The 288358-nt window shown below is 32.4% G+C and overlaps 3 protein-coding genes and 3 long non-coding RNA genes across 8 annotated transcripts; 3 read left to right on the forward strand and 3 right to left on the reverse strand.

Annotated features, from left to right (window-relative positions):
• Window positions 1-16069: 16069 nt before the first annotated feature.
• Window positions 16070-18815, reverse strand: LOC127721769 (uncharacterized). 2 transcript variants are annotated; one of them, XR_007991445.1, is made up of 3 exons: window positions 18741-18815; window positions 16879-17142; window positions 16070-16356 (listed from the first exon to the last, which is right to left on the reverse strand). It is a non-coding gene; the product is annotated as an uncharacterized LOC127721769 (long non-coding RNA). The 2 variants fall into 2 exon arrangements; XR_007991444.1 differs by lacking the exon at window positions 18741-18815 and adding an exon at window positions 18517-18598.
• Window positions 18816-21173: 2358 nt separating this feature from the next.
• On the forward strand, window positions 21174-172881 carry LOC127721766 (uncharacterized). Of its 2 annotated transcripts, none has more exons than XR_007991441.1 (6): window positions 21174-21266; window positions 157299-157541; window positions 160892-163495; window positions 164470-164709; window positions 166176-170756; window positions 171891-172881. It is a non-coding gene; the product is annotated as an uncharacterized LOC127721766 (long non-coding RNA). The 2 variants fall into 2 exon arrangements; XR_007991440.1 differs by lacking the exon at window positions 21174-21266 and adding an exon at window positions 148310-148503.
• Window positions 138692-142864, forward strand: LOC127721767 (uncharacterized). Its single transcript, XR_007991442.1, has 3 exons — window positions 138692-138822; window positions 140669-140935; window positions 141932-142864. It is a non-coding gene; the product is annotated as an uncharacterized LOC127721767 (long non-coding RNA).
• A 4503-nt stretch (window positions 172882-177384) lies between the features above and the next one.
• Window positions 177385-201091, reverse strand: LOC127721770 (uncharacterized). Its single transcript, XM_052228561.1, has 14 exons — window positions 200978-201091; window positions 198191-198400; window positions 193964-194203; window positions 191977-192134; window positions 190198-190320; window positions 188624-188735; window positions 187155-187312; window positions 186780-186878; window positions 186187-186261; window positions 184717-184840; window positions 183681-183790; window positions 182640-182816; window positions 178774-178867; window positions 177385-177500 (listed from the first exon to the last, which is right to left on the reverse strand). Exons 2-14 carry the CDS (start codon window positions 198384-198386, stop codon window positions 177418-177420), a joined length of 1749 nt encoding a protein of 582 aa, XP_052084521.1. The 5' UTR covers window positions 198387-198400; window positions 200978-201091; the 3' UTR covers window positions 177385-177417.
• A 10468-nt stretch (window positions 201092-211559) lies between these two features.
• LOC127721771 (zinc finger E-box-binding homeobox 2-like) lies at window positions 211560-223037 on the forward strand. Its single transcript, XM_052228562.1, has 4 exons — window positions 211560-211665; window positions 213616-215930; window positions 217677-217839; window positions 220623-223037. The coding sequence occupies exons 1-4, from the start codon at window positions 211572-211574 to the stop codon at window positions 221075-221077; spliced, it is 3027 nt and encodes a 1008-aa protein (XP_052084522.1). The 5' UTR covers window positions 211560-211571; the 3' UTR covers window positions 221078-223037.
• A 26223-nt stretch (window positions 223038-249260) lies between these two features.
• LOC127721772 (uncharacterized) lies at window positions 249261-286171 on the reverse strand. The gene is made up of 6 exons (XM_052228563.1): window positions 286063-286171; window positions 258877-258979; window positions 256892-257191; window positions 254824-255147; window positions 251877-251963; window positions 249261-249765 (listed from the first exon to the last, which is right to left on the reverse strand). The coding sequence occupies exons 2-6, from the start codon at window positions 258926-258928 to the stop codon at window positions 249536-249538; spliced, it is 993 nt and encodes a 330-aa protein (XP_052084523.1). The 5' UTR covers window positions 258929-258979; window positions 286063-286171; the 3' UTR covers window positions 249261-249535.
• Between the last annotated feature and the right edge of the window lie 2187 nt (window positions 286172-288358).

Below are 288358 nucleotides of genomic sequence, written 5' to 3' on the forward strand. Positions count from 1 at the left end.
AATCTATGTTTGCTCAGCATTCATCATGAAAACGATCACATTACAAATCATTTTAGGAAAGCACTGTGTAAGCAGACATTTCAGGAGGCAACAAGTCTGTAGGCTGACTGTATATTATCTGAACAAGTTCATTTCTTGTCAACTTCATAATTATTTCAAACATTTTAATAGATGTCATCCAAATTTGGTCTATTTCTTAATATTCTTGCTTTTTCAAAGTCATGATCATTTATTTTTCAACCGCGCCCAGAAATATGCGGTTACTTTTAATTTCAGAAAAGGATTTAGGGAAAGGCGATCTGGGTCCCCCTTTTAAAACCTACATTTAATGTTAATGCAGACATATTACTTGTTCCAAACCAAACCTTGTCAAGTTTGGGCCCTTGGGTACCCCTTCTTTCTATAATTCATCCTACATCTACGTTTGAATTTGTTGCTTATTTGTTATTTGGTCTACGAATATCTGTCTATATATGGACAATGAAACCACATCTTCATGGTCCCACAAAAATGTTGAAAATGTGTACATTTCATTTCTTTTTCTAGCTCCTCTCATATGATAGCAGTACCTTTTTGATCACTATTCTGTGTTGTATCTAAATACTAATTGTAACACTTTATAGTGACTGAACTGGTAAAACAAATACTTCTCAAGAAACATAAAAAGCAGACTACTTGGAACAGCACCAGACTATGTATGAATAAAACTCAGATCGGAATAGCATGGATGATATATTTATACATTTTGTACATCATTGTGAATAAGCAAGGAAAGCTATTAATAATAGTGCATTTTTAAAAATTTTATTGGGTTTTTTATTCATATTCTGTTCGAATTTTCACACAATATGTCAAAAAGGCAAAACTAACTTTACTGAAACTTTCAAACAATATGAGAAGTGTTTCATTTACCAAAACACTCTTGCGATTCTGCCAAAAAAAATCATGCATGATTTTGTGAATGAAAGGGGAAAGAAGATCCTGACACAGCGCACACGAGCATGTCAATTGCGAACTGACCCAATAATTTATATATCACGACCAGTCAACCAATACTGACACTATCAGAGAGTACACATCAAAGGAACAATGCACAAATTACCGATAAATTGTTAAATATGATATCATAGAATTAAATATGTTTTATTACAAAAAAAATGTGTTCTCAATCTTGTCGATAGATATTACAGAATGTCATATCAGTACCAAAGACAACTCTCCATCCAAGTCACAATTTGTAAAAGTAAACCATTATAGGTTGAAGTAGGGTCTTCAACATGAAGCCTTGGTTCACACCAAACAGCAAGCTATATAGTCCATATCAGTTGTCAATAAACATAAACAAACAAAACAACTACCGCTTACTAATAATCCTGACTATATGTATTACATGAACGTTTTGCAATCAGAAATGAAAATATTAATATTCCAACTAACAAAAGCATATGCTTACACATGCAACCAAATATAAAGCACTAAATGATAATACCAATATGAAGCTCTCATCTACATTCATAGAACTTACAAAAAAAATGTCAAGATTACAAAATAATAAAAAATATAAGAAGCCAGCTGACAACATGTTCTAGAAAATTATTTGCAATTAATATTTCATTCCAAATCCATTACCACAAAACATCTTCTTACAGTTATACTACATCTGGAAATTAGTAATAACAACACTTAACCTGTATCTTCAAAACTAATTGCTTCTTCTAAGACAAAAGCCAGATGAGATATTCATCACTTGAAGTGCTCCAGCTAGAAATAGAAAGGGGCAGGGCACTTTTTTATGATAGGAAAAGGCACTTCTCATTTCTTATGTCTACGTTTCTGTGTGTATCACGAGTTCACCTTTTTTTTCTGTATATGTTGTTAATAAAGATGCATAAGTTGTTGTTTTGATTATTTATTCTATAAAACTTGCATTAGAAAAGTCATTCATACTACATGTTCATAAAACATGGCAATACACATTCATACATCAGATCACTATTAACCAAAAGAAGCATAATAAACTTACTATTCTCCCCCCTTATAAAAAGGCGTCAGGGAGTAGCACAATTGAAGGCACCCAGGGTGCGGCGCCCTTCTATTTTGGGCTTTAGAAAGAGACCACTGTCTTCTATACATATAAGATGTAATATTCTCATATTTGAACGGCCAACTATAGTAGTCAAAGGCGGATTTAGAGAGTTTTTCAGGGGACCCCCCCCCCCCCCCTTTTGTAAGAAAACTTTTGTTGATCATATATATGTAGTGAATGACTGAAGCATGACTGGAGCGTGCCCCCTCTTATGAAAATTTCTAGATCTGCCACTGGTAGTCCATTTTGTCAAGCAGTAATCCTCAAAAGTAAATAATACGTTTTTCTTATCAACTTGATTGTAACCTTGCTAACTATTACATAACTGTCAAAACACAGTATGCATGTTAAAACTACTTGCATTGTCAAAAAGAGTAAACAATCATATAAACATAAAACAAAGAAAAAAGTGTCTGTACCGTTACTCTGGCTATTACAAACCATATATATATATTATCATATGTGACTATCAAGCCTCCTTTAATGATAACCCTGATTCACCAATACTACAACTTAAATCAAAAACCAGGGGAAAAAGACACTATATACTCTAATGCTTGGAATGCAAGATTCCAATAAAAAAACCTATACCCACAAACCACCGATCTCAATATAAGCAGCTAAAATACGGCAAGCTTTTTAGAAAAGCTATTACTTGTATTTATTTTCACTAGGTAAACCGGCGGTGTGACGATTCGTTTTGAGCTGAAAAATTGACCAGGGCAGTCGATGTGAAAAAAATGTCCGTTTCACAAAATTGAAATAATCGCTTGAATTTAATTAAATGGCTTATGTCATCTCGCTTTTTTATAAATTTATTTTGCTTTAATACTTTAGATGAAATATGCTCTAGATCGGTCTATAATTCCGTTTATTTTAAATGAAATTTGCGATTTTTCGATGTGTCATTTACGGCCAATGTTCTTTTTTCGCGAAGCGACATCTGTTGACAGCTTTTCCTCAAATTATCTCCACTTGATTCTCTTGTCGCATATCCGGGGTTTTAACGGACAAATCAGATGATTGCGTTCCGGCTGTTTGGTATCGTTCGTTTTTTATCCTAGATTCCATAGTTAACTAGTTGACAAAAGTTGATCAAAGATTTTCTTTTTTTCAGTATACATAATTACATGTTCATAAGGTAGATTCTGTCAAAGACAAAGTATGGACACAAAAGCGTCACCTACTAAAATCATTTGTGATATGACTACAGTATTGGTTGCAGGGGCGTATGTAAGGTGGGTTGAGCCAACCTCTCTTCTGACTGAAATTTGTCGTGGTTATTTTAATTGCCGTCTCCCCTTTTTTTGATGTGGGTCCCTCCGCCCCCGTATTGAACGTGTTGAAACTGCGTCAGTGAGTTTTCGAATACAAAATCAATTGTATCATGTTAAGGTCAAATCTACAATTTGATTTTAAATAGATGTATATTGAAAAAAATACTCCTCAAATATACAGTGAATAAAATATATGACCGAAATAACAAATATAAACATTCCAAACATGCCATTTTGTTCGTTTTACCTTCTATACTAGAGAATCTTATAATTTCTATTAGTTAATGTCAATTGAATATCTACCTTATAGATAATACTAGCACTGTATTCATCCTGAAATTAATACAGATAAATGACCGAGAAAATATCGGAATACTTACTAATAAAGGATAAGACACTATGAAATAGATATAATGACTTCACTTATTTTTTGTGCAAAAGAGTTGCAAAATTCAAAGACAGTAATGCTAGAATCAGGCATCATTGTATTATTTATTAAATGTTACTTGAAAAGAAATTGCGTATGTACACCATTTATAGGTTTATGTACTAGCTAAAACAAATATTTTTTGAAATATCTGTTCAAGTCGACAATTAGAAATATACTTTACCTGTTGACCTTTACCCAAATATAAACGTATTATTTTCGTTCCAGGGCACACGTCACATGTTTCTAAATTTAAAACAATTCATTACAATAATATTGTTTCCCATTAAATAGCATTATTCTATTATACTATTTAGATGGCAGGAAACACGAAAAAAGTTTCCGCCTTGATTGTTACTCGTGAGGGCAACAAGAACGTTTAATAAAGTAACCAGTTTGAAATAGAAAACACGAGAAAGATGATAAAAGGGATATTGTTGTCGTTTATCAGTAAGTTTTTAATACTGATCTAATAAAATTTGTATTTTTCACTCACAGATATTTTGTTGGAATATAGTAATTGAAAACATATTGTATAGAACAAATTTGGACTAGAACTCCTTAAAGAATGATGTAGTGTTTTCAAACTTTGCTTTTAAATCTTTACTAATAACACTCTATATAAGTTCTATTTCTTGAAATACCTTTACGGTCATAATACTATACAAATGGTTTTATTCCACTGAAAGATAAATCTGACAGCTTAATCGATACTTGATTAGTTAAACAAAGGTTGCACCTCTTTCAAGAAAAGCTTATCCTGAATTGTTTTTTTTTGGCAGCTCTGCTTAAATAAACATGTATATATTCCCATCTTTCTCAACTTTTGGTATAGAGCACATCTAATGGGGATTGCTGAATATAACCACTGAATCTAAAAAATCTCGACAGTTCCGCTTTTTTCATCTGTTTTTTAAGAATTGAAATATCACACAGTTAGTTAAAAACAACGGTAACATATTCAGATGGATATGAAGGTATTATACATTTAGTGAATCCTTGTCTTAGAGAGAGACGCAGATTTGTTCAGCAAAGAAAATTTATTTTCCATGAGGGCATAGCCAGAGGGAAATATGAAATTTCGATTGTGAACAAATTTTCATATCTCCCGAAGCCAAAGTAAATGAAAGTTTATTACCGCTACTTATTCCTTTTTTTTCTTTACATAAGATATTCATTTTCATACATATTTTTCATCCCGCTGCTCCTATGACCACAAATGGCGTAACAGTTCATCAAACAGATTTGTTAGATTACTAACAAATGGAATTCGCCTGTTTGTATTTTATTGTTATTTATTCAGTCTTACAAAAGTCTCTTTTTTTCTGAAGCAGAAGTATATGCAGGATCATGCAACTATAACCGCAGGGAAGTGTTCATTCCAAATCCGTTTGAGTTCTACACAAATTCAACCACGCATTATGAGTACTGTCTTGCTGGCTGTTGCGGCGCCAATACACGCGGTGGTATGAAACTCTGATGTGACTCTACTGGAGCTTCAATTGGAATTCTGATTGCTGTGATGCTCTTTGTTGGAGCTGGTATCGTGTATAGACAACAACGGCGTAGATTTTTACTTGTTAATGGTATGATTTTGGTTCTTATACATCCTTTGCTTTCAAATATTCGGCTCTGAGCGTTCCAAATTGGGATTAATCCAGAAAATCGCTTCGGACGCATAACATTTGTAAAGTGTTGTTTTCATTTTTTCAATTGTACACTATTGTGTTTTTTTTTAAGAATTGTTCTTCTCCATATATAGAAAGTGAATTTGAATTGTAAGCGTTACCAAATTAACTTTATATATTACATATAATATTATGACACACCTCATAATATCTAACAGCTTCATTGTAAGGTATCGTGTGTTGTTAATGTTTTCAATTGTGTTCGAAAATATTGAAGATTTTTTATCAATTTATGTTGTTTAAATTTGCAAGCTATTTTCTAGTATTGATATGTTGTATCTTTATGAAGGTTAAAAATGGAAAAAAAACACCAAACACAAACACAAATATAAATTGACAAACAATAAACAAAGGGTTATATATTTCATGTTAATTCATACAATTTGGTTTTGTAGCAGGTATGTCGACTGGACTAAACAGATTGTGAAACCAGTTCCTCCGTCGAATCTGAAAACAGATGGTTATAATCAGTATCAAAGTCATACAAATTACTATCACCACAAAACACAAACAGGAACTAGAAATGGATGCCCACCACATTATACTGCGAATGCGTCAGCAAAGTAGACCTAACAGTGCTTAGTTTTCAACCGATATTATAATTTTATAACTACGGATTTCTCCAGAGTTGTTTCGTTGTTTTTTTTTTCTCTTTGAAGCATTTAAAATTTATGTTTTTATTTTTAACATATTTCGCCATAGTTATTTGATTGAGATGAATTGTAGTTCATTAATGTTGATGATTATACAAGCAATCGATATTTTTGCACCTATCACAAGTCAGGAACCTCCAGCATTTGCTAGTCCTGTGTGTATTTTAATTTTGATTCATTTGTATGTTTCGGAGTTTAATGTGGCGTCCATTTCGCTGAACTAGTATACATGCATTTTTGAGACACTCAAACTCATAACTCGAAAACATACTGATAATACCATAATGGATAAAATCGAAAAACAACAGTACACAATACACACGATAGAAAACTATAGACTGAGCAACATGAACCCCCACATAAAAAAACCAGGAATAAATGTATTCTCATCATCACTATCTGACGTCTGATATATTCCTATTAAGTTCAAATACTAATATATGTTTTTTTTAAAAATTTAATTCAAGTATAAATATTGCCATGTTAACCCCGTGCAACATAGTGTTTCCTGCACTAGTACTGTTCATGATGTTTCTTAATTCTATTTTCTGTAAAGTACAGCTATTGAGATTAAAAAGAAAGGTGAACTATTTTTGATATAAGGTAAATTTAGACCGTCCAGTAACAATAGAGCTTTGACAAGATATTAAAACCATTGAGTAACTGGTAGCTGTGTTCATGTCATCTGCTTTTTTAACATGTGAGAAATACTGAACGTAATCATGCAGACCTTATAAACAATGTTTTGTTTATTAAACTCCCGGGGAAGTAAACATTTTCTTACATCTATTTTTAAAATGAAAAAATAAATTCAGAGGCGGACCCTTTTTATGGATAAACATTTGTTTAACATTTGTTCGGATTTTATACTGCCGCCTACAACCCAATGATTACCAAACCATTGTATGTGTCCGAACCTTCCGGGTCCATCCTTATTGGAAGTTCTGGGTTCGTCTACATTATTACAGTTTTATAAATAACATCTTAATTTTTACGGAGATGTTGTTTACCGAGCCCGGAAATTTAGATACAATCCGGGTAAACTTATCGATCCTTTAGATAAACGTATTCTAAAAGGTTAATAATTCAGCACTGTAATAAGGTCTTTGAATATTGTTTTATTGTTATTAAGATTGATTTTGTTATCAGTAACTTAAAATCAACCTAAGTACTATTTTATATACGTATGCACATTCATGGCTCTACAAAATGTCGATACCTGTATCTTGGATTTGCACAAGGTCATGTTTTTCTCTTACTGTTAATGATGTCTTTACACTAAATCCATTGAATATTGGATGTGTACTGATAGATATTTTATTATTGGATGCATGATTTTTTATGATTTTTTATTGGCTTTGAACAAGCTGTCAGTAACTGCGACTACTCTCTGATCTGTACTTAGTGTCCTTTTTGTTGTGAGGATGTATGAGTACCCTGCCACTCCGGTTTGTGTTTTTGTTAGAAGTATTTCTGCTTTGTATCGATCTGATGAGTGAAGACCTTTTCAATTGATTTTTATAGTTTGTACTTATGTTGTACTGTTACACCACTGTCCCATGTTAGGGGAGTGTTGACACCTTCAAGCTTGATTAACCCCGCCACATTCTGTATGTGCCTGACCCAAGTTAGGAGCCTGTAATTCAGAGGTTGTTGTTTGTTGCTGTATATCATATTATGGAGCTGACTATGCTGTATGGGTTTTGCTCATTGTTGAAAGCCATACGGTGACCTATAGTTGTTAAATTCTATGTCATTTGGTCTCTTGTAAAGAGTTGTCTCATTGGCAATAGTACAACATCTTCTTATTTTTATAAATAGCAATATAAAAGGTCCTGGATTCACCACTAATATTACAGTTTTAAGAATACGAATAACCAATATTTGTAGCAATGAAAATAAACAAAAAAGCAATTTAGAAAGTTTCCAGTTAAAAATATCATGTCCGAGTGACACGATTAAAGTGAATTACAAACTTTGTTTTACTTGTGACATCAAACAATTCCTGATAGTGACACTTATGTGTGATAACTCTGATTTAATTCTTGAAATGGTTGACAGAAGTGCCAGTCGGAGTATCAAAATAGTATGATTTTTTTTTTATTATTTGTTTTTGCATTCTTCAAAAGCAGGAATTTATTACAATTTAAGCTCTTTCTTAAAATCACGCGGTTTGAAATATACTTTCACAATAAATCTGTATATCACATTTACAAATGATTTAGTTAAAGTTTTGTCGAATTTATATTTATGCTGTTGAAGTATATTAAAGATAATAAGAAGTTATTACTGGACATTTTGTAATATCCTGGGTCATCGAACAGTATAGGTAATGCAAAATACATTATGCACCAACTAATAACATTTTGTTTTTGTTTTGTTGATTTTTGCTTTCAATTTGTATTGATTTATTGGTGAGGGGTATATTGGAAATTGTCAGTCTTTTGAATGTTAGAATGAATACAAATGTAGCAGGAAGAATAACTCTTATGTATTTAGCCATCTAGTTGATTCAACTTGATATCACTGAGTGATGAATGTTTCTTTTATACAAAAATGTAAGGAGATTTGGTTTGACTTCCAATGAGACAGCTATCCATTAGAATCTAAATAAGGTGGATGTAAGCAACTATCGGTGACCGTACGGCTTACAACAATGAGGAAAACCATAGCGCATAGTTATCTATAAAACCCTACAAGGTATGCTTAAAATGTGTTGTGTCTTTTTTAATTGCTTTTATGCATGTATCACAAAGAATGACAGGAGATGCGAGGTACATGCAAATTATGCCAATAAGACAACAAACCAGTCAACACAAATGCAATCTTATTAATTTGCACCTGAGTTGATTCAATAAAGGATAAATTTAATGTTGCATCTGTTTAATACATGCATATTTGCATTATTATATAAAATAAATGATCAAAATTCTTTGGTAGTCTTTAATTACTTATTCCGTTTAACAAATTTATTGGTAGCAATTTCTTAACATAGATGTACCATGGCCATCCCACTAAAGCTATACTTTGCATTGTTTGATCTGAAACCATGGATCTTCCTTGCTGAAAATTAACAGCCGTATTGTTATCTAGTTTTATACATGCTATATTAACAATATTTCCTAATCATTTTGGTTGATTCATAAAAAAAGAAAGAATTGAGGTACATTAAAAGGTTTTTGTCTTACCTAATATACAACCATACCTCATTGTGTGATAAATCAACTTTCGAATTACTAAAGATCGTTCGTTACCTTAAACTAAATATAATAGTGGGAACATGTGGATCTAATTGTCTCAGTCGTTCAGAAGAGTAGTTTTCCTAAGTCATTGTTTTTTATATCTTGAATGTTAAATGCAACTTCAGTAAAATAACATTCATATATCAAATCATTGTCAAATACAGTTTAATGAATCAAAGAAGAATATGAACATATAATTGTATAATATTTATATCACAAACAATCAAAATGAAATAGCGGCTATTGTACATGTTGTAAGAGTCATTATGTTGCCACTGAAATTGCAAGAATAGTAAACTAATCTTTCAAAAAAGGTCAGTTGAATTTATAAATGAGTTAGATGTTATAAACAAATTTGAACTCAGGTGGATAGTTGTATCATTGCCAACCAAACCACATCTCCTTTTTTTATATGGATACTGCATTTATGACCTGTCGGAATTCATTTTGTATGACGTCAAACACATGTTTAAAGTGACATATTTTGCCTAACATGTTCTTTTCACCCCTTTATTTATGTCTAATTATTTATAAGCCATTGCCTTTACCAAAAGGATATTTTACCAGCATACTTAGTGTACAAATCTTTGTTTAAGATAGTATGTAGAAAAATATCTAATTGGATAAGGCATTGACTCATATATGAATGTAAATGACACGATATCACAAATGAGTCTGTTTCCAGTTTTTGCCTGTTTCTATTATTGCCAGAGGTTTAAAGCCACAACAAAAAAATAATAGTTTCAATCTCAAGTATTTTATTCAATTGTTTAATTTTCGTTGCATACATAACCATCACGCAATAACCGATGTATGATCTATTGAATAGAATTATGAGTATTGATAAATAGCGAGATATATTCATTCCTCTGTTGATAACTGGCATTGGGGGTGTTATAAAATAACTTATCTCCAAGTATGGCAGAGACTATAACGACTGCAGTGTATCCTAGAAGTACTGTTATTTAAAACAAAATGTTTTAATAAATTTGATGAAACATGTATCTGAAGACCACGTAATCACTGAATAATTTGGTGAAAAAGTAAAAACATATCTTATGTAAATCTCCTATGTACAAAGCAAAACTTCATACTATATGAATTATCAATACATATTTAAATAAGTAAAAGTGCAAGACGAGAATCTGTGATGTTACATTTGATTTTTCCTACTTTGCTGGAAATCGTATTTTATGCATCCATGTTATGTGCGTGTTATCGAAAATAAACATTTCAAACAAAAGTTCGCCTAACACTTAAAAAAGAGTTGAGCGATGGATCAATGGTTCTAAGTTATGCACAGAAACTCGAGATCAAAGGACAAGGTACGATAAGATCCGTTTTTGGCCCACCTATTTTCTCATTTTTCAAATTTTGTTTTGGAAAGCTTCTTATCACGTTAAAATATTCCCTTAGGTTTGAAGTTTGTTTGGATGAACTTCAAAACCATTAATTTCAGAAAATGGGTGAGGTGAGGGGGGTAAACGGGCATCAAAAACGCCAAAAGAAGGAAAAATTACGATTTTTGGCCATTGTTTCTTAAAATCTAATAGCGTGCGCCTACGTGACCCGGAAAAAATATGGCGATTTATACAGCAAAAACAGTTCTCATGACATTGGAATAAAAAAATTCCTGGGTCACGTTGGCGCAGGCACTTAAAAACTAAAAATTCGTTGTACGGAACACCTGCAAAGTGAATAATAATAACAATATTTGAATAATAACAGAAAGTTTACCCCCCTCACCTCATCAAGTTTCTAAAATTAGCGATTTTGAAGTTCAACCAAACAAACTTCAAACCTCAGGGGGTATTTTAACATGTTAAGTAGCTTTCCAAAACAAAATTTGAAAAATGAGAAAATAGGGGGGCCAAAAACGTGCCTTATCGTACCTTGTCCTTTGTTAACCTATTGTAATAATTTTTAGGGCTTTTACCCCTTACGTACAAATTAAATGTTTAATGCGATAGTCTGCATATATACACTTATTTCGTTTTTAAAAGAACATATTTATCACAAAACCGTAAGATCAATGTACTAGTCTGATAATAAACATACCAAAAACGGCAATAACACAACCTTTCATATTTTTATTTATTAAACGGGTACATACAGTCTGATTGAATGTAAAGTTCCTTGTTGAATTAAACACGGAAGGTAACCGTTCACACTTCCTTATATGACATTCCAATAAATCCCTGTATATGTCTATTTGTCTATATAGAACAATGGATGGTATAAAAGGAATAAATAGATATATATATGAAGTTATAACTTTTGCAAACTCCGCAACTGCAAAGTTAAAGAAACACGTTTATCTGTCGTAGAAACCCAATAACATCCACGTATTGGCCGAACTTTGCATCGAATTAATAAAACGCACAGGTAAACAAAAACGCTGAATTTATTACTGTTATAATTTAACTAATGATCAATTGAACAATATTTATGTAACATTGAACAATAATTAAGAAATCATAATTGGAGAAGTATCCGTTTCAGAAGTATTCTATAAAGCTACCCAAAAGAAAAACAATAGACAAACAATCAAAATCAAATCAGGACAAGAATTTCATCCAAGCTTAAGCTTGTATCGCTCACCTCACATTGATAACTGTCAAACACATGAAAAACACGCATTAAAAATCATTATTTCAGAGACTACAACCCAAAAACAGGTTGTCTGAAATTTTCAATTGGTTTGGGTGTAGGCTTTGTCATGCTGATCATTTTTTGCAATTTTCATTTCACTTATAACCTTAATCCAATACTATCTCGATAACAGCAAAAACAATAAAGTTCGACATTTTTGGGACAATAGCTCCAACACAGGTTGCAAATGTTTTCTTATATTTTAAGTGTAGATGGACTTTGTCAAGCTGTTCATAATTTTAAGAAATGCATTTTTGACCTAGCTCCTTCATTTTTCAAAAGGAAATAAACAAATGTATATGTACGGTCTTTTCGATGTGTTTGCATTAATTGTTAATATTGGAATCAAGAATGCAACTACATAGTTGTTTTATAGAAGGAAGTGACGATGCCCCTAAACGCACGAATGATATTAACTAAAACCAAAGTTTGTTTACGTAAATGCAACGAACTCGAAAGTGGTCTATTGGAGGAGCATCCGTTTCAGAAGTACATTTATGTATTTTATACAGCTACTAAAGAAAAATAAAAGATGAAAATCAAAATCAAATCAGAACAATAAGTTCACCTGAGCTTGTATCGCTCACCTCACATTGAAAACTGTCAAAACATGCAATAAAAATCAACATTTCAGAGACAAGAACCCTAAAACTCACTTATAACCTATTTCCAATAATATCTCAATAATAGCAAAAAAACAATAAAGTTCGACATGTTTGGAACGATGGCTCCAACACAGGCGGCCAATGTTTTCTTATATTTTAAGTGTAGATGAATAGTGTCATGCTGATCATTTTTGCCTTAAGCATTTTTGACATAGCTCTTTCATTTTTCAAAAGGACATAAACAAATGTATATATATATATATATGTACGGTATTCTCAATGTGTTTGCATTAACTTTTCATATTGGAATAAATATAAAAATAAGAAGATGTCGTATGATTGCCAATGTGACAACTCTCCACAAGAGACCAAATGACACCGAAATCAACAACTATAGGTCACCGTACGGTCTTCAACAAGGAGCAAAGCCCATACCGTATAGTCAGCTATAAAAGGCCCCATAATGATAAATGTAAAACAATTTAAACGAGAAAACTAACGGCCTAATGTATGTACAAAATCATGAACGAAAAACAAACATTTTACACAGCAACAAACGACAACCACTGAATTACAGGCTCATATCTTGGGACAGGCACATACAGAATGTGGCGGGGTTCAACTCGTTTGAAGGCGTCAGCCTGTCCCCAACCTGGGACAGTAGTGTAACAGTACAACATAATAACAAACTATAAAAATCAGTTGAAAAAGGCTGAACTCATCAGATGGATACAAATAGAAATATATATGACAAAAACTCAGAGTGGACGTGGCAGGGTACTTATACATCCCCACAACAAAAAGACACTAAGGAAAGATCTGAGAGTACTCGCAGTTACTGACAGCTAGTTCAAAGACAATAACAACTAAAATCATGCATCTAAGAATAAAATATCAATCAGTACACATCAAAAATCCAATGGATTTAATGTAAAAACGTCATAAACAGTCAGAGAAAAACATGACCTTGTTCAATGCCAAGATACAGGTATCGACATTTTGTAGAGCCATGTGCATATGTATATACAAATAATATTTTGTTTGATTTTAATTTTCAGATAACAAAATCAATATTAATACCAATAAAAACAATATTCAAAGATCTAATTACAGTATTGAATTGGTAACCTTTTAGAATAAGTTAATTTAAAGGATCGATAAGTTTACCCGGATCGTTTCTAAATTTCCGGGCTCGGAAAGCAACATCCCCGTATAAAAAAGGATGTGCTATCCCGTTTGAAATAAGTTTTCTACAGGTACAACCAAACTTCAAAACCAAATCTTTATATCTTTGGAAGAATTTGATAAAGTTTTTAAGTAATTTATGGTAACGAAATCCCTGACTTAATAATTTACCAGTAATACATAGATTACGTTCATTGAAATCAAAAACGTAACAACAGACACGGGCATAACGAACGAGTTGTTATATATAAGCACCGTAAGATGGTGCCAAAGGAACATCACCGTCCAAAAAAGGAAAATTAACATAAGGAACGAAAAATCGTCCCTTTTGTCGTACATTTTAGTGTAGAGTTTCCCGTGTAAAACTGAAATATCTAAATCTAGGAAAGGACAGTTATTACCGTTTATATTTGATTTATTTAAAGTAAGTTCGGCAGTATATTTAGAAAATTCTTGATTATTTAACGAAACAATATCATCAAGATAACGGTAAGTGTTGTTGAGTTTATCAATCAAATGCAGTTTAGACGGGTCTTTACTGAATTTGGTCAAAAACTGTGATTCATAACAAGTCTGCTATTAAAGACGCGCAATTGGTGTCCATAGGAATAATAAAGAATAATAAAGAATGCTTGAATTTGCCTACATAGTTGTTTTATGAAAACTCTTCTTTTATTCATTATTACTATTACCAAGAACGTGTTCTCGTGGATTAATAACTATTACCGATATTGTAGTGTATGCGCCAAACAATGAAGTGTTCCATTTCTAAGTTTTTGAAAATGCGAAAATGTTTTGACACTATATTTTCCCCTACAAGTAAAACAGTATGATTGTTGATAGTTTCTTTTTTACTTCATTTTGGTGCACTTTTTGGCAGATATTTTGAACAAGTTTGATACCGGTATGCAGGATACACACATTGCAATTTTGTCATATTAGTAATGAATATTTCAACTAGGGCATATCTTAAAATAATTTTCCGTGTTTAGTGTCTCTAATCATTTTTGAAGTCTAAATAAATTGGATATACATATCTAGAAAACATGAAAGGAAAAGATGTTTGACCCAAAGACCCGAGTAGATTTATATAAAAGACAACACAAATATATTTAAAATGGTGATCTGATGCTTTAACAAAATTCCACTACACAGTAAAGGTTCGTCAAGCAATGAAATATGTGCCTGAAATATTTTGTTGAAGTCTTGTTTCATTGTTACAAATCTTGAATATTCCGTAAAGGATCAACTGACGAACCAATGCGTTGTTAGAGAAGTTTAAAAGATGCATGGTAACATTATTTGCATTTTAATCTGATATCGATAATTGCGAATCTTCGTATGAAAATTAAAGTAATATCATCAACTGAAGAGAACAACTAACTATCCTTAGGTCGATTACAGGTGATTATAAAAAATCCAATCTCGTAAGTAACACATATATATCCTTAATTGATAGCAATGTCGAAAAACTAAAAGAATAGCAGTTTCAAGCCGAAATAAAGGCATTGATAAATTGTTCCGTACATACTTTTGTACAACTAGTCATTAAGAAGGACCTCTTCTTATTATATATGGTTCACACAACAGAATGATCTCAACCCCGAAGCTACGCTGTCTAGATTATGAGGCAGAACTCAAATATCACTTCATAAGTTTGTATGGTCGACATCAATGATGGGATTATTATAGGTGTTATATTTTTCAACTTATTTATTGTATTGCGGATCATATTAAGCAAACAATATCACCAAAATCCGGCCAAACAAAACTTTGATGAGATAATGCAGACACATTACGGCTATTTACAGTATCATATGTCAAAGTGAATGTATTGTTGCCGTATCTCTAATGTTAATCATATTATCCGTATCCCTTCATACTATCTAATAGTATACACCTTGTTGACATCTATTCAATCTCTGGGAGAATAAAACATCAATATTAAAAATGAATAGAAATATTGATTCACTTATAGGATTTTTGCATCGGAATTAACACATTTATTCTAAAACCAGTTGTTGGCATGACACGGGTTATGTTCTTCTTATATATTTGAGAGCGTACACAAAGAGGTATATTCTCGAAACTGGTGAAATCATATATCAAACGTTTTTATTCAACAGAACTGACGGATGAATGAACTAACTGCTGAACTTTATTTGGCAAGCTGGAGTAGATTAACAAACCAAAGCAAATACAAATTTGCGGTATGCATGGTGGAATGCATTCTAAGAAAAAGTAAGAACTAGAGTAAAAACATAACCAACTCAATTGCGAAAAAAAACCATCAAAACAATATACAATCTTAAAAAACCGTATATTAAGTAAATAGAATACAAAACTATCATATCTCTTGCAAACTAAGCAGTATTTTGTCTATAATGCAGGCGTTATTCATTACTGAGGTAAGGACATCCATTTCCGGTTCCTGTTTGTTGGTAATTGGTATGTGTTGACTTTAATAATGAGTATGACTATCTGTTGACGGCTCCGACATAGAACCTGGTGTCACCGATCTGTTTTGTTCAGTCGATCCAGCTACAATATGAATATGGCTGTGTATCAAATAAGATTAATTGATAGTCTTTGAATTTGATTTTGTTTGTTTGTGAATTTTGTTTTTATTTCGTCAGCTTGAGGAAATGATTTTTTGTAACATAGGGATATGATATAAATCCCCTTACGAATAAACAAGCCATTATAACAATAACGTCAGTGGAGCTAATGACTGTCATATTTTACAAAATTATCCCATTATCATTGTAAAAAATAAAAGGTTCAACATAAAGACAGTTACACATAATGATGTGCGTCATTGTGTTAAAATATACTAAAAACGGTCAAAGCACGATAGTATTTACATATACTGTTAAATCAAAGTATGGTCAATTAGACTTGACGAAAAAAAATCATTACAAGTTCGAAAATTTTCTATAAAACACATTAAAGGAAAAAGATTTGAGTGTTTACAAATGTGTCGGACGAACGGAGAAAACAAAATTATGTCACCCCAGCAAAATGCGGAAAATAACAATTACAATATCACAAGAATATTCATACCGTTAGCCAGTAACAGTCGTCGTCTTCGCCTATACACGAAACCAGCTGTGACAATAAATGCAACGAACACTACCACAGCAACCAGAATCCCAATTGTAGCTCCTGTCGAGTCACAGCAGTGTTTAATCCTACCAGGTTTATAGGCGCCACAACAGCCAGCAAGACAGTACTCATAATTATAGGAATTGCTGTAGTAAAATTCAAAGGGATTTGGAGTCAGGACCTCCTTATGTTCGTAGTAGCAGGATCCTGCATACACTCCAGCTTCAGAAGAAGAAGAAAAATATGTAACGTTAACTTCACTTAATAAATCAAAACGAATAGACCACTTTCGAGTTCGTTGCATGTTGAGTGAGCGGTTGAAAAAAATATGATGCTATATTGCACGAGTTATTCGGCAAATTAAATTCTTATAATTGATAATCAGCACTGCTGTCATTAGAGAATTGTGATTAAGTACCTACGGAACAAACATTATTCCTAGATTAGCCTGCGCAATGACGATCAAGTAGACGCTTGATGGACTTTAATAGTACAGGGATACAGGCGGTCCTCTCTATCTAAATGACGTCATAAAGGCGCGAATAATTGACGAACTTGTCCGGTGAAGGACATAACTCGAAAGTGGTCTATTACCAACAGACGAAATCTGTTTGGTAGTAATCTATTTAATCTGTTTGTCAGTTTTCATTTCATAATTCATATTATTATATGAAACTAAAGCTAATTGTGAACAAGTTTTGGCTATTCTGCTTTAATATATTCCTGGTTTTCTTGATTATAAAATGTTGAATTTTTTTCGAAAAAATAAGGGTTTTCTTCCTTCAGCCATATTTGATACCGCTTTTCGAAATTTTCGGTGTTTTGCTCCCTTCAACTTCGTATTTGATATGGCCTTTCAACTGCATGGTTCCAGCAGCACTGATGAGTCTTACATGTCTCATGTAAATGAAACGCGCTTCTGGCATACAAACTTATAAGCCTTGTATTTGTGATGAGGGTTTTTCCAAACGTTTTCTCTATAACGTACTTAATGAAGATTATTGTTCAACCAAATATTGTGCGTACAAAAATCGACTTTAACCATTTTTATAGATTGTTTGAATCATTTTTATTAATTCTAATGTGTTAAAAACGTAATGTCGTCGGTTACATTATGTTTTATCGTACTTCACCTCGCAATTAGTTGTGTGTTGATCTTTAAAAAAGAAAAACCCTATTTGGTGGGTTTTTGAATTCCGTAACTGGGTCTGATTTTATTTAGTAGAAGAGTACAAAAAAAATCATAATTTCCTGTGTAAAGTTACTTACATGTTTTTTTAAAAATAAAATAGAAATAATTTATTTGATCCAACGCTAAATAAAAGTTCTTAAATACAGGCCTTGATCAACGATTCCAAGTTGCACGAGGCGCAAAACCTCTACATTATATCATTTGATTTTTGCTGATGTTGATAAGAAAAGTAACATTTCATATGGGGCTGTTTACAATTAAATACAACGCGTGACGTTACATTCGTTCAAATGTATATAAGAAAATGTCTGAATACATGCATCCGCACATTAATCTGAAAACAATTCGTTGATAGTTTGAATGTAAAACTAAATGAACTTATCTGATATAAGTAATTCACTTACCAAAGAATGACGATATCAAAACAATGTTTTCCATGTTTCAATAAACACCGTTTATCTTACTTAGATATTTAGTAGAAATGAATTTTTAGCAACATTGAAGAGGGAAGTTTAACTTAATTACTTCCTAATATGACACTTAAATTAGTATACGGAATCAGCTGTTATCATATGTTTGATTAAGAACGATTAATTTCAAAAGTAATTGACGTATTTTCTAAACTCACGTGCTACCTTAAACCTCCACGCTTTTGAAAATCCTATTTACAATAAAATGTTTGGCTTATCCTCAACTTATTCAGTCTATAACGACTACATTACTATAACAATTAGTCAGTCGTACGTAATATTTTAAAAATTAGAACATTACGTAACATCTTCTAGTAATAGTTTTCTTTAAACAACCCTGTATAAACATGAAAGCAAAAAAGCCGGAAGTTTTGCCTGCAAAGCGATTATTCAGCCAATATTTTAGCGGGCATATACTTTTCGGTGCTTTTCTAAAAGTAATGTATGTACATATTAAGATTTAATCATTTAAAAAGTTGTTTCATCTTTCAACTTTATTCATATTATATATGACGTTTGATAACGTGACTAGAGGTGAGAGTTGTGATCCGTATTTAGCTTATCTTTGTTGAATTACTCTTCTGGCACTTATTATGCAAAAGGGATAGTTTAAACCATAATGAATTATTACACGTAGAAAAACCTAACGTAATGAGTGTTACGACGGATGCATCAAGGGAAGAAGTATCTGCTTTCCATTCCGGAGCGTCTGAGATATAATGTTATATTCGAAGACTTAAAGAAATCAAACGGACCATAATAAAATTCGTTTGAAAAACTTTTTTTTCAGTCAAGATAACCGCTTTTATAATAAACCATATGAACAAAAGGAGAAGTGGGATATACGCCAATGTGTCAGTAAGCAAACGAAACATATAGCTTAAATATATCTAGATATAAAAATAAGAAGATGTCTCTATCAGAGACCAAACGACATAGAGGTTAACAACTATATGTTATCGTACGGCCTTCAACAATGAGCAAAAGGTTGAACACAACAATGAGCATATGTCGTCACAATATGTGAAGCTGTAAATCTCCCAGAGTCGCAACATGTTGTGTATAAATTAAACGAAAAAGACCTTCGACATCAATTTCTCGAAATAAAAAAAAAAGGTTTAGATATGACAACCGTTTCGATCTTGGAAATAAACGGAAAAAAACCCAAACTCTTAACAAAGAAAAAAGAAACAAAAGAAACAAAAGAACAACAATAAATTCTTTGATACAACCGTTACTCAGGATCAATGAAATAAATGAAAGTTACTATTCATTCAATTCTGTCTTTAACCGTTATGTTTTCAGAGGATAACATTATATGACATATATTTGGAGTACCATATAGTCAGCGTTTAACAAATAAATACATAAATACCAGAATTAAAATTCTGTACGCCAGATGCACGTTTAGTCTACAAAAGACTCATCAATGAAACTAGAATAAAAAACGTTTAAAAGGCTAAAGAAAGTGCGAAGTTGAAGAGCTTTGAACACCCAAAATTCCGAAAGGTTTTGCAAAAAACAACCAAGGTTATCTATTCCTTGGGTGGAAAATCCTAAGTATTTTGAAGAAGGTAAAGTTGTATAAACAGTTAAAACAGATTAATCAAACAACTCACGTGTATTCTCTTCTTTACTTCTTCGAGTTTCGTCTATGTTTATTTCAAACTCAACTAGTTATAGACATGACCAAAACATTGAACTTCCTAAATTTCAAATATTATTTTAATTTCAAATCAACGGTTGTAACTGTTATGGGACCATTTGCTTACCCTTCTTGAAAAATTGAATTTGTTAAAGTATTTGGTTTCGTTTGGTTCGTGTTGCACCTTATCAATTCTGGCTTTCATTTTCTTATTCTCATTGTTTGGGGGCTAAGTTGTCTAGTAAGTTCTTTAATGTTATCACTAGCAAGTCAAATCAGAGGTTGTGAGTTCGAGGGACCGACCTGTGGCGAGAAGGTTTACTACTTATTACCGCAGAAAATCATGTCAGTAATTTGTATTTTGTTACATACCTTTCGTAAATTATCCGTTTTTATAAAGAAACTAAGATTCCAACCCTTAAGACAAAATATACCTGTTTTTGCCTTTTTGTCAATAAATCTGAAGTATATTTATTAAGTATTTATACATCCTTGGATTAAATATGTTTTAGCGTTCCCAATTAAGTAAAATTCATAATCTGTCTGTTCGTAATTCTCTTTTTGCTATAATGGTAAAGTGTTGTTTGTTTCGCCTATCATTTTTTTTTCAATTGGTAACTCTGGTCTCCCCTTTTTGATTTTACCTTTTTGTAATGATGAAGATTTTCAAAAACCAGCACCACGAGTACAAGGACAGTGATAATGTCGAAATTCAAAGTCACTTTTACGGAAATAAATTAGTGTATATTTGTTTACAAAATAGGTAAATAAATAAACAAAAATATATTTTAAAACAATCACGACAAATGGAGGTTGATTTTATAACCTTGAAAACACGGAAGGTATAATAGTTAATAATATGATGTGTATCCATTATTTGCTAATCAATAATCACCAATAAATCATATGATTAGTTATATAAGGAAGTAAAACCTTCCGCCTTTAATGTAACCAGGAACTTAACAAAAAATTAAATTAGACGTACCCCTTTGAACAAATAGAAATATGAAGATAATTGTATTGCTATGGTCGATCTTCGGTAAGTTTATTATACGTATTGTATACTAACCTTTACGTAATAATTACAAATTTGTTGTTTTCAAACATATTATACAGAATATGTCTATACATGTATACACGAAAACATTGTCTAATATCTATAATGTGTGTGTGAATTTAATGCCAATAACAGTACTCAGTTGTCCAACAATTGTAAAATATAAATAAGTAGAATTATGACAAACTTGTGGCGATTTCAGTGTTTTGAATTGTCGACGTATGTCAGTTAAAAATACACCATGTGCCATTGTACAGTGTTAAACTATAACAAGTGATGCGTATTATCCTGAATATTTATAATAAACGGACTTATAACAAGCTTTGTGCTCTTTATGACATGTGTTGTTGCAGGAGGGTTACAAGGAAACACGACTGATATTGACACTTCACAAGCCGAGAACGGGTCATCAACACTAATGTCTTAGCGGGAACGATATGTCTTTGGAGTCTTATCTAAAATTTACCGATTTAGTCTTTCATCTTCCTTGAAAGTTTGACCGATTCTTAGATACGTATTTATATCGCGGATGAATGCATAGCAAAAAACGCTTACCTGGTTGACGCAACAGTCAGTTAGCCGGTCACGCTTATTTTTGAGTTAAACAAATCCTTTTAAATAAAAAAAATACAGATGTAAGTAAAATGTTTATTGAATAGATGGTGGATGATGTTTTGCAAGTGGTTTGTTTTATTCAAAATGGATAAACGAGTTTTGAACAGTAAACTTCTTTCTCGTCGAATGATTTAGAATATAATGAAAAAATTGATAAATTTCGTTTTCATTTTTAGCGCGTCCTGTAACTTGAAACCCTGAATCTCTTAATTGTAATTTGAACATAAGCTTTATACCACTTAATTGTTAGAAATATTGAAAATAATACTTTATACATCATTTGCATCCTTAGCGCTTTTCTGTAATAATCTTCATTAGGAACGTTAAAAGCCAAGTATTTGAAAGCCAGCCTCCATTTCTATTTAAGAAAACATCTTGCTAGCATCTTTATCATGTAAAGATCATTTAAGATTGCTGGGTACTTTTTGTGGATTGCTTGCGAGTGTGTTAACCACAAATTTCAGTAATCAACAAAATACAAGTTTCCGATAGACTTGTATCAAGAATTTGACGAAACCATGAAAATACCACGTTTCCTCCATCCACGAAATTTTGAAGCCACGCAACTAAATTTATTTAAGTCAGAAATTGAAGTGTATAACTTTTTTTGAAATATCATTTTCCTCCATACATGATATTTTACAGACATGCAAAAAAAAAAAAATTCAAGTCAGAAATTGAAGTGTCATCCTTTTTTTGAAATAACATTTAGTCGTATCAAACATGTCTTGCATGTTTATTTTCACTTCTTCGGCTTTAATTACCATGCAGGGTGTGAAAAATGATGAAACTTGTTCAAAACCGATATACCAAATACGAGCGTGAGAAAAATGAAACTTGTCCGAAACCTGTAAACCAATGTTGAGTCATATATACTAAAACAGTAACCGACCATTCTCTCATTTATAAACACATGTCGATAATTTTTTATTGATCAAAAGGTATGCAATTATCCTGATTATTACCTTACTTTTTGTTGGTATTAATATTTCATACTGTTGGATTTGAGTTTATCTAACCATGACTCATTTTGTTTTACTGAAGCCGGAATGAATGCAGGATCATGCTACTATAAACACATAACACCACCCTTTTTTATCGATTACACGGTACACGAGTTCTGCCTTGCTGGTTGTTGTGGTTCAACTGAAATAGATGGCAGAAAACATTGCTGTAAGGATGCAGGAGCCATTATAGGAATATTTTTTGGTGCTGCAGCATTTCTTATATCTATTGTTATAATTTGTGCCCTATGTAAAAGCAGACATCGAAGTGATTCGTTCGTAATCAGTAAGTGTACATATATAAACTTTTTGAAAGTTCCATAATTGCCGGTTCTATCCGTATGTTAACTTTTGGGCATGGTTATTTCAAAGCACCTGTCCTGAGTCCAGATTCTAGTGGGATCTATGTGTATCTTTATTTATTTTGCTATGTAGTTTTTATTTAAAATAGTATTCTAGCCTTCTAGCCTTTTAGTGCTGTTTTTCTTGTCAATTAAGTAAGTTATCTTGTAACAAAATGCAGACCAATACAGTCCTAAGAAATTTGTTTATAATACAATGAAAAAGATATATTTTCATATCATGTCGATTTATGGACACCCACTAAACAGTCTTGTTTATAAAGATAAACATATTTTTAAAAAACTAAATATGTTGTTTTAAACTAATTTCAAACCTAATTATCCAAGTTAAAGCGGCCTGTTTACATACCTACGATGTATATATCCAAATTCAATATTCAGGTTATAGAAAACATAGACACTATGACTTATATTCAGTTGCAATTTGAAAGGAAAACGCATGTAACATTAGATAAAGGTCAAATCACTTATATTTTCCTGTTGACAAGCTTTTATTACATTACTTTAAAAAATATAGCTTGAAGATTGAAAAGGTTTGCAACCAAATTTTCCAAGTTTAACACATCCCTACATGCCATAATCACTTCGATTCAGTTTCACGACCACGACAAGTCCTCAGAAACTATGGGAACTCAGTCATATAATGTAGGGGAATGAACAAGCCCTTTAACAAATTCTTCCAATACAAACATTTGAATATTATCAATGAATTTGGTATTTTAAAGGCTGAGTCTAATTCTAAGGTTTGGATTGATTGAAATAACACAACTTAGTGTAAGGATGCATTAAGTGAAATTACCTACACACTATATCTCAACGACTTTCCTTAATTTATAATATTCCAGTCATCCTGTCAGACCGCATCAAATTGGAAACACAAATATAGTCAATTATTATATAATAAAGATATGATATGCTATTCTTGCCAATGAGATAACTATCCAGCATAGTCAAAATGAAGTGGATTTCAATAACTATAAGTTATAGATTCTAGGTACTGACGTTGTTTATCATCTTAATTACGTGTTATAGTGTTCTTTTATTTGTCTTTGTGAATTATTACTTTTACTGTTTAGTCTATTTTTGGTAATATCCCTTTGAGGTGGCTCGGTACTTATACATCCCGTCATTGTATTGTTGTGCTATAGTAAATTTTTGTTTTCTTGTCTTTCGTTTTTGCTTATGTGCTTTGTCTATATGCCTTTTTGTTTTTCTTTGTTGACATATTTGTTTGTTTTATAGTGATTAAGATAATCAACAATGTTGACTGCTGTACCCCTATTTTTTTACCCATTATGTCTGTTTGTTTTGTTCACACATTGTTGTCAATTTAAAATAATTTTATGCGACTGTCATACAGGTGAGAGGTTTAGCTAGCTATAAAAACCAGGTTTCATCCACCATTTTCTACATAAGAAAATGCCTGTACCAATTCAGGAATATGACAGTTGTTGTCCATTCGTTTGGTGTGTTTTAGCTTTTGATTTTGCCATTTGATTAGGGACTTTCCGTTTTGAATTTTCCTCCGAGTTCGGTATTTTTGTTATTTTATTTTTCACTGCACGGTCAACAACAGTGAGCAAAACCCACACCGAACAGTCATCTATAAATGGTCCCGACATAAAAAATGAGAAAGCATTCAAACGAAAAACACAATAGCCTATTTTATGACAAAACAATTAGTGAAACAGAAATATGGCAAACAGCCTTCAACGATATTCATTTGGCTTAAGGCTCCTGACTAGACTGGAAAATATAACATATGTCCGAGTTAAACATGTTTGTGGAGGCTCAATCGTCTCATAATCTGGGAAAGCGATGTAACATCTCATCATAAGAACAAAATGTAAAAATCGTTGGGAAATGGCTCAACTCATCATATCAGCACGGACCACGAAACAAGTAACATAAAAGCAAACGACACAAAATACCGATCTTAAGAGTTCTCGTAGTTTTATCTATTACCTACATTTTCTGCTTCGATAATATTTGTTGAATTTTCAAGTCATAGTCTCAAAAACTTAGTGCCATATGTCTCGATGAAAGAATGCAGGTCTGGAACTGATATAAATTTCTGGCAAAATTTGATCGCTTTCGATTAAAATGCTTATTTCTCATAGATTGGTTACATTGTCTATATGTTTAGTTTAAATTGTACCTGCATACCAACCTGCAATCAATGAATGAGGTTAGTGGATAGAAATAATGGCTATATTTCTAAGCCTCCCATGCATTAATACATCATCTCTCAGTTCTTGTTGATTACTAATTCAGGGTAGCAGGTCGTTTAGCAACCTGGTATATTTGTTTTTTTGGTTTTATTTGAAAAGAAATGAAGATGCAAATCATTCCGTTTCCTCTGTTTGGTGCCGTCTAATTTTAACACGCTGTATATTGTTCTGTCTGTTTCTGTTTTGTCAAAAATTTACATGTCTTGTTTCTACTTCTGATATCAATTTTAATTTGTATATTGTATTTTTACACAATTGTAAATCTTGACTTTTAGGGTAAAATGGGACAGTAAAATGTCAGTTGTTATTGTAATTCAAATATGATTTTTTTTAAATTCCGAACTTGTTCCTAGCCACTGCGAAAACAAGTAGCTATATTTCAAATGACAATAATGCATAGTTCTAAGCAGCTAAATATTCCCCAAAAAAATGTTACTGGTATTCGAGTCATGTTTTTGTAATATGTCAAATTGAAAGTAAAACAAACTTCTAAATACAGTGAATCTTATTTAAAGGCGGATCAAATGAACGAGGCAGACTTATATCACCAGGTACACCAGCCACACAGTATCCATCAGCAGCTGGCCATAGTCATCAAAGTCAAGGACGGTATAATTACCAGCAAACAAACACAACAACCGGGTATATATATCCGCCACAAACAGGAACCGCCACAACAAATCACTCCTAATGCACCTGCTTACCAGAACTAATGGTCAACAGGACTGACAACGGTGACAATAATTGTGGACTGGATCATCATGATAACGACAATATTAACAAATATCTCAATCTGTGCATTGCAATGTGAACTATTTGAACTTTTCCTACAATCATTTTAAATGTTAGAGTCATTACATTGCAGAGGATTCATTGTTAAAAAAAGCATCTTTTTCACCTTAGTTAAAGAAATTTACACACCTACTAAAGTAAAGTTCACTTGACTTGTTTATCCTTTTCAATGACTAATCAAAGATCAATAATCAATTAGGATAGATGTCATTGCAAGTGTTTATTTATTCAAAGATTTATGTTTGTAAAAAGACTTGGTGCATTCTTTTGTAGGCTGTTAGAACCAACATGTTATTTAGAGTACAAAATATATATTGCAAACTGGACGTCCTCATTTCTACACTAATTATCTTGATTTTGAATACACAATAACATTTAATATATATATATATATATATATATATATATATTTATAATTGTGCATTATCGAATATTGGTCAAGTGCTCTATTGACTTGTGAAGCATTATTACAGAAATGTTGGAATCATTATAATATACCGTCTTTCATATTTTCAATTTCTTCAACTTAAGTACACCGTTGGAATAATATCCGATACAAAGATGCAGTTCTTGTGCTGAGTAATGGAAAGTTAAAATATGTGTTGGGTATAACTTTATCAAACAGAGTTGAAGAACTTTTTTTTGTATCGAAGATGTACAGACTACCCAATATCTCCACAGGGTCTTCCAGTGTATACTTCCTAAACTACACAGACACACATTGATGTATTTTTGTTATATAATAAACTGAAAAGTAAAAGAAAAACAAATTTGTTTTTACATTTACTTTGCATCATTTTTCTTAGTTCTAAATCACATATAAAAAGTAAGAGTTAACGTTTTTCAATACTATAAACTAATGATTTAAGTTACCTTAAAATCTTTCACAATAGAGGAAGAAAACACAAATCCAAACTTCTACCCTTTGGATCTTATATTCAAAAAGACAATGACTGTCTACCATCTTAAAACTGGATACCTAAAGTGTTTTCTTTGAGTGTGCTATACAATGAAATGTGTTTATAGACATTTTAAAGCTTTATTGGTAGTAATTAATTTTTTTTTTCAATTCTATATTTTCTTGGATTACATGAACAGTTTTATTTTACAAGAAATTAGATAGGCGCTCAATATATGTGTCAATAATGTGTAGCCTTACTTGAGATGAAGATTTCAATGTCCACTTTTTTCTCCGAAGTTTATAGTTGAGAATGTACAATAGAAACAGATAACCCCCCGGTGGATCGATATCCTTGCCGTGATCGGGAGGTGGGGGGGTGGGGGGAGGGGGGGGGGCTTGCGTGTCTAAGTGACCCTGAGAGCTATGCCAGCTGGAGCTTCGTCTCCTGGTAGGGTTACTCATGCTGGACAGGTCGAAGGGTAGAGACCAGACTTAAGTGATCCGAACATCGTACGAGTTGCCCGATGTTTAAAATAAAAATAGACACTCCAACCTGTAAGCCGTGGGTTGCTACCCGAGATCCTGGTTGACGAGAGACGGTTGCTAGACTCCTGTCGAATGGAAGCGGTTTCAGTCTCAATATTCTGCTTTGGCTCCGATATCATCTAAACGGGAGGTCAGATGGACCACGTCTGACCAATCTGCTGGTCACGCCAAGCCCTTCAGTTTTTCCTTAAATTTAGCTTTCCTGTAACCATGATGTTTTCAATGTTGAATAAGAGCTTTTTAAAAAACAAGGATGACTGAAGAAGGCGGTTGCTCATGGGTCAATCAAGTGGTACGCTTTCTATTGCGTTTGATGGATACGCTCTGCTTGAGTATACTGTTCTTGGAACATCTGGTACTTTCCGCAGTGGATCTTGGGTGCCAATTTTGGGGACGAGCTACATTTTTTTTCAGCATTGGCACTTGACCCCGGCTCGCCACGGTAATACAGTATCACCCTTGTAGGCACTCCGAGGAAGGTGGATGACAAGAATAGTGAATATTTTTCCTTTTATTATGGCACACCAAAACCAAAACTCCAAATCACTCTATTAAAAAAAAGAAAATGTGATGACTCTGAGCTCTGTCAGGAAGATGATAGTTGGCCCCGATTTATTGTGATAACAGGTACTGTCGACAAACCTGTATCCATAATTTCCCCTTTTGTAATACAGAAATGTATTCAAGGCATTGCTGGAATGGTCAAAAATGTTTCTAAAATGAGATCAGAGAATTTATTAGTTGAATGTACAAACAAAAGTCAATCAAGAAATTTGCTGAAATTGAAAACTAATACTGGTTTTGCTGTTTCGGCATCAGCACACACTAGTTTAAACAGTAGCAAGGGAATCATTCGAGACAGAAGTCAATATCTTTCTGATCTATCTGTTGAAGAAATTTGCAAAGAACTTTCAAACCAAGGTGTAACTGATGTGGTCAGATTCCAAATTAAAACGAATGATCAAATGATTAAATTAAATACTTATCTTTTTACTTTCAAAACTCCAACTCCTCCTTCCTCTTTGAAATTGGGATGCTTTGGCATCAAGGTAGACATGTACATCCCAAATCCAATTAAGTGTTTCAAACGCCAAAAGTTTGGTCATGGGACCAAACAATGTCATGGTAAGCAGAAATACTTCAAGTGTTCTGGGGAAGGACACGAGGGAACAACCTGTCACCCTGATACTTTCAAATGCTCAAATTGTGATGGATCCCATTCGTCATCATCTATGGAATGCCCAGTTTACTTAAAAGAGAAAAAAATAATTAAAATTAAAACAGAACGAAACATCAGTTACACAGAAGCTAAACAGATAGCTTTTGTTTCGAATGATTTCAAAGCTACGAACAAGCCTTCGTATGCCAGCAAAGTTGGCCGTTCATTCAGTCACGAGTCGACACAGACTCAAATGAACTGGCCAATTGATGCTGAAACATATACGATGTTGCCAGTTCATACTGAACCATCTGACAGAATTATTACAGCAAGAAAACTAAATTCTACCAAAACCAGTACTCAGTCCACTCAATCTTCCTTACAGAGCTCAATGTCATCACCTAAACAAAATGAAAGTAAGAAATCAAGTAAAAAAGATGCAAATAAATCAGAGTATTGGGGCAATGGATCTATCTGGGATCTTCCCGACGATATAGATAATTCATCTATCGTAAATAGCCTTCCTACGTCTGCCTCTAATTCAAAGTCTACGAGTTTATCTTTTACGTCTCGTAAACATTCTTCTAAATCCCTTCTCTTCTCCGTTCTCCAGAACAGCAGATCGTCCCCAAAACGCCAGAAAATTCCTCCCCTCAGAAGTCTTCTGATAGGAGGTCACGGGGTAGGGGTGGAGGCAGAGTAACACCAACTTCAACTAGTCAAGGAGATCGATGACTCTCCTCACAAAATAGATTTGCCACTCTTACTGACGAATCAGAAATGAATTGCGAAAGTGTTGTACCACCCGAAAGATCACAATCTCAGGGTGATCAAAATAAGAACGCTGGCAAACTCGATAGCATTCGCCCTTCCATTCATAAATTAAGAAAAGTATCATTCAATGGAATTGCCGAGGTCTTAAAATAAATCTTCTCGAGTTAACAGTTCTAGTTCAGTCTTTTTTATCTATTGCATTTTGCTTTCAAGAAACTCAACTAAAAGAAAGTGACAATGTATCTTTAAAAGGATACAACATCTATAGCATAGTTGAGAAACAGATAACCCCCCGGTGGATCGATATCCTTGCCGTGGGTGGGGGGGGGGGCTTGCGTGTCTAAGTGACCCTGAGAGCTATGCCAGCTGGAGCTTCGTCTCCTGGTAGGGTTACTCATGCTGGACAGGTCGAAGGGTAGAGACCAGACTTAAGTGATCCGAACATCGTACGAGTTGCCCGATGTTTAAAATAAAAATAGGCACTCCAACCTGTAAGCCGTGGGTTGCTACCCGAGATCCTGGTTGACGAGAGACGGTTGCTAGACTCCTGTCGAATGGAAGCGGTTTCAGTCTCAATATTCTGCTTTGGCTCCGATATCATCTAAACGGGAGGTCAGATGGACCACGTCTGATCAATCTGCTGGTCACGCCAAGCCCTTCAGTTTTTCCTTAAATTTAGCTTTCCTGTAACCATGATGTTTTCAATGTTGAATAAGAGCTTTTTAAAAAACAAGGATGACTGAAGAAGGCGGTTGCTCATGGGTCAATCAAGTGGTACGCTTTCTATTGCGCTTGATGGATACGCTCTGCTTGAGTATACTGTTCTTGGAACATCTGGTTCTTTCCGCAGTGGATCTTGGGTGCCAATTTTTGGGACGAGCTACATTTTTTTTGTAGCTCGGTTTCAGCATTGGCACTTGACCCCGGCTCGCCACGGTAATACAGTATCGCCCTTGTAGGCACTCCGAGGAGGGCGGATGACAAGAATAGTGAATATTTTTCCTTTTATTATGGCACACCAAAACCAAAACTCGAAATCACTCTATTAAAAAAAAAGAAAATGTGATGACTCTGAGCTCTGTCAGGAAGATGATAGTTGGCCCCGATTTATTGTGATAACAGGTACTGTCGACAAACCTATATCCAAAATTTCCCCTTTTGTAATACAGAAATGTATCCAAGGCATTGCTGGAATGGTCAAAAATGTTTCTAAAATGAGATTAGGGAATTTATTAGTTGAATGTACAAACAAAAGTCAATCTCCAGAACAGCAGATCGTCCTCAAAACGCGAGAAAATTCCTCCCCTCAGAAGTCTTCTGATAGGAGGTCACGGGGTAGGGGTGGAGGCAGAGTAACACCAACTTCAACTAGTCAAGGAGATCGAAGACTCTCCTCACAAAATAGATTTGCCACTCTTACTGACGAATCAGAAATGAATTGCGAAAGTGTTGTACCACCCGAAAGATCACAATCTCAGGGTGATCAAAATAAGAACGCTGGCAAACTCGATAGCATTCGCCCTTCCATTCATAAATTAAGAAAAGTATCATTCAATGGAATTGCCGAGGTCTTAAAATAAATCTTCTCGAGTTAACAGTTCTAGTTCAGTCTTTTTTATCTATTGCATTTTGCTTTCAAGAAACTCAACTAAAAGAAAGTGACAATGTATTTTTAAAAGGATACAACATCTATAGCATAGTTGAGAAACAGATAACCCCCCGGTGGATCGATATCCTTGCCGTGGGTGGGGGGGGGGGGGGGTGGCTTGCGTGTCTAAGTGACCCTGAGAGCTATGCCAGCTGGAGCTTCGTCTCCTGGTAGGGTTACTCATGCTGGACAGGTCGAAGGGTAGAGACCAGACTTAAGTGATCCGAACATCGTACGAGTTGCCCGATGTTTAAAATAAAAATAGGCACTCCAACCTGTAAGCCGTGGGTTGCTACCCGAGATCCTGGTTGACGAGAGACGGTTGCTAGACTCCTGTCGAATGGAAGCGGTTTCAGTCTCAATATTCTGCTTTGGCTCTGATATCATCTAAACGGGAGGTCAGATGGACCACGTCTGATCAATCTGCTGGTCACGCCAAGCCCTTCAGTTTTTCCTTAAATTTAGCTTTCCTGTAACCATGATGTTTTCAATGTTGAATAAGAGCTTTTTAAAAAACAAGGATGACTGAAGAAGGCGGTTGCTCATGGGTCAATCAAGTGGTACGCTTTCTATTGCGCTTGATGGATACGCTCTGCTTGAGTATACTGTTCTTGGAACATCTGGTTCTTTCCGCAGTGGATCTTGGGTGCCAATTTTTGGGACGAGCTACATTTTTTTTGTAGCTCGGTTTCAGCATTGGCACTTGACCCCGGCTCGCCACGGTAATACAGTATCGCCCTTGTAGGCACTCCGAGGAGGGCGGATGACAAGAATAGTGAATATTTTTCCTTTTATTATGGCACACCAAAACCAAAACTCGAAATCACTCTATTAAAAAAAAGAAAATGTGATGACTCTGAGCTCTGTCAGGAAGATGATAGTTGGCCCCGATTTATTGTGATAACAGGTACTGTCGACAAACCTATATCCAAAATTTCCCCTTTTGTAATACAGAAATGTATCCAAGGCATTGCTGGAATGGTCAAAAATGTTTCTAAAATGAGATTAGGGAATTTATTAGTTGAATGTACAAACAAAAGTCAATCTCCAGAACAGCAGATCGTCCTCAAAACGCGAGAAAATTCCTCCCCTCAGAAGTCTTCTGATAGGAGGTCACGGGGTAGGGGTGGAGGCAGAGTAACACCAACTTCAACTAGTCAAGGAGATCGAAGACTCTCCTCACAAAATAGATTTGCCACTCTTACTGACGAATCAGAAATGAATTGCGAAAGTGTTGTACCACCCGAAAGATCACAATCTCAGGGTGATCAAAATAAGAAAGCTGGCAAACTCGATAGCATTCGCCCTTCCATTCAAAAATTATGACAAGTATCATTCAATGGAATTGCCGAGGTCTTAAAATAAATCTTCTCGAGTTAACAGTTCTAGTTCAGTCTTTTTTACCTATTGCATTTTGCTTTCAAGAAACTCAACTAAAAGAAAGTGACAATGTATCTTTAAAAGGATACAACATCTATAGCACATTTTCTAAGGAAGACGAACGTGCTGCAGGCGGATCAACCATTTGTGTGAAGGACAACGTCATTCATAGCACAGTCCAACTTACCACAGATCTGCAGGCAGTTGCAATTCGTTTATCATTAAATAAAACAATTACATTATGCTCTATATATATATTCCACCTAATTCAAATATAGATAAAGCTAAACTCAAAAACCTCACTGACCAATTGCCTTCACCTTTTATACTTATGGGAGACTTTAATGCCCACAATTCCTTGTGGGAAAGCAAGTATCATAATGCCAAAGGTAAGATCATTGAAGACTTTGTCTCTCAAGAAGGATTATGCATTTTTAATGATGGATCTAATACTTATCTCCATCCTGGAAACGGGTCTTATTCTGCTATTGACATCATTATTTGCGATCCGTCTCTTCTTCTGGATTATTCATGGCGTGTCCATGATAATCTATGTGGAAGTGATCACTTCACAATAATACTTGAACATCTTTCTACTTCTGCTCAACAGAGAGTTCCACGTTGGAAACTGGACAAGGCGGACTGGCCCTTGTTTGAGAATCTCTGTAAAGAGGAGCTTCAGTCAAAGATGTTTGATTGATTGATTGTTGTTTGCTTTACGCCGCATTAGCACAGAAAGGCTATATCGCGGCGAGAGCTAATTCGAATATTATAACAATTTAAGGTATATTTTTAAAATCAGACAAAAGGTCTTTCAATAAACTAAAATTCTAGACTAAAGCAAATTGATTATTTACAAATAAAAATCAACACTAAGATAACGTGATAAAAATTAAAATCGTTTTAGATATAACGACATTTTTTATATTCTATAATATATTCCAATTTCTTTTAAGAATGAAACAATATTTGTAAATGGAACATTATTAAATAAATCATACATATTATTGACATTGAAATGCTTCTTCCGAATAGCAGCAAAGTCAATACAATTAATCAAAACATGTTTAATAGTATACTTGCAGTTGCAAGGTACACGATGTGGTTCATCTTCATTTGTTTAAAGATACTCGTGTGTCACTCTAGTATGACCAATTCGGCATCTAGAAATAACACACTGATCTTTTCTGCACATTAAATTATTGAAAGGTTTACCTAAATTAGGTTTAATTTCATGTAATTTATTACCATCTCTCTTATTCCATTCATTTTTCAAAATATTAAAAACATATTCTCTAATATTAGATTTAAAATCGGTATATGGTATATCACAGTTAGATAAAATGACACCCAGGGCATACTTTGCCTCAAGGTCTACAGCTGTGTTTCCATGGATTCCAACATGACTCGGCACCCATAGAAATATTATTTCTTTAAGAAGAATTTTTAAATTCCTCATTACATATAAAATTTTGAGAATTGTTGGGTTTTTAATTTTAGTATTTTGTATAGCTTGTAAGCATGAAAGTGAATCAGAACATATAATAAATTTGGATTTATCTGAAGAAGCAATAAATTTCAAAGCCAAAATTATTGTTTCTGCTTCAGCAGTAAATATGGATGCAGCAGATGGCAAACGGAGAGTTGCAGCTCTGTCCTTGAAGACAGCAGCAGATGCAACACTGTCACCATCTTTTGATCCATCAGTATAGACAGTTGAAAAATCTGAATAATTGGCTTTAATTTCAGCATAGTGTTGCTGCATTAAAAGAGGATTTGTTTCATTTTTATTGTGTTTACGGAGATCAAATATCATTTTTGGTTTGGGAAGTTCCCATGGAGGACATGTGCAAGTTTCAACTTGAGCAACAGATTTTAAATCAAAAGTAGCTAAATGTGGTTTTAAACGTTTACCTAACGGAGGAATTTTGTTTTCATGTTTGGAAAAATATCTTCATTAATGGGATTAAAAACACAGCTGTAAGCAGGATTATCTGAATAGGCTTTTAGTTTGACAGCATATTGAAGTCCAAGCTTCAAACGTCTGTCAAAAAGTGAATGCTCGTCAGCCTCTATAACAGACTCTCAACTGGTGAGGTTTTAAAGGCGCCAAGACAGAGACGCAAACCCTGGTGATGCACAGCATCGCGAATCTGTATGTATGACTTCCGTGCAGAGCCATACACTATATAGAGCCATAATCTAGTTTGGATCTAACTAGAGATCTATATAAATTAAGTAAAATGTTTCGATCAGCACCCCAGTCGCTGCTGCCGACAACTTTTAAAATATCTAATGCTTTTAAACATCTTGATTTTGATATGGGGGAGAAAGGTTAATTTTTTATCATGACCTAACCCTAGAAACTTGGTTTCATCAACCATTTTCATTGGGTTTCCATATAAAGTGAGTTCTGGATCAAGATGCAATTTCCTTTTGTTACAGAAATGCATCCCAACCGTTTTAGATGAGGAAAATTTAAAACCATTTTCTGAGGCCCATTTTTCGATTTTTCCGCGACACAGTTGCAATTGGCGTTCTATGTTATTCATATTTATGCCTCTACAACATATTAAAAAATCATCAACGTACAATAAGCCTTCAATATTAATTTTTAAAACTTCACCAAGGCTGTTAAATTTAAGACTTAATAATGTCACAGATAAAATACTGCCCTGAGGGACACCCATCTCTTGATCATACAGATCAGACATGGTTGAATTAACTCTAACATTAAAATGTCTGTTAGACAGAAAATTCGAAATAAAAGTTGGCATATTGCCTTTAAACCCCATATCAAAATGATCTTTTAAAATACCATACTTCCATGTAGTGTCATAGGCCTTTTCAAGATAAAAAAAGACCGACACCACATGTTCATTTTTCGCAAAACCATTACGGACAAATTATTCGAATCGAACAAGAGGATCAAGAGTAATGCGACCCTGTCGGAATCCACACTGGTTATTGGCTAATAGCCCATTTGATTCCAGGAACCATACAAGGCGATCATTGACCATCCGTTCTAGTGTTTTACAGACACAACTGGTAAGAGCAATTGGTCGATAATTAATGGGATCCGTGTGATCTTTACTTGGTTTCGGAATAGGCACGACGGTTGCAAGCTTCCAAATTGATGGTAAATCACCAGATTCCCAGATGTTATTCATGAGCTGCAAAAGAGCTTCCAGCGAGGAATCTGGCAAGTGTTTTAAGAGTTGATAGTGATTATAATTTTCACCATTTTTCGATTTAAAGTTCAACTTCATTTTTTCTTTTTGTTTTTTTAATTTTTATAAAATCTTCCCTGTAGTTGTTAGAAGAAGAAGATTTCGCAAAAGTTTCACCAAGCTTGTTGGCAATATCTTTTTCAGACATTAATAAATTATTGCCATCTTTCAAATGTTTTACCGTGGCTTTAGAATTTTTACCTTTTATCTTTTGTATCATGTTCCACCTTTTGTCATTGTGGCTAAGGCAAGGCGGACTTGCAGGCAAGCACGACAGACGTCTTGGAAAAAATTTGTCTCGGGATAACATCTCGCACTCCGATGACAAATGTATGGAACATGATACAAAAGATAAAAGGTAAAAATTATAAAGCCACAACATTTCAACATTCAACATTCGTTTTCAACATTCAATTTTCAACATTCAGCATTCGTTTTTAACATACAACATTCGTTTTCAACATTCAACATTCGTTTTTCAACATTCGACATTCGTTTTCAACATTCGATTTTCAACATTCAACACTCGTTTTCAACATTCAACATTCGTTTTGAACATTGAACATTCGATTTCAACATTCGATTTTCAACATTCAACATTCGTTTTCAACATTCAACATTCTTTTTTTTGTAAAACTTTTTTTTACCAGAACACCGATTTTCAACATTCGTTTTCAACATTCGATTTTTAACATTCGTTTTCAACATTCGATTTTCAACATTCAACATTCGTTTTCAATATTCAACATTCGATTTCAACATTCAACATTCGTTTTTCAACATTCGACATTCGTTTTCGACATTCGATTTTCAACATTCAACACTCGTTTTCAATATTCAACATTCGTTTTGAACATTGAACATTCGTTTTCAACGTTCGATTTTTAACATTCAACATTCGTTTTCAACATATCATTCGTTTTCAACATTCAACATTCTTTTTTTTGTAAAACTTTTTTTTACTAGAACACCGCTTTTCGTTGATGAGCTCATTAGATAATCTACCTGCTTCCTCAATGGTCAAGTTTTGTGTCATATTGATAAAAAGATACCGATATTTAATTTCAAAATTATGTTTTTAGTAGGGCACATACACATAATCAATATGAATGGTCCTTCACAACATACAATATTTTTTACATAACATGCTTATCGCGGATAAATTATTGACTTGCAAGTTAATATTTCGACCTCATTGAATCCGTATTCATGTCACCTTCAATTTAACCCTTAGCTTGAGATGGGTTACGAATGAATGAAGCGTGTTCAGATATTTTAAGTAATAGTTATCTCATGAGGACGCGGTGTGTCAGTGTAAGATCATCCCGATGGCCGGAGATAACTATTTTACATCCCAGCTGTTCTAGATAAGACTAAAAACCCATTTAAGCTTCATAAAATCTAGTTTAGAACGCCACACAATCATTATAATATATTTTATATATTACTAAATAGTATATACCCTTTATGAGCCCCGAACACAATGTTTTAATATGTTAAATTGACAAAGCGTTTGTATCCAGTCGTCCTGGTATAGGGGTATGACTCGTGGGTCTATATGCTCAAGGTCTTGAGTTCGATTCCCCGCATAGACACTGGATTTTTTCTACACAAATTATGATAGTACACAAATTTTGATAGCAAGTCTTTTCCGTATAAATATTTCAAAGTTTTATTGTGAATTTGACATTCCCGCCAAAATGTTACAGTACAGAGGAAAGCATGCAGAACAAAGAAACTCAAGCTAGGGTGATCTGGCATGGGTGATCCGGCTAAGTAGAACAAAGGAGCTTGGGTGTAAAAGAAAAGAATGTCAACATTGAAAGTGAAACAAGTATAAACCATTTGATTGACTGATTCGATCTTCAAAAACTAATACTTATACCTCGACTTATACAGGTAAAACCGATGATTACCATATATTTTTAACCTATAATTTGTAATCAAACAGACCTAGAAAAATTCAATTGCACGAGATCGTTATCTATTTATATCTATATTTTTGTTTATATCGGGTTATATTCGGTGATTTGCTTTTGCGCCAAGAGGCATTTTATTTGCGCCAAAAAAATCTTTCATTTGCTTTTGCAGCAATAGGCATTTCATTTGCGCTAAAACAATCTTTCATTTGCGCCAAAAACCATATTTCATTTGCGCCAAAAAGAAAACATTTAAGTTGCGCCAATGATATTCGTCAAAAGTAAAATGTTTTGTCAAAAGAGACTGTTAATAATAACGTTAAAACACAGTTTTTGATTGATTAATTAAACTGTTCATCCGAAACCAGTCATCATAACCATAATGAAAGCTCTATATACTGATACGTTATTAAAAAGAGACTTTTTATATTAATAATGTTTAAAACACAATTCTGTTATAAATTAACGTTAACATAAATCACAATAGAAGACAATATATAGTTACACTGGAGTAAACCAAAAGTTTGTTCTGACAAAAGACTTTTAAGAAACATGAAGAATATGGAACATTTTAAGTGAGAAAACTAACGGCCTGTTGGTCTCAGATTTAACAATTTCCATATTGACACCTCAAACATGGGAACACTATCAAATGTGAAATAAATTCAATAATTTCAATCATGAAAAGGAAATCGGAATAGATAGAAAAAGATATAGTTCCTTATAATATTTTATACGTTATTTCTATTAAAAAAGCCAGTGATGTGCATTCATTAATTAATGTATTGTTTTGTCACTTGTAGAATATTTTTCTATATTCGAATTCTTCGATAATAACATTGCATTGGCTTCAATGAAATAACATGATTTCACATTTAAATATAAACGTAAACCGATAATTGCTTTCATCTGTAATAATAAAACAAATGGTGTTGTCAAGACATTGTCTATTCACTACATTCGAATGCGAGTAAAACATGGACAATATAATACTTTCTCAGTTATTTAGGGTTGTATCTGGGGAGGGTTTCCTATTGTAGAGAATCGAGTTGCCAGTTACGAAAGTAGAGTTGCGAGATACAAAAGTCAAGTTGTGAGTTGAAAAAGTTGAGTTGCAAGTTATAAAAGTCGAGTTGCGAGTTACGGTTACGAAGTCGAGTTTTAAGTTTACAAAGGCGAGTTCACACTTTTGAGTTACAAAAGTCGGTGCACAAGTTATAAAGCCGAGTTGCGCGTAACAACAGTCAAGTAGCGAGTAGCAAAATACCCAGAAAGACTTATCAATCCTATAACATAGGGAAGACAACTAGCATCGTAGTTGATAAATAGATTGATTGATTGGTGTTTAACGCCACTTTCAACACTAATGTGCTATATCGTGGCGGTCAGTTTTTTTGGTGGAGGAAGCCGGAGTACCTGGAGAAAACCACCTACTTTCTGTAGGAAAACTAACAATCCTAGTCAATTAAGATTGGAGTCTAGTGCACATGCCCCCTGCGGGATTCGAACTCATTATTGATAGACTAGTGATACAGTAGTTCGTCTACCTTCTATTGAAAAAAATTGTCTTCAAATAGGTACAATAAATATTGAGACAGTACCTGATGTCAAAAACAGACAGTTACACGTAGTCAATTAAAACCATATCAACAGAAATTCAACAAAAGTTTAGATAATATATTAATTCTATTACATATCAACTTACTAGAATAATTTAGAATTAATACAATATTTCTGCATGGCTATCTGTTACTTTAATAACAGAATTGTCTGATATAAAATATTTTTCTAATGATAATTGTCCTTTTCTCAGATTTAACCCTCTTGTTCCCGAGTTCATTTTTTTGCTCTGTCGCGCCAAAAGCATCTGGCCTTTTCATACTTGTGACGTTGCAAAACGTGTGCCTTTCTGTAGAAACAGCGCTTTCCCGCAGTCCATTATTTTTCCCGCGCCAATTTAGCTATGCTAGAAGTGCATTTGCAAAATTTAGATCCAGGGCTGTATGAAAATAAAAATGTAGACGAAAGAGTGTGTTTTATATGGGTAATGATAAACGAATGTTGACTGTTAAAAAACGAATGTTGAATGTTGAAAATGGAATGTTGAAAACGAATGTTGAATATTAAAAACGAATGTTGAATGTTGCAAAAACGTATGTTGAATGTTGAAATCGAATGTTGAATGTTGAAAACGAATGTTGAATGTGTAAAAACGAATGTTGAATGTTGAAAACGAATGTTGAATGATTAAAACGAATGCTGAATGTTGAAAAACGAATGTTAAATGTTGAAAACGAATGTTGAATGTTCAAAAAGAATGTTGAATGTTAAAAACGAATGTTGAATATTGAAAACGAATGTTGGATGTTGAAAATCGAATTTTGAAAACGAATGTTGAATGTTGAAAACGAATGTTGAAGGTTGAAAATCGAATGTTGAAAACGAATGTTGAATGTTGAAAACGAATGTTGAATGATTAATACGAATGTTGAATGTTGAAAAACGAATGTTGAATGTTGAAAACGAATGTTGAATGTTGAAAACGAATGTTGAATGTTGAATGTTAAAAAGCGAATGTTGAAAGCGAATATTGAATGTTGAAAATCGAATTTTGAAAACGAATGTTGAATGTTGATTTCGAATGTTGAATATTGAAAACGAATGTTAAAATTGAGAATGGAAATGGGGAATATGTCAAAGAGACATCAACCCGACCAAGGAGCAGACAACAGCCGAAGGCCACCAATGGGTCTTCAACGCAGCAAGAAAATCCCGCACCCGGAGGTGGTCCTCAGCTGGCCCCTAAATAAAATCGTGTACTAGTTCAGTGAAAATGGACGTCACACTAAACTCCAAAACATATACATGAACTTAAATTAAAAAAACATACAAGACTAACAAAGGCCAGAGGCTTCTGACTTGGGACAATGTTTTGTGAGATCTCAACCCTCCTCCTATACATCTAGCTAATGTAGAATAAAGAAACACATAGCAATACGCACAGTAAAACTCAGTTTAAAAGAAGTTCGAGTCCGATGTCAGAATAGGTAACAAAAGAAACTAAGCAAAATGACAATGATACATACATTAACAAAGGACTACTAGCAGTTACTGACATGCCAGCTCCAGACCTCAATTAAACTGAATGAAAGATTATGTCTTCATCATATGAAAATCAAGTACAATCCCTCCCGTTAGGGGTTTAGTATCATACAATCATAAAATTAATGAGAAGAACATAACCCGTATCATGCCAACAACTGGTTTAAGAATAACAGTGTTTATTTCCGATGCAAAGACCCTATGAGTGAATCAATATTAATACCAAATTATGCAATCCTTAATGACCTGACAACAGTATCGTTGAATGTTGAAAATCGAATGTTGAAAACAAATGTTGAATGTTGAAAACGAATGTTGAATGTTGAAAACGAATGTCGAATGTTGAAAAACGAATGTTGAATATTGAAATCGAATGTTGAATATTGAAAACGAATGTTGAATGTTGAAAATCGATATTGAAAACGGGGGGGAAAAAATGAAAAAAAGGTTTACAAAAACAAAATTTTAGACGTTGAATGTTGAAAACGAATGTTGAATGTTGAAAATCGAATGTTGAAAACGAATGTTGAATGTTGAAATTGAATGTTGAATGTTGAAAATCGAATGTTGAATATTGAAAACGAATGTTGATTGTTTAAAATCGAATGTTGAAAACGAATGTTTAATGTTGGTAATGAATGTTGAATATTGAAATCGAATGTTGAATATTAAAAACGAATGTTGAATGTTGAAAAGTCGAATGTTGAAAACGAATTGTGAATGTTGAAATTGAATGTTGAATGTTGAAAATCGAATGTTGGAAACGAATGTTGAATGTTGAAAACGAATGTTGGAAATAAGAAAAAAATAATTTGAATGTTGAATGTTGAAAACGAATGTTGAATGTTGAAAATGAATGCTGAAAAAAAAAATTAAAAAAAAAAAAAATTGAATGTTGAATGTTGAATATTGAACCAACTTGACATCCGTTTAAATGTTTGCCATTTAATTATTTGAATTTCTTCTATATATGAGCAGACTTTTCAATTTTATGGGGTGAAATTTCGATGGTCCGCCGTTTTGGAATTTATTATTCAAAGCACCGACAGTATTATTATTTACTTAGAAAACTAGAATGTGTAATAATATTCATAAATAGAAACCGTCGTGTAATAGTAGTGATTAGAAATAGTTATGAATTCGTCTAAATATGTTATTTTGAATGCAATTAAATTTGTTCGAACACCTTAACATCTAATTGGACAGCGAACACCATTATAGTTGTAAGGAGATTTTTTTTTATCTATACGCAACGGCTAATTTAGATTCACTACGATATCTTTCAGCTTTTGAAATAACCTCGTGACTGTTTAAATGCAGCTTTGAAATACAATATATCTAGGATAGCGGTCAGCGTGAAACTTTAAATTGCAAAACAAAACTTTCGTTAAAAAACGCATGCATTCGACACCTTAGTTTATATAAATACAAAATATGAGGATAAACATACCAATGAGACAAAAAACCCAATAAAACAATGAAATACAAATTATTATTTAGTCAAGATCATTGATAGTTCATTGCTTGCAATCAAGCTCTTACTCGTCAAGATGATAACATGAACTCAATATATATTTTACTTCCAATAAAATTATCATATATTCCTGATCAAACCGTTCAAATGCAGAATTTTATTATGGTTGTCGTCTTGAAAAATAAAATAAAAAGTGAGACAAACACTGTTTAATTGATTTGATCAAACTTTCAATTTTACCATTTGCAATTACATTATTCATGTTTTCCACGTTCATGAGATGCATTCGGAATACGGCTACAACTATTATTTAAATTTATAGGCGCAGCTAGAATTTAACTACAAGGAAATATTGTCGCAAAATTTTGGTTTCAACCAACCAACATTGTCAATTTAATTCACCTCTTCAACTGTTTCGGTTCTTATACATGTTACACATACTTGGCTTTCAATATTTTTGCTTTAAACGTTCCTGATGAACACATGCAATTTATAAAGTGTCGTTTTCATTTTTCAATAATGTAAGTCAATATATGAGGCCCAAAGGGTGACTGGCGAATAGAAATATGGTCACTACAGGTCCTCTTCCGAACGACAGTAAAACTCTGCCAAAGGGGTGATTCCGTTTAGCTGTGCGAGATATACAAGTACACAGCCACGTGCGGTCATAATGGGGAGGTTAAATCCGATGCCTCGTGTAGAAAGATTGCCACGCTCTCTGCACGTTTAGAACCCTTGTAATAACTCTAAGGGGTCAATTAGGTGGCCGCCTACAAGGCAAAATTTCTGTCCCGATTCAATACTAGTAAACCATCAATTACAAGTGGAAGTCCAAATTTCCAAGACCTTCATCCCGGAAGGCCTATATTACAGGACCTACCTATTTATTTATTGTTAATTTGTTATCGTCCTGAAAATGTATGAAATATTTGCTACTGGACGTTTAGAAACCAACAATTAATCAATAAATATATGAGGCAAACTGAAATATAATAACAAAACGTATGTTGGTAGTAAACATGATCACCCAATACACTAGCATGGCATCGATTTCGCAGGTGTCTCCTAGTAATATACATGTACCGTTGTTAAATCTTGGATGAACTTATTTAGAATAGTTCCTGACTAGACTATTGCAGAGTCGGCTCAGACGTGTTACTGCTTGTTAATTGATATTCTTATTTACTATAGATGCTTGTTCTATGTCAGACGACATCTATATCCAACAATTTTGTAGGAAGGTTGCTGTCTCCTCAAAACGTTTTTATTGTCCGTACATATGTAGCATTGTTATTTACTGACATTATTTTGAATAAAGCTACATATATACTATCTTGTCATCAAATGTTGTTTGGTAAATATTACATCAAAAATAAAGTAAATAAAATAAAACACACTTTCTTTACGATAATTTACAGGAAACCATTTTCCCAGTGTAAACATGAATACTGATCGACACGTTCTTCTCAGTATTTTGTACGTCATGTGACACTTTCGTATTCCTGTAATCTGAATTAATCTTTATACATATTTTTGTCTGCATTTTCATCATCTTATCCGATGGTGCAATCTGAAGATAGAAACATGAAAAAATATGTAAATATGAAAGGAGAAAAATCAGAACAAACGGAAAGTACAAAATGTTTAATATAAACACAAGGAGATGTGATTTGATTGCCAATGTGACAGCTATCCACCTGAGTGTGCATGACATTGATGTCAGCAACTATAAGTAACCTTCAGCCACGAATAAATTCAAAACCGTACAGCCAGCTATAAAAGGCCTCGACATGCAAAAATGGAGAACAATCATAACAAGAAAGCAAGCCTGGTTAATGATATCACGAACGAAAAACAAATATGGAAGACCGTAACCAACGACAATTACTTGATTTCAGGCACATACTTGGATCATGTGCATTAATATTAATTTTTATACATACAATTAAAACTATGATATAACTTAAGCTGTCCACCGTGCTATCGCCTTTCGTGTAATCATATGGGGTGGCAAATGTCGAGCCACCATAACAACTACCAATCAGATACCAACGATAGAGAAATGTTAAATAAATTATTGGTTTTCTTAAACGTTGTTTTGTATTCAAAGGAGAAGTAATGAATTCGATACGGAGGTTTTATTCAATAATATAAATGATTTTTTTAATAATAAGCATCATTTTATTCAATAATAAACCATAGGGTTTTAGGGTCTTTTAATAATTCAGACAATTGAAAAAAAGTAAAATTCTTAAAGGAGAGGCGAAAGATACCAAAGGGACATTCAACAAACTCATTAGTAGAAAATACACTGACAACGCCATGGCTAACAAAGAAAAAGACCAACAGACAAACAACAGTTCACAAAACACAACATAGAAAACTTTGATCTTATTACTACGATATTAACCCACTTGCATTATTCGCATTAATAAAAACCTCGGAATAATATCTTAATTTATAATAACTAAAATTGTTTCTTGTTTTTTTTTCTCCAAAACATTCACAAGCTGTTTGCGACATAACACCAAAGAGCAACTGATCAATAAATCATGGGATAGTTGACGCATATATTTTTTTTGCAGCTTTTCCTAAAAAAGCAATAATTGTTCTCGCATTTATGTCAATTCTTCAAAAATCGCAACAATAAATGTACGCCATAATTTCTGAATTTAAAGTACAATTTTACAACCTTAATACAAACGCATTGTTATTAAAAAAGAAAATTCTAATTGATTTTCATCTTTTCTGCAAAAATAAACCCCGGCCGGGTCAAACCAAAGACTTTAAATTTGGTATTTGCTTCTCCGCTAAGCACGCGGCTTGACGGAATAAGAGCAAAGACTGGTCGGCTCGGAGTCAGAATAATGTGTCAGGGTAAGGTAACTTGTCTTCCTGCGGACTGTTACCTTGTAAACTAGCACGTTAAAATCCGACTCAGCGTGTCGGTCTAGTACAAAGCAGGGTTAATATTCATATAACATTAATATATTTTCATTCTGAATATGCATATTAATTTGCCGCATGACGTTAAGCAGCCATCCATCATCATCATCATCATCTGCAAAAATATTTAGAATAAAGTTCATACCCATTAACGACATTTATATGTATGCAGTTTTGTATGACAACATATTTGGATTATGTTCTCATATTGCATTCTGATTATTCATTGCCATTTTGAAGAAAGTTCGAACTTCTCAAAAATTCATCTTTTGATTTAAATCTTTAAAAATAATATGAAAAAAAAGGATGGTATACAATTTTAACATAAAAGATCGATAGTGATTTGATTGATTAATTGATTGGTGTTTTGCCATTTGCAGCACTACTGTGCTATTTCGTGGCGTCAGGTTTTATTGGTGAAGGAAGCCAGAGTGCCCGGAGAGAACCACTGACCTTTGATAGGAAAACTGTCAATCCTAGTCAATTAAGATTGGAGTGAAGGGCACCTGCCACGTGCGGGATTCCAACTAAAAACCTCAGTGTTGCCAGGCTAGTGATACAGTAGTTCAACTACTTAGACCACTCGGTCACCGAGGCCTTTAATAATGATATGACAAATCTTTAAAAAAAAATATCAATTACATGTTGCAGCTTTACTTACTCGACAACGTCGAAACTCATCAATGCTTTCAATATTTTCACAAATTCAGTGTTTCATCAGAAAACACCTAACATCAACACATTGCTGTTGTATTTTAATCCGCATCAGCTTCAAAATGTATGGTTATATTTCTGTTCAAAAGACATTTATGATGACGTCTTTTATCATGTTGGTAACGTTAGCAATTGCATTCGTAGTCATCTTTATCCCACGTATTCAGGAAAGGAATACCGAATTCATCATGGCGTATGCAAAATGTTAAAATTAAGAGCTACTTATTGCGTTGTTGTCTTGTAAAGATGTATTGTGTTCAACAATTAAAAGTTAAAAAGTACTTTTTAATTACAGTCTGATGATTTGCAATGTGTTGCAGAACTATTTCTATTTTCGTATTGTATTGATCGAACGTACTTTATGCCCTTCCTGGCAAGAAAAATATTAGTAAACAACCTGCAGATTTGCAATGTGTTGGCATAAATATTTCTTATTTTTATATTGTTTTGATCAAATGTACTTTATGCTCTTCCTGGATAGTAAAACATATGAATAAATATGGATTCCTGAAAAGCCAATGAAATGTCTATAACTATCGTTTCCTTCTTCCGTATTCGCATATAATTATTATTTTGCTGTAACAATGTTGAAATAACTAGAGTAATCTTCGTAGTATATATATATATATAAGCAATAACCGTCTACATATATAGCTTGGAAGATTGTTTAACTTTGCATCATCTGACACAGGAACCGTTTACATGTAAGTACAGACATTAATGGAACCATATGCTAATTTATTCATTTAACCACCACCAGCATTTGCGAATTCATTAATTTATACACAAGTATGCCTTTGATTGTTGTTTTTTTATTTAATGTATTTGATTATCTGCCTTCTCAGTGTTGAAGGTTTCACAATTGTATCTCAATCTTGAAATATGCGAATATAAAATGTATAACTGCATTCCGAAATTTGTTATAATAAGGTACACATTATTTGCATTTTATTTTATATTCCCGGTTTTCGGTGGGGTTCGTGTTGCTCAGTCTTTAGTCTTTTATTTTGTGTTCTGTGTACTGTTGTTTGTCTTTTTGTCTGTCTCCTTTTTTGGCATGGCGTTGTCATTTTATTTTCGACTTATGAGTTTGAATGTCCCTTTGGTACATTTTGCCTCAATTCTATGTAACTGTCATACAAGTGAGAAGCTAGGTAGCTATAAAACTAGGTTAAATCCACCATTTTCGTCACAAGGAAATACATGATCCAAGTCAGAAATATGACAGTTGTTTTTCCATTCGTTTGATGTGTTTGAGCTATTGATTTTGCCATTTTATAAAGGACATTCCGTTTTGAATTTCCCTTGGAGTTCGGTATATTTGCTATTTTACTTTTTGCATTGTTGTTTTTTTGTTGTTGTGATAATTAAATCATTGTTTCAAAAATCAAAATTATATTTAATGGGATTAAGTTACAGTTCTTTCGAATCTAACAGGAACATTCAGAGATCCCTTAGTTGAATGTAGATCTATAACACACAATTTTGATTTGATTAAGAAAATACTCTCATGGGTTAAGTGTAAAATACAAATACACTGATATTAAAAAAAAAACAATAATGGAATATCCTATCGGGCAACATGTACAGTGTGGTTGTAATTAAAATACGAATGACTTTACAAATTACAATTTATTGGAATTCCCCACAAAGGTGACCGGGGAAAAGTACTTCTAGGCAATGTTTTTCCATAAATGATAAAACAGAATTTTTAATCAATTAGAAAAAATTTTTTGTTGCACATGTACAAATGTATCATCTGATCTTAATTGTTTTGTAACCATTCCAGAACTCAAAATCATTAATAAAATTGTATGGGTTGTGTCAATGTCAAGAAAGGGTCAAAAGAAAATCAAAAAAATAAAAACATTTGAATTAGGATCATGATTCATATATCAACTGAACCAACTGGTTCTTACAAAGACAGGTACTTAAATACAAAAGAAGAATAATTAAAGGCATTCCTATCTCAAACTGTTTTATTGGAGAATCTATTCACTTATATATCTGTCGTTAGTTTTAAAGTTAAGTATCAATTTAGCACCAAACAAAACTTGTTAACTCTTAATGTAAATGTATTACAAAATTAAAAGAGAAAAACAGAAAACATCTTAACAAGTCAAATCACATGTGAAGATAAATACAGATAATGTGAGCCAGCTAAATATTAGGATCTTCATCTAAAACAACATATTTCACGGAATCGAAGGTTTTGTTTTCATCGTTCTTGAAATAGGACATATTCGATTACAGAGATGAAAACTTTACGGTAATAATCGTTTTCCCCATCTCAAACTAAGTGTGGCAAGTTTATTACAGAAGTTAGATTATTTAAAAATATATTGTTTTACAGGAATTGAAGGAATACGGAGAAAAAGTTCAAACAGTGATAATCATTCTGACCATCAGCACTTAACATAAAAGTTATGCTTCCTGGTGTACTGACCATCAACAAACAAATTGTATGTGCGTTACCACATCTATTGTGTGTCATGGACAACCGAGTTTCACACAAATACCTAGTAATATTCCAACATCTACCAAGAGATTGTGAGTAATGCTGCATACACATATTTTATATTAGATATTGTCCATACTCGTGTACTTCAAGTAAAACCCTTAGCTTTGAAAATGTTATACACTTCAATTAATAGACAGTTTAGTCTAAAATTGGAGGCAAGCAGGTTATAAAGATTTCCCTGATAGAGTAAGCACATGCATTAATTGAAACAAGAGAAAAAGCAGAGTGGGAAACGTAAATGTTTCCTGATTTAGTCCTTAAAATTAATTACTGATGATAAAAGACAACATGTTTTGCTCTGAAGACTGTAACAAAACCCCAGTTGAATTTTGAAATTGAGTGAAATAAGTCTTTATACCCAAAAAACTTCAACAATATATAATTCATTAAATTAATATTCAATGGAAACAACTAATTGTTATGTGTATGCATATGTTTTGACCTTGTGTATTAGGTTTTTTATTTCTTTCATTTTATTTACATAATACAATTTATTTTTGTATTATTAAATCAATCGATACCTGTTTACGTATTTTCATCAATAAGACGACATGGTTACTATTAGCTTTTGTCACAATTTAATCGGGCCTTTTCTTTAGGCCATCTTGTAATGATAAAGATATTTGACTTATCCAACTTTTACACAAAAAAATCCTTATTATAAATAAAGAGAGCACTAACGCGAAAGGTTACAAGAACCTTTCTAAACACTGGGCATTTGCTTGTGTACCCTCGGAGGAAGGCAATTTCTACGTCAGGAACTCCTGTCATGTAATAGTCCTTGTGACTTAAAATATGATACTTTTTCATAATAGTAAGATGTATTGTTGTCTGTTGTTCAAGTGTGTCCATATCCGGTAACAACACGTTTGTTTCTGGTATAGCATTATGAAATACCGAATGGTACACATTTATGTAACGTTAAAACAGTATGGATTTACTAACTAATGCGTGTGTGTATTAAATATGTTTAAGTGAATAGAAACCATACACATTGAAACAAAAGTATAAAACCATTCATAGTACGAACGGTAATAAAAATGAACGATAAGTCTAATAACAGTTTAGTTTTTTTGGAAATTGTGGCTATGCTAGATGGTACATGTTGCTACATTCAAATTGAAAATCACATAATAAATGATCAAATAACAGCAGGTAGATATTATGAAATCTTTGTTATTGGACACAATGTCTGTGTCTAAACCCACAAGCGACATTGTTTGCAGTATACATTTAAAAGATAACAGAATAATCATCTACTCTGTAATTTTACTGGGTCTATTTCTGTTTTGTGGATTCAGATGGTGGGTGTTTCTTTCGTAGCTGGAGATAGAAATCCTGTCGACGCACCCGGTATCGTTCCTTTCGAACTTCATGTGATTTCTTCTGTATATATTTGTTGTTTGATTTATCTTTTTCATTAATTTATGAGAAAATAGACCATGGGTTAAATATTGTTGCCTAAATTCGAGAATTTGAGATTAAAGCACATCTTTTTTTTAACGAGAGGTTGAATGGACTCGTTTCCATTGAACCTTATCATCTTCATATTATTGTATTTTTAACTAAAAATGTTCATATGAAGAATTGTTCATATATAAACAAAATTTAAATCTATACCAGAACAATTAATTAGAAAATTATCTAAAGAAGCTGGGGTTATATTAAACTCTACAATATGCTAAACATATGTAATGTTCATTAATTTTTTAAGAGGAAAACATGTGTAGAAATCAAAGGTCAGAGGTCAAATAATTATACTTAAAAACTTGCAAAAGTTACAAGACAATTGATAACATAAGTAATGTTCTTTAATTTTTTAAGAGGAAAGCATGTGTAGAAATCAAAGGTCGGAGGTCAAATAATTATACTTAAAAACTTGCAAAAGTTACAAGACAATTGATAAGGAGAAACTATCTTATGAAAGACAATGGGAAATGTCGATGTGTACAGTAATAATATAATCCAAAGGGTGACTGGGGAATAGAAATATGGTCACTAAAGGTCTTCATCCAACCGGCAATAAAAACGTTGGGCTTCCATTTAGCTGTGCGGAATGTGCAAGTCCGCAGCCACGTCCGGTCAGAAAGGGAACGTTTAATCCGATTCCTCGTGTAGAGAGAATGCAACGCTATCTGCACGTTAAGAACCATTGAGATAACTCTTTTTGGGTCCGTAGGGGGCCTATTGCAAGGCAAAATGTCTGTCCTTATCCAATTTAACCTCATATATTATAATGGCAATCTAAATTTCCCCGATCTTCATCCCGAATAGCCTCTGTTACAGGACCTATCTATTGTATTTATTGTTAATTTGTTCTGCACATCCATGAACTATTTGCCACTGGAATTAGGCAATGAACAATCAATCATTAATAAAATAAAAGATGAAAACAGATACATCTCATCAGAAACTGCACTAACACCTTTAAAGAATAATCAAGCTGGATAAGAGAATTTAATTAGTTAAACAAACCTTTACTAAGGCACTGGTTAAATATGTTAAAACAAGAAAGCTCCAACAAAACTACTAAGTACTTTAAAATAAAAAAAGTAAAACACACTACTAAAACATGAAATCTCACCAGATATGAACAACAATGAAGTATACTTTGACTTGCAAATTAAAGTCAATATACACACGATAAACCGATAGAAGTTTTGAATTGGGGAAAGAATTTTCCATAAATAAAAATGCTACAAAAAGTAAGTCCTTATTTCACTTTATTTGTTTTAGCTATCTTAAAAACAATGAATTTAATTAATGTAAGGAATTACTTCATCTATGAAAAATAGTACCAAGTAGTTAGTACTTCCGTTGTAAACAACATGGTTATTATAAACATTTGTTCTTGACTTCTTTTCCTGTTCATATGTTGTTCATTATTGGCATCTAATAGATCCACTATTAGCATTTCTAAATTTTGATATGCATATACTAAGTCTTGAGAGTTTAGTAACATGCTTTAAAATTGAAGATGAAGTTTATTTTGATATAAACTATTTACTAACCATAATGTTTTCTCTTTACGTCAATAAAGCATATTTTATGTCTGACCAGAAAGAGAATGGCATGGATATCATTTTAATCATCAATAAAGACATCTGGGACAGTATTAACATACTCAAAATCTGAAACAAACAAAACAAGATAATTATACTAAATAAGCATTGGTATATTTCGAATCTCATTAGTCTAATTAAGTGATATTTGTACCATACAGTATTACATACACTGTTGTTCACTGTGTTAGCTGTGACTGAACGGTTAGGCATTACTTTTCATTTGTTCTTTCAATTGTGCGTGTATTTACTGAAACATGCAATTTTCTTTTTTATTCGTTCACAGTGTATGATGAGTCAAGTAAATCACACACCATGATGTACCGTTATTTGATACATGTATTGAAGACCAAGTATATTTTCTAATCGTGATATTAACAGAGAAATAAAAAAAATATTCCATAAAGTGTGAAACAAAAATTCTTACTCACAAATTTATACGTTCAAAATTAGCCATCGTCGAAAAACTTCAAGAGTCATACTACCAAAAATCAACAATTTCACGGATTAGTGAAACTTTAAAACAAATATATACAAAATAGGAAAATAAGCGTACCGTATTCCGCTAAACATTTGATTATGTTAAACTGTCTTAATTTATGAATATATCTTACTTTATGGAACTACCGTATTGCCTATTTTCCTTAGATATTCAATTACTAATATGTAAGGAAAATAAATTGAAGCTGTAGATTAGGTAAATTGTTTACAGTAAAGGTGCAAATTGATTATTTTGAGCTAAAAGAAAGAAACACATCTCATTACAGTGAACGATTTATTTATAAATAACATTTCCTTAAATGTTAGGTGTATTACAAATTCTGTGGTTCAGTTCAATATTAACTGTTTTCATTACTTGTATATAATTATATCATGTATATATAAGTACGTCTGAACCAGTGACGACTTTACAACAGATTTTATCCATCGGATCACCAGCAGTGATGGTGATACAAGGCTAAAAATATATTCTGTATATAAAAATTCGTCTAAACAACAGCCCAACAATGTTAATTCTGTAAATTTGCGGAAGCAGATTTTTTTGTTCTTCCCTGGCCGGGATTCGAACTCATGCATATAATATTCATAATTACTCTAAATATCAGCACAACAATGTTAATTCTGCAAATTTGCGGAAGCAAATTTTTGTTCTTCCCTCGCCGGGATTCGAACTCATGTTATTGGGATATCGAGACAACACCGCCTGCACTGTGTCCATCAATTACTCTAAACATCAGCACAACAATGTTAAATCTGCAAATTTGCGGAAGCAAATTTTTGTTCTTCCCTCGCCAGGATTCGAACTCATACTATTGAGATATCGAGACAACACCACCTACACTGTGTCCAGCACTCTAGACCACTCGGCCATCTAGACTGAACTAGAAATTCGCCTTTCGGTGGCCTAGTGTTACCTTTCCTTGTCAGTAGAATCTAGAGTTGTAACACAGTACATAATATATTAGGCATGAAGATGGAATTGATTGCAGATTAGCTAAATTATCTGTCCTAAAGGATCGTAAGATGCAGTCACAGAGATAATTGTGTTGTCTCGATATCCCAATAGCATGAGCCCCCAAGGGTGACTGGGGAATAGAAGTATGGTCACCATTGGTCTTCCTCAAACCGGCAGTAAAACCCTCGCCAAAGTGAAGCGTCCGTTATGCTGTGCGGGATGTACAAATTTGCAGCCACGTCCGGTCAGAATGCGGACGTTAAATCCGATGCCTCGTGTAAAGATTGATTGATTGATTGTTGTTTGCTTTACGCTGCATTAGCACAAAAAGGCTATATCGCGGCGACCTCGTGTAAAGAGAGTGCCACGCTCTTTGCACGTTAAGAACCCTTGCAACAACTCTTTGAGGGGTCTGTAGGTGACCTGTTGCATGGCTTAATTTCTGTCCCTATCCAATATACACTCATTTCCCATGGTAGTCTAAATTTCTCCGACCTTAATCCCGGTCGCATTTATTACAGAACCTACCTATTGTATTTATTGTCAATTTGTTCTCGTCCTCATATGCATGCAATATTTGCCACTGGACTTTAAGCAACCAACAATCAATCAATCAACCAATAGCATGAGTTCGAATCCCTGCGAGGAAAGAACAAAAATTTGCTTCCGCAAATTTGCAGATTTAACATTGTTGTGCTGATATTAAGAGTAATTATGAATATAATTTGTGTTTACAGTCGTGTGTCACCTTCACTGGTGATCCAATTGATGGATCTGTTGTAGAGTTGTCACTTGTTTAGACGTACTTATAAAGATATATATATATATATATACAAGTCTAAATTGAAAACAACGTTCAAACCTATGATTGCGTTGGATAAAAACCGCATTTTTTATACGTGTGCAAGCAAAATAAATTTCTTCGTAGAGGGGTCTAAATACAGCACAAACAACATTTTCCAAAAGACCAAAAAAGTGAAAAAGTATATTTTAACAAAACGTATTTGACTAGCTGGTCGAACAACGGATGTTCTTAAACCCTGCTGACTGCCATTGGCGATTGCCAAATAAACGGATCACCAGATGTAACAAAATGGATCTTAACTATTAATTCAATACCAAACAAAAAACAATAAACTTACGGAAAAGATGGTATACCGCAAACAAAAGGTGCAAAAATTAGTACACCATATCCGGATTTCGACAATTAATGTCTCTTCAGTCATGTTAGGAATCGAAACGGTATTTGGAAGGCCATATAATTTACCTCAATTTAGGATAAATTCTTAAATTTTGAAGAGTCAAAATAGGATGAACGGATCATATAAACCTGAAGGCAAATATAATAGAAGCCCAAACGAAAAAATATAAACAAGTCTAAATTGTAAACAACGTTCAAATCTATGATTGCGTTGGATAAAAACCGCAATTTTTATACGTGTGCATGCAAAATAAATTTCTTGGTAGAGGGGTCTAAATACAGCACATACAACATTTTCCAAAAAACAACAATATATATATATAAAATGACTGAATTATAGTCAACGATAAATCTTACGGGGCGATGGATCATATAAATATGATACAGTACACTACAAAATATTATATATAACCAGTCTAAAAGGGTACAACATCACCACAAAATGACAATAAACGAACAAATGTAACTATAAATATTTCGGATAACAGATATCCTTCATCAGTATGAGCACGATGTAAAATGAATCAGATCAATCTGTTCTGATTATTAAACTATAGCAATCTTGAATTCTAAAGAATAAAAAAAGTGAAACAGTTTCATCATATGTAGAGACGCTAATAAATGTTTTTAAATTTCCAAAAAACGACTCAAAGCCATGCCTAAAATGAAAATAGTAATTAAAGTATGTATATATATATATATATATATAAACTAGATGGTACAATTGTTTTTGGGTTGATGTCACTAATGTTTTTTCTGTATAAAACACATTTAAGATGTACAAACCTGTGCTTATATTAGCTAAACATCTGTTAGATCTATCGATGACGCCCGTCACACATTTTCCTTTGTAACCATGATAACGTTTTTGTTGACACGAGTACGATCTTCTACATTTTACGCAAACGTAATTGACAATGCAAACTGTAGAATCAAATTAATTTACATTTGATTTTATTTTTATTTATTCTACATTTTTTTTTAAGATTTCATATAATATAGATCTATTGATTTTGAATATTTTTCAGAGTTTTAGAAGCAAACTTCATTTCCAGTATAGAACCCAAATCGTTTGCATACTTGTATCGTTAGGATAGTTTCTAAATATTCCATTAGGACGTGCAACATGTAAAAATATTTATACGAATAAGAAAATTCAAATTAGGCAGTTTTGATTTGGGTTCAAAATACTATATGTCATTATATGTGTCCTGACGACGCTTAAAATTCGACAAATATCAACAAGGCTCCACGTTGCATGATGATTTTTTTCAAGCTCCAAATATTTGAACTTTAGAAAATGAAAATGAGTATTCTCTTGCGTTCTCATGCGTTATCTATTTATAATATCAACGTCTTTTTTTCCCGTTCTTTTGTCATTTATTGTATTCATGTATAGAGAACATGGAGTTCGATCTTGTTTTGTATTTATTAGTTATTACAACAGGAAGCCTATAATGTACTCAAGGGTGCTCAAATTACACAAAAGCGGTACTGACCAATTAGCGATACACTTAGATTCAATAATTGATATTGGTTGTTATAGATACCTTGATGTGAATAAGATAACCTCAATACACTCAAACCCCCAAGGGTGACTGGGGAATAGAAGTATGGTCACCATTGGTCTTCCTCCGACCGGCAGTAAAACCCGTGCTAAAGTGGGGCGTCCGTTTGGCTGTGCGGGATGTACAAATTTGCAGCCACGTCCGGTCAGAATGGGGACGTTAAATCCGATGCCTCGTGTAAAGAGAGTGCCACGCTCTTCGCACGTTAAGAACCCTTGCAACAACTCTTTGAGGGGTCCGTAGGTGACCTGTTGCAAGGCTAAATTTCTGTCCCTATCCAATATACCCTCATTTCCCGTGGCAGTCTAAATTTCTCCGACCTTAATCCCTTAATCTATTACAGAACCTACCTATTGTATTTTTTGTGAACTTGTTCTCGTCCTGAATATGCATGAAATATTTGCCACTGGACGTTAAGCAACCAACAATCAATCTATAAACTCAACTGAATTATCTGGATTAACATCACTTTCGGAACTGTAAGTACAGACAGTACTTTTGATTTAGTCAAATGCAAGATATATTTCATAACAGAATTAATTCATTTATGATAGTATCGTCACCTCGTATTTCTGAAAAAGAAGAAAAACTACCTTTAGTTTTTTTTTAGTCGACTTGTTAAATCATAAAGTTTTGCATCAAATAAAGAAACATTAAGGACCTTTTATTTCAATTTTGAAAACAATCCTTAATACATTCATAACAAGACTCAGAAATTGAAAACACTTACTATGTGTCTTTTCCAGAAATATTTTGTTTTATGAAACAATCTAGGTAGTTTTCTTTCAGATTATCCTGGCTAGTGAAATAAACAAAAAGTAAAATAACAAAAATACCGAACGCCGAGGAAAATTCAAAACGGAATGTCCCTTATCAAATGACAAACGTCCGCTTTGTTATGTGCCTTTGTTTCTAAGTGAAACAATAGAGTAAAAACTTGTAAAATTTAATATAAAATCACACTTCGATTTTGATTCATGAGGTAAAAAAAAAATTAAATCAATTTTAAAAATATTTTTTTCGTTTAAATTAATCATTTTATTGCCTCCATGGACGTTGGTATCAACCTCTTTAATATCAGATATAATACAGAACTCATATCGTAGTTTATTTCAACTTTTTTATTTTTTGGTTTGCTGTTATTAAAATTTATTTCAGTTTTTAACAGTCTGAATTCCAATATGTGCATATTAACTGAAAATCTGTCAGTTATGTTAATGACCCACAACAATAATTATTGTAATTCAATTAACAATCTTACAATATAGTTAAATTGCTTTTCAATACTTTGCAGACGTTTACAAAACAACCACATTTCCAGTATAGAATCCGGGGCGTTCAAAAGTCTTGTTTCATTGAATTTTTTGTAAGTATTTTATTACAACGTACAAACACTGTTGAAAGATTAACTTTATATACGAATAAAACAATATAGGTCTGTCGGTTTTTATTTGATTTCTAAACACTAGATGTAATTATATTTGTTTTAATGTCGTTTAAAAATCGCCAAAAATCAATACAGGCGCCCAATGACATGATAATTTTTCAATCTCCAACATTTTATTTCAACTTAATATTTGAAATTTATTCAAACTATAGAACAATAATTACAAGAGATAGTTTAGAAATGCGGAAAATGATTAAGAATGAAACAAGCGTGGTTTTAGAAACAATGGAGGAAATTTACATGACTTTTTTGTATCTAAGATTATTTCCACACTACAGAAATAAAGAAAACTTACCTTTCATTTTTTGTGTCTATGTGATTTAAGCTGTTAACATGATTATTACATACAGAAAATACCACTTCTTTGAGTGTAAAAGAATATTTAGCAACGCAGTTTGTTCAAATTTAAGACGGTAGGCTTACCGAGCGGTTGAAATAATGATGTCAAATTTACCCGTCAAATAAAGTGTGATGGAATTTTGTAAAATTTATTTAACTATTAAATTCATTGAGGTTGTATGTGTTTCTGTAATGATTTATAGACAAACTGAGTTATTTGTTCATAACAAGTTTATTTTTTTTATCAAAAATGTTTATATGATATTGGACGATGTACTCGTGGGGACTAAAAATACTGATGAAAATTACCTTCAGTTTTTTCAGTCGACTTGTTAAATCATAAAGTTTTGCATCAAATAAAGTAACAATAAGGACCTTTTTATTTTCATCCTTAATACATTCATAAAAAAAATCTATTGCTCAGAAGTTGAACACTTAACAATATCTTTACCAGAAGCATTTTGATTTGAGAAACAATTTAGGTAGTTTCTTTCAGATTATGTCCTGCCTACAGAAATAACGAAACGTTAGTTTTCTTATTTTTTGGTCTTTTTGATAAAAGCATAACAATAGGTTTCTTATATTTTGTCTTTGTGATTTAAGAATAACATATTAAGTAAAACTATGGATTAAAGGATTTGTAAAATGTAATATAAAATTAAACTTCGATTTTGATGCACTAAGGTGAAGTTTTTTTAAAATTAATTTTCTGAATATGTTTTTAGCTTAACTTAAACATTTTAATTCCTCAATGGAAATTGGTATAAACCTCTTTAATATCAGATATAATACAGATCTTTTTTATTTTATTTTGATCTTAGATCATAATTAATGGTTGAATTTTGTTTTTGGGTTGACCTTTATTTCCGTTAAAACAGCTTGGATTCCAATATATATATATAAACTTATACTATGTCAGTTATATTGATGATGCCTTTTACATTATAACCTTTGATTCCCTGGGAACTCTGTTGTAAACGTCCGATTGTTTGTACTGTAGAATACAATCGGCAATATCTGAAGGTTTAATGTAACTGACTATCTTATCTAAGAAGGAAACTGATTGCCTGTAAATTTTATGACGAATCGATACACCTGGTTAAAAAAACAAAAAACAAACCAGCAATTGAAATTCATATAACACTTACACAATATAGATCATTTGATGTTCGATACTTTCCAGAAGTTTACAAGACAACAACATTTCCAGAATAGAATCCGGAGCGATTGCAAATTTTACATCATTGACATTTTTGTAAGTATTTCATTACAACGTGCAAATAAAATTGAGAATGGAAATGGGGAATGTGTCAAAGAGACAACAACCCGACCACAGAACAGACAACAGCAGAAGGCCACCAACAGGTCTTCAATGCAGCGAGAAATTCCCGCACCCGGAGGCGTCCTTCAGCTGGCCCCTAAACAAATATATATACTAGTTCAGTGATAATGAACGCCATACTAAACTCCAAATTGTACACAAGAAACTAAAATTAAAAATAATACAAGACTAACAAAGGCTAGAGGCTCCTGACTTGGGACAGGCGCAAAAATGCGGCGGGGTTAAACATGTTTATGAGATCTCAACCCTCCCCCTATACCTCTAGCCAATGTAGAAAAGTAAACGCATAACAATACGCACATTAAAATTCAGTTCAAGAGAAGTCCAAGTCTGATGTCAGAAGATGTAACCAAAGAAAATAAACAAAATGACAATAATACATAAATAACAACAGACTACTAGCAGTTAACTGACATGCCAGCTCCAGACTTCAATTAAACTGATTGAAAGATTATGTCTTCATCATATGAATATCAGGCACAATCCTTCCCGTTAGGGGTTTAGTATCATACCATCATAACATATATGAGAAGAACATAACCCAACATAACATAAACACTGTTTAATGTTGAATTTATTATACACATAAGAAAATTCAGATTTTTCGGTTTTGGTTTGGCTTCTAAATACCAAATGTAATTATATTTGTCTGAATGTCGTTCAAACTCGCTCAAAGTCAATACAGGTTCCTAATTGCATGTATGTTTGTTTTTTTTTTCAATCTCAAACAATTTAGTTCTAGTCGATAATTGAACTTAATTCAAACATTCATTTAATACTTTGCAGAAAATTACAAGGGAACCACATTTCCAGTATAGAATCCGGAGTGTTCGCAAATTTAACTTTTTCTTCAAGTTTGTAAGTATTTCATTACAACGTGCCAACACTGCTTGAAGTTTAAATTTATTATACGAATGAAACAAATCAGGTTTGCCGGGGTATTTGTGGCTTGTAAATACTACATGTAAACATATTTGTCTTAATGTCGTTTAAACTCGCCAAATATCAATACAGGCTCCAAATTGCATGATAATCTTTTTCAATCTCTAAAAATGTAGTTCAGTTGAATATTCAAACTGGAGAACAATAACTACAAGAGAAGCTAAAGAATAGTGGACAATGATTGAGAATAAAATATCACTTTATAATGTGCGTGCGTGATCTTGAATTAACTATCTATTATATAAATTTCTCGTTTTCTGTACTGTTTTTTTTTGTATTCATGTGTGGAGAGCAGGACATCATCCGATCTTGTTTTGTATTTTTTAATAACAATGTATTATACCAGAAAGCCTATTATTACAAAAAAAGCTTATTATGTTTTGTCTTTAATTCCATGTGTTATCATGGTTATGTCCGTTTTCTTGTTTGGTAGATAAATTGCAAAAATTCAATTTCGACATCGAAGTTGTGCCTGTCGTCAACAACGTGCCATTCTGGTATTTGGTATGATGACATGGTTACATATATGTACAAAACTTAAAAAAAAAAGAAAACTTACCTTCACTGACAAGTTGTCGTAAACAAATTTTTATCTGTAACTTCTATTTAAACTGAGTTATTTGTTCATTAAATATGAATTACATCAGGGAAATATAAAACAAAAAGATATTGGACGATGTACTCACGAGAAAAAAAACAAAAACGTCTTGTTATTATATTTGAACATGTTGAAATAGCTCTCGACGCAATATAGCCTTTTTGTGCTGATGCAGCGTAAAGCAATCACCATTCAATTAATCAATCAGGGGAATACGATGACTTCCATAGACGCAAATGTATTATCTGGATTAACATCACTTATGGATCTGTAAGTACAGACAGTACCTGTATTTTAGCCAACTTCAAGATATAAATAATAACAGAGTGAATTCTTTGTTAATAATATCGTCTTTTCGTCTTTCATGCGACATATCTCGTCATAGTTATGTACCATCAGATAAAGAAACCTTTTTGCATTTTTTTCCATTTTGAATAAAATCCTTTATACATTCTTAACAATACATTATATTGTAATGAAATTGAAAGCACTTTGAATATGTCCATTCCAGAAACATTTTGATTTCAGAAACAGTTAAGGAAGTTAACATTTGTACTTTAAGAATTTTTCTGGACTACAGAAATAAACAAAAGTTAGCTTTCTTAGTTTTTTTCTATGTTAACATGAGTATTACATAAAGACTCTACCATTGCTTAATAGTTTCATAGGATATTTCGCAACGCGAGACAGTTAAATGTTTAAATTTAAAACGGAAGGCTTGCCGAGCGTTTTATATATGTAAAACGTACCCGTCAAATATATTGTAGTAGAATCTGTACCTTTTATTTCACAAATCAAATTAATTGTGTTGAAATTTTTTTCTCTAATGATTTAAAGACAAAACGTTATCTTTCTTTCCCAATGATCTGCAAAAATATGTGTTATTTTGATGTCATCAGGTATTGTCGCCTTGTGTCGTGTCGTCACTATCACAAGTTTATTTTTACCAATGAGATCAAACGAACCACATTATTCATAAAAAAAATTATTTACCAGTCAGCGAAGGCATAAATCAGATCGAAATTAGAGAAAATAGAATAAAGAATGTGTCCAATGTAATATAATGTTACATTTTGATTTTGATGCATTGGGGTGAAATTTGTTCTAACTTATTTTATTAATTTATGTTAATGCCTAAATGAAAATTGGTCCAAACCTCTTTTATGTAAGATATTATGCGGATATTTTTTATATTATTTTAACTTAGATCGTAATTAATGGTAGAACTTTGTGTATGAGTTGACATTTATTTCAGTTTTAAACAGTTTATCCTATGTTAGTTATATTGATGGCGCCTGTTACATTATAACCGTGGATACTCTGAGAACTCTGATTTAAACCTCTGAATGTTTGCATTGTAAAATACAATCGGCGATATCTGAAGGGTTAATGTAACTGACTATCTTAACTTAGAAAGAAACCCATTTACTGTACGTTTTATGATAAATCAATACACTTGGTTCCACAAATATCCCCCCCCCCCCCCCCCGATATTGAAATTCATTTAATACTTTACTATATATATAAATTTATTTCAAATACTTTCAGAAATTTAACAGGCAACAACAAACCCGGGGCGTTTAAAGGTACTGATTCATTGGAATCTACGTAAGTATTAAATAACAATGTGAAAACACTTTTCATAAGCATAAGAAAATTCAGGTTTGTCGGGTTTTGATTGGCTATTATATACTATATGTAATTACATTTGCCTTGATGAATCTTAAAACTCGCCAAATATCAATACATGCTCCAAATTGCACGGAAATGTTCCCCTATCTCCAAATATTGAGTTCAAGTTGATATTTCTGATTATGCTTTATTAGTTGATGAACTTATTGGGACTTGTTTTGCAAAGAAACGGACCTAACCAATTTAAATTTAAAAGGATATGTTTTCAGTTTCTTGAATAAACTTAAGGCGTAGATGTGTTATATTCGTTGCCTCGTATTTGTATCGGTATATGTATGATTATGTAGTCAACTGCTTAGCCAGATCTCAATTAATTTCAAAATGAGTTGCAAAATTATAAAGCGAGAGACCATTCTTAGAGATAAATTTAGGGAAATATGAAGGGACGATTTACGATTTCTTAATACAAGTTATATTTTGAAAAATGTGCATTATACATTTACATATCAAGTTGTGTGCGGGAAATCCCAGGCAGTTTCGAACATTTTCAAATCAACAATGGATAATTTAAGTTGATAATAAGTATCACGAACTACGGGGTTTATTTATAATCTGATAACAGTACCCAGAATATTCAGTTGGTTCTGTAAAATTTGAATGGACGAAGCATCCAAACGCTATATTTTATTTCTGTAAACAATTCAACTTTACGTTCTCTGAAAGACAACGTTCATACAATGCTTTCAAAAAAAGAAAAAAAAAACGAAAGGCTTGATTCAGCTCGCAATTTCATGGTTGTGACATACACATGTAACTATAATGATTGAATGCTTCCTCTTGTAATTTTACAGGGTTGTGAAAGCGTTGAGGTGCACATATATGTGTGGGTTTCTCTTTCTAAAAGTGTATTCTACATATATTCTCAATAACTACATATTCTCGAATAAAATTGTCTTGCATGTAAATTTTGTCATGCGTGTCTTAGAAACTACATTCATGTATCAGAGCACCCTCAAATTTGTTAATTAATTCGTGCATGCGATACAATGTGAAGCATTTCTACATACATTGCTTATTAACTTCCTGTTATATAAATACTTGTAACGAGAGTTTCATGAGTGAAAAATAGCTCAACTATGTACACGTTAACAAGGTTTCATTTTGATCATCAAGCAATGCACGATTGGTACTTTCAAATTATAAAAGAGCTTTCTGGTTTTTTGGTAGTGTTTCCTATTTGAAGGAAGTCATATCAGTTTTTAAATGATTGGTCGTCACATTTATGTACCACTATTAATATTTGACAACAGAAATCTGCCTAATTTTGTTTATCTTGTTACCGAAATAAACGTTTTTATCCTTGGTGATAATAATTTATATAAAGAGTAAACAAATATACCAAAAAGGGTGATTAAGGTCAGTATTCGTATAAAGACAGACAACATGGTCTCAATTGGAGACCAGAAACAGGAGGTGAATTAGGGTGTTCCGGTAGGGTCAACTGTTCCTGCTGAAAGTGTATACCGCTGTTTTTACAGATGTCATGTAAACATCCGGTGTTCAAATAATGTTTTAATCAATAAAAACCAGGATTTCATTCTGTAATTTAACACACCATACCCCCAACGTATAATTGAAGAGGGTATAATATTTAGAATAATTTATGAACAAAATTTGTTCGTACACTATTTCCAAAAACCTATAAATTAAAGAAAAACATTTTTTTCTGAATCTCACTGGCTAGATATTTTTCATTGATTTTTGTAATGATATGTTCAAAAATTGATTATTGAAATAAAGTTATTTTGAAATTGCTTCCATCTTTTTGACCACTGGTTGAAAAATGACCCCTTCAGCAATTTTCTTTCAAACAAAACTAACTTAATTGATTTTACTTTAACTGTTTCAATTCTACCAACTTTGTTTTATTTCAGAGACTTGAAAGATAATATATTGACAACAGTATCAGCCAATCTGTTTGATTCAACGACAAGTTTAAGAGAATTGTGCGTATGATTTACATAAACATTTATTTAAACACATGATACATGCTTAGATAAAACTAGAAATAAAATTACGATAAATATGAAGGCATTGGTTGTAATCGCTCCATATAGGGTTCTTATTATCTCTTTTGACAATCAGTGTTTGCGTCAATATCTTTCCTTTCAAAACGTACGAGATTGTTATGTTTCGGTTGCTTAAGTTATATTGGACTTACGCATTCATTCTATTGAATCCTATATTGTGATGTTGAATACTAATTTGTCACGTAGTTTAATTAAGTGTTTTATTTGTTTTGATTCGAGCGCAACTGATGAGTCCAATGTAGACAAATGCTGCATCTGACGTACTTTATTTTAAGCCTTATGTTTTGATGAGTTTTTACCACTTGAACGATGCCACTGCTAGTGGACGTTTCCTTACCGAGGGTATCTATCACCAGCTCAACTAGTGGCACTTAAGTGTTGACATGAAATTGCTTGATACGTTAACAATCTTAAGATTAACAGTTTGAATCATTAAGGTTTTTCTACTACCAGGCATATATAGCCTTTATCGTTTTTGGCTCAACTTTTCGGAAACATTTGTTTTAATCCCCTTCAACTTGGTATTAGATATAGCCCTTTACACGTTTTGATTCTGGCGACGCAATTGAGTCAATTAGACAAAACGCGAGTCTGGTGTTCCATATTAAATCCACGAAAGTTTAACTCTGTTGGATTTTTGTTTCACTAGCAATCATATTACATCTTATTTTGACCAGTTCTTATTAAAAAAAATATGCTGGCATTACTGGTCGCAACTAACACAAAGTAATATACTTTATTGAATAGAAACGCAGAAATAAAAACATATAATAACACTTTGTTCAGAAATTATTCATTTAAGGGTATTACTAGGAAACTCGCTGATTTGTTGGACCATGATAGTTTGATTGGATGGACCCAAAATCAAACCATATTATACCGTTTTACTGGAACGTGCCATGATTTTAACACAACTACTGACATCATCAGCTTTAATTCAACAAATTGTCCAAGTAGATAGTTCATGTTTTCTATAAATAGTGGCATGGTTATTAAGTTCCAAGGTTGGTATTATGTTTGATTCAAACTGTCGATGCGTTTTTCTTCTGGGACAGTGAAGACAGTTTTTAAAAATATTTTACAGTTTTGACACGCCAAAATAAATACTTCCATTATTTTGATATAATTTATCACACTATCTTATAATAAACTCGTTAATTGTAGTCGTGAAATAGCTGAGACCGCAGAAATAATAGTTTAAAACATTTATTAGAAGCAGAGATAAAACGAAATATGACGGTTTGATGTGTAGCCTCGGTAGCTTATACATAGAAGGGACATTCAAATGTTCAAACACACGTTGAACTAAGATGTTGAAATTTTATTTTTTGTGACGCTCTATGGCCCTTATGGCCTTGAATATAACCGAAATTATAATTTTAAGAACTATAGTGAAGTATAAACCTTCGACCGATACACCATTGTACCCATCTGACGAATTACACCCTTTTCAACTGATTTTTATAGTTTGTTCTTATGTTGTACTGTTACACCAATTTCCAAGGTTAGTGGGAGGGTTAGCGCCTTCAAACTAGTTTAACCCCGCCACATTCTGTATGTGCCTGTCCCAAGTTTGGAGCCTGTAATTCAGTGGTTGTCGTTTGTTGCTGCATATCAGATTTGTTTTTCGTCCATTATTTTATACATAAATCAGGCCGTTAATTTTGTCGTTTGAATTGTTATACATTTGTCATTTCGGAGCCTTTTATAGTTGACTATGCGGTATGGGTTTTACTTATTGTCGAAGGCCGTATGGTGACCTGTAGTTGTTAATTTTTGTGTCATTTTGTCTCTTGTGGAGATTTGTCTTATTGGCAATCATACTACATCTTCTTATAATTATATTTATCCCTTTTCCTAGAAATTGACGTATGTCGAACCTTTTCAGTAATTTCTACATTATTTTCAATTCAAAATAAGCATATTATATTTGATGTTGTTTTCTCTTGAATATGATGACTGTTTAACATCTATCATCCATAAGCCCGCGTTGTAGAAGGATTTTGTAGATTCACTGGACGGAACGGAAAATCAAGCAGTTGTAATTCAAAACAAGGCAATCCAATCCTGGATAAGAATAATCGGATAAACGAAAAATAAATACGCATTTCAGCTATTTGTTTCAACCAAACATTTGTTACTTATTGATGTCGTTGAGTTGCTTGTTTACGCATACACATGTTTTTTATATTCATAAATACATACCAGGATGAAATGATGGTTTTTTTTTAATTTTGATTATAATGATAGCCTGCTTAGTAATGGTGAACAATAATTTTGTCACATGGTCTCAAGTAAAGTGTGGTCAAATTATTAGAGCTCTCAATGGCGTTTGTTTTTTTTTTATAAAATAGTGAAAATTTAATCAAATTGAACTATTTCCAAAGAATTGTTACATAAAGTAAGAATAAATAAAAAGATGAGGTATGAGTGCCATTGAGACAATAAGAGCATACTTATAAAAAGAAGATATTCCAAATGTTTTTATAAAAATCCGCATGTGTTTATTTTTTGAAACAAAAAAAGTTAGAAATGTCTGTCCAAAGGAAAGAAATGTTCTACAATCCAAAATGTTGACTAATTTTCTAAAGTTTTTACCCCATTTATCTGTTAACGTAACATATTAACATATTTGAATTGACCCGGTGGAAAAAAGCTAGTTTGCAAATGGTCGTCAACAATTCACCAAAACTGTATTGTATGCCCTTAAATATAAGATATTATAAACATACTGCCTTTGGATGAAGGTGTTAGGGTAGATTAACACACGCTGGAAGAAATTATCACCCAAGGCGAAGTCGCGGGAAATAATTTTTTCATCGAGTGGGTTAATTATCCTAACATCTTCATCGAAGAGCAGTATGTTTTTCATTATACTGAATGCCTTATGATTCAAGATTGATTGATTGATGATTGATTGTTGGTTGCTTAACGTCCAGTGGCAAATATTTCATGCATATTCAGGACGAGAGCAAATTAACAATAAATACAATAGGTAGGTCCGGTAATAGAGGTCAACTAGGTCGCAGGTCGGGAAAACTTACACTGCCACGGGAAAATAAGGGTATATCGGATAGCTACTCTTTACTCACTCATATCTCATTGTTAACGTCTTGAAAACTTTCTTTCATAAAATGAACAAGGTAGATGAACATATCTTTTTTAAGTAACAGACAAAGTATACCTCACAAAAAACTGATTCAAACTAGAGGTCATAACTGTGAAACTGATATGATGCTTGATTTTTTTTTTGACAACGAACTTGTTACTTTTGGTGGACATAGTTTTCAACAGACACTTGGCATTCCTACATTTTATGTAGTACTCTTCTACCTTGGTTAATATAAGCAAGACTTCATAGTTCACCCAGTTATTATCATCCATACATTTTGTCAAAAGCTAAACGTATGAAGTTAAAAGACATAGTGGATCTTAAACTTAATATCCCCAAATATGTAAAAAATAGATATAGGAAGATGTGGTATGAGTGCCAATGAGACAACTCTCCATCCAAATTACAGTTTATAAAAGTAAACCATTATAGGTCAAAAAGCATTTTAGAGGAGGTCATACATATAATTCTGTCAATTATTTTTGTTTTGATCAGGACCTGTCTGTAACTGAATACTGAGAATTAAACCTTTAACCAGCAGTTTCATTGAGATATATTGATTTAATGCGTACTAGAAATATTATTTCATGATAAAATTCCACAAATCTGGATTTTTTTGCTAGAGTACGTGTGACCTATCAAGAGTATGATCACCTACACCTATTTTGCGATTCATATTTTCAATTAATCGTCCACTCCCTATTGGCATTGATGTCTTTTAACCAAGGTGAGGCTTTGACTGCGAAGATTCAAATCATTTGCCTCACCAGAAATAAAAATAAAAATATCACCATACTTAACAAAACTTCAATCAAATATTCCGTACATAGATATAAGAAGATGTGGTATGAGTGCCAATGAGACAACTCCATCCAAGTCACAATTTGTAAAAGTAAACCATTATAGATCAAAGTACGGCCTTCAACACGAAGCCTTGGCTCACACCGAACCACAAGATGTCCGTTTTTCATACGTATTTGTATAAGTTAAACGCCAAACATTTTCGAAAACAGTTTAAGAGCAATGACGTTAAATTACGCGTACGTTTTTCGGGTTTCTCCTAGAATCCATGCATCATTATAATTAAAGACAAGATATAAAAATATTAACTGATTCAGTAAAGTGTAATCATATTTTTACTTGAAGATGCGTCCTCATCAATTCCATTTGATAAAATTCTACGGAAAGATGACAAAGTATTAGCAAAAAGATGCATCAGTGATCTGAATTTCTACCTTTGACAAAAGTATCTTAAAATAAATTATAGAAGTATGCTAAAAAAAGTAGAAGAAGCAAGTCGTGTACACCTTTTAATTTCCGGCGTGTTTGAAACTCTTGTTTTAATCTTATAACTTATAAATAAAACATGAGAATATGATCTCGCTTCAGATTCCATTATTTTTATTCTTTCAAACTTATTTTTGATTTAGTAGCTTTCAGAAGTCATCGTTTGAGAGATAAATATATGGGTCAAGTGAAATGACGCAGTAATGCTCGGTGCATTTGATTACCGGTTACTGAATTAATTATTCCCGTGAAAGGTTGTTGTCAATGAAATCACCCCAAATTTAATAACAAAATATGTAAAGAATTAAAATAGCAGTTTGTGCTAATTTTTAAATAGCACCTATTCCAACAATGTATGTGTATTCAACGAGCCAAACATTCATGCAGTCTATGCTCCCCTCTGTCATCCTTTAATGCAATAAGCCGAGATACGGTCAGATAAGTTGGTAATGTCGAGTAATGTCATTTTATTGGAAATCTCTAATATGACATATCTAACTTGTAGCTTAGGGAATTGTCAAGGTAAATTATTTAGAGATCGGACAATTTACATACTAACAATTAACTTGAAATGAATAAAAAACGTTCAATTTCTAATTAAGACAGTTAACCTAAAAATATGAAAAAATATGGAAAAAATGTTAAAAAAGGCAGATGAAAATTTCCATTCTGTCATTTGGTAAGGAAAAAACTAAGAAAGTAACACCGAACTTTTTCAGAAATTTTGTCAACTAATATATCATTTGTATTTTATTCACTCGATAATGATCGACCCGTTTGTGTTTTATTAATATGTTTACGCTACATTGTAGTAAAATACGCAACTGTTACTTAATTAAGCACTCATTGTTGACGGCTTTGGTGATTTTCTGAATGATTTATTCTGGGAACTAATTAATACCAACGGGTATGGCTATGAGAAACGAATTTACATGCGACGACAAATGTTTTGGAAAACAGTTCATCATGGCTTTCAACACTAAACTGAGACAGCCATGCTCTGTGTAATTCAGGAGTGAGTGTCCCAAACTTTTCTGAGCATTTGAACCGCAAACAGTCTTTAAAATCTAAACTGACTTTGAGGTGTTATTAGTTTTTGTCTGTACATTTTTTATGTTTTGATTCTTATGATGTTATATTTATTACTTCGTTAAAGATTCTTACCTCAGTTCTTAGTAAATCAATAAGTAACAACATTTTACAAAATCAATATTGCAAATGACAGTTTATGTCTATGAATCGGCGACCACATTTGAAAATAATACGTAGTTTTGATAGTAAAACACCACCATGCTTAACAATTAGGTTGACGGTACATACACACCAGATGCGAATTTCGACAATAAATGTCATTTTAGTGATGCTCGAGGCCAACTAATTTTGTATTCTAAATCTTTTTTTGGGGAAATCTTTAGAAATTGATTAAACGATTTTTTTTTGGATTTTAACGCCTCGCTATATCGTGTCACAAGAAGTCGTAGTGAACCACTGACCTTCGGCAAGAAAACTGGAAATCCATGTCAATTCATAATGGAGTCAAACACATCTGAAATATGCGGGGTTCGAACTCACAACCTAAGTGTTGATGGGTTATTGATTTAGAAGTTAACTACTTAGATAACTCGACCATCAATTGACCTATAGTCAGAGAAGATATTTTATGTCAAAGCTAAAAAAAATATAATGTGCATAATAGTTAACGTAAATAATTAATACTAAGTATTATTTATGAAAGTTGACGGACAATGGGGCTCCTGGTTGACTACGTCATGCTCTGTCTCGTGTGGGGATGGTATTGTACATAGAAATAGAAACTGTGATAGCCCAAAGCCTTCTGACGATGGAAAAGAATGTGTTGGACCTAGTATGGAATCAATGACTTGTAAATTAGGAGATATCGAGGTACTTTTATTTAAGAAGTGAAGATCATTCGCGTTTAAATGAGACCAATGTGTGAAGTATTGTCTTTAGTAATATTCTTAAATAGAAAAAATATATATATACAACGAATAAGTATTAATATAAGAACAGAATAGGGTTCAAAATATTGAGGAAATAGGTTCGAAGCAATCGCTATCACTGTTTTGTTAATACAATGTAACAATGATATTTCTTCATAAGGCACCATGCTTCGCTCGCGTGTGTTCATGTTAAGTGAACTTTTGGTTAAAATCTCAATTTGGCATAAATTTAGTATGTTTGCCTAAAAAAAAACAAGTTTTAATTTGATGTGACAAAAATTTCATGGTTAACTTCCTTATCCACACATTTTTACATAAACAGGTATAAACTAACGGACGGCCACACAGACTAGAAAGCATAATACCCTCTACTGCTATACGTTAGGAATTAAAGAATTTCCAAAATCATGTTTTGTATCATGTTGTAAAATTTACGAACTGGGTTTCAAATGGCAGAAATGGATCTCTCAATAGGATTTCCCATGCAAATGAGACATATCTACAAACTGAGTTTTATAATATTATCCCTTATGGTCAGCAAAGTTCAGAAATTATTTCGAGCAGGTAATAACTATGCTAGAAATTGTACAAGAAATTGTATTGCCTGGTTTTGAAATATAACTTATAATTTGCTACAGACTATAAAATATGTAACTCTATAATGAATACCATTGCATTTATATAACTAGAGTAACAGCATTAAATACAAATACAAGACGGTGTAAGCAACGACTTAATGTGAATTGCGTTTTGAAAATGTTCTTTTTGTAATATATTTTGACTATACGGTTTTTTATATGGTATTTGTTTTTTTTCTTTTATATAACATATATTGTTACTTTGATTCAATTTATTGTATTTACAGAATCATGCAAATAATCTGACAAAAATCAGGTGATTACTGTTAAATGAAACTTTCATGATCTTATTTTATGCCATATATTCACGTTTACTTTATTTGGAACTTTTTCTTAACTGCAACTTTTATGATCTATATTTCTCTCTTTGTGTCTGTATCCACACGAATTATATGGTTTATCTTTTGCAATTTTTACATTTATGTAATATTATTTTGTTAACAGAGTGCTCTTAAATGATACAAAAAAAATACCTGCTAGTTTGAAATTATATATATTAATTACATTTTTTTCCATGGAATGGAAGAAAGCAAAAGAAGTAAAGCATGTAAAGTGGAGAAGAAATCGCAGAAGACAATTAAATTAAAGACAAGATATAGGTTGAACATGGATCGGTGGGACACTGCAAGAACAAACTAGTTGTTTTTATTTCTAAAAAGATTGACGGGAATTATGTTTATTTTGTCGCTTCTTATCCAAGATTGTGTAAACATTTCTTATGCGTTATTTAACACTTCTTCAACTATTCCTTTTTCACTTTTCGTGTAAAGAAGAACATTGTTATTTAGTTTTGGTGGCAAAGTTTGTATAAACTGTATATTTATTATACACAAATAATTCAATACATTTTACATGTATTTATGGACAATAGTAAAATCAGGATACATGTATATAGTAATGTATTTTGGGATAATTACTATCATACTATATCATTATCCATTGTGGGATTATAGATTCGTTATATTGACATTTATGTTGCTGTGATTATGTATTTTGTATTTAATTTCTGTTTTATTTAAAGTAGGTTTCAATTTATTATCTTCAGGTTTTTATTCTACTGCACAATAATTAACAATATTAATAGAACCAGGTATCCTATAATATTCTCGCAAATACAGATTATTCCATATTGGCTTGAGTTATAGGGGGAGGGTTTATATCTCACAAAACATGTTTGCGCCACTTTCAAATCATGAACATCTAGCCTTTGTTGGTCTTGTGTATTTGTTTTAATTTAGTTTCATTTGTTCAAATTGGCGTCACTTTTGCAGACCTAGTATACATTATTGTTCAGGGGCCAGCTGAAGCTCGCCTCGGGGAACTAGATTTACTCGCTGAATTGAAGATCCATTGGTGGCCTTGTGCTGTTTTCTGTTCTTCGGTCGGGTTGTTGTCTCTTTCACACAATCCCCGTTTCCAGACACTATTCTATTGTATCTTAAATTGACTTTCTATTAATAGTTGCAGCATTTGGAAAGATTTGTTTGATTGAAAATACGAATAGTTATTTCATTTATCTTTTTACATCCTTTCATTGTGCAATGGTTAAACCGCTTAACCTTTTGGGTGTTACGTATATCCTTTTTCTATTGAAATAAGACTAAAATGTGGTATGAATTCAAATAAAATAACTCTCCACAAGAGACCAAATGACGTAGAAAGTAAGCAACTATAGGCTACCATACCGTCTTCAACAATGAGCAAATCCATACTACACAGAAAGCTATATAGTGCTCTAAAATGACAAATGTAAAATAATTTAAACGAGACCACAAACGGCCTGATTTATGTACAAAACAATAAACGAAACACCGATATGGTAAACAGCAACAAACGACAACCACTGATTTGCAAGCTCCGGAATTAGAACAGGCACTTAAAGAATATGGCGGGGTTTATAATGTTTGCGGGCACCAAACCAAATGCCATTTTATTCATATAACTCCTAACGATTGTAAAGCACTAATACATACTTATTATTTGCTTACAATTAATATAATTGATTGATTGTTGGTTACTTACCATCCAGTGACAATTATTTCATGTGTGTTCAGGACGAGAAAAAATTAACAATGAATACAATAGATAGGTCCTGTAATAGATGCCGTCTGGGATGGTAATACCCTCTATTTACAATGGCAGTCTAAATTTTTCCGACCTTCATCCCAGACGGCCTGGTTTACCCGACCTACCTATTGTATTGACTGTTAATTTGTTCTTGTCCTGTAATGTTTGCCATTGGACGTTAGGCAATCAATCAATCAATCCCGCTTGTATTCTGTATATAATCTCCTAAGAATATAAGTAGTACCAAGGATTGTTTATAAAATCAAGAATGTTATCTGTATATTCATGATTTATATTTCTATTGAAATTTCATAATATTTTGAAAATAAATTTTAAAGGCTCAGTTGGTCAACTGAATAAAAAATATAAGCCTCGAATTAATGTCCAGCCTCAAATCTGTGTCCTTTCCTTCAGATCTTTGTCCTATTTGTTTTTGATGAAAAGACAGTCCAAAATTAACCTTATCATCCATATAAAAATGAGGAGATGTGATATGATCGCAATGAGACAACTATTAATTCTGCTTTTATTTTATATTTTGTAAATCAAAGAAATGGTAATGAAAGCAGTAATAATATAAAAAGCTTGATTTTTTTCTCATTAGACACAATATACAGACACATTAGTTCTAAACAGTTTTTGGGTTCGAACAATAAGCAACGAAGCAATAAAGGCCAAATGGAAAAATAAATTTGAGAACGCTTAGATCGTTTTTTTGTGTCATAGGTTTTTGTGTCTTTTAGTTTGTTGAAGGTTGTCCTTTGAAACTATCTGATGACCCATGCCCTTTCCAAATGATTTTTACATATTTTGTTTAAGTTGTGCTGTTCCTCAAAAGCCCAGAGTAAGGTGCGGGTTGAGCGCTTTAACCCAATTGCATTATACATGTGCATATCCAAATTCAGGTTGCATTACTGAATGTCTACCTTATAAAACGGACACAGATTTGAATAAACAAAGATTTGAGTTTTATGACCTTATAGGATACAAATTTGAAGCTAGACAAAGGGCCACGGATTTTAGTTTCATGACGTCAGGGGACAGAGATTTGAGGAAAGGCTACAAATGAGAGGTTAGACATAGACTAGAATCATATATATATATATACTAAATCTAAAATCAATATATATATATATATATATATATACATAATTACTCTTAATATCAGCACAACAATGTTAAATCTGCAAATTTGCGGGATTCGAACTCATGCTATTGGGATATCGAGACAACACCGCCTGCACTGTGTCCAGCGCTCTAGACCACTCGGTCACCTAGACTGAACTAAAAAATTCAGCTTTCGGTAGCCTGGTGTTACTTTTCTTCGTCAGTAGAATCTAGAATTGTAACACAGTACATGATATAATAGGCATGAAGATGGTATTGATGGCAGATTAGCTAAATTATCTGTCGTAAATGATCGTAAGATGCAGTCACAGAAATAATCATATTATAAGTACGTCTAAACAAGTGACAACTCTACGACTGATTCATCCATATATATATATATATATGCATGAGTGGCACTAATTAGTTTTAATCAAATGATAATGAAAATGGTAATAAAGCAATGAAGGAGAACATGTATAAGGAAACGATTAGTATGGTCAACGTCTCGTTATTTATACAGCCTAACACACATACATGTGAAGCGAAACAGTAACTAACTTTTAAAAATATGTCGATGTTTATACGCTTGTTTGATAACCCTTTGGATAGTTGAATAGTAATAATTTAAAGGAATGCTTTGCCTTTTTCAAAGATACCTCTTACAAATAGTTTCCCGATATTAAATCAAATGCATTTTGTATATTTTCTATAACTTTGTATTATCCATCTGCACGGTTGTTGACAAATTCTTTGAATGGGGATCTGTGTTATTTATCACAGTACCAACATTTCTGCTTTATATTACTGTTAGAGGCTATGGCGCTGCATTTGTTAGTTCAACAGGTTCAATGAGTATCATAGCATTTAGAAATGAGGATTAAAAGCACAAAAATCAGAGTTAAATCGTTGATAATAAAACTTTTCTCCGGAAGGACTTTATTATTTATGTACAAATTTCGATAGATAAAGCAATTATTGTTAAATAAATATTTATTCAAATAACTAAATTATTATTTGCAGATATCTAATTATTTGGTCATTAAAGGGACAAGTCGCAATTTTTAAGTTATAACCTAAATACATTCATATTACATTAAATAAAATTGAGAATGGAAATGGGGAATGTGTCAAAGAGACAACAACCCGACCACAGAACAGACAACAGCAGAAGGCCACCAACAGGTCTTCAATGCAGCGAGAAATTCCCGCACCCGGAGGCGTCCTTCAGCTGGCCCCTAAACAAATATGTATACTAGTTCAGTGATAATGAACGCCATACTAAACTCCAAATTGTACACAAGAAACTAAAATTAAAAATAATACAAGACTAACAAAGGCTAGAGGCTCCTGACTTGGGACAGGCGCAAAAATGCGGCGGGGTTAAACATGTTTATGAGATCTCAACCCTCCCCCTATACCTCTAGCCAATGTAGAAAAGTAAACGCATAACAATACGCACATTAAAATTCAGTTCAAGAGAAGTCCGAGTCTGATGTCAGAAGATGTAACCAAAGAAAATAAACAAAATGACAATAATACATAAATAACAACAGACTACTAGCAGTTAACTGACATGCCAGCTCCAGACTTCAATTAAACTGATTGAAAGATTATGTCTTCTTCAATACATATTTACCATGTTTCATGGATAAACATGTATGTGCAAAAATAGAAAACAAAATCGGTAATTTTTATATTTTTTTTATTGAGTACTTTCTGTAATATATCACGTTTACTACTGTTATTAAATGCCGGGTTTGGGAGAACAATTATCCAAAGGTTTGTTCTTTAATCATATTACAACGTAATAATAAGCGCGCCGATAACCGAGTTTCAAAGCTAAATAACATCCAATAATAAGAAAATATAACGAACAGACATGCAACTTTTTATATGAATGAGTTACAATGTTCTATGTTTACCGTAAATATTTCGTTTTTTGATATGTTGACATCGCAAAAAGTGAATCTTTTAATTTGTTTTTTGAATATTTTCTAGTTTTTTACTGATATGTTATGGAAGATTAAGGGTATAAACGCGTATCATATGACTCATCCAAAAGAAAAAGAAGTAGAATTTTACAAAATTGGTTAATTTTAAGCGCTTTTGATTTAACTCATACGGCAAACAAATGTATTCGAAAACCTTGGATGTGATATTTGGCCAAAAGGTGTTCAATCAATACCATATAAAAGAGAGGCAAAAGATACCACGGGGACATTCAAACTCATAAGTCGAAAATAAACTGACAAGGTCATGGCAAAAAAAGAAAAAAGACAAAAAGACAAAAAAAAAAAACAGTATACAAAACACACCTTAGATAATAATGACTGAGCAACACGGACCCCACAAAAAACTTGGTTCATCTCAGGTGCTCCGGAAGGGAAAGCAGATCCTGCTCCACATGTTTGTCATGTAAACTGGCATGGAATTTTTTATACCTTTGCCTAAATGTAAATATTCACATGTATATAAATCCCCGTGCACATGATTGAAATGCACACTTGCAAGTAAATCTTAATGAAATCACACAAAACTGTTTCAACACCGAAGTAAATTTTAAATAATATACAGGTGCTGTTTTAGTAAAACGGTGCTGTAACTATTATTTCATCAGGCTACTTTAGCTAATGATCTTCCATTGTGTTTATCCAATAGATCAAAATGTTTTCGATTTCTAAAATCGTTTATGCTTCAAAACTGTATTCAAATATTCATTGTTTAAGCATACACATTTCAATGTATTAGAATCATATTTGAAATGAGGAGTTTGCTTTTGTAATAAAACTAGAGGCTCCAAAGAGCCTGTGTCGCTCAGCTGATTCAACTTTGGTTTTGGAAATCATGTAAAAATAGATAAAAATCATAACAGATAGCTTAAAAATGATTGAGGCCAAATTTGTTTTAATATTTGCCCTGTAATTTAATCAAAAGCAGAAGACTTTTGTAAAGTTTACAGAAATTACCAATAAATTCATTGAAATTGTAGAAAATGACTTTATAAGGACAATGACAAATCAGCTACAAAGTAACAACACTTGGTCATCACCTCAAAAGAAACATTTACACCATGTTTGGTTTCAATCCATTAAGCGGTTTTCTAGAAGAAGACATGTTTGGTTTCATTCCATTCAGTGGTTCTTCAAAAGAAGACTTTTGAATGTATTTCACATATGGTCCTTTGTTAAACTACGTTCCATAGCGGGCAGCTATCTTGGATGATTGATTGGCTACAAAGTTACAACACTTGGTCAGCACCTTATAAGTTTTATTTCATTCCATTTAGTGATTCTCTAAAAGAAGACATATCATTGATATGGTCATAATTATAAGTTAACTGTTTACAAAACTTTGAATTTTTGAAATGCTAAGGTTTTTCTACCTCAGGAATAGATTACCTTAGCTGTATTTGGCAAAACTTTTAGGAATGTTTGGTCCTCAATGCTCTTCGACATAGTACTTTATTTCGAGCGTCACTGATGAGTCTTTTGTAGACGAAATGCGTGTTTGGCGAAAATACAAAATTTCAATCTTGGTATCTATGATGACTTTTTTTTGTTTGTATTTCCCATAGGGTCCTATGTTAAACTAAGTCCCTCTCTGGCGGCCATATTGGATGATGGATCGGCTTCAAAGTAACAACACTTGGTCAGCAACTCATAAGGAACATTCATGCGATGTTTGGTTTCATTCCATTTAGTGGTTCTCTAAAAGAAGACATTTGTATGTATTGTCCATAGGGTCCTATGTTAAACGAAGTCCCCCGCTTGCGGCCATCTTGGATGATGGATCAGCTACAAAGTAACAACACTTGGTCAGCACCTCATAAGGAACATTCATGCCATGTTTGGTTTCATTCCATTCAGTGGTTCTCTAGAAGAAGTTCAAAATGTAAAAAGTTAACAACGACGACGACGGACGCCAAGTGATGAGAAAAGCTCACTTGGCTCTTTGGGCCAGGTGAGCTAAAAAGGAAATTTTCATATTTCGAAGGGTAAGATTTACTTTTTCTTAAATTTTAAGTCTCGACTTTATGTAGAAATATAACTGGAAAGGGAAGTGTAGTTATATATGTTCTAAATTCGGCTGAAACATTTTAATCATATAATAGTCAATGCAAGAACTCGTTTGTGATTTGTATTAGAATGACAGACCGGAGGAATCGGATTTTCAACATGTTGTGCATCGTGCAAGGTAGCTGTCTTTTGCAAGACTTGACATTGACATTCTTCAGTTGGACACATTATTCGCACTCTAAAATTTAATGTAGGAAAGCTGCTTAGCGGACAAGCAGTAAATTACCGAACACAATTCTCAGTGGTTTTTTTATGGAGTGTCACTGATGAGTCTTATATAGACGAGGTGCTTGTCTGGCATACAGCATTTTAAGCATGGTATCTATGATGAATTTATTTAGTACTTAGTAAATAAACACCAAATTAAGTTGATGCACTAAATGTTTCTTTAAAATACATTTAAGACTCACAGACAGATACCATCAACATAAAAATATAAACAGGTCAGAGTCTTAGCTTGTTTCGCTACAAACAAACACACATAGGTATAAAAACAAGATTGACGAAAAGGTTACCTATTCAAAATCATAAAAAAGTCCCCCAAAACTACAACTTGCAAATAAAACATTTGACATAAAAGCTCATACTTAATATGTTATTATAATGCATAAATAATACAAAAGTTCATCAACTTAAATCATATCTACAACGAATAGCAAAGGTAGGGAGAAAAATCTTCCTCATTAAAAAACCATATGTACATTTCTAAAGATAAAAATAAGGGAGGTATTCGGGTGGGAGTTTAAATTTTTCACAAATTTATTAGAATAAGAAATCAAAAGCTGACTATAAAAATAATCGCACACATGGCACATAAATGTGAGCTCGTGCTGACTCCGTAAGATCATTGACCAATTAGAAAGATAAAATCCACTCACGCATGGGTCATTAATTAGATTTCTCTTTGCGTGAACAAGTATTATCTAATTTCAACACTAATCGAATAATTACTTCTTAAAATTTTGATCACTGAAAACTACAGAGACGTCACCAAAAATGTACAGTTTAAATTTCGCACTCTTTATATCAGTCTTAGATATACAACTACCGATTTAATCTTTCCTGCTGTCTTAAATTATTTTATTTGGATTTCAATTGATAAATAAATTATGTTTTTAGCTAAGAGACAGATACCATAAACATACTAATATATACAACAGGCCAGAGCTTTTTTCGCTATATGATATAAAAACAAAATTGACGAAAAAAGAGGTCATCTATTCAAAATCATGAAATGCAAAAGAATAATATTTGTAAATAAAACATTTGACATAAAAGTTCATAACTAATATGCAATTATAATACATAATTAATACGAAATTACAATAATTAAAACCATATCAATTGAATAAATGAGAGAAAATAGCAAAGGTGGGATGAACTATCTGCCACGAATACACTCTTAAAGATTAAGAGTGGGTCCCCCACTCGAGGGCTAGTTTCTCTTCACATGAAAACGTTATCTAACCTCAACAAGTAGTCTGACCAAGAAAACAGAATGTACTATTTCAATGACGTTCTCACGATTGTAAAGCACGACCATTCATAGTTTAAGAGGGCTCCTGAGTGAGAGAAGTGTTTAAATTTTCAAAAGACAATTTTCTCTCAAATAAAAATTTAAAAAAAACCTTTTAAAAATTACATCTATGAGCAAAATTTCATTTCTGAAATTAATAAATCTACGTTTTTCTTCAGTAACTTTCAAAAAAATCGAGTCATTTTTTGCAGTTGGAACCAATGTTTGTTTTAAGTAAAGTTAGAATCCTACATTGACTCTGCAATCTAACAATTTATAACCCTCAAAAAAAAGGAGATATCTTCAAGTAGGAATTTTTGGGGATCATTTCCTACTAATTCACGGCAAAACTCATCTTTTCAGCATACGAAATTTAGTTCAGACAGTATAATAAGGAAACAGAAAGCCGATGTGCTATGTTTGACATACATTACGGAAAACCAATTACGTGATACGTAAGCCATTGATTATCCTCAATCTTATAGTAAATTGATTGAAAGGTGTGTTTACCTTTGAACAATACAGATCGCATAACTCAATTCAGATTAGAGTTGAGAGCACCTGCCACGTGCGTGATTCGAGCTCACAACCTCAGTGTTGATAGGCTAGTGATACAGTATTTTGACTAATTAGACCACTCGGCAACCGATGCACCTTCTGACAATGTATCAACACAAAAAGATATTTTAGAAATCTTAAAAATATTTATCTTATGAATAAAGAAGCATTTAACAATATTTTCTTTCGAAGTGGAGACCTATTTGGACCTGTAACAACACATTAAACAAACTAAAAGGAAACAAATCAGATACATTTTCCCTTTCTCAATTTATTCATGTATCTTCAGAACAAAAACTTTTGAAAATCTGACTACTCATATAAGCACATGTTATATATTGTGTGGCTGATAACATTTATATGGGATATGCATTTCCCAACTCATTCGGTATTCTAGAGCTTGCAGCTGCTACTCAGACTTTATAAAACGTCACCAGTGTCTGAGAAGAAAGTTGATGAACCAGGGTTATGTCAAGAAGTCTCGTCCTTTTTCTAAAAATGTTTATCGGAAGATACCAATACCTTGTTGATAAATATTCCGTATCAACTTCACAAATACTACATGATAGTCTTGGAAGTATAGTTGCTAAGTACTGACGTTGTTTATCATCTTAATAACGTGGTATTGTGTTCTTTTTATTTGTCTGTATATTTTAAGCCTTCATTGTTTAGTCCACTTTTGGGAATATCCTCTTTATTTATACATCCTGCCATTGCTTTATTGAGCTATGATCATTTTTTGTTATCTTGTCTTTCATTTTTGCTTATGTGCTTGGTCTATAGAGTGTCTACATGCCATTTTGTTTTTCTTTGTTGACATAGTTGTTGTGTTTATGGTGATTAAGATTAAATGCAATGTTGACTGTTGTACCCCAATTTTTGACAATTTTACCTGTTACGTCTGTTAGTTTTACTCACACATTGTTGTCAATAAAATCGAATTATATGCGACTGTTACACAAGTGAGAGGTTTTGCTAGCTACAAAAATAGGTTTAATCCACATAAGGAAATGCCCATACCAAGTCAGGAATATGACAGTTGTTTTTCATTCATTTGATGGGTTTGAGCTTTTGATTTTGTCATTTGATAAGGATTTTCCGTTATGAATTTTCCTTGTAGTTTGGTATTTTCTTATTAACATTTTTAGAACAATAAATTAAATATGAATAGTAACGAATCTGGCAATACAAATCCATGTTCAACGGGAAAAAAGATTGGAGATTATTAACCCCGTTAAATGCCAGTCATCGCCGAGGAAAATCTTAAATGACATATCTAGATATTTTTTTTCAATCGGGGATTTCTTTATTTAAAATCGATATCAATTATGAAATGGAGGACTCCGGTCTTCGAGTATTCAGATACGGATTGACGACCAACTGTATAACATGCTGGTTTTTGGACTTTGTGGTAATAAGATATCACGTGATTATTTGCAACCAAGATGCCGTCAAAATGGCGAACAGACTGGTATCGGTAGTAAGATTAAAAATTAATTTGCTCATTTATTCAACAGAATTAGACGTTAATATTATTGAATTGATATTTTTGTGATACAAAAGGAACATAATAAAAAAAATTTTTCTTTTTTTTTTTTTTGCGAATTTTCCCTAAAAAAACAATATTTGTTTATTAAAGTTTGAAAATAATGTTGTAATAACAATCAATTAGATACACACGTGTTTGTTTAAATAACTTGTATCTCACATACAAATGGTTTCGTTCTGTGACAGTCTTGATTTTCTAATATCTTGAACTCCAAATGGATTCGCACGCGACCGCACATCTCATTGGTTTTTAACTTTATACGATCGTTAGGAATCTCGTAAGTATTCGTGAATGATTCACCAGTTACCCATTCGTTGTTGTATAATCCTATCCAGTGACCACTGTTCTTACATCCTAAAATAATAAAAATGATATATCTGTAGAAACTCTTCGTTTATAAAACAATCCATGATGAACCATTACTCTTATGCCACTTCCGTTGACCACAAAGTATTATTCAAAACCAAATTACAGTGGTAAGCCTGACTCTATTTTCTCTGTTTTGCAAGAATTTTCTTTTTTTTGTTCGCTCGATATATTTCGTTGTATTATATATATCAATCATTAGATTCGTTTTTCTCTGTAATGAAGAGTTCAGAAAGATTCTAAATGTACAGGATAATACTGTAATTTGAAACAAAAGAAATGATTTTAACTTCCCAATTGTGAACTTTCCACTTCTGTGTAGCAACTATCCAGCAGCAACCGAAAATAGAGTATAAATCTCAAAGTTGATACGATATTCTATGGCTTGCATTTTCTATCATGATTTCGTTGATATGGGGTTGCTGCTCACAAGGAAGCTATTAAACTAGGAGTGTCTAGTGGTAAAGTTGAAATCATCTCTTTGTAAATTTTACGGACGACATCACGAGTTGGTTGACTGTTAAGGAATATCTGTTTCACAGATGACGATGGATACGTTCCCGTATTCTCTTCCAGGGATATGACAAAAGCACCTGATCACTAGGAGATATGTATGACATAAATAAAGAAACAATTCAAAATGCCACGATTCACAACTTACCTTCATTAAATAAGTGTGGACCAAAAGCTGTCAACTTATGCAAAACAATAACGCATAACAGCGGTCTCTAATAAAAATAAACGTTTCTATGACAAAAACAACTGATTTACGAAAATAAATCACTAACGTTGTTCAAATTAATAATGAATGTATTTCCATATTAGCTGGCAACACGATTAATGAAAATACAAAATGTAAACATAAAATGCAAAACAGGTGCTCGCCATCAACCGGATAACTCCAAATCAAATGTTATACATATAATAACCTGAATTTTAATCAACTTCTATTTTTAGACTTTGATCGTTTCAGTCATAATTGTTCAAAACTTGTATATTGCGTGGGCGACGTACCGCTTCCCTTCTATTGTAAATGCTAGGCCTGTTAAAATAACCTCAGTATTTGTGTATTGCATTAAAATTGCTGTGTCCTTAAATTTTTATTTTTATTTGTAATTGTCGTTACATTTTAATCACTATGAACGAACTGTCATATATATATACTTGCATGCAAACAAACGTTGTTTTGATAATTTTAAAGATAGAAAAATAAAGAATAAAAAAAAAAACATACTGTCTCCACAATAATTGACAACAAAACGCCATTTCTGTAGAGAAGAAATGGAAATCAAATCGGCACCATCTTCCTTGCATTTTTCCCGTGAAGCGTTCCAGTTCTTATAATCAGAGACCAACTTTATACATGTATTCGTCTGCCTGTCATAATCATATCCGACGGTGCAATCTGAAGATAGAAATATGAAAAAATGGCTTATACAAAGCGATTTGAGACACACGGATCGAACAGTTTTCCTTAATAATTAATTCGATACGCTCTTGCATGGTTCCACTATACGACGATCCAGATCTGGCTTCTTCATTTCTGTATTCTTTATTTTTTTGTGCCATTTTTCTTTATCTTTAAAAAAATAACGGGTTTTTTTTTCTGTAAAATTATCATGAACATTATTTTACTATTAGATTTATTTGTAATTACCTGATTTTCTCTGTAAATCGTTCATTTCTGTAGACAGTATTGTACAACCTAATCATTTATTTCTTTGGTTATTCTTTTTACTTTAGCAACTCATTCTTTTCCGTTTATTTTTTTTACTTGTTTTTTTTTCTCTCTATTTATTGATTTTTTGGTCAATATTCTCTATTCTGACTTCATTTCATGTCAATACACAAAAACTGCCCCTAACAACACATTTGTTATGAACACAAATGGCTAAAAATAACACAATATAAGTTTAACATGTTTGTCAGTCAGTATCAAAAATCTGTCGATCGATACTATATGTCTATGTCGCAACTCACTATTTACATGTTTTATAGATAGAAACATTGTAATCGATCAAATAAAACATTACATATAAAATAATATAAAACAATAGCAGACACTTTGTAAACCTTTTAAAATCATAAAATTATAAAACAAACGTTGACTCTGAATCGGAATTTTCCATTTAAGTTACGTTTGCATGTTTTATAGATAGATAGATTTTAATCGATCAAATAAAATATTACATATAAAATAATATAAAACAATGTAAACAATAGCAGATATTTTGTAAACATTTTAAAATCATAAAATTATAAAACAAACGTTGACTCTGATTCGAAATTTTCCATTTAAGTTACGTTCTTAAAGATATCAAAAAATAGTTATGATAAATCATTGGCAGGTTTTGATATTAAGTAAATAACGATGACATTGTCTAGACCACTCAAGCTTCCAACAAAATAAAGATTTGTTAATAAAATCGTTACATTCTTTTTCTGGCAGAAAATCACATCAGATTGACCAGATTAAAAAAACATGTTGCGCTTTAAATCATTTGGCATCAAGCTTCAATATCTTCTCATTGGGTTGCAAGGGCCTTGGTGGCCTAGTTCTACGTAGTCTAGCAACCTCATTACTAGCCTGTCAACACTAAGGTTGTGAGTTCGAATCTCGCACGTGGCAGGTGCGCTCGACTCCAATTTTAATTGAGTAGGATTGACAGTTTTGTTACCGAAGGTCAGTGGTTCTCTCTGGGCACTCCGGATTCCTCCACCAATAAAAACTTACCGCCACAAAATAGCCAATATTGATGAAAGTGACGTAAAGCTCCAATCAATCAATCAATCAATCAAGCATACTGTTTCACCAGCCCAGTAATCAGCGCTTATGTGTTAACATGAACTAGAATTAATATGATAATATTAATTAACTGTTTACGAAACGAAATACTAATAATGCTTTACCCAAGGAATTTATTATCTTAGCTGTATTTGCCAAAACCTTTTTTCAATCATAAATGCTCTTTAACTTTCTACTTTATTTGGTCTTGCAAGACTGCAAGACTTGTGTTCCCTTCTAAACTTTTGAGATATTAACTCCGGGTTCAAATGCGGAAATACAATTGTGCTATCATCTGGATGCAATTATAATTTACGATCGGAAGTAATGATAATAGACATATCATTTACATAATACAAGAATAAATGTAGTCCCAAAATACCCCATTTAGGAACTCCACAAGAAAGTAGATTGTATGAAAATTTGATTCAACATCGTTTACATTAACGTTTTGCTTTTTCTCTGCAGAAAAATGCTTGTGGCAGTCGTTGATCTTTTCATACCATAATAATCGTCTGGTCTGTAATTTAACCAATTGAGTCTTTTTTACCGATAGCGATATTTTGACATTCGCATAACGGAAGGTGCATGTATAGCAGGATACGCTTACCTCTCGACACACCCGTTCACGAGATTTCCTCAGTATTAGTTTGTTACATTAATGTGTATCTATTTGATCGATTTATAAAATTATGACCTCTGTAAACATGTTTTGAACTGTAAGTAAACAATTAATTAAAGTCGCTAAATCTTGTCAAGAATGGTAATGGTAGAAAATTAAATGACACCTGTTAATCAGATAATGACTTTGCATTCTTTTTTAAAACACATAAATAAATCGACTAAATATTTTTTTTGTATTATTTATGAGGGTCTGGATTGGGAGGGGGTTCCTTATAATCTGTATTCTTGATTTTTTTGGCCATTTTTTTCTGTTCATTATTAATTTGGCACATTATTTTGTATTCTTTAAAAAAAAACACCCAATTGTTCTCCATTCTTTATTTATTTTCTTTTTTTTTGTGCTTAATTTGCAAAATTCTTTTTTTTTTGTCCCATTTTTCTGAAATATAAGCCCATTTTTCTCTTTTCTGTAAACCCTATCCAGACCCTAATTTATATTCTCACCATGATGGTCCTGGAAATACAGCGTTGATCGTCCTCTATCGACGGTTAGGGTAGGAATATCAGACGTGTTATTATCTGATTGTAGCATACATCTCTGTGTGCTAGACTCCCATAAAAATCTAGAACATTTATTAATTGCATCTTGTAGACATCGTACAGCACAATCAGAGAGTAGAGACGGTGTTATCACATTGTAAATTGATTGTTCTAGATAATTTCCTATTGCCGCTGGTACATACGTATATTCAACATTTCTTAAAGCGCATCTATGTAAAATGATTGCATTCACCAAGACTATAATCTTATGCATTATAGTGTTAGAGACTGATAATCAAAGCCTTCTCGCTTCTTAAATTGACATGTTAATTGCGTGTTAAAACATCATTGATTTTTATCTACAGTTTTTTTTTTGCGCATCGCATTTGCAAAATTTTAATCAAAAGACAGCAGAATAATGAGGTGATTTAGTTTAACAAGACTTTTCATTGGTATATTTTTGTTTAATGGTAAAAGTTTTCAATCTATATTAACGACACTCTAGGGACAATGCCATATATTTTAAATTCATTAAAATATCACTTAGTAACTAATGAAAAAATGAAATCATATTGACTGTTCCATTGTACTATAAAAAGCTATTTCATAAGCGAAAACTGTATTTTTATCATCCATTATCAGTGAATAAATAAGGCATAGTAACCTATCTGATATATTCAATAGATAAGAGAAATTTATTATAATTGTGCACTTGGTTAGAGTTCACATCCATTATCTATATCAAAGTATATATTGACCTGTTTTGTCTGTTTATCTTTTTATCGATTTATGTTTGTTGGATTATTCTTTATTCTGGTGCTACTTATGACGTGTTTTTTTTAATGAAAAGGTTGCACAACTTTTTTCATTTGCATTGCATGATGCCTAAACACTTGATATAACTTATCAACGTGTTTTATTGGAGTAACATGAGTGATGTCACATGAAGGGCAGGATCTGCTAACAATTCCGGAACACCTGAGATCACCCAAGGTTTTTGATAGGGAACGTGTTGTTCTTAAGTTTGCCTTTTAGTGTTGTTTTTTTATTTTTCTTTGCCCTGGCGTTGTTATTTTCACTACTGATTATGAATGTCGAAGGTCACCTTTGTATCTTTCGCCCTTTAATATATATATATCCCGTACAGTCAAGCTCTCAGAGTAAAGCGGATTTGCTCCTCTGAGGAGGCTGTCCCTAAAAGGTTACAGGAATTTCGCGGTTTTTTGACCAAACGAGGTTATAAGAAATTGGACATAGATAAGGGATTTGCGCGTGCTAATAACAACAGCCGCAATGACCTATTACAGTACACACAGAAGAGGCGCAACAAAATAGTTCCGTTTGTTTTAACATACAATCCCGCCTTCACTAACCTTTCACGTTTGATCCGTGCCAATTGGCAAACTATTGCCAATCACTCTAAATTATCCAAGATCTTTCCCAATCCTCCTGTTTTAGCTTTTCGGAGACCAGCAAGTCTGAAAGACTTATTTGTGAGAGCTGACGTCTCCTCTAATAAAAGCTGTTCAACTGCAGGATGGTGCAAGTCGTGTGGTAACAGACGATGTTTGACTTGCCAACAAATACTGAATACTCAAACATTTACTTGCCACTCCACTGGGTCTGTGTACACTATATTTTGTAATGTAACTTGCAAAACACAGAATGTTGTATACCTTCTTCAGTGTCGATGTGGCATGCAGTATATTGGCGAGACAGAACAGCCTTTCAACAAACGCATGAATGGTCATCGAAGTGACTACACCTGCAAGGCCGACCTCCCCGTAAGTCGTCATTTGAGATCACCTGGGCACGCCCAAGCTGATCTCAAAAACCTTACAATCACAATCATAGACCACAACGAGGGTTGGTCAAGGGCCGAAAGACTTGCTCGGGAAAGGTTTTGGATAAGAAAGCTAAGGACAGTTTCCCCAGAGGGCATAAATGAAAAAACATAGAATGAGTCACTCATTTTCCTGACATCATTTGTTTCCAGTTACTCCGGCTTCCTTACTTGACTCTTACAGTTTTAAGGATTCTTTTGGAATTTTACTAGTTTAAATACCAGGGTTCTTTTCATTTGGTAGGGATATACAAGTACGCATCCACGTCCAACTTTTAACCTTAGCCCAAATTTACTTTTATTTTTTCTTTTCATTATAAAACTGCTATTTATTTGGAATGATAAATACGCAGCCTCTGTTTGTCATATTTTACCAGCTTATATCGGTCAGTGCTGTTCTTTTGGGAATGTATTTACACGCAGTTGTTGTAACATCTTAACTGACGTCATTTTGGAATTTTAAAGTTGTGCCAGTTCATATCTATAATTACTATTTTCATTTTAGGCATGTCTTTGAGTCGTTTTTTGGAAATTTTAAAAATTTATTAGCGTCTCTACATATGATGTTCGGGTGAAACTGTTTCACTTTTTTTATTGTATAGAATTCAAGATTGCTTTAGTTTAATAATCAGAATAGATTTATCTGATTCATTTTACATCGTGCTCATATTGATGAAGGATATCTGTTATCCGAAATATTTATAGTTACATTTGTTCGTTTATTGTCATTTTTTGGTGATGTTGTACCCATTTAGACTGGTTATATATATATATACAAGTCTAAATTGAAAACAACGTTCAAACCTATGATTGCGTTGGATAAAAACCGCAATTTTTATACGTGTGCATGCAAAACAAATTTCTTTGTAGAAGGGTCTAAATACAGCACAAACAACATTTTCCAAAAGACCAAAAAAGTGAAAAAGTATATTTTAACAAAACGCATTTGACTAGCAGGTCGAACAACTGATGTTCTTAAACCCTGCTGACTGCCATGGCGATTGCCAAATAAACGGATCACAGATGTAACACAATGGATCTTAATTATATTAATTTAATACCAAACAGAAAACAATAAACTTGCGGAAAAGATGGTATATCGCAAACATGAGGTGCAAAAATTTGTACACCATATCCGGATTTCGACAATTAATGTCTCTTCAGTGATGTTAGGAATCGAAACGGTATTTGGAAGGCCATATAATTTACCTCAATTTGGGATTGACTCTTGTATTTTGAAGAGTCGAAATAGGATGAACGGATCATATAAACCCGAAGGCAAATATAATACAAGCCCAAACGAAAAAATATAAACAAGTCTAAATTGAAAACAACGTTCAAACCTATAATTGCGTTGGATAAAAACCGCAATTTTTATACGTGTGCATGCAAAACAAATTTCTTTGTAGAGGGGTCTAAATACAGCACAAACAACATTTTCCAAAAGACCAAAATATTGAAAAAGTATATTTTAACAAAACGCATTTGACTAGCAGGTCGAACAACGGATGTTCTTAAACCCTGCTGACTGCCATGGCGATTGCCAAATAAACGGATCACAGATGTAACACAATGGATCTTAATTATATTAATTTAATACCAAACAGAAAACAATAAACTTGCGGAAAAGATGGTATATCGCAAACATGAGGTGCAAAAATTTGTACACCATATCCGGATTTCGACAATTAATGTCTCTTCAGTGATGTTAGGAATCGAAACGGTATTTGGAAGGCCAAATAATTTACCTCAAAATGTTTCACTTTTTTTATTGTATAAAATTCAAGATTGCTTTAGTTTAATAATCAGAATAGATTTATCTGATTCATTTTACATCGTGCTCATATTGATGAAGAATATCTGTTATCCGAAATATTTATAGTTACATTTGTTCGTTTATTGTCATTTTTTGGTGATGTTGTACCCATTTAGACTGATAATATATATATATATATATATATATATATATATATATATATATATATATACAAGTCTAAATTGAAAACAACGTTCAAACCTATGATTGCGTTGGATAAAAACCGCAATTTTTATACGTGTGCATGCAAAACAAATTTCTTTGTAGAAGGGTCTAAATACAGCACAAACAACATTTTCCAAAAGACCAAAAAAGTGAAAAAGTATATTTTAACAAAACGCATTTGACTAGCAGGTCGAACAACTGATGTTCTTAAACCCTGCTGACTGCCATGGCGATTGCCAAATAAACGGATCACAGATGTAACACAATGGATCTTAATTATATTAATTTAATACCAAACAGAAAACAATAAACTTGCGGAAAAGATGGTATATCGCAAACATGAGGTGCAAAAATTTTTACACCATATCCGGATTTCGACAATTAATGTCTCTTCAGTGATGTTAGGAATCGAAACGGTATTTGGAAGGCCATATAATTTACCTCAATTTGGGATTGACTCTTGAATTTTGAAGAGTCGAAATAGGATGAACGGATCATATAAACCCGAAGGCAAATATAATACAAGCCCAAACGAAAAAATATAAACAAGTCTAAATTGAAAACAACGTTCAAACCTATGATTGCGTTGGATAAAAACCGCAATTTTTATACGTGTGCATGCAAAACAAATTTCTTTGTAGAGGGGTCTAAATACAGCACAAACAACATTTTCCAAAAGACCAAAAAAGTGAAAAAGTATATTTTAACAAAACGCATTTGACTAGCAGGTCGAACAACGGATGTTCTTAAACCCTGCTGACTGCCATGGCGATTGCCAAATAAACGGATCACAGATGTAACACAATGGATCTTAATTATATTAATTTAATACCAAACAGAAAACAATAAACTTGCGGAAAAGATGGTATATCGCAAACATGAGGTGCAAAAATTTGTACACCATATCCGGATTTCGACAATTAATGTCTCTTCAGTGATGTTAGGAATCGAAACGGTATTTGGAAGGCCATATAATTTACCTCAATTTGGGATTGACTCTTGAATTTTGAAGAGTCGAAATAGGATGAACGGATCATATAAACCCGAAGGCAAATATAATACAAGCCCAAACGAAAAAATATAAACAAGTCTAAATTGAAAACAACGTTCAAACCTATGATTGCGTTGGATAAAAACCGCAATTTTTATACGTGTGCATGCAAAACAAATTTCTTTGTAGAGGGGTCTAAATACAGCACAAACAACATTTTCCAAAAGACCAAAAAATTGAAAAAGTATATTTTAACAAAACGCATTTGACTAGCAGGTCGAACAACGGATGTTCTTAAACCCTGCTGACTGCCATGGCGATTGCCAAATAAACGGATCACAGATGTAACACAATGGATCTTAATTATATTAATTTAATACCAAACAGAAAACAATAAACTTGCGGAAAAGATGGTATATCGCAAACATGAGGTGCAAAAATTTGTACACCATATCCGGATTTCGACAATTAATGTCTCTTCAGTGATGTTAGGAATCGAAACGGTATTTGGAAGGCCATATAATTTACCTCAATATGGGATTGATTCTAGAATTTTGAAGAGTCGAAATAGGATGAACGGATCATATAAACCCGAAGGCAAATATAATACAAGCCCAAACGAAAAAATATAAACAAGTCTAAATTGAAAACAACGTTCAAACCTATGATTGCGTTGGATAAAAACCGCAATTTTTATACGTGTGCATGCAAAACAAATTTCTTTGTAGAGGGGTCTAAATACAGCACAAACAACATTTTCCAAAAGACCAAAAAAGTGAAAAAGTATATTTTAACAAAACGCATTTGACTAGCAGGTCGAACAACGGATGTTCTTAAACCCTGCTGACTGCCATGGCGATTGCCAAATAAACGGATCACAGATGTAACACAATGGATCTTAATTATATTAATTTAATACCAAACAGAAAACAATAAACTTGCGGAAAAGATGGTATATCACAAACATGAGGTGCAAAAATTTGTACACCATATCCGGATTTCGACAATTAATGTCTCTTCAGTGATGTTAGGAATCGAAACGGTATTTGGAAGGCCATATAATTTACCTCAATATGGGATTGATTCTTGAATTTTGAAGAGTCGAAATAGGATGAACGGATCATATAAACCCGAAGGCAAATATAATACAAGCCCAAACGAAAAAATATAAACAAATCTAAATTGAAAACAACGTTCAAACCTATGATTGCGTTGGATAAAAACCGCAATTTTTATACGTGTGCATGCAAAACAAATTTCTTTGTAGAGGGGTCTAAATACAGCACAAACAACATTTTCCAAAAGACCAAAAAAGTGAAAAAGTATATTTTAACAAAACGCATTTGACTAGCAGGTCGAACAACGGATGTTCTTAAACCCTGCTGACTGCCATGGCGATTGCCAAATAAACGGATCACAGATGTAACACAATGGATCTTAATTATATTAATTTAATACCAAACAGAAAACAATAAACTTGCGGAAAAGATGGTATATCACAAACATGAGGTGCAAAAATTTGTACACCATATCCGGATTTCGACAATTAATGTCTCTTCAGTGATGTTAGGAATCGAAACGGTATTTGGAAGGCCATATAATTTACCTCAATTTGGGATTGACTCTTGAATTTTGAAGAGTCGAAATAGGATGAACGGATCATATAAACCCGAAGGCAAATATAATACAAGCCCAAACGAAAAAATATAAACAAGTCTAAATTGAAAACAACGTTCAAACCTATGATTGCGTTGGATAAAAACCGCAGTTTTTATACGTGTGCATGCAAAACAAATTTCTGTGTAGAGGGGTCTAAATACAGCACAAACAACATTTTCCAAAAGACCAAAAAAGTGAAAAAGTATATTTTAACAAAACGCATTTGACTAGCAGGTCGAACAACGGATGTTCTTAAACCCTGCTGACTGCCATGGCGATTGCCAAATAAACGGATCACAGATGTAACACAATGGATCTTAATTATATTAATTTAATACCAAACAGAAAACAATAAACTTGCGGAAAAGAGGGTATATCACAAACATGAGGTGCAAAAATTTGTACACCATATCCGGATTTCGACAATTAATGTCTCTTCAGTGATGTTAGGAATCGAAACGGTATTTGGAAGGCCATATAATTTACCTCAATTTGGGATTGACTCTTGAATTTTGAAGAGTCGAAATAGGATGAACGGATCATATATATATATATATATATATATATATATATATAGATCATATATATATATATATATATATATATATATATATATATATATATATAAACAAATCTAAATTGAAAACAACGTTCAAACCTATGATTGCGTTGGATAAAAACCGCAATTTTTATACGTGTGCATGCAAAACAAATTTCTTGGTAGAGGGGTCTAAATAAAGCACAAACAACATTTACCAAAAGACCAAAAAAGTGAAAAAGTATATTTTAACAAAACGCATTTGACTAGCAGGTCGAACAACTGATGTTCTGAAACCCTGCTGACTGCCATTGGCGATTGCCAAATAAACGGATCACCAGATGTAACAAAATGGATCTTATTATTGATTTATTACCAAACAGAAAATATATATATATATATATATATATAGATTGCCTAACAATGTAATTTTAACACACTATTTAGTATGTAAATATAAGAATGTTTAAAATATTTACAAAATGATGAAAATAAACGCAATATTTCGCTAGACTAACTAGCTTTATCAAGCGTGCATCTATCCAGGTGAAATCGGATGTAGATGATAAGAAACTTTTGCAGCTCAATGTATATGTTGCACTTGAATTTAGCTGCCTTGAAAATAATACATAATTTGGATGAAGTTCAAGATTTTTACAAAATTGGTAGTTGAAGTTAGCAACGTCCATTGGCCAATATTACAGGATAAAAAGGACGATGCTGTGTACTAAATTATTCTTGTGTAATTGAATTAATCTCTGTACTGATTAATCCACACTCCCATAGATTTGTATGTCATATGCTGCTATTTATAGGCACTTATATATATATATATATATACAATTGGTGATATCGTGACACCAAATCGCCTGCACTGTATCCGACGCTCTAGACCACACGACCACCTAGGCTTCACAAATAATAAAGCTTTCGGTGGCTGGGTGTTACCTGTCCTCGTCAGTTTTAATCTAGCGTCGTAATACAGTACATGATATATAAGGCATGAAGATGGAATAGTTACAGATCAGCTGAAATATCTATTGTAAAGGATCCTACAAATTAATGCAAGATACAGTCACAGAAATAATTATATTTATAAGTACGTCTGAACCAGTGACAACTCACAACAGATTTATCCATCGGATCACCAGCAGTGATGGTGATACATGGCTTTGTACATTCTGTATTTACAATTCGTCTAAACATCAGCCCAACAATGTTAGATCTGTAAATTTACTTTCGAAAATTTTTTGTTCTTCCCTCGCCGGGATTCAAACTCATGCTACTGAGATATCGTGACACCAAATCGCCTTCACTGTATCCAACGCGCTAGACCACACGACCACCTAGGCTTCACAAACAATAAAGCTTTTGTTGGCCGGGTGTTACAGTAGCATGAGTTCGAATCCCGGCGAGGGAAGAACAAAAAATTTGCTGGTGATTTGATCGATAAATCTGTTGTAGAGTTGTCACTGGTTCAGACTTACTGATATATATATATATATCAACGCAATCATAGGTTTGAACGTTGTTTTCAATTTAGACTTGTTTATATTTTTTCGTTTGGGCTTGCATTATATTTTCCCTCGGGTTTATATGATCTATATGATACATATATATATATACACAAGTCTAAATTGAAAACAACGTTCAAACCTATGATGGCGTTGAATAAAAACCGCATTTTTTTTATACGTGTGCATGCAAAACAAATGTCTTGGTAAAGGGGTCTAAATACAGCACAAACAACATTTTCCAAAAGACCAAAAAAGTGACAAAGTATATTTTAACAAAACGCATTTGACTAGCAGGTCGAACAACGGATGTTCTTAAACCCTGCTGACTGCCATTGGCGATTGCCAAATAAAATAATCACCAGATGTAACAAAATGGTTCTTAAATATTAATTTAATATCAAACAGAAAACAATAAACTTGCGAAAAAGATGGTATACCGCAAACAAAAGGTGCAAAAGATTATTACATCATATCCGGATTTCGACAATTAATGTCTCTTCAGTGATGTTAGGAATCGAAACGGTATTTGGAAGGCCATATAATTTACCTAAATTTAGGATAAACTCTTGAATTTTGAAGAGTCGAAATAGGATGAACAGATCATATAAACCCGAAGGAAATATAATACAAGCATAAACGAAAAAATATCAACAAGCCTAAATTGAAAACAACGTTCAAACCTATGATTGCGTTGGATAAAAAACGCAATTTTTATACGTGTGCATGCAAAACAAATTTCTTGGTAAAGGGGTCTAAATACAGCACAAACAACATTTTCCTAAAGACCAAAAAAGTGAAAAAGTATATTTTAACAAAACGCATTTAACTATCAGGTCGAACAACGGATATTTTTAAACCCTGCTGACTGCCATTGGCGATTGCCAAAAAAAATGATCACCAGATGTTACAAAATGGATCTTAAATATTAATTTAATATCAAACAGAAAACAATAAACTTGCGGAAAGGATGGTATACCGCAAACAAAAGGTGCAAAAATTAGTATACCATATCCGGATTTCGACAATTAATGTCTCTTCAGTGATATAGACATACAACAAAGTAAATCAAAATCACACACAGTATTAGGTTCAATGAACACACATGATAAGCACCTCCTACATATAAAATTGAGAAATGAAATGGAGAATATGTCGAAGAGACAACAACCCGACCAAAGAGTATATACTGCATATATTAGCTCTTCATACAGTTTTGATGTGACAAATATTGGAAGAGTTCCAAAGCGAAAAAAAACCTCCAAAATTAATGAGACAGCTCTTTACCATGTTTACCTATGCTCAAATCTCGCAAATCGACTGTTGGATGTGTACTGATCGATATTTTAGTCTTAGATACATGAATTTTTTATTAGTTGTTATTGGCTTTGAACTAGCTATCAGTTACTACGAGTACCCTTAGATCTGTACTTAGTGTCTTTTGTGTTGTTAAAGATGAGATTGATGGATATATACCCTGCCACGTCCGGTTTGTGTTTTTGTTTGATGTTTTTCTGCTTTGTATCGATGGGATGAGTTATGCCTTTTTCAATTTATTTTTATAGTTTGTTCTTATGTTGTGCTGTCACACCACTGTCCCATGTTGGGGAGAGGGTTGGGCGCTCACAAACATGTTTAATCCCGCCACATTCTTTATGTGCCTGTCCCAAGTCAGGAGCCTGAAGTTCAGTGGTTGGCTTGGTTCATGTCTGTCATATTTTTTTTCGTAAATTGTTGTGTTATAAATAAGGCCGTTAGTTTTCTCAAATGAATCCTTTCATATTTTTCATGCCAGGGCCTTTTATAGCCGACTATACAGTATGGTTTTTCTCATTGTCGAAGGCCGTACAGTTGCCTATAATTGCTTACATCCACTTTATTTGAACTTTGGTGGATAGTTGTCGCATTGGCAATCATACCACATCTCATTATTTTTATATAAGAAGAGACAAATCACGCCTTTGTAATTTTATCGAATTGAGTAACTTAGGGTTGAATACTTTTAAATCAACGCAAATATTTCTAATCTCTATTGGGCCTATCGAAATTTTCAAACATATGAAAATCAAAATGTAAGTGGTAAATCGTAACCGAAACTCTCTGCTTGAAAAATTATCGTTGAAGGAGCTTGGTGTTTGTAAACATATGCATGCAATGTAAGAAATATCTTTACTTATTCGCTATTGCATATACCTAATGGAAAAGTTTCGGTGCAAACTTATAGAATTAGACATCCTTTGAAACAATGTTTTGGATTTTATTTTAGTGTCCCCGCCGTAACGCAGTATGAAGAACATAGAAATAACGGGTGTCCGTCCGTCCGTTTTAGTAAGTGCATTTACTTGTAAAATTACTCAATAGATTTGTAGGAAACATATTTCAAAGCTTTACATCAGCAATTCATGAATGTGTTTAAAAATCGATGATTTTGTTTTTATAATTTCGAAGAAAAAGTATATTGTAAGCATTCCCAAACGTACAATTATCGCAGGATTTTTATAAATTTTAAAAGTTAATATCAGCCATGTCTTGGACGAGTCGGAAAATTAATGCTGATCAATTATTTTTTAGATTTGGTAAGCCCCTTGGAATTTGGCAAAAATAAATGTTATTGCAAATTGCATAAAACGATGTGAAGTCGTCATTTTTTGAGAAATTTATATCATAAGTTTTTTTAACAATGTTTAAAACGAAATTGAAAATCGGCGCTGATAGAAAATGTGTACATTATTTTTCGCCATTTAAATGTGCTTTCTATGAACATAGCATTGTATACTTTGTCAAGTCGTCATTTCTTATTCAACTGTCATGGAGTTCATATCAAATATATATATCAGCACGGATCTGGAGGTGTTTGATAATCAGAGCAAATCACCTAAATTTACAGGTTGTTGTGAATTCGAATTGCATTGTAAACTACCTCACGCCTTAATTTCTTGCAGCATATTTCTTTAACAGTTTTTAAAGAACAAACCAAAAATATATTGGAAATTTTTGTAATTGAAACCAGTTAAAATATGTTCATCGACGGAGACATTGGCTGTTCGTATTATTTATTATTTCCTTTCATTGATTATTTAATTCTTTACATGTTTTGCTTGGTTGGTTTTTTCTTAGTGTTTTATATAGTCTTTTTTCTTGATTCTTATATGGATATAAAAAGGCTTAACTGGTAAAAAAAGTACATTCTTAAAAGTATGTTTATGTTCTGTTATTTCAGCGTGTTTATAATTAATTTTGAAAGAATTATGTGCATATAATAGTACGTTTAATCTTAAGCAGTGGGGATTTTTACGTTTTTTTCATTTTTTTATTATCAAAATTGCTAGTTATATTTTCTCTGTAGAAAAACAAATTAGATCGAGATGCAATTTCGTGATTAATTTAATACCAAACAGAAAACAATAAACATATATATATATATATATATATATATTGTTTATATTAAATTTTGTGTATTAGTAGATTGATTATGTTTTATTCATGTAGTTAATATTGTATGCAGAGAGCCTTGTTGAAAATAAGTTAAATCCAAATGAATTACTCTCTTTAAATAAATATATTATTATTATTATCAAAGTTATACAAGGCTTTAAATTTCATGGTTTCATTGCAATACTGCAAAAACTGTATAAGTAGTATCATTTTAGGATTTTAATATTTAGGTTGAACCCAAGCTTTTCATAACAAAATCACTAGTCGAATATAAACTGACAACGCCATGGCAAAAAAAAAACCAAAAGACAGACAACAGTAAACAAAAAACACAACAGAGAGAACTAAGGACTGCGCAACTCAAACCCCACCAAAAAATCGGGGGTTATCAAACGCAATGTATTTTATAAAGATGTTAAGAAGTGGGTAAAGCTTTGTTTATATCTATTTTGTCCGCAAAATACGTGAATTTCGTCTGTTAACATTTGCAGTTTACTAAGTAAACGTAGAAGGCATTACATAACCAATGTCGAGACAGTATTCTTGTTAATTTTGTTGTGTCTGTTATGTTTCAATTTGTATGGAAATCGGTCTATGAAGCATTTTTAAATTGTTTGTTTTATTTTAAAAATAAAATGTCAGAGGAGGCGGAGTAAAAGTATAATAACACTATTTGTAAATGTTAATGCACTGTTTTAAGCTCCTTTAATTTCTTCGTTTTCCATACAACAAAGTACCACAACATTAAACAGTGACTTTTTATAACTTCATGTTACTTCATGTTTCAATCAAATAAAAAAACCATTTAATATGAATAAAAACAATTGAAAATCTCTTTGGAAGGATAATTGTAAAAGATGATTTCATTTTCAAATTTGCAATTTCACGGTTTTGGGGAACAGAAATATGCATGGTCACTCTTCGTATTCTTCCGACCGGCAGTAAAACCTAAAAGTAGGCCGTCCGTTTTGCTCTGCAGGATGTACAAGTAAGCAGCCACGTCCGGTCAGAATGGGGACGATAAATCCGATGCCTAGTGTAAAGAGAATGCCACGCTCTTTGTACGTAGAAAACCCTTGCAAGAACTTTTCAGGGGTTCGTAGGTAGCCTGTTGCAAGGCAAAATTTCTTTCCCAAACCAACATACCCTCCTTTTCGAGCGGCAGTCCAAATTTCCCCGACCTTCATCTTGGACGGTCTATATTACAGGACCTATCTATTGCATTTATTGTTAAATTGTTTGTCTTGAACATGCATACACGTTTTTTGATTGAGTTAAGCCTTCCAATTGATATTTTATAGTGTGCTTTTCTATGTTGTGATGTTATACTATTGTTTCAGAAAAGGAGAAGGTTTGGTACCATTAAAACGTTTAATCCCGCTGCAAATGTTTGCACCTGTCAGGAATCTGATTACAGTAGTTGTCGTCTGTTTATGTAGTTCATACGTGTTTCTAGTTTCTCGTTTTCATATAGATTAGACCGTTGGTTTTTCCGTTTGGATGGTTTTACACTAGTAATTTTTGGGGCCCTTTATAGCTTGCTGTTCGGTGTGAGCCAATGCTCCGTGTTGAAGGCCGTACCTTGACCTATAATGGTTTACTTTTATAAATTGTAACTTGGATGGAGAGTTGTCTCATTGGCACTCATACCACATCTTCCTATATCTATGAAATACTTGCCACTGGAGTATAACAACCAACAACCAATCAATTAATCACGGTATTGGCGTTCTTGGTTGTGTAAAGAAAAAAAAAGAATGGTTACTGTACTGTGAATAAAAGAAGACTTAAACTATTATACTTCAATCAGACAGCAACCCTGCGACAAAAAAGACAAAAGACATGTTGATGTGTCTCATTAATATGCAAATTTCTAAACACTCTCGAGTCTTGAAAAGATGTGAGTTATTTTATCAGATACAAAAAATGAAATATTAAAAAGTCTATCGTACAAGACAAATAAACATTAACATCATCAATGCTTTGATTTTAAAAGTTTTAACTATATTTTATTCTAATCGGAGAAACCACTATTAATTTAGTACGTAATGAATTAAACAAACACACTTTAATCTTGACTTTTATCTGTTTTTAACGACTGAAAGTTTGCCACATTTGGAGAAATATTGGAGAGTTGGTTGTTGACGATACACGCATTGCAGTCTTCGTATTCTTTGGCTTTGCAGGGCGAGTAAAGATAACGATGTGTGCTTTAGGCGAACTTGTTGTATGCTGTGTTGTAGCTAAAAGTAAAAATAAATGAAATTATTTAATTCTTCGATAACTTTTTACAGTAAAACAAGCATATTTCTTCAATCTTAGAATACAGGTTGCAACAAGGATGTGTCAATTGTTCTGTCAAATATATTTTTTTATATTTATTTCAATTCGTTATTTATTATACATAGAGCAGAAATACAGATAGATAGATATGAAACGAATTAAAGTAATAAAACAGACATATATTTATAAGGGCACTAGCTGTCAAATTCATGTTCATCGATTTGACTTAAATTCTCATATTATATTTATAACATACTTAAACGTATATCTAAATCACAAAAAGTTTAAAATAAACAATTAACAATGCATGGACTCGATAATATGTATCAACATTTCATGTGGTTTTTTTTGTCTAAACGTCATCTAATTTACAATCGGGATGACCTCCGACGGTCATATAACCCGATATAAATATAATTTTAACTAGATTTGTAATTGCTAGCAATAACAGATGGCATCCTTCCCCCATTGCCACGGTAACGGCAGTCATTTTGAAAATTCCAAAGTCAAAGAGTGCATCTACACATGCTGATTAACATTTTAGTAAAGTTTCAATAAGTTTTGAGCATTTTGAATTTTTTGACATTTTTGCAGTTTCCATGGTAACTGCGGCCATTTTGAAAATTCCTTTGTCAAACTGCAAATCAGCACATGGCAGTTACCATTTCTGTGAAGTTTCTTTCCATTTGGGACACTTTGAATTATTTCGCATTTTTGCTGTTTCCATGGAAACGGCGGCCATCTTGAACCATTCCATACCAAGGTGCACAACTTTACATGGGGGTCCTCATTATAGTAAAGTTCCATCAACATTGGTCCATTAAATTCCGAGAAACACGACGGACAAAATGTGTGGAAGAAGAATAATAAAAATAAGAAAAAAAAAACAAAAAAAAACGTAGAATAACAATACGTCACCCCAACTTGAGGGTGCCATAAATATAAATAGATAGCGGCCACGTGCATTTAGATTTTTCTAGGTCTGTTTGATTTCATATTGTAAGTTTAAAAGTATGTTCATCATCGTTTTTACCTGTATAAGAATGATTTGTTGTGGATCGAATCAGTCAACCAAGTGGTTCATCCTTGATACACTTTCAATTTTTACATTATTTCCCCTTAAATAGCTGATTATATGCGTTACCCATCTCCAGCTAAGGGGTAAAATTGAAGGTCACATGCATACGGATTTAATGAGATCGAATTATTATCAGCGATGTTTCTGAGCTTATTTTTGACAAAATTGAACAAAATTGGCTGCTAAAAGTGAATTATTTTTTAATTATATCACTTTCATTGAACAAAACAAAATCATATTTTAATTTTTTTGATATTTCGTAGCTAATGTCCTTTTAAAGAAAGATTAGGTATTATTTTCGTTAAATGATATATTTTAAAGATTTTGTCTTGTGTTGTTTATGAAAAATCTTGTTACGCCGATATTTTGATCAACCTGAGATCTGTATATATATATTGACATCATATGCCGCACAACTTTCGTAAGATTCTATAGAAACGTAAACTGTTTGACATCTGCCGTTTTGCATGTTCAATTCGATAGGAAGTTGAATATGATTATACGAATTGCATTTTGAAAGTTGTGGCAAAATGTATGACAAACAAAAAATACATTTTAAAGTTGTCTTGTAGAAGTTACCTTTACAATTAGATAAGTTGGTCGCGTAGCAAATCGCATGGCAAGCGTCAACGCAGGTTTTGTCATTTAGTTCAACTCTTTGCAGCTGGTTGTGTTTGCATTACAATCGAATCTGTTAAATATTATGTTGTGATCAGTTTTGTTGTTTACTGTTCTTTTTTGTCTAAAAGGTTTAATACTACGGTCTACAATTGGACAGACATTCTGTCAAAGAGCTAAAGCTCGTATAGAGACTACACTTTTAATATTTCCAGCCATGCTATATTCTTGTAAATTTTGTGATAATTTTTCTGTTTACGGTGCCTGTCTATTTATCATAGGCGTCATGTCGATTCACATGATTGGTATTTTATACAAAGCAGGGGACGCGTTTCTTGTCGACCAAACCAGGGGGCGTATTTGATCCAGAAATGGTCCTAGATTCATCTATGAACTTCAAATGTAATATTTCATGCATACAGAAAACAAGAGTGTACTATATGTAAATGACGACGTATATTACTCGTTATTATGAATAAAAAACATACGATTCCCTGAAGAAGATGATTGCTGCGAACTGTTTTTTGAAGCTGGTGTTACTGCGTGCTGTGTACCACGTGTGGACTGTATTGGAGCCTGTGACGTCGGAGTTGAAGCCTGTGTTGATGTTGTTGGAGTCTGTGTGGTTGAAGTTATAGAGTGTGTGGTTTTAGTTGGAGCCTGTGTGATCGTCATTTGACCTAGTGTTGTTGTTGGTTTTGATATGGTAGCCTGTGTGGATGGCACTTTACCTGCGATAAGAGAAGATGATAACCTAGATGTATTGCTAAACATTTTATTCTGTATTTGACTTTTTAGATTAACGCGAAGGTTGTTGCCCACTTGAGTTGTCAGTGTGACAGTAGTATATACCATTCTTTTCAATACTTTGTGACATTATAAAATCTTAACAAAATAGTAAAAAATATTTATTTGTCGTTTAATCTACAGTTATGATCATCTGTAAAAAAACAAATTTATGTATCTATAGTATTTCACAAGTTAAGAGGTTAATCTTCTCTTTCTAGCTTTCTTTCTCGATCCTGATATATTTGAAAAGCATATTCAACCATATGATTCTTTTTAGCAAGTATTAAGGCAATATCACATTAATCATAACAAAGATGAAGCGTACATGTGATTTACTTTGAAAGTGTCATAATAACACGTTGTATGTTATTAAATACATATCAATTTAAGGGATAACAGATGATGAAATAACACATAAATATAATTATTTGATGAACAACCTGTAACTAGTTGCAACACAAACTTTTTCTCTGAAAAACAAGTGGTGTTACTATCTATGTACAATATACTAAAATCATACAGAAATGTATTTTATTTTGGGGAAAGGAGTTTTATTAATCAATCCTATTTGGCAAAGTTGAAAAAAAAATTAATCATACAAAAATAATCTGTATTTAAAAAAAAACAGTCATAATAATAAGACAAACCACATAATTTTCTCCATGTATACAAAAGGTATTACAAATGAAACACATAACAGTGTGTATAACCTACAGTTGGAAAACAGTACGTAATGTATTTGACCATCTTAGTCACAATCTTACTCGGTAATTGAAAGAATGCTGCCACTGTTGCTTAGGCGCTGACTGGTCATCATTTTGTGAGGTGGGGTCATAGCTTTTTGGAAAACATTTTTTGGTTCTATGTTATTTGTTTTTTGCAAGACTTATTTTTTTGAAATTCTAAGTCTTTAATGTATTTACTTTTTCTAACCTTAAGCAGCATTTTCTTGTTCATTTCCCCATCTGTAACAAACATCTTTCCAGAGATTTAGAATCCAACAATTTATTTATCAAAAGAAGAAGAATTGTGAGTGTTTCATGATTATAATGTTGAATATTTTTCAAAGGTGAGAATTTCAGGCTCCTGAATCCAATAGTTACTCACGTTATTATAATCGATCTCAGTAGACAATCGAAATCAATCTTGAGCTTTTCAAGCTATTTTAGATGCAACACTGAAGCTCATTTTTCACTTTGCCTGTTAATCTGATGTGTACTGATTTACATCTTAGTCTGGGTAAACATGAATTATTCATTAGTAGCAACCAGCTTTGAACTAGCCGCGAGTACTCAAGTGTCTTTTTGTAAAGTTTTTTATGCTCCGTGCGGATCAGTTGAGTCCAGCCCATTCAAATTGACTTGTACAGTTTTTTATCATTTTGTGCTGTTTCCTCACTGTCCCTGATAATGAGAGGGTTTAGCGTTTGCAATCCTGCAATAATATAAATGTGCAACTCATTGGCCTGTAATTGATTGGTGGTCATTTTATTGTTATATTTGTTTTTCCTTTTATTGTTTTAACATGAATCAGGCCATTGGGCTTCCCGTTTGAATTATTTAATATTTCAAAATATCTGGAACTTTTATAGCTTCATATACTAGTATGTAATGGGCTTTGCTAGTCATTGACCTATAGTTGTTTACATTCACACCATTGTTATCTTTTGTGGATAGCTTTCTCATTGGCAATCATATGACATCTTCTTTTTTTCAAAGTGAGAATTTTTTTCAACAAATTACGGTTTGACCGTCAAAAGAGAAAACAAAAGACTCCCCACATTTGAAATAATATCACTAATAGAATTTAGTGGATCATAAAAGCTAAACATTTATATCAGGTTGGCATGAGTAGTATTTTAATTGATATATGTGTTGAGTTTCATACGAATTAGTTGAACGCAAGTCAGCATCAAGAAATCAAGAAATGGCATCTTTGACATTGAATTTCAAGCACTCTTTCTATAAAAGAGTATATTTATGAATAAGCGAAATTGTAAGATATTTAAGATCAATTAGAGAGCAGCCCAAATGACAAAAAAAAACAATAGACTTACTTTAAGATCAAACAAAACTTACTAAACGAAATTTTAGGAACTAAATGTTAAGTGATGCATGCTCTGGTAACAGTTCTTGGATATGCTTAGGCTGTTTAAAATTTATTACATTAAGTCAGAAGATATATAAGAAATGAACTGTGTAATGGTTTACTGTATATATTTCTTTGGCCATGATATTTTCATTAAATAGACAACCCATGTTAGTTCTTTGTCATTTTCATTTAGCTGCTTTTCAGACCACCATATACTGGTTCAACAAGGTATACATATTATGCGTGGTTGGTATCAGCACTTCCTATAGGAAGTAAAAAATTTAAACCTATCGATTCATTTAACAGGAATATATTCAGACTGAGACTACTGATTGTATGAATATTCGGACATTAAATGTGTAGATAATTCCTTGTACCTCTCTTTATGACATTTCCCCCAAGGAAACCAGCAGAACTGCCGATTGTTTTCGAGTCTGAAAACAACCTCATCAAAATAAGTTGTGGCATGCTTTTCATTGAGGTAACTATCCACCAGAGTCAAAATGACCCGATGTAAGCAAATGTCCACTGAATTCACATATTTGTCTTTGAATTTGGTAAGATAACATTTTCCCTGTTCATCTTATATTCAACTACCACATTTGACCACATTGGAACAAATACTTCTAAATTCAAGATCTTAAGGTAAACTTATAATCATATAATAAAGCTACCATTAAAATTAAAAAAATAAAGATCTACTTTTCATGTTCATTCAGTGTATATATTCTATAATTTAAAAAAGCGAATACATCAGAAATTAATCATTGATATTGACAGTGCTTGCCAAATAACATTATCAACTGTTGAAGAGAAAACTACAATCACATCATCTTTAACTGTGACTTAATGTTATTCAAATGTTGTAAACGTAGCTAATAAAAAATACCAAAATGAGGAATACCGTCAATGATGAAGCAATGACACAAGAGAAAAAAATTTTTTAACGATTAATATGACAAAATCAACCTAAGTAACCAAACTGATTTAAAGTTATTTTTGAACCACAATTGAACATATTTGCTTAATATATCTAGAAGTATAAATAAGGCAATACATAACAAGCATAAGATAAAATATAATTCAACAAAGCTTACTTAAAACAAATCAAACTAGAAATAACCATTTTTCTTCAGGTTTTTGAAATTTGTTTATGAAACCACATATATCACCCATAAATAAGATTATTATTGATACTGAGGAATATATATACATATAAAATTGCGGTTTTTATCCAATGCAATCATAGGTTTGACCGTTGTTTTCAATTTAGACCTGTATATATATTTTTATCCAACGCAATCATAGGTTTGAACGTTGTTTTCAATTTAGACTTGTATATATATATTGGATAAAAACCGCAATTTTTATACGTGTGCATGCAAAACAAATTTCTTGGTAGAGTGATCTAAATACAGCACAAACAACATTTTCTTAAAGACCAAAAAAGTGAAAAGTATATTTAAACAAAACGCATTTGACTAACAGGTCGAACAACGGATGTTCCTAAACACTGCTGACTGACATTGGCAATTGCCAAATAAACGAATCACAAGATGCAACAAATTAGATCTTTATTATTAATTTAATACCAATAGAAAACAATAAACTTGCGGAAAAGATGGTATACCGCAAACATTAAGGTGCAAAAATTGGTACACCATATCCGGATTTGGACATTTTGTCTTTTCAGTGTTGTTAGGAATCGAAACGGTATTTGGAAGGCCGTATAATTTACCTCAATTTAGGACAGACTCTTGAATTTTGAAGAGTCGAAATAGGATGAACGGATCATATAAACCCGAAGGCAATTACAATACAAGCCCAAACGAAAAATATAAATAAGTCTAAATTGAAAACAACGTTCAAACCTATGATTGCGTTGGTTAAAAACCGCAATTTTTTTTACGTGTGCATGAAAAACAAATTTCTTGGTAGAGTGGTCTAAATACAGCACAAACAACATTTTCTAAAAGACAAAAAAAGTGAAAAAGTATATTTAAAAAAAACGCATTTGACTAACAGGTCGAACAACGGATGTTCTTAAACCCTGCTGACTGTCATTGGCGATTGCCAAATTAACGGATCACAGGATGTAACAAAATGAATCTTTATTATTAATTTAATACCAAACAGAAAACAATAAACTTGCGGAAAAAATGGTATACCGGAAACATTGAGACGCAAAAATGTGTACACCATATCCGGATTTCGACAATTCATGTCTCTTCAGTGATGTTAGGAATCGAAACGGTATTTGGAAGGCCATATAATTTTACCTCAATGTAGGATAGACTCTTGAATTTTGAAGAGTCTAAATAGGATGAACGGATCATATATACCCGAAGGCAAATATAATACAAGCCCAAGTTAAAAAATAAATAAGTCTAAATTGAAAACAACGTTCAAACCTAATATTGCGTTGGATAAAAACCGCAATTTTTATATGCGTGCATGCAAAACATATTTCTTGGTAGACGTGTCTTAATACAGCACAAACAACATTTTCTTAAAGACCAAAAAAGTGAAAAGTATATTTCAACAAAACGCATTTGACTAACAGGTCGAACAACGGGTGTTCCTAAACCCTGCTGACTGCCATTGGCAATTGCCAAATAAACGAATCACAAGATGTAACAAATTAGATCTTTATTATTAATTTAATACCAATAGAAAACAATAAACTTGCGGAAAAGATGGTATACCGCAAACATTAGGTGCAAAAATTGGTACACCATTTCCGGATTTCGACAATTTATGTCTTTTCAGTGATGTTAGGAATCGAAACGGTATTTGGAAGGCCGTAAAATTTACCTCAATTTAGGATAGACTCTTGAATTTTGAAGAGTCGAAATAGGATGAACGGATCATATAAACCCGAAGGCAAATATAATACAAGCCCAAACGAAAAAATATAAATAAGTCTAAATTGAAAACAACGTTCAAACCTATGATTGCGTTGGATAAAAACTGCATTTTTTATACGTGTGCATGAAAAACAAATTTTTTGGTAGAGTGGTCTAAATACAGCACAAACAACATTTTCTAAAAGACCAAAAAAGTGAAAAAGTATATTTAAACAAAACGCATTTGACTAACAGGTCGATAAACGGATGTTCTTAAACCCTGCTGACTGCCATTGGCGATTGCCAAATAAACGGATCACAGGATGTAACAAAATGGATCTTAATTATTAATCTAATACCAAACAGAAAACAATAACTTGCGAAAAAGATGGTATACCGCAAACATTGAGGTGCAAAAATGTGTACACCATATCCGGATTTCGACAATAAATGTCTCTTCAGTGATGTTAGGAATCGAAACGGTATGTGGAAGGCCATATAATTTACCTCAATTTAGGATAGACTCTTGAATTTTGAAGAGTCGAAATAGGATGAACGGATCATATAAACCCAAAGGCAAATATAATACAAGCCCAAACGAAAAAATATAAATAAGTCCCAATGGAAAACAACGTTCAAACCTATGATTGCGTTGGATAAAAACCGCAATTTTTATACGCGTGCATGCAAAACATATTTCTTGGTAGACGGCTCTTAATACAGCACAAACAACATTTTCTTAAAGACCAAAAAAGTGAAAAGTATATTTAAACAAAACGCATTTGACTAACAGGTCGATAAACGGATGTTCTTAAACCCTGCTGACTGCCATTGGCGATTGCCAAATAAACGGATCACAGGATGTAACAAAATGGATCTTAATTATTAATCTAATACCAAACAGAAAACAATAACTTGCGAAAAAGATGGTATACCGCAAACATTGAGGTGCAAAAATTTGTACACCATATCCGGATTTCGACAATTAATGTCTCTTCAGTGATGTTAGGAATCGAAACGGTATTTGGAAGGCCATATAATTTACCTCAATGTAGGATAGACTCTTGAATTTTGAAGAGTCGAAATAGGATGAACGGATCATATAAACCCGAAGGCAAATATAATACAAGCCCAAACGAAAAAATATAAATAAGTCTCAATTGAAAACAACGTTCAAACCTATGATTGCGTTGGATAAAAACCGCAATTTTTATACGCGTGCATGCAAAACATATTTCTTGGTAGACGGGTCTTAATACAGCACAAACAACATTTTCGTAAAGACCAAAAAAGTGAAAAGTATATTTAAACAAAACGCATTTGACTAACAGGTCGATAAACGGATGTTCTTAAACCCTGCTGACTGTCATTGGCGATTGCCAAATTAACGGATCACAGGATGTAACAAAATGAATCTTTATTATTAATTTAATACCAAACAGAAAACAATAAACTTGCAGAAAAAATGGTATACCGGAAACATTGAGCCGCAAAAACGTGTACACCATATCCGGATTTCGACAATTCATGTCTCTTCAGTGATGTTAGGAATCAAAACGGTATTTGGAAGGCCATATAATTTTACCTCAATTTAGGATAGACTCTTGAATTTTGAAGAGTCGAAATAGGATGAACGGATCATATATACCCGAAGGCAAATATAATACAAGCCCAAGTAAAAAAATAAATAAGTCTAAATTGAAAACAACATTCAAACCTATGATTGCGTTGGATAAAAACCGAAATTTTTATACGCCTGCATGCAAATAAAATTGAGAATGGAAATGGGGAATGTGTCAAAGAGACAACAACCCGACCATAGAACAGACAACAGCAGAAGGTCACCAATAGGTCTTCAATGCAGCGAGAAATTCCCGCACCCGGAGGCGTCCTTCAGCTGGCCCCTAAACAAATATATATACTAGTTCAGTGATAATGAACGCCATACTAAACTCCAAATTGTACACAAGAAACTAAAATTAAAAATAATACAAGACTAAAAAAGGCTAGAGGCTCCTGACTTGGGACAGGCGCAAAAATGCGGCAGGGCTAAACATGTTTATGAGATCTCAACCCTCCCCGTATACCTCTAGCCAATGTAGAAAAGTAAACGCATAACAATACGCACATTAAAATTCAGTTCAAGAGAAGTCCGAGTCTGATGTCAGAAGATGTAACCAAAGAAAATAAACAAAATGACAATAATACATAAATAACAACAGACTACTAGCAGTTAACTGACATGCCAGCTCCAGACTTCAATTAAACTGATTGAAAGATTATGTCTTCATCATATGAATATCAGGCACAATCCTTCCCGTTAGGGGTTTAGTATCATAGCATCATAACATATATGAGAAGAACATAACCCGTGTCATGCCAACAACTGGTTTTTAAATAAATGTGTTTAGTGCCGATGCAAAGACCCTATAAGTGAATCAATATTAACGCCAAAATATGCAATCTTTAATGACCTGACAACAGTATCGTAACTATATCCCTTCTTAATCAGTCTATTTAAAGGTTTTGTTAGCTTCAGAGGTGAATACTGACATTTTTAGTGCTTTATAAAGAATATTTCCAAAAAAAATTGGATGTGAAATACCTGAACGTATAAGAAGTCTGCATGTTGAGCTATATTTACGAATGATGTCCTTATACCGATGATAAAATTTAGTAAATGTTTTGACTAGTTTGTGATATCGAAAACTCTGGTGTAATATTTTTTCAGTAATACATAAATTTCTCTCGTTAAAATCTAAAACATTGTTACATACACGAGCGAATCGTACAAGTTGAGATATATAAACACCGTAAGATGGTGACAAGGGAACGTCACAAACATATTTCTTGGTAGACGGGTCTTAATACAGCACAAACAACATTTTCTAAAAGACCAAAAAAGTGAAAAGTAAATTTAAACAAAACGCATTTGACTAACAGGTCGAACAACGGATGTTCCTAAACCCTGCTGACTGCCATTGACAATTGCCAAATAAACGAATCACAAGATGTAACAAAATGGATCTTTATTATTAATTTAATACCAATAGAAAACAATAAACTTGCGGAAAAGATGGTATACCGCAAACATTAAGGTGCAAAAATTGGTACACCATATCCGGATTTCGACAATTAATGTCTTTTCAGTGATGTTTGGAAGGCCGTATAATTTAACTCAGTTTAGGATAGACTCTTGAATTTTGAAGAGTCGAAATAGGATGAACGGATCATATAAACCCAAAGGCAAATATAATACAAGCCCAAACGAAAAAATATAAATAAGTCTAAATTGAAAACAACGTTCAAACCTATGATTGCGTTGGATAAAAACCGCAATTTTTATACGCGTGCATGCAAAACATATTTCTTGGTAGACGGGTCTTAATACAGCAAAAAAACATTTACTTAAAGACCAAAAAAGTGAAAAAGTATATTTAAACAAAACGCATTTGACAAACAGGTCGAACAACGGATGATCTTAAACCCTGCTGACTGCCATTGGCGATTGCCAAATGAACGAATCACAAGATGTAACAAAATGGATCTTTATTATCAATTTAATACCAAACAGAAAACAATAAACTTGCGAAAAAGATGGTATACCGCAAACATTGAGGTGCAAAAATTTGAACACCATATCCGGATTTCGACAATAAATGTCTCTTCAGTGATATTAGGAATCGAAACGGTATTTGGAAGGCCATATAATTTACCTTAATTTAGGATAGACTCTTGAATTTTGAAGAGTCGAAATTGGATGAACGGATCATATAAACCCAAAGGCAAATATAATACAAGCCCAAACGAAAAAATATAAATAAGTCTAAATTGAAAACAACGTTCAAACCTATTATTGCGTTGGATAAAAACCGCAATTTTTATACGTGTGCATGCAAAACATATATATATATATATATCTAATATTGTTGGGCTGATGTTTAGACGAGTTGTGTATACAGAATGTACACAACCATGTATCACCATCACTGCTGGTGATCCGATGGATAAATCTGTTGTAGAGTTGTAACTGGTTCAGACGTACTTATAAATATAATTATTTCTATGACTGTATCTTGCATTAATTTGTAGGATCCTTTACAATAGATATTTCAGCTGATCTGTAACAATCCCATCTTCATGCCTTATATATCATGTACTGTATTACGACGCTAGATTAAAACTGACGAGGAATGGTAACACACGGTCACCGAAAGCTTCATTATTGTGAAGCCTAGGTGGTCGAATGGTCTAGCGCGTCGGATACAGTGCAGGCGATTTGGTGTCACGATATCTCAGTAGCATGAGTTCGAATCCCGGCGAGGGAAGAACAAAAAATTTGCGAAAGCAAATTTACAGATCTAACATTGTTGGGCTGATGTTTAGACGAGTTGTATATATATATATATAAAGTGCCTTGAAAATCAACCTTACGATGGTAGATAAGATCTGATTCTTTACTTTCTCCCCAAGCGGGGCTGAAACCTGTACTTTTTATTTCTCACTTCTACGACAACACCGCCTTGCATTGCACAGACGCCTTATCCCCTCCTCTAACTATAGCTGATAAAAATAAAGTTTTGGGAGGTGTTACCTTCTCGTAGGAATTAAACAAGGACATCTAACACATTATTAAAAAAGGAAACATTAAATGTAAGTATCTATAAATATTTCGGATAACAGATATCCTTCATCAGTATGATTATAATGTAAAATGAATTATATCAATCTATTCTGATTTAACTATAACAATCGTTAAAGATCCAACTTCAAAAGTTTTAACCATAAATAATCGAGCTTTACTTCATTTACAGTTTTCAGCAATTGTTCTCTAAAAATCACACATTTCACTTCAAAATTACATTCATATGAATTCTAATTGCTAGTAGATTGCATAACACAATGATAAGATAGGGTGTCATGTCTTCACCAAACAACATTTTTGTATCAGCCTTAAAATTGATAAGATAGGGTTTCATGTCTTCATCAAACTACATTTTTGTATCAGCCTTAAAATGTAACCATAAATAACAGTTTTTCTTCTTTACCTATTTGTACCACAAACTTTACCCCAAAATAACCTTTTCCTCAAATTATTTTAATGTATATTTTTAGTATGCATTCTAATTTGCACTTTAAAAAATCTTGTGTTGCAATTAGTTGCAGGTTGAGTTATTTTAGAGTTAAATTGAATAAGCTATCTATAAATTTCGTACGTCCGAAAGGCTTTTCTTTATTATTCATCATCCTGAACGTTCAAACCGAAACATTTGAAAGCCAGTTGGAGTATTAGTATATGACCAAAATACCCCTGAATAAAATATCCGAATTTCACTCTTGTCAACCTTGCCCGAGGGAGTTGAAAAATAGGAACCAAAAACATTTTGGAAAGTACAACAAACTATTTAATTCGTGTCTGTAGCGACGTTTTGGATTTCAATGAATTTAATCTATGTATTACTGGTTATTTATTAAGTCAGGGATTTCATTACCACAAATTACCTAAAACCTTTACTAAATTCTTCTATAGATACACATGTTTAGAAGTTTGGCTGTTCCTGTTGAATAAACTTGATTCAAACAGGATAGCATATCCTAAATTTTACGGAGATGTTGTTTACCGAGCCCTTAAAATTGAAATACGATCCGTGTACACGTATTGATCCTTCAAATAAACTTATTCTAAAAGGTTACCAATTCAACACTGAAACTAGATCTTTGAATATTGTTTTTATAGCTATAAATATTGATTTTGTTATCAGTAAATTAAAACCAAACTAGATATTATTGGTATATACATATGCACATTCACGGTTCTACAATCTGTCTGTACTGATTGATATTTCAGTCTTAGAAACATGACTTCTTTTGTTAGTTGTTATTGGCTTTGAACTAACTGTCAGTAACTGCGAGTACTCTCAGATATGTACCGTGTTTTTTTTATTGTGGGGTGTATACATTATCTGCCACTTCCGGTCTGAGTTTTTGTAACTAGTTTTTAAGTTTGTATCGATCTGTTGAGTTAAGCCCTTTTCAACTGATTTTTATAGTTTGTTCATATGTTTTGCTGTTACACCACTGTTCTGCGTTAAGGAGAGGATTGGGCGCCCGCAAACGTTTAACCCCACAACATTCTGTATGTGCCTATCCCAAGTCCGGAGCCTGTAATTCAACGGTAGACGTTTGTTGCTGTATATTATATTTATTTTTTGTTCATTGTTTTGTACATAAATCAGGCCGTTAATTTTTCGATTGAATTGTTTTACATTCTTTATGTCTGGCCTTTTATAGCTTTATTGCGGTATGGGTTTTGCTTATTGTTAAAAGCCGTACACTGACCTATAGTTGATAACTGTTATGTCATTTAGTCTCTGGTGGAGAGTTGTGTCATTGGCAATCATATTACATCTTCCTATTCTTTTATATACAAACAATAACATTTGACTTGTTGTTTACCTTTATTACAGTCACAGGTTGGACATCCAGTGCTTGGATCCACACACATTGTTAATGGACACTTGGACATATCAAGCTTGGGACATTTAGTTCCACCTTGTCCAGTTCCTGTATAAGCTTTAATTTTAAACAGAAACAGTGTTAGCCTTATCTTAACAAAAATAGTAAAAGTAATAGTACTATGCATTATAGAATTAGTAATAAATAAAACAAATGTACCGCGCATTCTCTTTGTCTTCAAAGAACTGCAAAAATGAATGGTTTGATATATACTCATTTTGATATTTACTCTACCGACAATAAAAGGACTTTGTCATTTAGACAATATTATAACATAGTATGTCACATGAAAAAGCAAGAAATGAAAATAAGTATCTACCTATCTACACCCGAGGCGATCATGATATTGTACTGTATATACAGATGTCTTTTGTTATATTTTGTTATATTCATTGTGCTGACTTGTGGGAGTTTTGATTTGTTATGTTGTCTTTTGTTGTCTCAATGCTTCATGTCAAATGTCTCTTTTTACAAATAGCATTATACAAACTATGTTATTTTTATATTCAACTTACGCTTGCTTTGATCGCCTGTCTGATTGCATATAGGACATCCCTGAGAATCAATTGTCTTACCAGTAAAACAGTTAACAGGAGAGGAATTACATAGTCAGATGTCTTTTGTTATAGGATATTAAGCATTGTGGTAACATGTGGATGGTTTGATTTGTTATGTTGTCTGGTTGCTGTCTCACTGATCACGTATGCCCAATATTTCGTATGCCAAATATCGTAAAAACACTGTGCTATTTTCTTCGTTAACTTACGCGAGTTTTGACCATTGCCTGCCTGATTGCATATAGGACATCCCTGAGAATCAATTGTTATACCAGTGAAACAGTTAACAGGAGATGGATTGCATACTGTGGAAAAAACATGTACTATTGGTTAACACACGATAAACATTCTCATTAAACACATTGAAGTTATTTCAAATTATGATTAAAGCAATACTTCAATGGTCTGCAAGTATTTTGTGATGTTGAAATGCCCGTTTGTTACAGGGATAATTTGGTATAACTGTGATGTGGGTGATTGTTTGAATTTGCTTAGCGGTCAGAGTCAATTCTCTCATTTCTTTTTCTTTCATTTTTTTTTGGAGGGGGTTGGGGTACTAGCAATAGTTCTGTGTGCATCTTTTAACTTATAATTTAGTATTTCATACTGAGTATATGTTTGAACTATTTATAAATGACGACGTATATTATGTGTTCTTATGAATAAAAACATACGGTGTCCTGAGGCAGATGACTGCTGCGAACTGGTTTTTGAACCTGGTGTAATTTCCTGCTGTATAGCACATGTGGTCTGTGATCCAGACTGCTGTGATCCAGATGACTGCTGAGATCCAGACTGAGGGGATTGAGTAGGATTAAGATTTGCACTTAAACCACCTGATACAAAACTTCCAAATGTATTCGGTTGTCCACATAAAATACTGTTCTTGCTTAGAATTTCAAAAAAATGTACTTCCGTAAAACGATAGGTTAACGTTTAGAAATTGTTCAGACCTCAGAGCGTGTAGTTCTCACTTGATCAATGTTTACAAACAAAGCAAATCAATTGTGAAAACGTTCAAGTTGAATTGTGATAATTGTATTTGTATCACCATACTGAATATAAAATACAAAAAGGTATAACTAAGTACTATTTTTATCCAAAAGCGAATCTCAGTTTAAATTTTACAAATAACAGGAGGTGATATATGTGCGTGTACGTCAGTGATACAGCAACCAAACAATACAAACAATCAAAATACACATAGAAGTCAATATAATGTTTTTAATAATAAAACACAAACATGTGTACACTATATCAAGCTTTATATTGCCCCGAGTCTAGAAAAGTAGTAAAATAATTTAACAAAAAATATCAAATATATTCAATCAACACACAATTTCGTAAAAAGACAACTTACACATAAGGATAAAACAAAACACATCAAATAACTTGGTTCCTGCTTTTGGAAAGACACATATTTATGTAGAACTCTTTCACTATTTTATCTCGATTAGTGAACTAACGGAAGGACATTTAAAGGATATTTAATACTACCACTTATAACGGTATATAAACCAGTTAATAGTATATGAGCTGTGTCGGATAGTAGTCGACCTTATGCAAGTCCACGTATACATGTACATGTATAAGACTTGGATTGATTTGGAACATTCAAAAACGAAATAAAAGATCAATTTTGGTCTGTTTTTTTGGGTTCTCAATTTTCAAACAGTTACAGACTGTCCGTAAAGATTTTCTTCAACCCGAAGTAGGTTAACAGATGTATTGATATTCATTTCATAAGATTGATTCATGACGATCTACACTCTTATGTCGGGGTTTCTATTTCGTAGTAGATTGCATGCATTAACGTCAAGTACAGTAAAAAAAAACATGACAACCAAAATTATTCAAAAAGACATGACAACCAAAATTATTCAAAACAGCAATATAACGGCTTGTGTAGTGTTCAAAACAATAAACGAACAAGTTGTATAGTTTTCACTGCAACAGATGTTTCATGAACCACACAATTATAGAGAAAAATCAAATAAATGCCACACATATATGGTATTAAATTACCCGGAATCCACATAAAAATTTAAAAAATACCAACGAAATAATAACACAAAAAACACACACATCCACATGAAAACAGAACATAATACAAACAAAAACGAAAACAAAAGTACACGGAGTTTAATGCTTTCGGCAAAGATTTTCTTTTATTTGTAAAATTTCTCGTCGTACGTCAATTTAACATTTTCAAGTAGGTAAAACATATTCGTGATAAACAAACCTGGACACGGCGAAGGACATACAAAACAACCATTTTGCCAGGTTACGCATGTACACATAAAATCTATCTGTGGACATGAACTAGAAGCTGAAATGAAAAGATACGGAACAGTTTAAGCATATAAGGACAATAGTTTGTGATTTGTACTATTTCACTGAATTATTATTTGAACAGTGTCACTCACATTTGGTAACAATTGTAAGACATTGGTTGGTATTGCGATTTTTTCATTCAATAGAAATCATTCAACTATCACTACACATTTTATTTTATTTTCACATTTAGTGTATCCATTAATAACGAAAATTTCAATGCTTATACGAACAAGAGTGTTGAAATTACTTTTGTTTATATTTTACAAGGTTCATATAAGTTTTTACGCATGCTTAAAACAACATCCTTTAAAACTGTTGACCTGAAAATGCATGAAGTATTTGTCACTGGACGGTAAGGAAGCAACAAGCAATGAATCATTGTTAGAAAAAACTTCTAAAAAACCCACGCGTTTTGTTTGAGCGGTAGTCTTTTAAATTATTTCCGCAGTGCAGATTTATTTTCGTTCATCGTCCTTAATAGACGATCCGTGTACCAGGGCGTTAAGCAAACAACAATCAATAGTATATTCCTCCAGAGTGATATTATAATGTAATGTATATTCATACCGATACCCATGGAATTTTACTCATAACATTGAAATTGAAAAAAACTCGCAGCTTTCTTTGCTGTGATATTTTCGAAAAATTCCATCAAGTTAACTTGCTATAAATATCGTTATCGTGTTCTTGTGTTAGTGATTCAAGTGTCCTATATGTGCCTGTCCCAAGTCAGGAGTCTTTAATTAAGTACTTGTCGTTTGACGCTGTTTAACGTATTTGTTTCGTTAATTGTTTATTGTGTTGTTTTATTACTATCCCAGGTTTGGGGGAGAATATAACCCCGTACATGCCTGTCTCAAGTCAGGAGTCTGTTATTAAGTACTTGTCGTTTGTTGCTGTTTAACATTTTGTTTTGTGAATTGTCTACTACATATTTTCATTGTGTTGTGTTCTATTGTACCATTCTACCAGGTTAAGAGATAGTTGGACGCCCTCTAAGATGTTAAATTGCGCCTAATTTTGTGTGTGCCTGTCTTAAGTCAGGAGTCTGTAATTCAATATTTGTCGTTTGGTGCTGTATATAATATTTGTCAATATGAATCACGCCATTACTTTTCACGATTGAATGTTTTATAACTTGCTAAACGGTAAAAATTTTGCTCATTGTTGAAGGGGGCACGATGACTTATTTTTGATATATTCCACTTCGTTTGGTTTCTGATGGAGAGTTGTCTAATTGGCAATCGTACTTCTGCTTCTTATTTTTATGTACATGTAAATGAAAACGCTCGTTTAAAAATTCATTCGCAATTGCGCATGAAAAACTTGTGAAAATTACAAAACATTTACATACCGTTATTACGTGAATTTAATTGAAACAAAAATAATCATTAAAATTTAAAAAGTATATCAGCTCATTTAACATGAAGTCAGTTTTTGCAATTAACATTTCCCTCGAGGACATCCTTTAAAAACAATAACCATATACTCACCGACATCAGTGATAAAACAAAAAACGAAATATCGGAAAACAAACATAGCTAAGTAGGACGCTTGTTGTTTAAATTGTTTGGGAATATGCTCGATCTCAGTCCCCTATACACTAAATGTTATTTCAGTTCAAAGATAGGTGAAAGAGAATACAATATTGATAAGATACAGCGTTACTATAAATATAGATTGTTCCGTGTTGCATTCCCTTTTATATATGATTGATATATATGTCAAAGGTGACAAGATATTCCAAAATGTGTGTCGAGTTCATCTCTTCGAAAAGTTTACAATCGCTTCTCATATGTACATTTTCTACATAAGGAAATGCCTGTACCAAGTCAGGAATATGACATTTGTTTTCCATTCGTTTGATGTGTTTGAACTTTTAATTTTGCCATTTGATAAGGGACTTTCCGTTTTGAATTTTCCTTGGAGTTCGGTATTTTTGTTGTTTTACTTTTTAGATGAATTGTGGAAAAGTTGTGGCACATATGACAATTGATATGTTTGATTTGTTTCAGACAGAGTCCCGTCATGCTTAACGACTAAATGGATTACCTGAACTCATAGGATTTTTTACCAGTGGCGGATCCAGGATTTTTTAAATGGAGTACGTAATTCCTGATAATTATATATAAAAAACATTTGGACAATTTTATACTGAAACTTTATATACATCATGAAAAAGACAGATAGAGACAGATATGTCGTGCATGTTTAGGAAGAGTGACTGCTTAGTATTAACACTGTTGTTTACCAATTAAAATTCAAAATAAGCCAAATTTAACAATAGGCGTATCATGCTTAGGCATTTTCAGTTTTTATATATATACTTTTACTAACAAATCAATTCATACCTCATTTATTTTTTATACTTTTTACATTTCAATTAGATAAACTGAAGTCATGAGAACAAAATGTCAACATGTAAAGTAACAATGTCTAGCACAGCTGTTGACCAATCAACGTTGAGTTCACATAAAAGTTGAAAATGAATCAAACCTGATAATGACTACTGTTGTTGAAGGTGATAATAATATGTTAAGGTAATTTATTTCTACAACAATAAGAATATTTTTTTCTTTTCACTACTTTGACAAAACATTAAATTGAGATGAAGGAAAAACTCAAAGGAAAGCTACATATAATCGTGGTACTGATTTCTTCATTGAAGAAGAAATTAAGCTTCAACCACAATTAGACAGGGGCTGTGTGAAACACAATTTTATAACAACCATTATTAGCTGTGGTCAAACTTTGTGAAGGTGTATATAATGATGGATATATGTTAAAATTTATTTTAACAAGAAGATTTTATACACTGTATCATAATGGGAAGAGTTTGGGTAACATTGTTGTGTAGTTTGCTGATAATCGGAGACATTTTTGGTTTTCCTGGTCTACAATTAAGAAATAGAAAAGCAGATTTGAGGCTGGTCGGAGAATCCAGTAAGTTGGGTTTTTTTTATATATTTTCCCACCGATTATCTGTGTACATTAATGGACAAATGAACCTATGCATATTGTAGTGATTAAGTAAATAATTCATAACGTACCGATTCATATTTTTGTTAACTTCATTTATCAATTTAGGCATACAAAACCTCGGCCGTGTCGCAAATGTAAGTTTATCTACATAGCAATAAAAAATGGAATTTCTTAGAAGATGTTAATGTGACGAGCCATAATGTTTCTCACACAAAAATGTTTTTTTTTTCACATTTCCCCACAAAAAAGGTTACCTTGTAAGATTTACAACATAATTCATTTATTTTTATCTATGGTAACGTGAATATAGTCTTAGTGTTAATTCGTTTTACCTGATTTTGATCGTTTTTTTGAGAGTGTGAATGTCTTGGTTGGCTCGTTTTAAGTTTGTTTCAACGTATGATAAAAACAATAATTTCATTTTATTTCACGTACAAAACAATGAACAGGAAAAACAATTGATAGACAGCGACCAACGACTTCAATAAAATGGGATGCTGTTTTGGGACAGGCACAGAATTTGGTGGCTGTAAATTCCACTTTACAGTATTTTAAATAAAACTTTGCATCACCCATCTAAATATAGTATCGAACAATAATGTTTTTTTTTTATTGCAGTTAATTTTCACGAAGATTGAAATATTTATAAATATTGGTGCGCTAGCATGGTTGTACTGTCTAATTTGATTCTTTGTACAATGTCGTGACACTCAAAAATGGTCAAAATTCATCTGCCACTTATAAGGCCAAAACTGAAACGAGGCCTGACTCAGAAATGTCAAAATGATAAGGCGTGTACGATAGTTTTAAACAAGGTGAACAGAATTAGCCTTTAGTTCAAAATATGTAAATGGTGCAAATTAAACGCTTCAAAAAACTGCCTAGAATAAAAAATGTCGGTTTCATTTTATTAAATTAAGATTGAATTTCATAAACATTTATTTCTACCTCCAGTCGTTATCTAATTTATTTAGGAACCTAACGTTCGGATGATAATCTTATCATGTGCTTATTGTTGACAAAACAAAAACAAAAAAAATAACCAATATATTTATTGAACTCCACAAGAAATCTACGTGTGTGAATTCAAGATACACTTGTTTAATTAGTTAATGTGTAAATGATGTATAATTTTCAGATGAAAGATGTGTCGACGAATCTGGACCAAGATGTAAAGCCTTACAAAAATTTTGTGATTACAATGACATAAAACGAATATGTTGCGCAACTTGTAATGACGCTATGAACAACGAAGGTGAGGCTACTTGATGATATTCCTGATAAAACTATAATATTCCACTTTTTGCAGGTTTAGTGCTAAAACCGCATACTATTAAAAAGTTATTTTATTTGCCAATGCAAACGATGATACGCTTACAGTTACTTTGAGCCAGATCTTCACTGAATAAATATAGGCTTATAGATTTATAAAGATTTTTCTTATGATATTAAGTTTACAACTGCAGGTTCATGTGTTCAATAAATAAGGAGAAAACTAAAGCGCAGCTTGACAGTAGAGAGTTTCAGTTGTACTAAATAGGCTGAAAGTATCAAAGGAATATTCAAACTCATGAGTCGAAAACAAATTTACAACGCCACCAAAAGTGGGGCTGCTCTACGGTAATCTAGAAGAGTAGGCAGATCATCTACTACATGCGACATGTTTAGTTGTATATTGAATTGATTTCGGGAACGTTTCCCATGAACTATTACGTCGTCTTAATAACATAAATTGCATTTAACATTCAAGAAAAAAAAACAATGACTAAGGAAAACTACTCTTCTGAACGATTGAGACAATTAGAACAATATGTCACCATTTGTATATTTATTTAAAGATAACGAACGATTCTTGGTGATTTGAAAGTTGATTTTTCAAAACGATAGGCATGGTTGTATATTAGGTAAGACAAAAACCTTTCAATATACCGCAATTCGTTCCTTTTTTGAGAATCAATCAAAATCATTAGGAAATATGGTTTATATAACATGTATAAACATAGATAACAATACTGGTGTTCCTTTTCAGCAAGGAAGATTCATAGTTTCAGATCAAATAATGCAAAGGCTATTGATCGGGACATGACTAGAGGGTGGCCATAGTAGATCTATGTTAAAACATTGCTGCCAGCAAATTTGTTAAACGGAATAAGGAATCAAAGACTGCCAATGAATATTGATCATTTATTGTATATGCGTGTATTAAACAGATGCAACATTAAATCTATCCTTTGTTGAATCAACTCAGGGGCAAATGAAGATTTCATTTGTGTTGACTGGTTTGTTGTCATATTGTCATAATTTGCATGTACCTCGCATTTCCTGTCATTCGTAATGATAAATGCATAAAAATCAATTAACAAAATTAAAAAAGACACAACACATTTTATAGCCTACCTTGTAGGGGTTTATAGATTACTATGCGCTATGGTTTTTCCTCATTGTTGTAAGCCGTACGGTCACTGATAGTTAGTTCCGTCCACCTTATTTAGACTCTAGTGCATAGTTGTCTCTTTAACAATATGACCACATCTCCTTATTTTTTTGCACAAAAGAACATTCATCAGTGATATTGAATTGAATCAACTACCTAGCTGAATACATTAGAGTTATTAGTTTATGCTATCGTTATTCATCATAACGTTCAAAAGACTGCAAACTTACAATATTACCATCCATCAATAAAATAATACAAAACTAATAGCAAAAACCCACAGAACAACAACAAAAATAAAACGGTAATCGTTGGCGCATGTAGAGTTTTCCATTACCAACAGTTCAGTAACCTAGGAATAACCCATTTGAGTTTGTTCATTCACCGCCTAAAATTTTAAAAAAAACACAAACAAAAGTCATCGTTTTCGATTACCAAATGTCCAGTAAACACTTATTTTCATCATTTAATTACTTCATCAAAAGCAGTGATAAATATTATTTGGTCAAAACTTTAACAAAATGTAATTTACAGATTTATACGGACGCAAGAAGTTTATAACGTGTTGTTTTCGTTTTACAGCACTGTGTCGGTACCGCTGCTCGTTGATTATCAATTCCCGAGATTATCATCAGCGTAGTAGTCAGGTTTTTTGTATTGATATGATTTATAACAAACCTTTCTTAAACTGTCCGTGACAGTTCCTGATGAAGATTAATTTCGGAAGCCTGACATTTTTTAACAAGTTGTTTTCATTTTTATTGTGAACGCGTGAATTTCAAGAGAGTAAAAACTAATGATAACAAATACATACTATTTGATACCTGATTGGTACTACTGCCAACCATTTCAAGAACGAAATCTTCTCAAGAAGTTCTCACAAAAATAGAGTCACTATCAAATTTTTGATGTCGCAGTTAAATATATGTGGTTTAAACCACTCTTATCTTGTCAATAGATAAGAGATTTTTTAACGTAGTGCAGGATCTGCTTATTATACTGGAGCAAATGAGATTACCCCCAGTTATTTTTTTGGCTCAGTCTTTGGTTTCTATGTTGTGTTTTAGGTACTGTTGGTTGTCTTTTCGTCGTTTTTCTTTTTTGCCAGTTCATTATCATTTCGAGTTATCCCGTTGCAGCCGGGCAGCAATTCTCATAATGGCGTCGAAAATGCGACAAAGCTCACGTGCTTTTCCATTCAAAAAATGGCATTTTTTGGAAACGGTATTGACGTCACGAAAAATGCTGCGTAAAGACATTTAACCTGTTTCCCATTCTAAACCAAGTATACCCTTTGATGCGACAGGTTCCAAACTTTCCCTACGTTATTATTAAAAGGCTGAAAATACAATATTCATTGCAAATTTGGTGGTGAAAGATGAAAATACGGGCCGCGGAAATGACATTTGAAAATAAATAAATGTAAATTGAAATGACACACGAAATAGTAACGTCTATTCCTATAGATGAGATGATAACTACTGATATTTTGTTGAAGAAAAGCCCACTGATAGAAAAACTCGACAGGTAAACCGGCCCAGTGACGATTCAACAAGTCGAAAAATAGGACATTAAAAGAGGAATAACTCGATCCCAAAACAACAACAATACGACGGTGATCATAAATGACTGATTGAACAAATGTTTTCCCCTTATTATCGATTTGTAAGCAGTGTTACTGGCACAAAATGGAAAGTTTAATAAAAATGTGAGTTTCAGTTTATAAAAATATCATTGAAAAGCGGTCATTTGTTAAATATCGTGTCTGTCTGTAGTGTATCTGATAACTAATTAGAAGGAGGTTAGTCCCGTCAGGATAAAAACAGTGATCATCATGCCCCTCATCTGTTACAAATTTATGTATTTAATAGAAGTAAATTGTGGTCTCTAGAAGCTGACTGTTTGCATTTAACACGTCCACCAGTTTTAACGGTAGATAAACTCCTGATATTTGTAAGTCTTAGAATGGATTGAAAAATATTTCATGGAATCATGGTTTTTATTTCAGTTACTCCTTACATGAAAAATGTCATCCTTATTTTCTCAAGAAAAGTTCATAGTTGTGATTTTTAATTGAATTAATCAGAGACATGTTAAACCACATATCTCAGGTTAAATAATTGTTTCTAAATATATGTCAATGAAAAAAACATTGTTTTTTTATTTATTTATTTTATCTAAAATTGAAACCACAGAAATATATTTTTTGTCCATACTGTTCTAACAGTATCCAGAGGATATTTTATTCGGATAATTTAACTAGCAAAAAATAATATAAAAAAAATATATTAATGATCTTTATCATCCTTTAAAAAAATCCAGATGAAATAAATTAAATTTACTAGATTATATCTGGTATACAGAATATTCTGCAAAGTGCATTTACATGAAATAAATTTTATGTTAAATTTTTCAAAAATAAATAACCAGTTCCTTTGAACTGAATCATGAGCAGAACTCTTGTTCATTACCCCTTCATTCATAATTCAAAAACCCTTCTTCAATCATTAAAAGGGAAAAAATGCATATGAAAAAATGCAATTTTGTCTTTAATTATTGGTTTTACAGCTGAATTAAAACTATAACCAAATTTAAAAAAGGGAAAACAATACATTTCAATAAAATTCATTTGTTATTTGCAAATTAATCTAAATGAATTTTAAAAGTACTTATAGGAATAAATTTAGCCAATGCCAAAATAATATGAATAGTAAAAATATAAATCTATATATTTTTGCATCCAAACTTTTATCCAAATTATATATCATTTATTTCTGAACCTTTTAACTGAAATTAGTAATTTAAGATCACTAAGTCTTTTATTTTATAGTTTGAAACAAGACATATAATTTACAAATTTTTATTTTACTTTTAATTCCTAAAATGTAAAAAAAACTACTAATCACATGTTTAAAATTGGGAATGGAAATGGGAAGTGTGTCAAAGAGACAACAACCCGACCATAGAGCAGACAATAGCCGATGGCCACCAATGGGTCTTCAATGCAGCGAGAAACTCCTGCACCCGGAGGCGTCCTTCAGCTGGCCCCTAAACAAATATGTATACTAGTTCAGTGATAATGGACGCCATACTATCATTTAATTTCTTAAAGTTTAAAAAAAAGTATTATGAAAACATTATTTTTTTAAACCAAATAAATTCATTAAAAAGGATTTCAAGATTTTGTTTGGAATAAAAAATACATTTTATGATTTAAATAATTGTCAACAAATATGTTGTAAATTTTATGTTGGAGATTTATCCCATTTTTCAATAAAAACATGATTGTTGTGTTAAGCACACAGGCACTTGTCTCAGAAAAAAAATCCTATATACCTTAATATAACATATTAAGGTATATGAAAGGAATTTTTTTTCTGAGACAAGTGCCTGTGGTTAAACAGCAGTATACACAGAGTTCTACTCCTGACTTTAACATTTACAACATAACAACCAGCAAAGCCAGAGAGGGGTATTTGCAAACTATTTATAAACAAAACAACTTTAATATAAACAATGTAAACATACTACATGTAACATTCAACCTGACAGTATTTAATTCTTTACCTCAACCCACGGCACCAAGTATTGAAATTAGGTTAACTATTTAAAAGAGAAATCAGGGCCATTTATAAAAAAAGATAACCTTTTATTAGTTAACCAGTTCCTTGAAAAAAGTTGGTCTTGCTATTGGGGTTCTTTTCTAATAGGATTTTATATGTTATTTAAACTGATTGCATGATTGTGTCTTTTTAAAATTAAGACTTTTCAATCTTTTTCAAAAGAAGTAAACTTTGCAATTTCATTAAATTTTTAAAAGAAAGCATTATAACAAACTATAAAGCTACACAAATTAAAAACAAAATAAGTATCACATCCACCACCTATTCAATCAGCATAATATAACCAACCTCTAAAAGAGGGAAACTTACAAATGCTTGGTAATCTGAAATTTCATAATTATAAGTTTTATAATTGACTATGAAATGTTATGTGACCGGTCTTGTGCAACTATAAAACAAAAGATAATGTTGAAAACTAAAAAGTAAAAAATATAAATAAAGGAAATGAAGCCATAATAACAATCAAATTAAAAAAATGAAATTATTATAGGATTAAACGCCTTTTTAAAGGAATTTATTGGTGTATAAACTCGACCAATTCACTCACAAACAAATAAAAGTCCTTCGGACTTTTATGATATGTTTGTGAGTGACTTGGTCCAATAAGTTCCTTTAAAAAGGCGTTTAATCCATCCTTATAACTCTTTTAATTGAAGATAAGGAATTTATTTTTCCACACTCATAACCTCTTTCACACGTAAATTGTATATTTATTTCATTGAATTGGCCTGGCGCATAAATATATTTATTGGTTAACGCAAAAGTATGTACTCCATGAAATTTGCTATCTGATAAAAAATAGACTACAAAAACTCATAATATCTTTCAAATGAATGTTTTGTGTTTATTATTTAATTTGACGATTAACGCGAAGCGAAAATAAATGTTTTTAACGTCGAGCCGGATTTTGTTATTATCGTCGCAATCTTGTTTACATTGGTTACAAAAAAGAAGTTCCGCCAACGTCGTCTATCGACAAAAATAAACAACGTCAAGAACAACTACCGGAAGTCCTCTCGGCCAATCATATCAACGTATTCCCTTTATATGCAAATCATATAAGAATTATAATATATAATTTAATTTTGGATGTAACGCGTGTTCTGATTGGATGACGTTGTTTTGTTTATAAACTCATAGACATAATTTTGTCATGTGACCTGGACGTCATCAACGTTTTTTCATGGTCTACTCCGGTTTAAAATGAAATTTAGAATTAAATTATAAGAAATGACTGTAATATTTTTTCTGTCTATTCGAAATAACATAAAAAAATGTGGTGCACACTTTAAAATAACCCGCTACGCAGGTTGTTCAGTGTGCACCACATTCTTGATGTTATTTCTTCAGACAGAAAAAATATTACAGTCATTCCTTAAGTAATACTAAAAATTAAAAAAAAACAGAAGTGAATTAATTAGTAAAATAAATTGCTTCGCTGAGCGCAGCTGGATACAACGGCAGATGTCAAACCCTGAAAAGTTGGGGCCAAAATGGACACAATATTCACGCTTGATACATGAGGGTCGTAATGAGGGTATCTTCATGACGAATCACGGGAAAAAATCTTGCCAAATGACGTTAACGGTAATTTTTGGTGCATGACGATTAAATGTACACTTTCTTTAAGACGATAAAAAAATCGACTGATTTTGACGAATCACGTTAATTTTTTTCCAAAAATAACCGTAACGATAACTATCTGAGACCTCTGACGAATCACGGTAAGGATATTTTGACGAATCACGGTAAAATTTTAACCAATTTGACGCTAACGGTAGCCGAAAATGACCGTTTGACGCCTGACGGTAAAGGGCATTACTACCCTCATACATGTCTGAGTATGGATTGTAATTAATTATTTGACACATTATAAGTTTCTGACACAGAATAACTGTAGTCAAATAACTTAAAATCGGTAATATATTATAATTTGAATTTATATTCATTTTTTTGCTTTTGTGCAATACACTATGCTGTTGCGAATTGAACCCCCCTCCCAAAAATTTTTTTTTAGTTTTTTTGCTTTTGTGCAATACACTATGCTGTTGAATATTAACCCCACAAAAAAAATATTTGAAGAAATTTTCTTTTTAATTTCTGAAATGAGAAAAATTGTCCCCCACAACAAATTCTTATTGAACCCCTCCCCCCCCCCCCCACTTTTTTCACCTCACCCTCCCCTCATTCAAAAAAATTCTTCCCTCAAGATATGGTCAGAATCTTAATTCAAATTTCTAATGGAGTTTGCAACCATAATTACCCATTTAAATACATTATAAAAGTCTTAAAATATAAAATGAGTCTTTGACATACATAGTCATGGCTAAAATTAATATTAATTAATAGTAATTATATAAATAATAATTGACAGCTAATCACCTCAAGACAATCATCATTTCTTAATAGTTGATTTACAAGCAGTGTAAGGGAGGTAATCAACCATACACAACATTTTTCTTTAAATGGGATTGGATTACCTCCCTTACACTGCTTTTAAATTGTCTTAATTGTCCTTTAACCAGAAAAATCCTTGTTTTCCCCCTTTTTTTACCCCTAATTCCTAAATGGTTTGAGCCATAACCTCCAAAAGTCAATCCTAACCATCCCTTTGTAGTATGGAAATTTGTGGTATAATTTCAGAGAGATTCATACACTTACACTTAAGTTATTGTCTGGAAACTACAAAAATGCTTATTTGGGCCCCTTTTTGGCCCCTAATTCCTAAACTGTTTCGTTGATTTCTATTTACTTATACTAAAGTTATTATCTGGAAACCATCTGTCTTCGTACAAAGACAATGTGATACCAATATACGACCGCAAAAATTTGTCAGTTCTTGAAAAAAATATAACAACTTGCTACTTGATCACATGGTTGAAAAAAAATACACAGTTGGGATGATTGTGTCTTGTCCAGTAGCAGCTTAGCCTTGACATACTAAATTTCCCAATTTTTAGAACTTGAAAACATGAAAGTGCAATTAGCATGATTAGAAGAATAGAACTAAATATTAAAGTATAAGTTATCTTAAATTGAATCCATGCGAATTGTTTGAAATAAAAAAAAACCAACTCTTGTGTTCAAAATGAATCTAAAACAAATGTAAGAGTTGTCTTCCTTGGTGCACCTTTTTACTTAATTTACAGCTCTTTATTTAAGGCAACCAGAGTTACCTCCCATATAATTAATGAACATTTTAGTGAAATTTAGACACTCTTTTTTGGCAGAATTCACAGAAAATTTCACAATGAAATAAACATTTCAGTGGCCATATTATGAAGCTCTCAACTTCTTATTTATGTTATAAAGAACCTGAAATTCATAACAAAAGGCAGACAATTACAGAATATTGTACATTGTATACATGTATCATACATCTTCAATTTCATATGAACCTGAGTAAATACATAGAAATAGAATTAAAGTGAAATGCGAGAAACAGCATATATAGTATTAATTATAAGAATGGTTAACAAGTGTAGTATCCAGCATTCTGAGAGTATTGCCATATATTTGTTCCCCAAAACAAAATTTGAACTTGATATGTAAATTGTCATGTTAAAACTATAGATACCAAATATCAAATCAGTATAATGGTAGTCAGGCATGGCTAAAAAGAAAAGTGCAGAAAATTGATTAACTGTGTGATTTTTCTAGGACTAAGGATCATATTTAAAACTCTGCAAAATATCATCAAATCAGAACAAAATTCAAACTTGATCTAAAACTTGTAAAGGTAAAACTATATATGCAGGAAACAGGTTACTTATGTGATTTTTCTGAGTCTAAGGGCCATAATTATGTAAAAACTCATCAGACCGGAACAAAATTAGAACTTGATTTGTAACTTGTCATGGTTATACTAAAATATACCAAATATCAAACCAATATCTTCAAGCATGACAAAAAAAGTGTGGAAAACTGATTTCCAGACGGATTGATTGACAGACGGACAGGGTGCAAACCTAAAAGTCCCCTTCAAATTTGTTGGTAGTGGACTATAAACATCAACTTAGAATCTACATAAACATTGTAACATTGAAACATTTACATGGAACATAACATACCAATTATAAATTCTGCATATTAAATTAGCTGAGCTCATCATTTAGAGGAGAGGTAACAGTAAGAATTAATTGTCATGTCAATAAATTGCTTTAGACGAGCCCCAAAATGAGTATGCTGGACACCTATACAAATGGTATACATGTACAAATATGTCCATTTGTCTGTAAGTATGCAAGTCTGTTGGTCAACACTAAATGTAGAAAAGAAGTAACCTTAAAATTGGAGAAAAAGTGAAATTTTATCACCAGTCCTATACAAATATGTGAATATTTCATTTTTCTTGAAATTAGCAAAAAAGAAATAAAAAAGTTTATTGAACGACATAGGATTCTGAGAAATAGGGGTAATAGGCAGTTAGTGCCCTTCCTAGCAATTTCAATTAAACCAGATGCAGATTAAGGATTATGAAAAAAGTTGAAGTGGGACATATAAAAATATGTACTATAATCATCAATTTAGCTTGAAAAGGCGGTGCAACGGGACTGGTCCCTGTAAATCTCCCCTTTCAAAATTCATACATGTCCAGGCCTGCTCAAGCCTAGTCCAAATAATTTTGACGTCTTGAAAGGCTATTATATTTTTTTTCTTTGACGCCTTACATCGCGTCAAAGAAAAAAAATATAATAGCCTTTCAAGACGTCATAATTATTTAGACAAGCTCCCCAACTCTTGCTGTAGGCTCTCTTTCTATGTTGAAGACACATTGATGGCCTAGCTTGGGTTATTTTGTACATTTTGGAATGGTTCGTCGTCTCAAACACATTCCGCATTTACATTATTTATTCTATTTGTATGCTATTATATATATGGACATAAGAATGCAGAGGACGATAACCATAGGCGGATCCAGGGGGGGGGGGGGGGCCTGCCCCCCCCCCCCTTTCGTGGGAAAAATTTTGTTGATTATATAGGGAATCACTGAAGCGTGACTTGAGCGGGCCCTCCCTTAGGTCAGTCAGCGGGTCCCCCTTACAAAAAGTTCTGGATCCGCCACTGATAACAAATTTCAGTATTTAAGGTGCTGGTGTTGGAGGAAGGCTACATTTTTTTTTATAAAAGAATCATGGTCTGAATGTTGCCCCCACCCCAAACTTTTTCTGTTTGACTTAAAATTTATTGATTAGTGTCTTGTAAATTTTCAACGAGTCAGAAATACGTTTTGCAGATGAAAACGTGGAAATTATTGTTTGTAAACAATCTTTTTTAACTGTGAACTCTTAATTCAGACTACGTCATTGGGGCAGAAAAGGGAAAAAAATAAGTAAAAATTAGCTGGAAAGGTTAAATATTGGAGAAAATATCAAGATTACTTAATTTCTAAATGATTTAACCAGTATTAAGTTTCATTTGATTCAAAATATGGACGTATTTCAAAAATAAGGAGAGGATTTTTTCCCCGCTACCTACAATTATGCTTTGGGGTTGACAGGCCGCTTAAGTATTTTAAATCGCCTGGTAACGTCATGTGACCATACTGTTGCTATTCTCCGTGCCTCAATGTATCAAAATATACCAGTCATTACCGTATCACCATGGTGATACGGTCTGATTAGTCAGAGGCTGGACGTCTGGAATGTGGTAAATCTGTTAACGGTATCTCATTGGTTATAAATAACATTAAATGGCTGCATCTCAGCTGCTTCCGGGCTGCTTCTGGGGGGAAGTGAAGGATATCTTGACGTCTGATTGGCTATTATTGAGTTGTATGCATTATATGTCAACGCGTCCGTAAGTGGAGTCGGAAAAAAATCATGATAGTAGGTCATCGGTAGAAACTATAATGAAGTGTTCAATTGCTATCATAATTTAAGCCAAATTTAGTTCACGAAGCCCTGTCAATTTGAGTAAATAATATCATTCTGTGATAATGAAATTTATGTTATCTTGAAATTTTCTTGCAATTTTGGTACAAAGGTGTGTATTTATGGATTATTAATGTTCTTTCAAAAACAAAACAATAATACATCTAGTCTTCACTTTGTAGTGCGTATTGAAACATATTTTGCTATATTTCTTCATAAACTATAATTTTAAATAGTAAATACACAAAACGTGTGCTCTATGATTAAAAATGTTATCTCATATTTTTCATTGCTTGAAGATATTGATTAGAAAATATTCAAATCACGGAATTTTCCGTATGGATACGAAGATGTACTTTCGTTTCCCGCGCATTCACCGCTTCATTGATTTCTGATGTAAACAAAACAGACAATTGCCGATAAACAGCTGATTAGAAGAATAGAAAACAAACAAGGTGAGTAATATGGTTGCGTGTGTGCAAGGAAGCAAACACCAAGCATCACGGTTTAGTTATGGGCAAGGGTTTCAGTGCACTATAGTTTGTTTAATGACCCCTCTAGCTGGACGTCTACGACTATAGGTAAAATTAAAAAAAGCAGCAATGAGCAATTTGAATTAATATGTCTGAAAACCCAAGATATTTGCAACACAGTGAGGTCCCAAATGATGTTCGCATGTGGGGTAGACAGTTTAATGTACTCGTACATGTTCATTTATTCTTTGGAGTCGTTGTACACCCCAGGCGGATCCGAAAGGGGGGGACTGGGGGGCCACCCCTCCCCTTGGTTGATTATATAGGCCCCTCTTTATGAAAAGTTCTGGATCTGCCACTGTACACAGTGGCGCTCAGCAGTCATTGTTAACTGATATATCAACAGCACTGAGAACTGCATTTGATATAGATAAATCCAATTCTAATTTGTTCACATTACAATGTATCAGGTCTTACAATAAGTATATTTCGTCGTGATGATAATTACTATTTGCTTTGATCACATGCTCGAGATATTCAAGGTTTCCTATTTTCAGATGGTGCTGCTATTTTGCTAACATTTTCAAATCTGAATGAGCTGATGCTATATGTATAATCGTCAATATACAATGGTGCTGAGTTTAATCTATCGGCTGTATTTGTATAAGTATTTGTAATATGTGATATTGGCAGATCGAACTGACTATGTAAAGGCTCTAGTTTATGACTTGAATGCGTTAACAATGATGGTGGTTGATAATGAAATCCAGATCCAGGATGTTAATCCAAAACCGAACCGGTATTTTACGTATATATATTAGAATTCATTCTCCTGAACATAGTACCCATACATAATAACCATACACCTAATCGCTTTATGGAATTCTGTCCCAGCTGACCTGAGAATCTGTCCCGCATCAACCATTGACATCATACAACAATCACTTTTCCATTGTGGCGTCAGATATTTTGTATTATGACGTCAAAATTTTACAAGAACCTTTGTGATGGCCAGTAATTGCAGACAAATAGCAATAAGTAGGATTCAAAGCAATCTTTAATAAATCAACTCTAATGAAATATTCTTATATATATAGATGATCACATGACATCATGAACATAGACGTCGCTTAACTAGTGCCGAAAATAAATTTTTCAAATGCATCTATTGAAAATAAACTATTGCATGCCTTTCATAAGTTCTGCTTTGGACATAAATGAATAACAATGCCGAACATAATGGAAGCATACATTAAGGTAAATTTCTTTATTTTTCACATAGCATCTGACAGCATTGAATGATACATTTGTACGATATGAATCAGCAGATTTATCATTGTTTTAGAAGTTCAACGAGAAGTTATATATGTTACTTAGTTGGGTGGATAACATAACATTTATCTTGTCATTATAATATAAAAAAAAGAAGATGTAGTATGATTGCCAATGAGACAACTCTCCAAAAAAGACCAAAATGACACAGAAATAAACAACTATAGGTCACCTTATGGCCTTCAACAATGAGCAAAGCCCATACTGCATAGTCAGCTATAAAAGGCCCCGAAATAACAATGTTAAACAATTCAAACGAGAAACCAACGGCATAATCTATGTTTGCTCAGCATTCATCATGAAAAAACTCATTACAAATTATTTTAGGAAAGAACTGTGTAAGCAGACATTTCAGGAGGCAACAAGTCTGTAGGCTGACTGTATATTATCTGAACAAGTTCATTTCTTGTCAACTTCATAATTATTTCAAACATTTTAATAGATGTCATCCAAATTTGGTCTATTTCTTTTAGCTTAATATTCTTGCTTTTTCAAAGTCATGATCATTTATTTTTCAACTGCGCCCAGAAATATGCGGTTACCTTTAATTTCAGAAAAGGATTTAGGGAAAGGCGATCTGGGTCCTCCTTTTAAAACCTACATTTAATGTTAATGCAGACATATTACTTGTTCCAAACCAAACCTTGTCAAGTTTGGGGCCCTTGGGTACCCCTTCTTTCTATAATTCATCGTTCATCTACTTTTGAATTTGTTGCTTATTTGTTATTTGGTCTACGAATATCTGTCTATATATTGACAATGAAACCACATCTTCATGGTCCCACAAAAATGTTGAAAAAATGTACATTTTATTTTTTTTTCTAGCTCCTCTCATATGATAGCAGTACCTTTTTGATCACTATTCTGTGTTGTGTCTAAATATTAATTGTAACACTTTATAGTGACTGAACTGGTAAAACAAATACTTCTCAAGAAACAGAAAAAGAAGACTACTTGGAACAGCACCAGACTATGTATGAATAAAACTCAGATCGGAATAGCATGGATGATATATTTATACATTTTGTACATCATTGTGAATAAGCAAGGAAAGCTATTAATAATAGTGCATTTTTAAAAATTTTATTGGGTTTTTTATTCATATTCTGTTCGAATTTTCACACAATATGTCAAAAAGTTAAAACTAACTTTACTGAAACTTTCAAACAATATGAGAAGTGTTTCATTTACCAAAACACTCTTGCGATTCTGCCAAAAAAAATCATGCATGATTTTGTGAATGAAAGGGGAAAGAAGATCCTGACACAGCGCACCCGAGCATGTCAATTGCGAACTGACCCAATAATTTATATATCACGACCAGTCAACTGATGCTGACACTATCAGAGAGTACACATCAAAGGAAAAATGCACAAATTACCGATAAATTGTTAAATATGATATCATAGAATTAAATATGTTTTATTACAAAAAAAATGTGTTCTCAATCTTGTCGATAGATATTACAGAATGTCATATCAGTACCAAAGACAACTCTCCATCCAAGTCACAATTTGTAAAAGTAAACCATTATAGGTTTAAGTAGGGTCTTCAACATGAAGCCTTGGTTCACACCAAACAGCAAGCTATATAGTCCATATCAGTTTTCATTAAACATAAACAAACAAAACAACTACCGCTTACTAATAATCCTGACTATATGTATTACATGAACGTGTTGCAATCAGAAATGAAAATATTAATATTCCAACTAACAAAAGCATATGCTTACACATGCAACCAAATATAAAGCACTAAATGATAATACCAATATGAAGCTCTCATCTACATTTATAGAACTTACAAAAAAAATGCCAAGATTACAAACCGCAACAAAATAATAAAAAATATAAGAAGCCAGCTGACAACATGTTCTAGAAAATTATTTGCAATTAATATTTCATTCCAAATCCATAACCACAAAACATCTTCTTACAGTTATACTACATCTGGAAATTAGTAATAACAACACTTAACCTGTACCTTCAAAACTAATTGCTTCTTCTAAGACAAAAGCCGGATGAGATATTCATCACTTGAAGTGCTCCAGCTAGAAATAGAAAGGGGCAGGGCACTTTTTTATGATAGGAAAAGGCACTTCTCATTTCTTATGTCTACGTTTCTGTGTGTATCACGAGTTCACCTTTTTTTTTCTGTATATGTTGTTAATAAAGATGCATACGTTGTTGTTTTGATTATTTATTCTATAAAACTTGCATTAGAAAAGTCATTCATACTACATGTTCATAAAACATGGCAATACACATTCATACATCAGATCACTATTAACCAAAAGAAGCAAAATAAACTTTCTATTCTACCCCCTTAGAAAAAGGCGTCAGGGAGTAGCACAATTGAAGGCACCCAGGGTGCGGCGCCCTTCTATTTTGGGCTTTAGAAAGAGACCACTGTCTTCTATACATATAAGATGTAATATTCTCATATTTGAACGGCCAACTATAGTAGTCAAAGGCGGATTTAGAGAGTTTTTCAGGGGACCCCCCCCCCCCCCCCCCCCCACTTTTGTGGGAAAACTTTTGTTATATATATATATGTAGTGAATCACTGAAGCATGACTGGAGCGTGCCCCCTCTTATGAAAATTTCTAGATCTGCCACTGGTAGTCCATTTTGTCAAGCAGTAATCCTCAAAAGTAAATAATACGTTTTTCTTATCAACTTGATTGTAACCTTGCTAACTATTACATAACTGTCAAAACACAGTATGCATGTTAAAACTACTTGCATTGTCATAAAGAGTAAACAATCATATAAACATAAAACAAAGAAAAAAGTGTCTGTATCGTTACTCTGGCTATTACAAACCATATATATATATTATCATATGTGACTATCAAGCCTCCTTTAATGATAACCCTGATTCACCAATACTACAACTAAAATCAAAAACCAGGGAAAAAAGACACTATATACTCTAATACTTGGAATGCAAGATTCCAATAAAAAAAACCTATACCCACAAACCACCGATCTCAATATAAGCAGCTAAAATACGGCAAGCTTTTTAGAAAAGCTATTACTTGTATTAATTTTCACTAGGTAAACCGGCGGTGTGACGATTCGTTTTGAGCTGAAAAATTGACCAGGGCAGTCGATGTGAAAAAAATGTCCGTTTCACAAAATGGAAATAATCGCTTGAATTTAATTAAATGGCTTATGTCATCTCGCTTTTTTTATAAATTTATTTTGCTTTAATACTTTAGATGAAATATGTTCTAGATCGGTCTATAATTCCGTTTATTTTAAATGAAATTTGCGATTTTTCGATGTGTCATTCACGGCCAATGTTCTTTTTTTTTCGCGGAGCGACATCTGTTGACAGCTTTTCCTCAAATTATCTCCACTTGATTCTCTTGTCGCATATCCGGGGTTTTAACGGACAAATCAGATGATTGCGTTCCGGCTGTTTGGTATCTTTCGTTTTTTATCCTAGATTCCATAGTAAACTAGTTGACAAAAGTTGATCAAAGATTTTCTTTTTTTCAGTATACATAATTACATGATCATAAGGTAGATTCGGTCAAAGACAAAGTATGGACACAAAAGCGTCACCTACTAAAATCATTTGTGATATGACTACAGTATTGGTTGCAGGGGCGTATGTAAGGTGGGTTGAGCCAACCTCTCTTCTGACTGAAATTTGTCGTGGTTATTTTAATTGCCGTCTCCCCTTTTTTTGATGTGGGTCCCTCCGCCCCCGTATTGAACGTGTTGAAACTGCGTCAGTGAGTTTTCGAATACAAAATCAATTGTATCATGTTAAGGTCAATTCTACAATTTGATTTTAAATAGATGTATATTGAAAAAAATACTCCTCAAATATACAGTGAATGAAATGTATGACCGAAATAACAAATGTAAACATTCCAAACATGCCTTTTTGGTCGTTTTACCTTCTTTACTAGAGAATCTTATCATTTCTATTAGTTAATGTCAATTGAGTATCAACCATTATAGATATTGCTAGCACTTTATATACATCCTGAAATTAATACAGATAAATGACAGAGAAAATATCGGAATACTTACTAATAAAGGATGAGACACTATGAGATAGATATAATGACTTCACTTATTTTGTATGCAAAAGAGTTGCAAAATATATTGCTTTTAAAAGAAAATTCAAAGGCAGTGACGCTTGAATCAGGCATCATTATATTATCTATTAAATGTTACTTGAAAAGAAATTGCGTATGTACACCATTTATAGGTTTATGTACTAGCTAGAAAGTTTATTTCTTAAATATCTGTTCAAATCGACAATTAGAAACTTTACCTGTTGACCTTTAACTAAACATAAACGTATTATATTCGTTCCAGGGCACACGTCACATGTTTCTAAATTAAAACCATTCATAACAATAATATCGTTTCCCATTAAATAGCATTATTCTATTATACTATTTAGATGGCAGGAAACACAAAAAAAGTTTCCGCCTTGATTGTTACTCGTGAGGGCAACAAGAACGTTTGATAAAGTTACCAGTTTGAAATAGAGAACACGAGAAAGATGATAAAAGGGATATTGTTGTCGTTCATCAGTAAGTGTTTAATACTGTTCTAATAAAATTTGTTTGTATTTTTCACTCACAGATATTTTGTTCGAATATAGTAATTGAAATAAAATTGAGAATGGAAATGGGGAATATGTCAAAGAGACAACAACCCGATCAAAGAGCAGAAAACAGCCGAAGGCCACCAATGGGTCTTCAATGCAACGAGAAAATTCCGCACCCGGAGGTGGTCCTCAGCTGGTCCCTAAATAAAATTCTGTGCTATTTCAGGGAAAATGGACGTCACACTAAACTCCAAAACATATAAATGAACTAAAATTAAAAAACATACTAGACTAACAAAGGCGGGCAGAGGCTCCTGAATTGGGACAGGCGCAAATATGCGGCGGGTTTAAACATGTTTTGTGAGATCTCAACCCTCCCCCTATACCTCTATCCCATGTAGAATAAAGAAACACATAGCAACATATTATATAGAACTAATTTGGACTAGGACTCCTTAAGGATGTTCGCTGCTCTGTTTCAAAATAACAAGCTTTTTAAAAGACTGGTATAAATTGATAGTATATAAACAAAGGAATTAAAAAGGCAGAAAAAAATTAAGGGTCCGTGTGCTTGTTTTCGAGATATAAGCCATTGAAAATTGGATATAATTCTCTCTAGACATTTTATACATTTAACATTGGCACCCTTTTTCTTTTAAAAATTATGAAAAAATAACAAGGATTTCATATGATTTTCAAATATGGCTTTTTAAACTATGTGTAATAAAATTATGAAAAGAAAAATAGGGGTTAGCGGGCAAAATTTTTAAGGCATTCAAATGGATAAAATCAGAAGATTCCGAAAATCTGACAAAAAATCCAAAACATGACAAGCGAACTCCTTAAAGAATGTTGTAGTGTTTTCAAACTGTTCTTTTAAATCTTTACTTATAACATTCTATATAAGTTCTATTTCTTGAAATACCTTCACTGAAAGATAAAATCTGACAGCTTAATCGATACTTGATTAGTTAAACAAAGGTTGCACCTCTTTCAAAGAAAGCTTATCCTGAACTGTTTTTTTTTTTGCAGCTTTGCTTAAACATGTATGTATTCCCAGCTTTCTCAACTTTTGGTATAGATCACATCTAATATGGATTGCTGAATATCACCCCTCAATCTAAAAATGTCATAATGTTTGGAAAGATCAGTCCTTCAGCATATCAACATATTTTTGCACGTTAATCCTGTGTTGATATATTTTTTTTTTAATTTAAGTCATTTTTATAAATGTTTGCGCTACAGTTAATAAATATATAAATGTTAAATAAAACACAATAAATCCAGATTTTCTTTATAAGCCAAATTATTAGAACCAAATTTTCAGCTTGATATCATTATTTTGTTTTTATGAAACAACGGACAGATATTCGACAGTTCCGCTTTTTTCATCTATTTTTAAGGATTGAAATATCACTAGGTTAGTTAAAAACAACGGTATCATATTCAGATAGACAGAACAAAATTTCATGTATGAAAGTATTATACATTTAGTTTATCCTTGCCATAGAGAGAGAGACTCAGATTTGTTTAGCCAAGAAACTGTATATCACATGAGGGCATCGCAAGAAGGAAATATGAATTTTCAACGGTGAACAATTTTTTATATCTCCCTAAGCCAAAGTAGATGAATGTTTTATTCCTTGTTATTTTCTTTACATAAGATATCCATTTTCATACATATTTTTTATTTCCACTTGCTTTTATAACTATGCTTGGCGTAAACAGTACATCAAACAGATTTGTTAGATTACTTACAAACGGAATTCGCCTGTTTGTATTTTATTGTGATTTATTTCGTCTTACAAAAGTCTCTTTTTTCTCTGAAGCTGGAGTGTATGCAGGATCATGCTACTATGAACACATGAACGTGTTCACTCCAAACCCGTTTGAATTCTACACAAATACAACCATGCATTATGAGTACTGTCTTGCTGGCTGTTGCGGTGCCTATAAACGCGGTGGTATGAAACACTGCTGTGACTCTACTGGAGCTACCATTGGAATTCTGATTGCTGTGATGCTCTTTGTTGGACTGGTAGTCACAGCTGGTATCGTGTATAGACAAAAACGACGTAGATTTTTACTTGTTAATGGTATGATTTTAGTTCTTATACATCCTTTGCTTTCAAATATTCGGCTCTGAGCGTTCCTGATTGGGATTAATCCAGAAAATCGCTTCGGACGCATACAATTTGTAAAGTGTTGTTTTCATTTTTTCAATTGTGCACAGTTGTGTTTATTTTGAAGAATTTGTTCTCCATATATATATAACGTGAATTTGTAGGTGTTACCAAATTGACATTAATCAATTTTGCCATAATATAGCATTATGACACACATCATAATACCTAACAGCTTAATGTCTTTTACTAGAATAATAAGGCATCATTTGTTGTTAATATTTTCAATTTTATTTAAAATCATTGGAGATTTTTGATAAACATTGATAAATTTGGATTAAATTGCATGCAAGTAACGCGTGAATGATTTTCATATAAAGACTTGTTTTATTAGATACGTTATGCATTTTCTGGCGGAGAGTACATTGCTCTATCAACAACATTCAGTGTCTAGATCAAGTAAATTGATGTTTAAAAGGTCTCTAAATGACTGCCGTTTATAGCAGTCTTTCATGAAATTGAGTTCAAGTAGATTTTTGTCTACTTCCACCTCCCCGTGGTGAGCAGAGGACAACAGTTATATACATGTTATGATTGACAATTCATAACATTTGTACAACTAGCGAACGGAAGAGGTCTATAATGATAAATGAAAAATAACATTCACCTGTAATTTACCTGTAATTTACCTGTAAAAAAATCGGCGCAAATGAAAAAAAAATCGGCGCAAATGAAATGCAGATCGGCGCAAATGCAAAACGCCGGTTTAAAAGGGCAGAGTTACAAGACGTTTAGACGGTATTTACCTGTGTTGTTTACATTTGTAAGCTAATTTCTTGAATTGATATATTGTATGTTTATGAAGCTTACAAATGGAAATAAAAATTCAAACACAAACACACATATGTATTGACAAACAATAGATGCCTATATATTTTATTTCAATTAATCAAATTTGTTTTATTGCAGGTGTGTCGACTGAACGAGACAGATTGGTGAAACCAGCTTCTCCGTCGAATCTGAAAACCGATGGTCACAATCACTACCAAAGTCATTCGAATTACAATTACCAGAAAACACAAACAGGAACAGGAAATGAATATCCGCCACAATAAACTGCGAATGCGTCTGCAAAGTATACTTCTCGTTTCTCGTTTTTATATAGATTAGACCGTTGGTTTTTTCGTTTGAATGGTTTTACACTAGTAATTTTTTGGGGCCCTTTATAGCTTGCTGTTTGGTGTGAGCCAATGCTCCATGTTGAATGCCGTACCTTGACCTATAATGGTTTACTTTTATAAATTATAACTTGGATGGAGAGTTGTCTCATTGGCACTCATACCACATCTTCCTATATCTATTAACAGTGCTTAGTTTTCAACTTATATTATTATTTTATAACTACGGCTTTCTCAAGATTTGTTTCGTTATTTTGTTACACATTGAAGCATCTAAAATTTAGGCTTTAGTTTTAAGCTATTATTTTGAACGTATTTCGCCATAGCTATTTGATTTATAAATATGAATTGTTAATTAAAGTTGATGATATTTCCTAATTATTATACCAGCTATCGTATTCAGCGCCCATGCTTTATGCTTAAAACTCTTCGTTTTATTGTGCGTATTGTTTTGTATTTGTTTATTCTACATTGGCTAGAGGTATAGGAAGAGGGTAGAGGAGGGACGACACTCTGAACACGGCACGCAGATTTGTCTAATATTATCGATCGGTCGGGTGGTATTGTGACATTTATTTCAAACTACTCGTGGTGTGGACATCACCGTTAATGATACTTGGACAAGCGAAATAAGGGCTGATCATGCAATATACATATACTTTGTACATACATAATAAACAAATTTGTTAGTTATTTCTTGGCAATAAACATATTTATACCCAAACTGACTGTTTATTACCAAGGGCTAATTTCGACATCGATGATCACTGAATTCTCAATTTATTCAGTCGGTTTAAAGTTTCTAATCGGGACAAAGTTTTGTAAAATACTAAATTTTAATTATTTCATTATTTAGTTATTTGTCAGTAAACAAAACAGAGATAACACTAGAGAGAAGGCAATTAAGCAATCCAATACACAAATAATGCACGATTCAATTATAATAAACTATATTTTTTCATAATGGTTATTCCTAAGACAAAATTTTCATTTTGTTTTCAAAATAATTAAAATACATAAGAGTTTATATGCCTAAAATAACATAATTACTCGCGGATTTGACAAATATTTTGGATATTTTACTTACCGGAAATCATATTTTAGCAACTTGTTACGAAGCAAAGGCTGGAGACTTAATGAGACTTAAGAAGATTTAGAATGTTTGAATAGTGTTCTTTGATTGACATAAATTTGAATGATTTTCACGTGCTGACATTTGTAAAATTTACAAAAATCTGTGCCTCGTGATTTCGCAGAGATCGAATAAAATTTCCCGCCATTACAGTGCATTTCTTTATTGATAGAATTTACTTTAAAGAAAAAAACACGAAGAAAATATTTCATATAAAGTGATCTTCTATCATTGATTAATCTTTTTATTTCAAAACTTTCTATATTTTCTGCGAGTGCAAGAGAGTATATTTGATATAAAAGCATGAACAAATCGATCTTTTCCAGATTCAAAATTGTCGAGGGACGCTAAAATCGTACCACGTGACCTACAAAAATTTGCACACAGCACCTAAGGCTGTCGCCCCCTCCTCTGGGAGGAGGGTTGAGATCTCATTAAATTTGTATAACATCGCCGCATTTTTGCATATATTCCAAGTCAGGAACCTCCAGCTTTTATTAGGCTTGTGTGTTTTTTAAATTTTATTCATTTGTATGTTTCGGAGTTCAGTGTGGCGTCCATTTCGCTGAACTAGTATACATTAGTTGTTTTCTGATCTTTTGTTGGGTTGTTGTCTCTTTGACACATTCGTCTTTCCCATTCTCTATTCTATTAATTATACTGGACTTTATGTTATTTATTCTACCTTTTGTGTTTAATTGAAATTAAATGGTATCCGTGTTGTATAGACTGGATATTATATTTGTGAACATAATCACCGACGATAATTAAAAGGTGCACACTAGTTGACTTAAATAATAAACAAAACTATAGCTAACATAACAACATTATGTTTGAATTTCACCTGAGTATCAGTCTGTGAACACATTGTTTCAGGCTAGGAGAAATGTTGAACGCTCACAAACATATTTAAACCCGACACAATCTTGTCCAAGGTCTTGAACCTGTAATTCAGTGGTTGTCGTAGGTTTATGTCTGTCATAACTGTTTCTTGTAAATTGTACTGTTATAAACTAGGACGTGAGTTTTCTCGTTTGAATTGTATCATATTTTTCATGTCGGGGAATCTTTTTAAGTCCATACGGCGATTTATAATTGCTTATATATAACTCTGGTGGATAGTTGCTTTACTGACACAAAACATTTTCTTTTTTGTACACTTATCTAACAGGACCTACACGTCTGCCAAGGTAAAGGCAATTTAGAATAGATAAAAATCATAAAACTTATAGGGTATAAGCAAACTCTCTGTTATACTTTCAAATACAGTCTTTTTTTTGTATGTTCTGGTTTAATTTCTCTAATAACTCTTCACAAATTTGTACTTTCTTATAATACACTACTAAATTGATTAGAAAGTCTTTGTAGTTACATACAAGTAAGATCGTACATACATTTCTTGTTAACAGGTCCATTTTTTATATTTGATAGCTTGAAAAGCAAAAGGTATAAATGTGTAGTATACCCATGATGGCGACTGAAGTACAGTACTTCAGTCGCCGTATTTGCATGATTAAGCCGGTTCCACTCTTTTTGCTTTAGCCGCTTTTTAACCCGGTCACGTGGTAACGCTTACCGGGCATAGCCCGAACTGGAACGAACGAAGCAGCCCCTATGACGAATACTACAGATTTGTTTTTATCGAAACCGCTTCATACAGTGCGGTAGATATTCTGGATTATACTCTCGTGTGACTTTACTTAGCATTTCAATGTGCTTGATATGACTGTTATATAGTGTGCCTTGTTTTAAAATTTTAAATAAGGTATCTGTGTGTTTAATCAAAGAATAAAAATAAATACAGTCAGTCAATGACATGTTTTAAATATTTTGAAAAAATAAGGTATCTGTGTGTTTAATCAAAGACTAAAAATAAGTTTTGAAAATTGAAAGTTTGAGTTATATCAAATAATCTCATAATATATATTATTGAAAATCAAAATTTCATATGTGATAGCGGAATGAGAATCACATTGTTTCTGTTATAATCATGTAAACCTTGACAAAGGAGGCCATACTATTTTGGAAATAAACTAAACAGTCCTCCATTTGGTTTCTATAGTAAATATATATTTATCAACCCAATCTAGACAGAGAGAAGTATGAGTTTTAATCACATATATAGCCATTCAATTGTCATTTACAGTACCATTTACTCAAATGCAAATGAACGACTTTATGGTTACCATGACCAACACGATGGGTGCCACACGAACCTGCTTTCCCTTTCGGAGTGTCTGGGATCTAATGTATTATTCGAAGACTTATAGAAGTCAAACGGAAGGTTTTGCAAACTAGAGGCTCTAAAGAGCCTGGATCGCTCACCTTGGTCTATGTGCTTATTAAACAAAGGACACAGATGGATTCATGACAAAATTGTGTTTTGGTGATGGTGATGTGTTTGTAGATCTTACTTTACTGAACATTCTTGCTGCTTACAATTATCTCTATCTATAATGAACTTGGCCCAGTAGTTACAGTGGAAAATATTTTGTAAAAATTTACAAAAATTTACAAAATTTATGAAATTTGTAAAAAATTGACTATAAAGGGCAATAACTCCTTAAGGGGTCAATTGACAATTTTGGTCATGGTTACTTAATTGTAGATCTTACTTTGGTGTACATTATTGCTGTTTACAGTTTATCTCTATCTCTAATAATATTCAAGATAATAACCAAAAGCTGCAAAATTTTCTTAAAATTACCAATTCAGGGGCAGCAACCCAACAACGTGTTGCCTGATTGGTCTGAAAATTTCAGGGCAGATAGATCTTGACCTAATGAACAATTTTATCATCGTCAGATTTGCTCTAAATGCTTTGGTTTAAGAGATATGAGCCAAAAACTGCATTTTACCCCATGTACTATTTTTTAGCCATGTCCGCCATCTTGGTTCTCGGGCGGGGTCATCGGACACATTTTTTAAACTAGATATCCTAATGATCATTGTGGACAAGTTTGGTTAAATTTGTCTTATTAGTTTCAGAGGAGGAGATTTTTGTAAAAGATTACAAAAATTTACGAAAAATGGTTAAAAATTGACTATAAAGGGCAATAACTCCTTAAGGGATCAACTGACCATTTTGGTCAAGTTGACTTATTTGTAGATCTTACTTTGCTGAACATTATTGCTGTTTACAGTTTATCTCTATCTATAATAATATTCAAGATAATAACCAAAAACGGCAAAATTTCCTTAAAATTACCAATTCAGGGGCAGCAACCCAACAACGGGTTGTCCGATTCATCTGAAAATTTCAGGGCAGATAGATCTTGACCTGATAAACAATTGTCAGATTTGCTCTAAATGCTTTGGTTTCAGAGATATAAGCCAAAATCTACATTTTACCCCTGTGTTCTATTTTTAGCTATGGCGGCCATTTTGGTTGGTTGGCCGGGTCACCGGACACATTTTTTTAAATTAGGTACCCCAATGATGATTGTGGCCAAGTTTGGTTTAATTTGGCCAAGTAGTTTCAGAGGAGAAGATTTTTGTAAAAGTTAACGACGACGGACGACGACGACGACGGACGACGGACGCCAAGTGATGAGAAAAGCTCACTTGGCCCTTTGGGCCAGGTGAGCTAAAAACAGCCAAGGTAATCTATTCTTTGGGTAGAATATCCTTGGTATTTCAAAAAAGTCAAAGTTTTATAAACCATTAAAACAGATTAATCAAACAATGCACATGTATTCTTCCCATTGCTTCTTCAAGTTTCTTCTGTTTAGTTCAAACTCAACTATTTATAGACATGACTCTAACTTTGAACTTTCTCATTTTGAAATCGTTCTTTTAATTTCAAATAAACGGTGACCATTTGGTTACCCTTCCGGAAAAATTGAATTCATCACAGTCTGTGGTTTTGTTTGGTTCGTGTTGCACCTTATCGATATTGGCTTTAAATGTGTGTGTTTTACCCTTACGATGAAAAAATTCAAGAAAAGTTTTTTAGACGCAACATATTTTTAAGTGTTGGTGTCATTGTCTGAGGGTCATTTTGTCTAATTAGTTCATTTAAAGTGATCACTAGGTTTTCAACTCAGAGGTTGTGAGTTTGAGAACCTCGCCAGTGTCGATGTGTGTTGGACTCCTATTTTGATTAATAAGAATTGTCAGTTTTCTCGCCTAAGAGTAGTGGTACTCTCTTAGAACTCCAGTTCCTACGCAAACAATTTTTGAAATGATAACTTGTGTAGCCAAATTCGAAGAAAGTGGCATTAAACACTGCATAGAAAAAACAAACAAAAGTGTTTGTATAGCAATGGGTCGAGACAGCTGCTGTTGTTCTATTAATTACCGAAAATAATCAGGTCGGTAATTTGTATTTTGGTACTGACAGGATTTATTACATACCTTCGTAAATTCTCCGTCGATAAATAAAGGACAAAGTTGACCTTTTGTCAATAAATCTGAAGTTTTTAGGTCTGTATACATACTTGACTTACATATGTTTTAGCGTTGCCGACGAAGGTAAATTCGTTATCTGTCTTTTTGTCATTTTATTTTTGCTATGATAAATTGTTGTTTGTTCCGTCTGTGTTTTTTTTTAATCGGTAAAAAATTGAAAACAACACGTTTAATAATTTCATGAGTCCGAAGCGCTTTTCTTGATTTACCTTCATCAGGAACACTCAAAGCCAAACATTTGAAATCCGAGGGATGTATAAGTACCGAAACAGTTGAAGAGCTATATGACAAAAATACATAAAACAAAATTTGTAAACGGGTAATTTTAGAAAAGTTTGTTATAAATCATGTCAGTACCGAAGTACTGACTACTGAGCTTATGGCAACTTTTGACTCTGGTCTCCCCTTTTTTGGGTTAATATTAATGAGAAGCAATCTCTTGTATTTCAATAAAAAGTTTCAAAATCCAGCACTACAAGTACAAGGACTGTGATAGTTACAGTCACTTTTAAGGAAAAAATCATTGTATTTTTGTGAACGAAATAGGTAAATAAACATAGTAAAATGTATTTTGAAAGTTCAACGATAAATTAAGGTTGATTTCATAACCTTGAAACACGGAAGGAATAATAGTTTATAATTTAACATGTATCAATTGTTTTACAATTGACAATTATCAATAGAACACACGATTAGTCATATAAGGAAGTGAAACATTCCGCCTTTAATGTGACCAGGAACTAAACAAAAATCTAAATTAGACGTACCCGTTCAAACAAATAGAAATATGAAGATAATTGTATTGCTATTGTCGATCTTTGGTAAGTTTATTTGTATAAAATAATTATTGTATATTAGCCTTAAAAGTATATGCATGGAAGTAATATTGAATATTACTTCCATGTTTAAGTAATGATTATAAATGTGTTGCTTAGCATAGTATACAGAATATGTTCATACATGTATACACAAAAACTATGTCTTATATATCTATAATGTACATGATGTATGTATGAATTTAAAGTCAATAAGTTATCCAAAAAATGTAAAAATGAAAATTAGAATTATAACAAACTTTGCTGATTTCAGTTTTTTTCAATTGTTGGTTTTCAGTCGTCAGTTAACCATACTCTCTATTCTATCGTGCGGTGTTAAACTATCGTAATCTTTTTAGTGAAATCGATGAGTTTGTGTAGCAACTCACAAGAGATTTGTCTGATCTGCAATTTTCTGCCATGGCATTGTCATTTCGTTTTCGACTTATGAGTTTGACTATCCCTTTGGTATTTTCAGCCTCTCTTTAATATACCGATTACGTCTATTAACTAGTACTTCCATGACATTTTTGACCGACTCTAATTACGCATGGTTTATGCATGCGTGTGTCTTTCTATGTTGTGATGTTACACTATGTTTCAGAAAAAGGGTGAAGATTTGGTACCATTAAAACGTTTAAACCCGCTGCATTTGTTTGCACCTGTCCTAAGTCAGGAATCTAATGTTCAGTAGTTGTCGTTTGTTGATGTGGTTCATAAGTGTTTCTCGTTTCTCGTTTTTTATATAGATTAGACCGTTGGTTTTCCCGTTTGAATGGTTTTACACTAGTAATTTTTTGGGGCCCTTTATAGCTTACTGTTCGGTGTGAGCCAAGGCTCCGTGTTGAAGACCGTACTGTGACCTATAATGCTTTACTTTTATAAATTTTGACTTGGATGGAGAGTTGTCTCATTGGCACTCATACCACATCTTCTTATATCTATAGAGCAGGCGATGTGTACCCTGTCAACGCATGTTGCCTGGTTATGATCGTTTTAGAGTGCATGTACTTACCAGATATTGAATGATAAATTTCATTATTCAACAAAATAAACTTCATATCGATTTAATGCAGAATTGGACAAAACCACGATATTTGCACCCACACATGTGAATAAATCCACACTGGAGATTGAATCTTAATATCATTTTGAAATTACTTCTAATTGTGCAAACACTGTATAGATAATAAAGACAGGCCATTAATTATAATCCGGCAACAACCCTTCATACTAGCTACGAACATTGATTAAACAGAATACATTTCGTTCATTGTCTTTTAAATGATAAGAAGGTACTGGTTTCATAAATTATAACCTATCGTTAAAATTGTCAGGAACTGTGAAAAGAACTAGTTTAAAACAGTCTCTAAAAGAGTTCAACTGACATATTTAGAATAGTTTCTTGCATTTCCGCTAGAGGGCAGATTATCGCTGTTCTACCATAGATATTTCAAGATTGGAACGGATTCAACAGATTTACAATAGAATAAATCTTGTCAGTTTTATCCCATGAAATTTTAGGACAGTTTTATCAATTTTATTCATAATTTATTTTTCATTTTTTGTTTATCTATTATTGATGACTTTGTTATTTTATCTTTATATTTTGAAACAAATTAGTCTGGAATATCGTTGTTACATGTTTATTTGGTTTTCTCCATATTTTGTAATTGCTATAGGCTGCACTTTGTATATACAGCTGTTTCACAAACCACGCCTCTTTTGGTGAGATATATAATATTCATAGATATTTTATTTTGTTTATGTACTGGTTCCCAGATATGATCTCTATGTTGCATCTCGTGGAGACATAACTTGGGAATGTTATCAGTATAAATACACATTGATAACGGCGAAATTAAATCCTGAGGACGACCCAAAGTGAAGGGAGGGGTAGTACATAATTTTAGTATAAGTTTAAACTCTCACAAGTTCGGGGCATATACATGTTGAAAATATGCCGCACAGGCCTATGTTTTGACCGTTGAATAGGATATAATTGTTTAAGAAACGTCATAGTAATAGTGGCACAGTTTTAGCCGTAAAAGGAGTTCCTATGGGAAATTGCATTGTCTATATTTACAGGAGTGTAATCGGCTATAATGTTTTCCTTTACTAGCCTATGAAATGATTTTATAACGATATGTAAAATTCGAAAAATATGATTTAACCACATATGAATCACTACATAATGTTGTATAATGTCATTTTTATAATAAACACAGGTATTAAGGCACTCCTCGAGTAAATGATATGTACACTTTATATAATATGTAATTTACCCAAAAAGAGCTTCTGTTAATGTGAAATATTTTTTCCAAAGAGAATATATCATTTTAGAAAATAATCACGGAAACATTAAACATATACTTATGCGGACCTTTTTTTGTATTGCTATGAGTTACAATTTATGACAAAAATCAGTAAAGACCCATCGAAACAACATCTGATACACAAATTTAATAATACTTTTAGATATTTGGATGATATTTTGGCTCTCAATAATGACGACTTCAGTATGTATACTAAAGAAATTTATCCTGTTGAACTTACTTTAAATAAAGCTAATACTAACAATGACCACTGCCCTTTCCTCGATCTTGATATCTATATCATTAACGGAAAGCTTAATACTAAAATATATGATAAAAGAGATGATTTTTCATTTCCTATCGTTAATTATCCATTTTTAGATGGTGACGTTCCCTTGTCACCATCTTACGGTGTTTATATATCTCAACTTGTACGATTCGCTCGTGTATGTAACAATGTTTTAGATTTTAACGAGAGAAATTTATGTATTACTGAAAAATTATTACACCAGGGTTTTCGATATCACAAACTAGTCAAAACATTTACTAAATTTTATCATCGGTATAAGGACATCATTCGTAAATATAGCTCAACATGCAGACTTCTTATACGTTCAGGTATTTCACATCCAATTTTTTATGGAAATATTCTTTATATTTTTAGCACAAAAATGTCAGTATTCACCTCTGAAACTAACAAAACCTTTAAATAGACTTATTAAGAAGGGATATAGTTACGATACTGTTGTCAGGTCATTAAAGATTGCATATTTTGGCGTTAATATTGATTCACTTATAGGGTCTTTGCATCGGCACGAAACACATTTATTTAAAAACCAGTTGTTGGCATGACACGGGTTATGTTCTTCTCATATATGTTATGATGGTATGATACTAAACCCCTAACGGGAAGGATTGTGCCTGATATTCATATGATGAAGACATAATCTTTCAATCAGTTTAATTGAAGTCTGGAGCTGGCATGTCAGTTAACTGCTAGTAGTCTGTTGTTATTTATGTATTATTGTCATTTTGTTTATTTTCTTTGGTTACATCTTCTGACATCAGACTCGGACTTCTCTTGAAATGAATTTTAATGTGCGTATTGTTATGCGTTTACTTTTCTACATTGGCTAGAGATATAGGGGGAGGGTTGAGATCTCATAAACATGTTTAACCCCGCCGCATTTTTGCGCCTGTCCTAAGTCAGGAGCCTCTAGCCTTTGTTAGTCTTGTATTATTTTTAATTTTAGTTTCTTGTGTACAATTTGGAGTTTAGTATGGCGTTCATTATCACTGAACTAGTATATATATTTGTTTAGGGGCCAGCTGAAGGACGCCTCCGGGTGCGGGAATTTCTCGCTGCATTGAAGACCTGTTGGTGGCCTTCTGCTGTTGTCTGTTCTGTGGTCGGGTTGTTGTCTCTTTGACACATTCCCCATTTCCATTCTCAATTTTATTCCTCTTCTGCTTTAGCATAAATGAATAAAAATGAAAGTAGCTTGATAAAGATATGATTATAAACATGACAAAACTTCCAAACCTGTTCGTGCATTTTTCATTGTTATTCAATGCAAAATAATTATCTAAGATACCTGGGACGATCTCATTTTATAAAGAATCTCTTTTGTTTACTTATTGTACCTCAAACTTATTAATCCGGTGTAGGTCTTGAAGTAAAGGTTCAATTTACTAAAAGTTAATCGGGCATGACCAATTAGACACGCCCTCTTAGAATCAGGGGGTCCAAAATAGGATCAGGAAAAAAAAACCAGCCAGGGAAATACCATAATTTACCATGTTAGAGAATCCAAGCGCTTTTGGTTGATTATCTCCGATCAATAATCAGACGGTATTTGAGTGGAAATACAAACCTGTCCCAAACCGGGAAATGTTTATTTATTTTTTTTAATTTGTTCTATCGAATTATTGTTCATTTTACTTTTTATTCATGATATGTTGTTTTTTTTTTTAATTTCCCTTTGGCACTCAATTATATCAATTACCTTATAATAAGGTAAAAATAAATTATTAAATGCACAAAAAGGCGCAAGCCAGGGCCGACCGTGCAAGACCCTCATGGGTAGTCAAGGTAATTAAAAAACCACCCTCATCATCATCTTATAGTGACTGTTATTGATTGTAAATTCATGTCGCTTTGTTTTTGGGCATTCGTCTAACGTAGAGGAAAAAGGAGGGGAAAGGGGGGGGGGGGGGGGGGTTAAGAGCTTAACTTACGATTTTGATCATGGTTCTTTTTATTCTAGTACGGCATACGTTTTACCTCTAGCCAACGCTCTATCTTATTAAAGTGTCGCTCTAAAGTTGTTATCATTTGCTTCTGGTCGATCCACTTTGCAATTTGCCACTGGACATTAAGGGAACAATCAATTAATCAGCTTCATTTAGTGATGTATAATCATCATTCTTCAGTTGATAATTGTCTCAAATTGTTTTCCAATTTTTATATATTTGATTTTTATCTATATTTGATATTAATTGTAAATTTTTATCATTTCTCTCTTCATTTTTCTCTTTGCATTTAATATTTTTTTTAACATTCAATAACATAATTGATAATTTCCACATCAGGGGTTATATTGTATCCTATCCAGTTAAACTAGGAGGAAGGGAGTAGAACAGAAAACAAATCTTCATTGAGTGGCAATATAACTCATATCTTGAAGCGTACAACGACGGCAGTCTCGTCTAGGTGACACAATTTGGTGTGTCGAGTTTTTTTTTTATATCTGGTATAATTGTCATAAAAGCAAAAATGGATAAAAAAATGTTGGCAACAATTTATAGAAGGATTCAACTTATTTTGGCCGTTTTATTTATTCTTCAGATATTGTCTTATAACTGGTCGGTGTTGTTATTTTTTTGAAGTTTTTTTTTTATAACGTATAGATAATGTAAAACTCTCACTACACAAGGCAATGTATATACGACATTTCTATTTCGACCGGACAAAGCTGCATATTTATACATCCGAACAGCCAAACGGACGCACCCCTGTAACAAGGGTGAATATTTCTATACCCAAGTCAATCCTTTGGTTTTGAATAAAAGGAGATAAAGGTATACATTAATGCGACAGCAACCCAACGACACAGACAAATCAAAACATTAAGAGTCAATGTACAGTCTTTTGTAATAGAAAGATGCCTAAACAGAATAATAAGCTCAAAATCGCCCCATGACTAGAAAATACAGAGTTAATTTAATAATTTTTACCGTTAAAGATATCCCAACAGACACAAGTGTTTGGTTGAAAAATATCACCTGCCCTTTTTTAATTTCGATCGGTGGAAAGTAAAGAAGGTGTAACATAAACCAGTAGAAGAAAACTATTTCACTGTTTAGTAACGGTAAAATAAATGATGATGATAATAGATGACGTCCAGCGGCAAATTAAATGCATATTCAGAACGAAAACATGTAAATGTAATATGAATAATAATCCTGCTTTGTACAAGACGACACGCTGAGCCGGACTTTCAACATGGAAGTTCACAAGCTAACAGTTCATAGGAAGAAAAGCCACCCTACCCGGACACATTTCTAACTCCGAGCTGACCAGTCTGTGCTCTTACTCTTAAATGCCACGTGTTTAGCGTTGAAACAACAAATACCAATTTTAACGTCTTTGTTTGACCCGGTGTGGATTCGAACCAACGACCTCCCGCTCTCGAGGCGATCACACTCCCACGAGACCAACGAGGCGAGCGGTAGTATAGAATATCATACCAAAAACTCAAGTACAATAAACAATACAGTTTCACAGAATTATCACAGTTACTAAAGCGAGCTAAAAGTATCTAACCTAAATTAGATGCCTTATATGATATTGGAAACTACACGTAAATACCGATTGCCGACTTTAGAGTAGATTTCATTGATCAACACTCTCTGCAAATTAAAAACTCTTGTACCAATTATTTGAGTGGTTCGGATGTGGACAGCTGTTGCAAGGTTAATTTTTGTCCTTATTCAATATATCCTCATTTTCTAGCGATATTCCAAGTTTCACGTCCAACCTCACTGTCGACCTCCTATTGCAAGACCTACTTATTGTATTTAAAATTTATGTGTTCTCGTCATAAACATGCATGAAATATTTGCCACTGGACGTAAAGCAAACAACAACAATCAATCAACTTCATAAATTATTCCATGTACATAGTACACGAAGACAAGAGCTTGTAAAATGCTATAATGTAAAATTTGCATTTAAATCACTCAATAATAGTGCAAAAATTTTTATGGTTTTTTTGTTTGCCAATTTTTGCAATTTACTACATAAATGAACACTTATAATTTTATTTTAATATTTCTTTACTATGGTTCTTATCTTCTGTTTTATTACGATATATTACATATGGTCTGGTGTTTCTTGTTTCTCATTGGTATATTTGGTCACGTGTTTCCCCAATATATCTTTTGTATTTTTTCACTTTTTTGACATATTGACTCGACGTTCCTTTTTTTTAAATAATATTGACTCCATGTTACTAAGAATAGTAACATCGAGTCAATATAATTTCCAAAAAATAGGAACATCGAGTCATTATCATTTCCAAACTTACACTATTTACATATATAATATATAGATTAAGAACTTTCACTCAGTCAATACGTTATATATGGACCTGTTAGATTATTTTGAATCTCAGACTTCGTCCTCGGTCAATATAATCTGACCAAGTCCATATATAACGTATCGACCTCGTCAAAAGCCAATAATTGATAATTATGATATATAATTATGTCAGGCGAGTATAAAACTAAGCAAGGGAAAAGGTTTTTTCAAGGTGTTTATGCTTCAGTTAGACGTGAAAAGGGAATTATGGACGACAACAAAAAAGTATTTGTTTTCATATAGTACATTGTATTTCAATTTAAGAATGATGATCAACCTTGCGAAAATATCTCATCTATACATGTTTTGATCGAGCCTCTCAAGCCTACATAACTTGATGCTAAAGATGTTATATTTAGGCTATTCAATACGGGTTTGTTTCATTGAAGTTTACAGGAATATTTTTTTGTAAAAAAACCCAAACAAAACAAAAATTTTTAATTAATTCGACTGAACAGACTAGTATGACGTTTAGTTTAGTATGACGTCCATTATCACTGAACTAGTATACATATTTGTTGAGGGGCCAGATGAAGGACGCCTCCGGGTGCGGGAGTTTCTCGCTGCATTGAAGACCCATTGGTGGCCTTCGGCTGTTGTCTGCTCTATGGTCGGGTTGTTGTCTCTTTGACACATTCCCCATTTCCATTCTCAATTTTACACTAGTTATTTTTCATTTGCATGTAACGTAGTGTAGGAAAATTACAGAATCAAAACCAAAATGAACATTTACCTGAGTATTGTAAAGGACCTTATGCATCTAGGTCTGTCCGATTAGAAGTTTTGAAACAAGCTATTCAAATAACTAATTGTTGGAAGTGTTTACTTACTGTTTTCATATGGTCTGGTCTTTACGAATCTATTGCATGGTTACTGACAGATTAAAAACAACAAATATATTTAACAAGAAGTTTTTGTACAGAACATTCATTGGTCAGTTACAAACGAGGTTTGCATAGGTTTTTGACTTACTCATTTATAAAATAAAAATCGTTATTTTAAAAAGTTGGAATTCAAAAATATAAATTAACACCATAATTTTATAAAACTACCATATGGTGTTATTTTTTGCTAAAAAAATTATAATAAATAAATAACTAAATGATGTGCTGCCATTTAATCGGTCCGTTTCCAATGCAAGTTGGTAACTGTTACTTGTATATATCAGTCTGAGTACTGTTTAACTATTATTTAAGTTGAATATATTTAGACTCGTCCAATTCAGGAGAATTAGGCTTCTGCAAGTGTTTTTGGCGTATTTTTCTTATATCTTTGATGGTTTGTAAGTCAGTGAAAGTTCAATGATTAAGTTAATATTGACATTAAAAGACCTCACAAAATGGGCTGTTCAAATCTCAACATTCCTTTTTGTTCGAAGGTCTTATGATGTCAATATTAACTTATCATTGAACTTTTACCATTACTGACATACTTCATCAATATTTTTATTATGTTATCCTTTATCTTAAATATGTCGAATATGGATAACTGTCTCTTATTTTCTCAAAAAGTACTAATCTAAATTACGTTATTAAGAACAATATCTGACAGCTCTACCCTAGACAAAATTTAGATAGATATATCCTAGAACAGTTTTGGACATCTCTACCCTATACTGAATCTGAGAGTTAAAGCGTTTAACATGGTGTAACTGTTTGGGGGTTGAATAGTTTAGAACAGTTTTATGACAAAATATTCTGAGAGTAAAGAAATCATCCTGACTGTATGCAATTATGTCATTTATTTATTTTGATTGTATATTTCCGAAAATTTTCTTATTCTTACTATATAATGATAAATTCGATTGTTTTATTGTAACAATGAGTTATTTTATTATACTGCAGCTGGAGGTAATGCAGGATCGTGCTATTATGAAAACAGATTATCACCATATTTGATATATAACGATTATGAGTTCTGTCTTACTGGTTGTTGTGGTTCAACCGAAATAGATGGTATAAAACATTGCTGTAAGGATGCAGGAGCCATTATAGGAATATTTTTTGGTGCTGCAGCATTTCTTATATTAATTGTTGTAGTTTGTGCCCTATGTAGAAGAAGACATCGGAGTGATTCATTCGTTATCAGTAAGTGTACATAGACTTTTTGAAAGTTCCATTATTGTCGATTCTATTCGTATGTACCTTTTGGGCATGGTGGTTTTTTATATAGTTTCAAAGCACCTGTCCTGAGTCGTTTCTAGTTGGATTATGACGTATCTTTATTTATTTTGCTATATTATTTTTATTTGAATTATTATTTGCCTCTAACCTAAATTTTAATGCTATTGTTTTGTCTGTCCTTCTTGTTAATTAAGTAAATTATCTTGGTACAGAATGCAGACAAATACAGTCATAAGTAATTTGTTTTATAATACAATGAAAAAGATATATTTTCATACCGTGCCGATTTATGGACACTTACTTAACAGTCTTGCTTATAAAGATAAAATTATTTTCAAAAAAAATAAATGTGTTGTTTGAAACTGATTTGAAAATTAATTATATAAGATAACGCGGCCTGTTTACATACCTCATGAACCCACGTCGTATACATACAAATTCAATATTCAGGTTGTAATTAACGTAGACACTATGACTTATACTCAGTTGCAATTTGAAAGGAAAACGTATGTAAAATTAAATAAAGGTCATATTACTTATATTATTTCTGTTTTACCAAAATTAACTCATCCGTAAAATCACTTCGATTCAGTTTCACAACCACGAAAAGTCCCCTGAAACTATGTTAACTCATTCATATAATATAGGGGAATGAACCAGCACTTTAACAAATTATTCCAATAGATACATTTGAATATTAACAATGAACTGGTTTTTTTTAAAGGCTGAGTCTAATTCTTATGTTTAGATTGCAATAACACAACTTAGTGTTATGATGCTTCTAGTGAAACTACATATTTTATATACCTATTTGACTTTTCTTAAGGTGGTACCTAACACTACAGGGAGATAACTCTGTAAAAATCAGCTAAACGTTTTAATTACGTTGTACTGTTAAGGAAATATTAAGCTTCTCAATGATCAAAATTAGTATTTGTCAAACTGCTATATAACCAGTGAATTTTTTCTGATAAAGTGGTTGGTTCAAATTATTTGAAATTTTTATATTTTTGTCAAAGGGTCAAAGTAAACATTTTGTCAAAATTTTATGAAAATTAAACGAGCCAAATTAATATTAGTCAAGGTGTTGGGTACCACCTTAAGTTATAATGTCCCAGTCCTCCTGTCAGAACTCATCAAATTGGGAACAAAATTATAGTCAATCATTATATAATAAAGCGATGGTATGCTATTCTTGCCATTGAGACAACTATCCAACATAGTCAAAATGAAATGGATTTCAATAACTATAAATAAAGGCAACAGTAATATACCGCTGTTCAGTAGACATACTAGTAATTCGATTAAGCAAAAACAAATCCGGGTAACAAACTTAAACCGAGGGAAACACCGAGGGTACAGGACATTTTAAGAAAACATGGTGGGTTGAACATGGTTTTATGGCTAGCCAAACCTCCCGCTTATATGGCAATGTTAAAAATACCGGTAAAATGACAACACTACGTGACAGGAATACAGTACAAACAAACGCAAGAACACTCAGAAATACACAAATAAATAATATGATAGTACATTACAACATGTAAACCGCAGAATAACAACGGACACCTCACATGAATTTACGACAGCACACCAGGACACCACACACGAAATATAAACTGCGCATCACATGAATGAATCAACGTCACATATTGTGACGTATTTTTTGTGACGTTTATATTATCACAGGTAAATATCTAAGAATGAAATAGATTTATTTAATTTATAGACACGTACAAGAATATTAAATTGGGATTAAGTCACTGTACGATCAACAACAGTGAGCAAAAACCCAAACAGAACAGTCCATAGATGGCCCCGACATGAAAAATGAAAAATCATTTAAACGTAAAACACAATAGCCTGATTTATGACAAAACAATTAACGAAAAAGTAATAAGACAGACAGCCATCAACGTTATTCATTAAACGAAAGGCTCCTGACTAGATACTAGTACATATAACATGTGGACGAGTTAAACATGTTTGTGAATTAAGGCTCAATCGTCTCTTAATCACGGAAAGCGTATAACATCTCATCATAAGAACACAATGTAAAAATCATTGGGAAATAGCTCGACTGATCAGATCAGCACGAACCACAAAAATCAAGTAACATAAAAGCTAACACCGAACTTAGAGTTTTCGATGTTTTATCTCATACTTACATTTTATGCTTCGATGGTCTTTGTTAAATGTTCATTCCTGAAACGTAGTGACATATATCTCAATAAAAGGCAAAATTTGGTCGCTCTTGATTTAAATGCTTATTTCTCTCAGATTGGTTACACTGTCTGTATTTTTAGTTTAAATCGTACCTGCCTATCAACCTGCAATCTTTAAATGAGGTTACTGAATAGCAATGATGGTGATTAAACATCATCAAATGCAGTGATGATGACCAACATTTACATTACAAATTTATTTTATAGTTTAAATAATAAAATACGTTTTCAAGACAATTTGGGAATAAGGTGCTATTTGGGGTCATCTATACTTGGTTTTGAAGTTGCCTGCAATGACCCAATGTAGATATAGCTTAAGCAATCGGGGGTTTCAAATGCACAAATAGAGTATTTTTGTGTATATCAGTACTTTATAGACAGGACCATGACTTGAATGTATCTTCAAGATTTAAATCTGCTTTGGTCGTATCATTATGTCGTTTTATTATAGTCTCATATAACACAGATCTTTGTTGTGGTGAATTCAAGACTTGGTATATATTCCAACAATGTGAGAACGGAATGATTAATTTATTTATGAATTATCAAGACACAATGAATACTTTTTCATATGCAAAGTTTACTTGATGATTTGTTGGTTACCTTTTTTTATACTTCTAAGCCTCCCATGCATTAATATTTTATCTCTCAGTTCCTGTTGATAACTAATCCAGGACAGCAGGTCTTTGTGAGCAAACTGGTATATTTTGTTTTTGTTTTATTTAAGACAAAGGATGATGCATTTCATACCGACTCCAGTGTTTGGTGCGGTCCAATTTTAACACGCTGTATAATGTTCTGTCTGTTTCTGTTTTGTCAAAAATTTACATGTCATGTTTCTACTTCTGATATCAACTCTCATGTGTATAAAGTATTTTTATACAATTGTAAATCTAGCCTTTAAGGGTAAGTTCGAACTTGTTCCTAGCTACTGCGAAAAAAAGTAAATGCATTTCAAATGACATAATCAATTAATTTGAAGCAGCTTCATATTCCAAAAACAATTTTACTGGTATTTGAGTCATGATCTTGTAATATGTCAAATTAAAAGTGAAACAAACCACTAAATAAAGTAAATCTTATTTATAGGAGGATCAAATGAACGAGACAGACTTATATCACCAGCTACACCAGCCACACAGTATCCTTCAGCAGCTGGCCATAGTCATTATCAAAGTCAAGGACGGTATAATTACCAGCAAAGAAACACAACAACCGGGTATATATATCCGCCACAAACAGGAACCGGAAACATATATTCACAACAAATCACTCCTAATGCGCCTGCTTACCAGAACTAACGTCAACAGCACTGACAACGGTGACTGAACCATCATGATAACGACACTATTCATCAAAATCTCAATCTGTGCTTTAAACTGTGAATATTTGAACTTTAAATCGATAATTTTTTAAGTAAAGGTTAATACAATTGCAGATAATTCATTGTTTAAAAAACATCTTTTTCACCTTTATTGAAGAGATTTGCTTGACCTACTCAAGTAACGTTTACCGGACTTTTTATCTCTTACATTGACTGATAAATCAATTAGGATAAATGTCATTTCAAGTGTGTCTTTATTCAAAGATTCATGTTTGTAAACACACTTGGTGCATTATATTGTTGGCTGTTAGAACTAACATGTTATGTAAAGTACAAAATATATATTTGAAACCGGACATCCTCATATCTAAACCAATTATCGACTTTAAATACACAATTACAATTAATATATATATAATTATAATTATAATTGTGAATTATCGAATATTTGTCAAGTGCTTTATTGACTAGTGAAGCATTACAGAAATGTTCATTATAATATACCATCTTTCCTATTTTCAATTTCATCAGCTTAAATACACCGTTGGAGTATTATCCGGAACGAAGATGGATGGAACTAGTTACCATAAAATTTGGGCAGTTCTTGTGCTGGATAATGGAAGGTCATAACACGTATTTGGTAGACCTTTATCAAAGAGAGTTGATGGACTATGTTTGTATCGACGATATACAGACTACCCAATATCTCCACCGTGTATATTCTCTAAACTACATAGACACACATTGATGTACTTTGATATATAATAAATTGAAATGTATACCAAAACAAATTACATTTACTATGCATCTCTTTTCTTGGTTCTAAATTGTACCTGAATAGTAAAAGCTTATGTTTTCCAAAGCTATGACCTAATGGACTAAGTTACCCTTACATCATTCACGATAGGGGAGAAAAAACTCCGTCCTTCTCTCCTTTGGTACTTACAAAAAAGGACGATGACAGTGTACAGTCTTAAAACTGGATACCCAAACTTCGCAAAAACATACTAATGAGCGATTTACAGCCAGGTCATTTACATCTGACTGAATAAACATCTTTCTTAAGTCTTTACTTCAATTATTTCTACAGACATATTGTGACGAATTGTATTCTACCAGTGTTGTCAATCAGATGTGGATCCTTAAACATTCAAAGACCTAATGAAAAATATATCACGATTTAGAAATTTTGCAATATTGATGAAGTGTTTTCTGTGGGCATGCTATACTATGAAATGCATTTATAGACATTTCAAAGTTTTATTGGCAGTATTTAATTTTTTTTTCAATTCTATATTTTCTGGAATTACATGTCGAACAGTTTTAGTCTACAAGAAGTCAGATGGGCGCTTAATGAAATATGTTTATTCTTTCTTTAGATGATTTAAGATTTCATTGTCCACTTTTTTCTGCGAATTTTATAGTTGAGAATGTAATATAGAAACAGATAAAAGGCGTCACTGATGCCATCACTTATATTTTTAAAAGAATGGATTTAAATATGGGTTTTTTTTATCGAAGTGAGTACAGATAAAATTATAATAGCAAAAATACCGAACTCAATTGCTTGTTTGTTTTAAAGAAATTGACAAATGAACTTACATATTTTGATATCTTGTGCCTTATTAATTTGAGGGGGCATTGGAAGTTTGATGTTTATTTTACGGGTTAACCGAGCACAAGAGAGGCGAAAGATACCAAAAGGACATTCAAGATCGTAAGTCGAAATCAAACTGAAAAATGTAACCATGCCTGTGCGTATTGATTCTAGTCGCGTTATTTAACATAATTAACAAAGAAGTCTGAGGAAAATTGCAACAACTTTATAGATGATTAAATAAACTACCGTTTACACGTACAATTTAATATGTACTCACATTACCTTTAGAAAAGCACCGAATAATATATGCTCGCTACAATAAATGGCTTAGTAGACACAACTTCCGGCTTTATTGGCATTGTAATGGTAAGACACCTATTAATAGAGGATGTTACGTAGTGTTCTCAATTTTCAATTTATAAGTACGACTCACTAATTGTTATAGTATTAAAGTCGTTTTAGACCGAAAAAAATGAGGAGAAGCCAAATATTTTTTTTGTAAATAGGATTTTCAAAAGCGAGGAGGTTTAAGGTACATGTAGTACATAAATTTAGACAATACGTCAATTACTTTTCAAATTAATCGTTCTGAATACAACATATGGTAACAGATGATTCCGTATACTAATTTAAGTGTCATATTAGGAAGTAATTAAATTAACCTTCCCTCTTCAATGTAGCTAAAATTTCATTTATATTAAATTGATAGGTAAGATAAACGGTGCTAATTAAAACATGGAAAATATTGTGTTGATATCGTCATTCTTTGGTAAGTTAATTACTAGTATCAGATATGTTCATTTAGTTTTACATTCAAACTATAAACGTAATGTTTTCAGTTTAATGTGCGGATACATGTATTAAGAAATTTTCTTACCACTATTTGTTCGAATGTTACGTCACGCGCTGCTTTTCCCGTATAGAATATGAATTTGAAAATGTAGAGGTTTTGCGCCTCATGCAAGTTGAAATCATTGATCGAAGCTTGTATTTAATAATTTTTGTTAGTGTTGGGTCAGAAATATTATTTTTATTTTATTTAGAAAAAAAGGGTAAAGAAACTTTAATAGGAAATTATGTTTTTTTTTTTTCTTCTACTAAACTAATTCAGACCCATTTAGGGAATTAAAAAACCCAACAAATATAGTTTTTCTTTTCAGATCAACAAACAATTTATCTCGAGGTGAAGTAATATGAAATATTATGTAACCGACGACATTACGTTTTTAACACCTTAGAATTAAAAGAAATAATTCAAACATTTTATAAAAATGATTAAAGCCGATTTTAGTACACACGATATTTGGTTTATCAATAACCTTCATAAAGTACGCTATATACCAAACATTTGGAAGAGACACTTATAAAATATACAAGGCTTATAATTATGCATTCCTGATGCGCGTTTTGTCTACATAAGACTCATCAGTAGTGCTGGAATCAGTTGGAAGGTCAAATCAAATACGAAGTTGAAGAGCATTAAAAAACAAACATTTCCGAAAAGTTGTGCCAAATACAGTAAAGCAGTCTATGCCTGGCCTGGTGTAGAAAAAAAGCCAAGTAAATGAATAGCCACATCCTTTTCAAGATATGCTTTGCCAAAGGAGCTTAAACACTTGCCTAGTACAAAAACATGACTTATGAAATGAAATCTGACAGACAGAATTATTAGATTACAACCAGGTAATGCATTTTGATTTATTAAGTAAATTTAACGTATTTTATCCTTTTCTTCCTCTGAAGCTAGAGTGTATGTCGGATCTTGCTACTACGAACATACGAATCCAACTTACTATACCTCTAGTTATGAGTACTGCCTTGCTGGCTGTTGTGGCGCCTATAAACCTGGTGGATTAAAACACTGCTGTAACTCTACAGGAGCTACTATTGGGATTCTGATTGCTGTAGTGGTCTTCGTGGCATTGGTTATCACAGCTTGTATCGCGTATAGACGACGAAGACGACGACTTTTACTCGTTCATGGTAAGACTATTCGTTTGATTGTGTCACTGTCTTTTTTCAACCTGATTAAAATGCAGATCTGCAGATCCTATGCCTACGCTAAGCTTACAAGGGCCTGATTACACTCCGTTTTACCTTCTATTCTTGTAACTATTTCATCAACCGATGAAGTTTAAGCCTTCAAAAGTTTGAAGGCGTGTATTAATCCAACAGAACCGGAGGATCCCGAAAGAGAGAGTAGAACGGAGGGTTTAAAAGATTCTTGTAAGCAAAGCTTGGACACAGGATCTGTATTTAATTCAAATTGTCCTTATGCGCACTTTGTTGGAGGGACATAGTTTTAGTGTTCTCCGTCCGTCAAACACATATTTAAATACTCTTGACTTATTCCTCGAATGCGTTTTATACAAAGTTTTCGAACTTTTAAGGATTGCTCTTCGCCAAGTCTAATTGGCCATACTTTGATTTGACAGTTTTTATGAAGATTGTTGGACTTTTGCTATTTTCAGGATATTATAACATGACACACAGCATAATGTCTTACAGTCTTCATGTTTCTTACAAGCATTGTCAGGCACTACTAGTTGTTAAACATTTATTTTTTTACAATGATAACGGGAGAATTTTGTAAAACATGACTGTTATTAGCACCGTCGGAATTATTTTCATAAATAGATATAAGAAGATGTGGTATGAGTGCCAATGAGCCAACTCTCCATCCAAGTCAAAATTTATAAAAGTAAACCATTATAGGTCAAAGTACGGTCTTCAACACGGAGCCTTGGCTCACACCGAACAGCAATCTATACAGGTCCCCAAAAATTACTAGTGTAAAGCCATTCAAACGGGAAAACCAACGGTCTAATCTATATAAAAAACGAGAAAAGAGAAACACTTATGAACCACATCAACAAACGACAACCACTGAACATCAGATTCCGGACTTAGGACAGGTGCAAACAATTGCAGCGGGTTTAAACGTTTTAATGGTACCAAACCTTCATCCTTTTTCTGAAACAATAGTGTAACATCACAACATAGAAAGACACACTATAAAATATCAACTGAAATGGCTTAACTCAATCAAAGGACATATTAACACCAATGAACATACACAGAACAAATAAATTTGATCTATGATACAATGTAAATACAAAATAAATAATCTAAGGGAAGAATAATAAAAATAACATGTTATACCGCTATGAAATGTTAAACAAAGTAAGAAAAACTATATCCTCGAACAAAAATATCAGCCATTTGCAATTACTTTAAACACAGGTAAATGAAAATAATTTTGTTGTTAGGTATACGTGTACAGTTCAAATAGAGAAAGGAAATATTTATACGCTTGTTTTATTTGTATGTGGATTTACATCCTTTTGTAACTAAAACATATTATTTTCTCAATTAAACTTACGTAATAAAATCGAACTGAAAAACTTTAAACTAATCTTATTTTATAATTAAATATGTTCGTATTGTAGCGGGGTCGACTGAACGAAACAGATTGGTGATACAAGGTTTTATGTCGGAGCCATCAACCGATGGTCATACACACTGTCAAAGTCAAGCAAAGAATATTTACCATTAATACCAAACAGAAACCGGAAATGAGTGTCTACCAAAGAGTACTGTATTAAGCCTGTACAACAGGCATAATAATCTTTTGTTTACAATAAACTCATCTTAGATACCAGGCTTTAAACATAATACTCCAGACGCGCGTTTCGTCTATTTAGACTCATAAGTGACGCAGGAATCATAAAAGTTAAAAGGCCGAATAAAGTACGAAGTTGAAGATCATTGAAGACGCAATATTATAATTTTGCATTCTAAAGACTTATTCAATGTTTTCAAGATTGTATATTGTTTCTTTGTGGCTTTTTTAACCATGTTGAGTTGGTTATGTTTTTACTCTATTTCATTCTTTTACTTAGAATTTATTCCACCATGCATACCATTCATCACAATTTTGTTATTTTGTTATTGTACTAATTTCTTATGTATATTTTATCTACTGAAGCTTCATAGGGTTCTTTTCTATGCACACTGCACCAGAATAATCTTCCCCAGGTACGTCCAAGACGGAGTCCTTCTTAATGGCCTAGTTGTAAGATAGTATGTACGGAACAAATTACCAATGGCTTTATTTCGGAAGAAGGTTTAAAACTGCTGTTCCTATAGTTTTTAACATTGCTATCAACTAAGGAGATGTCTGTGTTACTTACTAAATTGGATTAGTGATGAGCACCCGTAGCCGACCTTATTATAGTAATTAGTTCACTTCGGTTGTTGAAATTGCTTTAATTTTCATACGGAGAATCACAGTTAGCGCAATCGAATTAAAATGTAAATCCTGTTACCACGCTTCTTTTTTACTGCTCATCCAACGCCTTGTTTTATATTATATGAGTCGATCATCTTCGGAATATTGAGGATTTGTTGCAATGAAACAGGACTCAATATATCAAGCAGATATTTCATTGCTGGACGTAATAAGTTTGAGAACAAAAAGAAGCTAAGACAGTTGTTAGATCCTTTAAAGTAGAATGGAATTTTTTCAAAACCTTTACTGTGTAGTGGAGTGTTGTCAAATTCGTAAGAGCAAAACATGGATACTTGATCATCATTTCAAATATATTTGTATTGGCTATTATATAAATCTACTCTGGTCTTTGGGTCAAAAATCGTTTCCTTTTATGTATTTCCAATTTATTTAGACTGTCAAAATGGTAAGGTTCTAAACGCTGAGAATAATTTTAAAATGTGTAATTGTTGAAATATTTGTTATTGATATGACAAAATTGTGACGGATATATCTTGTAACCGGTCGATCAGTAACGAGTAACAAACTTGGTCAAAATACCGATCGAAAAGTAAAACTAAGTAAAGTAAAAAAGAAACTGTTAACAAGCATATGTCTTCTTTTACTTTTAGTGGAAACACTTAGAAACGGATAGCTTCACTGTTTGGTGCATTCTCTGTAATATAGATAATGATTATAAATCCACGAGAACACGTTCTGATTAATAGTAATAATGAATAAAAAAGAATTTCTATATAACAACAATGTAGGCAAATTCAAGCAGTCTAACTCTTGATTTCAATATTTATATAAACAATTGATGCAAACACATCGAGCAAACCGCACATCTATATACAAATAAAACTATCGAATATTCTGAAAATTGTAAAAAACAAGGTAAAGTCTTTTAACGATATAAGTTTTTTGAAAATATATTTTTTTAATCTGAACATATGTAACTTTTACAAATGTTTTACATTATAAGACCTACACTCAAACCATTTAGACAAATCTGACAACCTGTTTTGGGGTTGTACATATAATGTTGATTTTAACTGCGTTTTTGACAGTTTTTAATGAATGGTGAGCGATACAAGCTAATGTGAACCTCTTGTTTTGATAAGATTTTGATTTTCATCTATTATTTGTCTGTGTTAGCTGTATAGAATAGTTCTTTTACGGATACTCCTTCAATTATGGTTTCAACATTTTGAGTTACATATATATTGATTAGTTAATCATCGGTAAGATTATGGCAAAAAATCGAACTAAGATTTTTTTGTTTGATTGAATCGACGCATATGCAAAAGTGGGTGGTAAAAAAATTATGCAAATGCGTAAATGTGGGGTTATTGGGTTTATACGACAGATGACGATGATTCCAACACTTGAAATTGCAGAAGGTGCAATAGTTACATAATATAGATAATTTTTTTATAACCAGACATATAGACGTATACATTGTTCTACATAGACAGATAAACATATACATTATTATTCATAGACATGTTGAAACACTCATTGGAATTAATGTCATATAAGGAAGTGAGAGAGTAATTTCTGTGTTAAATGTAACAAGGAAATATACATTTTGTTACACTTCATGTACACGTGTAATAAATAAAAATATGGAGAAAATTGTGCTCTTGTCGTTGTTTGATAAGTTTAATTTAAGGCTTGTACAATTATCGATTTTATCATAGATATGTTAATTAAAACAAAATATATATATATAAGTAGAAATATCTTTGTTAACGTGTATTAGGTTGATGTCCCGATCCGCCTTTAATAACAACAAACTCCTGTAAATTCTTACCTGCTTAAAAATATTACCATAGGTAAACAAATTTGATTTAAAGGTTTTGCCTATCGTAATTCTTTTCACCATTTATTTCCGCTCTACGTTTACTTTTTTTTTTGTGTAAGACCACACTTTCTTGTTATGTTTGTTTTTGATAGCACGCACATGAGAGTAATACAAAGTTAGATACATCCAATAAAACATCACAGATTCTTGTCTTGCATTTTTACTTATTGTGTATAGTTCGTCTAGTATGTAGTTTGTTGTATAAAAAAGTATTTTTTCAGTACAGGGGAGTCTCAGGAGAGGAGCCATTAAGGACATTATGGTAGGGGTGAATATCTGGTACACTACCCTTTTCATATATTGTGACAAAAAAAGTATCTGTAGCGAACATTATTACGCCATTTCATGGAGAGATAAATCTGTTTGACAATTTTATTTAACTTTTACGACAGTGTTTTAAATCGCATCTGTGAAAAAGATTGACACCTGAGTAGTTTCATACACTTATGATTTAATCAGCATCATTGTCATATATTTCATCTTAAATTCACGACCGCATTACATCTCATGAAGCCCGAAATAGTTACTTATTCCCGTGCCCCTTCACCCCACCTTGAGAAAAGAGTTTTACACGAGACAAAATTTTATTTTTTCTATGCAACCAGATTACTCGATGATTAGGTGACGTTTCTTTTTTAAATAACATGTTCAGTTATTCATTTATTCTAGGATAAACTGCAACTGTTCTAGTCTCTGTAAATCTTGAAGATAGGTTCTTTTATGAGGGTCTGAAAAGGTTTTTTCAGAATAGAGAATGATGGACCAATACTACAGCAAAATGGGCCAGAAAAATAAAGAATAGATAAAAATAGGCAAAAAAATACAGAATAAAGAATAAAAGGGTGATAAAATAAACAGAATAGAAAAAAATTGACATTATTAATAAAGATTTCTCTTTTAAAAAGAAATAAGTAATCAAAAGACGAATCTTCCATTTATTCAAACTCATCAATATTTACAATAGATAATACATCGGCTTTTCTCGTGATCGTTATGTCTACAATAAAAATCAAATTAAAACAATTGAATATCATCCTTGAGATTGAAATGATTATTTATATATTTGAAATGTGTTTTAAAAAATATTTTCTTCATGGCAAAAACATGAAACAGGCTCATTTTGATATCGTGTCATTTACATTTATATATTAGTCAAGGTGCTACCCGAATAGATATTTTGCCTCAAAATATCTTAGCTAATACTTATACGCAAAGCACGCTGGTAAAATAACATTTTGATTAAGTCTTTGTCTCACTAATAAGTGTAACAAAACATGAGAGGTAAAACAAGTCAATTTCATCATGTTTTTGACATCATATAAAATGAAAGCTGACGTTTCATAACTGAATTAGCTATATAAAAATAAGGATAAGGTGGTATGGTTGCCAATTAGACAATCTTCCACCAGAGTTTAAATTTTTTTATAACATCAAACGAATGTAGAAATTCAACTGAACATTTTTGAAAGGCTTGAATAATTTAAATAGTTTTGCAATTCAGTGACCAAATAATGACTATAATAGCCGTTACTTTGATTTTTCTTGTTTGCGATTATATATATGTTCGTAATTTTCTCTGATGCATTCATTTGTATTTGACAATGATTTGATTTTATAAATTTTTTTTACTGAAGCTGTAGTGGATGCAGGATTTTGTTACTACAAAGAAAATATGTACAATCCAGTTTTTCCAAACTACCACCCTGACGACTTTACGGGTCTACGAGTTCTGCCTAAATGGTTGTTGCGGTTCAACTAAAATAGATGGTATAAAACACTGTTGTGACGAAAGAGGAGTCATTATAGGGGTATTTGTTGGTATGGTGGTCTTCTTTGTATTGATTGCAGCATGTTGTGCAATATATAGACGAAGAAGGGATTTATTCATAAATGGTAATTGAACATAGCCACTTTTTGAAGTTGAAATTTTCTTTTAATGTTGGATCAGTTTCATATCCAAATTATCATATACTATGGGATCTACAATCATGTAATACAGGGAAATATATCAGCGCTCAGCAATGTAATTAGCCACCCTGACATATTTTATTCCATAGGGAAATTGATTTAAATCTCAGATCATTCAATTTTCTTAGGTCTGTACAAAATAAACCGACGAAAAGTCAACCAGCAGTCTGCGTAACACAATATAGAAAACTAAATACTGAGGAAAAAGTACCCTACTAAAATCCCGGAGGATTATCAGGTGGTAAGGAACGGTATGCAGATCCTGCTCCACATGTCGCAACAGTCGTATTGCTCATTTAAGTACAAATTCAGTAATAGGTCTCATTCGATGATGACACATTAAAATGCAGAAAAAGTCATATTAATTTTGTTTTATCACTGCTGTGGAGTATAAATGAAAGCAAATAGCAGGCGCCATGTATAATTTGCCTCTAGATCTATTGGTTATTAAGGGGAGCTGTCTCGTTGGTGAATATCTTAAACCTTTTGTAGCTTTCCAGGTATTTGTGAATGTTTGGGTTTCTCACGTGCAGCAACGTAACTAATTGCATTCAGCTTGAGTTCGCCTACGATTTTCTTGGGTTCATGTTGCCCAATGTTTAGTTTTTTGTGTAGCGTTCTATAGACTTGTCTTTTTTATCGTTTGTCCATAGTATTGCATCTCCTTCTTCGACGTATTACTTTGTTTGCTATATTAGTATCTCTTTAGCTCTGAAAAAGTGTTTGTTTAAAAAGTAAAAAATGAATTTTGAAAAAGGAAATCTTTACTTGTTCCTTATCTCAATTGAAAAAGTCGTGGATACATTCAGTATCTTAGAATATCAAATGATAAACTGTCTTTAACCATAAAATTGTACATGAAATAATCCTTTTAAATTTGTTTGAAGCAATTCTTGAAAATTTTTAATAGGTTGTAATTTTTTTTTTATTTTAAACTCGAAAATCACTGAAGAAATATTTGTTGTCGTAATGTGTATCTAGTGTAGTAAAATTATTTCTGTTTAATGCTTTTAAAACATGTAAAAGTGGAACAAACTAAAAAAAAAATCTTTTTTGTAGGACGGTTGAGTGAACGAGGTAGATTGATACCACCACCTACACAGTATCCATCCGCAGCTGGTCACGGCCATTATCAAAGTCAAGCACGGTTTAATAACCAGCAAACAAACACAGGATCCGGATATATATATCCCCGACAAACAGGACCCGGGCACATATATTCACAACAAATCATTCCGAATGCGCCTGCTTATCAGACCTAACATTTAATACCACGAAAAACGTGGCAAAATTTGAAGATGTGTTTTTATACAGGTCTCTATGATTTAGCATGTGTACTACCATAGGCTTTCATTTTTATATCTTTATGATAAATGCATACTTTTGAAAACGATATTATTAACCAAGACGCTCCTCTTGTGCATTTAAATGTATACCGTATAATGTTTTCAGTCAATCATTTTAGAAATAAGTGGAATCGACAGCATTGAAGAGGGTTATTAGTTAAAACACGTTTTACCGTTCATCATGAAAGACATTTTTACATGACGGTTTGTTCCTTACATTTAATGCTTTATAAACATTAATAAATAAGACATATATAATTAAAGAGCTTTCTTTATTGGACGATGATGTATGATCAAATTAGCTAGCACACTTGGGTAGATTATTTCTGGGGGTGCTAGAACAAAACAATATATAACGAACACAAGAAATTGTAGAAACTGTTCGTATTTAAACTCACTGAGTAAACATAGAACAATTTTAATTAAACTAATATACATATATCCTTTTAAATTATATGTACATGATGTATGCAAGTTTAAATATCGAATATACTGTGGATTCATTTATTTTCGTGGGTACCAATTTTCGTGGATAAAGGAAAACATACATGTTCGTGGATATTTGATTTCGTGGTTTTGACGAAGTATGCATACAAGCCTATAGAAAATTTGGTATTCGTTGATCATTTAATTTCGTGGTTCACCTGTTCCCACGAAATCCACGAAAATTGGTATCCAACGAATGATAATGAATCCACAGTATATGGAAGCCCATTTAGGACCTTCCAAAAATATAATTTGAATTCGAAATCACGAATTTAATCCTAAATGTACTTCCGTAAATATGTGTCATAATTTGTAATACAATCTCTAATATTTTCAATCTAAAACACATATTGAGTAATAGTCTGAACATTTAGGTATGTGACGAATTTGTTTCGTACTGATAAATTAAATCTAATTAATTACTTTCACAAATGTATTTTAAAGGTCTTTAAGGAAGTATTTCTGTATTACACAAAAAAAAGTAAAATCACAAAAATACTGAACTCCGAGGAAAATTCAATCGGAAAGTCCCTAATCACATGGCAAAATCAAATGACAAAACACATCAAACGAATGGACAACAACTGTCATATTCCTGACTTGGTACAGGCATTTTCAAATGTAGAAAATGGTGGATTGAACCTGGTTTTATAGCGCTAAACCTCTCACTTGTACGACAGTCTTATCAAATTTCGTTATATTTACAACGATGCGTGAACAAAACAGACATTATAAATAAAATAGTCAAAATATGGGTACAGCAGTCATCACTGTGTTACAATATCAAAACAAACAATTATTTACAAAAAAAACACAAAAGCATCTATCAAATTAAGACCCACATTCATTGCTTCGCGTGTCTGACGTCAGAAAATGTAAACGTCACATAAGAAAAAAGTTTGTCATTCAATGTCTATTCAAAACAATTTTATAATTTCACATGGGGAATGTTGGTATACAGGGTTAAAAAATCAAAAGTTATGTTAGAATTAATTTCAGAAATAGACCGAGATTTATAATTGTCCAGAAGTTCTTCAGAACCCTTAAGAATCCACATATGGTAAATACCACTACGCGAGTAAAATAAATTTGTCGTTTGTCGTTCAAAGTATTTTCAAATTTATAATAGAACAATAACATAATGACATATAATAGAACAATAACATAATGACGGGATCTTTTAAAGTACAGAGTCACGTTATAAGAACCACAGAAACACAAAAAGTCGCATATACAAAACACACCAGTAAAAATTAAAGATAATACAAACACATTGACGGGATGTATAAGTACCTAGCCACGTCAAATGGATATCACAGAAAACAAACCAAACAGTAAAAGTAATATTAATAATAGAACAAAGACAAATGAAAGAACAATATTACACGTTGTTAAGATGATAAACAACGTCAGTATGCAGAATCTATACTTCAAGACCATCATGTATTGTTTGTGAAGTTGATACGGAATATTTATCAACAAGGTCTTGGTACCTTCCGATGAACTTTTTTAGAAAAAGGACGAGACGTTCTTTGACATACCCCTGGTTCATCAACTTTCTGCTCAGACACTGGTGACGTTTTACAAAGTCTGAGTAAGAGCTGCAAGCTCTTGAATATCGAATAAGTTGGGAAATGTATATCCCATATGCAGGTGAAGTTGGTATATTGCTACTAAGGTGGGGGAAATTTATAATTTTAAAATTAAAATCGTCTCGTTTGTCATAGATTCTGGTACTGAGATGACTGTGTATGTCAAATTCGAGATATAAGTCTAAAAATGAGGCGGAGGAAGCCGTGTCTGTTGTTTCTTTAATTTCTAGTTCTGGGGGATATATTAATGGAACCCAATCAGAAAAGTTCGGATTGTTAATGGAAAGAACATCATCAATATATCTAAAAGTGAAATTAAATAATCTGGCTTCTTTGATCTTCTTGTTTTTGACAAGTGTCTGAAGGAACTCCGATTCATATGAAAATAAGAAGAGGTCGGCAAGGAGAGGCGCACAGTTCGTTCCCATAGGAATGCCGACAATTTGTTGAAAAAGTCTACCTCCAAATTCAACAAATATGTTGTCGATAAGAAACTCCAGCATACTGATCACTTGTTCTTCTGTGTAGCATGTTTTACCCTTTTGTTCACTATTAACAAAATATGCCTTATGATATCCCAAAGTAATAAATTTATAGCGTATGCTACCATTTTTATGATGAAAGGCATTGTGGATTATTTCTTTCAAGCGATTTTTCAATTTCACATGGGGAATGGTGGTATACAGGGTTGAAAAATCAAAAGTTTTGATAGAACTAATCTCAGAAAAAGACCGAGATTTAAAATTATCTAGAAGTTCTTTAGAATTTTTAAGAATCCACATATGGTTAATACCGCTACGCGAGTAAACAGTTTCACAGTATTTCTGAAGACCCTCTTTCACTGCGGACAGAATTTTAGTCAATCTAATGGACAATTCTTTAGTGGAACATGCAGATGAGCCGGCAATGTACCGTTGTTTGTAAGGAATTTTGTGGAGCTTAGGTATCCAATACAAAAAAGGTAAGTCCTCCGATTTGGTGTTCAATGTAATGTTCATTGAAGCCATGAAGGACTTATGATTTGCTAAAATCTCATCCTTGTCAAATGATAAGTCTTTGTATGTGGGATTACCTGAGTGCTCATTTATTCCTAATTCTTTTACAAGACATTCGTAGTAATACGATTTACATATAAAGACAATATTATTTGAAGCTTTGTCCGCAGGAACAACAACATACTTATCATGAAGAGATGATAGACATTTCACGGCCTCTTTGTCTCTGAAAACGGACTTAGGTCGATCATTCACACAGTTTTTCAACTTATGAATGCGACGTTTTATCAGAGACCTGATAGTTTTGACCCATTCTGACAAAGTGTCCAGTTCAACTTCTTCTCATTTAGCCCATGCTCTGGCGTAGTCCTCAATGGAATCCATAATTATTTTGAAGTTATGGTTCCAATTGATGTGTTGGGGTTCTCTAAACTTAGGACCATGAGAAATCACCTTTCGGAGATTTTCATGTTGAATTATGTTTAGATCCCCAGTTATAACATGACCAGAGGGGCTGTAATTATAAGGCGAGTGGGAACAGTCACATGTCGGTGGGTTTTTGAGGTATTGATCTAAGTCAAGGTCCTGCAATGCTTGTTTATAGTTAAATACTTTAGGTGCAATGGTTTTGGTGTAACTGTAGGATACAATAGGAACAGACTGATTTTGAAAGTAAATAGGAATTTTAGATATTACCTCCTTGTGATGTAGAACGTTGCAGATGTTGATTGCATCAATCCCTCTATTGGTAAAGTGAACAGGAAGGAATTTCCTCTTTTCCTCGTGTAAAGGTTCCGATCTTACTGGTTTGAAAAGACGGAAAAGAGCTACATCACAAATAATACTGACTAGTCTGTATATTGGAGAAAATGTATCGATGCATCCTTTGTCAAGTGCATAATCTCTCAAACATTTAAGAAAATTAACAGGCAGTGAAAAAAGAATAGTTCTAATGTAATGTAACCCTAGTGGATGATGAAGATGTGAAAGAAGGTCATCAAAGCTCCCAGAGGGCGATCTAGATTTTGATGACTTTTTTACATTAGGCCGATGGTAATGTTTTTGCCCATGACTACGTTGCTGTCGTAAGGTAGTATTAAATAAACTCATTACATTAACATCACTGCAGGCAGGACTGGACAAATTTCCTACTCCTTTGACATTATCATTGCAACCATATGGCATTGCAGTCCCTAATTCCCTTATCCAGAAATTTTCTCTATCTTTGCGGAAAGGAGTACTTAGTACAGGGCTATTTGTGTGGTGATAAATTTTCTCGATGATGCGTACTTTCATAGATAAAGAAGGATCATGGTCCGGTTGATTAAAATGGTTATAAAGAACCCTAAATTGCGGATCTTTATTATCAGACCGGTGTTGATTCATTCTTTTACGCAAAGTTTGACGAGTTTCACCAACATAAAGTAGTCCACACAAAGTACATTCTATTCCGTACACGACATTGTCCGTGGAACAGTCCAGAGGCTCGAAAGATTTAGTATAATATGTTTTAGATGTTAAATTACTAGTAAAATCAGGAGTCGTGATTAACATATCACATGTCTTACACGTGCTCCTTTTTCCTTTTTTATGTTTACAAGAAGAAATGATAGGTGTTGATTCACTTGTAGCAGGTGTCTTTAAACAGTCGAAAATATTGACGCAACATGGCTTTAATTTATGAAAAGTATCTGAATTTTTAAAATAGTATGACCATGATATTGCCCGATAAATTGATGTTTAGAATGTTTAGAATGATATCATAATGTATATTGTACAGTAAAACAAATTCATCAAAGAGTATTACATGCATTTAATTTTGAGATTGTGTTCATTTAAAGAAAAAATATGAGAACAGTCCCCCAAGAACTCCACCAACAATAGGCATGACTACACCAACTGCTGCCATAGTACCTGTTGAATAAAAACACTTGTTTGTGTTTGTTGTTATATAATAACTATAAACTAAAGTAACACATTAAATTTGTTTTTCTATATTTAACATACACTCTAATTTAAAAAAAAATCATTACAGGACCTAACGTCTGACCATGATATTGCCCGATAAATTGATGTTTAGAATGTTTAGAATGATATCATAATGTATATTGTACAGTAAAACAAATTCATCAAAGAGTATTACATGCATTTAATTTTGAGATTGTGTTCATTTAAAGAAAAAATATGAGAACAGTCCCCCAAGAACTCCACCAACAATAGGCATGACTACACCAACTGCTGCCATAGTACCTGTTGAATAAAAAAAATGTATATTGTAAATGATTATAGCAAACTTTGTATGAAAGCACCCATTAAAAAGCTCCATTGCACTACATTCATTGAAAAGTTACCTTTCACGTGTTATTATAGTAACTGCCTAAAACATTAAGCATGTACTTCAGATGAAAAAAAACAACATTTGTACTTTAGAATCATGTTAACATATATGTTTTGCAGTTATGGATTGCTCATTCTTGGTATTAGTTCAATAGATTATCGACTCATTGAAACTCCCAAGGGTATAGATATATGGTCATCCCTTTGTAATCTTCCGACCAGTATTAAACTCTTGTCAAAGTTGGACTTTCGTTTGGCTTTGCTGGATGTATAAATTCGCAGCCAATTCCGGTCAGAATGGGGAAGTACGTTGAATCCAATTTGGTATGACTGCTAATGAGACAACTCTACACCTGAATTCAAATGACGTTAATGTAAAAAATTATAGGTCACAGCCCTGAATATTGCCAAACCCCATAACGTAGTTAGCTATAAAAGGCCCAGACATAAAAAAAATGTCGAAAAATTCAAACGACAAACTAAATGGCCTAATACATCATGTTAATTACTATTAAATTTACTTTACGAAAAACAAATATGACAGACCAGAACCAACGACAACCACTGAATAAAATATTTTTACATCGGACTTCATCCTTTTCGACCACCAATTGCATGATCTACATTTTTAGTTTTTTATCGTACTGAAAATGAATTATTTTCTGCTGAACGTAATCAAATTACAATCAATCAATCAATCGTCTCATTGACAATAATACCAAATATCCTGATCTTTACATTTATACATACGCATTCTGGGAAATATTTACATACGCGTACACTAAGACGTTTTGATTGGTTAAAATCGTCCTTAACAATCGATATGTAACTAATGACATGTCTTTATTTTCATGTCGGGATACTTAATCATATTCACATCACTTCGAGGCCATCACTAATCATTTCAGGGTATCGTTTGAGCTATTAGTATTTTATTTAATCTTGGTTTGTTTGGCAATCACCTCGAGGCCATCACTAGCCAAATAGGGAATCGTTTGAGCTATTAGTATTTTACTAAAACTTTGTTTGTCTGGCAATCACCTCGGGGCCATCACTAACCATTTCGGGTATCGTTTGAGCTATTTGTATTTTATTTAAACTTGGTTTGTTTGGCAATCACCTCGAGGCCATCACTAACCAATTAGGGAATCGTTTGAGCTTTTAGTTGTTTATTCTTCATACTAACCTGGTCCATTCCCGGTATCACTGGAGCTTGTAGTATTTTGTAGTAAGTATGTTATTTCTACAAATCCTGTCTTTTTTGGTATCATACCAACCAACTGTAGAAAATTTACAATAAGAGTGCGATACAAATGATATTAGAAATACGATTTTAAGGACAAGTTGAAACAATCATGATAAATATATTATTTCAATTAACCATTAGGTGTATCTAACAACTACTTTATATACGAACATTGAAAACGCTCGTGCCGTTTGATATTCTTAAACACAAATTAATACTCAAAAATAGATAATAAAAGAATTAGGTTAAGTCATTTCTTTGCTTAAAGTAGTCTGTTTAACAATTATTTGTATCCCTACATTTAAAAAATCTCTAAGACAATTGTGGCACTAAGATATTTATCAATAATGTATTCCTTAAGGTATTCAAATAACTAATTCTAGTTCATAAATAGTAGTTTTTTTTCACCATATACAATTAATGCACCTGACATAACAGCAAGGTTCTAATTTCCACAGTTTTAGTGAATCTGTAATGACGCAAACAAAGCAATATGTGTTCCAGTGGTAAATGTTTTCGTGGAATTATGAAAACAAGTGAACCATGAAATGAAGGGCCTAACGAAATACAAATTTTTAATTGCGCTACCCGTAAATGTGTTTATATTAAAACAGTATCATTTTGAATATGGCGACCGACCGCTTACCGCCACTAATGAGTCGCTTCTGGCCTAAACAAAATTAAGCCTGGAACCTTTGACGAGTATTTTTATCTTACAGTACTACCTGTAACATTCTCTGATGCATGGTGACCATAAAAACTATGTCCAACATGATGGCCCTATATGTTCATCACTATACTCCCTGTTGTTTAATTAATACACATGTCATTACTTAAAAACTAGTCAAGGGTAAAGGGAAATCATGATTACATTTAAGTGATGAATTTTTTTTATATGTTGGTTTTGCTGTTATATCTTACAAATAGTTCTCTCTATTTGAGTTATTTCCTAATTACTTAAAAACTAGTTATTTCTTTAATTACTTAAAAACTAGTCAAGGGTAAAGGGAAATCATGATTGCATTTAAGTGATATAATAAAATAGCTTACAGGTAAAGTGTCTCATGGAAAATTTGACAAACATATATTGTATACATCATGTACATGTACATTTACAACATTTACAATGTTTATTCTTGCTATTCCTACATTTTGAATTTTAATTGTTAATGTACATGTATATGTTATGTCTCAGGGAAACAATATGTGTTTGTCAAATTTCTTTCAGTGATAATGACAAGAAAATTAAAAAAATAAAATGAAATAATAAAACAAGCTGAGAATATAGCTGAATATTATTTTCAGAAATTTGTTTTTATATGTAGTTTACACTGCCATGGCTGTTGGTTTTGCTGTTATACCTTTTAAATGATTCTCTCAATTTAAGTTATTTCTTAACATGTATTTTTGGCAAATGAAGAATAAATGAATCTCATCATTTAATATATTGCACACTTGCACAGTCTTTTCATTGAAATGGTGTTTCTCAATTTTTTTTTCTAAAATCAAAACTGTTAAGATTTAAAGATACTGATCCATTCAACATTGATTAACAAATGTTTAAGATTATCTTAGGACTTTATTTGAATAAAATTTAGGCAATTCATTCTTTCTCTATTGACATTTCAAAATATTCATTAAAGCAAAATTTAATAATATCTTTAATTATTGTCAAATAAACATAATTAGTTTGTGACAAATACAAAAAAAAGAAACAAACATAATAATGCAAAGAAATAACAATTCTATAAGAAATGAACACATGGAATATAATAGCGACCTTTTCCTATTTCTAAATTATGGTCACTAGTTCTTAACCTAGTGAAGCATTTTCTTATAGAAAAGGCATTAGACGCTAAATAAAACTCTCTATCCAAGTTAAGTTAAAAAAAAATTATAAAGTAACAGTTACTATTTCATCATAACTTTTTAATTCTATTTTCAAAAATATTTGTATGTGTTTAAATTCATTTTTAATCAAGGGCTTTAAAGAGTTTACTTCATTCAAGTCCCTACAATTATTAACTTTATCTTAAAGGTCTGTTATTTTGTTGTTTTGTATTATTTCTTGGCATATGTATATCATGTATATGAAGAATATGTACATGTACCATGCAGGTCCAGCAGTTTTGACAATATAAATTCTTCTTTAGGTAAAAAATTAATTTTTTCAGATCTCAGAGGTTAAAGATTTTTGTATTTTATAACTTGCAAAAGTTGACATTTAGTTTTAGAATCAGAAAACCACTGATAACAAAGGAGGATAACTAAATACACAAAACAAAAAATGTTTTAATTTAAGAGTCTATAGAAAATGTCAATAGATGTGTACTTTATTTTTCATGGAGAAAATATTGGCTGCTATCTGACAGTAATAAGCCAAACTGAAGATAATAATAAACAAGACAATTTTTTTAAAATAATTTCTTTTCATTCAGAAATCAGGAAACTCTTCCTTAGCATTTTTAATGAAGTTTAATCAAATTTTGATGATTTACTAGTATATTTTGAATATAGGACAAAACGTTACTGGACAAACAGTATGGTACTAACTTATATGCACCAGATGGGCATTTGGAAAATTAAAGTCTCTTCAATGATGCTACAGGCACAACTCTAGTTTTGAGATTTGAAAAAAAAATTGAAAAACAAAAATAGTTTTTTCCAAAATCATTTGTAGTTTTCTTGAATAATAATACATTTCCACCTTTCAAATCAAAATATTTTGTAAAAGAATTGATAATAGTGATCATTTCATTATATAGAAAGCAGGCTTGTTAAATTAATGGCTTCATGGTGCCTATTATCATATCATTTGCATGATAAGAGGTTAATAATAATTATTAATTTATATCAATTTAATAATGCAAATGAACAATTGACTACAATGTACATGATGTACCATTACTTTTTTTTATATATATATATTATTTCAAGGATTATCTGTTTTGTTTTCAAATGCTAGTCAATAACTTATCTTTGACTTTTTATCTTATCTACTTTGTGGCTATCTGTCTATTTACGTGTATTTATTTCTTAACACCATGAAGCCAGTCAACTAAACATTTAAAATAAACCATATTGGCAGATAGTTTTAATGCTTATTATTTAATCATTATTATATTTTTAGAAGAAGTTTTGTATACAAGTTGTAAAAATTTAAAAAGTAATAAAAAACACCTTACTTCCTATTTCATAAGCATTATGAAAAGATTCAAATAAATTTTCTACAATATAAATAATTGACACTGCTTGAGAAAGGGAATTAATTTGCATCCCATAGAAATACAGGATAATAACATTATTATCACATTTATATACAAAAATAAAAAAATGCTACATTGTTACCTTTACATGTAGATGATTTCTAAAATTTGGAAATGAATAAATAAAAAAAATCTATTTCAATCTTTAAACAAAATTAATTCACATGTAAATAATTGAAAAGGGACAAGAACAATTTACCTGTACATGTAAACTTTTGATGGAGGATGTCATTTACACCATTTTTAATCAAAAGATCAAATCAGTGCATCTCTCCAGGTAACCTAATTAGACTGACCACTAGCCCATGGTTAATGACCCCCAAAAATGGTCACCATTTGAAGTTGAACATAGAAGATGGTGACCATTATTCAGAGAATGTCACAGGATGTACAGTATTTCCCCTTGATATTTTCTTCCATTTGTTAAACTTGAAATCAGACATTTTTTAGTAATTAACTGTAGTAACACTCCAACACCATTGCCCGTTATGAAAGTACTCGAAAACGTGAAAATAACATATACTTGACCAACAAGCTTACATTTTTGAAAGCTGGGTCTTGTAATGACACGAAAAACTTATTGTTGTTGACCATTGTGACTAATGCATTTGCAGCTGTAAGTAGAGGTGTTTCCTGGACAATATTGGTAACATCTCCTTTAATTGGAGCAACATCCAATAGCTCGAACACAACCAGGATGTCTTGATCAATATACACCTGCAAAAGAAGGGCTTTGTTATAGCAGTTGTCCGTTGAACATTGTAAGTGTAAATCAATCCTTAGCTTTTTACAAATGACTTGCTTTTTATTTTGATATCCTGGTGCCTATAATAGCTTACAATGTTGGGTTGGTTTCACTCATTGGTAAAGTCCGTACAGTTATCAGTAGTTGTTAAGATTAGCTAAGTTGTCTCATTAACAATCTTTCAAAAGTGCATGTAACAAGTCCGGAATATGACAGTTGTTTTCAAGTCGTTCCGTTGGTTGATAAAGCCGAGAGTTTTGTTTTGTCAGGTTTTATGGACTCTCCTCATTTTTGAATTAGATTGTGATTCGGTTTTTGTTAATACTTTTTTATCCCATCTTTGAATTTCTATATTAGAAGATGATCGCCTCAAATACTGGGAAATAAACACATTTCAAAATGAAAGCACTATTAACTGCTCTTATTTGGGATAGTGTGTTGTTTTCTGGTCAAAAAGGACCCAAATGATTGACAAAACCAGTGTACATAAAATCTTCGTCATTTTTATTTGTCAGTTTTATTAACTTTCCCTTTTTGAATTTGCTTTGGAGTTCGTATTTTTGTTATACTTTTTCAAAATTGTGTCATAATTAATGATAATGTTTTCGTTTATTTTTAAATCAAAACACACACAATGACACACAATCAAACATAACTCCAATATTCATATTTAAAATAACTTAAAACTGCTTGTACGACAGATGTAAATAAACTATTTCATTATATCTACTTGACAAAAACATCGAAAGATTTTAAAGTATATATTACCTTTAAGATTGCTACTCGTAAAGCTGATATTTGTAATTGTTGTGTCAGCGAAATGAGTATAATTTTACCTTTAAGTTTGCCACTCGTAGAGCTGATATTTGTAACTGTTGTGTCAGCGAGATAAGTACATAATACTTGAAAAGTTTCATATTTTGTGTGACAGCACCTGCATAACTACCTGTACCAAAGAAATTTCAAATATAAGCCACTAATTGTTGTCACGAATAAACTCATTATTTGTACAAGGATTAAAATTTTTATACGGCAGACGTGTGTTTCGTCTACAAACGACTCATCAGTGACGCTCGAATAAAACAAGCTAAAAAGGCCAAATAAATTACAAAGATGAAGAACATTGAAGACCTAAAATGTCGGTAGGTTTTGCTAAATACAGCTAAGGTAATATATTCCGGAAGCGGTATTCATGCATTATATGTCGTCACTCATCATTGTTATCTTTCTGTGTTATGTTGGCGTTTTTATATTTTCATTAAGTATTCAAATACTTTTAAGTACACCCTTAGCTGTCAATTTTTATTTTATTTTCAGCCATCGTGTTCAAGTTCAATCTTGAATGACTCTTCGGACGCTATAAATTTATAATGTGTTATTTTTTTTCTAGATCTGGGTCGATATCATCAGCTCAGTAGTTGTTACTTCGGTACTGACATGATCTATTACATACTTCTGCAATTAAATTCTCCGTTGATTTTTGAGAAATTATTTAAAAGCGCTTATGTAAAAGGTTCTTATATCCTCAGGCAAAATTGACCCAAGTTGGATTTAGTTATTCTTTTCGAGCCTTTTTGTTCATTTAGCTGTTCAGGAAGTTCAACATCGTGTTTATAAGTTTTGGGACATGAGCGTTCGGAGTAAAGGTAGTTCCAGTAACGAACTCAGACACAACAAATTTACAAAGTTTTATTTTCATTTTAGTGTGTGTTGATGCTTTTATATATTTTTTTTTTTGGCATTAAAGACCATTAAACTATTATGCAGCGTGCAGCATTTCAAAATTAAACAATAACTAGGGGTAACATATGCATAGATTATGTAAAAAGATCAGTTTAAATATCGGAAATCGAATCATTTTATGTATATTACCTGCGAAATTCAGCTGGAATTTTCGTCTATTATTGTTTACATAACACGCACTAATGTCAAAGTTCAATATATCTGGTTTGTTCTTTGCAAAATTATACAAATTATACTCATAATGTATGCCAGCCTGGAAAAGAACAGATACTTATTTTACAAACTATATTTTGTTAAAATTGTATACTAAGAGGGTGCAACGTATTTAAATCAACTTATAATACATATGAAATAAAGGATATTAAACTATTTGACTTTAAGAGCCATCATCTAATACGAAATGGCAATTATTACATTAAAAGTGTAGCAATTAGTCCCTAAACATTCTAAATGCTCATGATCTGACTAGTTACAGAGGTTGATTCAAGTTTTAAATTAAAATAATTTTTATTTATTATTTTCAGCTTTTAACGATTTGTTTTTATCTTTTTTGTTTTTCGCTGATCTTCAAACGATCTCAATTTGATCATATATTTCAAATCCCTGAAGGTCGTTGTGTTTGCAGTGTTTGCAATGAAATCAGTATTATTTGAATATATCTTACTTAAGGATAGGACTAATGTTCAACATCGAATAAACTTTATCATTTCAATGATACATGTATGTATAAGGTTATCTGTCTAAATATTTACATAAGATTAATGATACCAGGTTTGATTTCAATTTGGATTGATTATTTGACTATAACTGTACATGCTGAACCTTTGATAAACAAAACACTTCTGTAATTTGTATAATTTGTATTTGATGTTAAACAATTGATCTCAAATCAAGAAATAAAGTGTGTTTGTGATAATTAAATATTTTAGTTTTTGCAAAGTTAAGCATTATTTTTATTTTGAAGAAAACACTTCTTGGCTTTATATGAAAAATAATAAACTATGAAAATAAAAGCGAATGTGCAATAGCATATAATGTTTTATAATTTGATTATTTTATACATCATTATTAAGAAATATGTGTATTGCCATATATGCAGTGAGACAATATTCCATTCTGTTAATTTTATTTTTTTTAATTTTCTGACTTAATTTTAAAACGCTTAGAATAAAATACCTATATATCTACACAAATACACTTTTATGACTTGACTAGATGATTAGAAACTGTCAGTGTTATTGCTGTTGATTGTTATGTCAACATGGCTTTTTTAGATTTGTAACTTCTAATTGATTTATAAGATTGGAACATCGGTAAACTACTGTTGCTCTAATTTATTTCATTTTATTTTATACATAATTAACTTACGAGGCCCCTCATGGGGGTGTCCAAGTAATCACATAATCACAAATTGTTTGCCAATATAATTACATAATCATTAATTATTTTTTTAACAAGATAATCAAATAATCAAAACTACAGTCCTAGATTATCAAATAATAAAATAATCATGAAATATTTGGACTGGTAATCAAATAATCACTATAAAAACGGCCAAGTAATCACATAATCAAAAACCCCATGAGGAGGCTCACTTACATCACCGTTATCAATAGTAAGTCGTACAGGTGTACCACTTTGTTCTGTTCCTGTGTTTACTTGTACCCAATCAGACTAAAAAATAGAACATAAAATATACTTTACTTTATAATTTGGATACTAATTAAAACAGGGTTTTTAAGGAAGTTAATCAACACAGTATCCCGAAAAAAAATAATTTTAAGTCATTCATTATCAATGATTAAATCAATAAAACCCGAATACATATTGAAAAGATAAAAAAATACATAACTTAAAAGTAGCCAACACAACTACAACAGAAGCCATTGAAAAATGTTCGATTCATGTTCGGCATCCTACTTTCTGTTGTAGTTTTTTTTGTATTTGAAATAAGTCATTGACAACAGACAGTTTAAAAACAATGCATTGTTATGTGTAGCACACAGTACATAACCCCCAATATGTGCATATGTCTCATGGTAGAGACAGTCTGTGACCATGATATTTGTTGATTTTGTTTGTCTTCGGATGATTATATATCGTTTTATTCGTTGCTAACAGTAATGTTTGTACGAGACAACTCATGAAATTGAATGAAATTTCCCGGTGTCGTTATTTATCGTGATACTTACTGTTGCAAAATACCACATCCATGTTGTGTTAACACCTGATGCTGGCCAGTTTGGACGGATTCCTACCCAGCTGTCACAGTCAATGTTCCGGATCTTTTTCTGATATAAAGAAATGCACAATTATATTTACGAATATAATAAACATGTGTTGATTGATCTATTATATGCTGAAATTCTATAGCACTGTAAACAGTTGCAGTAAGCTGATAAAATTACAGTTTAGATATGTACAAATGAGAGTGTCTTTTTACAAACTTTAATACTTCAATACCGAAAATGTTATCTTCTTATTTCACGTTTATGTGCCTTTTACTTCTAAAAAATACTTTTTATACTAGCCTCATATCTTTAAAACGAGTTGTGTTATTAACTCACCACTCCTTCGTATGTATAATTAATGACGTCAAAATAGAAGAATTGAGCGGGATTTCTCATTGACACGTGGCTTAAGTCAACCCTTCTGTCATCGAACGTAGTCTCTATTTTTTGGGCTGTGCAGTTGCCATGCATGGTATCGGTAACATATGCAACTCCTGTAATTATAAGCGTTTAAATCTATACGATACATGTATGATATCAATTATAATAAGTATAGGAAATGATAACCGAGGGCGGCCTTCAATACATAAGAACAGCTTCTACTAGTTTGTTATGTTAATGCGTTTCATCATTATTTTTATTAAAAAATTTTAATTTCAATTTTTCTGTTTCGTTTTGTTTAATTTTATTTGTTACTTTTTAATAAATACGTCCATGACCTCTACAATCTAGGGTTTGTGTGTTCCTGGTTAATTGAAATCCAGAAAATCGTTTCGAACGAACCAAATCAATAAATAATTCCAACTTTCTATATAATTTATATATATTGTAGATATAGAAAGCAAGCTACTTTGATGCAGTTTCATATATTCGTAGACTGAGATAAATGGATTGAACAGTTTAAGTCACTGAAGAGGTACAATATAAAACCGATAATAGACCAGGTTAAAAACAACAATCAAAACAGCCAATACCAATAGGTTTAGAGACAACAGATGTAAAATTATGACATATGGTGATCTAAAGTTGAATAATTTATCGTCGTAAATTTGGTTTCTAGATATGTTACTTGAAGGATTAAAACAGATTTTTTGTACCATAAATCATGACATTATTTGATTTTTCAATTACAAACTTGATTACCTTCACATTTTTTTGTGCATTATTTGCAAATCTTGTTATTAGAAGGTGATGATGGATCGATTATGTTTTACGTCCAGATGCCAATATCATATGCATATCAGGATGAAGCCATAGAAAATGATGAAATGAATATAAACTCTGCCTTTTACTAAACGGACAATCTGAGGTGGATTTAAAACACGTGACTGTACAAGGTAACAGTCTGTACGAATGCATCTCACCCTACCCGGACACATGGGAATGGACCCCCTTTTTCTAAATATTCCTTTTTTATAAATATAACATTTCAAACTATGTTCACGTATTTAATGTGTTCTATCTCTTTTCAATATGATAACTGTAGCTTATAAATTTATAACTCTATTATTAAAAATTTAAAAAAGGGGTTTCATTCCTCAAGTGTCCGAGCCTACAAGACTCAATTCTTACTCTTAAATGATGCAAGATAAGTGGAGAAAGGGCAAATGCTAATTTTCAAGTCTTTGGTTTGACATGACCGGAAATCAAAACCACGACCTTCTGCTCTTGAGAGCGGGCACGCTACCACGTGATCACCGAGACTGTTTATATTTCAACTAAATTGAACTTTTGTATATAACACAAACAGTTTTAAATCCAAATCAAAAGTTGTATTGCTTTAAGAAAAGTGAAAAGTTTCAAACCTGTATTGAAGTCGTGAACCTCCATGAGCGTGTTAGTTCCAAATCTGTTATTTTCTATTTTGAGTGGTCTGTAGTTGTACAACACTGCCAGGCTGCTGTAGTCATAAAATTCCTTTAAAAGAGAATTGATGAAGTATTGAATCATTCAGAATCGAATAGAAATGTAAAATATACACAATTTTTTTAAATTGTTTATTGACCTCTAAAAATGTGCTAGTGATTGTTTTATTGGTTGCCGTCCCATTCACGTATACACACCACCTTTTATTGAAAAGTATACATATGCACACCATTCATGTATACACACCACCTTTTATTGAAAAGTATACATATGCACACCATTCACATATACACACCACCTTTTATTGAAAAGTATACATATGCACACCATTCACGTATACACACCACCTTTTATTGAAAAGTATACATATGCACACCATTCACGTATACACACCACCTTTTATTGAAAAGTATACATATACACACAGTTCATGTATACACACCACCTTTTATTCAAAAGTATACATATGCACACCGTTCATGCACAATGTATACACACCATCTTTTATTTAAAAGTATACATATGCACACCATTCATGTATACACACCACCTTTTATTCAAAAGTATACATATGCACACTATTCATGATACATGAAGGTGTGAATATAGTTTTGAACGATATGACAAAAATATAAAATAAATGGCGAATTTATATAGCAATTATATGGTTGTAAGAAAAAGTTAAACAATGAAAAATAAATGCTTCAAAAAAGGTTTTCTTTGCAGTGTTATAATAACCATCCTGTTAGTTACATGATTGTGTAGCTGCAGATTTTTTGCTAAGTGTTTTCTTTTACGACGTATGGGCCAGATATGGATAAAAAGGGCAGGTTTTGTGCTCATGTGAATCCCAGTCTCATGTATGCCTGTAACAAGCCAAGCTATCTTGTTGGTGTTTGTCTTTGCTCGTATGCCTATTTTTTGTCTGAGATATGCATATACGAAAAGTTCACCGAAAGATACCAGGCTCATAATTTGGTACGCCAGGTGCGTGTTTCGCCTACATAAGAGTCATCAGTGTTGCTCGAATCAAAAGTTGGAAGGCCAAAATCAAAAACGAAGTTGAAGACCATAAAAAACGAAAATTATAAAGTTACAACAAGTCAGGCTTTCTCAAGACCAATTGGTCATTGTTGTGTGTGTCTTTTTTCTCTCTCGCAAAAATCGAATGTTGTTTGTTAGGGAGCAACCATTTAACTTCAAGGGAGGGGGTTATGGCTTTTTGTCTGAGTCAGAAATGGTTTTTCAAAATTTAACACTATAAGGTATGGGGAAAATCTGGATTCAGAATATCTTTTTTCTCATCTGCTTGACCACAATATTTGTTTTCATCAAATTGGGGATCAGAATATTTTTTTAGGAAACCATACCCCCCCCCCCCCCTTTTTGAAGTTAAATGGTTGTTCCCTTAGTGCGATCAGTTGTACTGACAAATATTTTAGATACTTACTGGTCTCCTTTATATGTACTTGTACAAAGTATCTTTAATAGACAAATACAAAAATATGAATACCTGCATGAATGAGATAGTATATCTGGTCTTGTCTATGAATTCCGATGTGAAGCTAAAACCATTCGGCATAGTCGGTAAAGGCTTTGTGTTTATTCTCCCTGGACATTGCACTCCCGCGGGGGTCTACAAGGAATATAACCGAAACAGATGTAAGACAATGATTCAAAAAGGTATCTTGATGGAAAATATCGTAGAAAGACAAACCATTCGGCATAGTCGATAAAGGCTTTGTGTTTATTCTCCCTGGACATTGCACTCCCGCGGGGGTCTACATGGAATATAACCGAAACAGATGTAAGACAATGATTCAAAAAGGTATATTGATAGAAAATATTGTAGAAAGACACATTTATTGTATTGGGATATTTCGTATTACTGACTGAAAATGTGTTTATTCACCTGAGGTTATCAATGAAGAATACGCTTGAAACATATTTAATACATGATAATTTGAAAAGATACTTGAAAAGACATAGGGTACGTGTAAAGGAGACACCTGCATTGTAAGGAGACACCTGTATTGTAAAGGTGACACCTGTATTGTAAGGAGACACCTGTATTGTATTGGAATATTTGGTAAATGACATAACATATGTTCATACTCATTTGGAATTGCACTCTTATTGGGGTCTTCGAATAATACGTTTGAAACAGTAAATAAATAATGGTTCAAAGGGTTCTTGAATTGAAATTGTGTGAAGGATAATATTTGTAATATTTCGGTTGAATGGTAAAAAATTGTATCAAAACCAAACTGACGAAGAGAGAAATTCGCAAACAGCCTAGGATAATATCGTTCAGTGGCAGTTATGCATAAAATGTTAATGTGGTATGAATATTAACCTTGCTTTGTAGTAGATCGACACTCTGAGTTCATAAAGTAATTAACAGTCGAAAGAAACATATTGCACCCTGATCAGACACATTATTCTGCCTGTGAACTGACCAGTCTTCTCTCTTACTCTTAAAAGTCTTTAATGTCTCGGGATTTATAAAGAGGAAACAACAAATACTATTGTTGAAGTCTTTGGTTTGACAGGGTATTGAACCCACGACCTTCTGCACTCGAGGCGCGGCGGTACGGTACTATAATTTCTGTTTTCAAATTTTCAACAGTTAATAACGTGTGTAAAGTTAACAAACCAAGATGTTCTATTCCATAAGGTAAAATTCCGTTTATCCATTTTTTTGTTGTTACTGGTAGGCTCATATATAATTGTGTATATAGTTCCTCTGAATAGAGGTGATAGAAGTAATTAAGGATCGTTATAATGGTAGCGGCCGAGTGGTCTTAGTAGTTATCTGCTGTATCACTAGCGATGTCAACAATGAGGTTGTGATTAGAATCCCCGCACGTTTGACTTTGACGATGGTCGGTGGTTTTCTCCAGGCACTCCATCTTCCTCCACTAATAATAACTTACCGCCACGATATAGCCAAAAGTGCCGAAAGTGGCGTTAAACACTAATCAATCAATCAATCATTGGAAACGAGGTGATGTGAGTAAGGATCATGATCATGGATGACACGTCTAACCTTCCTTGTATTTCCTTGACTTTCCAATTGATCTAATTTGCCGAAAGCTATTTCATATCAGACCTTTGCGCTATGTAAGATAAGTGTATATTAACTCATCATAGTTTGAAGGATTACGCCAGACACGTGTTTTGTATACAAAAGATTCATCAGTGACGCTCGAATAGAAAACGTTAAACAGAACAAATTAAGTACAAAGTTGAATAACATTGAGGACCCAAACTTCCGGAAGGTCCAACTTACTTCGAAGACTGTAGGATCGTCAACAGTTGGTCTGAAGTGGAAGAAGTTGTAGTAATGTTCCATGGGGTGTGACACTGTTTGGGTATCATACACAATACCTTTTACGTATGCTCCTACGGGTACAACTTGTCCTACTGAGGTGTCCCATTCACTTGGATCTGTAATGTCATATTTTTTATCGGTAATTTAATTCAAAATAACATTACCAATTGTAAAAACAACAAATCAACACAAAATGAAAGTAAAGAAAAAGGGCAGTTTTTTGGGTTTTTTTTCATTTGATTGTTTTTTTTGTTTTTTTTTTTGTTTTTTTTTTTAGTTTTTTTTCTTTATCAATTTTTAGGGGGCTATAATTTCCAGCCAATCCAATTCATTCCTTATGACAATATTGTTAGGGTACTATAAAAATCATCACTTCACTATGTGACCGCTGTTAAATATAGTCTAATGGAATATGTATTATTTAATGACATTTATTTGACGATACCTAAAGAAATTACAATTTGAATTCAGAATAGACTACAAACAATAAATAGACGAAAAAAAAAAAAAAAAAAAAAAAAGGTCGAAACCAAAACAAAACTTATATTCTGTACTGCAATGTCAACTCGATCATGGGGTGTGTACTTGTATAATATTGGCACCTCTATCTATATTTAAAGTCATTAGAGTCATTTCAAAGGAGGTGATTTAGTCCCGCTTCCTCGGTCATGGTTCATTGACTTGTTAATTTGGCGAAGACTGGGATTAGGTTAGTTTAATGGGAACCACAAATTTTTAGTCAATGATATGAGGTATTTAGTTGTATAAGCATTGCCACATTTAATGCCAAAATAAATTATTTGGCCCCGCCTTCAATTAGTTGTATTAGCATTGTAACATTTAATGTCCATATAGATTACTTGGTCCCGCCTCCAATTAGTTGTATTAACATTGCCACAATTAATGTGCATATAGATTATTTGGCCCCGCCTCCAATTAGTTGTATTAGCATTGCCACATTTAATGTGCATATAGAGTATTTGGCCCCGTCTCCAATTAGTTGTATTAGCATTGCCACAACTAATGTCCATATAGATTATTTGGCCCCGCCTCCAATTAGTTGTATTAGCATTGCCACATTTAATGTGCATATAGAGTATTTGGCCCCGTCTCCAATAAGTTGTATTGACTATGAAATTTTGCCATGTCCACATGTAAGATTTCGTGATTAGGTCAGTTTGGGGGTAGTCACTTATATTATTAATAAAAAAAGTGAATGATATTTGACATACAGTTGTATTGACATATCTTATTTCAATTAAGAATATTTTGCCCCTCCAGATATGTTATGAATCATTGACTTTGAACCTTTTACATAGTTTGGATGTTCAAGTGCAACCATTTAAATTTCAACATTTGCATTATTTTATCAACATAAAATGCAGGGGAGACAATTGCTCGGTTTTAACAGCTTATACGTTTTCAATTATGCTTCTTGATAATTTTACTACTAAATAGAATACTTTTCTTTTATGTAAAACCATGTTACTTTTTCCATCCATACTTGATAACATAGTTGTTCCATGTCGTCTCCACAAATTACAGAAATCTTCACTTTCTCTTTTAAACAGGTAAATTAATCAAGTAAAAGATCAAGCAAATATAATAAGACCCCACAGTCAATAGTTCAATGACTTTGAAATATACAGGAACGTATAGTTTATTTACTTGAAATGGTGATGACAGGTTAAAACTTACTTGTTTTGTTTTTCATTCTATAGTAGATCTATGAAATTCAGGTCATTAAAAGAAAAAAAATACAAAATACGAAAACACTTACTTGTGAAAAAGCACGAGACTATAATTGCATGTTTCATCACAAATGTCAATAGTCCATAGCTCTAATGACTTTTGGTATATATATAGAAACTAGTTAGTGTATTTACTCGAAATAGTGCTTATTTTTCATTCTCCAATAGAAATACAAAATACGTTAACTACTAACTTGTGAAATACCACGAGACTTTCATTGTTGCATCATAAGCAGCCCAATATTGACAGGACTGCCAAGTGTCAACCATAATGCCTCGGTAACTTTGTACACCCGTATAAACCTGGTTTATCCCGGGTCCATTCATGTGTAACATCTTCCCAGCAGAGAATATAGATCCTACAGCACCTTTTGGTGTGTAACCAAACAAAAATCTCTGATCTGATGTTCCTAATGCTTGTACAAAACATTGCTCTAAAACAATAAAATAAAAAGATATAGGGTGAAATCAAACAAAATCTCTGATCTGATGTTCCTAACGCTCGAACAAAACATTGCTCTAAAATAAAAATAGAACATATCGGTTGAAACCAAACAAAAATTTCTGATCTGATGTTCCTCCTTATGCTCGAAAAACATTGCTCTAAAATATAAATAGAAAATATCGGTTGAAACTAAACAAAAATCTCTGATCTGATGTTCCTTCTTATGCTCGAATTAAACATTGCTCTAACATAAAAATAGAACATATACGTGAAAACCAAACAAAAATCTCTGATCTGATGTTCCAAACGCTCGAACAAAACATTGTTCTAAAATAATAAAAGAAAAGATATAGGGTGAAACCAAACAAAAATCTCTGATCTGATATTCCTCCTAATGCTCGAACAAACTATTGCTCTGAAATAAAAATAGAGCATATCGGTTGAAACCAAACAAAACTCTTTGATCTGATGTTCCTAATGCTTGAACAAACCATTGCTCTTAAATAAAAATTGAACATATTGGTTGAAACCAAATAAATATCTCTGATCTGACATTCCTACTGCTTGAACAAAACATTGCTCTAAAATAATAAAATAAAAAGATATTGGTTGAAACCAAACAAAAATCTCTGATCTGATGTTCCTAACGTTCGAACAAAAGATTGCTCTAAAATAATAAAATAAAAAGATATTGGTTGAAACCAAACAAAAAATCTCTGATCTGATGTTCCTCCTAATGCTCGAACAAAACATTGCTCTTAAATAAAAATAGAACATATTGGTTGAAACCAAACAAAAATCTCTGATCTGATGTTCCTAACGTTCGAACAAAAGATTGCTCTAAAATAATAAAATAAAAAGATATTGGTTGAAACCAAACAAAAAATCTCTGATCTGATGTTCCTCCTAATGCTCGAACAAAACATTGCTCTTAAATAAAAATAGAACATATTGGTTGAAACCCAACAAAAATCTCTGAGCTGATGTTCCTAATGATTGAACAAAACATTGCTCTTAAATAAAAATAGAACATATCGGTTGAAACCAAACAAAAATCTCTGATCTGATGTTCCTAATGCTCGAACAAAACATTGCTCTAAAATAAAAATAGAACAGATTGGTTGAAACCAAACAAAACTCTTTGATCTAATTTTCCTCCTAATGCTCGAACAAAACATTGCTCTGAAATAAAAATAGAACATATTGGTTGAAACCAAACAAAAATCTCTGATCTGATGTTCCTTATGCTTGAGCAAATCGTTGCTCTAAAATAAAAATAGAACAGATTGGTTGAAACCAAACAAAACTTTCTGATCTGATGCTCCTAATGCTTGAACAAACCATTGCTCTGAAATAAAAAATAGAGCATATCGGTTGAAACCAAACAAAACTCTTTGATCTGATGTTCCAAATGCTTGAACAAACCATTGCTCTTAAATAAAAATTGAACATATTGGTTGAAACCAAACAAAAATCTCTAATCTGATGTTCCTAATGCTTGAACAAAACAATGCTCTAAAAAAAATAAACCCATCGGGTGTATTATATTGTTTTATTATAACCAAGGTTATATCTTATAAAGCCTTCAAGGTTTTAAATTATTTGATGTTCATAATGCTTTAAAAAAACATTGCTATTAATAAAATAAATAAAAACATCGGGTGAAACTGACACGTAATATACTTTTTTATTCTAACCATGGTTAGAATTTACATAGCCTTTAAGATTTAAGATTATCTGATGGAAAATATTAGTGCATTTAATCTGTTGTAAAAAGTAAAATAACAAAAATACCGAACTCCAAGGAAAATTCAAAACGGAAAGTCCTTTATCATGTTTATCAAATGACAAAATCAAAAGCTCAAACACATCAAACGAATGTTTTGCAATACGCTAAATCCCGGAAGCTTGTTTCCCCCATTTTATTGTCTCGCTTTGATCGTTGTAATCACGTTGAACGTGACTTCATTGGATATTAATCTTCCTGAATATGCATGAAATATTTGCCACTGGACGTTAAACAATCAGCAATCAACATATCAATGGAGATTAATTCGTTGATGAAGTAAAAATGGCTTTTTGAAGAAATACAAAAATAAGTGACATAAACACATATGAAATAGAAATTACTAAAAGTAAAAAATATTATGATATAAATCTAAATCAAGATTTTTTAATTCATTTTGTTATAAATGAAAACAAGTAGCTGCATTCGGACAAGTCAGAACCTCAAAACCATGTTTCTGTTAAGCCGTATATTTTCTGATAAATGTAACAGATTTATAATTCATTTATTTAACTAAACAATATGTTCTTATAGTAAAACTAATAGTAAATACTAAAATGCATTCAGGCAAAGCTGGCCTTACAGAGACTGCTGGGTACTTTATGTTTTAATTATCACAAAGCTTTAAAATGCATGTATTATGTCTCAAGCGTACCTGATGAAGAGGAGGGGAGGGTCTGGGTGGGGTCTACATCATAGAGAATAATAGACAACAAATAAAGAATAGAGAAAAAATTGTTAGAAATAACTAATAAAAAATAATGAATGCTATAATCAAAAGATATAAGATGTCGTTACAGTTTTTTCTCATTATGGGAGAAATGATTTAATGGGAGATTTAAAGTTAGATTAAAGGATAAATGAAGATGAGGATAATACGCTGATTGGACAGCAACGCCAACGACCGTGACAATAAGGATATCTATAATCTGTATATGGTCTTCAACAAATGTCTGTACAATATATAAAGTTCTAAATAACCCTTGAGTTTCGGAGAAATACAAATGATAAGTAATTGATCTTTTGCATTTTGTATGCCCCCGCCGTCACATGAAGGGGGCATTAAGTGTTACCCTTGTCCGTCCGTGCGTACGTCCAAAATTTGGTTTCCGTTCTCTTAATTTAGTTTGCCTCGACAAAATGTTATGAAACTTATACACAATGCTTATTACTACAAAATACAGATCAAGTTTGAATTTGGTGGCGTCACTATTACCGTTCTCGAGTTATGCCCCTTTATAACGTTATATGAAAGAGGGGGCATCATCTGCGTCCCATGGACACATTCTCCATTCATTTTGTATGAATAACAACAACAAATATCAATTAACTGATGTTAATGTCATTCAAAGAAATGCATACTGTAATCCAACTTATTTTCGCGACTTTCGCGAGTTGACAAATAACGCGAATTTCAATAGTCGCGAATATGTGAAACTTGGATCTTCCCTTACATAAATATATCAAGAAAATGAGAAGATCGCGAAAATAAATCGCCTGAAAGTTGTCTAGAAAGAACCAAACGCGAAATAAAGTATGCGCGAAAATCAGTCGGTTTACAGTATCGATAAAAACTTTCTGCGCTGCTTGGAAAATAGAATTAAAGTGGCACACAAACGCTATAAATAGCCTGAAATGGATTGTCTAACCAATGAAACATTCCAATCTTGTGGCATTAATTCGGAGATTTGTTGGCATAATTTATCAAGTTTAATCATAGTCAATGTTTGTAAAGGTTAGTATTTCTTTTCGGGGCAGACGTTTATCGTGTTTTTTTTTAGATAATTCGTTGCACAACACTAGTAATGTTTTGTAGATACTAGTATAACATGTAACTCACTGGAGAGATGCAGATGCAGTTACATCATTGTTTCTTCGGCGGGAGACTGGCAGATGCAGGTTTCGTTTAGAGAAGTAAAGTGCACATGTATTCCAATTAAACCACTTAAGCTAGAAAGAATTGAAAAGGCTTAACTTAATTTGTTCGTTTGAAAACGTATCTACAAAATAACGGTTCTGCACAGAGATGCGGTTTTAAAAAAGAAAGTTTACCCTTTATAATGATCTTACTTACAAAATATTATAAATTACGAAATGTAGCACTTAGACAAGGTTAAATCCTTGTTCCTCTAAGTACATGTCTTGCAACTCAGTTTTTTTTTATAAATCAAAGGAAGCATTTATACTCACGTGTAGGTTTATAATATGCAATGAACTCGTTCGTGTTGTAATCATACCAAGCATCCAGTTCTAGTCCAAGATCGAGTTGATGGACTGCTCCCCTGTTATTAGTGTCATCGTAATATTCATGTAAATCAGTTGTCATGTTTTTATTCACTATGACACATTCAATGTGAGCAGAAAATTGACTTGACACTGTAGGCATGGTTTTAGATACGACTGAAAGTGTAAAAAGTATATATTAGAAAGTAAGAAAATGTTCGGATTAATTATATGGGATACCTCGCGATTAAGACGAAATAACGAAAATGTCCGCTCGCCTAAATTGGTCTTAAAGGAAGACCAAAATCGAACAGGAAAAGCGGGAAAATAATCCCTCTCAAACAGGTTTTGTAAATTTGACCTTTAAGGAAGAACATATTAGGACAAATAACACGAAACTAAAAAACGAGAATACGTTTTGCCTTACAAATCGAGAAATTTTAACTCTCCGAAAAATCATTTAACAGTACATGAACGTAACTACTAATATCTATATTTGCTTGATTTTTTTTTTATTTTTTTTAATTTTTTGTGACCGTCCTACTGTTTGCCAATATTTTTTACAACAAGAAATGTCAATTTATTCTTGCATATTTTACAAAATCTAAAATTTAAAATTCCGGTTTTTTCTTTCTTTTGAATAAAGACTTCTTGAGTCTGTTAGCTTTATAGTTTGTTCAAACTTGTGTTAACATAGTACGATAAATCAGAATTGTAACATGAATGGTAGTATTTCCTTTGATCTTCGAGTGAGTTAACTTCTGTGATTTTTTAGTTATTGCACTCTCCAGTCCCGCCGTGTATCGCTTGTCATAAGAAAAACAAAGAATGGGAGGAGCGTAGACCAGTTCTCTAACTTCCATGGCATCTCAAGTTTGTTATTTCACTGTCTAGTTCCTTCTCTTTGGCCTATAGTAAACAAGTTATATATTCATAGCACGTCTTTTTACATTCTTTGCTTTTCCTATGACAAGCGACACACGGCGGTAACCAAAAAATCATTTAGTTAACGCACTCCTCTAAAATAACCGAAGTTAACTCACTCGAAGATCAAAGGAAAAATTACCATTCATGTTACCACGAAATCAATGAGCATAATGAATTTAAACAAAATGCATACACAGAAGAAAAACAAAAGTCGTCGGGGAAAAGGGGGGAGGGGCTTACCCTAAAACTAGTCAAACTTATAAACTTAACTCTAAATTAAAAATGGTTTCCTGTACTTGAAACAAGGAAAGCTACAAAAAGGAATAACATGGTCTATAAAAAAGGCGATGTTATACTTGTTTTTATCGTGTCAAAATGAATATTCCCAAAAAATTGTAACTGGATTTTTAGTCTTTCATTTCCTCCACTTTTTAAAGGTATTCTTCGTGAATTGAGCATGCTTAAAATATTTATCTCTGAGTCTTATGCAATCAACAGCCCATCTATTAAGCGATTATTTTCATGGTGTTGGGAAAGGCAGAATACCTTCACAATAAGTCTTAAAAGTTTCCTTCGTTTACCTCTTCTAAAACTTCACGTCACGGGGGTGGGGGTAGGGAGGAGGCACTTCAATAACACATAAATCGCACCCCGGTCTTTAAACCTTGATGAAAGTATCACGGCAACAATTCATTTACATGTACATCTATCATTTAATCAAATCCAACTAAAAAGTCCGATCCATGAGATCATTTTCTGAAAATAAGAGTCAGTTTGTCATAGAAAGCGCCACTATTTGATTGACATATCTAATTCATGAAAAGTACAGTTAAGTTTGACCGCTGACATGTGTCATCGCCCATTAATGTTACAAATCATATATAGACACGCCTTACCCATTAACAAAAAGTTACATATTTAATCCATTCAAAACTACGCTTTTCGTGAATTAATACGTTAATTCGCAAGAGGCGTGCTACATGTATATATATAACTTAATCATGATGTATCATACAAGAGCGGATCGGCCGGTATCTTAGATTTATCTGTTCTAAGCATAAGACATTAGCATTTAGAAATTTATTTTTTTTACAATTACACACGACCGATATATTTGCTGTCTTACAGACCAATATAGATTACACACATTAATTTTTCTAAACTGTTTTCCCCCAGTTTTGTGTAAGCGGCGAACTCCTTAGTGAGTGGTTTCTCTTTTGTAAGCATAAAACATCACTATTTTTAAATTGTTTTTTTTTCCATTATACACGACTGATAATTTATATTTGAGTTCCTACAGAATATAATAATTTATACATATTAAATTTTCTAACTGTGTTTTAGTTTTATGTAGGCGGCTGTAGCATGTGGCACGGTAGTATTTGCATTCGGATAACTAGGTTGCTTTCTTGTGTACCTTCTTAAGTCAATGTATCTGAACACTGTGGTTTGGCAAAACAATTTTAGTTTCCACTAATTATCAGGTGTAGAAAAATATGAAATAATTTTACATACAGCTGAAAATCAGTTTTGGAGAATTGTTTTAAATTTTGTAGTCACTGCATGGTAAAAGACTAAAAGCACTAGGCTAAGTGGCCTTATGTTTGTAAAGATAGCCGAAAAACTAAACTGTCATCATACATATTCAAATTCTTTTCTGAATATTATAATGAAATTACTTCAGTTAACTGTGTATGTAGGTTCTTGGGCAGTGTAAAAAAGTGGTGAAAATTCTAAAAAGGCTGTCATTAGCCCTATGGCCAAGGAAATACTACCGTGCCATCAGCAACCCTTGTATGAGTTTTCTTTGACTAAATAATAACTTACTTCCCAAAGGCGGAGTAGGTGAAACTGTACAGATAGAGTTATCCTGTCCATGCTTTGGTCCTGAGTTTTGAGCAAATGTTGTACCCAGAAGGGCAAGAAGTAAACAATACCACATTTTTGTCTGAAAAAAATTTTTTGAAAGAAGACAGTTTTAACATATTTGAAAAAGGAAATAGAAAAAAGTTAACATTTCAATACATTTATTTTTTTGTTAATAACATTTAATATTCATTGAGCAGTAATGAGTAAAATATTTACGCCGATTTCTTTACTTACTGGACCGAATAATCTTAAACAATGACGTCAACATTTTTTATTTTTTTTTTTTGGTCAATGGAATACGACGTTTCCTACTAATTAGTACCAGCACTTGTCTGTTTCTCGAACCGAACGCTTGTATAATAGTCATTCATGAATGGTTTGTCATGCTTTCGTTATGGTTGAACCCCCCGGATACGAACGAATAATACATACAGACACAACGTCCAAGATTCAATGTCTACAAACATGGAATCGTCAAACAATCCCCAAATTAAAACAAAAATCATGTGTGAGTTCGTATGAATAAAAAAGTGGAGATATCCATCAATGAGATAGAACTCGGTTAAAATACGATATTCTATACATGTCCATAATGTAATTAAATATGCCAAACTTTCAATCGGTTCCTGTCTATAAAAGTTTTTTTCAAATTTGACAGAGACTTTGAAACATTTGATATTTCTGAAAATGTCTAGGATTTATCAGTTCAACAAAATGTTTAACCATTGTCATTAAAGTCTGGATGGGATTCTGTATATCATTCCTAAGGGTCTGGATGGGATTCTGTATATCATTCCTAAGGATCTGGATGGGATTCTGTATATCATTCCTGAGGATCTGGATGGGATTCTGTATATCATTCCTAAGGATCTGGATGGGATTCTGTATATCATTCCTAAGGGTCTGGATGGGATTCTGTATATCATTCCTAAAGGTCTGGATGGGATTCTGTATATCATTCCTAAGGGTCTGGATGGGATTCTGTATATCATTTCTAAGGGTCTGGATGGGATTCTGTATATCATTCCTAAGGGTCTGGATGGGATTCTGTATATCATTCCTAAGGGTCTGGATGGGATTCTGTATATCATTCCTAAGGGTCTGGATGGGATTCTGTATATCATTCCTAAGGGTCTGGATGGGATTCTGTATATCATTCCTAAGGGTCTGGATGGGATTCTGTATATCATTCCTAAGGGTCTGGATGGGATTCTGTATATCATTCCTAAGGGTCTGGATGGGATTCTGTATATCATTCCTAAGGGTCTGGATGGGATTCTGTATATCATTCCTAAGGATCTGGATGGGATTCTGTATATCATTCCTAAGGGTCTGGATGGGATTCTGTATATCATTCCTAAGGGTCTGGATGGGATTCTGTATATCATTCCTAAGGGTCTGGATGGGATTCTGTATATCATTCCTAAGGGTCTGGATGAGATTCTGTATATCATTCCTAAGGGTCTGGATGGGATTCTGTATATCATTCCTAAGGGTCTGGATGGGATTCTGTATGTCATTCCTAAGGGTCTGGATGGGATTCTGTATATCATTCCTAAGGGTCTGGATGGGATTCTGTATATCATTCCTAAGGATCTGGATGGGATTCTGTATATCATTCCTAAGGATCTGGATGGGATTCTGTATATCATTCCTAAGGGTCTGGATGGGGTTTACAGAATAGAAAATAATGGGCACAAGTGCAAAAAAAGGGCAAAAAATATAAAGAATAGAGAAAAAAAGGCCAAAATAATAAAGAATAAGAGAATGATAGGGTGCTGAAATATAAAGAATAGAGAAAAATGTATAAAAGAATAAAGTAATGAAGGATTCGTCCCATCCAGGCCCTTATTTGTTCTTTTGATAATTTCGTTTTGTGGCTAGTTGCATTTCCTTAAGGAGAAAGCAATTCTCCTCTGCAGGATATAAGGAAAGAAAATGTAAAAATAGAAAGAGTGAAATCCCACACATTTTACTTGACCAGAAGAATTTTTGTAATTCTTTCTTTAATTCAAAATTTCACAGCTTCATGTGATGTTTTGACAACGTTATACCTGATTTATATTGTTTGGTCTGATGTTGTGATGTTACACCTCTGTCTCAGTGGGTAAAAGAAGGGTTGTACCCCCGCAAATGCTTGTTATCCCGCCACATTTTGTATGTGCTTGTCCCAAGTCAGGAGCCTTTAATTCAGTGGATGTCGTTTGTTGGTGTATAGCATATTCATTTTTCGTTTATTGTTTTGTTCAAAAATCAGGCCGTTAGTTTTTTTTTTTCGTTTTTAAAAATGTTTTAAATTTGACATTTCGGGACCTTTTATAGCCTGCTCTTGGTTTTGCCCATTGATGAAGGCCGTACGGTGACCTATAGTTTCTTACTTCTACGTTATTTAGTCTCTGATGGAGTGTTGTCTGATTGGCAATCATACCACATCTTCTTATTTCATATGGTGTTCTAATATTAGAATAATAAAGAATCTATCTGATATTATCACACAAATTGTTAAAAGTGTACACATTATGATTAAATAGACACAATAAAATACATTGCCGCAAAAGACAATGTAACATATTTGTTCATGTTTGTGTCAGATTTTGCACCGAAGGATATCTGTATCCAGTCCTATTCAAAATGAATTATATATGTATTCAAAGCATTTTATAGCCGACTATACGGTATGTGTTTTTCTCAATGTTGAAGGCCGTACGGTTGCCTATAATTGCTCACATCCACTTCATTTGAAATTTGGTGGATAGTTGTCTCATTGGCAAGGACAATACATTTAACATCCATAGAATTTCTGTATTGATTATGGTTGTCCTTTTCATACATGTACATCCTTATGTATGATGAATATATGAGGGTCTAGATGGGGGGTTTTTCATATCTGTATTCGTTAATTTTTTATGTCAATTTTCTCTATTCCATATATTTTTGGCCCAATATTCTCTATTCTTTATATTTTAGCCAACCATTATATTCTCTATTCTTTATTTTTTACCCTTTTTTTTCTCTATTCTTTATTTTTTGTACATTTTGTCCATTATTCTCTATTCTGTAAATCCCATCCAGACCCTCATATATATAATATGAACTTTAAAAAAGACTGAAGGACTTTTAGAAAAGAGTTTTTGTGTAAAATAAGTTATTGGGAGAAATTGCCCCCACTTCTTTTTAGCCAAAATTGGTACCATTGTATCAAATTATTGTGTGCACCATACCACAGAACGAGTAACATACCACAGGACGAGTAACATACCACAGGACGAGTAACATACTACAGGACGAGTAACATTTATTTCTAGTGGTATTTGTAATATAGAAAATATTTAATTTCCATCTTTTAAATATGTCGTTGAGACACAATAAGCTGGATAACATCAACTTTCCGGTATTTACACGAGTAACAAAAAATCCCTTTGACCGAATTAGAAAAATCAGAGACGAATTTTGAGGGCAGGTGGGTCTCCCTTTATGGAGCTTCATATATAAATGTACAGACTTTTTACAAGTATCCCTCCAAACGTTGGCTTGTCAGGTCTCCCTTTCAAAATCCTGGATCTGCACCTGAAAATGTCAGTTATTTCAAACTGCTACAACTGGTAATTGTTTAAAATTAATGTACAAACTAATTCAGTATTATATGAAAATATTATATATTATATTAAGCATACCTTTTTTATCTAAAAGTCAGTTTGTAATAAATTCATATGTGAAAGATACGTGTCGCCTCCGCCAGTGTCCAAAAGTCCACTTGATAAACATTAAGCTAAACAATTGTTTTGAAACGTTCCTCGTCTGTGATAACCGGGTGCATATCAAATATCAGTTTGATACGGCCCCCGATAGATAAATCATATCAAGTATATGATAATGTATGCAAATACAAATTGAAATAGCAATTCGTATTATTATTATACTTCTAAAAGATAGTATTGGGTATCTTTACATGGTTCAGTCCTCCTGTTAAGTGCATAGGCACTTGTCTCTGAAAACAAATTACCTGTATACTTTAATGTTATATAAATTAAGGTACATGTATTATAGGTATTTTTTTAGAGACAAGTACCTGTTGTTAAGTGTGCTAATTTTGCTTTTAAAAGCATAATTGATTGATTTGGCTGTTTAAGTGGTTGATTAAAAATGGCCGGGAGAAGATATACTATTCCCAAGAGGCATTCCCAACGGGTAAGTTAAGTTGCCACCAAGCACGAACGGACAAACAACAGTCCACACAACATCAAGCAATAAAATTCAGACTGGGCAACACGAATTAACTTGCTTATTGGTAGGTTGACTCATTGATTGGTTGATTGTTTGCTTAATATCAAGCTTTATAATTATATATTTTTATAAATTTATATTCAAGATGAGAACCAGATACCGGTATGATATTTGGTAGGGTCTGAGAAGGAGAGTGACGATGATGGGTGAATGATTATAACTACCAACATCGTAATGCATGAGGTCGGGGTCAGAATTTTCACCCAGCAACAGTTACTGAACCCCTGTGAACTCTTCTCAGAAGTTGTTGATCGGTTATTATTGTTTGGAGAGTATTGCAGTTTTCCCGCAAATGACTTGAACAGTTTAATCAATATACCAAAGGTTCGGATAGTCCTTTAATTTTAAATTAACAAAATAATTGATGTCCTTAATAATTTCATGGTTGATTATAGAAATACACACTTTGAAATCCTTAAGAACCTAGGTGATCTTTAAAACGGACTTGTAGCCTAGAATATGGGACTCTTTATGCGTCCTTAAAAATGTTGACGAATATTTCGTTTAAAAAAATGAGCCACGACGCTGTTGACTGAAGATTAAAGATTTGATTTTGAGTATAATTGCCGTTTATCATCACAATGTTTCCGACAAAATAAACTAATTGTCATTGTTTTACCGTTTGAATGTTATACCCGTGTTACTGTGTTATTCAATTTAAACTCAATGCAGCTGCAATTTATTTCGGTTGATATATTAGAAGAAAGAAATGAAACAAGGACTACAGTTTGAAAAATAAGCACGCTTTATTATTTTTTTCAATAGTATACGTTTTCTTTACTTTGGATCTGAGACTACTATGTTATAGTAGTCTCAGTTTGTATACAGTTGTTTGTCACTCAATTTCGACTATTTCCTCCGTTTATTATTATTATTATTATTATTATTATTATTATTATTATTATTATTATTATTATTATTATTATTATTTATAATAATAATACTTTAATAATTTGATAATAATAATTTAATAAAAGAATTGAAAATATTGACCAAAATTGAGAACACATTTTAAGTTAATAAAAAAGTATCAGGTTTCATTGGAATTTTTTAATAGTTTTCAAATATTTAATTATTTATTTTCTGTACATTTATTTATTCGTAAATATTTTTTACAGATTTTCTTTATTTGCAGTAGAGCATAAGTGCGTGGCGACAAATTAACCCAAACAGAGCCCCTAGGCAAAAGCCTGTACTAAGGGACATAACCGAACACTCTCCTGTCATTCGGTAAATAGGTCGCACCTGCCATTTTGTTGTTTTTGTAGGTTGTAGCATCCAGAAAGGGCGTGAAGCGATAATTTCGCTAACTAGGATAAGAATGCACACAGAGGATCTTATGGAAAGTATTATCAAAGTAGGATTGTTTGGAATGATGCACATTTGAAAAATCTATAAGCGCTTAATCACGAATCAATTAGCTCATGATGGATCTGGCCTTGACCTGAGCTTGACCTGTATTCCATTTACTGTCATAAACAAAGCCGACCGAAATATTGCACAGAAATAATGTCATTTTCTTATCATTTCCTTCAATTTTAGAATTTCCTCACTTTATAAAGATGAAACCTTTCTAGTCAGCCTCTCGTGTAGTCAGTAGTCGTCATCATTTTCTCCAAATACAAATGTATCAAGAAATAATATATACTAGCCTTTTCAACCTGTCAAGACTATTGTTTACCTTTGCTACAAATGTATGCTTAACCAGAGACTTGTACTATATGTTGTCTCTGGCTTAACCAGGTTCAGCAAACATCCAGTTGTACCCATACAGCTTTTATTCCGTAATTTTATCTATTAAAACAGTGAAATATGTTACAGGAATATCAGTGTTCTCCCCAGACCGATATGACGCTGCGGGACGCGCCATCAAAATGTTTTCATTGTCCGGTAGCGCCTTAATTGGCCGCTGTCCCTTAATGCTTGATCCCGCAGCATGTTAATTTTCACATTTTAATTATAAATATTGGTTAAAATTGTCAAGTTGCTGATCACCGCTGAGAGGTCGGTCAATGTTGCGCAATAACTGATAACTAGCAAAAGTCTCTGATTTACCTGTTCCAGCCTTATCAGACCATATAATCAGGTTAAAGCGTAAAAGATCATCAAGAAGATAGATATTTTTAGTAGAAAATAAAAGTTTTTAAAAACTTCAGTGCAAAAATTGAAGAAATAGATCGCAAATACATTGTATTTACGCATCGTCTGTGTGCGATCACTTGGCCATTTAAGTAACAAATTTTTTCATTGGTCGAGAAGAAGAATCTATTTTAACACGACCAATGAACATGATGAATACATGTGATAAATTTGAATACACATTACTAAAGAAATTTACGATGAAATTTATGAATGAGAGTATTTGTACGTCAAAAAAGTAAAATAAACTTTTATTAAAGATAACAAGGAGTGATTTATTTTATTAGAAAGTGAAAAATTGTTGCTTGCAAGTAAAATTCGTCTGTCAACTGTCAATGACTGTCATGTTTTAGAAATAAATGATTTTTTAACATCGATCGTTAATTCGTCCATCGGGAAATAAGTAGGAATCACTGCAGCATTTCACTGGTCTTAACTTTGACGAATTTGTCAAGTTTTTGTTTATATCTACCTGCCAAAGAAACGTTTTGACAATTATACACACGAGAGCGTAATGTCAAACTACGGACACTGGTCAGCTGGTTCATTACAATTTTTTTGTTTTAAAAAGTTGTATACCAAACATCCTAAACATAATCAATTTTAATGCTGAATCAACATTTTCTGACTGTGCAAAGAAGAAATGGGTTAAGCGAAAGGCAGATGATGTTTTCAACACTAAAGAGGATAAAGACCATGAAGACTGAGGAAAAAAATTACAAACTGTCTTGTTACGATATCTCTAGAAGGAACAGAGATCACAGAAATAAATATTTCTGAAGCTGTTCAGCATTGGAAGGCCCAGAAGAACATGAGGATTTTTCTTGAACTATATATACATTTTGAGTTTTTTTTTTTACTTATTTAATTGACTGTGATATAAATGCTTTTTGTGTTTAAAATGAATTTATTTCATATATATATATTTTTATTCTTCATGTTCTTTATCATGTATAGTAATACTGTGCATTATTGCATATAATGATTTATGACCGATTGCTTCAGGTCACAATAGTTCACTCTAAAATAGAGTTACACACCCTTGAAATTTTGCGCCTTAAAACATTTCTGGGGAGAACACTGAATATATCATCTATAAATCTATAAAAAATCTTTACAGGTAAGATTACAAATTTATCAATCACAGCTACAGATTGATTTACGACAGTCAGGGGTACTACTTGTACAAGTAATCTTTATTTACTTGAAGAAGTAAATAAAACATACTTATATAAGTTAATTATAATGTTTGAATAATCTCCCCTTAATTTTCTAAAAAATTTACTTGTGTAAGGCCAAGTAAATTTAATTAGTAGATTTTCATCCAAATTTTTGAAAAAAATGGGGTGGGTGGGAGGATTTTATTTTTTATTTTTTATTAGATATGAAACGCTCTTGTGACGTGTTCTTCATATATGCAAGTGTAATGATAAGGTTCTATCATGTATATACATGTATAACGAATCAAACATACAACGAAATGCAAAAACCAAAATTTGAAACAGGATGTTATTAATGAAACGAAATTATCGACAGTTACCGGTAACGAAAATGAACAAAATCCGGAAATCGTAAATTTTTCAAAATAAAAAAAATTGGGGCGGAACGATTTCAGAGGGGCGGGCGGGGATGAAAATCTATCAATTAATTTTAATTGGCCTAAGTAATTTATTTTACAATCCCACAAAAATTCTCAAGTTTTGAGATGTACAAATGATGTAAAAACATGCCTTTAACAATTTTTCTCAGGTTAGCTCATAATTTTTGATTAGAGTTCAATGTTTCATCTCATTAATTCAACAAAGAAACTGATTGCTCAAAGATCTTAATATTTGCTCAAGGCCTTCAAAAATTGCCCCTTGGGGGCTTGTAAATGAGCAGTGTTCTGAAGATAGCAGACAAATGAGATTTTCATTGTCCATGAACTTACACTTAAATGATTAGTAAAGACATCTGCAAAGGACAGACAATTAAAAATTCTATTATAGCAAAGAAGTCCTAAGAATTCCAGAAAAGAAGATAGGATGACTTTTTTACTTGTATAAGTAAAAAAATCTGAATGTCTAAGGGACATAACTAAGCCCAATTTTTTTTTGTATAAGTATCCTACAAATTTACTTATATAAGAATATTAATTTTTACTTCTTCAAGTACATGTAAATAAAAAATTACTTGTACAAGTAGTACCCCTGACTGTACGACATTCCAGCAAGGTACATGTATTACACAGGTAATATCACTGCAGGGGTTAATTACAGTCGGGTTAATGTCGGACGTTTAGTCTCATAGGGACATTTATAGGAGCAAGACTTTAAAATGTACTGTAGGTCTATATACATGATATATACATGTATGCTCAATAATGTTGTAAAAAAAAATACGTCTCCCTACATTGTATTAATACCACCTCAATTTAAAGGCTATTTAAATGTTTTGCTGTAACGCCTTCCTTTGACGTCATAATGCTGAAGCCCTATTTTTGGCTGGACTTTAATAAGAGAAGATATTTTTATCTCCACTTTGAGACCCAATTTTGCCATGAAATCTTTACTGACAGCAAAAAATGTTTGCATGAAAAAATTCTTACCTTTTGTGTGATGGTTGGTGCAGAATATTTCCAGAAATATCAAAAATAATGATGGGTACAAATGTATCAATTATTAGGCTGTGAGCTCAAAAAGGCTTCATATTTTGTCGAGCAACTGATATTTTACAATAGATATAAGAAGAAGTGGTATGAGTGCCAATGAGACAACTCTCCATCCAAGTCACAATTTGTAAAAGTAAACCATTATAGGTCAAAGTACAGCCTTCAACACAGAGCTGTGGCTCACACTGAACAGCAAGCTATAAGGCCAATTAAAATTAATTGATAGATTTTCATCCCCGCCCGCCCCTCTGAAATCGTTCCGCCCCAATTTTTTTTATTTTGAAAAATTTACGATTTCCGGATTTTGTTCATTTTCGTTACCGGTAACTGTCGATAATTTCGTTTCATTAATAACATCCTGTTTCAAATTTTGGTTTTTGCATTTCGTTGAAGAACACGTCACAAGAGCGTTTCATATCTAATAAAAAATAAAAAAATAAAATCCTCCCACCCACCCCATTTTTTTCAAAAATTTGGATGAAAATCTACTAATTAAATTTACTTGGCCTAACATGTATAAAGGGCCCCAAAAATGACTAGTGTAAAACCATTCCAATAAGAAAACCAACCATCAAATCTATAAAAAAATGAGGAAAAAGAAACACTTATGAACCACATCAACAAACGACAACCACTGAACATTAGGTTCCTGACTTTAGGACAGGTGCAAACAAATATATATATGATGAAAATCTGATAATAGATTTATGGGATTGTATTTGTGTATTTTGCATGATAGAAACAACTTACTTTTGCTTTTCTTGGTATCACAAGCATACTGGAAGATGACTTGATATTATTGGGTCAAACTTATCAATGTCAATTCATTCATTATGACGCCTGTGATATATCCAGGTCAAAGTTATTTAGGCAGGGTTAACATATTTGACGTCACAAAGCAGTGATATGCAATTTTATGAAGAGCTAAGCTGAGTGATACAGACAGTAGGAACACTGATAAAATAAGTTACAACTCCATTTAAGATGAATGACTTCTTTTTAGAATGATTACCCAAATATCCCAAGATCCTTCGCTTTTGGAGTGTATAAAATAAACTCTGTAAAATTTGACAGACCCAAATTTGTGTAAATTATTAATCGAATTATTCAGATCATTCAAATTTTACAGAGTTGAGAAGTCTCAAAGTAAGTCCAGCCGAAAACATTTGCTTTGGCGTTATGACTTCCTTATTTGATATTTGGTGTATTGTTTTATCATGACTAGTTACAGATCAAGTTTTAATTTTGTACTGGTCTGATGATTTTGTGAAGAGTTATGGTCCTTGGACAGAAAATTCACTTAAATAATCAGTTTTCCACACTTTTTTTTTGTCATGCTTGAAGATATTGACTTGGTATTTGTTATAAAGTTTACACCATTACACGTTATAGATCACGTTAGCATTTTGTTCCAGTACAATGAATATTTAACCGGTAATGGACTATGTACATGATGTATTTCCATGCAATACTCTCAGAATGCTTGTTATTTTTGCAGATAGAAAGAATGAAGAAAGAATAATGGATTATATCATTCAGGTCAAAGAAGAGCCTATGGATGACAGCTATGAAGGTGAACTTTTTTGAACTGTGTTCTAGACACACAAAAATTGATTGGAATAGAGTTTTGTTAATAAAGTAGTTTGAAGTCCTATATTAAAGAATTGAATCTTTGAAGGCCTTGCACAGTTACTTAACATTTTAGTGCAGTAGATTTCTTTGATTAGTTGAGATAAAAGGTTGAACTCTGATTAAAAACCAGAAAATCATTGTATCAGCATGTTTTGACCTACCAAAACTTGATAACTTAAGGTGTTTAAAAAAAAAATTACTTGTATAAGTAAATTTTTGAAGAATACTAAGGGGTGATTATTAAAATTATTGATGAAATTAAAATTAAAATTTTACAAAATGACTTTTATAAGTATTACCCCTGACTGACATATATACATTTTTAGCTCAGCTGGCCCAATGGGCAAAGTGAGCTTTTCTCATCACTTGGCGTCCGTCATCGTTGCCTGTTAACTTTTACAAAAATCTTCTCCTCTGAAACTATTGGGCCAAATTTAACCAAACTGGGCCACAATCATCATTTGAGTATCTAGTTTATTAAAAAATGTGTCCAATGACCCCGCCTCCCAACCAAGATGGCCGACATGGCTAAAATAGAACAAAGGGGTAAAATGCAAGTTTTGTAAATTATTTTGAAAACCGTTATAAAAAGAGAAAATCTGACTGGGCAAAAATGTTCAGAATGTTAAGTTCAACCAGTTATCGGTATACATCATAACTGTCAGAGGACTTTTTATAGGAGTTATTGCCTTTAAATGACAAATTTAACCATTTTTCATTTTTGCCTATTATCTTGAAAATTATAATAGATAGAGAGAAACTTTAAAATGCAGAAATGATCAGCAAGACAAGTTTTACAAATAATCCTTGTGGTTGAAATCATCAGTCGACTCCTTATTAGAGTAATTGCCCTTTGATGACCTTTTTTACCAATTTTTTGCATTTTTTTGACTTACATGTATATCTTAAAAATTATAATAGATAGATAGAAACTTATATAGGCAAAAATGATCAGCAAGGCAAGATCTACAATTCAGACAATATGGCGGAAATCGTCCGACGCATCCTTATTGGAGTTATTGCCCTTTAATGACCATTTTTACCATTTTTTGGCATTTTGCCCTATATGATAAAAGTTTTAATAGATAAATAGACACTTTAAGTCACAAAAATGATCAGCAAGGCAAGATGTTCTAACAAGTAAAATTTTGTCGATATAGTTAGTAGACTGTCACTCTTTATAGGAGTCATGAGAGTGATTGCCCTTAAATGAGGATTTTTTTAACCTCTTGTGTTTTGAGGAAAAACTAAAGAAGATAGAGAGAAATTTAACAGATTAAGTGATCAGCAATACAAGATTTTTGTCATGAATTTTGTTCTCGTCTACAATGTTGGAGAGTGTCCTTTGTTGAATAAGCACATAGACCAAGGTGAGCGACACAGGCTCTTCAGAGCCTTTAGTTTGTACATGTTGACATTTTAACACAAAATTTAGATAACACAAACATTTCACTGTTCACTTAAATGCATGGTACAACATGTACAAGGCTACAATACATGGATGAAGATTTTACCAATGAGCATACCGTGATCAAACCTGATGTAAAAATAACCAGATATTGCGTATATATTTATTTACTATATACTTAGTAGTTAATACAGATAATTTATATGTGTAATACGGTCAACGGCAATTGTGCTGTATCAGCCATCCTTGATGATATTGATATCAATCACGGTTGCAAAGGCTTTATCACACCTTTAATCTGTATGACCTCACGTCATCGATATCAGTCACTGTTGCAAAAGCATTATCAAACCCCTAATCTGTACAACGTCATGTCACATGTGATATTGAAAAAGCCATATGATATTCACTATCTATCTTTAAGTTGAATTCCACTTATTGTTATACATGTAGTTCAATAAATCTTTTCTTTTCTCATTGCAGTCATTCATTTAGGAACAGAACTTCATGACAGTAGAACCTCAGATTTTAATCAGATAGAGCAAAATACCATTTCTGAAAGGAATTCTGCTTTAGATAGCAATGGGGATAATGTTCTTTTCATAGCGGAACATATTAAATCTGAACCCGATGATAAAAGCAAGGGAGGTAATTCAGAGGAACATGACGAAAGTATCAGCAGCAGGAAAAGGACAAGAATGTCAAGTTCATTACTAAAAATTCTCAATGCTAACCCTCAGCACAATGGATCAACTGTGACGGACGAAAATTTGGTGAAAACTCGTAAAAGACCTCAGCCTACTTTATATGGGTTACTCAATGGTACAGTTCCTCCTACACCTCTAAATTCTGTAATAACAGATACAATTGATAATGATGTTCATATAACACACATAACTGCACCATTGTCAGCAAAATCTGGGAACAGTACCACTTTACAAAAAATGCTTGCTTCTCCTTACAGTGGAAAGAGTCCCTTGCTTTCTTCAATGTTAAAGACCCCTTCAAGAACTGAATCAACCATTGACAAAGTTTTTTCAACCCCTACAGTTAATTCAAACCAGGTTAATTTAATGCCATCTATTCAAGGTCACAGAAATAGGTCAAACTCTACACCAGAATCTTCAACTAAATTGAAACTTCCTGTTTTGTTGAATATGGGTTCAGATGTTCCTTCAAAGAAAAAATCTAATGATAGACAAAATTTAAGCACAATTAATGAATTGGTGACCAAGTGTAAGGAAGCTAATGTTACAAAGATAAATCCATTGATTGACAAATCGTCATTCCCAGATCCCCATTCTGGCAAAATAGTACCAACGGATTCTACACCTGTGAAATGTAATCTTCAGAATAATGGCGGGGTACAAACTGATGATTTTATTAATAGATGGACAGAAGTTATTACACAAAAAGTCATTTCTGAATTCTCTAAAGACGTCAATGCAACATTGAACTCTTTTGTGAAGAAGGCTATAATAGACAGTATTAAAGATTCTTCGACTAATCCTGTGCCCATTGTTCCCACGACAACAGCTGCAAGTTCTACGGAAAATCAAGTACCAAATGAAGTGAACCAAGTTTCATCATTAGCAAGTTGTTTATTGCAGACTCTTGCAGAAAAAGTAAATGGATGTGGAATCCAGGACATTGCAAAGGGTCTGAATGTGGAAGATGATATCAACTTGATAAATGTATGTCAAAACATTCAGAAAAGTTCACAAGATATTGCAAAGTTGTTAGCTTCATCTGTTACTAATGAATCTGACCAAAGTAATACAGTGAATGTTCAAGAACAAGTTCCAACTAGTTCAAAGCCAACTGTCCAAAAATTTGAAATAGAAAACACGCTTCCATGCTCTACAAATAACTCTGTTCCAACTGTACCACCAGAAGAAGTGAAAAAGCTAGTTTCAAATTTAATAGGCAAAACAAATAAATCAAATGTCAATCAGGCTAAATCAGAAAGACAGGTACAAAAACCACCAGTAGAATATATAACAATTCCATCAGAAAATGGTGCAGAGGAACCTAAACCAGTAGAAACCAGTTCAGGCAAATCTCAACCAGTTCCTGTGTCACCAATTATCACTAATATAAAACACATGCAAGATAAAGATGGTAAATTTTTAATCTTTTCGTGTAAAATATGCGGTAAACGATTCCAACATCATGGTACGCTGAGTGTTCATATGAGGACTCATATAATGGAGAGTGGGAACAGTGAATTTAAATGTGACATTTGTGGTAAGCTTTGTACGGCTAAACGATACCTTGATATTCACATGCGGACACATCAGAAAGGAGGATCCTGTCCTGTGTCGAAACTTGTGTGTGAAACCTGCCAGGGAGAATTCACTAGTGAGGAAAACCTGTTGATTCACAAACGGATGCATTTAGGTGAAAAACTGTATCAGTGTGATGTTTGTCAAACAGGATTCACCAGAAAGTCACAACTTTCAATCCACATGCGAATCCACTCTGGTGAAAAACCATACTCATGTAGTATATGTGGTAAAACTTTTCGCCAAAGTAACGGACTTAGCCTCCACCTGAATGTTCACACTGACGATAAACCTTACAAATGTGAGATATGTGGGTCAGGATTCTCACGTAAAGCTCACTACGAGAAACACATGAGAAAGGAGCGTGGAGAAAGACCGTTTAAGTGTGAGGAGTGTGGTAAAGGTTTTACAGACAAGTTCAATCTACGGATGCATACCAGAACTCACCTCAAGTCTAAGCCACACCAATGTGATGAATGTGGTAAAAGTTTTGTTCAAGTTGCATATCTGAGGGTAAGAACTATCTTCTAGGACATCATTATTTAGGTACAAACAACTGTATACATGCAGTAAAGGGTATTACATACAAGTCATGTTTATTTACTTGAAGATGTAAGTAATATTTACTGGTACATTGTATAAGTAAATTTGTAAGATTTATATTTTATTTTCAAGGTTTGAATAATCTCCCCTTAATCATGTTAATCTTCTCCAAAAATTTACTAACACAATTGCAAGTAATTTTTGTTTCCAAACCATTAAATTGTCAAGTTTTGGAAGGTAATAACCTGCCTTAATCAAATTTTTCTGATTTGCTTATTATTTTTTAATAAGAATTCAATCTTTTATCATGCTTATCTCAAGTACTAAACAAAGAAATCTATTGAGCACATATGTTAAGTAATATAACTGTCCAAGGCCTTCAAAAATTGCTCCTTGGAGGCTTGTAAATGAGCAGTATTTTGAAGATATCATACAAAAGAGATTTTCATTGTCCATGAAATTATACTTTTATGAACATTGATGAATTGTAAAGACAATTATTATTGACAGACAATATAACACTGAATTAGAGCAATGTATATGTATATATATGTAGTCAAGATCTAGAGAAATTCAAGAAAATAAGAAAATAAGACGTTTTTAAATATATACATGCAAGTAAAAAAAAATCTGAATGTCTATCATGTCTATAGTAGCTACAATGGTCTAAGGAATATAACTCTACCTCCTAAATAATTTTTCTGTACCAGTAAATAAAAAAACACTTGTCATGCGTTTAAGTATTTCACCTGACTGACATGAAGGTACTGGATATAAAGTTTGGATGACAAATAATACTTATTTCTACAGGTAGTTCATGTAGTCTGTAGATATTGAAAAAATGAAGCAGCAGAAAATTCATGAAATTAATTGGGTCATTGATTTTCATTGGTGACAATTCGCAAGCACAACAAGAGAATCATAAAGAAGTATAAATGTTTCATTAAAGAAGACATTATACATATTATAATCATAATACTTGAAACATAGCCCCACACACCAGCACACATGCATTCATTTAAAACACTGACATTTAATACATGCAAATGTATATATAAAATGAATATTGTACCACATGTAATGATGTATATGATTTAGTATGTATGTACACCATGTACACTTTACATGTATCGATACAACTATACAAGGATGGTGCAATTTTGTAAAGATTTAGATTTAATAAAAAAATAGCTATAAGATAGGACAGTTGAAAAGCTAAATGTGATGTCTTAAAAATGGATATAAATTTAAATTTGAACTATAAATATAAAATATGTGAATATACTCATGTGAACCACAATGAGTACAAGATGTAATATGTCATTGAGATACCATTATGACCATGTACATGGTGTATATGATGTAGGAACACTAAAAGTACACCAAAACAGACATTATACTTAAGCTTGCTATGTGGTACAGATTTAACTCATTGTTGAAGGCCGTGTGGTGACCTTTAGTTGGTAACTTATATGTCATTTGGAAAGTTGTCACATTGGCAATCATACCACTGCCAATACCACATCTTATTTTTATATTCTACATGTTCTAGATGTATTTGTATGTTATTATATTGAATTTTTTGCCTTGCAGTCAGTGACAGTATACACAATATATATATATATATATATACATTACAATGAACATGAATAAACATGATATTATCACTGATTATTGATATATGAAATATTTTATTATGAATCATTTTTTCCCAAGAATCACAAGAAGTTCCACTCAGGTGAAAAGGGTTTTGATTGTCCACACTGTCCTGAGAGGTTTGAGATTAGAAAGGATTTTAAAGATCATTTAACAACATTACATAAGGACAAAGAGGACACAGTCACCAGAAGCAGGAGAACTTCAGCTAAATCATTAAAAGGTTTTAGAATATATATATATAGAAAAAAGTCTACACTAATACCATAGATACATATTCCTTAATGCTCTTCAAATTCTTCTCAAACTTTTTATATTAAATTTTATTGATGTAGAACAATGTAGAAGGAACCTGTGTATATATTGAAAATTAGTCTAATAGCTTTTCCATTAGAGAGGATATTGATAGTACAATGTAATAAGGAACTTTTTGAATCGTTGCACAATGAACACTGAAATAAAAAAACTTCATTTTATTTTCTAGGACTGATATATATATATGTGCAAACTTTGACAGTTCCTTCAAAACATTTGGTAGTTTGCCATTGTTAATTACTTCAACTTCCAAAAATTACAATTTCTGATGACAGTATTAAAGGCAGAAACAGTAAACCAGTTTCTCACGATTTGATCTAATACCCAATGTTGCATCAACACAAAGCAAAAACCTTTTAAATCAGTGAAAAATGAGGGACAATCGTACCTGTGTAAAATTTCAAAGTGGTGAACCTGATGAAATTTTGGGGGTCAAGACTGACAGGTCTAATGGTTTTCTCAAACTCTGTCCACATACAGTTTAAATGACCCACAATGCTTATTCAAGACTTCCCTTCTACTCTCTAACAGCGCCTTGGTGGTCTTGTGGTAGCATGTTCACCTCGAGTGCGGGAGGTTGTGGGTTTGAACCCCGGCCAGGTTAAACCTAAGACTTTAAAATTGGTATTTGCTACTACTCCGCTAAGCACATGGCATCAAGGAGTAAGAGCAAAGACTGGTCCGCTCGGAGTCAGAATAGTGTGTCGGGGTAAGGTGATATGTCTTCCTGTGGACTGTAACTTTGGAACTTAGCACGTTAAAAATCAGGTTCAGCATGTCGGTCTAGTACAAAGCAGGGTTAATATTCATATTACATTAACATGTTCTCGTCCTGAATATGCATATTAATTTGCCACTGGACGTTAAACAGCCATCCATCATCATCTACTCTCTAACATTTGTTTTTTTATGGAATAGTCCTTAACATTTTTGGGTTGAAATGGGAAAAATTGTTTGAAATAAAAGAAAATTGGATTCGTGAGATGTATAGTTGGGTAGCAAGCATAAAAATTTAGGAATACTTCGTGTTTGTGATCATATAAATTCATTAAGAAAATTACACTTTGAGATAAAATACTTTAGCTCTAACATTTTTACTCGTGAAAGTTAAGTAGTGTCTCAATGATAGATATATTTAATTCTATCACTTATATATATCCGATTCCCATCTATAAAAAATACATATTCTAAGACAATATCAGCATGATCATTACACTCACTCATTTTGAATATTGAATTTGAAAAGTCATAAGATTTATCTCTCTTTACTCATTGTGTGAAAGCTAACAAAGACTAATGCTTCATATTCTTTGTTAGCTATTTATCACATAAAAAATTATTGTAATTATTAAATCAATTAACAAGTTATTATAGTTTAATTGCACAATCAACAGGTGATATGATATTAATTACTCTATTTATAAAAGTTGGAAAGGCCGTGTGAGCTTTTGCAATAACTTTGTGTTTGTAGTCCGTAAACTTTTCTTTAAAGATTTTCACCTCTCAAACTGCTCCATGGATTGAAAACAAACTTTGTCTGCTTCTTGTTGACACGTATAAAGTTTGTGATTTGCATTCTGGTTTATCATGTTTATGAGCCAACATGGCCACCCTGTCTAAAAATAGGACATATGGGTCAAACTACAGTTTTGGTTAATATTTCTAAAACTAGAGCAACTAGAAAAAAAATTACAAGGGTAAAAATGGTCAGCACAACAAGTTTTATCTAAACTGAGATTTTTTGGAAAAATCTTTCCACCTGATTTGGAGTTGCTGCCTCTGAAATGTTGATTTTTTAACTTGTTAGGGTTTCCTTGCATTGTTTCAAAAACTATGAGAGCATGATATAAATTGCAAAAAAATTATCAGCAACACAAAGAGTTAACTATAGTATGTGGTTGATACAGGCATAGGTGTGCCTCTTGTTTTTGCTTGGAACTGAAAACATGTGGACCTTGACTTAAGGCGGCTCACGGGTATAAATCAAATTTTTTTTTTAAATATAGGATTTCGCTATTTTTTTCTATAAATAAACTTTATCCTTTACTTAATAGAAAAACAAAATAAAAATATGGGGTCACCGTTCATTTAAGCTCAAAATCTGCCTTCGAAATAAGCATGCATTTTTGTTCAGGTACTTTTTTCCTGTTAAACTAATAGGAGAAAAAAAGGTAATAATGAAATAAAAAAAGAACAAAATTACAGAAATCGCTTAAATTATAATATAGTTTAGTTTAAGTACAGCTTATTTGAAAAAAATAATAAAAAATATAGGTCACCGATGAGTTGAAAAAGATATTTCAATTTTTATGCAAAAAAATGGCATTTTTACACCAAAGGGAGATAATTTGGAGCTTTTTCAATGATATAAACATTTTAAAAGTCATCTGGGGTCAAAATGAATCGATTTTCATCGGTTGATTTTTGTACCATTTCATTATAAAGTTACAACTTATAGTATAATAAATAAAATTTGTAATGAAAAACAAAATGTTTGATTTTTTGCTGAAATTTTTGTACCAGCGAGACTCCTTAATCACATTTTCAGCCTTGATAGTATGACACCATACCATTTGTGAATTTTGACAGACTTATCTCTATATCTATATCTTGATTCTCATACAGCCAATGCATAACATCGGTACAGAGAAAAAGGTAAGGATAATGTATAATGCTCTTTGTCAATTTTAGGGACGTACAAGGATATTATGGACGAGGATGACGAAGAGGAAATAACATCAGAAGGAGAAAGTAAAGATAACAGTGATGAAGAGATGGATAAAGCTGATGCATATTCTGACATGATAATGCACATTGCAACAGATATTGATGGGTCCCCTGAGAGTAGACAATTCGGTACGGAGGAAACAGACAATTCTACTGATATGCTTGAGTTTGTAAATGCTAGTCAGGATTATGTGGACAATTTTACAGATTCTGATATTAAGACTGAACCGATAGGGTTCAATGAACTTAAATCTAAATTGGGTGATAATAAATACATTAATTTTGATCCTTCCATTGTTAAGAGAGAACCAGAAGAAATCATTGATGAATCAGCTTTAGTAGAACATCATGTAGTTAAGTCTAAGGTCAATGTAGAATTTGATACCTCAGTGATAAAATGTGAGCCTTTTAATTCATAGTAGTGATAAGCCTGTAAATGGAGGGGTAAATGGTCCAAAATATACTGGGTACTACATTTCTTTTTTGTGCATTTTATGTTTTTTTTTTAGATTAAGACATTGTAAGAGGATAGGATATGTGTAAACAGATTCAGTATTTTGTTGTTTTTTTTGTGTACAGAAATATGATACTTATGAATAATTATGACAACAGTTTACTGTTTGATCATATTGATTCCAGCAATGTTAAGGATGTACTTAGGTGAAATTAAAAAAATCTAGAATATAAAATTGATACTTTAAGCTAGAAGAGCATGAGTTAAGGAACAAAATAAGCTAAAAATATTGATAGGTTATGGCGCTCCTTTTAGAGCTATTTTAATTTTTAAAAAATGGCGGAAAAAGGCTGACTCAGACTTTTACATTATATTTGCATTGGTATTATTTGGGTCTCAAATCGAAAGAAAACAAATCTAGAATCTGCTTAAATTTTGGTAAATGACCTTTTATGAGCTATTGAAGTCTTATATGAAAAGAAAAATGGGTGTTATGGGGCAAAATATAGTCTGAAAATCTGACCAAAATTCCAAAACCTGACCTAAGTACATCCTTAAGAAATGAGTATTCTTCTTTTTTTTTTACAATGTTTGAATATTGAACACACTAGAAAGAACAATATCAAACAGTATCAAGATTTGTTTTGGTGGGAGGAAGTTCTTTAATACTTAAATTCAAATTTAAGATTAAAATATCTTTAATTTCATATTGACATGGGATTAAAAACATATATAAAAAATGTACAAGTCCCTCCTAGTTTATGATATTCTTAGAAAAATTAACCCAACACAACCTTTTTAAAACTAATTTGTCATATTTTAAAGAAGGGATAATTCACCTGTCAATTTTTCTCTGTTTGCATTTTTTTTTTTTCATTTTGCTCTGATATGTGACTCGTAGTTACCCTTTGTAGGTATTTAACGTAAAGGTTCATTACGTAAATGTTTGTATTAGAAATTATTGATGGCATTTATTGTTGGAATTTTTCAAAAAAAGGACAAAAATGCGGAATTAATTAATGCGTTTCCAAAAAATCTGCATAAAGATCTATGTTTCACTTATCATAATGCGAGTTAATATTATTGCGATACTCACCTGGTCAAATTATTGGCATTCATAAAAACCTCGCAATAATTTTTGAATTTACAGTAACTTTTTTCAAAATGTTAGTATTTAGGATTTTTCTTCTAAATTCAAAAAACATTTAGTTATTAGGGACATCATTAAAGTGTTCATTTAATGTTGTCTTGATTGAAAAATAGTGACTGAGAAAATGTTCCAATCAAAAAGTTTTTTTTAAGTTTGTTAACTTTTTACTCTTATTTGTAAATATAAAAATAAGAAGATGTGGTATAATTGCCAACAAGACTACTCTCCACAAGAGACCAAATGACACAGAAATTAACAACTATAGGTCACTGTACGGCCTTCGACAATGAGCAAAACCCTTACCGCATATTAGTATTAGTACTATATTTGATTATTATTGCTGAAAAGATCAGCCTCTAAAATACAAAAAAAATTATATTAGAATGTAAGATATTGGATAATGTTGAAAAATTACACATGGATGGTATTATTTTTCACTGTTTATAATTTTGAATATATATTTTCATTTACTTGTACAGAGTAGAAATTGTAAGATGGTGTTTAGACCTGTATTTTCATATGGATGTGCAATTGACTTTATTTATGTACTATATTTGGTACTATGTTGTTGAAGAAATTATTCAAATGATGGTTTTTCTCTGTACTATTACATGATGTTTCAATGTATTTGAAATGGTTGTTTTCTTAAATGTTTGTTTTAAAGTACTTGTTTGTTTTAGTGATAAAAACCTGATGAGATACAGTTATACATTCTGCTCTATATTTATTATAACAATTAATAAAGATCATAATCTGATTAGTATATACACAGATATACCTGACTTATGAAAATTATTGGAAATTTTAACAATAGATTTGGGACAGGATCGGAACTTTGATTTGATTGAAATATATGTTACCTCAGTGTCTGTCAGAAGAATCATATTTCTTGTTTTTTACCAGAAATTATACTAGTTAATTTCTCCACAGAAACTACTAGGAAAATGGCAACCAAACTTTGCCTCATTAATCCTTAGAGTATATAGTTTGAAATAGGTTATTTAATGTAGTTAGTGGATTTATTTATGTATGTTTCAAAAGGATTACCACTTAGCAGTATTTGTGCTTATGTTCTTGAATCTGATTTGACTGAAGTTAAACCAATTTACAAATGTAATTTCGCTGTTCTTTCACACTTTTTTGTGTCAGTAAAGGAAATTAGTTGTGGGATAAAGCATGCTCAAATATTTCACTGAATTGCTTTTTATTTTTTTTCTGAATATTAAGATATTTTGTGTTCTAATGTTGATCCAAGTGAAATGAATCTGCCAGATCTTGGATATAATTGGAATTTTCATTCAAACAAAATAGTTGTTACTTCAGTGTCTTTCAGAAGATTTATATTTCTTGAGTTTTGACCAGACCATTTATTGGTTGAAGATAGATTATGAATTAGATAAGAGGTGAACAGGATAGCTTTAAGATTATTTGAATAGTTGTAAATGGGCAGATTGAATATATTAGACTTATAGTATTTGTCTTTTGTTTATTGTTTTGTACATAAATCAGGCCATTAGTTTTATCGTTTGGCATTTGTCATTTCAGGGCCTTTTACATGTTTTATAGCTTGCTATGCTTGAAGGGTTTTGCTCATTGTTGAAGGAATTACGATAACCTATAGTTGTAATATACTACATTATTTGGTCTCTAGTGGTGAGTTTTCTCATTGGCAATCATACCACATCTTCTTTATTTTTATATTGTTATGAATGAGCCATACAGATGTACTGGGCTAGTTGTAAATGGATGAGATAGAACATTGGACTAAATCTGATGTTTTTGGATGGATATTGTAATGAATGAGCCATACAGATGAATTGGGCCAGTTGTAAATGGACCAGACAGAACTATTGGACTGAATGTGAATGTGATGTTTGTGGAGGGATATTGTTATATTTGCACCAATACCACATACATCACATTTATATGAAGTCTTTATATCAACAGAGTTTTGCTCACATGTGATAGAGTTCTAGTTCTTACTTTCATGAGTTGCTTTTACATTTGTTTCTAGCAAGGATTAAAGGACAGAGGGACACCGTTTTAAGATGAAGGGCTTGTGAGCATGGTTTGTAGGCTAAAATGGAAATACTTGCTCATCTTATTGATAAAATATGGAAAAGAGTTGAAAAAATGTCAGTTTTCTAGTTATATCATAATTTTGGGTTGTTAAAAGCTTTTTCCAGTAGATAAAATAAGAAAGAGCAGAGGGGTGCATAGACAGGGCAGTGGAAAGCTGCACCCTTTTATTTTGAGCTAGCTTATTTAATTTTATGCTGGCTGACATTATTATAGTAATGAGGATTTTAATCACATAATTGTTGTCAATGATTCTTTTTTTGGTTCATTTTTATGACAAACAGCATTAGATTTTTTTTGTGAATGTTCCAGTTCTGTTACATAAGAAGTTAGGAAAAAAACGTGAGTGTATCATCAGAATGTAGGTATAAACCTTAATTCTAACACCACCCATTATTGATTTTTGTTGTTCTCCCACAGGCACTTGTCTCATGTCCTATATACCCTAATATAATTATATAAAGGTATGTAGGAAATTTTTTTCTGAGACAAGTGCCTGTGTGTTCTCAACATGATGTAGTACCAACATGAGAAATGTGATTCAAACTTTTTAATGACTGACTTCTAAGGGTCAGGAATAGTTTATGATTATATATTCGCCATTTATGAATGAAAAGAAAGTCTATGTTGATCACTTTATCGTGTAAATTGTCCTTTTTAGCTCACCAGGGCCCGAAAGGGCCCCATGTGAGCTTATGTCATCACTTGGTGTCCTTAGTTGTCTGTCGTCGTCCTCTGTCGTTGTCGTCGTCGTCTGTCGTCGTAAACTATTTAAAAAATCTTCTCCTCTGAAACTACTGGGCCAAATACCTTCAAACTTTAAATGAATGTTCCTTAGGGTATCTAGTTTATAAATTGTATCCGAAGTTTTGATCCATCAACAAACATGGCTGCCATGGCTAAAAATAGAACATAGGGGTCAAATGCAGTTTTTGGCTTATATCTCAAAAACTAAAGCTTTTAGAGCAAATCTGACAGAGGTAAAATTGTTCAATTGGTCAAGATCTATCAACTCTGAAATTTCAGACGAATCGAACAACCCATTGTTGGGTTGCTGCCACTGAATTGGTAGTTTTAACAAAATTTTGCAGTTTTTTAGCTCACCTGGCCCGAAAGGGCCAAGTGAGCTTTTCTCATCACTTGTCGTCCGTCGTCCGTCGTCGGTGTCCGTCGTCGTTTGCTTTTTACAAAAATCTTCTCCTCTGAAACCACTGTGCCAAATTTAACCAATCTTGGCCATAATCATTAATAGCCCTTAATAGTCAATTTTTAACAATTTTTTGTAAATTTTTGTAATCTTTTACAAAAATCTTCTTCTCTGAAACTACTGAGACAAATTTAACCATACTTGGCCATAATCATTATTAGGGTATCTAGTTTTTTTTTCTAAATTTGTCCGATGACCCCGCCTTCCAACCATCATGGCCGACTTGGTTAAAGATAGAACATAGGGGTAAAATGCAGTTTTTGGTTTATATCTCTGAAACTAAAGCATTTAGAGCAAATCTGACAGGTGGCAAAAATGTTCATCAGATTTAGATTTATCCGCCCTGAAATTTTCAGATGAATCCGACAACCCGTTGTTGGGTTGCTGCCCCTGAGTCAGTAATTTTACAAAAATTATGCAGTTTTTTTGTTATTATCTTTGATATCATTTTAATATCTAATATCTAATACTATTAATTATGATTTTAACCTTATTTTACATGATTTCCAAAGCATCAGTAAATACAGGTGAGCGACACAGGCTCTTGAGAGCCTCTAGTTGTTATTATTTTGAATATTATTATAGATATATATAAACTGTAAGCAGCAATAATGTTCAGCAAAGTAAGATCTACAAAAAAGTTTATATGACCATAATTGTCAATTGACCCCTTAAGGAGTTATTGCCCTTTAAAGACAATTTTACACAATTTGTTCATCAAGTTTGCTAACATTTAAAAATCTTCTCTGAAACTACTGGGCCAATTATCTTCAAACTTTAACTAAATGTTCCTTAGGGTATCTTGTTTATAAATTGTATCCGAAGTTTGTATCCATCGACAAACATGGCCGCCATGGCTAAAAATAGAACATAAGGGTCAAATGCAGTTTTTATTCGACCGCAAAAATTGAAAATTTTTTGGTCGTATATTGGTATCACGTCTTCGTGGTTGTCGTCGTCATCGTCGTTATTCTGTGTCAAAAATTTAGTTACAATCCAAATTAAACCTGTATCAAGTGTGAATATTGTGTCCATTTTGGCCCAACTTTTCAGGGTTGGACATCTGCGGTCGTATTCCAGCTGCGCTCAGCGAAGCAATTTATTGGCTTATATCTCAAAAACTAAATCTTTTAGAGCAAATGTGACATGGGGTAAATTTGTTTAATTGGTCAAGATCTATCGGCCCTGAAATTATCAGAAGAATCGAACAACCCATTGTTGGGTTGCTGCCACTGAATTTGTAGTTTTAACAAAATTTTGCAGTTTTTATACGACCGCAAAAAAAATTTGTAGTCGTATATTGGTATGAAGTTAGCGTCGTCGTCGTCTTCGTTGTCTGGTGTCGTCGTCCGAAGACACATTGGTTTTCGCACTCAAACTTAAGTTTAAGTAAATGGATCTCTATGAAATTTTACCTAAAGGTTCAATACCACACAAGGAAGGTTGGGATTGATTTTGGGGGTTATGGTACCAACAGTTAAGGAATTAGGGGCCAAAAATAAGCATTTTTGTAACTTCCAGACATAACTTGTGTGATAGTGTATGGATCTCTCTGACATTGTACCACAAGGTTCCATATTACAAAGGGAATGCTTGGATTGATTTTGGGGGTAATTGCCTCAAAATTTTAGGAATTAGGGGCTAAAAAAGGGGCAAAAACAAGCATTTTTCTAGTTTCATGACAATAACTTGTGTGTAAGTCTATGGATCTTTCTGAAATGGTACTACAGGGTTCCATATCACAAAGGGAAAGCTGGAATTGATTTTGGGGGTAATTGCCCAAAATGTTTAGGAATAAGGGGCCAAAAAGGGGCTAAAAATAAGCAATTTTCTAGTTTCCAGACAATAACTCGTGTTCAAGTGTATGGATCTCTCTGAAATTGTACTGCAAGTTTCCATATCACAAAGGATATGTTTGGATTGATTTTGGGGGTAATCGCCTCAAAATTTTAGGAATAAGGGGCCAAAAAAGGGCCAAAAAACAAGCATTTTTCTAGTTTCCAGACAATAACTTGTGTTCAAGTGTATGGATCTCTCTGAAATTATACTGCAAGGTACCATACCATAAAGGGAAGGCTGGGATTGATTTTGGGGGTAATTGCTTCAAAATTTTAGGAATACGGGGCAAAAAAGGGGCAAAAAACAAGCAGTTTCAGGACAATAACTTGTGTGTAAGTGAATGGATCTTTATGAAATTGTACTACAAGGTTCCATATCACAAAGGGAAAGCTGGGTTTGAGTTTGGGGGTAATTGTCCTAAATGTTTAGGAATATGGGGCAAAAAAGGGGCCTAAAAACAAGCATTTTTCAAGTATCCAGACAATAACTTGTGTTCAAGTGTATGGATCTCTATGAAATTGTACTGCAAGGTACCATACCACAAAGGGAAGGCTGGGATTGAGTTTGGGGGTGATGAATCATTTAGGGGGTTCAAAAAATTGGGGGGGGGGGATTTTATTTTTCCTTTTTTAGCTCACCTGGCCCAAAGGGCCAAGTGAGATTTTCTCATCACTTGGAGTCCGTCGTCGTCGTCGTTAACTTTTACAAAAATCTTCTCCTCTGAAACTACTTGGCCAAATTAAACCAACCTTGGCCACAATCATCATTGGGGTATCTAGTTTAAAAAATGTGTCCGCTGACCCGGGCAACCAACCAAGATGGCCGCCATGGCTAAAAATAGAAATAAGGGGTAAAATGTAGATTTTGGCTTATATCTCTGAAACCAAAGCATTTAGAGCAAATCTAACATCATGTAAAATTGTTTATCAGGTCTAGATCTATCTGCCCTGAAATTTTCAGATGAATCTGACAACCCGTTGTTGGGTTGCTGCCCCTGAATTGGTAATTTTAAGGAAATTTTGCCGTTTTTGGTTATTATCTTGAATATTATTATAGATAGAGATAAACTGTTAACAGCAATAATGTTCAGCAAAGTAAGATCTACAAATAAATCAAATTGACCAAAATGGTCAGTTGACCCCTTAAGGAGTTATTGCCCTTTATATTCAATTTTTAACCATTTTTATACGACCGCAAAAATTGAAAATTTTTTGGTCGTATATTGGTATGATGTTGGCGTCGTCGTCGTCCGAAGACACATTGGTTTTCGCAATCTAACTTTAGTTTAAGTGAATTGATCTCCATGAAATTTTACCATAAGGTTCAATACCACGAAAGGAAGGTTGGGATTGATTTTGGGGGTTATGGTACCAACAGTTAAGGAATTAGGGGCCAAAAAGGGGCCAAAAATAAGCATTTTTGTAACTTCCAGACAATAACTTGTGTGTAAGTGTATGGATCTCTCTGACATTGTACCACAAGGTTCCATATCACAAAGGGAAGGCTGTAATTGATTTTGGGGGTAATTGCCTCAAAATTTTAGGAATTGGGGGCAAAAAAAGGGGCAAAAAACAAGCATTTTTCTAGTTTCATGACAATAACTTGTGTGTAAGTGTTTGGATATTTCTGAAATTGTACTACAAGGTTCCATATCACAAAGGGAAAGCTGGAATTGAGTTTGGGGGTAATTGCCCGAAACGTTTAGGAATTGGGGGCCAAAAAAGGGGCCAAAAATAAGCATTTTTCTAGTTTCCAGACAATAACTTGTGTTCAAGTGTATGGATCTCTCTGAAATTGTACTGCAAGGTACCATACCACAAAGGGAAAGCTGGGATTGAGTTTGGGGGTGATGAATCATAATGGGGTTCTAAAATTTTGGGGGGGGGATTTTTTTTTTTCTTTTTTTTTCTTTTTTTCTTTTTTTTTTCTTTTAAAATTTTCCATTTTAAGTTGGTTATTTCTGATTTATATTTAAAAGCAAATAATAATGATATGGTAGGAGATACACACCAAACAGGATGTGTAAATTATTATATAATAAGTATTGTGCAATAGCAAGAAATTTTCAATTGCACAGTATTGCACAATAGCAAGAAATCTTCAATTGCACAGTATTGCGCAATAGTAAGAAATCTTCAATTGCACAGTATTACGCAATAGCAAGAAATATCCAATAGCACAATATTGAGCAATCGCAAGAAATTGTCAATTGTACAGTATTGCGCAATAGCAAGAAATATTCAATTGCACAGTATTGTGCAAAAGAAGATACTTCGTATAAATTGCTTATTTCTTGATCAATTTCAATGGGGTTTTATTCTTGAATTCTTGGGGTTCTTTAATATGCTGAATCTAACCGTGTATTAAGTTTTTGGATTTTGGGCCCCGTTTTTAAATTGGTCCACATTGAGGTCCAAAGGGTCCAAAATTTAACTTTGTTTGATTTCATCAAAAATTGAATTATTGGGGTTCTTTGATATGCCGAATCTAACCGTGTATTCAGATTCTTAATTTTTGGTTCCGTTTTCAAATTGGTCTACATTAAGGTCCAAAGGGTCCAAAATTAAACTTAGTTTGATTTTAACAAAAATTGATTTTTTAGGGTTCTTTGATATGCTGAATCTAAACATGTATTTAGATTTTTGATTATGGGCCCAGTTTTCAAGTTGGTCCAAATCGGGGTCCAAAATTAAACTTTGTTTGATTTCAACAAAAATTGAATATATGGGGTTCTTTGATATGCTGAATCTAACCATGTATTTAGATTTTTGATTTTTGGGCCCCGTTATCAACTTTGCCCACATTGAGATCAAAAGGGTCCAAAATTAAACTTTGTTTGATTTCATCAAAAATTTAATTCTTGGGGTTCTTTGATATGCTGAATCTAACCATGTATTTAGATTTTGGATATTGGACCATAATAGGTAAATGTCCAATTTAAAATTTTTAAGTTCTTAGACCACATTCATTCTGTGTCAGAAACCTATGCTGTGTCAAATATTTAATCACAATCCAAATTCAGAGCTGTATCAAGCTTGAATGTTGTGTCCATACTTGCCCCAACTGTTCAGGGTTCGACCTCTGCGGTCGTATCAAGCTGCGCCCTGCGGAGCATTTTATTCGTAAATTTTTGTAATCTTTTACAAAAATCTTCTCCTCTGAAACTACTAAGACAAATTTACCCAAACTTGTCCACAATCATCATTAGGGTATCTAGTTTAAAAAATGTGTCCGATGACCCCGCCCACGAAACAAGATGGCCGACATGGCTAAAAAATAGTACATGGGGAGAAAGGCAGTTTTTGGCTCATATCTCTGAAACCAAAGCCCTTAGAGAAAATCTGACAGGATAAAATTGTTCATTAGGTCAAGATCTGTCTGCCCTGACATTTTCAGACCAATCAGGCAACACTTTGTTGGGTTGCTGCCCCTGAATTGGTAATTTTAAGAAAATTTTGCAGCTTTTGGTTATTATCTTGAATATTATTATAGATAGAGATAAACTGTAAACAGCAATAATGTTCAGCAAAGTAAGATCTACAAATAAGTCAACATGACCAAAATTATCAATTGACACCTTAAGGAGTTATTGCCCTTTATAGTCAATTTTTTACAATTTTCATAAATTTTGTAAATTTTTGTAAATTTTTACAAAATATTTTCCACTGTAACTACTGGGCCAAGTTCATTATAGATAGAGATAATTGTAAGCAGCAAGAATGTTCAGTAAAGTAAGATCTACAAACACATCACCATCACCAAAACACAATTTTGTCATGAATCCATCTGTGTCCTTTGTTTAATATGCACATAGACCAAGGTGAGCGACACAGGCTCTTTAGATTTTAAATTGGTTATTTCTGATTTATATATAAAAGCAAATAATAATGATATGGTTTGAAAAGGTAAATTAAAAAAATTTAAGTTCTTAGACCACATTCATTCTGTGTTAGAAACCTATGCTGTGTCAAATATTGAATCACAATTCAAATTTAGTGCTGTATCAAGCTTGAATGTTGTGTCCATACTTGTCCCAACTGTTCAGGGTTCGACCTCTGCGGTCGTATCAAGCTGCGCCCAGCGGAGCATTTTATTTGTTATTATTCTGAATATTATTATAGATATATATAAACTGTAAGCAGCAATAATGTTCAGCAAAGTAAGATCTACAAAAAAGTTAATATGACAAAAATTGTCAATTGACCCCTTGAGGAGTTATTGCCTTTTAAAGACAATTTTACACAATTTGTTCATCAAGTTTGCTAACATTTAAAAATCTTCTCCTCTGAAATACAGGTGAGCGATTCAGGCTCTTGAGAGCCTCTTGTTATAAAAATAAGACGATGTGGTATGACTGCCAATGAGACAACTCTCCACCAGAGACCAAATGATGTATAGAAGTTTAAAACTATAGGTCACTGTGTGGCCTTCATAAAAAAATCCATACTGCATAGTCCGCTATGAAAGGCCCTGAAATGACAAATGTAAAACAATTCAAACGAGAAAACTAACGACCTGATTCATGTAAAAAAACAATGAAAGAAAAACACATAAATTATGATATACATCAGCAAACAACAACTACTGATTTACAGGCTCTGATTTGGGACAGGCACATAAAGAATGTGGCAGGTTGAAACATGTTATCTGGCGCCAAATCATATTTTTTATCGAGCCTGAGATCAGACATTTATGTCGTGAAAAGCGAGACATAGCGATCCTAGATTCTGTCAGCGGCGTAAACATTTGGGTTCAGTCTGTGGTTAAGCTTTTTAACACATCAATAACTTTGCCAAACCTTCATGGGATTTTATGAAATTTGGACAGAAGCTTGTTTATGAGCAGAAGACAGTATCTAGAGTGAAATTTTGAAAATATTTATTTTCAGTTTTTCGTATTTTACTGATAAATGGACTTAGTTTTTGTACAGTTGCACAATGTAACAAGTAGATAAGTCTGAGGTTTAAGTTTGTTACACATCAATTACTGTGTCAAACCTTCATAGATTTTTTTTTTTTTTTTTTGGCAGAAGCTTATTTATGATTAAGAGATAATGTCTGAAGCAAACTTTTAAAAACATATTTTTTTCATTTTCCATATTTTTCTGAAGGATGGACTTAGTTTTTTAGCTCACCTGGCCCGAAGAGCAAAGTCAGCTTTTCTCATTACTTGGCGTCCGTCGTCGTCTGTTAACTTTTACAAAAATCTTCTCCTCTACAACTACTTGGCCAAATTTAACCAAACTTGGCCACAATCATCATTAAGGTATCTAGTTTAAATAATGTGTCTGATGATCCCGCCAGCCAACCAAGATGGCCGATATGGCTAAAAATAGAACATAGGGGTAAAATGCAGTTTTTGGCTTATATCTTTGAAACTAATGCATTTAGAGCAAATCTGACATGGGGTAAAATGTTCATCAGGTTTAGATCTATCTGCCCTGAAATTTTCAGACTATTCAGACAACCTGTTGTTGGGATGCTGCCCTTGATTTAGTAATTTTAAGGAAATTTTGCAGTTTTTGGTTATTATCTTGAATATTATAGATAGAGATAAACTGTAAACAATAATAATGTTCAGCAAAGTAAGATCTACAAATAAGTCTACATGACCAAAATTGTTAATTGACCCCTTAAGGAGTTATTGCCCTTTATAGTCAATTTTTAACAATTTTTCAAAAATTTTTGTAATCTTTTACAAAAATCTTCTCTGAAACTACATAGACAAATTCAACCAAACTTGGCCACAATCAGACGACTCCTTCTTGGAGTTATTGCCCTTTAAAGACGATTTTCACTTTTTTGGACGTTTTGTCATATATGATAGAAAATTATAGCAGATAAAGATACACTTTAAATCACAAAAATGATCAGCAAGTCAAGATCTACTAACAAGTCAAATTTTGCCGATATAGTTACGTAGACTGTGACTCTTTATAGGAGTGATTGCCCTTAAATGAGGATTTTTTTTATCCTCTTGTGTTTTGAGCAAAAACTTGAGAAGATAGAGAGAAACTTTACAGGCTAAATGATCAGCAATATAAGATCAACAAAACAGATTTTTGTCATGAATTCTATTCTTGTCAACAATGTTGGAGAGTGTCCTTTGTTAAATATGCTCATAGACCAAGGTGAGCAACACGGGCTCTTTAGAGCCTGTAGTTACAGTTAACATTTACAGACAATCTGGGATTGGATTTTGTTTGACATGATAAATTTGTAAACCTTCATGGATTGTTATGAAACTTGGACAGATGCTTATCTTCAAGACCAAAAATAGCATCTAATAAAAAGTTTAAATTTTTTTAAAATTCAAAATGTTATTGATAAATGGACTCACTTTTTAGGTCAACTTTACTTACACTGACATCACTAATCGTAGGCGAGACACAGGGTTCCGCAAAACCCCTTTATGAATTTTAAGCTCATCTGTCCTAAAGGGCCATGTTACATGTAGCTTTTGCCATCACTTTGCATCTGCCGTATGTTGTCCTTGTCTTTTTTTGTTGATGCTCAAATTTTGCCAAATTCTACAAACAATGAAACCTTGATACTTTAGTGTTCTGTTAAAAATAAGCCATAATATTGTTAGAGCCTGAAAGAACACACATGTAGCTGTGAAACTGTGATTTAAGTAAACATCGAAATACTTTTTGAAAATGGCGTGAAGTTTATTTAGGGAAATTGGCCCTAACTCTTTAATCAAACCTTAATACTAGAAATTCTCATGGCGATCTTAGTACCAAGAATTATGACAGGCGGGACACGTTTTCCTGTCTTCGATGATCGGCCGCGAAACCGAAATCCTTATCAATTAAATTCGACGTCTAACGCACCTCGACCCAAGCGGGATTGGAACTTACAACTATTGTGTTGACACTCACTCAGTGGTCTTAAGTATTTGAACTACTTAGGCCACCCAGCCACTAGCGTGATAAGTGCCAATCATTAGCAACTGAACCATTTTTGAATGTTATTAATACGATCAATATTGTAATATATTATTAGCTAATTTTCAAGTGTTGAGAGTGGAAAGTCAGGCTTGTCATAAGTATATAGATTGATTTATTGTTGTTTGCTTTTTTTCGAGTGGCAAATATTTCATGCATATTCATGACGATGAGAAATATAAAGAAAAGAAATCTTTTAAACCAATCAACCAATTGACATGATTTAAAACAAATTGTTATTTTTGGTTTACTTTGCAAATACAGTTACGACCGCTCGCCCTAATCATGAAGAAAGGACTATCCTCCTACACTTTTTACTGATGACCTTATCAACTCACAAAAATGTAAACAAGGAAATTCCGCTATGTAAACAAAACAAATTTACCGTACTATATTTTAATTGAAAGTTAAAGTCGTCCACAGAATATAATTCCGGCATAATGTAAAAATAAATTAATATTCATCATGCCTGTTGTACTTTCGTGCAGATTTATGTTGAGTTTAAATGATCCGACATGTTATTAATCTTATTAATCAATTTCAAATCGTGGAATTTTATCACGTTTCAAATCTGGTAACGACATTAAACATTTTCAAATAATCGATGATCGCACAAGCATTTTATATCACGAACAATATTTTAATTATCCAATATTTACATAACCTGCACTTGTGATAAATGAATTGTCAGAATTTTTATTTAAATAGTCAAGTATTACAATTACAAAAAAATAACGTTTTATGCTAAAATACCAAACAAGAACTTGTTCTTAAATCAGTACTAGCTCAAAATAAGAACCAAGGATTAGGTTGGAGTATACGTCAAATAGACATCAACCCAAAAACACAAAAAACAAAGAGATATTTAAAGCCTAGCATACGATTTTCAACAATAGACAACATGTCTAGCACTGCATTAATCTCCTGAGTCTAAAAGTTTTGCGAAAATTCAACACATACTAGCAATGTCTATAATCTAGCATTTACATCCTTAAACACTTATGAAAGACTTATGATTTAGTAAACTAGACACGCGTTTTGATATTAAAAGAAGGGAAAGTTCTTGCATCTTTCAATGGCAAAGGCTACAGGCGTGATTAAAATATGTAAAGTTCTTCTGATGGGTTGACGATTTCAAATACTTACCGGCCTCTCACAAAAAGTTTCGACCGTCTTCAACCATATTTTATGTTGATATATAATTCATGAAACCTGTTTAGAGTTTTGATTCTTATATTGTTCTTTCTTGAGGAGCAGCATTCAACCAAAAGCTATGGTTACTTTTATAGATAGCTTCCTGTTCCTGGCACATTGCTGCTGCATATTTTACAGTGCTTTCAAAATTATGGCAGATGCAAACCAAACGTGTCAACCAGCAACTTCTTTTAAATAAGAACTACAAAACACTCAATCATGTTTATCTCAAAATTGCATATGATCCAACAAGAAACAAAATGAATTCTATATGGTTGACGGTCGAATAGCAATAGATTGAGGCAAAGTCTTAACTCCTGAGATCACCCCCAAATTTTGGTGGGATTTTGTGTTGCTCAGTCTTTAGTTTTCTATGTTGTGTTTTGTGTACTGGTTTTTGTCTGTTGGTCTTTTTCTTTGTTTAGCCATGGCCTTGTCAGTTTATTTTCGACTTGTGAGTTTGAATGTCCCTTTGGTATCTTTCGCGCCTCTCTCTTAAAAGCTGAAGATCAATTATATATATGATGATCTGGTAATAAGAAATGTATAAGTAAACCGATTTTGATCTGAACACCTCTTTTGAAAAAGACCGATCAATAAATTATTTTCATTTTCAGTATTTCAGCTAATTTTCAGGCGTATCCAATTTCCTTGCACTCAAATAAGACCTGTTCAGTCTAAGTATGTTCTGACTGAGTGTTCAGTTTATGTATGTTCTGACTGAGTGTTCAGTCTATGTATGTTCCGACTGAGTGTTCAGTGTAAGTATGTTCTGACTGAGTGTTCAGTCTATGTATGTTCTGACTGTGTGTTCAGTGTAAGTATGTTCTGACTGAGTGTTCAGTGTAAGTATGTTCTGACTGAGTGTTCAGTCTAAGTATGTTCTGACTGTGTGTTTAGCCTAAGTATGTTCTGTCTGAGTGTTCAGACTATGTATGTTCTGACTGAGTGTTCAGTCTAAGTATGTTCTGACTGAGTGTTCAGTTGTTGTTACTTACCTGAACACATCAACAACATACTTAATTTCTGATGGTATAATTTCAAATGAGAAAACTCTCCACCATAGACCAAAGGAAATTGAAGTCAACAACTATAGGTCACTGACGGCTTTCAACAATGAGCAAATCCCATACCTCATAGTCAGCCACTTGACAGTATGTATTTACTGCAAGCAAATGATCTAAACAGTAATAAATTAACCGCAGTGGATACGTCTGAAAATTAACAGAAAGACCACACATGATTTATTGTTCAGACTTTTCAGATGATGTTCAAAATGACCATTTCAGACTAATATTTTTTTACTGGTGTATCAGCTTGATCAGTAGCATATTAATATTTAGGTGTGAACAGTAAAAATTGGGATATAAGTGCGCAAACACGGCTACAGCATATTGACAAGGTAAATAATGTACTATTATTATATAGTAAAAGCCAGCCTGGACACAGAGTTTTGTGCTTTGTACATTGATCTGCTGAAAAATAGTCCTGTTTTGAACACAAATAGCGACCCCTAATTATTCTTTTCGTTTAACATGTTAAATGTTAAAACCTTAAATGTAAGTTTTCTCAAATACTTTTTAATAGTTTTACATGTTGTTATTTATGCACCTTTTTATAGCGTATTTTTTCCAATATGCATTTGCTTATTGTTGAAGGACGGGCACGGTGACCAATAATTGTGCTTACCTTTTTTCCTTTGGTCTGTGTTGGATAGTTGTATCATTAGCAAATACACTGCATCTCCTTGTTAATAAGAAATAGAGAATAAAAAGGCAAAAATATGATTAATAGAGAAAAGAAGGCAATAAAATAAAGAATAAGAAATAATGTGTTGCGAAAATATAAAGAATAGATAATTATGGACACAAGCATAAAGAATAGAGCATGATGGACACAAGCATAAAGAATAAAGAAAATGGAGCAAAAATTAAAAAAAATTTAGCAACGCAAAACCCCTTCCCATCCACATCTATATTATATTTCTCTCAAGCTATGTTTTGCCTGTTGAGAATTTTCGTCGATGTCCTAGAATCAGAATTCTGATTTAGAGTTTATCCCACGGCATGTCTTTGAAAATCGTAGGTTGCTCCTATGAACCTACTTTGTTTAATATTGTGCTGGGTTGCTGTCTCAGTGACACTACTCTTTCTATTCAGATTGTCATCTATGTTAAACCAGTAGGGTCATTATTTAATGCTTTTGAATTTTCAGTGGGAAGTGGATAATTGTGGTTTCCCTCTTAAAGGAGGGTCTGGATTGGGTAAACAGAATAGAGAATGATGGATCTGCACTACAGAATAAAGGGCCAAAAAAATAAAGAATAGAGAAAAAATACACACAAAAAATAGAGAATAAGGGGTTGTTAAAATATAAGGAATAGAGACAAATTATGAGGGCTTAAAAATTAAAGAAAAACATAATTGAGTGACCCCCACCCAGACCCTCTTCAAGCAATCCTGATACGATCGAGTAATTAAGACATACAACAGATATTTGAATCAATTAGAATGTAGCAATTTCACTTATTTCTACAAGTGTCAATACATAGCTGTTTTATCGCTATCAAACTCAAGCATATGAAGGTAACCAATTATTTTAACGTAGTAATTTAATCTACATTCTATTTAAACTGATGACACCAGAAAAAAAATTGAAATGAAATAACTGGTCCATATTTTAAATTAACGACGTTAATAATTCATTTGAACATTACATGCAATAAAGTGTTAAATGTATTATTATTAATTTTGTTTTAATGCTAATTTCATACACTTTTTAAATGGTTGTAAATGAGCCAACACGACTGTGGTATACATGTATGTAGGCATGACAGGGGCGGATCCAGCCATTTAAAAAAAAAGGGGGGGGTCCCAACCCAGGAGAAAGGGGGGATCTAACCATATGTCCCTATTCAAATGCATTGATCGGCCAAAAAAAGGGGGGTTCCAACCCCCGGACCCCCCCCCCCCCCCCCCCCCCCCCCTGGATCCGCCACTGCATGACAGCGGTAAATTTTCGCTATGTTGGTTTTGAGTTATAAAAAAATGAGAGGAGGTATGGGGTATTCGTCAATTTTCAAATAAGATAGCAACACAACGACAAAAAATACCAAACGTCGACATCTAGAGGGCAAGTTACAGTTTTCAACAATAGACAGGTGACTAAACATTATGTCAAGCTCTATAATCGTCCCGAGTCTAAATAAGTTGTGAATATATTTAACAAGAAAAAAAACAATCAAAGTTTCAACATATGACTACCAAATTCACCAAATAAGGTCAACATTAAGATATGACATACAACTACTGACATTGTTACGGACCTCAATCAGAGTTCCTTTTATCAGAATTGTTCTATAATTTAATTATTCACAACGTTTCATAAAATATTGAAAACCATCAAGGGGTATCACAGTTACTCGGGGAGGGGGAGAGGGTGCACTTACTATGTTATGAGTGGTAGGGATGAACAGTGGAATAGGTCACTATTTCATGCTCCTTGTTATATGAAAAGGATGATAAATTCAAATTAGATACATCATTAGGTTGATATTTTCACTTGCTTGATTATATCATGGAGCTAATCAGATGTCAGTATTTATTTTTGATGCGTTTAAACCACAGTCGTTAATGTAAATGCATCAGCTATTTGTCAAACCAATTAATCTCTATTTATCTTCAAATGTGATATTTCCACTGATGCTAGTTATAGATGCTATAAATCCGATTATTTTGACATTTGCACCTAATTAACATTCAAAGGTTTGTATACATGAAACATGATAACAATTATTAAAAGAAATTCCAGTGTCAGCGTCCCTTAAGAGGGAACGGCAAAGTAACTTTTTATCAGTTTTATATTTGTATATTTATATAAAACTGAAAGTGTTACTCTCTTGGGTGTACCTATCTGACCAAACATATTTTATAAGTATTGTCTATTGAAATTGAATGTTCTTCATAATGAAAGATATAAAAGGGGTAAATAGAGGAAAGTGTTTAAGATGTAACGAAAGTGACATATTTATTGGAAAAGCCAGGTGTGATTATTGTGACTGTGTTGCTACTAAACATGAACGTGATGATGAGCCGGATAAAAAAAAAATGCTATACTAATGTACCAGAAGATGTTGTTGACATAAATGTCTATTTCTGCTAAACAAATGCTTTATCAGGTTTCATAAGTATTCTAAAATAGGGAAGTATACCTTTAGGTCTGTTTTTTGTTAATTTATATAAGACAGGGTATATATTTTTGATAAAAAAAACATATATGAAAAGGGTTGGGTACTTGATGTCTCAACTGCTCACCCATACCAAAGAAAGACTAAGGTTCAGCAGTGGCGGTTCCAGCCATTTTAAAAAGGGGGGGTCCCAACCCAGGAAAAGAAGGGGGGGGGGGTCAAATATGTCCCCATTCAAATGCATTAATCGGCAAAAAAAAAGGTGGGGGGGTTCCAACCCCCGGAGCCCCCCCCCCCCCCCCCTTCTGGATCCGCCACTGGGTTGTACATTTTGGTTTGTAAAGACGTCTTTAAAACTCAAGTGTGTCTTCATGGTCTGCTGGTTTGTGTATTCTTCGGTATCTAGAGATCTGTTATAACGGCATGTTGTATTATGTGTAAATTTTGTATGTTCAATTTGAATATATTCCATTCATATAACTTAAAAAAGCCCCAAGAAATTAAAAAATATTCATGAATTTTAGGATTTTAAATGTGGCATAAAAAGAACAAAAACTGAAAATCGATTTTGAATGAAATATTTAGATTTTTCTACGAAATAATCATCTAAAGATTGATGGATTGATTGGTGTATAACGCCACTTTTAGCCCTACTTACTATTTTGTGGCGGTCAGTGTTTAGTGGTGGAGGAATATCTACCTATTATCATAGACAGATATTTAGAAGTTTAAACCATAGTCTTCTTTTAATAGTGAATGATATAAAAAAAGTTGGTAAATAATTCAGTACTGTATTTGCCTTGAATAAAAGGATGTTTTGAATATATCTAGACTATTTATCAAAGGAAGGCAATTAGATGAACGCAAGATTAAAATACCAGGCTTTATTCTATGCACATTTTACATTTTACTTCGGGGGCCTCGGTAGGTCAAAGTTGTTCCCAGCTTGACCTGGAGATCAATCTTCTGAAATCTCTTCGGGTTGTCTGTTCCCGCCGAGAAGCCCGGTGGTTCTCTCCGAGTATTTCGGCTTCCTCCACCATAATTACAGACTTCCCGCTGTCCTACACGCTCCCTTGGTCGGTGTTGTGGTGGGATTGTTCTGGTTGTGGGTTAATATTGTAAAGGACACACCTCCATTAATCCTTAGGGAGTGCACATGGATCCGCTGTACCCTTGCAGTCAATCAAGGGGTGCGTCTACACTGGCGGAATCTCGAAGTACATACATACATTTGTTTTTAACATTCATTTCATTTTTGTCTTTAATTTAATTCGGACAAGCGATTCATGACGTTTGTTAATTCGCGTTTGAATGTTTTATGTTTCATGAATAGTTATATAAAGTTGATCAATTGGATAGTAAAAACTAAATGGTTTTGGGCGGCGAATTTTTTAATTTAGATTAATAATTCATATATTAAACCAATTCCAGTCCCATTTTTATTAATAAAACGTATGACATGGCTTGTTTTAAGATACATATATTTTCATAAAACTGTCAGATTCATTCCCATGCTTGATTAACTATCACAGTATCCATCTATCTCTCTATGCGTGGGGCCAAAAAATTATCACTCAATAACGGACGGGGAAATAAAGCACTGTTCTCGCGGGACTAGTAACTGTGTATGCATAAAATTTATGACTAGTTTATCATTTTGGCCGATATTCTATATTGTCTAACAGAGGATGGTTCGTTTATTATTTAAAGAAAAGTCACGTTCACAAATGATATAATTTAATTTGTCCTGAAAATGATTTAAGGTTGCAATTCCCCTAGACAACAAAAAAGGAGATGTTTGAGGATTGACAATGAGACAAGTATTACAAAAGTTCAAATGAAGTGAATAAGCAATAATAGGCAACCATATGGCCTTCAACAATGAAAAAAAAAAATCATACCATATATATAAGGTTCCGACATGAAAAATATGAAACAATTCAATTGAGAATACTAACGGCCTAATTATATATATATAACAAAACAATTTACGAAAAACAAATATGGCAGACATGAACCAACGCCAACCACTAAAATGCAGGCTCCTGAATTGGGACAGGCATAAAAAGAATGTGCCGAGGTTAAACATGTTTGAGTGTGTCTTTCTATGTTGTGATGTTACACTATTGTTTCAGAAAAAGGGTGAAGGTTTGGTACCATTAAAACGTTTAAACCCGCTGCATTTGTTTGCACCTGTCCTAAGTCAGGAATCTGATGTTCAGTAGTTGTCGTTTGTTGATGTGGTTCATAAGTGTTTCTCGTTTCTCGTTTTTTATATAGATTAGACCGTTGGTTTACCCGTTTGAATGGTTTTACACTAGTTATTTTTTGGGGCCCTTTATAGCTTACTGTTCGGTGTGAGCCAAGGCCCCGTGTTGAAGACCGTATTGTGACCTATAATGGTTTACTTTTATAATTTTGACTTGGATGGAGAGTTGTCTCATTGGCACTCATACCACATCTTCTTATATCTATTGAAGGCGTTAAACTTATAGCACTTATTGTTTAATAAGTTTACCATGAACGATTTTGGCGGTTCCATTTAGGCTGTTTCTGATGTTGATGTTGATGTTCCTTAATATTTCACGTATTTGACTTTGGAAACTTATAGCCTCGACTGTATTAGGTGGAGATCATTCCAAAAACATGTGCTTTGTGCGATGAATTAGTATCCTTCTCAAGTTTAAATAACTATCAAAAAGATGACAATTATAAGCGTTTACGAAAATTCGGGTCATTAAGATACATGTTATATTCATGATCAGATAGCTATAAATAATAGTTATCAAATGCGATGCCGTATTGTAAATTAAAAAAAATTAAGCATGTGTCCATACCAACGAGGCATGTACACTTTTGTAATGTTTGGTAAAATTTCTTAAGACGTTGCAAAATAAAATTTGCATATGAAGTTTAAAAAAGGTTTTTAGATGATTAGATTTAAAAATAGCCTCAGTATTTTTTTCACAGTAAATTTCAGTACCGTATTCATCTTGTTTTCTTTCGGGGACTTGGGGGTAAAGTTGATCAACTATTAGTTTGTCTATGCAGAGACATATAATACAATGTATGTCTCTGGTCTATTTATGTAGTGTTTTATGAATTGTTCATAATTTCGTCTTATGGCCATTGGGTTTTGATTGTCCTCTAAATAGAGTATCTTCTTACTTGGTTTCCCTACAATAAATGATTGACAGGATGTAACATCGTATATTTAACAATTCTGTTTCTTCTTTACTTTTTGAATCGGAGTTAGAAAAATTACAAAAAGCTGGAAACTGTTCAAGATGTGCAAGTCGAAATCGTTAAACAAGTGACATCATATTAGACTTAAATGCTGGATCAAAGCATTATACATACTATAATATTATTTGACAATGAATAAATTGGATTTTCGTTTTTGCTGCATCATAATTGTACGATAAAAACAAAACATATGTATCAAAGTTCTAACAATACCCCTTATTCCGTGATTCGTTGATTTTTCAATATTTCATGGCCGTAATTTAGGGTCATAATGTCCATAACTTTTCATTTTAACCAAATCGGATAAGTTTTATAAATTTGAAACCTTTAGCTTGGAAATATTCTAAAACCAGATTAGGGATATGCCTATTCGTAAAAAGTAGTTTGAAATATAGTTTACATGAAAAAGAGGCGGGAAAATTCAATATAGATAGTATTTATGGAAGTAATCAATCTCTGGTATTCTATGCCTCTTGTATAACAGTTTCTTATACATGTAATATGTGCAATTCTTTCATTAACAACATATATTTATGCAAGTATCTCACATATTTAACACTATATATAAAAAATAAGAAGATGTGGTATGATTGCCAATGAGACACCTCTCCACAAGAGACCAAATGACACAGAAATTAACAACTATAAGGGACCGTATTGCCTTCAACAATGAGAAAACCGATACCGCATAGTCAGCACAATACAATATTACAGTGTCTCAAGTATAATAAATTTAAGGAAATAAATCAAAAGGACTTGATGAACCAATGAAAAGTGATTAACTTCTGTTTTCGTTTTAACTCTTGAAATTATATCAAAATACAATGAATACTGATACAACCCTTACGATAATTTAATCATGTTTGATCAAAGGACTACAAATTGATATAAAATGATAATAATTATAGTTTTATCTCCCTGAAGAATCATTACCTTTCATATATTAAATGAAAATTAAAAATAACGTATTAAACCGTTTGTTACGAAAATTTCTTAAGATATTATTGAAAATAACTAAATTAATGGCTATAATGCATCTATGGAATCTATCAACACTAAATACCGAAATGACATAGTGTTGAAATATTACAAAAACACAAGAGGTAAGGTTAAACAAGTGTTTTTAGACGTTAAGCTTTATTAAATATGCATTTTTTGTGCGGAACTGGTACTAACATGTATCCCTTCATTTTGGTTCAGAAATTATACAAAAAAGCAAGTGGAACTGTACGAAATGAGTTAAAGTCTTGTATTGTATTCTACATTTCTGTTGTATTTTTAAATTTAAGGTGGTATCAAACACCTTGACTAAAATTAATTTGGCTCGTTTAATTTTCATAAAATTTTGACAAAATATTTACTTTGACCCTTTGACAAAAACATAAAAATTTAAAAAAAAAATTGAACCACACACATTATCGGAACAATTTCGTTGAATATATATAGTAGTTTGACAAACACTTATTTTGATAATTGAGAAGCTCAATATTTTCTTAACAATAGAATGTGATTAAAACGTTCAGCTGATTTTTACAGAGTTATCTCCCTTTAGTGTTATGTACCACCTTAATTAAAATTTAAACAGTAAATAAATTTTGTTTTCGTAATACTGATAAATTTCCCGATTTGCCCTCTCTTTTAGCAAATTATGGATGCATGGCCTTGTTACTAGTAAAATAAATTGAAAAAAAAACCATTTCTTGACGAGCATCGTATAGGGGTCGTATTTCTGCAATGTGTCGACCAGGTTGTATTGCATTACAAAAACAATGCACATTATTGTAAATCAAAGATATATTATAAATAAACACAAATTGTATAGAATTAATAGTCATTCATAACAATGACTAGATTAATGAGGCCCCTCATAGGGGTGTCCAAGTAATCACATAATCACAAATTTATTTAAACAAGATAATCAAATAATCAAAAATACAGTCCTAGATTATCAAATAATCAGATAATCATGAAATATTTGGTCTGGTAATCAAATAATCAATATAAAAACGGTCAAATAATCACATAATCAAAAACCACATGAGGAGGCTCATTAATCATCATTTATCTTATAATTCACGACTGCGGAAGCATGTATCAGAATTTAAAGAAATGCTTTGAAATTAGAATCAAATTAGGAGATTGATTCATACCGTGCAGATGAAATACTAAAATAGTACCTACACTTTTTGATTTCCTTTTGATACATTTGTTTAAAATGTTTGTTTCTATTTCTATAGGTTGTTTGTGAAGTGATTTGGTACTGTTTGTCTTTCATGTTTTTCTCCATAGTGTTGTTTGGATTTTGCGTTCCCCCTTGGTGTTTTCTTATGTCGTATGTGTTTCTATAACAAAGGAAACAAAAAAAACTAAAAGCGTCCTAATATAAATAATTTATTATAACATCGATTACATAAATTACAAAAAATATAATATAACAACATGATGAATATTTAGTAAATCATTATTAATATATATCTGCATCAGGAATGAAATAAAAAAAAACAACAAATATTTAGTAAATCATAATTAATTTATGCATCAGGAATGAAAAAAACAAAAAAAACAACAACAAATATTTAGTATATCGTTATTAATATATGCATGAGGAATGAAAAAAAAAACAACAACAACAACAACAAATATTTAGTTAATCATTATTAATATATCATGAGGAATGAAAAAAGAAACAACAAATATTTAGTAAATCATTATTAATATATGCATCAGGAATGAAATAAAAAAACCCCAAATATTTAGTAAATCATTATTAATGTGTGCATCAGGAATGAAATAAAGAAGAAAAAAAAAACAACAACAAATATTTAGTAAATCATTATTAATTAATGCATCAGGAATGAAATAAAATAAAATAATAATAAAAAAAAAAAAATTAAGTAAATCATTATTGATTTATGCATCAGGAATGAAATAAAATAATAATAAAAAAAAACAACAACAAATATTTAGTAAATCATTATTAATATATGCATCAGGAATGAAATAAAAAAAAAATCTTGAAAATGAATAGAACATTTATAATTTTGTTCGTTCGAGGTGCTTTTCAAGATTTATCTTCACCAGGAACGATTAAACCCAAAATATTCGAACTTCCAAGGATGCTTTAGAACATGAACACATGAGGAGCTATATGCCCTTAAGGGAGGGTATAGATGGGGATTGGGGGTGGGGGTGGTGGCTTTATTTCTGTATTCATTACTGCTTTCGCTCATTATTCTCTTTCTTTAAAAATAATGTAATTACTTTATAACTGTATTCTATACATTGTTTTTTTTCTGTAATCAGTATATTTATACTAATTCTTTTATTTTTTTTATATTTTAGCACCCCACACTTCTCTATTCTTTATCTTTCTTGCCCATTTTTCTCTATTCTTTTTTTTTGTCCATTATTCTCTATTCTGTAAAACCCATCCCCACCCTCATAAGGGACCTAATAAGAAATAGTCAATATCCATCTGAGGTTAACTTGTCCTAATGGAGTTGGAACTTTAGTTTCTTGTTAAATTCTACGTTTAACGATGGAGTTTACAGATTTTTTTATAATCTTTTTTTTTCTCTGATCGCAGCATTTCAAAATGTATTTAATGGTACTTTTCTTTGTGATCAGATGTGATTATGAACAGCTATTTATAATACATAATATTGATATAAACATGATATATGAAGGTGTTATAATTATAGTATTATCTAGTTTCATACATACATTATTTACTATGATATTCTATATCCTCTTTCGTGTTGATTTTGAGGTCCTTATCCGTAGTCAAATATTTCAAATACGTTTCTTAATCCCTTTTAATGCGTTGCTGAATGAATATAATTTTTTTCGTATCAATTAAATACGTTAAGCTATGCTTAAATTGATTATGATTACCAGAACAAAAGGACAGTATCATCCCATCGAACGATGTAATAACGAGCATTCATAATCCAAATGGTAAAATGACGTTCTTTTAATCGAAATATATTTATAAATTAACTGTTTATACTAAATACTAAGGATTTTCTACCCCAAGGAATATATTATCAAGCTGTATTTGTTAAACCCTTCTGAAAAGACCATTTTCATATTACCGACTTTTGACTCTGGAGTTTATATTTTTTCAACAGGTTACCTCTCCTGTGGTAGGAAATCATGGTACTCGGTCAAGTTGGAGCAACTAAAAAAAGTAAAATCAAGCTTACAATCGTTTTTTTTTTTTTTGCGAGAAGTTAATTGTTTTATGTTTTCTATACACGATAAATTCATCGCAAAATAGTTAACTTTTACCCCAAATTGCACCGATTATATGTTTGATTTTACTTCTTTTGATTGCTCTTACTTGACCGAGTACCAGGATGTCATACCATAGAGTAGGTAATCTGTCGAAAAATTATATAATCCAGAGTCAAAAGTCGGTAATATGAAAATAGTCTATTGTGAGTCCTCAATGCTTTTCAACTTCGTACTTGATTTGGCCCTTTAACATTTTGATTCCAGCGTCGCTGATGCGTCTTTTGTAGACGAAAAGCGCGTTAAGCATACACAATTATAAGCCTGGTATCTTTGTTGAGTTTTATTTTGTGTGATATCTAACCACACAAAAATCCGTTTCGCTACTTCCCATATAAAGTAGTTTCATAATTTCTCGTTTTTTCTAAAACATTGCAAACCTTAAGTAAAGCCTTAACATACATCCCTCGGTTCACACAGAAATTTTTCCTTTCAGTGATGCTAATGGGAGTATCATCCAAAAATGTAAAAAACAAAAAATATGAAATAGGTCAATCAGAAATGGGTAATTAGAGAAAAAATTGATTAAGAAACTGAGCATCAAAGCTATAACTATCCCTTTTTTCCAGGTAAAAAGATACACTAGACTCTAGTTTCACAAATTTGGCAATATTTTTTCGTTTGTTTCTTTGTTTTTTTTAAGAATTAAAAACTGAAGGTTAAAATAATTTTATTTTTACAGCAATTGATGTTTATTACTACTGAAATATTGTGTCAAACTTTTGACTCATTTCAATGATTAAAAAAGTTATTTGTAATGGAAACTTTTACTCCAAAGGTATTAATGGAGTTCGTGCGTTTCTTTTACTGTTTAGTACAGGATATTTCATTGTAGCTACCCAGGACAATTTATGGTTATGTAACAGGTGATTATTAATAAAATATGTATAAAATCGAAAAAAAACTAGTAAAGTAAAATATAGGATATTTTTTCTCATACATTCTTCCGCTGTGGTAATTGCCATGAATATCAATTTTAAAGAGAAATCTAAATTAAATGTCCAATTACAGAAAACACTTTATTACGCACCGTGTAATTTATACATTCCACCTAACATTTTCCTAAATAAACATAGACAATTGATTACATTTCATTTTTAATCCACCATTTTCTACATAAGGAAATGCCTGTACCAAGTCAGGAATATGACAGTTGTTTTCCGTTCGTTTGATGTGTTTGAGCTTTTGATTTTGCCATTTGATAACGGATTTTCCGTTTGAATTTTCCTTGAAGTTCGGTTTTATTGTTATTTTACTTTTGATTACATCTTCTTATTTTTCCTCACTATTTACATTTTATATTTTGTATATACAATATATTTTGTAAAAATCAGATGCGTTTTCTTTACTATTTCTTTTTAACAGTGTTCAATCGTTTAACCTGGAATTTTTCAAAGCAATGTTTTCCTTCAAAGAAAGGCGATATGAACGAGCATTTAATGATATATATGAGCAGACTGTTTTGCCAAAGACAACTCCTTAATTGTATTGATGTATTGAAACAACGTACACAATAGATCATGTGATACTAAACAAACAAACTAAACAATTTAGTGGTTGTCGTTTGTTGATGTGTTACATATTTGTTTTTCGTTCATTTTTTTGTACATAAATTAGGCCGTTAGTTTTCTAGTTTGAATTGTTTTACATTTGTCATTTCGGGGCCTTTTATAGCTGACTATGCGGTATGGGCTTTGCTCATTGTTGAAGGCCGTACGGTGACCTATAGTTGTTAATTTCTATGTCATTTGGTCTCTTGTGAAGACTGGTCTCATTTGCAATTGTACCCCATCTTCTTTTTTATACAACTATCATAACAGTCAAAAATAACAAAATAGATAATAAAAACTGGTCTAAAAAGAAATAACCAAGAAGCATTTTGGTATGAAAAAAATGACAAACATAAAAATGATAGGGAGCATATACCTTTAAAATCAATAACCGGGATATATCTTTTCTGCATCCACATAACATAATGAGATAGATAGATACTCTGCATATGATGATCTAACATGTCTAAGATAAAAAAAAAATCACTAGAAAAAATATATTAGAAGAAAACATATTTACTAAAGAAATGTGCTTTTAGAGCTGTTTTAAGTCTTGATGCTGCTTCAAAGTTTGTCAAAGTACACTAAAAATCCATCTAGTAGAAAGATCAAAAACTGCACTGGCGTGCAGTTCCGTGCTAGCATAAAAAAGGTCGATAGAATTGATGTGTCCATATAGTTTACGAAATTTGTTCAAATCTTTTATCACGGAAATAGTCTTCAGTCTTCACATTTGTTGAAAGAAAAAGTCCCAGCTATTACTGGTAACATAATTGGACAGCATTGACTGCAACAACTGGCAGGTTCCGGTTGTTTTCTGATAATTATACCCATTACAGTTGTCGCATTGTAAACAATACAAAGCACATCTTATACTGCTTGGTACATTTATCTTATCTTCTATGTATCCAATCGAACCCTTTGCACCTACATATTGAATAAAGATAGCCTTTACATCTGAAAAATATAATGTTTTTGACGTACTAACTTGTTCAAAAATGCACTTTATACAAATGCATTCAGATGGTATAATGTTAGTTTTGTTTTCAGTATAATTCGAACACTGCTCTTAGTGTCTGCACTAGTATTGATATGTTAATTGGAAAATAAAAGGGCCACATGAAATGAAAATTCAGAATAAAAAATTATGACACTATTGTTACCAGCTATGAGGTTTTTGTGATTATAAACAGCTCTTCAATAAACACGACACCTCACATAGCTGAAAAAGCAAGGTCTGTTTGGGATAAATGAACATATTGATTTTTCGTCACTCTCTTGAAACCATTTATTGCCCTTTTGACAAATGTTTGATGAGGTACCCCCTCCCTTGTTTGCACAACATTAAAAAGACCAAAAACAAAAAACAATAACAAAAAAAAAAAACCCCTATATTTCAAAAAGTATTGCTTGTTTTTTTCAACATTTTTTGCTGCTGGTAACTGTTAGACAGAAGAACAATCGTCAAATTAGGCAGTGTATTTAATTGGTATTGTCATGATTTGAATGATACATTTGTCGGTAAAGTTTAACTTCATAATTATGCAACTTTTGTTCCAAGAAGGCTATAAAGGTAAATGAATTTGTCATATGGTGGCTATTATTTGCACTACATATTGAGAGCAAAAGTTGCAAAAAGAAGCCGTTGATATAGTGAGTAAAAAATCTGAATACAATCATTACGAATAAACATGGGAGATACTGGCTAGTCAGACTCAATTTATTGACACCTTTTAAAAAAGCCACTAAAGCATATTAAACTCAAATTAAGAAGCATATGTTCATTTTGACGTTGAAAAGAAGGAATAAACTGAATAAAACGCATTTAAAACGATAACAAAATATTGATACTCCTTCCTCCACCCCCGTTTGCATATTTAGACACAAAAGAAAATTATATCAAAAGGTATATTTTGATACTTATATAAGTATATTATTATGTCGGTAGATTTGTACCTCTGTTATAACTCTTTTGGGTTTTTTGTGTTGTATAAACCATTACCTTTGTAAAAACTTACATGATTTAAGATGTACATTTATAGACCAATATTTCTTAGATTTATGATTTTGATGTTTTGGTCGATTCATATGGCATAAATCTATATATGATCACAAGAACAATTCAGGCAAATTCAGGAATCCAATTAGCGGTTAAGCCGAAAAAATTGTTGTAACAAGTTTCAAACTGTGATGTTCATAAACTTCCGAGCGCCTTATGTTGATTAATGATCTCTAAACCGAATGGTCATCCTGTGATATCTGAAGGAACATTAAACGTATTCAATATCTTCCTCGACTTAGTCAAAAAACGGTCGCTTTGCATAAATATCTAACGGTGGAGTTTTCAATTTTAATCTTTCATCTTTCTGTAAAGTGTTTGTATTTCGCTGGTTTTTTCATCAGCTTTGTTTTCCTTTTTTTTTCTTTGACTTATATTTTTTTCATTACCCCATTGTTTCATCAACTCCGTTTTTCAATTTGATTGAGGATGCATTGGTGGCTGATTTGTCTACATAGTTCGTTTACGGTATGACTATAGCCTGTCAACACGGATGTTATGAGTTCGGACCCCGCTGTTCGACTCCAATTTTAATTGACTAGGATTCTCAGTTTTCTGCCGAAGGTCAGTGGTTCTCTTCAGATTGTCCAACTCCCTTCACCAATAATAAAAACTGTCCACCACGATAAAAGTGTTAAAAGTGGCGCTAAACTCATAACTCAGTCAATCGATAAAGTTGATTTTATTGTATGTTAAAGATTGCTAAATTATGAATTGCAGATTTAAAATCTATTCAAGTTATACTTGTAATTTCAATGCAAAAGATAACAAAGGAACACTCAACCTCACAAGTTGAAAACAAAACTGACAACGCCACAGCAAAAACGAAAAGAACTTAAAAACTAACAACAGTATACAATGAGTTTGACTGTCCCTCTGGTATCTTTCGTCCCTCTCTTATACAAAACACAACCTGGAAAACTTAGACTGAACAAAACGAACCCCTACAAAAAAGGGGTGATCTCAGGTGCTCCGGAAGGGATAGTGTTTTCGAGTTGACTTAAAATACCTGAATTGTAGCCTCCACATTGTCCTGTAGTAACATTCGAGATCAAAGTTGAGTCTGGTTTTGTTGTTGTTTCCACCGTTGCATTTACTACAAAATGAAAATGTATTGAAAACAAGACGAACGTTATATTTGAATTTGCTTTAATAACAGAAAAACATTTCTCAAAAGAGTCTCTCGGGAACCATATCTAGTCAGATTTCCTTATGTCTAGTTAGTTTCGACAGAGATAGACGTTACATTGTAAAAAGGCGCAAGGGCAATCGAAATTCCAATAAAACGGACAACATCATGGTCAATAACTAAAACGACGAAAAAACAATAATAACCAATTTTTGCAAAGAAACTCAGAATGAACAACACGAACACCACAAAAAGGGAGAACTTAGATGCCCCGGAAAGGTAAGAAACTCAGAATGAACAACACGAACACCACAAAAAGGGAGAACTTAGATGCCCCGGAAAGGTAAGAAACTCAGAATGAACAACACGAACACCACAAAAAGGGAGAACTTAGATGCCCCGGGAAAGTAAGAAACTCAGAATGAACAACACGAACACCACAAAAAAGGGAGAACTTAGATGCCCCGGGAAAGTAAGAAACTCAGAATGAACAACACGAACACCACAAAAAAGGGAGAACTTAGATGCCCCGGGAAGGTAAGAAACTCAGAATGAACAACACGAACACCACAAAAAGGGAGAACTTAGATGCCCCGGGAAAGTAAGAAACTCAGAATGAACAACACGAACACCACAAAAAGGGAGAACTTAGATGCCCCGGAAAGGTAAGAAACTCAGAATGAACAACACGAACACCACAAAAAGGGAGAACTTAGATGCCCCGGGAAGGTAAGAAACTCAGAATGAACAACACGAACACCACAAAAAGGGAGAACTTAGATGCCCCGGGAAGGTAAGAAACTCAGAATGAACAACACGAACACCACAAAAAGGGAGAACTTAGATGCCCCGGGAAGGTAAGAAACTCAGAATGAACAACACGAACACCACAAAAAGGGAGAACTTAGATGCCCCGGGAAGGTAAGAAACTCAGAATGAACAACACGAACACCACAAAAAGGGAGAACTTAGATGCCCCAGAAAGGTAAGTTGTTCCTGCTCTACATGTGACACACGTCATGCTGCTGAAACAAGTAAAATTTGGCGAAAAGTTGCCTACGGTAACGTCGCAATCAAGGAAATAGGAATGAAGATTACTAGTCTGAAAGGACAGTATTTATACTTTTGCATGAGGACTTCAGTTTAAATACCCCAACATAGCTTTTGATTGTTTTATAATCCATAACTGATTCACACCAACCCCAGAGTTGGCTATTGCAGCCAGGAACACACATGTACCGCCGATATAGTTGTCATGTGTGGAGGTACAAGTGCTTTTCAATTTGAGTAATTTATAAATTGTCTAACAAAATATAAGAAGCAAAAATTCAAATCAAATTGAAGCCAACATGACCATGCTTTATATTTGTTTATTTGTTATTTAAATAGCAATGCACTCTCTGGTTTTCTTTGGGCGATTTTTTATTGTTCTCATTTACCAAGGTATGTTTAATTTGTAGATGCAGTATATGGATATTGAATTCATGTATTTTCTACATCACTTGGGTCCTTGTTTGCGCGACATATATGTTCACAACACAGTTGAACCGACAGTGAATACATAACTGTTTATATGTACTTATTTGGTCGAGAAAAGTACGAAAAAAAGTTTCATTGCATTTTGTTTTATAATTTTCGAATTGAAAAAAAAAAATTATTCGCTTTCCAGAGTATATAGATTCGTAATTGTAGGTATATTCATTTAAATTTTTTGCTGTTCTGATAAGTTTCCCTATTTATTATACTTGCAGAAATGATTTGTTGTTGTTCCTACCATTATTTATATATGGCTGTGTGCTGATCAATATTTAAACAGTTGTACAGTATGAAAGACCCATTTTAACCCTGTAATGCATCTGTCTGGATAATCGATTTTTTTTTTCAGTTAGTGCATTTTGTTTTGACGGTTGATACTTAATAGTTCTCTTTTTTGTATTTTTCACAGTTGTGCTAAAAGTTGGCGTAATAGAGCTGGACATATTGTATGATGGCGATCGTATGTTGACTTATATATATCTTTTCTTCATGTTTGTTTGACTGTCATCATGTGTATCCCTTCGTCTCCTTTCCTCCATAAAATACTTGATAGAATGAATTTGTTTTCTTAAACTGGATTATGTTTTGGAATTGTTGAATGCATTTTTTTCTCTGTTTGTTTTCAGTTCCAATTTTAGTTGCAAGTGTAACTTACTTTATCTAACCTCCTTTTCATTTTTAGGATTATCATTGGTCAAAAGCAATCGCGTGGAGACCGTGTATATTTTATATGGGGTTAGTAGGCGTGGTTTATTTTAATAAACGGTTACTAGCGGTGTTACGTCCCATTATAAAAACAACAAGACGTTGAAGACACATATCAATGAAACGTTTCGCCCAAACAGCAGATGAAGAAATTGATAATGAGCGACTGAAAATAAATGCAAAAACACACATTAAAGTTAACAAGTTGTATAGTATTGGCATTTGTTTTTGTATAGAACAATGGAAGTAGGTTCTTAATATTGAAGACTTAATCACTTCGATAGGCCATTAGTGTAAATGCTAAGATAGTCGATAAGATAAACTCGTTACACAATGGGCTAGTGACCTAATACGATATATATGGGGTCAATAAATTCCATATGGGGATTCGAGCTTTGCTCTCAAACCTATGTGGAATTTACTGACGCCGTATATATCGTTTTAGGTCACTGGCACACTATGTAACTTATAATATTTCATGTAATATAATTTGCAACATATAACCATTCGAAACTCATGGTAAATGTTGTAATACTCATTTATCAAAATTTAGGCATATACATCCTAGTATTTTGATTGAACAAACCTGTTCCTGTTAGTTTTATTTCGTAACTGCTAGAAGTACCCACTTCATTTTCCACCTGACACCAATAAGTACCAAAATCATCTTCAGCATAGTTAAGAATGGTTAGTGACGGATGTGTTACATTACTGCCGGAATATTTCAAAGTGTTTCCTTTGTCTATACGACTACAGACATCAGATATATCACAATGAAGCCATGTGACATCAGGTTTTATATTAGGATTGGATGGGACGTGAATATCAGAGTAGCCACTATTCAGTTCGATTGTTTGACCGATCGGGTCAATATACAGAGATGTCATGGATGATGTTACGGACGGAGTACCTGAAAACAAAACCATAGTTTTCTGACTAAGATGTAAATGTTTTCTTAAAACGGATTATGTTTTGTAATTGTTCAATACATTTTATGGCGGGCTTTACTTTGTGGTGTTTTCAAATTTTCAATTTTAGTTAACGCATTAATAGGTATAGCTGACTGTTATACACGTTATATAATTTTTCAAAGATTTTATAGTGTCAATGTTTTGATATCTTTGTTCCCTATTATTCTGATACGTGTCGTATATATGCGCCAAAATAATGCAGGCTATCGCTTTTTTTACAAAATAAATAGTTACAAAATATCTCATTCCATTCCATAAAATTTATTATAATTAGGTGTTAAAAGCTACGTAAGTGCGTGGTATGAAAGCACCAAATAACATCTTAAATTAAAGGAAAGCCGATTATAAAAATACAAAGAATTATGAAGACATCAGCATTGATACATTTATATTTTTTTACAAACACTCAAGTAAACAAGATCAAGTACTACATTGATTTTTATAAATTATATGTCTGGTATCTTTAATAACCACTGGATCAATACCAATGCTGTAGGACGATTCATCTCCAGGGGTATCACCAGCCCAGTAGTCAGCACTTTTGTGTTGCCATTAAATATAATTTAATGTGTTCATTTTCTGTGAATTAACTGTGTATAAAATGTTGAAATACTCGAAACACTAAGGGTTTTCTATTTTCGGACATAGATCGTCTTAACAGCATTTGGCACGACTTTTCGAAATTTTTGGATTTTAATGTTTCATCAAAGTCGTAATATGATTTGGCATTCCATCTGTTTTGATTTGAACGCCACTGACGAGTCTTGTGTAAACGAAACGCGTGTTACGGAAAAAAATTATAAGTCTGGTGTCTTTGAAAAGTAATTTTATACAGCTAAAAAATAGCATCTAATCACATACTTATTGAATAATATCACAACGTCCTACCTCGCAATTGATAAGGTCACCATTGAAGTCGCTCTTATGCATAGAAAATAAACCAAAATAATTGAACTCCAAGGTAAATTCAAGAAAGGGGAAATCCATAAAAACTGACAAAATCAAACATTATTCAACCAATTGAAAACAACTGTCATATTCCAGACTTGGCACAGGCATTGTAAAAAGAATATGGTGAATTTAACATGGTTTTATAGCTAGCCACACCTCCACTTGTATAACAGTTGTACATAGTTCAGTTATATTGACAAAATTGGGTGAGCAAACCAATCAAACATAAAGAGATTTTCGTTTATCACCTCATTTTATTTGTATTTTTGATTAATGCAAAATATTAGCTGCTACGTTTAATCCAAAATCACCTTATCCTTCCGAAAGATCTGAGATCACCCCTAGTTTTTTGTGAGGTTCGTGTTGCTTAGTCCTTAGTCTTCCTTGTTGTGTTTTATGTACTGTTGTTTGCCTGTTTGTCTTTTTCTTTTTAGTCATGGCGTTGTCAGTTTGTTTTCGACTTATCTGAGTTTGAATGTCCCTTTGGTATCTTTCGTCTCTCTTTTTCATTGCATACAGGTCACCGGATGTCTTACATCCTTTTCGCAACAAGTTCTCATAGGATAACAGATTTTATATTATTTTTCAATGTTTTAAGTATCATTCATAATAGTTTTTATTTTGCATTACGTTTTTGAAATCAAGTTCACGTTTAAACATTTTTATGTTTTCAAAAAGGTGATTCTAGCAACATTGTAACACGTTTAAACAAAAAACAATTTGTTAACTCACCTGACTGAAAAAGTAACACAGGTTGTTCAAGATGATAAATATTAACTCCGTCAGAGGCAAAACAATCGTAAAAACCCCAGTCGTTAGGACCTACCGACATTATGGTAAGATCCGTAATAGGCGAATTAAAGTATTGGATTCCATCCATTGTAACTGTGGTTTTAGATCCATTCAAATTCTGGTTTATCCAGTATACTGAAACTGGTGTTTGGGAAAACTGAACATGTATTTGAGTAAAATCATCCAGATCTACTGTTATCTTTGATTCTACACTGGTCACTTGGATTCCAGCTTCATAAACTAACAAATAAAATATTGTAAATATATAAGTTATGCGTGTTCAAAATATCAACTAATTACATAATTGTGGTATATTTTGCAAAACAAAATGAAACATTGTGTCTGTCATAGCTATTCTTTCGAAAATATTATTGACTTTGAATTTATTAAGAACTAGTTTATATTATTATTCCATAAAACACCGTTATTTAATAAAGATAAGCGCAAAACTATCTTCTTGTGCGGTAATATGTGTTAGTGCAGTTGTATTTGTGTGAGCCGAATTGTTAAGCACACGCAATATGGCTTTTGGGTAAGGACACGTGCAAAGAGCTTTACTTATCATAATAAGAACACACATGTCTTTTATAATCAATCAACCATTGCTCCATGAGGACCGTTTAAAAGAGATGTGTCCAATCACTAGGCATTGTTATTGTAAAAAATACATTCTATTTTATTACATTTAGTATGCCCTTTTCTTACTCGACTTTTAAAATGAGTATCAATGTTATCAAAAACAAACATAGACAATATCCATAGTTGACGTGTTGGCAAAATGTGAAATTAGATAAAAAGGATGCTACTTGGTATTAATATTTGGAACGAGTTACTATACTAGGCATACTTAATTGTATCTGTAGTTTCCCTTATATCAGTTTTTCTTGGAAAGATGAGTTCAACCTAGTCACTGCGCTTTGAATAATTTCATACTTCAGTATGAAATCTGCCTCATATGAATAAGGGTACAAGTCGGTAAGAAAAGAAACACAGTTGGTTCCCATATAAATGGCGTTTTTCCGTTTAGAAAAAATCCTCCAAACGTAAAGAATATCTTGTAAATAAAAAAATCTTGATGATGTATATTTTACAGTATTTTGTTGTTTGAATCTGAAGGTTTTTTTTTGACAAAGTATGATTTATTCTTTTCTAAAATCCATGTTTGCATCAGTAGGTCTATTTTTAGAAACAAAATTGGACTAATTCTCTTTCAATCAGTCTTCAAGTTTAGAATTCAAATCATATTGCAAATCGTACATGTCAAGTGCCAGTCTTTGTATGAATCAGGCAATTTAGAAAAAAATCAAAACATGGCCGAAAAAAACTCACCGACCTAACCACCCTATTTTGAAGGTACCCTCATCGTAGGTCTTTCGTTTCTGCGTGTCTGGTAATTCGAGAAATATCTAGATAAATTTTGGTTAGAATGATAGCAAATTACGGAGTTATCTCCCCTTAATTGTTATTTTCTAGAGCATTTCAACCAAATTATATCTTGAATTACCAGAACAGGGAAAGGAAACGAATGTTATATTCATGATCCATTATACATTCTGAACTTAAATTAATGTAAAGTTGAGCGGGTTTTTGTTTGTCATGTTTTCACCACTGCCTGATTCTTAGACAGATTGGCACTTAAGACTTAGATTGTAAGTATTTCAACACATTTTTAAAATTGGTTAGTATCCATATCATAGTAACACCTACCCTAGAGTAGGTAGTTTCACAGTGAATTTGAAGCCCGGCTTTGATAACCAATAAAATAGATATCAGTTTTAAAATGGAATCAAAATTGCAAAATCGTTTTTAAAGACGGAAATTCGAAGATATTAGAAAATATTACACAAACATACAGTATACTGGTCTTTTAATTAAAGAGAGTTACAAATGTTTAAATATTCTATACAAACATAAATAAAACTCACGAATTATGTTGCATAAACAGATTGCAATGCTGAATATAATTCTTTCATGCATGATAACAACTGAAATCTACTTGTAGTTTTCCTCACATACATCGACCAGTGTCTGTAAGAAATGTCAGAAAGCTAAAACCATGCTGGTATTACACATAGCTTATTAATCATATTTCCGAGGATGAGTGTCTCCGCCCTTGTAGGCAATAAAATATTTTACCGCAATTTCTTTAGCAAGAAAAACACAATATTGATGCCAGATCTCAAAAAAACGCCATGTCGTCTGCTAGTGCAATTTTAGGATTAGTCGAAGGAAAGTCCTAGAATTCGAATTTAATAAAACGCCCACGAATAAATGTGGTAGAGTGGTGTACATAGGCATTTTAATAATTATTAAAAAAATACGTGACAAAGTAAATTGACAGTTTTTGAAGTATTTCCCGTCAATATTTATAGAATCGTAACATTAGCATCTGTTGTTACATTTGATAAATATATTGTACTAGGCCATATAAATAATTATATTTTGGAAGAATATAATCGACAGGATATGAATAGAAAATCGGGTGTGAATTAATGGAACTCAAAAACTCTCTGGTAAATTAATCCTGTTGAATGTACTGGATATTGTTACTTGATCCCTGCTATCTTATTCGAATGTTTGAGCAAATGGAGCTTAAAGTTGGTGTTAGGGATTTACAATGAGTTCACATAAATTTGAATTTACCACAAATATGTTCTCAGCAGGTGAAACGCTTTGTTTCAGTAAATACGAGCGTTTAGTGAAACCGTATTATTTTGTTTGGTTTGTGTATTGCGTATATAGCTATTACATCCGTATGTTGGAGTACAGTGTATTCTATAAACTTATTAAATGCGTGTTAAAATATGAAACGTGTAAATTCCTTGTGGGAAGAATTGAGGGCTGAAACTACGTCTATAAAATGAGAGGTGAAAGATACCAAAGGGATATTCAAACTCATAAGTCGAAAACAAACTGAAAACGCCATGGCAAAAAAACGAAAAACGACCTAAAGACAAACAACAGTATACAAAACACAACATAGAATACTAAAGACTGAGCATCACGAATTCCACCAAAACAATTGTTGATAACGCGCTACATATTCAGAAGCCATTCCATGTGAGGAACATGACAGTGACAGTCTTTAGATATATCTCAATGTTTTGTTTGTGTTTGGAGTTTAATACCGATGCCACATCTTTAATATCTGTTAAAGGTTTCAAAGGCTTACATAGCGTGTCATAACGTGCAATTATATCATATTGGATTTATATTTTACTTGTAAATACTTTAATAAATATTAATGATAGTGTCAAATTACCAAGCTATCGATAGAGAAAGAGAATCAGAGTTTGAAAGATATAATTTGTTTACAAAATAATTAACTTTACCAAACAAATAAGAAAAAAACATTCCCATCTCTGGTAAATGGAAACAAATTTGATAAAACCAAATCATTGAACGTCTTGTTAAAGGTTTCAAAGGCTTACATAGCGTGTCGTAACGTGCAATTATATCATATTGGATTTATCTTTTACTTGTAAATACTTTAATAAATATTAATGATAGTGTCAAATTACCAAGCTATCGATAGAGAAAGAGAATCAGAGTTTGAAAGATATAATTTGTTTACAAAATAATTAACTTTACCAAACAAATAAGAAAAAAACATTCCCCTCTCTGGTAAATGGAAACACATTTGATAAAACCAAATCATTGAACGTCTTGTAATAATCCTTTAAAACAGCAAAGATGCGATTGTTTTCTTTCTGAATATGAATTATGAAGTGATATATAACCTTTACTATGGTTGACATGGAATTACGATATTTTATCCTAGTGCATGTTTTTCATCATTAAACACTAATCTCGTTTTCATAATTCTGTCTGGATTTAATATTCATTGTTTTTTTTTTTAAATTCAGATAGTTCATTAAGGTATTATCACATTAACAGCAAAACCAAGATAATAAGTTCTGTAGTAAACATGAGAGCTAATGTAAAAGACTGCCTTCATTAAGGCATGTACTAAAAGGTTGAGTGGAGTGGAGTGGAGTGTTGGAGTGGAGTGGTGGAGTGTTGGAGTGTTGGAGTGTTGAAGTGGAGTCATGGATTGAAAACATGGAGTTAGGAAATGGAGTGTAGTTGAGTTGTTGGGACAAAAGTTTTAAAATTAAACCAATTTTTATAGCTTTAAAAATCATGGAATGAATTTGGATGTTTGGTCTCAACAACGTCCAACTGCATTTATGTACATTGTACCAATATAATTCACCTTGGATGTGTCATAGGTATGATTTAAGGTTATATCTCCAAACATGCAGTCTAGGTCGCACACACATTTAAAGATGTCCTGAAATGTGTAAGATGTACCATGAGGGCGTTAGCCCGAGTAGGTGTATCTAATTTACACCCCAAAATATTATGATTAATGTTAAATGATAAATTTCTATAATTTAGGAGGGGGTCATTCAGCAATTTTACCTTAGTTAACAACACTCTGGTGTAAATAATTTTACTTGCAAAGCAAAGTTAAAGTTATAAACTTCGAATATATACAAAACAACAGCATAAACAGAACAGTCTTTTGACATACACTTGGATTCTGTATGTTTCATTTGAAGAAAGATATGAATTTGCTTATTTGGTAAAAGATCTATGTATCTATTGAGATCAATATATCATTCTTTAAGTTATTTTTAAATCAAGAATCAAAACTTTGTCTGTTTGACATAAATTATATAGTTTTATTCGATGATGATCAATTAATGATTTTTTTCATTTATTTCAATATTTAAGAATCTTGACATTCACAGGAAATATAGCACATCCGATTCATGGGATAATCTTTTAAACTTTTAGGTCACGTCCGAAAATTAGAATTATACTGTTATAGTAATATTATAGTAATGACAGTTTTATGGGTTCTATTGACAGGTGACGGTGATTAGATACATTGTCCTTATCTATTTATAATTGGAAGAAACAAAATATTTTAAATAGTACAGTCATTAAATTAACATGATAAAATCAAAGTGAAAATGTTGATTGATAATTAAATTTTATTATATCTTGGTCCCTTGTTAACAAAAATATTAATAATTTTAATATCTTTATTGACAAGATGATTTTTCAGTCACTAGTTATCAAATATTATTAACTTCTGTTTGACTCTGACAGACTTTGCAGGGAATAAGACATACATTTTTTAACTAGGGGCTTAACCTGCAACAATGTGAAAATTAACATAAGCACAATGGGCATTTTAATAAAAGTTTTGTGAGCTCGTCCAAAATTTTAGTAGCATAGGCTATTGGGCCCTTGCTAATCATTTTCCCTGCTTAGTATATCGTATTAAATACGTTTTGTCAATGTTCAAGTTTATAATTTCCATAAAATTATAAGAATTGGAAGAACAATAATAAACACAATATTGAAGTTTCAGATGTCATACATAATTATATGTAGATTATTACAAGAAATATATTTTATGAATTAATTTGTATAACTTATGGTTGTTGCTATTGCATCAATTGAAAGTGTATAGAGCCAATTGAATGCAGACGTTTTCATTCACTGATATTAGAAACAATAATGGGTTTTTCATTTTTTCAGATAATTATTTACTCTTCAAGGTGAATTGATTGATGCATTTTAATTGTTTGTGATGAGACATTATATAATGATTAAGATAAACAGTCCAGAAAAAACTGCCATTAGAAATACACTACAATTCAGAACAGTAAAAATTATTACTAGATAAACAATATCATCACACCTCTAACTGAGCTGTCATAAAATGCTACCCAGAACATTGTCTAACATTGATAAATAATCAAATATGACAAAAGAAAAAAATATAAAATCATCGTGTTCTGCAATTTCAATAAAAAAAGAAGAAAAAAAAAAACAATTATAAATGATTTTCATTTGAGATTTTCATTTGATTCGTTAACAATTTCATTTGATATGAAGTGTGATTGATTTATGGATTCATTCAAAATTTTACCAAAATCCTTTACTCCTCCCCACTCCATTTCCTAACTTCATGTTTTCACTCTATGACTCCACTCCAACACTCCAAAACTCCACCACTCCACGCCAACACTCCAACACTCCACTCCACTCCACTCAACGTTTTAGTAAATGCCCTTCATTAATTACTTAAAAGATTTGTCAAGTACAAAATAGTCAGTCAGTACAGACACATCAAAGTGAAATATAATTAAAATATGAAATGTAAGATTGGTTGATTGATATATGTATGCTTCAAGTGCAGTGACTAATATTTCATGAATACTCATAATGATATCATATGAACAAGATCTGTAATAGTGAATTGTTATTTTGTTATATTATTTAACTTAGTACTAATCTGTTCAATTTTATACAGATTGTACTCGTATTGTGCTTTGACATCACTGTCTAAGGCTCATCTGTTATCCTTTGGTTGTCGGTGGTTGCTCTTTGTTATATTTTGTCTTCATTAATTGTTTTGTCATAAATATAGTCATTATTTTTCAAAGTTGATTTGTTTTTCACTGTGTCATGTCGGGGACTTTTATAGCTGACTGGTTTTTCTCATTGTTGAAGGCCTTACGGTGACTTCTGGATGGTTACATTTACGTCACTTAGATTCTGGTAGATAGTTGTCTTATTGGCAATCATACCATATCTCCTTATTGTCATAAGCTTTACCGAATGTGTTGACCGAGATGAAAGTAGGGAATTTAGACTTGTTCGGCAATAATAGGGGTTGTTTCCTTGCCACTGGCCACTAACAGGACTCTCACTTTTTCTACGCGCAGACAACTGTTTTCTTTAAACATCGAATCGAATTGAAGGTCCCAATTTTGACCATACGTGGGAGTATATTTATACATTCCATAGAGTTAAATAGAAGCTTCTTTGTAAGGAATTCGTAATCGTCTAACGGATAAATTCTGACTATCTTAATACCCCGCTTTACCTATGTGGTTCAAATGTCACATTGTTTTTGTAATTTATTCAACCAAACCCGTGGTAAAATCATGAGAAAATGAATTTAACTTGTAAATCAAGATCATTTAAAGTTTCCAAAAAATCATCAGATTATTTCTTTAAATCATATCTTAAATCTGAATAAAAGTCGCATCCTAACAGAAATTGTTTTAGTGAGATTAAATGATGATAATTTGAAATAGTGCACATATATATATTGGTATTCTATGAAAATACAAGAAAATGAAAATCTTAAGTCAGGAATCTGATGTTCAGTTTCTCGTTTTTTATATAGATTAGACCGTTGGTTTTCCCGTTTGAATGGTTTTACACTAGTAATTTTTGGGGCCCTTTATAGCTTGCTGTTCGGTGTGAGCCAAGGCTCCGTGTTGAAGACCGTACTTTGACCTATATTGGTTTACTTTTATAAAATTTGACTTGGTTGAAGAGTTGTCTCATTGGCACTCATACCACATCTTCTTATATCTAAGACAGAAGAATTAGTATGACTCATTAAACTATCAAAGATGTATACATATGTGCACGTTTTCAATATGAAATTGTAACTGTCTAAAATGGAGAAATATCGCAGCACACTCGATGCCGTGGTAGAATATATATATACATGTAACATAAAAAGTACAACATATATATAAATGAGAACGAAGAACATTATAAATCATTGTTACAAAGTACGCTACAAATAATTTACGCACATAAATTTTAACTTTCTTCGTGTCCTTAACTGGTGTTTTTTATTATTTTGTTTTAAATTGTTTTAATAATGAACTGTTTCTAATACTCTGATTTAATGTTTTAAAGTTTATAAGTTTGCATCATATTTGTACTTACTGTTAATTACATCCAGTCGAGTACTTTTAAAGTGTCAGGTGTCTCCAACATGTTCAAAGTGAATATTTTAAATTTAAATTATTGGTTGGATTAATATATATTTAAAAACATTAAGTATCAGAACTAGGAAAAAGATGTATTTTTATCTATTTTTAATGTGCTTACATATTGAATAAAGCTTAAGGAAAACGAAATATCAACAACTTTTGATACAAAAGAAGATTGATTAACTCTGTGTTTCCCTACCAGTTATTTACGACCAGGCGTTATAAGCTGTAAGTTGAAAAGGTCATGCCATGATATTTCCTAGTGATTAGGGATAAGTGCTTTGGTTGCAAAATTAAGATTCATTTGATTTCTTATTATGATTGTATTGTAAATTCTATGAACTTTTTCCTGCTAGAAAGCACAATTCCTTCATATTTATTTGACAGGATTAGTATTCAATGAAGCAAGGCATCAGAGTTGCACTGCCTTTGAAGTATATTTTGAATATTGTTCATTTGTTTTTGAAATTTGATTTCATAACAAACTAGAGGTGAACAAACTTCATATTGTTTTTCATATACCAAATCAATATATTTAAGACCAATGATAAAGGAAAACCTTATTATAGTCAAAATGGATTTGTGTTATCAGATAAGTGATGTATGTTTCAATTTCATCTTTTCGTCTTTCATCTTTAACTGATTTTGAAATCATCGTTTTCAGGAATGAATTATTAGATTTTTTATCAAATCATACTTGAATATGAAAAAAAAAAATCCTGAAAATTATGTTCATTGCTTTATAATAGTGCTATTAATGTACTTCTTTAAAAAAATTACCAAAAGCAATAGTAGGCATACATTATTGTGTTTTTGCACATGTTTTCAAAAGGAATACCGAAGACTGTTTGGATGCGTAGTAGAAAAATAGTTTAAAGTAAATATGAAATGTTATGGTAATATTTGTAGTTTAAATGTAAATAGATGGTTTAAAATTATCGAAAAGGCGAATATTCAGGCCAGCTCAGATAGCACATTAATTTTTTTAACTTTGCCAGAACAAAAATGTCGTTTAATTCTTGCAAAAAATTGCTTAAACAAATATAGTTTATAAACCTTAAAAATAAAATAAAATCATTGAATTTTACCGTTTAAAAACTTTAAAACCATCAAACAAGTTGGCTTACATTCACAAGGAAAAATAATAATTGTAGTCAGGTTTATAAGGATTAACAGTAATGGGACGACTACCCGTGGGACCAATTAACATATCAACAACATAATGTTGGTTTCTCTCCTCAGACTACAAAATGCTCTTTTATTTAAGCAGACGCTTTTTAAATTCAATGTTTTGACAGTCTGTCACATCTTAGTACTATCTTTGTGCTAATATAGATTATCTGTTAGCATTAGCTTGCACTGGAATGGATGTTCAGATCATATCTTCTAGAAATGCAAAGACATACAGTTAAGTTCAGTCTATTAACCAATAGCTTAGCACCAAAACCTTATAACTTCATTTTTCAATTCATTTATTTCCAATTCATTTTTTCCAAACCTTCCAAGATTTTATCTAAATGATGTCAAGACACTTCATATAGTCGTTCCAAAAACTTCTTAGTACATAGGTTTTTTTTTAAAGGTTTTCATGTATGAATGGTAATGTTCTACCTTTTCAGCTTTGATTAAAGATGATTTAAAAAATGTAGTTCCTTAATCTAATGTTTGGTGGGGTCTAACTTGTCCAATTTTCCTAGATCTTCCTGCATCATTCTCACAGTCAAATGTAAATAACATATATGCTTGATCACTGTTTCAATTACTGCTCTGTTAAAACGCACAAATGACTTCCAATACAGCTGTAAGTATTGTCTCCCACACCCCAGGTCTACCCCCTTAACGTCATTGTTTCGTTTCCTTCGAAAGAAAGCTGACGTTTAGAATAATATAAAAAGAAGAGATGTGGTGTAGTTTGTCAATGAAATAACTATCAAGATGTACCAGAGTCCAAATAACGTAGAAGTATAGGTAGTCGCACGACCTTCAACAATGAGTATAACCCATACTGTATAGTCAACTATAATAGGCTTGAACATGACAAAATGTGAAATAAATCAAACGAAAAAAACAAACGTTCTGATTTATCACGAAACAAGAGTTTATATAAGACTATGTAGTATAATACTAAGGAAGTCAATGTTTGATTCATAGTTATTTAATTTCAATATTGATTAAATTCTAACCTTCAGTACTGATTTTAGTAAGCACAACATGCATTTAAAAAAAAAACAATCATTAAATTTGCTCGAGTCAAAATATTGGAAACTTGATGTTACAAGTACAAGAAACCAACTTATTCTTTTTCGCGATTATCCGTTTATAGTCATTTGAACGGCGATTAATCTTCGCGATTTTTAACGTCGTTAATGTATTCATATAAAAGCAGATACAAGTTTGACATACTTGCGACGATTTACATTCAAATCATATTCCTTATAATTATACCACTTTCAAAAACAAATCGCCCCAAGGAAATAAACTACTTTACATTATTGCAAAATTTTGTGACACCAGAACCAAACATATCATTGAAAATAGTAAAATACACTCGTAGGTTTTTTGTTTATACTTCAAAAATCTATGAAGTAAAAATAAACAGTAAAAGATATCATCAAAATTTATTGGTCGTTAAAAGCACACACAAAGAAAATAAGAGTGCATTGGACAATAACCGCAGACAGGACTATTCGTAGAAGATCCCATTTAATATAATTTTATATTCATATTCTTGCTAGGAATAAATGTGGCAAATGCTTAATTTATAAGAAAAACTGGATAAATTATTTTCACTTGATTACATCACAATGCAAAATATTATGCAAATAACTAGTTTTGAAGTCCATCGATGCAAAAAGAATTCCTTAAGAAATGAAAGTACAATAAAAATGAAAAATCTAAAAGAATGAATATTTACCATGTGCATCAATGTCAATTCAATCGTATTTTCATTTATTTTTTCTTTAATCATTCTGATAAATGAAAAACGTATAGTTGGTGTATTTTACCTACTGTGTTCTTCAAAATGAAGCACTATTTTACATACTTCTGTAAAAATTGTCAGACGCTTATACATATCCATTTTGTTCAGATTGGTGTGTTAAATGTTTTCGCTGTATTGAAAATTACTTTTTTTTCATTTTTCAACAATACTTTACAAATTAGTCAAGAACTATTCAATTTAATGGAAGATTAATATCTACTATAAATCACGTCTTTGTATTCTTCCAATTATCGTTTTCTGCATGTAAATATTACAAAAATGGTAACAAAAGAGATAATTGAAATTAAAATGAATTTGCTTCTAAAACAAGTTTAAATATTGCAAAACTATTTATTTTATCATAAAACATGACCTACAAAGGAGAAAATGTAGCTGCCACCATGATTAACCAATGGTAGCTACTTCAGACTTTCACACTAATGAGTACAATCAGCCTCTCGATCGATTATATGCTACTACCCTGTATTTTGCTTTGTAGACGGAAATAATAATATTTAAACACTTATAATAAAAATTACTACCAAAAGAACTTATTGCAAGAATAACAGAATAAATAACAGAGGCCCTCGGCTGCCGAACTGAAATAATCTATTACTACAATTGTAGAATGTCAGTTCATTTGGCTACCGATAACATGGATAAAGTAAAATTTGCCATTCTTTTTAATAAAAGGACACATTTAACATGCGATAGTTCTTGATCTTTTGCAAAAAACTCTTAATAACATTGAAATCAATAAAAACAAATAAAAGACTTTTAAAACACGATCAAAATCTTTAAAGAAACTTAACCCGAGGGAGTTGTAACTTGTTTTTAACATAATTTATGATCTTACACGATATCTTCTATTCTTCGTAGACCCATTGTCATAAATTACTGTTTTCGTGTTTAAAAATGGCTTTTCGAACTGTTGGTTTTGAGAGTACTTGTTAACCCTTTTGGAGGACAAAAACGATGGAATGACCTTCGGAATCAAACTATTAATGTAATTCATAAAATGCTTTCCTGCATTTTTTCTCTTTATATTACGAAAGCAGCTCAGGTATACAGTATACATATCTTAATCTGGATATGATTAAGTGCTTTTAAAAACCGGCTTTTAAATCCTCATTGTATATTCTTAAAATTTCCGTCAAATAAATCTACAATGATGAATTAGACTTAATTCTTCAAACATGCATCTATTTAACAGCAATATAACAATGTACGTAAGAACAGCACGGAATCTGACGATTATGTATAATAAAGCATTGAATACGTGTTTGTGCATTCTATGTTTCTTTCTGAGAATATATATCTTATTGTTTATTACCACATGTTGTTATTGCAAAACTAGATAAATGACATGATGTCATCTTTTTTGTCTATCAGGTGAATTGATTGAGAGCAATATACGTCGAACATGCGTGGTGAAGTAAGACATTTTATAATTAAGAGAGATATACAATGTAGATGATTTAATTCCCTGTGAAAAGAAGAAACAAACTCGTTAAATAAATTTAAAATTTATTTATAGTTTTTCTTAAATGATTGAGTCAGTACTTATATTCTGTAAATCGGTAATCGAGTTGAACAGTTATGTTATCAAATTAACTATTGGTGCTAACGAATATAATGATATGGTTATTCAGTGATTTTAACTTCTGAATTTAAGTTTTCTGGGATCTCTAAGAGGTTTATTGGTATACTTGGTGGTTATACCTGAATTGCTTAGTGGTTTTTGTTATTTGGTTCAGTCGCGATTACCCGGTTATCTTTTCAAGTGATTCTGTGTTTGTTACCAATGGTCTCGAATGGAATTATACCGAATAATTAAAGGCATATAATAATGCAAATTTTACAAAAATGTTGAATCTGTTTTATATTTTTTTTATCGTCTGCGTTAACCATCGCGATTTTACCTCATTGTTGTTCATTAAAGTTCATTTCAAATGCACAGATTGTCCCCGAGATATACATTTTAAGCAATAATTGTATGAAAATATGATACTAACTTCAATTCCAATTGAAGTTATTTCAAATGATCTAATGTTCTGTTACATGATCTTTTTTTCTTCCCACTGTTTAGTTCATTAAGATTAAACATTCAGATTGAATAATGCTTTGCAGCATGTAGTTTAATATAAATTAAACATGAGGAAATATATTTTACCATTCATATAACAGTAGGAGTTATCAATTGCTGTGCCCTAGAATGTATTTAAGTTTTATAAGCTTTAATTTGTTTTACTTGTAAAAAGAGGTATGTGGACAAATCATGTTATCATTATTGTTAATTTATGATACAACCGTTAAAGATTTGTTGAGGTAATGTGACAGAACACATCCAAGATTAAGCAAATCTTGAGAACTGAATTTCACATTTCAAGCTATAGATATCCCGAGCTTACAAAACTTTCGAATCAATTTAAAGAGAAAACTAAAATTTGACCGTCAACATCAAACCCATAAAGGGTAAAATACAGTGGTAAAAAGGACTGTCCGAGACTAGCTTAATTATTTCTATGGTAATGAGGAAAGCCGAATCTTCAAAAGTAGTGCGTCTGTCTGGACATGTAAAAAAAGACGAATATCCCTCACCATCTGTAATTGATAATTGCAAAATACGATTTACATTCATACATATGTGAATAAAAGCAGATATACTGCATAGAACAATGACAAAACAACCCAACGACAAGCATACCAAAAATAGATTTGAAGTTCAACATACAGTCCTCATTAACATAATAATCTGAAAGTCGACAAGAGTCTAAAAACTAATGAAGCATTACAGAGACCATAGAAAATTTACCATGAACACCAAAGGAGGGCGTATGGTAAAATCCATTATTGGGCCCGAACATTGCAAACACAGTGAATATCGTCAATTATTTGAAAATTATAATACTTGAAACAATTCTAGGACACATAAAATTTAGCCGTTTCGATTATACATCTGTCCTTTGATATGTTTCAAATTCACCTGTGTTTCTTAATGTTTATTACAGGGTGAAATAAAGGGGTATTCCACTGAGAGAAAGACGAAATAACCCAAAAGAACATTCAAACTCATAAGTCAAAACAAACTGACAATGCCATGGCTAAAAACGAGAAAATATCAAAATCAAACAACAAAGAAAAAAAAAAACACAACATAGAAAACTACAGACTGCGCAACACGAACCCTACAAAAAACCGGGGGTGATCTCAGGTAAGCAGCAACCATCTATCAACAAAATGATGATAGGAAATGCATTAACAATTTTATCGATTTGAAAAGTGACTTAACTCCATGTTATTATCTTTTTCATGGTCATCTTTCGAAAGTGTGTTATTGGTTCTTAATCAGGAAAACATGACAAGAATTATACGATGTGAAAAAAAAAATATTATTTTATATTCCAATGAGATTTAAAATTAAGAGTTAGAGTTTAAGATGCTTTTAAAAGTTCTTATAAAACATTTGTAATTAATCGATGTTATATTACATTTCATAACAAAATTAAAAACACTTTATACAAATAACAACTTGTTTCGGTTGCTTGAATTTCTTTTTGTATCTCGATAAATGAAGTTAATAGATATCATAAGATCCAAGTACTGGCGCGTAGGTGAAAAAAAACCAGATTCTATATATAAATCAAATATGATACTTAGAATAGTGTAATAATAGGTATTTACAAAAAAAGCAGTCGATATAATGAATATTTCACGAGCCCATAGGCCAGAAAAGTTAAATATGAAAACAGAAATTTTCTGTAAATATCCGTGCAAGACCAGTACACAATGTATTTGTGTTTCGTTACACCAGAACTGGAAAATTAAAAGTAAAATATATGACATAGCTTTTCCCTTCCTGTGACAGAAGTGAACTATGTCTGATTTTTAAATGATTAATCTTGCTATTATTTGATTACCATTTTGTCCTTCGTTGACCTATAATAAACGTTTTCCTATTTTCAAGGTTGGCGAAAAGAGAATATAACGTTTGTTTCAACTTAAAAGCATATCAAAAACTCGAAATCAATAGCAAAACTAAGTTTTTGGAACTTTTGTCTAAACCATCATCACCTGAAACAATTTGTAGTCTACTGTTATGGTGCCAACTTTTTGGAAATCTAAGCCCATTTTGTACTGTTAATTCTTAATTTGAAGTATATTGTTCTTAGTATATGCCAAATCAACAGAGAATCACATTATAGAACAACGTCTCAATAGGATTTATCAAAAGTGATAATGAAAATTAATATAGGTTATATAAGGCCAAGAAAGTCTATGTTTGATACATAGATATTTAACTTCGATATTGCTTAATTTGAACTTTTAGTAGGCACAACATGTATTTCTAAAAAAATCTCGTAACAAATCGCTCCAGTCCGAATATTGGAGACTTGATGTTAATTTAGAAACAACCAATAAAACATTTGGGAAACCATGTACTATAAAACCTTTCTTTCTGTCTCCCGCTATCATGCCTCTCTATCCTTTTTAACGACGATTTATCAGATTTTTTTTAACGTCGTAAGTGTATCAATATAAGGACAGATCCAAATTTGACGTACTCTCGACGATTTATGTTTAAATTATATTACTACTTTCAAAATCAAATCGGCCCCTGAAATAAATAACTTTACACTATTTTACAATTGTGTGACACCAAATCCCCAAAATATCGACGAAACAGGTAAATTCAACTTTGCCTCGAATTGGAATCTTAGTTGTTATTTATAGTAAAATAATCTATAAAGGGAAAATTAACAGTAAAGTATATCATTCAAATTAATTAAATTAAAATAATTTGGGGTTTAATGCACACTCAGTAAATTGAACAATACCCGCAAAGACAGGCATATGAGTAGAAGATTCCATTTAACATAATTTTAAATTCATAATCTTGCTAATGCATGTACATGTATGAATACATATGGCAAATGCTAAATTTTCAACAAAATTTGATCAATATGTCACTTGATTACATCACAATGCAAATAAAATGCAAATAACTATGATGACCCCATCTAAGGAATTCCCATAGAAATAACAGTACAATGAAAAGGAGGAAGAAAAGTAATATAAATATGTATCATGTACAAAAATGTCAATTTTATCGTCTTTTTTATTATATATGTAGGACTCTAAAGTGCGATGGGGACGCTTAAACGCGATGGTCACGCTAAAGTGCGATGGCCTACGCTAAAGTCCGATGCTGCGATACGAAAAGTATGGAACAGCATTATGACGCTACACGCCGTTTGTACAAACAAAAATGGACATGCCGGTAAACGAGAATGTTTTTTGCAGATGAAGGTTTTTTACTAGACACAAAAAGAGAAACAAATGATTCCAATTTTTGTCGGTGCTAGAAGAGTTTTTATGCGGAGGAATTATTTCCCAAAATATCATCGACAGTAACAGAAATGCAAACCTTTGATCCCGCTGTGTCCGCGGGGACAAACGTGTTTCTGACAGGATACTAGAAAAAAATACTTCTCATAAACTTAGAAACTGACGATAGTAAGGGGAAAGTGTATACCGTAAAAGAGAGCGAAAACGGCAAAATACACCAATGGTCAAAGTATCTAATTCGTCCAAATTTAATTTAGAAACTCCTTCTATATTTTTAATCCGATGTCATTTACTTGCGTAAAAAAAAGCTGCTTTTTAACTTTCTAATTGAATTATTTTATAAAACAATTTTTTAAAATATGGTTCGTCATGTCTGTGAAAGAGATGGAAAACAATAAACAAAAACAAAAAAACAAATAAGAAGATGTGGTGTAATTGTCAACGAAACAACTATCCACCAAAGACCATATGCACTTAGCAACATTATGAACTTCAGCGTGGAGCATTGGCCTACGTCACATAGTAGCTATATAGGACCACGAAATGACTAATGTAAAACAATTCAAAGGAGAAAGACAACAGCATGATTTATAAACAATACAATAGACGAAAAAGTATTATGAACTCAGCAACAAACGAAAACCATTGCCTGAACCACATTCCCGTTGCACCATCGGACTTTAGCGTAGACCATCGTACTTTAGCGTGGCCATCGCACTCTAGAGTACAATCGCACTTTAGAGTCCTAAATATTTAATCTTTAATCATTCTGATAAAAGGAAACGCATATTTAATGTAAACAACTTACTGTGTTCTTTAAACTGAAGCCCTATTTTAAATGCTTTAAAAAATTTGTAAAAATTGTCAACTGCCAACAAATCTGTATTTTGTTCTAACTGGTGTGCTAAGTATTTTTGATGATTTGACAATTAATTGTTTTATAATATTGAACAGAAGTATACCCATCAAGGGAATAACACTTGATTTTAATGTTAGATTTATATAAATAACATCTTTCCATTATCGTTTTCTGCATAACAATATTACAAAAATGGCAATGAGAGAGTTAATTAAAATCAAACGATATATATCTGGAAATGAGATAAAATAACAAATTAAATGCAAACCTACTTTTTTTTTATCATAAAACGTGACCTACAAAGGAGAACACGTGGCTGCCATCATGATTAACCAATGATAGAACTTAAGATTATCACACTTATGAGTGAAAACAGCCTTCCGAACGACTGTTTGCAACCAACCTGTATTTTGCTCCGTAGTCAGATATAATTATGTTTTAACACTTATACAAAAATAACTTTCAAAAGAGCTCACTGCAAGAATAATAGCATAAACTGCAGAGGCTTTCGGCTACTTTACTGAATCATCTTATGTTATTTGACGTTGTATCTTTGTTTCTATTTGTAGAATGTCAATTCACCTGGCTACCGATTATTGAAATTTGCTATTCCTTTTAACATTTAACATGTTTAAAATACCACCCCCCCCTCCAACCAAAAAGGAAAAAAAAATATCATTTTTGTTGTATTTTTTTAATGACGTGTTCAGCTCAGGTATCCATTAAACGTATTTAACTCTGGATTTGATTGTGTGCATTAAAAAAAACCACCGTGTAAACTCCTCATTGTTTATTCTTTAAATCTCCGTCATATAAATCAACAATGATGAATTAGACTTAATACTTGAAACCAGCATTAATTGAACAGCCATATAACTACGAGCGAGAAGAGCACGGACATGTACTACTGTGTATACTAAAGAAATAAATACGAATTTCTGCATTCTATTGTTCTTTCTGAGAATATATACTATATGTTTATTGTTACATATTTTTATTGCAAAACAAGGAAAATGAAATGATGTCGTCTTTTGAATCTATCAGGGGAATTGATATGAGCTGAAAACATTGAACATGTGTGTTGAAGCTAGAAATTACATTTCAAACAAAAATATAAAATGTGAACGAGTTAAAGCATATGAAAAGAACAAACAAACAAGTTAAATAATTTAATTTTGGATGTAACGCGTCTTCTGATTGGCTGACGTTGTTTTGTTTATCAGCTCATAGACATAATTTTTTCATGTGGCCGTGACGTCATCAACGTTTTTTCATGGTTTACTCCGGTTTAAAATGGAATTTAGAATTAAATTATAAGTAATGACTGTAATATTTTTTCTGTCTATTCGAAATAACATAAAAAATGTTGTGCACACTTTAAAATAACCCGCTACGCGGGTTATTCAGTGTACACCACATTTTTGATGTTATTTCTTCATAGACAGAAAAAATATTACAGTCATTACTTAAATAAATTTTAATCTCCTTCTACTTTAAATGATTGCTAGCTCAACGTTTTCATGATTAACATTGATATATTTTAACTGTATTTCACAACTGATTGCTTATTTTTCAGCCGTAATAGAAACACGATAAAAGAAGAATCCCACTTATACAGTATTGATACATTTTAGATGAAAATTTTCTTTGGAATACTGGTGACAGATCTTTACCAGCTTCAGACCTTGTCTCGATCATGTTGACCCTTAACACCGATGCATTTGATGATGCTTTTGTTTGTGTCGGTAATAATATCTTCTAAATCGATTATCAAGTTTGCAAGTTATGTTATCAAATTAGTTAGTGATGCTCAACAATATGATGATAAGGTCATTTAGTGATTTTCACTTTTTAATTTTATATTTGCTGGGTGCTATATAAACTCAACATAGAAACCAGGATTACAATTTTGTACGCGAGATGCACGTTTCGTCTGAACAAGACTCACCAGTGATGACGCTCACTGTGCGATATTTATTGGAATTATTGATGGTTAATCCTGAATTGGTTAATCGTTAATGATATTAAGTTCACTATCGATTACTCGGTGACGTATTCAAATGATTCGGTGCTGCTAACCTGAATTACCAAAATCATCTCGGTCAAGTTTTCTTATGGGAGTATGAACATAAGTATTTTTGTTTTTGTAATTTCTAAACTTACAAACGTCAAATTTAAGAAATATGTGTATAAATCATGTCATTGGAGAAGTATTAACTAAGTGGCTTATATAACCAACGTGGACAGACCTTACCAACGGCAGTATCCACCCAGGGCTAGAAAATGGAAATAAAAACACATACATTTTGTTACTCGTTCATTACTTTTTCAGAATACTTATTGACTGTAATTTAGGTGCAAACTAAAAAAAAATATTGTGGTTTCAAAGCGATCAAATGATGGTCAGCACTTCTATGTTGACATGTACTGTCATTGAAATTGTCATAAACTAAAGGACTTGCACGTTTGATGATTGTTATCAACTAATTCATTAAGCAGTTTACTGGTTTTTCTTTTGGTTTACTGGAGGCCAATTTAGGTCTCAGTATTTCATGTTTTCTGATTCAAAGTACTTATTATTTTGTATTCAGTTACATTGCAAATACCATTTCTGTCTCACAACCTTTTTAATGAAATCCTCTGGTGTATAGGAAAGTAAAAATGAGTATACTTCTTTCGTCTGCGTTAACCAATTTGACTTTACCACATTGTCGTTTATTAAAGTTCAATTCAAAAGCATATATTCCACCGAGATATATTTAGCAATAACTACATGATAGTAACTTCCGATTGACGTTATTTTAAAGGTTTTTTTTTACAATATCCGTTTTCTTCCCACTGTTAAGTTCATTAAGATTAAACATTCAGATTGAATAATTATTTGCAACATGTACAATAATGTCGTTTTATTTAAATTAAACAAGAGAAAACATATTCTACCATTCATATAACAGCAGGAGTTACCAATTGCGATACCAAAGAATGTTTTTTAGATTTGAAAGTATTAATTTGTTTTATTTGTAAATAGAGGAATAAGGATGAGTCATGTTATTATTTTTGTAAAAACATGATACACCTGTTAAAGATTTGTTGAATAATGTAGTCATTTACAATGCTGTTACAATGCAAACTGTGGATTCATTATTCGTTCGTTGGATACCAACTTTCGTGGATTTCGTGGGTACAGGTGAACCATGAGATTAAATGTTCAACGAATAACAAATGTCCTTAAGGCTTGTATGCAGACTTCGGCAAAACCAAGAATTTAGATATCCACGAACAAGCAAGTTTTCCTTACGAAAAATTGGTACCCACGAAAATAAATGAATTCTAGGTTAAACATAATTATTCCTCTCTTTACAAACAAAACAATACAGTACTGTTGCAGACAGAAATCTAAATGTAGCAAATCCTGATAACTTAATTTCAATCTAACACTATATATTATTATGTGTCGGGTATAAGTTAATAAGCTCCCAAATAACTAAATAACTGAGGTTAGTATACAAATTTCGATATTAAACACAGGTCCATATAATTTTTCAAACTGTAGACCATCCCGAGCCTACAAAACCTTCGGACAAATTTAAAGAGAAAACTATAATTTGACCACCAACATCAAATCCATAAAAGGCAAAATATAATGAGATAAAAAAAAACTGTTCGGGACAAACTGAATTATTTCAATGGGAATAATTAAAGCCTATTTTTTAAAATTAGTGCGTACGTGTAAAAAAGATGTGTTTAATTTATTTTTGTTGTTGAATTTCTGTCACATTGACGAATATCGATCACCCTATTTAATTTATATTTCAAATGTCTGAATTTCAGTTATGCATATATGAATATAAAGCGATATGGTGCATAGTGCAATGAGACAGCAACATAACGACAAACATAAAAAACAAATTAAATGAAGAGTTCAATATATAGTTTTCATCAATATAATAAATTGTAAATCGACAAGTCTAAATACTTTTTAAAACATTACAGAGACCATATCACATTTACCGTGACCACCAAAAGAAGGAATATGATAAAAATCCTTTTTTGGCCCCTAAAATTAATTACAACTCAGTGAATTTCGGCCGCTTTATGAAAGTTATAGTACTTAATGCAATCTAAGACACGTAAACTTTAGCCATTTTGATTATACATCTATCCTTCGATATGTTTCTATTTCACCTGCGTTGCTTATTGTTTATTACATGGGTAACATACAAAAATAGTCCATTAACAATTTTATACATTTGAAAAGTTACTTTACTCTATTGTTCGTTTTCGTTTTGTTGTTTTCTTACGAAATTTAGTTTTTTGTTCCAATCAGGAAAACAAGTCAAGAATTGTATGATATAAAAACTATCAATTATTTTATATTCCAATGAGATTTAGAATAATTTAGAGTTTAAGATGCTATTCAAAATTTGTAAATATACGTTTGTAGTTACTCGACGTTAAAATACCTGTCATAATACAATTAAAAGATTCCATGCAGATAAACAATTATGATCCGGTTGATTGAATTTTATTTTTGTAACTGGATCAGTGAAAGTAAGAATATTCTTATTTTTAAAGTAGGACGCGTGTTATATCAAATGTGGTATTTAGAACTGTTAGCAACGGCTATTAACTAAAGATAGCAATCTAGACAATAAATATTTCAGGAGGTCTTAAGCCAGAAAAATTTAATCTCAAAACTGCTATTTTCTGTAAATATCCATCCAAAAACAGTACACAATGTATTTCTGTTTCGTTATACCGGGAATGGTATAACTAAAGGTTAAGGTTATAAATATAGAGTCTGCAACTTTGCTGCTCTGACAATTGTGTTTAAATCCTGTTTTGTACATATAAATTATAGCTTTTTTATACAAATAATAAAGAACGGAATGTTCAAAATGGTTCTGTAGGGAAAAGGCTCATAAAGAAGATTTTTTTTTTTCGTTAAAAATATAACGAAAGAGAAGATAACTTAAGGCACATGCACCACAAGTTGTGTAAAATATGCATATTTCTGCAGCCTAAAGTACAGGGAACACAAATCACCGGGTGTCAACCAATCAAAATCGAAAATTGTTTTATACGGTTTAATCTTATCTTATAGAGTGTTGCATTCACTTATGTAATGATATCGTTTACGTTCATACATGAATGTGCTAGTAATCAAACTTAATAATATATGCGTGTTTTTCTTAATTCGCAAGTAAAATGTTACAAAATTATCATTACTTAATCACAATATTAAGAGAAGTAATTGTCATGTTTCCGTCTTATTAAGAGAATCTTATAAAGATTGAAACAAAAATCACAAAAATACTGAACTCCGATGAAAATTCAAAAAGGAATGTCTCTAATCAAATGGCAAAATCAAAAGCTCAAACACATCAAACGAATGGACAACAACTGTCATATTCCTGACTTGGTACCGGCTTTTCTTATGTTGAAAATGATGGATTGAACCTAGTTTTATAGCTAGCTAAACCTCTCACTTGTATGACAGTCGCATCAAATTTCATTATAGTGACAACGATGCGTGAACAAAACAAACAGACACAATACGTAAATATGTAAAAAATAGGGGTACAGCAGTCAACATTGTGTTATCATCTTAATCACTATAAAAACAAACAAATGTAACAAAGAAGCACAAAAAGGCATACATCAAATTTAACATCCTCATTTTGCTTTCTTTATTATACGATTTTTTTTTATCTATGTAAAATCCACCCATAAAATATTTCGTCCATACATTTTACTGAAAAAAAACCAGATATAGTTTAAAACAGTCAAAGTTATAATGATGATATCTAGTTATTAATATTTCGATAACAATATTACTAAAGGTTCATAAATTATAGCAGTATTATTTATCTAATATATGATATCTGTATCTGTAGTACACCTTACTTTAAAGTAATTTCTGAATTAATGTTTATTCAATGTGTGTGATATTTATTCCATTAAGAATCCAATTATTAACAAAATATTAAACTCAAAAGATAAGGCTTACTCAATTATTGGTAATTTTATATTTTCGAAATGGTCATTTTTTGTAACTTAATTGGAGTGACATGGTTATCTGTACTTGTTTATCTTCACTATAATTGTTAAAGCCATTCTTTAAATAATATTTCCCATAACATTTTGCTGATATCATATAAAAGTTTGTAAAACCTGCAAACACGTATTGATTATTCTTGGTCGGATTTAGATTTAAGAAATAATTCACGGAAGCCATAGATTTGTTAGAAATTTACACATGGCCTGGGCCATGATATTCGAATTTTGTCCTGAGAGTTAGCGAGGGATAAAAATAACGAATATCACGGTCCAGGCTATGTGTAAATTTACATCAAATCTATGGCTTCCATGAGTTATTTCGATCCTAATAGGACAAATACGGTCATTAAAAAACTGAAGCGAGGGTGGGTATGCCGTGTGTGTGGCTGTTCTATTTTACCCCCTGTTAGATAAATCTAAAAAAAATCTAATAAATCTGTTGCTTGCACGAATTATTTCTTAAATAATCTCTAAAAAATGTGTTTAATTCTTTTAATTCTCAAACACAACATTTGAAATTTTTAATTTACATTTTTTTCTCGTAAGCTACCGTCAAATTCACTGTTGACATTTTGTAACTAAGGAGCCGCCATGTTGACCTGCTGAAATCAGTAAATGCGCAAATAAAGAATAGGGAAAAAAAAAACCCAACACCTATCTCAAAACATAATTTTAATGCAATATTATCCAAATTTGGAGGGTTAACGCAGCGGAAAAAATTCAGCTTTGGCGTTTTCATTCGTATGACGTCATGTTTTGAAATGACGTTAATGCGCAAAAAACATAAATGGAATTTCGCGGAATTTTACTTTTTTTGATTTTGTTCATTTTTCCGAGCTTTAATGCATTAATTCTTTTTGTTATGCCTCAGAATAAGAATAAAGGTTCTGTAGGTTTTTTTTTCAATTGCAATTTTTAACACAGCGAAATCGGCATAGCGTTTGCACATAGGTTACGATACATGTAGATTTACGTGGGAGGTATATTTTAATAGCCATTATTATGTACATCTCGGAGTCTGCGCTTAGAATTGATATTTCAAGAATTTTATCATGGTGTTGTTTACAAAGCGAAAGAAGCACGTCATATTAGAATTACAATTTTGATATAGAAATGGAAATGGTGAAACTATAGTATTGTCCTAAATATGTCAAGTTTGAAAAACTTGCTTTTAAAAAAGTATAGCAAAAATACTGAACTCCAAGGCAAGTTCAAAAAGGGGAAGTCTTAAAAATTGATAAAATCAAACGCTATCAATCAACGGAACAAGTGAAAAACAACTGCCACATTCCTAACTTGGTACGGACATTTTCCGAAGAAAATGGTGGATTAAACTTGGTTTTATAGCTAGCTAAACCTCTCACTTGTTTATAGTTGTAACTACAAAGTTATCCGGTTGTAGCTTGAAGAAGGAAATTTCAGTAAACATATCGACACGAACATTGACGAATACATAAAGATTTTCTAATAAAGGTATATTGTGATATCATCACCACATCGATGAGATTTTGGGTTAAAAGGGTTATTTCATATAAATTGAACATAGCTGTACATCACTGCAAGAAAATCGAGCATTATTACTGCTCATTATGTACACTTAAGTCGTTATGAGAAACCATGAGCAGTATATATATACATTTATGATACTGTTAATAATTCATATAAATAGTATATTGCAGTTTTTCTTTGTTGATGATTTTTTTCTTTTTTAAACATTTTCAGTACGACTCGTTACCTAATATTTACAGTGACATCGACAGCTAATAGTAAAATTATTGCTTCTACTGTATTTAAAAACAGTTCTTCTAAATACTTCTGAAAATATTGAATATGAAATAATGCATACTCACATTTCCTGAACTAAAGTCTAATTTCTATATAATTAAAATAATTTCAGTCGATTGCAGGAAAATGTCGAAACAATATAAACGTTTTAATTTAAATATATTAACGACACAAATGTCAATTAGAGCTTTCAAAACCGAATTGGACATAGTTTTCACTTCCTGTGACAAAAGTGAACAATGCATGGTTTTTGATTTATCAATTTTGCTAAAAGTAATTTGATTATCTTGCTGCATCATTGACCTATATTCAATAATAATTTTCTATAAAAAGAAAAGGGAATAGAACATTTGTTTTAATTTAATAGCATATTAAAAAATCGAAATCCATATCAAAACTAGTTTGGGAACTTATCTCTAAATCATCATCATCTGAACAATTCGTAATCTACTGTTATGGTCCAAACTTCGTACGTGAACTTTCGAATGAGAGTGTAGAATGAACAATTTATTACAGAACTTCAAATCTCAAGATTTGTTGTAATTTTTCTTCCAATTTTTTAATGTTTATGTCAACCTCCATGTTTGTCGTGACTGCACATTGGCAGACGTGACGTTGTCTTTATAATGACGGAGTGCAAATTTTCGTCTATCTTGATGAAAATATCAAACTCGCCCAATAAACATTTCCCCTATTTAAATGCACATTATAAGAAACATGGCAGTAAGATGTAAGTTCCGGTATAAGTTTAAACAACATACGTTTCAGAGGGCACTTTTCGAATTAGTTCTGTGATTTCACGAGTTCGTATAAACAAGGACAGGATACATTAGTGAAGGATCATCAAAAGGAATGGACATACATGGCAATATTATCACCACATAATTTACTCAGTTAAGAAAAACCTGAGCAACTGAAAAATGTTTAAGGCACGACAGGACCTAGATACATAAACTTTTATTTGAATACATTTTATGTTTGAAAAGTTTCCTACATTATTAGTTCTATCTAAAGAAGTTCTAATATGCACCATAAATTGAAGTAAGCTATTATAAATTCGGAAATTATTTCTATAGTTCTAGAAAAAGTCTATACATTTTTTAACTTGGTTTCCTAATTCGAAGATAAAACGTTAGACGAATCCGACTGGACAATAAGAAATCTTAAAACTTCTTCAACTTTTTGAATCGGTCTACTTCAAAAAAGTTCAAGTAACCTTCAGTAATATTAATTTGCTCACTATTATAGACAACACTTTGTCCAAAAAGACAAAAAACAAAAAACATTAAAAACAGCTGAAGATTACAAAATCGGCTTTTAAATCATGCGTTCCGGAAGATCCTGCACCACTCGTACTCGAAATAAAATACAATGAGGGTTTATATAGTTCATGATTTCAATCAACTAACAATTCATAAAATCGTTCGACATATGTATTTCGTACATATATAACCTCTCTTTCATATATTAAATAAGATAATTAAGAGGAAGTTTTCCTGCCTCTATCAAACAATTTTGTAACTTTTAATAACCTATTATCAAATTAGGATTCAATTAATAAAAATATCATTTCCTTCGGTTTACTTTTCCTACCTGTTAATGTCAATTTTAAGTTACACCTTTCAGAATGAACCGTCGTATAATATATATGTTAGTTATTGTTATATACTTTCTAATATTGAATCAATATTAAAAGATTTTATCACTCTTATATAAATTTCGTTTAAATTGTCTTTAAAGCAAAGGTTTAATTACTATTGGACTACATTGTCCCTGTATATTTTAATTTTCCCCATCACACAGATCCGTATGATTTCATTACAGTTCATCTAGTTGAAATTAAAATTGGTATTAAGTGCGGTGCGTGTAAAATTGGATAGAATAGTTATTAATGTTCAACAGAAATTGCTAGTCATTATTCTTACGCTATTTCTGCCTTATATCTGAATACAAAACATGCTATGTATTAGTTCTTCTACTTGTATATAGTGCTAATCTGCCAATTGAGTGTATATGTGTAGGACTCTAAAGTGTGATGGTACTCTAAAGTGCGATGGTCACGCTAAAATGCGACGGTATACGCTAAAGTGCGATGGTGTCAAATGCTAAAGTGCGATGGTATTACACGCTAAAGTGCAATAGTATAACACGCTAAATTGAGATAGTATAGCACGCTAAAGTGCGATGATGTAACGAGAATGGGGTTCAGGTAATGGTTTCGTTTGTTGCTGTGTTCCTATTAGGGAAGATTTTCGTTTATTATTATGTTTATTAATCAAGCCGTTGTCTTTCTCTTTTGATTTGTTTTACACTGGTCATTGTTTGGCCCTATATAGCTTCCTATGCGGCGTAGATCAAGTCTCCACGTTAAAGGCCGTACAGTTATTAGTTGCATTTATCAATGACATTTGTTCTTGGGTGGATATTTGTCTTAATTTTTTTTATTTAAAGTACAATAGTTGTCAAAAGAGTGTAATGGTTACATTGCAGTAGCTAGTATATACTTTAGGAACCTGTCTCAAGCCAGCAACCTGTAATCCAGTGGAAGTCGTGTGTTGATGTATTTCATATTTGTTTTCCGTTTATTGTTTTTTATATAGTCAGGTTTTACACTGGTCGTTTTGTTGCCCTTTGGTCTTTATAGAATACTATGCGCTGTTAGCCAATGCTCCGCGTTAAAGGCATGCGGTAACCTATAGTTGCTTACAATAATGGCATTTGGTCTAGGATGGAGAGTTGTCTCATTAGCTCTGGTTGTTAGGTTACTGTCAAATGGTCATGCGTATGATCGTCCTGTATATATGCATGTGATATTTGCCACTGTACGTTCAACAAGCAAAAATTAATTTACATTACTTTAATTTATTAATTCATTTTACCGAACTACTGGAAAATATGATTTTCAAAATGTTTCATACACAGCGTCACTTTTACGGTAATCCGCTATATCAATTTTGTTGATTTCCACTGTTATCGGGAAAACGCACATTAGCTTATTGAGGCATCGGAATTTAGCGTGTTCCATTAAATAGCACAGACCATCGCACTTTAGCGTATCAAACCATCGCACTTTAGCGTAGACCATCGCACTTTAGCGTGACCATCGGGTTTAAGCGTCCCCATCGTACTTTACGAGTCCTACATATGTTTTGAAGAAGATGATCGATTAATATGAGGACATTTGTTGTCCTTTACTATGTTGGAGGGATTTTAATTTATTTTTATTTATACTGATGAATTGTTTTAAATGATTGTTATGGATCATAATGGTCGATTATGTATTGTGGAAATATTAAATGTACACAAAGTTGAAATTAATCAATATCAATACACAATGCGTGCGAATTTGTAAAACATGTACCGAATGCTTGAAACCATAGATACACTTTTGATATTAAGTAAAAACAGAAAATACATCATCGTCATTGCAAAAAACGTGATATTAACGGAATTCCTCTTAAACATGTTGAAGAGTAATTATAATTACCAGCTACTGCTTTAATACTGGCAACATGGAAGGGGAACAGCTTGTTATTACGACAAATGTATTGTTTTGGTATTATGTCACACAAATGATGAAAAAGTATATCAGACGACCACATAAACATGCAAGTTATATTAAACTTTTTTTAATATACTCAGTGGTTATAAAAATTATAAATATGAAAAACAGCACCCCACCAAATTGTTAAAATTGATAAAATAAGACACAATTACTTTACTTAAATATTTCAAATAAAAGAAATTTCCTCTGTCGAAAGTAGAAAAAGGTCTATTACTTTTCCTAAGTTGATATAAATGACATCGTGACAAAATACATAGAACAATCAACAAAGCATTATGCAATAACTGCAGATTAATTGTCTCTGATTTAACCACTTTTGATTCTCTTCGTTGATATAAATACCAGCGTGACCAAATTTCAAAAACATTATGCAATAACTGTGAATTAGGCAAACTGCATTTAAATCAGACGTTCCGGATGTTCCTGCACCATTACTGACACTCGATGGGTTGCAAATGTGCAAATCCGATTATACGCAGCAATCAGTTTTTTATTTAATTCGTGATTTTGATTAACCTAGAATTCATGATAATTTTCGACACATAGGTTTTATATAATTATATATAACTCTCTGTCATATTTAAATTTGATAATTATAATAATTTTGTCTTACTTTAAAAAATTTAAGTAATTTTCAAATACATGTAATTGAAATTACAATTTATCTAAAACATATGACTATTTTTGACTTACTTTTCTTACCTGTTGTCACTTTATCGTTTCATCCTTCAGACTGATAACCGTTCAATGATACAAATGTAATTAATTGTTAGATAATGTACAATGTATAACAAGCTTTTATCACTTTAATATCCTTTTGCGATCATGCAGGTATTATTAAAATGGTAAACTAACTGTAGGACGTTATTGTCTCTGATTTTTAATATTCCCTATCATAAATATCCGTACATACACGTTTAGATTCATTTAGTTTAAATTGATGTTGGTCTTTATTGACGATGCATTGAAATTTGAATAGAATTGTTATCAATTATCACCAGAAATTACTGATCACTATTCTTTCATTCATAACTTCACTTTAAAATCTACTTCTGCAATATAACTGATTATAAGGTATGCAATTTGATATTAATTCAACTTGCATCTACTACATGACTTGTCAATTGAGTGTAAAACACAACAATTTCTCTGTAAGCTTGTTTTCTCTCCTATGTTTGACGTCTTTTCTTTATACTGTTTTGGAGTTTAAAAACATGTATTTGACCCCCCAAAAATGCATGTTCTTTCCATTGTTTGAAGACATACAATATTGAATTGATAGATGAATATTTCATTGGTTTTTGGAATCTTTTTTTAGCTTTATTATATATCTTATCTAGGAATAGATTACCTTAGCTGAATTTTGCTTTTTTTCTTCGAGCGTCACTAATTAGCCTTTTGTAGACGAAACGCGCGTCTGTCGTACGCGATTTTAATCCTGGTGTCTATAATGTGTTCTTCTGTATATAACTGAAATTTGAAGATGGGACGAGTAATGAACAAACTTGGATCCATTATTTGTGCAGCTATAACAAAGTACGAGGTTTGCTATGTAAATCTTCTAAAAACTCGAAACTAAAAAACAATAATAGAGGTGCATAGCGGCCTTGTGTAGAAAATGACTGTGACAGTGGCATTTTACACAAGTCAGGATTACGAATTTGGTTGCGAATACAAAAAGCCTTGTACCTGTGAAAATATGGATTGAAGTACATGCTTTGCTATTTAAGTCTCATGGTAATAATGCAATATCAAAACTAACTCATCAAATATACAAGACATATAATTTTGTACGTTTCTTTGTATGTTTACATCCTTGGCTTTCATTTGTTTGAATTTGAGCATTTTTGGTGAAGGTAAATCGAGAACAGCGTTTTGGCCACACGAAATTGATAAAGCATTTGTTTCCCAGAAAAGACGTGAAACATTTAAAAAGGACAACACTTGTAACATGATTAAGAGCTTGACAATCTTATTTTAACACGTTTATGGGTGAAACTTCCTATATTTGTCCAAACTGACGTTTTTGCTTGTTGTAAAATTAATACGAAACAAGTGTTATTCGTGAAAGAGGGCGAATTCCGTGCATGATTCTTTTTGATAATTATACATACAAATATTTAGAAAACCATATGCTCCTTTATGAGCTACAAAGGGGGCAAGAGTTGGACTTGGTAAAGGTACGAGTTGGAAAGAATCGGATAGGAGACTTAGTTGAATACGGGTTGGCATTGAAGGTTACAAGAGCACAATCACTCGAAATGCTTTTTCCATAGGGCACCAGTGGTGTTCAAAATTTTTTTGTCTTGAAGCATACACAAACCAGAAAAAAAAAACGGGTAGCATTTCCTATTACTCGAAATGTTAGCTTTATTTAAGAATTTTTGGTCCTCAATGCTCTTCAACTTCGTACCTAATTTGGCCTTTTAAACTTTTTTTGATTCGAATTCACTGATGAGTCTTTTGTAGACGAAACGCACGTCTGGCGCAAATATAAAATTTCAATCCTGGTATCTATGATGAGTTCATTTAGCAGACGAAAAAAATATACATGGTCATGAGGCAAAACTTGACTTAGAAAACAGTTGAAAAAAACGTCTATTGATTTCGCTTGATGGAAAATGCAATTCTTTGATGGCTCCGACGTACATAAATTGTAAATTTTTTTCTGCTTTTTGTATAATATGAATCTAATTTTATGAGATTTATACGAATTAAATGAAAGCATTCGATAAATAGTAATTCCTACCCTGTATCATCCAATCAGAAGCCACACAAGATTCTGTTATGAGTTCCAGCATCTTTGGGTAAAATGTAAAAACAATAAAAAAATCATCAAAGATACCATGCTTATAATTTTCTGAGCCAGACGGGCGTTTTGTCTACAGAATACTCATCGGTGACGCACGAACTAATTAAAAGGCCTTGAGTAGCATTGAAGTGTTGCCAAATTCGTCCAAGGCAGGGTATTCTCGATAATCATTGGTTA

This window comes from Mytilus californianus, unplaced genomic scaffold (genome assembly GCF_021869535.1).
Source record: "Mytilus californianus isolate M0D057914Y unplaced genomic scaffold, xbMytCali1.0.p SCAF_12, whole genome shotgun sequence".
Lineage (NCBI taxonomy): Eukaryota > Metazoa > Mollusca > Bivalvia > Mytilida > Mytilidae > Mytilus > Mytilus californianus.

Excerpts from the sequence above, each read along its gene's own strand:
- LOC127721770 (XM_052228561.1), bottom strand. The coding sequence starts at position 198,386 with ATGCCTACAGTGTCAAGTCAATTTTCTGCTCACATTGAATGTGTCATA. Across the intron at positions 190,321-191,976 it reads ACGATCCTACAGTCTTCGAA|ACCCCCGCGGGAGTGCAATG; the intron begins GTAAGTTGGACC and ends TATTCCTTGTAG. Across the intron at positions 182,817-183,680 it reads TACGAGTGGCAAACTTAAAG|GTGTATATTGATCAAGACAT; the intron begins GTAAAATTATAC and ends CTTCTTTTGCAG.
- LOC127721771 (XM_052228562.1), top strand. The coding sequence starts at position 211,572 with ATGCTTGTTATTTTTGCAGATAGAAAGAATGAAGAAAGAATAATGGAT. Across the intron at positions 211,666-213,615 it reads TATGGATGACAGCTATGAAG|TCATTCATTTAGGAACAGAA; the intron begins GTGAACTTTTTT and ends TTCTCATTGCAG. Across the intron at positions 215,931-217,676 it reads TTCAAGTTGCATATCTGAGG|AATCACAAGAAGTTCCACTC; the intron begins GTAAGAACTATC and ends TTTTTTCCCAAG.
- LOC127721772 (XM_052228563.1), bottom strand. The coding sequence starts at position 258,928 with ATGCATGAAAGAATTATATTCAGCATTGCAATCTGTTTATGCAACATA. Across the intron at positions 257,192-258,876 it reads CTGTTTATGCAACATAATTC|TTTATGAAGCTGGAATCCAA; the intron begins GTGAGTTTTATT and ends TTTATTTGTTAG. Across the intron at positions 255,148-256,891 it reads TGTGTTACTTTTTCAGTCAG|GTACTCCGTCCGTAACATCA; the intron begins GTGAGTTAACAA and ends TTTTGTTTTCAG.